Consider the following 288,358-nt stretch of genomic DNA (forward strand, 5'->3'; position numbering starts at 1 on the left):
AATTTAACATAAGAGACTACCCCCACCACCACTGTTGAAACATGTGCTTTCATACTCAGTGTCGGGTCCAAGGTCACTCCTAGAATTTTTGTTTTGGGTAAAGGAGAGATAATGTTGTCTCCAAGTTTGAAGGAGCTATAGGCTTGATTTAAATTATTTAGAGCCTTTGGGCTACCTACAATCAACAGCTCTGTCTTACTTCGATTCAGAGCTAGGCAATTATCCAGCATCCACCTTTCAATCGGTAAGAAGATTCTATTAACCTACAACTCCTCTTTCTCATGATGTCCAGTTAATGAGATGACACATTGGGTGTCATCTGCATTATTTGAAAACACGACCCCCTCCTCCTCTAACATGAAGAAGAAAGGGGCCATGAACAAATTATAAAGACAAGGCGCCATCACTCCTGCGCTAAATATGCTACACTGGATGCCAGTCAAAAAACAAATCCCATTCAAAACAAGTGCATAACACACAGAGCAATCTACGGCCAAGGAGCAGAATTCCTACACATGAAAATCACCATTTACCAGCCGGCGAGAACACTCATATCCAGCAACGACAACCGCCTGGAACCAAAACAATATGCAAGGAAACAATGTGGTGGATCAGCATTCTCTTGCCTCAGCGGCAAAAACTTGGAACTCCCTCCCGAGAGAAATTCGAAACACGAAAGACAATCTAAAATTCAGAAAACTCCTAAAAATCTGGCTGTTCAACTCAGAACCGGACGAAAACAAATGAGCGACACCCACCCCCCTCTCGGGATGAACACACACCTCACAAGACAGAGGATTAAAGTGTACCACGACAAGTGCAGGGAACTGGTGAGACTCTCCAAGTGGGAGGGAGACCCGTGTCCCCATGAAAGGCACAAAGAAAGTCTAAAGAGGGAGATGGGAGCGCCCCAGGTTGAACAACAGCCGGTGGGGATAAGAGTCAAAGAAGAAAGAGTGGCGAGCAAACATAAAAGCACAGGGACCAGGTAGATTGAGAGCACACGGAAAAGGTACCACCGGCTGCACCACCCCGGTGCAGCCTGAAGAGGCCGAGGGAAGAGGTAGCAGGCGTACACCAGTATAGGCCAAAGGGCTAAATGGGTGCAGAAATAAACCCTCCAGGACACTGGGTGGGGGGGGTGTGGAGGCACTGTCTCTAGATAGCCCTGCAGACTACCCCCAACCGTACACAGAATAATGGAGGAAGACCATGTCGCCCCCCCCAGAGCACCACAATACGCGACACTAGCAGATACACGTATCAAAGGCGGCCATAGCGTAGGAGGTACGATGGAGGGCACCACTAACCAAACGCCACTAAAAACCTCATTCCACTGCTCACACCTCTCAAACTCTAAAAACATAGCACAACCATATCTATACTGCGCAACAACGAAACAAACCACACGTAGCCTCGCACAACAGCACACGACATCTGCCAACTGAAAACAAATTCACACACATGCTCAGCGAATGGTGTAAACCGAACTGAAGCTGCCAACAGCACATCACAGCTCTCCTGAGCCTTTTCCCGCTAAGTCCTACTAACTTACTCTACCCTCTTGCTTTTCATATGCGTCACGGGGCCACTCCGGTGGTGATAGTGCATGGTATAAATATCGTTCAAAGTAACGCAACATAAGATTGCATTTAATCACTGTGTCCAAGTCCGGACGATCAAAAATGGCTACTCTTTTTCACTCCCCCATAGCTGCATAATAACGTGAACCTTTGGAGAGAAACTCATACTTTCACAGCAATTCCATGAATGCAGTAAATCATAGGGACCCATATTTTAAACACACTAGAAACTAAACGGTGTCTCCTTGTAGATAACGGCTCTTGCTGCACAACCAGGCAAGGATCAACTGTTAACCCGACCCACTGAGATTCGCGCTTCGGAACTGCAGACAGCAGGTGCATTAACCGACTGAGCCTATAACGAGCAGGTGCATTAACCGACTGGGCCTATAATGTTAAAATAAAACAGACCCACTTTTAGCAGCTGTATGTCATAGACCATACATGATGTTCCGTTTCCTTGCATATTTTATGAAAGAAGGCAGACCGTGGGCCAGAGTAGAACTAGCCATGTTATGGCCAATAAAAATATCATTTTTTTTAAAAAACATGCAGCACTTCATGTTGGCCAGCTAGCGCTTCTAAGCGCTGTGATAAGAAATGTTATTAATTTAGGCTTTGCCACCAGACTGTGGAGCAGCGTGCGACTGACTGCTCTGCCTAAAACTGGAAAATTCCTTCTCTACAAACATGTTATCGACCACGGATTGAAGGGTCGTGAACCCCCTCACCTCTGCCCTACCCTAGACACTGTTAACAGGGGTCAAGTCCTAAAAATGAAAGTGGGGGGACTCATCAACAATCGTAATGGGATGTGACGTCGCCATAAATTAGCATATCAAAGTGAAATATGCACATTACCACGCAAATTGAACAGGGCGAATGGCATTTGCCTTTCATAAAATCAACACACACAAAACCAAGGCAGGTTATTTTCTTCCAATAGTGTTTTGAAAACATTCAGATGCGTTTTAAACTCCAAAAACCAATACAAATGTCTTCCCTAGAACTTGCACTATCGAAATGGGATATGTCACTTTTAGTTGTCTGTTATTTTTCATCAAGTAATATAGTGCAGTGGTGAAGTCCCCGGCCTACAAACCTGACGACTGCGGTTTGATCCTCCAGGTCAGCTTTAAAGGATAGTTCCGGGACTTTTTTTTTATTGTTCCTATGGTTCGGCCATGTGTTTTTAAGCATAAATCGGTAGATCGTAGAAAACTTTCCTATGGACCTTACCCGACTTTTCGTCCATTAACGCACTCGAAAACATCCGCCATTTTATGATAATCCTCTCACTTGCCGCATCGCCCTGGCTCACCTGCTTTTGTGGCACTAAATCAAATCCCCCGCCCCTGAAACAGACTTGATCAAAACATTCATATTCCCCGCCTCTATCCGTGACGTGGCTGAGCTGCGTAGGCAAACGCGCCCAGGCGTCTTCTACGCGACTCCACACAGAACCAGGAAATCAACACAGATGAGCTCAAACAACACAGCGCGCCACAATTGGGAATATGAAACTGTACTTTTAAATTAAACCGCAAGATTGTAAATTTGGTAAAGTACATTTATTTGACATAAAATGTTTTGAGAATATTCAGCGATTTGCATTTTTATTTGCTCACGTTCCGAAAAGTTTGTTTCGAGGCACACGATGTTCCTTTGCTGTACACAGGGTCTTAGATCATCTCACAATACAGCGCCACAATTCAGAATATGAAACAGTGGTTTAAAAGCAAACGGCAAGATTGTACTTTGGCAAAGTACATTTATTTGACATCAAATGTTTTGAGAATATTCAGCGATTTGCATTTTTATTTGCTCACGTTCCGAAAAGTTTGTTTCGAGGCACACGATGTTCCTTTGCTGTACACAGGGTCTTAGATAAATGAATTTTTATTTGCTCTCGATCCAAAATATTTCGTCTTGAGGCAAGCGATGTTCGTGTGCAGTAGACATGGTGTTGGTTTACGATAAAATAAGCTCTTCGGTCGCACTGATAATCGCATGGCTATTCCAACAACGAGGCACTAGGGCACCACAACGGTCTGTATGTTGCATCTAGCCGTTAGTACCGCGTAAGGGCATACTTGTACTTGGCGATCGTCCCACAAAATGGTCAGGGTGCTAACGTTGTTCACGCGGAGAAGCAATTGGCGATTATAGAAGCCATCCGCCGGTGTCTGGTACTCGTGACACAGACAATAATGGACGATATATCTATTTGAAAAACATAAAAAAAGGAAATTAGTCTCACCATCACATCTTTATTAAAATTATTCATTTTATATATTAGGTCTGGAAATTATTTCATAGCTAGGACAGTGCAACTGGGTTTTATACGTCAAGGGGGGCTGTAGGATACTGAGACAGTCCCCCAGTGCAGGGGTTGACAGGGAGTGCAGGTGGAGAGTGGAAGGGCCCAGGACCGAGGTCGCAGACAGTGGACAAGTTGTAGCAGGGGAGAGGGAGAGAGAAAGCAGAAGCAAAGAGGAAGGTTTGGAGGTGCTTCCGTAAAAGGAGACGGTTCTCCCCAAGATAGTGCGCGGTACAAAACAAGTACAACTTAACCCGTCTTTAAAGCTACTGCATAGCAATTAAATTGCGGTATAAACTCATCTAAAGAGTTACTTACATTATATTTGCATTTTCCATTGTGTCTGTGCGTAGGGCAGCCCCGAAATACCACTCCTTCTATGCCGACCTTTTATTTCTTCTAATGAACGAACATGAAATGGCTTTCGTTTCCGAAATTATATTCATTATCGTTTCTTACGTGGTCCCGGCCTGTCAAGGTCAAATAACAATAAAACCTTATACTGAGTCGTGGGCCATTCTGGCACCCGAGAAAAAATGAAAGCAGCTGACCTTCACTTTGAACGAACACACATTCCTAGTTAGCTACATTCAGTGTAAGGCCGTCTTACAGGACTTGAAATTTACACTCCATCTTTGCATTTTGTCTGCGTGCTTTGCTGCCCCACAGAACCATAAATACGGAGACATTCTATATTTTTGGAAAAATCATTTATATTACTGTTTGGTTTAATTTAATGCGCAAATGAACAAGGTTGGATATATAAACATATTCAATGGGCCTGCGACATGAGGAGACTCGAGAGAACAGACAATCAAATTACAATCATTTAAACCGTGATGTGTATTTCTCAATGAGCTCTTCTTTAGGTGGACATGGAACAGAGGCAATGTTGGGTGGCAATGCAGTTGTCACCTGCACAGGTTCGTTCACAACTCCATTTATGTGCCTATCTAGGACGTCAACAATAAGTCTCTCAATAAACTCATATTGCATATCCTCAAACACTGGTTTGATCACCCATTGTTTACTTCTTTTAGTGAAGGCCTTATTGTAGCGAAGCGTCCCTAAAGTTCCGGTCGTCCTACTTTGTTGACGGCCGACATTATGGTTATGTGCCAAGACCGCTAAAAGAGTCCGATTTATCATGCCCTCCATGCCAAAATGCAATCGTTTTGGCCTGTACTTTAGGCACATATTGTGGAACACCTCCAAATCTCCTGTGTGGCAGAATTCCGTGAGTCCCCTCAAATCTCTTGTTATAGTTTTATCAAATACAATCTTTTCAATGGCTTTGTGAGTGGGTGATGAAGGAATCAACCACTTCTTCTTCCGTGCCTCCTCTGTGGACAAATGGCCATGTTCACAATTGTGGAAATGTTGGTTCGTGTTCCAGCTGTGCACGTTTGTACAGTGTAGCAGTACTGACCGCAATTTTTCCAGTAGAATTTCCAACGACCCTCCACATGTTTTTGAGCTCCACCAAAGATGGTTGGTGATTGACTTGGACCACTGTGAAATACCTTGCATATCTTTTTTTTTACCTGCAGCCGACAATTTTTTATTGATTGTTTTTGCAAGATGCCAAACGTCAAATTGGTGATTTATATTTTTGTACTCTTCTCTCATTGTCTTGGCAATTGAAACGTGTCTGTCCGTGGCTATCAGGTCGATCACCATTCCCCGCGATTGTAGTTCTTGCAATGATGCTACAAAGCCAACTTTCTCCATGGCCACTGAGGATGTACTTTGTGACACCTGCACAACCACCGAACTCACAATTTTCTTACTTTCCATGTCCTGAAAGTGGTAGGTGCAGTACTTGGCTGAAAATCCTGGGCTGTCGCACTGTCCATCACTGGCTAGCCTGAACCGTTTGCCCGCGAATGTACTATCAATAGACATTTTTTCCATTCTCCAAGCTTCGCTAATGGCTGGAAATAGATAATCGGTTTGGTATTTGTAGAACTGAGTTTTCGCAATGAAACGGATTCCCACAAACTGAAAGAAAGACTCTAATTTTTTAAAACTTGAACCACTAAAAAGTGCAGCTGCTGCACAAAGTAGATTGCCTGCTGGCAGTTGTCCCAGCATGGGTTGTGCAGACCATGAGAAAGGATGATATTTTGTACAGGTGGCATGTATTTTAAGGTTAGTGCCTCGAATTGCACGAGTCACATTAATCAATGGCTCCCCACATACTTCCCCACCTACCGAATGCCCACATTTCAACCGAATAATAATATCAATCAAACAACTATCGAATACAATGAATTTGGCCTCTTTCCTTATAGTGTCACTCTGCATCCCAGCTGGTTCGGCCTGTAACATTGAGGACATGTCACTCACATGAAAGGTAGAATCTCTGATATCGTCTTCCGCTATGTTCAGTTATATTGATGGTGTTTCATTGTAGTCCACTTCATTCTCTTCCATTGCAACATCTGTTCCTTCTCCGGCAATGGGTGAATAGGACAATTTCTTCAACTTTCTCGCGGTTTTAGTTTTTGCGGGTGTGGATTCTGTGAATTTATCTCCAACTGCATCCGAACTACCAGGAGGACATTCACTATCAATGGTTGGTGGTGGTATAGCTCCGTTGTCAATCACTTCATATTCTTCCCATTGGCACGATGCATCTCCAGTCTCAAGTCCCTGCCAAAAGGTTTGACAAGCAACATCTCTCGTTCGCTTCACTGTCTGTGTAGATCTAGTTCGTACACCCACTCGCAACTAGAGGACAGATTGGAAAAGGGATGTTCAGTTTAAACACAATTTACAGTATTGAACTATTAACAGTGAAAAACAACATAATATAGTGACCAGGACACTAACCTTCTTTTGCTTTCCTTTCTTTGAAACTTTCTTGCCTCGAACTTCAACATCAGGACGCTGTTGCTCCGACTCGTGTGTGCATGTCTCCACTTCCTCTTGCGCTGCAAAGACTACATTTTCATGATAAGCACATCCATCACGCACTGACGCTCCATCGACTCCCTGAAACATAGAACTTTCATTAGTATGTATAATAATATCGAAAACACAAAATGTACTTGGGGACCAATACCCACGTACATCTCAATAGCAAAACACGAATGAACGCTTTGTGTAGAACATTCAAACGACAATTATTCACGCATTGTTGATCTAGTTAGATGGAACTGTCAAGATCCATACCTCGGGCTCCTCATAGACTTCCATTGATGATATTATTGAAGATGATGCTTCAGTGACTCCCTGAAACACAGTAATTGCATTAGTATGGTTTTCTATTTTGATAAAAAGAACAGAAACTTTGTGCAGGCGTGAACGGCTCATCTAAATAGACCTGCACAAATGATCAGTTGTCTAAAATAAATAATGGATATGTAAATATGATTCGATTTGCTTGATCGTTGGAAGTGTCACCACCCAGAGATCTGCATCAACTACTAGGGGTGATGTTCTTGTAGAAGAAGCTCCGTCATCTCCCTGAAACATAGTACTTGCGTTAATAAAGAAGGAAGTATAGCGGATGTAATCACGTCATATGATTTCGCTTGATCGAACTGTCAGTATCCATACCTTGAAATGCATAAGAACATCAAGGGATGATGTAACTGCGGTGCACACTTCTGCAAGCTGTTGCGCCGACCCGTAACTGCATGCTCCCCCTTCTTCTTGGACTAATGCTCCATCGACTCCCTGAAACATAGGACTTTCATTAGTAATGAACACAAAATTGAAAAAAGAAGACACATAGGAGGGCGACGGAACTGTCCTGAAACGTACCTCGAGCATCTGAGTGACATCAACGGTAGTCGTCAATACGTTGGACTCCTCAGCATCTCCCTGAAAGACAGTACTTGCGTTATTTTGGATAACAATAATTATAACTGAAAACAAAGACTAGAGGACGAGTACAAGGGTGTACCATTAGGTAACATAATTACACGATAAATTAAAACTATTGATTTACATGCCTAAAACAAGTCAGTGGCAGAATAGCCAAGTAAGATTACCCGATAGGCGCTTGAAGTGGCTGATGACTGCAATAACGACACGGATGGAGAATCTTCCGCCTTCATATTGAGTGGATACATAAATGGGGAAATTATTGTTAGCTAATGCTACACACTACCGCAAGGCCAAGAGATAAACACGTAAACTTGACTCACCAGTGGAGGGATGTGGACGAATAGAGTGGGAATAGCGGTTGAGAGCAATTTTCGCCTCGCTCGCGGTGTGTTCTTCTTTATTAGCAATGATGTGGAGTACATGTCAGAGGTAAAGTGCCTGCTGCAGATGCGGTATCGACCACCCCTCTTGTCCGCAAAGACCTCTAGGACTCTACTTTCAAGCTCAGACGGTGGATATCCGCAATATCGGACCCATTCTCTTATCTGATCTATTGTCTTAGGGAAAACATGCATTATAGTACCTTCAGATTTATTATGGGTCTTCGAAGGGCAACCGCCAATGGAACAGGCAGGCATTGTGGAAAGTTTTGAAAAGTAAAGATCAACAATTCTCTATGAATACCAATGTAAACTCAGAACATGTGACTAGTTCCTTGCATGTACTGTCTTGAACGAAAAGAAATCGGATGCAAAATGATTATGGTACATGGCCTTACCTTGACGAACAAACAGTTAGATGCAGGGATCAGAGTAGTTTCTTGTCGTAGAACAGGGAGCAGTTCACAGTTTGCAAACTGAAGAGTTTCCTCGAAGTGGTCACGGAAGTTCACAGAGACGAAGAGCAGATAACCAGCACCTTCACGGGTTGACTAGCAAAGCGCAAAGAAGTGCTCATTAGAAATATGAAGTGGGTTATAAAGAATTCGAAACAGGGGTGTGTTTGTGAATGAATGACGTGTATATGTCGTGGCATTATGTGGATTGCAGGGGGCCGTCCAGCGTGAGGGGGGATGCTTGGCAGGAGACACGTGGTCTGGAGGTAGACATGGGAACAACAACCCATGCTCTGTAGACCACTTTGAAGTGTACATGGTCTTTGGCACCTCTTGGCCTTTATCGCTCCCTGACTGCTCCAGTTGCCAGCACAAGTACCCCGGTGCGAACTGCCTTTGATAGGGCGGGGGGTGGATTGGGGCGGTGGTCGTGCAGACAAGACACGGGAAGACTCGTGAATGGAGACACACTTATGTGGATTGCAGGGGGCCGTCCAGCGTGAGGGGGGATGCTTGGCAGGAGACATGGGGTCTGGAGGTAGACATGGGAACAACAACCCATGCTCTGTAGACCACTTTGAAGTGTACATGGTCTTTGGCACCTCTTGGCCTTTATCGCTCCCTGACTGCTCCAGTTGCCAGCACAAGTACCCCGGTGCGAACTGCCTTTGATAGGGCGGGGGGTGGATTGGGGCGGTGGTCGTGCAGACAAGACTCGTTTGCCACAGGGCCTCACCAAGGAGAGGCCATCTAACTGCATGTAAGAGGCTGGCTGCAGGATCTAGTACATGGAAGGCAGGGGGGTGAGTTTATAAATACCTCACCCTCCCAGGAGAATATATGGGTGCAGTTCACCCTGGAGACCCTGGATGCCTAGGCAGTTAGTCAGCAGCAGGCTGGCCTGTGGTGGCAAGGCGGCACGGGCCAGAGGTGGTCATCTCTGTACCCGGTGACCAAAAGGATGATTTATTATGATCAACCATATTTACCTATAACCATGTTTTGTATCAATAAAATACAACGGCCTTCCTTTTATTGCCAACGCTTGAACAAATCAAAACAACCATTGTTAAAATATATATTGGGTTTTATTTTGGATCTTAATTTCAATTGAACATAAATAATAAACATTACATATTGTAAATTTGCGGTTGCAGCACATCCAGGGAAAATCTGCGGTATTGTCCACTGTCGCTGGGGAAATGTTGTCTAATGGCAAGTACCGCACAGGCAGGTATTACTCTCCGAACGCGGTGTCCGAGCCTCCCGTGAAGCCACCAAGTGAAGCAACGATAGGCCACCAGCCTGTACCACCTGTGAAAATGAAAGATGCAAACTGTATTAAAATGACAAAACTTTCTTATCACTGTCGATTCAGGTAAAAAATGTCATTCTGCTTTGAAAAAAATTCTATCTAGAAAATGCACAATATGGAACCAATTTACATGCATTCGAATGATATGTAGATGTAATTTTATATGTGGGAGACGACCATGACATAGTAGTGGCATCACTGACATCACAACCAGAGTATACTTACTCGTTACTCGGATTACGCGGACGAACAGTGCCGCGAAGTTCGTGCATAAGCACCATCATCATCCTCAACACGGTCCGTGAGAGGCAGGCTTCCCTGAACTCTGGCAGCTCGGTGATGCATTGCGGACTTTGCTCGCCTTCCTGCAGACTTTGCTCGCCTTCCGAAATGTAGGCCAGGCATCCCGAGTTTTCTCGGCAGCAGCAGTTCTCCTCCTCAGTTGGCATTAGCTCGCACCGATTGCACGTGCACCAGGTGGAGACGCCGTCCATGTGACATGGTCCAGGCTCTTCATCCGTTGACTGGTCCTCCCAACTGCCGTCCGAATCCCCATCGTTTTTGCGTGCTTGCCTTTCCAGTAGTTCTTCCTCGGTGTACTCGGGCTCGTACATATACGGCATTATTGTAGCCATTATGTGGTAAAGAAAGTAAAATAATTTATAGCGGTGGTACTGGTATCTGTTCACACGGGCTACAATCAACGAAGGTAGTTGACCAGAGCACAGAAACGAGTCACAGAATACTCAAAGTAACACAGAGAGAGGAATGGATTCGAAAATCTGCTGCTGTGTGTTGTGAAACGGTCTGTTTATACTTATTGAGGAAAGAGGCGTCCTGCCATTTCCATGGCGACACTTCATTAGCTGAGGCGCAGCGATTGTTGACACGAAACGGGAAATGGGCGGTACGCGTCTGCTGATGTCAGGCTCAGGGGCGGGGGATTTGATTTAGTGCCGCAAAAGCAGGTGAGCCAGGGCGATGCGGCAAGTGAGAGGATTATCATAAAATGGCGGATGTTTTCGAGTGCGTTAATGGACGAAAAGTCGGGTAAGGTCCATAGGAAAGTTTTCTACGATCTACCGATTTATGCTTAAAAACACATGGCCGAACCATAGGAACAATAAAAAAAAAGTCCCGGAACTATCCTTTAATTCATAAATTCAAAGAGAACATACAATGTTTCTCTTTTAGCTGGGTGTGGGGGGCTGAGTCCACCCTCTAAACAAGGTGGGTGGACTCCATCCCTCTACTTCAGCCTGCAGTGTGGCCCTTTTGGTTCAGCGCATTGTTACTGCCGTGCTCACCAAACGCCACACTAAGCCGCACACTGTACAAACATGGTTATCTTAGCTGCCTAGACGTCTTAGAAATGGTGATTGGTTCTCTGCACGTTGTCCATGCAACTCCGGTAGATTCCCGCATAGGCGGCTGAAATGTTTGACATTATTAAAAGCTTCCCCGTCGAGAAGAGGTTTTGACTTTTGCATCGTCACATCTGCATCTTGACCCACAAAAACACATGTTCGCGCCTCGTGAAATGCGCCCAGGTTTCCACCGGTCAGCCAGACACCCCATAGATGAGAGGATTACATTAATTTAACCAGCTTTACAAAATAAATTAGGAATTAAGGAACCATGGACTATTTTGCGCGGCGTTGGTGTTTGCTGAGCTCTGCTAAATTAAACAAATTCTGGCTTGAACCAGGCCAGCCAACCTGTGATTTATGACACGGGGTTTAACTGGGCGAAAAAGAATTAAGGGGCGTGGCTTGGCATCAGGGCGAGCTGAAATCCTCAGATAAGGAGTCGGAATGCGGGTGGAGCTGGCAGTTGCAGACAGAGGGAACCGGAGGCGGACGTCGTAGGAAAGCAGCGCTGCTGGCCACCACGCTCTTCCACAATGGTAAGCACTGGCGCAAGCACTCACTTCCATGAGCAAAAAATAAATATCAAATGTGATCAATCATAATAAAATAGTCCTTTTTTAGTAATCTGTCAACGTGCAAAATCAGTAAGGTAGGTCGGTGGGTTGACAGGATGCTGCAGCTCAGAAATGTACGTCTGGGCAGGTGCGACTCCACATTTCATCCTTTGACAGAAAGAAAATGAGCAGCATCGAGGTTGGGAAACCCCTTTTTATTTAAAACCCCGGATACAATCATTTTATGCTGCCTGTATATATACACGGTTAATATTTGAATGTACTGACAGCGGTGAATATTCTCCTCTTGAGACTAAATGTGGCTTTTCTACAAATATTTTGAATGTACTGGCTACTAGCGGGACCAACTGGGCTGGTGAAAGAGTCTGCAGCGACTCGAGCAAGGTGCCATTTGGAACCTCCCCCACCTCCATTACAATGAGATTTCATTTGGATGTTTTATGGCGCAAAATGTCCGACTACATGTGCCTTACCCTAACACCTAGCCCAGTTACTAGTGGGTGGTAAAAGGTCACTTCTGCAAAAGAAAATAACCCAAAGGAGTCATTAAGTCATACCTGTAAAATAATTAGGAGAACCGAATGGGTCGTTTTGGCAGAATTTCACTGGACAAATACACATGATGCCAGATTATGAAATGTCTGTTAGGTTGGCCTACACACTATGCACGGGGAGAAAGGTGGGCCCCGGCAAATAAGACCCCGAGGGCCTGATTATCAGACACGTTTTATAAGGGCCCAATCCCATTGGAAAACGTTCTGTTTACCGCGCTGCGAGCATAGAGACCGGAGGACGCGGTCGAGATCTGGGGGACAGATCTACCAGCCCCGAATGCCTCCCCCCTCCCCTCCCTCCGCTCCCTTCCGTCTTCCAGTACAAAAAACCCACTGCCGTTTACCGAGCTAAAACAACGTGGCTGACCAGTCCCAATCGTGCCTGACAGACAGAGGTCTTACTGCGTCCTTCTCTCAGGCAAACCCACTATTCACTCTCTCTCTCTGCTCAGTATCCAGCCAGGAAAAATGCCTACATTGACCAGTACACTAGCTCACGCGCATGCTTCCCTTTCACCTTCAACAGGGCAAACTTGAACACGCAATTGCTTGCAGCAGGGGAAGGCGCGCAATGCCACTGACCTGGCCGGGCTTCAGCAGCGAAAATTGAGCTGAGGGCGGGGTTTTTTGTTACTCAGAGAGTGGAGAGAAGCGTTTCCTAATACCGGCGGCTATAAAGGGTTCTTGTGTTAGTACAGGAACATTTATTTGCACAAATGCAGCAACACTTTAAAGTTGCTAGTTGCAGGAAAGACTTCCCTCACCTCAATGACTAACAAAAATGAAATGCCCACATTAGCCCCCCCCTCCCCATGGATGCAAGGGAACATATAACAACGCTGTGTTCTTTCACACGGGGAGGGGGCTGATGTGCACACTTGCTTTTTGTTGGGCAGAGAGGCGAGGGAAGCCTTTTCTGAAACTAGTAGTCTGAAAGGGTGTTGCATGTTAGCTCATTATGTATGCATGTGTTCAAGGAGTGTGTATGTAATGGATGAGTGTGTGCGAATAAGTATGATATGTGGCGGGCTAGGTGCACATGTAAAGGGAGTGTATGGTCAATGGGATGTTTAAATGAGTGAGTGAATGTGTAATTGTGTTAGGGTGACCAGATTTGCCGGTTTCTGGTACTCTTTCTCCCTTTCTCAAGATTATGTTTCCATTGGAAACTGCAGTGGTCCTGGTTTTTGGTAGTCAGTCTTTATATCTGACGGGCATGAATGCACAATCTGACACAGAAGAAATGCTGCATTTTGCAAAATAAGATAGTGTTAGTTAGTGAAAAATTAATTATAACGTGTTTATTTGACAAGTGACACTTAAACCCCCTTCTCCCCCAAAAGTGTAGTTGCTTGACAGCCACTTTCAAGAGTTAGTCCTGCCTTCATGTTATTTGCCCTGTCACGGTTTTTTACTTTTAAAAAGTGTGTGTGTGTGGGGTGCAGTGGTTGCTAGTAGAGGGAAGGGTGGTGGGGGAGAATGATGGGCTATACGGACTCCCCACCAGACAAACCTTGGGATAGAACAAAGGGGGCGGATCCTCTAAGTTTGCCCTGCCCAGTTTCTAAAGTGCCCCGCCCATAACCAGTTAGCCCCCCACCCCAAATGTAGGTTTTGTTGCACTCCTGAGCAGCGGTCGAAGTGCAAACAAAGTAGTGGAACTAAGTTCCACTGCCCCGCCCCCTTCATGGCTAGTACCTCCCCACCAGCCTCATACCTGGATCCTGTCTTTCTCCGCTACGCCGTGATTGACAACAGTACTATGAAGACAGCATTCGCAGCTCTTAAGGGGCGTGCCCAGGCCAGGACGATTACCCCCCCCCTTCCCATTACCTGTACAGACAGGGCGCTGCTTGTCCTGTAGCAACCCAAACCTAACTGCTGAAGGCAAAGTGTCCAGCTGCTTTGTGGACGCCATTCAATAAAATAAAATACGTTCCACGCTTCTCTCTCCCTGCCTTTCTCTGTGGAAACAACGGCCGCTTTCCTTGTTTACCCTGCTGTATTTCCTTAGCAGAGTAAGGTCTCAACCCCCCTGGAGGGGACACACTACACCAACTTTCAGTCAAACACGGGGGCCGCTGATTTGGCAGAGTTTTAAAACGATAGCATTTTCTTGGTGTGAAAGATACCTTTTTTGTTTCGGCGTGACTGCTCCAAGGTCTGAATGTCTCAAGGCTTCCACTGAGGGACTGCGCAAAACTGTAACAAACGCTATTGTCCTCCCATGCATGCCACATACGACTTATTGAGCCCCCAAATTCAATCAAATAAAGATCAATCTTGTCATACATTTGTCACGTTTCTGGTAGCCTTTATACGTTTCACAGTTAGAAGGACGAGTACGCCCCAACCACCCAGAGTGTTTACATTCATACCCTGGTAAAACAACGGGTTGAACCCAGTGCTTTCAATGGGCGGGGCCGAGCACCGGCAGGCTCTGAAATCTTGTACTGGGGTGGGGTCCTGTCGGGGCTCACTAATCTCTCCTGGCCACTACATGACGAGAATTTTTTTTTTCTAAAGCTTGAAGCTCTCGCTCATGTGAGAGCTTCAGTCTTCAGAGAAAAAATGCTTTTCATCCATAATGGTGGTGCCGCACCTGCGAGGCATCCCTTCAAGCAAGAGATACCCGTGGGCCGGTGCCCCCATTATGGAGAGAAACGCGAGGCCGCTGGAAGCAGAGTGTAGAGATCTCGGCCCCGAAAGCGGAAATGCGGCTCCTGCACTTCCCGCGAGGCAGACGCTGGGAGTGGAGGCACAGAGCAACATCGGCTCCTGTGTGCTCCACCAATGGACTGGCCCTAGTGCCTTAACAGAGACCAAAGACTTATATCAGAAGCTCCACAGTTTAAGTGCCTGTTGCCCTCTTTGTATTGCAGGAGTTAAGGTGCTTATTTAAAGATGATGTTCCGTGTTGAATAAAGAAACATCAACTGCAGCCACACAGCCTCCTGTGCATCATTGCATTATACAACATAATTGGCGACGAGGATCACCACTGAAACCCATGCAGTGCCATGCAATGAGCAACACCACCACTTTTCCTGCAAACTCCAGGTAGGCCTGCCATTCCGTGGCCACAATGGCAACCCTTATTCATCACGTACGTGGAGGCCTTGGGCGGTGCAGGCTACTCAGCAGCAAGATGCAGAGCGATGCTACTAAACACCTGGGCTTTGAAGGACAAAGGGTGTTCTTACCCCGGAGCCAGTAGCCAGCGACAACGATGATGTATTTAAGGAAGCAGTAAGAAGAATCGTCAAAAGGTTCGCCAGCAAGGAGAATACTGTTTTACACAGGATACGGGTTTACAGTCGCAAACAGGAGGCGTCTGAACCAGTGGACGACTATGTTACCAAACTGCATGAATTGCCAGCGCTTTGCAACTTTGGAAATAACGCGGAAAGTCTGATCTGTGACATGTTGGTTGTCCATACCAACAGCAGGAAGGTACAAAAAAAATTCATTCTAGCGAAAGAGCTACAGCTGGAAAAAGTAATTGAAATAGTGAGAGCAGTGGAAGAAACGGCAGGTAGAAGGAAAGAATACACAAGCGGGCACAACCCAGCCGAAGTGCAAGCGGTTGCTTTCTGCCCAAGGAAGGAGAGGCCGGTCCTCGACACAAGAGAAGGGAAATGGGTGAGGAAAGAACCGTTAAAATGCCACAGGTGCAACAGCTCGAAACACTTGGCTTTCGATAAAGAGTGCCCGGCAAGGGACAAGGAATGCTCAGTGTGCAAAAATATTGGACATTTTTCAATTTTGTGCCGATGGCGAAACAAAAGTCACCAGCGTCAATGCTGAACACAATACGGAGAGGGAATCGTCCTCTGAGGATGAAGGGAGACCTACCATCATAATGGTGAACGGCACACGAGCCAGAAGAGGGAAGCCCCATTGCGCCATCAAAATCAATGGATTGGAAACAGTCATGGGCGACTCGGGCTCTGACCTCACCATAGTACCACTGTGCACGTACAAGGAGATGATGGGAACAGAGACAGTCCAAGTGCTCAGCACGCGGCACAGGCCTACAGTTTTCGGTGGTGCGTCAGTAGACCTGCTGGGCTACATCAAAGGTAAAGTGGAGTTCAAAGGAAGAGAGACCACCACAAAAGCCTACTTTAGTCAAGAAGGCCCAGCAGTGCTAGGGTGGGAGGACCAGGCTAAACTGAAAATTAAGCTGGTCCCCAGCACAGAGGACCAGGTACTGTCGGTCAGTTTGAGAGGAGCGCCAGTAGCGAAAAGAGACTTTCCAAAACTATTTTCGGAAGAGCCAGGACACATCAAGGGCTTCGTCCACAAAATACTACTTGAGACCAAATCAGTCCCTTTCAAACACAGGGTAAGACCAGTAACCGCAACCGCAAGAGACACACTTGGAAGCCTATTGGACAGAATGAGGAAAGGTGGCACCATCGAGGAAATTGAAGCATCAGAGTGGCTGAGCCCAGTGGTACTCATAAAAAAAAAACAGAATTCACAAGAACTAAGGGTATGCATCGATCTCCGCAGTCTAAACCTCAAAGTAATTGCGGACAGCTACCCCCTGCCGAGCATCAACGAGTTAATCCTCATGATGAAGGAGGCCAGAGTGTTCTCGAAGTTGGACCCGAGGAGAGGAATGCGTACCATCAAATAAAAGTACACAAGGATTCCAAGCCACTGACTTCTAGATTCACTCCGTTAGGCCAAACAGCGTGAATTGATAAGTGCCAATCATTCGCAGCCTCATCGTTTCAATGCATTATGGACACCTTACTACGGAACGTCAAGAACATGTCCTACTTCCAGGATGACATCCTGGTATGCGCAGTAGACGAGCAGACGCATGATGCCACTTTGAAAACAGTCCTCCGCAAGCTTCAAGAAGCGGGAGTAAGACTAAGGTATGAAAAATGCGTATTCAAGGTGAAAGAAGTTTTGGGATACAAGATGTCAGAGCAAGGCATAAGTCCCAAGCAAAACCTACTACAGGCTATAATTAAAGCTTCCGAACCCACCAACAAAGACTAAGTGAGGTCATTTCTAGGGCTGGCAGAATATTGTGCCAAATTCATCCCCAAATTCTCTGAAACCTCAGCGCCACTCCCCGAGCTTCTCAAAAAAGGGTCAGAGTACATGTGGCAAGAAGCCCAGAAGAAAACGGTGGAAAGCATCAAACGACACATGGTGGAAGCGCCGTGCCTGCAACCATTCAACCCAGACTGGAGTACAGTGTTACAACCCTCAGCCCTGATACCCACTGGCAATCCCATTGGCCAGGTGGAATCAGAGCTCGGATCGCTAATGAGGCCTGGCATCCACTCCTCAGGCCCTCTTGGGGCCAGTCCTGGCGCCTTTGGCACCAGGCTCATAAGTAAGGAAAGACATCTGCTTGAGGAACTACTTTATTTAGGCTTTCAGCCAACATGGAGGCATCCACATAGCTTGATTCCTAGAACCAAGCTATGCGGCCTAGTGTTTTGGGTGTGGTGGCCTAGGGACTACTTTACCTGGACTACTTTACAGTGGCTATTTAAACCACACCCGAACAAGACAACGCGCTTCGCGTTACTTTGCTTCTAGCAACGTGACGCTCACCGTGTCCGGCTTTCTCACGAGCCTGGCGAATTCCGGACCTGCAGAAAAACCAAGAACATCGTTAGCAGCAGAATCTTACCTGCATTCATCATCCTTCACTGCTCGCAGCTCCTGGGCAGCTCTGTTTGAGGAGTTCACCGCCCGGATCGAAGGACCTGAGAAAAGGAGGAAGACATCATTAAACGAGGTAGTGGAGACATTTCAATCACAAAGCGCTTAAAGACTTACCTGGTTGGTTGCTTTTCGGGCGGCATAGCTCCGGAACTCCTTCTGCGCTGGGAACTCACCGCAACCTACGAAAAAGAGAAAAGCACAGGTCAGTGAGGACAAGACATTGCTGCGCTGCGCAAAGCGCCTCCTTACCGCATCATAGTGCTATAGCATGCCATCATCTACCGATGAGAACCAGCCTACCCAGTTCTCCAAGTGGACACCGTACTCCTAGGGAGATAAAAAAAAAAAGACATTTAGAACAGAGAAAAGGCATGCAAGAATAACAACGCCATCAATTGCAATAAGACCTACCTGAAAGACATTACAAGGGCCGCAGTCAGTGAAGTAACTGGACCGCCCGTGCCCACAAAAGATAACACGCCCCTGCCCAGAGAGCAGGACGGAGAGCCCACCGATTCCGACAACCAACTGAGAAGAGAACCTGGAGGGGCTGGAAACACAAGGGAGGTGGGGGGAAAACTTTGGCCGCCCACTCCTAATATAGTTTTCATTTCCAGGCGGAATCCCATCGACACCGAGAACCACACCAGGGAATCATTGAGAAGGGCACCAACGACCAACTGGCTGGGTGGCGTCCCCGTGGATACCAGGTGAGCATAACATACAGTCATCATTACAGACGCCAGCGCATACGGTTTAGGAGCTGTTCTGACCCAGAAAAAGGGCGACACGGAACATGTAGTAGCATTTGCCTCTAAAGCCCTATCAGCTGAACAAAACTACTCCACCATCGAGAAGATGCTGGCATGTGCACGGGCTGTGGAACATTTCAGGACCTATGTGTGGGGCACAAAGTTCAAGTTAGTCACCGACCATAAGCCCCTCATCCATATGCTCAGCCCAGGTGGCATCAAGTTTCAACACACAGATTAGCATGTATAGCAGCCAAACTGCAAGAATACACCTTCGAGATACAACACATCTCGGGGTGGAAGAATTCCCAGGCGGACTGCATGTCAAGATTGCCAGAAGGCAAGGACAATGCCACCACCATCTTGCAAGAATACATTGTAGCATCCATCACAGATCTCAAGGCCCCAGACTACTGAGAGTTAAGTGAGACATTGGATGGAAGAAGATGGAAAAGACCCCACCATGGTGAGAATTAGAGAATGGGTCAAGAACGGATGGCCAGATGAAAGGGCAGTACCAGAAGGAATGAGACCATATTGGAAAGTGGCAGATGAAATCTCAGAGGCTGACAGCATAATTATGAAGCCTGACCAGGTGATCCCGCCCACAGGCATGAGGAAAACCATCCTGTGCAGAGCTCATGCAGGCCATTTGGGGAACACCGGGACACGTCGCAGAGTGAGGGAAGCCTACTGGTGGCCCTCCATGGATCAGGAGATCCACACTATGAGAGATGCCATGAGTGTCTCAACAGTGATGAGCGCCTAAAAATCAAACAAGTGCCCATGATTCCCACGGAAACCCCTGAAGCGGTGTGGTCAAAAGGGGGTCTGGACTTTATAGGACCATTGGAAGCAATGGCTCCCGAACATCGCTATGGCATAGTGCTAGTGGATTACTTATCAAAGTGGGTTGAGGCCGAGTTTGTGCCCAAAATCACGACTGCCACAGTAATGGAAGTCCTCACTGCCATCTTCCAGAGGGAAGGGCTCCCCAATGAGTTAGTGACAGACAATGGGGTACAACTAATATCCAGAGACATGGAACTGTTCCTGAAGAAGCATAACATACACCAGAAGAAAGCAGCGCTGTACCATCTCCAAAGCCAATGGGCTTGTGGAGAGGGCCAACAGGTTTATTAAGGGAGCCATCCAATTAGCGACCGCCTCGGGAATGGATCCTCTCAAAACGACCAAAGAGGCCATCTCGGCTCACAGACTGACTCCCAACGGGATCACCCAAATCTCCCCTTTTCGCATGTTGAGAGGGAGGAGAGCAGTCTCCACACTAGTGCCACCATGTCTGGCCAGAGTAAGAGAAGATGAAGAAGTAGACATGTCGGAAGTGGTGTGGAGAATAGAGAACAGCAAAGCACGCATGAAAAGGTGGAATGACAGAAGGACAAAACAAGGGTCAGACGTAAAAGGACACTGGATCAAAATACCTTTTCCGACCAAGGATCAAATGACGGGCTCAAGATTCAGCAGACCTGTAAAGGTGATTCACAGAGGAACCAACCACATCCACACCAAAGACGGGCGCACATGGAACATGGAGAGAGTAGCCATGTTTGAAAAGAGATAACATAGAGAGAGAGAAAAGACCCATGAAAGACCCGAAACCGAGGAGGTAATGGACAATGGGAGAGAGAACGAGAGCCGGAGACAAACGGAAGAGAAGTCGAAGAAAATTAAATTGAAGCAGATGCACCCATAGTAGAGCAAGAAGACCAAAAACAGGATGCCCATAGCGAGAGAGGTGACCGGCCAAGAAGGGAACACAGAAGACCGGTGAGATACATTGATTATGTCTTGCAATAACCTGTTTTGCATTATCAGGAGGAGGTGTGTAGAGATATCGTGAGACCTCCGACTGCGTGGCAGACACTGGGACTGGAGGCACGGAGCAACATCAGCTCCTGTGTGCTCCTCCAATGGTCTGGCCCTAGTGCCTTAACAGAGAACAAAGACTTGTATCAGAAGCTCCACAGTTTAAGGGCCTGTTGCCCTCTTTGTATTGCATGAGTTAAGATGCTTTTTTAAAGATGATGTTCCATATTGAATAAAGAAACATCAACTGCAGCCACACGGCTTCCTGTGCATCATTGCATTAATTATCCAACACAGAGGCCTTGTTTTCTAAATCTTGAAGCTCCTGCGCATTCGCGGGAGTTTCAGTCTTTAGGAAAAAGGCATCAGCTTCCAGGGGCTTCACCCTTTCAGCCTTAATAGTGACGCTGCCCTTCCCCAGATGGTGGGGGGGTAGCGCCACAATTAAGGCTGAAAAGGCCAGGCGCTGTCTCCTGCCAGGCAAGACTATAGAAAATAAATGCAGATATCAGCACCCTCTCCCCTAGTGGGGAGAGGGTCGGCTGCCTGGCAGGGGTGCCTGTAGTTCAATGAGCCGGGGCTGTACAAGGGCGTGGCCCCACCTCTTAATGAGCCCCAGCTCATTTTGCAGTGCCACTTAAGGCACTGGATGAACCTACAGAGAGGCATTGTGATGTCATCTTGGGGTGAGGAGAATGGGGCCCAGGGCAACATGGTCGTCCTTTCTGTCTCCCAAAGCAATAGACAGCATTTGTGACAAGAAATAAGCGTTAGTGGAATTTCAGAAAGCGTCTTCTCTCTAATACAAACCTCTGACACCATTCTGTTAGTTTATTTTTCTTCGAGAAAAGGTCCTTTTCACGAGCAAGAGTCCTTCAAAATCATTATTTTATGATGTCATTGTTTAAAGCACGGACCTAGCAGCAGTGCAGCGCTGTAAAGAGTGTGGGTAGCCAGCATTTGGACTGGCATCTCCTCACAGTAACGCAGTACTGCGAGGTCTGTGCGTCGTTACGTGCGTCCATTGGACTTGGTCCTCCATCAGGTGTTGTTGAGAGATTTGTGATCATTAACACTGTGTGCCACACAAACCCGTGGAGGGACCTTCCAAGAGGGTTTCAAAAACTGGGGAAAACATCCCTATAACTTTTACTTAGTAAAAATGCAGCTGTTAAATGGTGTTGCAAGGAAATGAAAAAATAACAAAGCCCACGTAGAGGTGGGCGAGTGATATATTGAGACAAGAAATGTGCCATTACATTGGACGGGGCCAACTAGACCGAAAGGGCAGGGAGAGCTGAATCTTACAAATTTGGGGGAGGGGCTACCATCAAACTTTTTGTGTCGGGGCAAATTCCTGGCATGGGGCCCACTTCCTGTGGGGGAACGAATATCAAATTAGCAGCAAATAGTAATTGCATCAGCAAAAACAGGATAGTATTTAAAAACATAATGCACATTTGTATTGGTATTGGCCAGCCTGGTAGCAATGTGTCACGTGGTTGGCTTTGTCAGTTGCTAGTTCATGGTCCAGGTGGAGCTGCACGTCACCAGGATCAGTGATATCCTCATCAGAGAACGTAGAATCCGATTCACCAACCTCCCCTAACTCCTCACCTTCATCTCTTCTTCCTGTACCCTTCTTTCCTTTACTTCTTGGTCGCTCCTTTTTTTTATGTAGGTAAGGGCGCCCACAGAAGGAAGCCACCGTGACACCCAAGAAGGGTACCCGGTGCCTCCTCCCGGGAACGCCGGGAAGGGGAAAAAGCCAAGTGGCACAGAAAACCCCTGAGCGACCTGCGTGACTCTCCTAATGAATGAGCTGGTATGCTGGGAGAATGCAGTCGGCTGAAGCTGAACTCTGCGGTAGATAGGTAGGTGCTCAGGAGGAAGGTAGTCAGTACGTAGTAAGGAATACCACAAGGGGAACCAAGTCCATAGGTGTAGCACAAAGAGATAAGGCAGTCCAAATACAGGCCAGGATCCGGTACACGGGAGGTCACAGGGGAAGTATCCGAACAGTAGAATCAGCAATCCAAGATAAACAGGCTGAGGTCTGGTACACAAGGAGGCAGGCAGAAGGAAAACAGGAAGGGAAAAATAAGGTAAAGAACTGGAAACAGAGAAGGGCCGGGTGAAGAAGGGTAGCGAGAGGGGAGGAAGGAAGTAGCAGAAGGAGGGCAGAAGGCAAACCAGGAGTAAGAGGACCGGGACCCGATAGAGATCGGAGAAACTGCAACAAGGGCGAGCGAGGGAACAGCAGGCAAAGGCAGACAACACTAACGGAGGAAACCGGAAGCGTTGCAACGTGTACGCAACCCAGAAGCTGCTGTATTTAAACTCTGGGCCGCGTCGGCACGCATACGCACGGGCAGTGCCACCAGCGTGTGCGGCGGAATAATGTCCACGCTGCCAGCGGTTCCACAGGCGCCAAGTGCCGCGCGGCATGACACTGCATTCTTCCATAACCCCATGCAAGCCTGACCGGCACTGCGGTTGGAGTGTCTTCCGGGTCCCTGGTGCCCTTGCATAGCATAACCTGGCAGATCATGACTAACACAGGTTGCCAAAGGACGCAACAATAAACTGCTCTAAATCTGCCGCCTCCCACGCTAACCAACTGCACACCTCGACAAACAACTACAACCCAGAAACTGCACATGGTAACATAATGAAATGTGCAACAGTCCAAGGCACGTCGCTTCATTTCCCTAAACATTGCATTAACCAACCACACACCATCACTACTCACCTTAAATGCAACTCTGCCAGACGCCAGACAACCACATAAAACATGTACATTACCAATCCGGAGCACGCATTAACCACTGCACCAGACAGCGTGCAACATATCTAAAACCTATCTAGATCAACACTGGAAAAAGACGAACTTGCCATGCTCCATCTACTCCTGCGTATGTCTCCTGGTGCAGCGCAGGTAAATTGTGAAGCACTAAGTGACTGTGAAAATAGCAGAAGTTGTGCTATACAAGAACAAATACCGTGCATAAGAGCTTGACCCTTTTTTCCTATGGGGTAAAGCTCAGCCTGGCCCAAGTAACAAGTGAAGGGTCGAAACGGGAGGAAATTAATGTTGGTTCAGTCGAAGTCAGTCTGCAGCTTTAGAATCTCTGGTCGCCCGTCTGGACCGTAAGACTATTCATACTCCTGTCAAATTAAGTGCTATGGTACTGAGGCAGAGGAGGGGCCACAATATCACATTTAGAGTCGAGACACTGGGTGGGGGGGGGCCTCGCATGATAGGATTCAAAGTTTTGCTCATAAAATGTTGCATCTACCCAATTGTAAATTAGGCAAATGGCATGAAGAGAACCGCTTCTAAGGGCGCCTCATTTTGGCAGATAAGATTGGTTGATTATGGTTGATTGTTTATTTGTATAACGCCTATACACAATGTGTTTCATGGGGGCAGGGGGTCGGTGGAGCGTAAACCAACACTCGGTGGTGGGTGGGGGGCACACACAGTTATGGGGGCAGGGGGGTGGGTGGGGGTCAAATAAAACAAACACTCATGGGGGGGGTCAAGGGGGCAGCAGTGTGATGTACCGTGGTAGACGGGGTCTTTGTTGTGGGCCGGTGTAGCACTTTTTCCTATCTGTCAGAAAATCCTATCTTGCTGACTGAGCATGCGTGCGCATGCTCAGTCAGTACTTAAGGGATAGGATTTATTGACAGCAGGAATGTGGTGTGCCAGGGGTGCAGTTTCTGTAACTTCATGTGAGCCAGGCTCACTGCAATAACGGAACATGGTGAAGCCGTGTTAAGAGCGACTCATAAAGGGAAGAAAACAGCACGAACCCAACGGACTCGGCAGCGGACACTGTGTTCCATAAACTCCCAGGATTCTAATAAGCACTAAATGTGCAAAACATATGGAAGTATCCATAACAAATATAGATGTACGTGTATGTGAACTAAGTGCATCATTATCACGTTAATAATGCACTTATTTCACATACACGTACCTATTCGTGATAAATCCGGCTGACTGGGCATGCGTGCGCATGCTCAGTCCTGACTTATATTGTATATATAGTTTGTTATATGCAGTTTTTCGCCGTAATGCCTTAACAGCAAAGTATCTCTAAATCTGCTATTCTGGCCACAGCACAAAAAAAATAAATAAATAACGTTGCCTATACGCTAGTAGTACCAATTATGAACGCCTGGTAAATGACTTTTCAAAAGACAGAAACGCTATGCAATGATTTTTGTATTCAAAATAAGCTTTAATACAATCTATTATTTTAAAAAGTCACAGCTCAAGATGTAAAAAAATGTTAATAGCGTTATCGAAATGTAATCGAAGAGTTAGTCTGCAATTCCATCTGCCACTGGTTGTAGTAACAGATCCCCTTGTTTAGGACGACGGATGAATGATTTTGATAACCTCATAAAATCCTCCTTTTTGTACCGCCCATTCCCCCCTCTCCTGCTGTCTCAGTGAGGAGCGCCGTGCCCCTCCCTTCACTTTACAGAAATCCTGTTTAGCATGTGCAAGTAAAAAAAAAAACTGCACGTTTTATAAGCGAAGGAGATGGTGGATGTCTACGTGTATTTTAAATATATCGTTAAATCTTTCTCAAATAGGAAAAACGAACAAGAAAGCCCTATGGAGGCACAACACATGATGTTTATATATTAATGAGGTGTTTTACGGCTCTTTTTGCCCCTTTGTGTGGAAAGCCGAAGCATCTAAATAAAGCACCGGGAGCGTTTCAATAATTAGAACCATTTTACATTGTTTAAGAGGAAGAATATTGCACAAAAAAGAAGCTTCTTCACCCTTTCGCACCACGTCAAAATGGGCTGAGAAAGGAAGGTTTTTACACTACAGGAGAGGAGGGGGTCATGGAAAAATGGGAGGTTTTACTTTCTTGTGGCTTTAATATGCAATGGGATTTAATTAGCATAATTAATATATTTATGAATAAAAGCAGAATATAAGGGAAAGGTGGTAACACCTGAAGGGTAGTTAAGCAGTGGGGGCAGGGCTGCCGAAATAGCAGAGGCATCTTTGTGCAGGGGAGGGGTCGCTCAGCCATCTGTCCACATTGGCCTCTCAGCCCTTGGTGATGTTTCCCCATGCCCCCCTTGGCTCTTTCACACATGCGCGCGTGGTCACATCTGTCCGCTCACCCCTCTCCCCCCCTGCCCATGTTCTGTAACTTTGTGTGTTCCTGGACATACCACGTACATGCCAATTCCTTCTCAGTACGAAAAATGAGATTTCCATATTTTAACGACTTGGCCTACTATGTATTGCCGTTGTGTTTCTGTGCGTCGTACGGACATGCCACATGCAGAAGCCCCGTACCTCACCTCTCTAGTAATATTGGTAGCCAATACGTCCGGTCTTTGTTCTCTACTGAGGGTGTCATTTCGGAAACCTGTGGTCCGCAACAGTAGCACCCCTTTTCGAGAGCCAAGCCTGTAAGGGGACACCCGCCACAGGATTGCTCTTTTTTGTCAGGGGGTCTGTTTATCTGCGTTTGCACTCCTTAAGAGCTTTGAAACACTTGCTTGTGCGTATGCAATAAATACACAATACCATACCAATTCCATGTACAAGGCATTGTCAGAATGAATGGGAGAGGAAGTCTCTTGCCCGGCCCTCCTATGACGCGCCCATTAGTATCGACGGTCGCCATCCAGCTAACAAATGGAGCCTTGTCTCATAGCTGCATTAAGGGTGTTTTTACATGATGCATTCTGGGAGTTGTAGTTGAGGTGCCGTGTACCTTACCAACCTTGTAGCAGCATGATTACCGTTATGCACTTTTATATTCCCTTGAAGTCACCGTAATGCATTGGCACTCCTCCTCTCGGCATACAAAGGCCCGCCTGGTGACTCCCGCTGCGCACCAAGCTGGATGGCCCTAATTCCTTCATTGTTCCGTTCCCCACCTCGGGCCAACACTCCCGCTACCCGGCGCCCCTCCACCTTCAAAGTGGATCTTGGCCCTCCGCTTGCACTCGACATATGCCAATTAACCCCATATTAATGATGATTATGTGTTATTTATATAGCGCCTTAATCCAAAGCACTTTAGAGAGCACATATTTACATACAATATCACCTAACCGAATTTGGTACTCATTTATCGACCTCAGAAGGGTGAAAGGCTGAGTTGGCCTTGCCAGGATTCGAACCTGCGACCTGCAGATCACGCTCAGATCGCAGCAGCGAGCGCTCAACACACTGAGTTATTTTACCAGCTTATTATTAACAATGGAAGGACATAGGCAGGGCCTGGAGAGGGAGGACGAGATTAGGAAGAGGAGGAGGGGGTGGACAACACTGGGACGAGGAGCCTAGGCAGGGCGTGGAGTGGGAAGACCGCAATGGAAGGACATCATGGGCAGGGCGTGGACAATAGAAGCACATGGGCAGGGCGTGGAGAGGGAGGGCAACAATAGAAGCACATGGGCAGGGCGTGGAGAGGGAGGGCAACAATAGAAGCACATGGGCAGGGCGTGGAGAGGGAGGGCAACAATAGAAGCACATGGGCAGGGCGTGGAGAGGGAGGGCAACAATAGAAGCACATGGGCAGGGCGTGGAGAGGGAAGGCAACAATAGAAGCACATGGGCAGGGCGTGGAGAGGGAGGGCAACAATGGGAAGAGGAGCCTAGGCAGGGCGTGGAGTGGGAAGACCGCAATGGAAGGACATAGGCAGGGCGTGGAGAGGGAGGGCAACAATGGGAAGAGGAGCATAGCCAGGACATGGAGAGGGAGACCACCTGATAAGAGGAACATTGGCAGGGCATGGAAAGGGGGAACAACCCGGACGAGAGGGGTAGGGTGTGGAAACGGAGGACAATACTGGCAAGTGGAGTATAAGCTGGGCGTGGAAAGGAAAGACAACACTGGGAAGAGTAGGATGGGCAAGGTGTGGAGAGATGACGTCCACAATCGTAGAAGCATTTCCAGGGCATGAAGAGGGAGGACCACAATGGGAAGCGGGCATATATAGGGCACAGAGAGCAAGGACAGCGCCTCTTGCCCCCCAGGAAGCTCTTTTTATTGTGACCATAAGATGGCCAGAGAGAACGCTGCCATTAGTGGACCTCTCAGCATGTCCACATTGGCCTCTCAGCCCTTGTGGATGTTTCTCCATGCCCCCCTGGGCTCTTTCACACATGCGTGCATGCTCGCATCCATCCGCTCAGCCCCTCCCCGCCCCTACTGCAGTACATGCCCAGGTTTCTTCCCTCATGTTCTGTATTCAGAGAAAGCTTTGATGTTTAACTTGCTGAGGTCGATAAATGAGCACCATACTCTGTTGGTAATGAGCAGCGCTCAGAAGCCTGTAGCGCTATGTAACTGCAAAAAATGAATACTATATAAAGTGTGCAGTGCGTGCGCATGCTCAATCATGACATATAGTTAAATAGTGGGGGCAGGGCTGCCGAAATAGTAGAGGCATCTTTGTACAGAGGAAAGCAGTAGGGGCAGGGGAGGGGGTGCTTAGAGCAGTGTCTACACACCTCAGCCATTTTACACCGGACCAGGGCGTGGGCGAGAGGGGGGGGGGGGTGTCCCCGCCTTAGATCTTGTTTAATGTGGTCAAGGCTCAGTGCTGCCCGGATAAGCCATCTTCCCCAGCAGTAACATGAGGCGGGCAGGGCAAAGCATGCTGATGTCAGGGAGAAGGGAGAGGGCGCCTGGCGTTCCACAAGACCCTCATTCAAGGGTGATCTGGGCTGGGCTGGGGGCCTCATCAGGATCGAAAGTCAGAGAGGTAGGGCCCTTTTGTTGGAGGGGCGATTTTTCTCACACCCCAGTCTATATTTACACAATAATATGCTTTCCTCATTTTGCCATTAACATGCCTGCCCCATTAAGAAATTACCTGCAAATTAAACGTCTCTTTGAAGAAAGCACATCAGTGTTTGAGCTGCCGTAAGAGGGCACTCTGCACCCCACCCACATGTGACAGCATACTGCCGGGAACTCACAGGGTCTCAGTCCCCAACTCTTTAAGCAATGCCCCTATCTCTCTATAGGCTGCTACTTCCTAAAGCGCCTTGAACATTGCCCCCTTGGCACACACGCTGGCTGGGCATTCGGAAACCTCCACCGAGCTCCACGAGGATCTTGCATTAGGAGAGGTTTTAATCCACTTGGGTATGTCATCAAACTGAAAAAAGAGGAATTGTTTCCATAACCTCTTACTCCACTTTCCTGGTACAAGGGCAAATGCCTGCTGTCAGTAGGATTTTCTGACGGGTAGCAAAAAATGACAGGTCAGGCTGTCAGATTTTCCTACCCCTTGGTGGGTTTCCCAATGCCTGCTCTCGGTAGGATTTTCTGACGGGTAGCAAAACATGACATTACAATACCTGTCGGATTTTCTGACAGATAGCAAAAAGTGACGTTACACCGGCTCCCACCTCCCGGTTGCTGTGATTGGCTTAAAGAGCCAAGTGCAACCAAAAGGAAGCGGGGAGCAGGGCCAGGCCACACACAACAGGAACTGTGGGGAAAAGTGAGCCCATTTTGAGACAGTGAGATTACATTATTTGCCCAGGGTCACACATTTTGGTTAAGCAATGAAGCTGCGTTTTTAAACCACTCTTCAATGTAGTCGACCAGCACTCGTCCATAAACTGTCAGGACCCTAGATACAAATATTTTTGTTATGGCTTTCAAGAGCTACAATACTGTCTTTTAGAATGTTCTTACAAAGAAACCAAATCATACAGCAATGTAACCCGTCAATATTTAAATTGATATATCCTTTGCTCAGCCAAAAGAGTATCATTGTAGATTCATGTTCCAGATCCTGAATGGAAGTCTACAAGTCCAAGAATGCAAAGTAATGTGAGCCTCAAAAGTCTGTTTTACACCACTATATTTCCAGCTCTTAAAGGAACACAATACAATAAATTGCGTGATATGGTCACCTCCCTATAGCAATCGTTTGGCACACATCTCCAGCTTGTTGTTAAACACAATGTTAAGAAAATGTGAATATAAAAACAAAACCTTTTTTGTGTGTCAAGGCTAGCAGACACCATATAAGGGAAGCTGTAAAAAGGGAGTTCAATTGTGTGACTCACTTTAATTGTCTTCGTCTTCTTGAATGATGGCACACATTTGGTAGGCCAGAGGAGTTGTGTGAGCTTTCAGTTGCAAATGCCCCATCAGTTACAATCCACTACAGCACGTATAAACAAACATTGGCAATGCTGACAGTGTGGCCTTTTGTGTAGACATGGGGAAAGGCACTTGTCAGACACAGCCGTTGTTTTAACTACCCAATGTCGGTAGCAGGTGCAAAATGCTGGGAGTACCTGGGCATCTAATAGCAGTGCCTAGCAAAAGCTTACAACGTTTTGCCAACGCTAGTTTTAAACAGGACTTCAGTGAAGGACACACATAGTGCTTATAAATGGAGTGGCTGAAGGCAGACCTGGTTATGGCATTTTTATTACACCAGTAGGGAATTGACAGCCCCAATTAAAACTTTCAGAAGACTGCTTTGGAAAAACACTGGTAGGCATTTCAGGTGGAAAGTTTCATGGTAAGGCTTCATTAAAGCAAGCACAAAGAGTACCCATGAGGAGGTGTTTTGGGCAGGGAGGGGAAGAAACTGCGTGGCAATGGCCATAGGGATTAGCATGGCCATGGACAATCAATGGGTGGGCTCGTAACCAAACACCCACGAGCTTTGGTTCTCTCCTGATATGCATTTTTCCCTGTTATCTAAAGCAATAGTTTCAGTTTATAAGTGGTGCAAGTGCCACCTAATACTAAATCTAATTAGATTAGAACATAACTCACGGAAGCAAAGAAAAGCTTGGGATATGATTTTTGTAGGGGCATCTTTGTAGATTAGTAAGAATCACAGCAGTCACACTTAAATCAACACTGATTTAAGAATATGACATCATCCTGAGCCTTTGTATGGCGTTTTGATGCTAACATTTAGACATTTCTCCTTGCATGTGCATGCCCACAATCTTTGGTAGTGCTTTGACTGTGGGGATTATATTTCTTATTAATATAACACCTATTATTCCAATTTGTATTATAGTGCTTAGAAGCAGGACACATATGTCATGCCACACTTATTATAAATGCAATAAAATTAATGTTAGATTTTGTATTGAAAAAGAACTGGAGGAAACGGGGGTCAGCAGACGGCGCGGGCACATATGATAAATGTTTCTTTTTATCTGCACTAAGTATATAGCTCAGTGAGTGAAATGCTCAACTGTGACCTGTGTCTGCCTGCACTTTTCAAGTTCAAATCTTGGCAGTTCCTCATTAGTCCTTCATCCTTCTAAGGGTGATAAAAATGAGTACCACTTCAATTGGTATTCATTCCACTGTTGTTTCAGCACTTAGAAGTGAGAGGGTTCAAGCATGAACTGATATGCATAAACATATGATATAATAACACCTTCTCGCAGCATTAGGGATACTCTAGATCACTGTAGCAACACAATGGAGTATTTCTCCATTCCCAAAATGATAGGCTATAGAAAGATATAAAACAGTCAAACTGATTCTATATAAGATACTCTTGAAGTGGAGCATCCAGTCTGCCTGCCCTAAATGGACAAACCCTACTCTCTACCTGTACCCTTGTGAAAGAAGCACATTATCCACTGAAAGCAAGCCAAAACGCACGTGAAATGAGGAAGGTTCCTGGCAGGGGGAATTATGGTGTAAATGTCAAACTGCAGCCTGCGTAGAATGCAATGTGCACACATAGTAACAAACACAGTTTCTGTTTGCAGCTGTAAGTGATTTCAGTCTGGCACACACCCAAGTCTCGCCCAGCATGTAGTACGCAACTGAAACCCTTATTAACTTTTATAAGTTCAATATTCTGAACGATGACCCACTCATATCACACCCTTCTCCTGAGACCCTCCCCTCGTCCCCCCTGGTCACACTGAACCAGGAATCGGGCTAGTTTGCAAAGGTAAATATTTATTTATGTATTTAAAATGTAATCACAATGTTTTAATAGGTAAACAACAATCACCAATGGGGAGGTTGAACACAGAATAATATCTTTAATACACTATGAATCAAGTAATGAGCACCAAAACATATGCAGCACAGAAAATAATACTTGTGTTGGTTTGGACAGATGGCACTGGTTCCCCCTGCCACACCCCTCACCCCCCCAACATGGCAATTAAATAGATGTGAAGAGAGAGCAGGTATTCAGGAATAGCATAAATCGGACAGAATATCAGTCCCATCTTCCCCCTTCAAACACAAGAGAACAACGGAATTGACTTTTCAGCTGTCGGGACGGCTTTTAAACTGTCTTTACAAATGACTGAGCAAAAACACCAAATGTGGTCAAAAGTGCTCATATATCGTTAAACATTCCTATGGGAGCTGCTATGAACAGTTGCACACAGTCATTGGAAATATCAGTCCAAGTTGAAAGCTAATTCACACGTGTAAAAACCTTTCAAAACTGTAATTCGCAGCAAACTTTTCCTTGCGCGATATTCAAGATAACCTGAGAATCGCACTGTTTTGCAATGCGGTTTTGGGTTCAATTGATAGCTATGGATGTAAGGTACAAGTAGGAGTTGAAATTTTGTTTCTTTCATGTAAAATAGGCGTGAGAATGGAAAACGCACTTTGAAAAGACAGATGGGTTGTTTACAATAGAGTATGACTATGAAAAAGAGAATGCCACAGAAGAATCTTAGTCACGTGATCAGCGTAACCCGCCCGCTGTGGATACTCTACTTCAGATGAGAAAAGAACTCAGCGCAAAAATAGTTCTAGCAAGACGATGGTTCTGAATTAGAGATGGGATAGGTTTAAGATGGGGATCATACAATGCAAATATATTAGGGTCACTTTTCTTAGTGTTAATACTCAGACTAAGTTATTAATTGGACCGTCCGTTCTGGTCAGGGATTGGGCAGGTCCACCGGCAAACAGGCACCTCTGGAGGGATTTGGGTCAGCGGCACGGTTCTGGTCAAGTTGGGACTGCACTGCAGACTGGATTTGGAAAGGCCCCTTCTGGTGACTGGACACGGTAGATAGCCAGATAAAAGTTTTCAGTGGGCAAGCCTAGTGGTAGCAGGCCAAGCTGAATTAAAATTAAGTCCCTTCAGGTTTGGGACCTTTGCAATTGGGTCAGGTTCGCAATAATTTTGCAATGCTAGAGTCTAGATTTGTCATGATGCCTACCCCTGGGAACCCAGACCAAGTCTAGCAACTCAAGAAGCAGGCATCAAGTTATCCCAAGCAACCCCAACAACCCCTGCTAGGGGCTATTTGGGTGCAGTCCTGGCGTCTATGGCGCCAGGCGCATATGGAGAGTCAGTCAAGGCGCCAGTCTCATAGATTAAAACTTACCTGATGCAGACCATGCTGCAAGAGCTCCAAGCCAAAAGAGGCTTGGAAGGGACTACTTTACCTAGGGACTATTATTTATTTATTTTTACTCGGGTGGGGCTGGGGAGGAATACTTACCTGGGACTACTTTGGAGGCTATTTAAACCACGACCGAAGAGCAGCACATGCTTCGTGGTGTTCTGCATCCAGCAGTGTAACGCTCACCGTGCCTGCAAGTCTGCATCCAGTCTTCTGCCACGCCCACCTCGAGTCTGGAGCTCCTAGAAAAAGGAGAAAGAAGGAGAAAAGGTTAGAACTAGAGCAATACCTTTGATCCTTACCTGAATTCCCGATCCATCGCGCCTTCGTGCTGGAAGAAAGAAGTTATTTTATGCGCGTCGCCTCGCTGCGCTGAACTCACCGGCCTTCGCAGCGTCTGCACATTCCCCCGCATCCTCCTGCATTTTCCTGCCGCACTCCGGCACCTAAGTGGAAGACAAGAACAGCAAGGTGAGCCAAGGGAATACACAGAGGCAATATTAGTTACCCTCATAGACTTACCTGATTTTACCTCCGGGGGTACTATTCCTCTTCATGGGTCGGCGCTGCTTCCACTCCATCTTCGCCGAACCCCGGCCCCTAAGGGGAAACAAAAGGACAGCGAGGTGAAACAAACGGACTAACAAGGGGAAACCTCCTCACCACAATAGACTTGCCTGATTTTACCGCAGGAGGCATTATTCCCTGAGACTTCATACTTTCTCTCAGCGCCTGAATAAGGGAGAAAGCAACAGGTTACATATTGACATTATTTTATCGAACTGTGTTGGATAATACAAATCCTTACCTGAATATTACCGGTTGCCACGAGGAACTCTTCGCTAGGATCAAGCTGCAACCTGCAAGGAATCGGACAAGGGAAGTCAGACATTTCAACTCTTACGAACTGCAAACATTACGGCGTCTTGCCGGGAATATGAGTCAATATTGTTCTGGAACTCACCAATTCCTTCAAGCCAGTGAAGCAACTGGTTATCTACGCGCCCCTGCGCTCCATGCAGGATGGAGAGCTCATCTTTCCAAACCATCAGGTGAGACTGTAAGAGGGGACATCAAAGGTGATCAGTGGGGAGAACAGCGGGAGTGGGGGTTGGGGGGGGGGGTTAACGCTCAACTCCACGGGTGGTTAATTCCTTTTCTCCATTTGCAGAAGAATATTCCTACGGGCCAAGCAAACAAAGCTAGGTGGGCCAGTCCAGTCTGTCATCTCGGAACTACGCATCACATTGGTGGAGACCGCAGCTGTCCAGATCAGAGCCCCTGTGGGAGCCAGGTGAGCGTAACAGGATTCTGCAAGGAAATCTGGAACTCTCAAAGAATTCTGGAGCCAGCTACAAAGTGAAAAGTTCTGGAATAGGGTGCTGTATGAGCATCTGGATGGGTTCTGGAAGCAGGGTGTTCTGGAAGCAGAGTGTGTGAGTAGAGTTCAGTAGCGTCCTTCCTATATATTCATTATAAATTTGATGGGATGGGCAGAACTTCAGAACACACCTCCCTATCTGTGAGTGGCTACAGGCGTGTACCTCATTTTGGTTGGCTGCTTAAACAGGGCTGTCCTTTTATGACAGGATTTGGGAACTCCCACCTGGATTTTTACTCAAAACATACTTTTGCACAAATGTACCTTTGTTCCATTATGTACCTTCACAAAATTAGACACATTTTTCACATTTGGTTGTCTACATTTACATCCCATTTCCATCTTTGTGAGAGCTGTATTGGTCCTTTTTATAGATTTTCATCAATTTTACCCAGAACACTTTGGATTCATTATTTCTAATTCGATACACCTCTGGGCGCTGATCAGTGGATTATGTACATACAATATTAAGCTTTCAACATTCATAGTTTTGCTACAATCAGTGTTTTAGTGTATCTTTGGTTCCTGATGTAGTAAACACTCCTACCACCTCTTCAACTGTCTAGCATGAATTCAGACTTATAAGTTTGTACTTTTCACTTGTCTACATATTTTGGCAGTCATGTTAAATGGCATAAAGTTCTCAGGCAAACGTTCAAAATCCAGTCCAGGTTTTTTCTCTTGCTTCCCAAAGTGAGCAGATGGCCGGTCCTTTCCTCCTGTCAGAGGCCAATTCTCAGCATGTCCTTTTGTTCTTTGATTAGTCAGCAGATGAATGTCTAATGCAAATCCTTTGAGTGGCTTGCTGGGATTATGCGTGACCCATTAACAGCCATTACTCTTCCTGTTCTCAAGAGTGTCAACAGGAGATGTCATTTTTCCCAGGGCAGGCCTTGTCTGATCAGAGTTCACATGTGGTTTGGCTTCAGACTGGGCTCTTTGACATTAAACTCTTTTCAATTCACATATAAAATATAAACACACTCTCCCTTCAATGATTCACTGGGAAAAATAACTGAATTTAGCACCAAAACAGCACTTTGAAGGTTGCCCTTGCTTAGGAAACTGTATTTAGGGGCATTTTCGGATTTAGTATTCTGTGGGCTTGTTTTCAGTGACATATGACAGATGCAAATCCTTTGACAGCAGTGATGCCTGCTTTTACCCCACGTTGCTGGTGTATTTGGCAGGGCGTGCAGCCTTATTGATGGGTTATGAACTCTGTGCAATTTTGCAAATGTTGTGCGCACAGGGTTGCCTCCATTCTTGGCATTTCCTTTCCCCATTGGAAAAGGGGCGCAGTGTGGCGCAGTGGCGTGGATAAAAATACTCCACACTGCATGTCCCCAGGCCAGGCCTCCTCCTGTTGCTCAGAGCAGGGAAGGGTAAAGGGGGTGAGGGCAGGTTTTATGGAATGGATCCACCCGGCCCTTACGAGAGACACAACTGCACCAGCAACAGCCACTACTGTACTCCAAAAACTAGAAATACTTCCAGAAAGCAGGTATGATCAGTCCCCACGCAACCAGCCTGGTAAGGTTACTCACATGGTGATAATGGTCCATGGCTCTGACCCAGAGGAAGGCTAGGGGTTCTGGGCATGAGCATCAAGAATTGCCAGTATCTGGAAATCGGCGTCTGGAGATCATAAAATGGGATAATAAGGGGATTCTGAATCCTGCCTCGTGTACAAGCTATTCAGTTAGAATAGGACTCTACTCTTTGTGGAGCCCACCTCCGAATTTGAAAAAAAAAAGCTTAATATCTTTTCTTAAGTGGTCATTGGTGGGTAAAAACCTCCCCTGGTGGCTTTCTTTCTTTGTTTTGCTATGCAGAGGCTAGTAAACCTGTCCAGTGATAATTTGTATTTTTAACATCCTCTCTATTGCTACATCTAGAATTTGCCACAGGATGAGGTCACACAGTGGAGTGGAAGGTATGCGCATAAGCCCTAAAGAAACATTAGTCCTCACAAACTGAAGGCTGACTTTTTTTTTGGAACATCTACAGGCAGGTTTTCACAGCTGTAGGTAAAGGAGCCGCAGCCATCGTTTTCAGATGCCTCACTCTCAGAAGGCTGCTTTGAAAATGCCCTCTGGGTCTGATGGTAAGGTTTGATTAAAGAGAGCTCAAAGAGTTCCCATGAGGCGTGTTGGGCGGGGAGATGCAGGAATGGGTGGGAATGGCCATAGAGATTAGCATGGCCATGGGTAGTTAACAGATGGGATCATAACCAAACACCTATGGACTGTTTGTCGCTACTCGTGTCATTCCTCTGTGTCCCTCCTCACGTGCCATTCTTCCCCATCTGTATTCTATTGCAATACTTTAGGCTTATAGGTGTCGCAAGCGACACCTAATGGCTCAAAATAAACAATGTCCTGTGCATTCAGCACTTTAGGAAGGGCATGGCAATTACTTGTTTAATGCATTTCTTTGTAATCAGCATGATCAGCCCGACTAAAAAGAAATGTCTTAAGTTATGATTTGATTTTGTATATTTATACCGCGCATACCCTTGAGGGGACCAAGCACAAATGCATCTAGGCGCAGGATGTTCTTCAGTGATTTATCTCAGTGTTGCAAGGGGGTGGTGAGCGACTCATAGATTCTGTAGTAACGAATAGGTATGTTTTTAGTTGTCTCCTGAAAATGATTAACAATTCAATGAGTCGAAGGTTCAGTGGAAGAGTATTCCACATTCGAGGGCCGAAGACTGAAAACCGTCGTTCACCTCAAGTAACTGGTCTAACCCTTGGAATCGGCAGGAGTCACTGATCCAGAGAGCCCAGCTGTCTGAGGTTGGTACAGCTGAATCTTAGCCCTCAGATAAACTGTTGCTGTCACATGGATACACCGAAATACCAGACACAGGACCTTAAAGAGAATCCTTTGAGTTACCGGAAGCCAGTGTAACTGTCTTCTAAACTGAGAGGTCGGGGGTTTTTCTGCTCAGTGAGAAAATGAATTTTGAGCTACTGGTAGACTCTTGATCTGAAATGTTTGCACCCCCAAGTAGGGCATTGCAATAATCCAACCTGGTGTTGGTTAGTGTTCCAACCACAGCCGAACCATCCTTTACTGCAATCAGGGGCATCGCTGGTTTTAGCAGCCTTGGTTGGAAATATACAGATTTCACCATCTGATTGACTTGTAGGTTGCAATTCTAACTGGGCTGCCAAATGCAGCCAAGGTTTTTTTTTTACAACCTCTACATACTTGGTGGCAGTGTCAAAAAAGAGATGGACACGGGACGATGTCAATCATGTTCCGTACCTTCCTCCTTTCGCCCAGTACTATGACCTCCTGTTTTCGCTGGATTTAACTGCAATTTATTTTCCAGCATCCATTCCTTGATCCTGGTAGAGCAGGATAAGTGTTTACGGTGTCATCCGCATACGAAGGGGATGACAAACTAAATTTCGATAGAATATTCAGCAAAATGCGAATGTAGATGTTAATGGAGCTGACAGTGAGGACCCTTGGGGTACCCCACACTTGACCAACACAGTTTCAGAGAGGCAGTCGCCCATTTTTACCTTCTGGGTACGATCTAGTAGAAAAGACACAAACCATCTCATGGCCTCCTCCGAGACACGTGCCCCTGATGACAGTCTGGTAATGAGAATGTCAAAGTCCACTGTATCGAAGGCCACCGACAGGTCCAGCATAATTAGCATGCTAACAATACCTGTCTTCGGCCGTCCCCAGCAGATCATCCCAGACCATCACCATGGCAGTCTCGGTTCCATGGGCCGCTCTAAAGCCTGACTGAAAGCAGTCAAGAATTTTATATTTGTCTGGAGTTAATTTGTCACTACCTTTTCTAGAATTTTTGCAGGCCATAACAAGCCGGCTATTGGACGATAGTTGGCCAAAACTTTATGGTCCAATGTTGGCTTTTTTAACAAGGGTGTAAAATGATGATTTTTTTTTTTAGCTGCAGGGGATTGCTGCCTTGCGATAGAGAGGCATTTATGAAGGAAGCCAAAGGTTTACTAAGAGCTGAGGCATGTTGTTTAGCCAAGTACGGCGGAATTGGGTCATAGGCATAGTTTGTAGGTTTTATTTTTTCCAAATAGTGAGAATTTCATCGGACCCAACACTGGAAAAGAAGAAACTAGGACCGAGTATGATATAGGATTGGAAATACTTAGATCAGCCTCCCTAGGTACTGAACATAAAGGCATATCTTTTTCTGATTTTAAATTGACTTTCTCCTGGAAAAAAGATTGAATTTGTTAGTCAAGGCGACCAAGGCTACAGATTGAGGGTTCACATTCTTAGAAATGGAAACATTTCTAATGACCAGAAACAGAGCCTTAGATTGATTCTCTGCTTGTTCAATTTGGCCAACAGTGATTTGGCCAACAACATTTCTTTTTTGTATGTGGCCAAAGCTGTCTTGACTGCTTAATGAGAAATTTCGTCTCTGGCTTGATACCAGATTTTTTTTCCTTGTTCCTATATAATTGTTTGACTTTTGAGATTCTCAGTATACCATTGGTTGTTCTTCCTATTTTCTTTAATAGCTTTTAGCGGGGCAATCAATTACAATTATTTTGCAGTCCCGACATCAAGTTGGAATAATCTGAGCAATCCATAGTGGATGGTATAGGTGGAAGACTCTGAACGAGATCATTGTCAGATATGTGGTCCAGATCCCTTTTCCTACCATGTAGTTGCACATTCAGGACAATATTTTGTAGCTTGGAATGACGGGTGGTTATAAAGAAAATGTTAAACAAGTAATTGCTAAGCCTTTTTGAGATGATGGGCACACATCATGGACATGCTGTTCTCGAAAAGGGCTGAGGTGAGATGGCACACAATTTCCGGGTGTGGGGGGGACTGAAGTCCAAATTGCCGGACCCTTTTGGGTGTATGTTGTTGGGTCTAGGTACATGTAATGTAATTGTCATTTGTATAGTGCCCTTTCCCATTGGTATGGTCTCAAAGCTCTGAGGAACACCCATCGGGGATCCAAGTCCAGATATGGGAAATTCATCAGAGTTTAGAATGCGTGTGTACATTTTAACCAGTCCGAAGGTAGGTAGGAGTGGCCAAGTCCCAGCTAGCTACCCATGTGGAGCTGGCGTGTGGATGGGTGCTGTGAGGTAGTCTGGAGAGGCTCTTTATGTACGCAGCTAGACCAAATTTCTGTCATGAGGGATAGCTGCATTCTTATGGCAGAGGTGTTGTGCGCTGTGTCTTGGAATAATGTATGATAGCAGGTGCGTGAGGGTGGGTGGCCGTGCCTTCGGCTATGTTTCATAAGCATGGAGTGTGATAAATACCAATGTGTCTGGGGTGGGTTCTTGGTTTCGTAGATGCAGCTGAATTTAGAAGGGGGTGAATTCGAAGTGCAGATAAATTCTACACAGTGGCAATAATCAAAAGCAGGTAAACATGACACAGTGGCTATACTAAATATACCATACTCGAAGATGCATCTAATTGTAACAGTGGTTATGCTAATTTTTCAGCTAAATATAACAGTGGCTATACTGCAGCTGCGTATAACACAGTGGCTACACACAAAGGCAGCTAGGTTTAAATGGAGGCAAGTTTTAAACAAGGTTAGGCAAACATCAAGGCACAGTTAAGTTCAACACAGAAGGCTGTACTCAAATTGCAGTTACATTTGATGCAGTGGCTATGCTCCAAAAATTGAACAGTGGCTATCCTCAGAAAGCAGCTGAATTCAACACAATAACTGTACACAAAATGCAGCTAAATGTAGCACAATGGAGAAATCAAGAGTGCAGCAAGAGATAAAACGGTGATAGTTCCGTTATATGCAAGGCAATATCAAGAAATCACAAACACAGCACTGGCTAAGCAAACTAATAAGATTGTCTCTTACCTGGAGGTTCCAGCAGACAGCATTAGAGGCTTGGCTGCGGCGCTGAGGGCAAACGGGCAAATAGACGATGGAGGTCCCCTAGGGAGGTGCCCTTAGCTCTGAGCCCTTTGCCAGCTGCTCGGACAAGACTTTCCCCGGGGCTGTGCTTATAAAATGGAGAGTGGGAGAAGGGGGGGGGAAAGACCGAAACGAAGGACTAGACCACAAAGGCAGTGGCCCCAAGATGCAATCCATCCCAAAACGGATTGGAAATCACACTAAACCACAGGTAAATCCGTCCACAAGGACACCAAACAGACTGTAAACTCCATACCAGGTGCTTGCTGTACAGGATTATTACTTTTATTCGAATTTGTTTAGCGCACAGCAGCCCGGAGGCATCGTGGCGCTGGTTACAGAACATTCTTTTTTTTTTCTTATTTACAGTTCGTTTTTTTTTATTTTTTATTTACAGTTACATTGAACATATGCATTTTTACTATACAGGGCCAGAGATGGGAAGAAGTGAAAGATAGGGATTAGTTGAAGAGGGTGGTTTTGTGTTTTCCGGAAAGCGAGGAGGGATTTTTCAGCTCTGATGTCAGCAGGTAAAGAATTCCATAGCTTGGGTGCTATGTGAGGGAAGCCTAACCCTCCAGCTCTAGCTTTGTTTGTGTAGGCGGTGTGTAGTTTGTTGGCGTAGTGAGCCCTGACGGGTCACGTGGAGGTGGATTTGGTTATAGTCTCGGATAAGTATGAGGGTGCTGTGCAGGAGAGGCATTTGTGAGTGAGGATTTTTAATGTGATGCGTTCTTTAACTGGGAGCCAGTGCGCTTTTTGTCTGGAATGGGTGATGTGGTCTCTTTTTGCGATGATGTGTGCTACTTAGTGGATTGTTCTGTGTGATTTGGAGTCGGTTAACGTTCTTCGCAGATGTACCCGTTAGGAGGGCATTACAGTAGTCCAATTTGGCACCGATGGTTGCTCTACTAGCTATGGATAGACAGTTGGGTTTGGAGAGGTATGGCTTTATTGCATTTATAAGTTTGGTGATATAAGCTGAGGCAGAGGAAATGGCGCTGACCTGTTTTGTCATGGATAGGGTAGAGTCTTTGAACTCCTAGGGTCTTCAGAGGTAGACACGGGGATGATGGTTTTATCAATGATGAAGTTGGAGTATAATTTGTCGATTTGGCTAGAGTTGTTTTTTGACCTACTATGAGGATTTTGGCCTTACCCCATTGAGGCAGATGGCAGCCATCCAATCCTGGATGGTGGAATAGATTGTGTTGAGTGCTTCGGCGTCTTTGTGGTATACTCCAGAGAGTAGTAGGAGTACCTGGGTATCGTCAGCATAGTTGATGTATGCGATGCCCAGGGCGTCAAGTTTGTTGAAGAGGCTTTGTAAACGAGTCGTATAGAGTGGGCGCTGGGCGCTGTGCAAGAGCCCTGTGGGACTCAACAGTGGATGGTGGTGGGGCTCAATGGCAATGTCGGAGAAGACCTTCATGGCCCTACCCTCCAGGAAGGAGGTGAACCAGAGCGCTGCTTCTTTGGAGAAGTTTGCTGATTGGGTGAGGTGTGCGGTGAGAGTTTTGTGGTCCATCAGATCGAACGCAGCCGAGAGGTCTAGGAGTAGCAGGAGGGCTGGTTTTCCTTTATCCATGATTTGTGTGATCTGTTTTATCAACTAGGGCAGTTTCCGTGCCGTGTCCTTTGCGGAAGCCAGATTGTCTAGTTCCGAGGATGGAGTGGGCTTCAAGGAATTGTTGGATTTGGCTTTGGGCAGCTTTGTCCAGGATCTTGAGGAGAAAGGGCACAGTGGTTATTGGGCGGTAGTTGTAGGTTGGGTGGGGTCCAGTGTGGGCTATTTGAGAAGGGGGCGGACCCATGCCTCTTTGAGGCTAGCGGGAATAATGCCAGTTCTGAAAAAGGCATTGATGAAGGCAGTCATTAGGGGAGTAAGGCTGTCAGCGCATTCCTTGATGAGCTTCGGAGGACAAATGTCCCCTTTACATTTTGAGGGTTTTAAGTTTTTAAGGATGTTATTGACTTTTAGTTCCGAGGTGTCTCTAAAGGAGAAGAGAGGCTTTTTGGGAGGAAGAGTGGATTGCGGCTGATTGACCCTTGTATTATAGGGTAATGCATTGTAGTGGTCTGGAGAAGGTTAATTTTATTAAGCATGGCCGCTTGAATACTAGTGCACCAGGCTACCTCTTTGATCTCATCGGGGGAGGTAGTGGGAGAAGTAAGTTCCTTGAATATGGTAAAGATTTCCTTGGATTGTGAGTTTGCATTAGTGATTCGAGTGTTAAAGGCGTTAGCTTTAGCTTTGATGATGGCATCTTTATATTGGTGGGAGCAGTTCTTGGTGATATCGCATGGGTTGGTTTGCCAATTTTTTTAATACCTCGCTCTTTTGCAAGAGCGCATGGATTGTAGTTCTTCTGTGAACCAGGAGTTTGAGTGAAGAGTCTTTTTTTTCTTTTTTGTTTTCTAACGGCACTATGGCATTGATCACATTGGAGTGAGTATCTTTGTATATATCCTCTAGGATGTTGGGGTCATCCGAGAAAGGGTGGGCAAGTGCTGGGATGTTAAGGTACGGCATAGATTGTCTACAATTAGTTTTTTGGAGGTTCTAGCTTGTGAGGGAGGAGCGGGTGAAGGTTTTTTAGAGCTCGATGTGATGGACAAGGTGAATTCAATATAGTTGTGGTCAGTCCATGGTAGTGCTGTCTTGGAAGTGACAGTGGTGAGGCAGTTCTGGTCTGCGACCCAGTCGAGGGTGCAGCCTTTGTTGTGTGTAAGGATGGTGATTCTTTGTGAGAATCCTAGGTCATAATTTCTTTGGCAAGGTTGGCAGCAGCTTTGTCCTTGGGGTCGTTAAGTCCTAGGTTCAGGTCTCCAAGAAGGAGTCTTTGTAGATCCTTTGATGTTGTTGCTAAATAGGTGGGTGAGGTGTCCCTGGAAGTTTGATGGGAGGCCAGGGGGGGGGGGGCAATATAACGTGTGCATATTGATGGTGCTATTTGGGGACAGTGAGCTTTACAGGGAGCATGCCAGAGTTGCTCTGCCATGGTTGGCTAATGGATCTGAGGGAGAGAGTTTCTTTGAATTTGAGGGTGGCTACTCCTCCTATGCAGGTATCTCTGTCTTGTCTGAGAATGGTGTAGCCTTCTGGGAGTACAAGGGCGATGGCAGGGCCGGATGCCTCATGCAGCCATGTTTCAGTGGTGGCTAGTAGGTCAATGTTGTTGGCTAAGAGATAATTTATTTCTAGGGCGTGCGCGGTAAGTGATCTAACGTTCAGGAGGGCACATTTGAGGTGAGGAGGCGTTGTGGTTGTGGTTGTAGTGTGGATGCTAGATGTGTGGGAGGTATTGGGTGTGTTGATGTGGCGGGGTGTTTGGATGGGCCTGGATGTGGGAGTGGGAGTGAGAGGGTGTTTGAGGTGTGGAGTGTATTTGTGTGTGAACCTGGAACCTAGGTGGAGATTTCGAAAGGTGGATCATGGGGGATGGCATTCGGGTTCTGATGTAAGAGTACATGCTCGAAGTCTGGTGCGTCTGCTGGTGGAAGAGGTGGAGTTATGCATAGGAAGTGTGCTGGTTGCGTGTGAGCAACGGTGCTCTTGGGTTGTGGTGTAGGAGGGAGGTGTGGTGGATATAGGGGGGGTGTATGGGCGGTGTAGTGCCGTGGGGCTGTGCAGGTGTGGATGGAGTGGGTTGCAGTAGTATACAGTATATTGTGAGAGAGTGTGAGGGCGTAGACTATGGTGGCAGCAAGAAGCTTGTATAGACGCCTTCTAGTGAGCTGCATGGTGTGTGCATTTATTTTCTTTTATCTGTATCCGCAATAACTGTTCCGTTTCATCTTGAGTCACGCGCTGTTCCTTTATGGTACACAGGGTGTTCATTTTCGTAAAAAGAATCACTTTGGAAGCACGGTGAACCGAAAGGCTGTTCCATCAACTAGGCACTAGTCCAGCCTAAAGGTTGATATGTTGCTTCTAGCCACTAGTACAGCGTAGGGGCATGTGGGCCCTAGGCGATCGTCCTATAATATGGTGATTGTGCTCCAGTTGTTGACACGAAGCTGCAGGTGTCTGCTGAAGAATCCATCCGCCGGTGTCTCAAACAGATGGCAGTGGCAGAATGGGATCAAATGCCTGTTATGAAAACAAAAAAAGTTATAATTAGTCTCGCTAGCCGAACTTAATTAATATTACTCATTTTATTTATTACGGCCGATCAGAAACTATTTGCTTGCAAGGATAATTCAATGGAGTATGTTCGTCTCTAAAATCAATGCCAAAAGTAACGAGATAAATCGAGATAAAATGATAAACGACAGTCTACATGCGTGAGGAATGATATGATATATGATATGGCATTTGTAACGCGCCTATACTCAAGTGTTTCTAGGCGTGACGAGGCAGGTGGGGAACAAGGGCAGACAGACAACGATCCTACTAGGCCAGGTGTCTTTCTGATCGCGCATGGGGAAGGGCTGTACATGGTTAGTTGAATACAAATTAAATAATGGGGCCAGCTGGTGGCAAGTGCAAGGTAAATGCCGGGAGAAGGGGCTGAAGGATACAGAGACAATCCCGTAGTGCAGGTAGGCAGTGCAGGGAAAAGTGGCTTGGCCAAGGACCGCGATCGGTGAGACCAGTGGACCTGCATGGCCATGTGCCCACTACGAACACGTTTTACTTGCTTTTCCTAGCTCTTCATTCATTCATTTATTCATGCATCCATTCAGTAAATCTTCATTCCGGTATAAAAGCGTGTAAAGATTTACTTACATTATATTTGAAATTTCCATTGTGTCTTGACAACGATTGTTCGTATACTAAACTAAAATGAAACTCTGTCTAGTTTCTGAATTTTCTGCCTTATCGTCTCTTACGTTATTGCGCACTCCCTTCAAATGTAGTTCTTTCGGCATGGTCCCTGTCTCACGGTCAAAAAACAATAGACCCTTATACTTCCAGTGCGACTTGTGGGCCTCATCTGGGCGCTGTCCTTCGCATTCTTTATTTGCAACATCACGTAGTATAGGCATCTGTGAGAACTTGAAGTTTAGAATCCGTTTATGTAGTGCGTCTCAATGTGCAAATGCGAACTGGCTTCTCTCCCAAATGCCACGGCCCGCTTGGCTGGCGCGTTCCAAGTGCCCCAATTTTGTCCCCGTTATCTGCGAGCTTTGCAGCCCAAATTGAGACGTTTAATTTTTGGCGGAAGGCCAGGGAAAGTATAAAGTACCACAGGAGTTGAGTTAAAAGTGAGATTTATTGTTTGTTTGTTTTATTATTTGCAATACGCAAGCCTCCCCTCCGTTAACAGTGCGCAGCATTTACATTTACATGAGATGAGACATGAGAAAAATATATACATACACATATGTGAGGTGAAAAGAGAGAATTCAAAGATGACACCCAGCTTGTTCGCCACCCATGATGGTGAAGGTAGGGGTTAGGTTTACAGGTACACTGTACAAAACATTTATTTACAAAAAGACAATCGTATTGCAATTATTTAAACCGGGATTTGTACTTCAATCAGCTGTGCTTCGGGTGGGCATGGCACAGTCGCAATGTTCGGTTGCAATGGATCACTGCTCTGCACAGAAACGTCCAAAATTCCATATCTGTGCTTCTCTAACACAGCAACAATAAGGCCTTTCACAAAGTCGAACTGCATTTCATCATAGACTGGTTTGATCACCCATTGCTTACTTCGTTTTGAAAACACCTTAGTGTAGTGAGGCATCCTTACTTTACCCCTAGTCCTAGATTGTTCACGTCCGACATTGCTGTTCTGGGCCAAGACCGCTAGTAGAGTGCGATGTTTCATGCCCCGAAAGCTAAAATGCAAGCGCTTTGGCCTGTACTTTAGGCACATATTGTGGAACACCTCCAAATCTCCTGTGTGACAGAATTCTGTCAGTCCTCTCAAATCACTTGATTGTTTTCGACAAAACTATCTTCTCAATGGCTTTGTGTGTCGGTGAAGATGGAATCAACCACTTCTTCTTCCGTGCCTCCTCTGGGGACAAAGGGCCATGTTCACATTGGTGGAAATGTTCATTTGCTGTCTAGCGGTGAACGTTGGTACAGTGGTGCATCAGTGACCGCCATTTTTCAAAGTAGTATTTCCACTGACCCCTCACGAGCTCCACCAAAGATGGTTGGTGATAGAATGTGACCACTGCAAAATACTTTCAAAACCTTTTTTTTTTTTTTTTTTTCCCTGCAGCCGAGATTTTCTTATTGATTGATTTAGCAAGATGCCATACGTCAAATTGATGTTTAATATGTGGGAACTGCTCTCTCATTGTCTTGGCAATTGAAACGTGTCTATCCGTGGCTATGAGGTCGATGTGCATTCCCCTTGATTGTAGATATTCCACTGATTTTATAAATGCTAGTTTCTCCATGGCCACTGACGATGTACGTTGTGTTACCTGCACGACCACCGAACTCACAATTTTCTTACTATCCATGCCTGAAAGTGGTAGGTGCAGTACTTGGCAGCAAATCCAGGGCTGTCACACTGTCCATCGCCGGCTAGCCTGAATCGTTTGCCTTAGAATGTACTTGCTAGAGACAATTGTTCAATTTTCCAAGCATCACTAATGGCCGGAAACAGATAATCACGTTGGTATATGTAGTACAGCGCTTTAGAAATGAAATGGAGTCCCACAAACTGAAAGAAAGCCTCTAACTTTCTAAAACTGGAGCCACTAAAAAGTGATGCAGCCGCACACAGTAGATTGCCTGCTGGCAGTTTCCCCATCATCGGTTGTGCAGACCATGAGAACCTATGATTTAATCTACATGCGGCATTTATTTTGACGTTACTGCCTTTTATTTGATGAGTCACATTAATCAATGGCTTCCCACATACTTTCCCTCTAATGGAATGCACACATTTCAGCATACTTATAATTTCCATCAAACAACTGTCGAATACAATGTATTTGCTCTCTTTCATTAGACTGTCATCTTGCGTCAACGTTGTTTCGGCCTGTGACGTTGTGGAGATTTCAACACATTGGAAAGTAAATCGCTGATATCAAGTTCTGATGCGTCTATGGATGCTGCGGATGGTTCATTCTCTGTCATTTCGACATCTATTACTTCAACATTGATGGGAGAACACAACAATGTCGACAGGTTTTTTGGTGGCAAATATTTGGCGGGTGTAGATTGTGTAAATTGATCTGCAACTACTTCAGAGCTATCTTCAATACATTCAATAACATCTTCTTGTGGTGGTGCGGTCGCACTGTAGCTATGGTCCAATGCAACTTTGCTGTAGTCTCCAAACACAGTTAATTCATGTTCTGGCCATTGGACATGAGCATCTCGAGCCTGAACACGCCTCGCCTCAATTAATAGTTCCTCCATAGTGTACACGGTCTGGCAAGCCACATCTCTCATTCACTTCACTGTCTGTGTGTGTATAGTTCTGACACCCACGGGTAACTGGAGGAGAGATTGGAAAAGGGATGTTCAGTTTAAACACAAGATGGAGTGTAGTAGAATTGACTGGAAAAAAACATAAAATAGTCCCCAGCACAAACATTTTTTTTAAAGTTATGAACTGTTTGTAACTTTTTTTTTTGTTTTTTTTTCTTTGCAACTTTTTTGACTCGACCTTCAACATCTGCACGCTGTAGCTCCGATTCGTTTCCGCATGTCCTCCCTTCCTCTTGTGCTGCAACGACTATATTTTCTGTATCCGCATAGACAGACCGGAATGAGGCTCCATCGTCTCCCTGAAACATAGTACTTTCATTACTATGTATCAAAATATTGTTAGCATAAAACACACGTGAGGACGAACACACAGGTACATCTCAATAGCCAAACACGATTTAAACATTGTGTGCAACAATCAAACGACAAGTATTCGACCAGTGATGATCTATTTCGATGGAACTGTCAGTATCCATACCTCTGGCTCTGCATGGACTGCCATGAATGGTTGTATTGGAGAGGAGGCATCCGCATCTCCCTGAAACACAGTACTTGCATTAGTATGCTTTTCAATATTGGAAACACAACACACACTTGGGGTCGACGGCACAGGTACATATAAAGAGATAACCACAAATGATGCATTGTCCAAAAGAATCAAGGAAAATCCAAATATGATCACATTTCATCGACTTATTTCAACGATTCCTTTACATCTGCATCATCTAAATGAGATGTTGTGGTGGAAGCTTCGTCGTCTCCCTGAAACACAGCACTTGCGTTAATAGGGAAGGAAGTATAGCAAATGGAATCACATTATATGATCACGCATGATGGAGCTGTCATTATCCATACCTCGTGCTGCTGAAGAATATCTATGGATGTTGCAAATGTAGTGCGCACTTCCGAAAGCTGTTGCGCCTATTCGTATACGCATGGTCCCGCTTCCACTTCCCCTGGAATTACTTGAATGTCAGGCTCTGCATCTAGTGCAGGGGTTGACGTTCCATCAACTGCCTGAAACATAGTACTTGCATTAGTAAGGATTACAATATTAAAAACATAACACACACTTGGGGTCGACCGCACAGGTACATATCAATGGCTAACCACGAATGAAACATTGTGTAGAACAATCAAACAACAAGAATTCCAGCTATGATGATGACGCTCGATGGAGCTGTCAGTATCCATACCGCCAGCTGTTGAGCATCTAGAAATGTTGTAGATGTGGCAGACGCTTCAGCATCTCCCTGAAAGACAGTACTTGCATTAGTATGGATAACACTAATTATAACTGAAAACAAACACCAGTGGACGATAACTAAGGTGTATATCAATTGGAAAGCACTAACCAAACATTCAGTAAAATGATTACACAATAAAATAAAAATATTACTTGACATGCATAAAACAGGTCTGTAGCGGATTAGCCTAGTAAGATTACCTGATACGCGTTAGAAGTGGTTGATAACTGCGACCACGTCAAGGATGTAGAATGTTCTTGCTTCAGATTCAAGAGATAGTCAAGAAGTTGTGAAGGTAAATTAATGATTGATAATGAAATGCCAATATTAAAAATAGCCATGTAAGGTGACAGAATACTTGTAAAATGCTCAATACAGCACAGTTCCCTGTTCATATATATATATATATATATATATATATATATATATATATATATATATATATATTGCGTTTGTGGGTTATGAAATCGAAAAAGAATATATTGGTAAATGTCATTATTCAAAAAAACTATACACTCATATCAATATCGAATAGAAGACCTACAATATCAATTAATCCGTTCGGATACCTACACACTACCGCAAGGCCTAAAGCTAAATCCGGACACTTGACTCACCGGTGGCGGAATGTGGACGAATAGAGTGGGAATAGCGTTTTCGAGCAATTTCCGTGTCGTTCGCCGTTTATTCTTCTTTGTTACCCAAGATGTTGTGTACATGTCCAAGGAAAAGTGCCGGCTGCAGATGCGGTATCGATCACCCCTCTTGTCCTAAGACTTGTTGGACTCTACTTTCCAGCTCATCCAGTGGATATCCGCAATGTCTGACCCATTCTCTTATTCGATCAACAGTTTTCGGGAATACATGCATTGTAGTGCCTTCAGATTTAGCATGGGTCTTCGAAGGGCAACCGCTAATCGAACAGGCAGGCATTGTTGATCTGAAAAGTAAATATTGACATTATTATACAATCTTCAAGAATAAAGATTTGATACAAAAGTAAATGAATCATACAGTGATCAATGCAAGGTTTGTTTTGGTCGCAGGAACTATACCAGTTCATTATGTGCGGCTTGGTATTTGCATAAGTTGCAGAAATGTATAAATGATGTGACTAAAAACTGAACATGTGACTCATCCCTTGGATGTTCTGTATTGCACGAGAAGGAAACATGCTTACATTATAGACTGGACCCCCGAAGGGTGCAATTCGATGACAACAGACACAGATGAAAATAAATGGATCTATTGATGGCATAGCAATGGAAACTCAAGTCAATGGCAATGAGACCAATGAACCTAGCACTATTGTGTACTCAACTCGCAAATGGATAGAAATTTAAAAATCTGCGAAATATGACTAGGAATCATGGCCTTACCTTGACCAACAAACAGTTGGATTCAACAAGCAGAGCAGTATGTTGCAGGAGAATAGGTGGGTGGCCACAGGTAGCACACTGATGGGTTTGCTCTAAGCGGTCACAGAAGTTCACGGATAGCACGACGACGAGCAGATTAGGGTAGATCTCAGTGGTTGCCAGGTAACACGTTCAGGAGTTGACTTGCAAAGCACAAAGATGTTCTCATGAGACATATCAAGTGGTTTATAAAGTATTAGAAACAGGGGTGTGTTTGTGAAAGAATGACGTATGTATGTCGTGGTTTTAGGGGGGCGGCCTGCTTCAAGGGCAGGCCTGGCTGGAGACACGGGGTCTGAGGAGGCCATGTGACCGGTGGCCCCTTGGCATGGGACACCTTTTGAAGTGTACATGTAGTTTGGCACCTTGGCTTTTCGCGCCCCTGACAGCCCCCCATGCCAGCGTGCATCCAATGGCGCGAACCGCCTTTGATGGAGGGGGGTGGGCTGGATGGGCCTGGGGCGTGCAGATAAGGCACAGGAAGACTGCTGAATGGAGACACACTTATGTGGATTGCAGGGGGGCGGCCTGCTTCAAGGGGAGGCCTGGCTGGAGACACAGGGTCTGAGGAGGCCATGTGACCGATGGCCCCTTGGCGTGGGACACCTTTTGAAGTGTACATGTAGTTTGGCACCTTGGCCTTTTGCGCCCCTGACAGCCCCCCATGCCAGCGCACATCCACTGGCGCGAACCGCCTTTATATCAGTATATCGTTGCTTATCAATAACAAATGCCACCTACCGGAGATTCTTGTGAGCACAGACCCACACTTCAACCGGTGTATTATAGTGGTCAAGACCCTAAGGCCTGTATAATCCAATGGTAATTGTTAGTATAGACATGTGTGACTTTTATAGAGACATAACCCACTGAAAGACTTTGAACAAGTGTTATTTAGTGCATGCATTATCGAGAATATGTTGTTAGCTTAGATAGATAGTGACCACCCTGCTTCACAGCGACCAGACCTTCACCCATTCGGAGCACAGATGTCTGACATCCATCCTTGAATGGAGACACACTTGATTCATTTAAAAAATCGAGACATCCGTTGTTAAAATATATGTGGTGTTTTATTTTGTATCTCATTTTCATGACACAAAAATACAAGACTTTAAAGATTATACAGGTCAGGTTGCAGCACAGCGAGAGAAAATCCCCTGTACTGACCGCTGTCACTCAGGAACGTTTCTCTAATGGCACGAACGGCACAGGCGGGTATCACTCTTCGAACGCGGTGTCCAAGCCTCCCGTGGAGCCACCATGTAAAGGAATGATAGGCCACCAGCCTGTACCACCTGTGAAAAGGAATGAAACAAACTGTTTTTAAATGACCAAGATAAGTTTAATAAACGTTTGTTGTCAATGACAATTCTTGTAACTAATGGCATTCTGCACGGACAAATGCTATCTAGACAATGCACACTATTGAACGACTTACATGCGTTACAATGATATGTAGATGTAATTTTGGATATAGTAGAAGAACATGAAATAGGAGTGGCATGACAAGCGGAGTATACTTACTCGGATTACGAGGACAAACAGTTGCGCACGCGAAGTTCGTGCATGAGCACCATCATTATTCTCAACACGGCCCGTGTGAGGCAGGCTGCCCTGAAGTCTGGCAGCTCGGTGATGCATTGCGGTCATGGCTTGCCTTCCGAAATGTAGGCCAGGCATCCCGAGTTTTCTCAGCAGCAGCAGCAGTTCTCGTCCTCAGTTGGCATTAGCTCGCACCGATTGCATGTGCACCAGGTGGAGACGCCGTCCATTCGACTAGGCCCAGGCTCTTCATCTGTTGATTTGTCCTGCCAACTGCCGTCCGAATCCCCATCGTTTTCGCGTGCTTCCCTTTCCAGTAGTTCCTCCTGGGTATACTCGGGCTCGTACATGTAGGGCATTATTGTAGCCATTGTCTGGTAAACAAACTAAAATAATTTACCGAGATGGTACAGGTGTTCACATGGCTACAAGCGGCGAAGGTAGCTGACCAGAGCGCTGAAACGAGTCACAGAATACTCAAAGTAACACAGAGAGAGGAATGGAATCGAAAATCTGCTGCTGTGTGTTGTGAAACGGTCTGTTTATACTTATTGAGGAAAGAGGCATCCTGCCAATTCCATGGCGACACGTCATTAGCTGAAGCGCAGCGAATGTTGACACAAGACGTGCTTTGGCGTTGGGAAATGGGCGGTACGAGTCTGCTGATGACAGGCTCAGGGGCGGGGGAATTGATTTAGTGCCGCAAAAGCAGGTCAGCCAGGGCGATCGGGGAAAAGATATGATTATCAGAAAATGGCGGCTCCCTGGTGCTTGTTTTCGCGTGCGTTTAATGGACGAAAACTCTGGTAAGGTCCATAGGAAAGTTTTCTAAAATCGAGCCACTTGGGCTTAAAAAAACATGGCCGACCCGCAGGGACAATAATTTTTTTTTACTAGACCATGCCTTTAACTAACATATTTGATAATTTGCTTTAAAAGTGACCGTTCTGTTTGGTGCTTATGATCAAGCATAATAGAAGCAAATATCCTAATGGCAATGGCATACCGAATTCCTAGGCATTTACTCCAGGACACTGATTCACAAAGAAGTCACTCAGAGAAAGTCTGACTTACTCCTGGGTGTAAGTCAACTCATAGTAATTTCTCTCTAAATCAAGAAACCCATTCCAGGTTAAAGCCAGTTGGTAGGACGTTCATTCATCAACAGTGTTTTTTTTCGATGGGTTGTGTGCTGAAATGTATTTTTGCAACAAAAAAAAAACTCCTCGCACAATATAGGGGTTGTGGGTAAGGATAAGGGGTTGGGAATAGTGTACAATTAATAGGAGAGGGAGCGCATGGGGGAGGGAACCCACACAAATAAATTTAAAAAAAATGTTCAATGTGTTTGGAAAAAATAATTTGCCAAAAAAACCCATCGAAAAAAAACACTGTCTTTGAATGAACATAGAACCTGCCAGTTACTTAAAGTAACGTCTTTAGGTACCAATTATCCCTCTCCAGGTTCATGTCAGATTTACTTCTGTGTGAATCAAACAGCCCACTCCAGTTTGAAGTGAGAGCTACTCAGTGACTTTTTTGTGAGTCAGCCGCCATGTGTTTACCTCTGATGCTCTGCTGTAATTAGAGGGGTTTTAATGCCCTGTAAGCAGAACACGCTATTATCGCTGCAGGTAGATCACATGTAAAACACATTAGATGTGGTGTATGAATATTTTATGAAATAATGTGGCGAGAAGATGTGATTCTCCCTCACATAGTCCATGCCTGCTGTTTGTTTTGACATATGTCTGTCAGGCTGCTTTCTGAGCTCCAGAAGCATAAGACTTAAGCTGTGATGTATGCCTCTATGTGCAACTTGCATTGCTGGCTCTCTCTACCGCACCCATTAATACTAGCTCTGAGTTGTTGGTTATCGTTTCGAATTTAAAGATTACTGGTCTCCAACCTTTGCTCTCCAGATGTTTTGGCCTACACTCCCTTCAGCCCTACCCACTATATTCAATGGCGATGGATAATGGGCGTTTTAGTCCTTATCTGTATAGACACAGGTTGCAGACCCATGTCTTAGGTATTACTGACATTTCATGATCCTCCTAGGGAGATGGTCTTGAAACGGTGGGAATGGCTTGCCCCTTTAGTGCCCAGGGGAGGTCCGGAGAGAGGGCACCAGGCTCTTTTGAAAAGGAAGGAAGGGGTTGGAGTACTTTAGTAGAAAATTAAAGCAATTTAGGATTAAAGCAATTTAGGATTAGGCTTCTCCCCACCAACATTATTTCACTCAAAAGTGGGCAGTTTCGTAACCCTAGGTCTGCCTGACCACTAACACATTCTGCACTAAGAAATTGTTGGTTTATAGTGATAAAATCGAAAAATAAAATCTCTAAAAAAAAAAGGGCAAAAAAGAAAAGTCGCATTTTTTTTATGCCTTTTTTTAATTCGAAATGGGGGGGGGTTCCCCCCCACCCCCGTTTTTTTTATTTTTTTAATCCCGGACCCCAAAATAAATATATAATTAAAGAGTAATTCAACTTTTTTTTTTTTTGGAGATTTTATTTTCGACCTTATTGTCATTCGAGATTTTTTTTTCGAGATTTTGACCGACCACCTAAATTGTTATCAGGAAGGAAAGATGCTCTAAATTAAGATGCCCCAGCTAACATGATACAATGAGTTTTGGGGGGAGAGCCTTTCATTGCCACATATATTTCATGCTATGTTATGTTATGTTAATTGATTTTATAAAGCGCACGCACCCTGAAGCATCTTGGCGCTAAAGTAAACCAGGAGGATTTAAGAACTAGCTGACAGCGAAAACAATATTTGAAACAAGTAGGTTTTTAACAGCTGACGAAAAACAAGATATTTTGTGGCCCTTAGTGAGACCAGCAGAGAGTTCCACAATTTAGCGCCCGCCACAGAGAAAGAGTGCCCCACCCCACCCCCTCGAACGGATAGTGAGGAATCGCAAGAAGGCAAGCGCCCTTAGGCCGGAGTTTGCGAGAGGGCACATAGAGACATCATTTTTCATGGAGATATTCTGCACCAGAGCCATAAAAAGCCTGATGCACTATCACCAGCGATTTTACATCGAACCCGCTGGAGAACCGGGAGCCAGTGCAGTGATCGAAGAATGGAGGAGATATGGGCACCACATGGGGTACCAGTACAAATACATGCAGCATAGTTTTGAAGAAGCTCTAAAGATGGAGGATCTACAGAGGTTGGGCCCGAAAAAGGTAGTTGCAGTAATCCAGCTGACTTAGAAGTAAAGAGGTTGTAACCAGAGGCCTCAGTCAGAGAGGAAGAAATGGCCAAAACTTGCGAAGCACTCGAAGTTGGAAAAATCCTGTTTTACAGATGGCCCCAACTTGACCATCCATCGACAAAGAAGCAGAAAAAATTACTCCCACATTTTGTTACCTCCGAAACCGAGGAGGGACATGGACTTACCAACCCACACTTTTGTCAATATTTTTTTAAACCGAACATTCCAGTTCTTTTACTGCAAAATGCAAGGTTGGGTGACCCTCCCTCTCACCCTTAAACCCTGTACCCCCATATATATATAGCTTCTCCTAACTTACCATCAGCATTTTGCCACAAAAAATATGTTGGGGGGGAAAATTAGTAAAAAAAGAATCGTTGAAGTGTAGGTGGGCAGGAGCAGGGTAACCATGTTACTTCAACATTTTCAGATTTTTTTTTTTAACCAACATTCTCACAAATAAAAATAAAAAAATCATTAGATGAACCAAGATCTTCTCTGTTTATTTCGGCAGTCTTTAGCTTCAGGAGATTACATACCTTGACATCCTAAGTAGGAAATAAAATAGGTTACTAAACCACAGTCCCCATGCTAACACTAATATCTTACCAGACCACTGACCTGATTCTTCTAGGCAAATATCGGAGCAATTCTTCCCCCTCATGTCACTGTAATATGCAGGGAAAGAGTTTGGGGCCATGTAAGCCCCGTTTTAAAATCAAAACAAAAGTTGATATTGGACAAACTAACATTATGCTTAGATGGTAGTTTTATTAGGTTTTAAAGTCCCAAGGCTTCCTCACCAGATGACAGTCGCACAATAAATGAGCAACAAAGAGCTGGACATTGCTTTTATTTAGAAAGAGAAAAAAGACTAGGGATTCTCCAGCTTTTACTCCATTGCCTGCAGACAGGAGTTCACACGGCTGCTGTCTGGTGGTAAAAACAATGCACTGAACTAGGGTGACCAGATATTTAAGACAAAAAAAACGGGATGGCCAACAACATAAAAGGATTACACCAATCCCCTCCCTTCTTCATCCGCCCACTTACCACTTCACCCCCATTAAAAAAAAAAAAAAAAAGATCCACCTCCAATCCCTCAAGCCCACAGAATCTGCATATATATCATGTGTGTGGTATTGTTCTATTTCTTTACAATACTGCAAGCTGTAAATACCACTTGCAGCACTATACTCGTGATAAAGGGCCTCATTACAAGTCTGCCGGTCCGGAATTACGGGTGCAGGGTCAACGCACCGGCACCCATTCTGGACTGGCAGACTACAACTGTGCCTGCTGGGGCCTCTGTGCTGGTGCTTCCGAGTGCCCACTCTATTGAACTCCACGGAAATGGGGCCTAACCTTTTCTGTCACCTGACTTCCCGGGGCCACCGGGACTTGTAATGTCTCAGTGACACTGGGAAGTCGGGCAGTGGAAACAGTGTTACAGGGTTTGGCGGTGTTACCGCCAACCTCGTAATGTGGCCCAAAGTGCATGGTAAAAAACTTGTGGCACAGTCATAATTAGACCTATAGTGACTAGGCATGAGTGCCTCTTTTACACGCAATAGTAAAACACCTTCTGAACCATGCAAGATGCAAACCTCTGGGCGGAAATGCCACTGGTCCAGTTATAAGTTCTTTCATCTGGACTCTGTTGCAGAGTATGCTTTTTTTGTAAAGTCATGTGTCTACATTAGGCTAGCTGAAAACTCAAGGCGCCTGCTAGTGGTTCAACAAACATCCCATATGATCCGAATAGCATATATTTTGCATACCCCATATGCAGCCACTGTATCCAGTAGAAACAATCTCTACTGTGGGATCTGGGTTTTCTATCAGTGCTTGCCAAGAACACGGTATGTATTTTCTTTACCCGATGGCCAGGTTGGCAAAGGAACTTGCAATTATTCTTACCGGCAAGCCTGGTTGGACTGTTGACTGATGGACCAAACCATAGTATTTGAGGATGACCATTTCTCATGGATTTTGCTTGTGTTTTACAGATGCCAGCAATACTCTGCCTGTCGTTGTTAATGCTCCTGGCAGAGGCATTGCCTGTCCCTCAAGAAGAACTGTTTCGGTACATTGATGCCCACCAAGACGAATATATACAGGTGAGGATTCTGTAGATGTCGGCACTGCAGGAGGCAAAAGTGGAAGCGTTACCCAAACTGTCCTTCAACCATAAGTAACTTAAAGGTGTTACATTGTCCAAAGACTTATCAATCCAGCACAGTAGGCAATGAGAACTGAGTTTGAAAAAAAAAATGGGCACAAATGTGAATTAGGTTTTACACTGGTTAACTGTGAGTCCATGTTTTTGCCCTATGCAGCATTTTGTTTGCAGAATGTCGCTCTGGAGGAGCCCTAAAGCTATTCCTTGACACATGCATTGGTTGCCTCCATGACCATCGGAGTTCAGAGCGGGCAGAAGCATGGAAACGGCTCTCCTGAACATCCACGAAGACTTGCTCTCAAACCTTGACTCTAACCTTCCTTCTGTTATTATCCTCCTCAATCTCTCTTCTACTTTTGATACTGTCAAACATGCATCCTTCAACCAGCTCCGTGATAACTTAGGTATCACTGACCTCACCAGGCCCTGGCCTGGCTGACATCCTTTCTCTCTGATTGAACCTTCAGGTCCAACTTGGGTCCTTCCTCTCGTCTTTCTCCCCGGCTGTTCAACCAATACCTGGTGCCTCTCACCAGCTGTATAGCTGCTCTCTGCTCCAACTTTAAGTGCTATGCGGATGATACTCAGCTCTTTCAGGCTCCCCTCAGCCGCCTCTTCTCTCTCCCTAATTCTGGATTGTCTGTCTGCAATTCAGGAGTATTGTTCCACCAATGATCTCTGCCTTAATGCCAGTAAAACAGAGATCCTCCTCACTGGATCACCAGCTCCTTCCTTTCCTCTCACTCTTTGGCCGCCCACCCTGGGCCCTCTTCCGGCTCTTACCTGTGAGGCTAAGAACCTTGGGGGTCCTCTTACACTCCACACACTTTCTCTCCTGACATCTCTGACAGCTCTAAGAAGTCAAACTATCAGCTGCACCTCCTCAGAGGTACTCTTCCTTTCCTCATTTTGCCCCAGAAGCTCACTGTCTCCAAAACTCTGGTCATCTCTAGACTGGACTGCCGCAACAGCTTATTTCTAAATCTACCTGCCTCTACTCTGTCCTTTACAACTCATCCAGTACAGGACAGCAAGACTTGTTCTTGGCCTCAAGCCCAGGGATCGTATCCCTCCAGTGCTGAAATCTCATCATTGGCTGCCAGAGATCCTCTGCATTGTCCACAAGGCTTTCTGGGGCCTGGGACCGCAATACCTACAACTCTCTGCTCCATGCATTGGTCACCTGGCCACCCTCTGAATTTGGGTCCAGGGCCTTGCCTGTCAAGTTGCTCCACTCACTGCCTCTTGGCTCCCCCAGCACTTGTGGTTTGTATCTGTAACCCTACAGTCCCCTCACTCTGCACTTATGAGCCACGCGTTGGCTGCACTTTCTGATTTTGAAGAGTTTGGCTGAGTTGTTAAATGCCGCAGAGAAACGGGCTTTGATGTGAGCTCTTCTTGGCGAGGGCAGAGAGTCTGTGCTGCCTTTGGCGCAGGCGGTAGGCCAGTTTGTCAGAGGGGGGCACCTGTTGCCCTCCACTTCCTCTCCGCCTCCCTGCACTTGCGTTTAAGGATGACGAGGTCGGGTCATACCAAGAGTTGCACTTGGATCTGGGCTTCAAGTGGAACCTCATGGCTGGGGCAAGTACATCTGGAGTGTCAGAGATAGAAAGTTGAAGGTTGGAAAGGGCTGTGTCATGGTGTGAGTCAGCCAAAGGTGCAGAAGCAAGAGAGAAAGTAGCAGTGAAAGCCTCCACTGACCCACGCTTCATGGGTCGGATGACCGAGAAGGTAGGTGGTAGTGCTGGAGTCGGCTTGGACTGGGCGGTAGAGGGAGGGAGGGAGGGAGGGAGGGAAGGAGGGAGGGAGCGAGAAATGGGAGCAAAGGAGAAAGTGATCACTCCAGGAGAGAGGAGAGGAGTGGTGTGAGGGTTGGAGAGTGGGAGGTTTCAGGAGATCAGAACATCCAGGGTGTGCCTGCAGAGTGAGTCAGGCCAGAGGGAGGAATAAAGGGAAAGTCGCAGAGATTGTGAAAGAGTCCTGCTTGGAGCATAAGCCTAAGTAATTCCACACAGCTTGGAGACCAAAATCTTCACACCAAATAATAGTAAATATTGTAAGCTACCATATATTGCAAGCTACCATGGTCGTGCGTGGAAAGTAATTTCTAACTACAGACTAGGTTCAAAGTGTGACAAATTCTAAACTACGTTTAAGAGAAGAAAAAGAGGAAGAGGAAAAAGTTAAAAAGGAAAAAATTAAGTTAATAAAAGTTCACAGAGCTAATTATTATAGATATCCTAATAAATATGTCAGCATTTTAATTCATAAAGAAAGGTACACCTTATTAAAAATCAATATAATACATCTGCAGAAGGATTTTTTTTTTTTACATCAAATAAGGAAAAAGTCAAAAGCAAACGACACAATATATTTCCCAAAAGATATATGGAGCTTGTGGTGGATGTTCAGGGCAGTGTGCAATTTTCTTATCAGCTGCCCAGTAAAGTGTGTCCCTCTATCAGTGTTTATGCTGACTGGCACTCCAAATCATGTTCTAAAATCCCTTATGAATGTTTTTTCAACAGTTAACTATATCATTCCTCCTACATGCAAAGGCTTCAACCCAACCTGAATCTACTAATACAAGAATGTACTGGAAATTGTTGCACTTCCGCAGCTGTACATCAACAACTTGGAGATTCACATAGCGCTGTGGGTGTGCTCCTGGCATTGACTGAACAGTTTTCCCCACATTATTTTGCTGACAGATGATCTACTGTCATGAGTAAGTCCATGATAAATACAAGCCAGGCAGGACCAAAATACTTCTCGACGACTAGTAGACAATGTTCCTCCCACCAAGTGTACCTTCTTGAAAACAACAACCCCTCCTTTATATGAGTTATTCACATTTTTAGGGCAGTGTTTTGTATGTATGGTAATTGCTCTAAGGTGGTAAATGGGGGACTTGTGTCACACCCTTTATTGTTAAAACGTGTTCATCTTGGGAGTCAGAAATGCCTGCTTAGCAGCTGTTTGCTACCTCATTTCCACCCGAGACTTCGTCATTCAGGGCCTGTTGTGCTGCACACTTAATATTGGCTATCCGTTTGGGCATAATCAGGGCTTCTAAAAAGGTTTGCTACATATTCATACATTTGTATCTGAAAACTAGTTGATGTCAAGAACCCTCTCTGCTGCCACAGCCAGCCAAAATTGTGTGCCACACCAAAGGCACAGTGGGAATGTGTGAATATGTTGCCCTCTTTTGCCCCGCTAGTTTACATGCTTGTGTCAGTGCTACTAATTCAGCTACTTGGACAGAAGTGACAGTGGGCAATGTATTACTTTCTATTATATCTGCTAGGCAACAAACCACATACCAAATTACCAATCAGACAGTTTTGTCTCTGTTATAAGATCCGTCCATGAAATACAACATTTCTGCATTTTGAATCAGTATGTCAAATAGGTTCTGTCTTGGCCGCAAGAGTTATTCATTAATGACTACTGTGAGAAACCGAAGGGTATCATCTGGGCCCAAGAAGAAATTAAGCTGAAAGCAGCTAGGCCTTTATTTAACATTATTTTGGTGAAGGGAAATCCCACACTTTGTCTATTTATAGATGTGAGGGCAAGCATAGGTTTGGGGACACAGATAGAACTTTGATTTTGACTTACAGACTCAGACTTTCCTTAGTTTTCTTTAGGATATAGAACTCCACATTACATAAAAAAAAATCAGAAAATCCCACACATTCACAAGACTTGGTGTCTTGGGAACCTTTCTTGCAGGAAAAGGATTCTCATCCATTGACCAGCCATCTTATTCAGTTAAACCATCACAAACTATCGTTAAACCCATCTAGCCTAAATAAAGATAAAACGGAACAGGATATCAAAGGAGACTTGGACATTTTTTCTGAATCCGGATTTGAAGGAGGATCAGATAAGACAATAGCCAATAATCGGTTCCATGTAATGATGTCGCCGCAAAAATATTGCTGAAAAATTGCCGTTTTTTGTCACAGCATTATTGCATGGAACATGTGGGGGACACCCCCGCAACCCCATTTTTTTTTTTTAAATTTAGATTTTTTTTTGCCCCTGTCCCCATATATATGGTCACCTAAATGATATCGCCACGACATTTTCCCGCAATTATTTACGGCGACCATATATATGGCGATATTATTACCTGATACCAATTGGGTATCAATTGAAGGGGCCTTAGCCCGATTAGAAGATCATCAAATAAAAGCCGAAAATCATTTGCAAGAGGGTTTGGAGAGATTGATAACTGTTCAGGAGAGACCCAACATCCCACAGGGAGTTCTACAACCATAAAAGGAAGGGGAGGATTTAGGAATTTTATTTCTAAATTGTGAGAGGTTGGCCACCCAATGCCAATGGGGAGACGAATTAAAATGTGTTATGTGGGACCTTTAATAAAAGGAGAACATCAAACTTCATATCAGTTGTTAAATCTTCTTGGAACAGTTTCTTTCACTGAAGAAGCTCTATTACAAAGAGTAGGACACACCTGTAATTTGTACAGACAAAAACTCAGAAGCATCAAATGAACCTGGGAGAAACTCTTGTAGAACTAAGAGAACGAATAAAGAATACTATATCTTTATGGATAGCTAAGAAAACCTTACCCGAGGTAATTGAAATGTTAACCACCGAACAATTCGTTCATTCCTTCCCTCCATTTTTAGAAAGGACCGTGTTGCAACTAAATAAACCTACACTACCTTTGGCCATTGAGACTGCCCAAAATATTTAGGCGCTAATCGTCATTTCCATTCCCTGCATTAGAATGAAGAAAAGGAAGAGAATCGGGGTCACCCTCGACTTTCCCAGTCCCAACAGGAACGAACTGGGGTTCTTATTAAACCCAGGGAACCAATAAATGGAGAAAGAGAAAGAATAGACAGAAGACCTGAATTCAAGGGTAGAGAAGATAAGAAGAGAGAAGAGATTAAACCCATACCCCCTATGTTTTTCCTTTAAAGAGCCAGGACACTTGGCAAGAAATTGCCCAAAAAATAAAAAGGAAAACCAATGGAGGTTGGATGTTTACTAGAAGTCGAATTGGGGGAACAATATGAAGAAATTAAGACCCGAAGCACTGTTTTTGTGGCAAACCATCTAAATCCACTCGATAATCAGCTATAGTGAATGGGGAAACCTGTACAAGCTTTGGTAGACTCTGGGAGTTGACAGGTGGCTATACGAGCGGATCTCGTTCTTTCAAAAATCTTAACGCCACCTTGGTAAGGATAGTCTGTGTCCATGGAGACCAAGAGATTTATCCAACAAATATCCATCCCTATTAAAATAAAAGGCACCCATAATACTGTTCCAGCAGCAAATATACCAGGTCTCCCCGAAGAAGTAATTATCGGTAGTGACTTCACTGGGTTTTCCTCTCTAATACAAATATTTTCCTTGTTTTCCAACTGGCAAGAGGACATCTTTTCTCCTAAACCAACCCTCTGAAATTGATCAGCATCTTTAGGGGGTTCTGACCAAGTGCCAAATTTAACCTCCTCACCACTCAACCCTTGGGCGGGAAGCCCCATATTTTAGGGGAAGCGAAGTGAGAAACCTGAGGGTAGTCTCACGTCTACTCCCCAGTGATATTCTGTTCAGATCACCAGGGAAGGAAGGGCCATAGCTTTTGCATCGCGACCCTGGGGGTGGACAAGCAAGGGAGGATCACCTAGGTGAAGGATCCTTGGGGATTGGGGAGAGAGTACCTGAGGACAAGACTTGGTATTCCCCCCCCTTTTCCTAACACTGTCATAGCAGACCCCTCCTCAGCCTTTATGGGTTATATGCAATCCCAACCCATAACTCCCCTTTCACCCCTATCTGGCACTAAGACAAAGAAGAGGAGACTAGGAACACCGCTATAGTACTGGGACGAAGAAGAGGAGTATGCAGACCTCTACCACTGAAGGTGAGGCATGTTCCAATAATTATTTTTATTATGGTCGGCCAATACCAATTGAAAACACACACCTGAGACCTATTAACAAGGATCAGGTTTATAAAAGATGGAGCACAAACAGTACAAAGGGAGAGAGCTGCCATGGTGCAGGAAGAGTGAACTGCCTGGGGGCAGGAGGAGGGAGCTTTCGTGGTGCAGGAAGAGAGCTGCCTGAGAGCAGACCTTGGTGGCAGGAGATCCAGAGGTCGAGAGACTTGCCACTATCCTGGAGGACCCACAAGACCAGAAGCGATCCAGTCACATGGTGTGTGCGGGACCGGGAACCCATTGCAGTTCATGAGGACAGCAGGAGCTGTCAAACTAACGAAAAGCAGAACAGCTGCAAACCGCAGATGCTCTGGTTGCCGTTGTATGCTGAGAAGAGCCCGGCGAGGAGTAGTGAGAGCAGCCTGCCTCCCGGCTGCCCAGGAGGTAAGGGGGAGCAACAGGGACCGTCGCAGTGGAGCTGGAAGAGCCGGTGAGGGTCAGAGAATTCAGTAGTGCCGGAGCGCTCCCAGGAAACCACAGGCAATTCGCGGTTCACAGAAATGCATGCAATTACTCGATCTTAAATACCGAACTGAAAACAAGGCACTACTTGAAGGTAATTACTACATTTTTGATTATTGGACTGAACAAAAAGATCGAATTTAAGGAAAGGCACTGTTTTAATGCAGTTGATTTAGCTTGAATACCGAATTGAACGAATGGCACTATTTGAATGCAATTGCTTGACCTCGAACACCGACCAGAATGAGAAGTGCTACTTGAATGCAATTGCATTATCTTGAATACCGAACTGAATTAACAATACTGTTTGACTGCAATTACACAGACTTAAATACAGAACTGAATGAGAAGCACAGTGTGAATGAAAATATGCAATATTAAATACACAGCAGGAGAGAAAGTATTGTTTGATGTAAAACTAAGGATTACTATTCACTGGCATATTAAAACGGATTGAACATTGGCAAATAAACGACAAGGAGTGTCAGATTGAGCAAAAGCAGTATTGCATACAGAACTAAAGCCGAGCGTTTAACAAATCATTGTGGAGGAGACTTGCAAAAGACTGATGTACAAGAGTGTAACGAAAGAGGCCAAAGGGGAGGAACTACTGGTTGCGTAACCTGCGATGGGTGAACAGTGTTGTCCAACAACTGCTCCAAGACCGGCGGGCCATAGACGGTGAGAAACCTGACACGCAAGTCAAGTGAGTAACACTGCAATCTTGGGGAAGGGATTCCTGAGAAATTAAAGAACTGAGAAACACTGTCTTGGCGAAGGGAACCTCAAGACCGCCTTTTTGTGAACTGTGCTAAATTGAACTTGGGGAAGGAAACCTTAAGATTTGGCAGAACATTGGTTAGACAAACAGCTATTGGAACAATATTAAGCCTGAAAAATAAGGCCCAAGAAGAACTTAATCTGAAAGCAGCTCTTTATTTTTTAACAGTATTTTGGTTAAGAAAAATCCCACACTTTGTTTATTTATAGATGTGAGGGCAAGCATAGATTTTGACTTGCAGACTCCGACTTTCCTTAGTTTTCTTTAAGATTTAGAAATCCACACATTAGTTATACGGCAAGTTGGGCCTTGCACATCATGACATTTTAATAAAGCTAGTTGAAACTTGAGTTCTGTTGTCTGTCGTCTCTCTTGATAACCTGCCTGCCTCACACTACAGTCATGAGGCTCACACTGCTGGGGATATTCGTCTGTCAGATTAGTAGAGAAGCCAGATTACTGGGCGCGAGGCAGCGTAATGTTTGAGTTTAATAATATCATTTTCGTTTCCTCTACTGTGGGCGGACCCACTTTAAAAACTGTATGCTATCCGCAGAGCGGACAGCATCAGCAGAGTCGAGCAGTCTGCAGTCGGTGCAGAGGGGCAGTGGCACGGACCCAGAGGAGCCTGAGGACCCAGAAAAAAGTAACAACACAACGGCAGAAGCTGAACCCACAGGGTTGCGGTTGAGCTGGAGCCGAGATGCCTCCGAAGCATCTGCCGGAGAAAGTCACCTCTAGTAAAACGAGGTAAGAACGCCTCCGCTACACTCATGCCCCCACAAGCCACAAACCCCCTTTTTGACAATACAGATAACAGCGCAAATTCACTGCCAGAAGCAACTAAGGACGCGAAATCCAGATGATCTAATAATTGACATAACGGAGGATAAAGACTTGTCAGCAAACGCTGACCCAATAAAACGACCAGCGGTTAGAGAAGAATTGGCAGAACTTGATCCAGCAAGTATGGAAGAAAGGCAAGTGAAGGAGCTTGAGGGAAACCGATCGACAGTTTCCCCAAAAACGTCCCAGGCAAAACCAACAAAAATAACTACCACCAGAAGACAAAAGGAAAAGGTGCCGAAAAGAAAAGGAAAACCTATTCGAAATATGTTGACCAGTAGTAGAGGCACGGATAAAACTAGTGAAGATGAAGATATAAAAAAAACTAGACAAAAAAAAGGGGGACAAAAGAGAGGTGAAAACCAAACAGACACTCTACCAAACCCACTAATTTCAAATGCTCTGTTGAATTTCTTTAAGAAACAAACAATTCAAACGAAAACTGGACTCAGTAATAGAATTGACAGACGCAGAAATGCTAGAAGTGGTAGACTGGAAAAACTGAGGACTCGAAAGGCATCAGAAGTCCTGAAACTGAAACGGGACCGGACAGGCCTCTAAAGCTACCTCAGGAATCGGATACCACAATTCAATTAGAAGAAAAAAATTCAACGGTTCCATCAAGGAAAGAAAAGGAGAGTCAGCATTCTAGCAAGATGACGAAAGAACCGACACCTCAAATTTTAAATGAGGAGATCCGGCCACGGGGAAATGCCTCTCCCGTCGCCGAGGTGAATCCGCAGCTAGAGGGGAGTCCACTACAACAGGAACTACTAGACCCCACAGATAAAGTCAGTTCAAGATCCCCAGAGGCATAAAAAGTTGCAGGAAGAGGGGGGGAAGGGCGCTGCCCCCAAATACAAGGGGGACGGGGGAAAATGAGTGAGCAGCCTTGGACAAAAATTCATCTGCACAACTTAAATAGAAGTGAAACTCGACCATTCCAAACTGCAGAAAAAACATTGCTATTAATGGATACCACCGGGGAGCACGGAATGTATCAACCAACCCCATCTCCACTCCGGACTCCCGGTGGGCCGGAAAACATGTCACAGGCCTACCTCCATTCTCACACCCAAGAACCAACACCAAGGAAGAACTGACACAGTGAAATTTTGATGGATACACAAAAAAACTCACCAAATGGAAAACAAGATCTGACAACAATTATGGCAGCAATAACGATCGCTCTTGCCCCTTTTGGCAAATTGTACGAAACAATGAACGAAGCAACAAAAGACAACACAAAAATCCTAGGGAAATTACTATCCAAATTTGAATTTTTGGAAGGCTACATAACGGTGGTAGAAGCCAAAAATGAAAAAACAAATATCAATGCTGGAGGCGAAATGGGCACAAATGGACTCCAGGGAAGGGACACAAAAAACTAAGGCACTAAACAAGACCGTGGAAAGTTGAACCCAAACATATCCAACAAAGGAGAAAGATGATATGGAACAGACGCGCAGCAATCAGACAATCTATACAGCCAGAAGAGACCCTAAATCCTAAAAGCAATCAAAAAAAAGATAGCCCTACAGTTGGCAAAGCAAATAGACACACAGAAGGAGACAACCCCACGACCAGTACACAATAAAGAGAGAATCAATGTGGATTTAACTAAAAGTCCTAGCCGAGATACCGAAAAGATGACCAAGAAGCAAAAAGAGGTTATCCACTTAGAAAACTCGCCAAAAACGACGGAGGAGTTCCTAATGACAAGCTCATTAATGGATATGTCAGTCTACTCAGTGGAGACAGATAAAGAAACCGTCCACGAAAAAGATCATGAACAGATACCACAAGAGCATTTTAAACGAGAAAAATTGAGACAGTGATGTGTATGGAGCACAAGACGTACACAAAGAAGGGGCAAATATCTGGCGAAAAACAAGGTGAAAACCAAATGGAGCAGAGTCGTCTGAAACACACAAAAGAAAAACGAGAATGGAATCGAAGAAATGAGAACAGACGGTCGCCAACACCGAAAAAACAAAAATTACAACGAACCTGGGAGGAAAGGACAAGGAGGACGCCAAGGAGAGAGGGACTAACTAGACGAGAAAAAGAACCGGAAGAAGTCGGTGTTCAAACTGGAACAATCGTCGTGTAAAAGTGAGTAGATCATCCTTAACAGGAAAACCGTGCTAAAAACACTGAATAAAATCAACTCCCTAAAACACCTGAACACAGACGACTTCCTATTGATAGAACCATACCACTGTGACCAGAAAGCAAAAACATATCTCCACATTAAAAGCTAGGCCTTAAAGAGTTTCACACATTAACCTCAAAAAGAATTAAAAAAGATAGGCTTCACATTGACCGAAATTGTGCAACAAGAAAAACAATTGAGTATAAGGGGAAGAAACGAGGAGAAAGAAGAGGGTATATTTCAACAGATGACAAACCCTCAATCTCCGGGAAAGCCGAAAAGATACGAAGGAAGATTGGAAAAGAAACAGGGGAAACTTTAGAAACAGGAACTACAGCAATCAAGGAGGCAGACGGGAGCTAAGCGGCAAAAGGGAGCTCTACCCTGAGGGGCAAAGGCAGAAAGCACCGCCATGGAAGAATGAGAGACTCTATAATGACAGTCATGTTTCAGAAAGAAAGGAACAATATCAAAGACCAGCAAAAGAGGGCAGGAAAGAAAATGGAAGGTATGAAGAGACCAAAGAAAGAGGAGAGGATGAGCAGAATGGGAAGACCTAAGAAAACCAAAAGGCCTGTGGAAATGGTTGAAAGCGGCATTAAACTCTAAATTGGATAAATAGCAACCACTAGGAGGTGAGTCGGGGAAACGACCTCCTCCAGTCGAACTTCAGCAAAAGAAGATAAAGAACACCGTGACAATGGCTTCATGGAATACGAGAGGTCACCATCACCTAACGAACCCATATAACGAAGCTCTCGGGGCTTTTGATATACTATGTCTTCAGGAAACATGGTTAATGGAGAAACCGGCACTGGACGGTTTCGAAATGGCATTCTCGGCGACAACTAAAGGAATCTTTGTCCACCCGTCAGCAGGGCTACTTGTAGCAGTCCGAATGGGTTCAGGAATTGAAAATACCAAAATAATAGCAGAATCGTATGGTATTCTGGCAGTTTTGACCACCTGGACAAAAAGGAACTAGCCGCCTAGAAACAGAAGATAGCAATTGTGACAATATACTGGAACCCGCAGAGAATATCAAGCCCGGAGTTCTGCAAAAAAAATAGAAGACATGCTGGATATCATCTCAGTGGAAGATCCACAAACACACATAATCATATGTGGAGATTTGAATTCCAATTGCAACCAAAATACGTTAAAATAGTGAGGAGGAACGTCCAGACGCAAGTAGAAGAAAGAGGAGCCAGATGGAATGCCTTAATGAAATCAAGGAACCTACATAATGTCGAAACATCGAACATGGGGGGGGGGAGAGGATACCAACCTGGGAGAGAGGTGAATCAAAAGCTACCCTGGACTACGTTTTTACGTCAGAAAGTATGCTACACTACATAGAAAACTACGCAGTAGTTAGAACCACAGAGAGTGACCACAATTTGGTAACCATCGCATGGTCATCAACAAGCCATCTCACCCAAACGTATCAACACTCGAGAGTCGAACAGCCAGCTAACTCGCCTGCGCCTAACAGCTTCAGACATCACAAACATTACGGAGAAATATCAGAGAGGTCCTTACCACGGACCAGAAAACAGCACGACCAGACTATCTACCCTTCCTCTTGCAGCACAGACAGAAAAGGAAAGGGGGAAACCCCGCTTAAAGGAACAACACACACGATAAAGAGCTAGTTGAAAGAAGAAGAGAATTAAGGAAAACAAAAAAACAAGCTAAGAGGCTTAACACCACGACAGGGTGGAGAAACTTGCAATTCGCAACAAGGGCATACAAAACCAGGATTTTTTGGACACCGTCACGTGCAGTATCAAAAGCATGCAGAGGCGATGCTTAGGGCCCTAAGCTCCAAGAAATGTAGTGATATTTGGACACTCGTCAAAAAGCCCAATAAAGAAGCAGTCAACCGACTGACCAATGCGGTGAGTGAAGAAAAATGGGCCACTTTTTTTGAAGATCTGTTCAAAGTTCCGTCATCTACGACGCGAATACAAAGAACAAAAGGTCCACGTTGGCTTGATGTGTCTGATAAACAAAAGATGTTCAGCAATACTCAAGAAATCAAGGGCACCAGGCCCGGATGTCCTGAGTAATATAGATATCAAGCAAAATGCTGACACGTGGACAGATTTCATCATTACGCTCTTTGAGCACTGCAGAGATGCACAAGCGTTCCCGACATCATGGGCAGAAGCGGTAATTGTACCGATTTTCAAGCAAGGCGACAGAAGAACCAGGCAATTATTGCCCAATAGCACTCTTGGACATAATTGGGGAAAATCTTCGCTACTATACTGTTGAGGCATTTTCAAACTTGGGCCAAGACCTCACCGGCAAACGACCCCTTTCAAATGGGTTTCCTCAAGAACTGAAGCACCATAGTAAACATTTTTATGCTGAACATTATAAAAGCAAAGGTAAAGCAAGGAGCGGCACCAGTACATATGGCTTTCATAGACCTGTCACAGGCATTCGACAGAGTGGACAGGGAAAGACTATGGAGCAAACTGGAAAGTTGGAAATGCCCAGGAGAGCTACTGGACCCAGTGAGGGCCCTTCACGAGAACACCAGAATAAGAGTTCGCCTCAACACCCAAGGTACGCTGACGCGTGAAATTACAACCAACCACGGAGTAAAGCAAGGCTGCCCATTGGCCCAGGCACTTTTTATCGCATACCTGGGTGACTTTAAAGAAACAACTCTCAGTAAGGTCCTTCCCGCCTAAACTAGGAAACACAACTATTTCACGGCTACTGTATGCAGACAACCTTATTCTACTGGACCAGACGGAGATAGGCCTACAGCGCCAATTAAACAACTTGGCGACATACATGGAACAAAACAACCTACAAATAAATAAGAAAAAATCAAAAATTCTGACATTTAGAAGGAGAGATGCAAAAAAAAACAGAAGTCACAAATGGTATCTGGATAAGGAAACAATCGAGGTGGTTACTGACTACAAGTACTTAGGAGTCCTGATGGATGCCTCAAACCAAGAGGACTCCATGCAAACAACTCTTTGGAAAAAAGCAAAAAACCTGGCAGCACAGATGAGAACCCTGGATAGAAAATACGGGAAATTTTCTATCACTCCAGTCCTCCATTTCTACAAAGGGAAAATAGTCCCGACCATCACCTATGGGATGGGTGCCATGTTGAATATACCAAACACCATATGGCAGAAATTGGAAGGGTACCTTTGGAAAACTCTGCTAGGTCTACCTAATTCAGTTTCAATGGACCTTATTAGACGAGAGTTGGGCCTGCTCTCTCTAGAACCATCAGTAACATTGAGTGTCATGCAAATCCTAAGAAATATTTTACTACCAGAGGCCCCACCAACATATGATTATCAGAACTGAAATATCAAGTCGTAAACTGACCGCCTTAAACACCTGGATGGACAAGCTAAAAGAGAAACTGGAGGAGGTGGCATGCACAGAAGCAGACTTGCAAGCAAACCCAGAAAGAGTAAAAGACAAATTGAAGGCCCAAAACTGGATAAACACCCTGGAAAAAGCACATGGAAATAAATTGGCAAAACATCTCCCACCGACCTTCAATAGCCTGAATAAACCGCTACCATACTGTACAAAGTTTCCGGATAAAAGATTAAGAGCATTCTACATGAGAGCACGTTTAAATCTCCTCCCGACACGAGAAATTCAGGCAATCCGACTAAAAACTGCACCTAAAGATTGCAGACTATGTGGAGAAACCGACAATCCGGAAACAATAAGACATCTGTTAATGGAGTGCCTGGAGCTAAGAAAAATACGGACGGACTTCCTCAACAGCCTGTGTACCAGCTGGGTAGGCGTACATGGAGAGGAACAAGCCACCTGGTGGAATAGACTGTCAGGCGAAAAGACTCCCTGGACCTTGACCGCAGCAAAAATTCTGGAAGCAGCCTTCCAAAAAGTAAATGAACGAACTGAACAGAGACCCACCGGTGCAGCCAAATACCCTGATGGAGGCAATTAACTTAATCTAGTAACATTTTGTCTTCTTCTTCCTCTTCTCTCCTGACTTCTGGGCGCGACCTTGCCACCAGGGCTTCACTCTGCTCGACTTTTGGACTTATCTTCGTTCGTTCTTCCTTCTTCTTTTATGTCTCTCATTTTTTAGCTCCTAAGGAATACTGCACGATTCTTGTAAAAATTGCTAAAGCAATTCTATACGAGTAAATAAAAAATAAAATAGAAAAATAGCATTTTATCCTTTGTAGATCATGACGGGTACATGTGCTGTGTTTTTGAGCTCAATAACAGTGAAACTATAAAGGACTGCTACTTCTGAGTTCGCACCTATTGCATTGCTTTCACACTGCTGGAAAGATGGTACTTTAAACTCTTTAGTCTTCACTGCTTTTTGTCACCACCGCTAATTGCGAACTGTTCTCATGTACACAGGTTTGTTTATAGGTCATAACATGTAACTGTTTTTAAATGATGAAGGGATATATATATATATATATATATATATATATATATATATATATATATATAGCCTTCATTTCGTTTTTCATTTTTGAGAATTCATTTGACCTCTTTTTAAAAAGGTGGGATTAACCCCTGTATCCCTCACTGCACCTCTAATCTCCTCCAATGTATCTAGGGCACATGGCAGTCCTTCGGCTAAGGCTTTACTTTAATAGCAATTGCTTGCATTGTATGTTTGTTTGTATGAGGACGGCTAATGCAAAGCCATTCCTTTTTATAAGAATGCAGTGAATTTATTTTTCTACTCTGGGAAATCTAATGCTGGTGCATGTGATAGGGTTCTTTTGACTTTGTGAAATGCCTCTTCTGTCTCTTGTGTCCACTGCAAGGGCTCTAGTGTATTGATACTAGTACACTGCTCTAAGGGTTCTTTTTTTACTATTACTGCATAACCTAAGATCCAATTCATACAGTACCCCATCATCCATAAAAATGCTCCCATCTGTAATATTGTCTGGGTACCTTCAGAATAGCTTTTGTACAGGAACCGGCTATAAAACTGTGTCCTAACGTGACGTAATTTCCTCAATGATCTCTTTCCATACATAACTGTAATTTGCATGCAGATGCTTTGCATGTTTTTTTTTAACTGGTGCAGTTAAATGTATCGGGTGTCCTGCTTGCAGGCTTCATATGAGTGTGAGGCAAGTAAGAGGTAGGCTACATACTAAACCAGAACTGACTGTCTAGGGAATTTAACATCATCTAAGTCCTTCTTAAGCTGCTGTGAGAAAAACGTTGATGACTCTTTTTACCTGTGTGGGAGCCTGGTCCTTCATAACTGAATTCTACTTTAGGAAAATGGAAAGGGATACTGGCTGTATGGAAACTGAGAAAGCGCAGAGCATGAATGTAGTACTGCAAAAGGTGAAGCTGTCTGGGTATTTATTTGCATTTGTATAGCGCACTTGTAGCCCCAGCGCATTGAGGCGCTGTTACAAGAATTTGTAGGAATTTTTTATTCATATGGTAGCAGGTGACCAGAGGTCACTTGGTTAAAGCAAAATATGCACAGAGTCAGGTTACATAACGATGCAAGGTAGGAAACTTCCTTTTACAGATTGTTGGAATTTTTTACATTTCCGTCAAAAAGATTGGTTTTGATAGCTTTGCGGAATGCTTGCTGGGACTCGGATCCTTCTTAGGTGCGTAGGTAGTGCGTTCCAATGGGAGGCAGCCAGAGTGGGGAAGCTGGAACCCCCAGCGGTGACTTTTCTCGTTTTAGGCTTGACAATCATGTTGGAGTAGCACTTCCTTAGGGGTCTTGTGGCGGTGTGCTTGGTGATTCTTTGGATCAGGTAGGGGGGAGCAAGTTCATGGAGGCATTTGTGAGCGAGGGCAAGGGTTTTGAATACAATTCTCTCTTTGACCGGGAGCCAATGTATCGGTCTTCTCACTTCTGAAATGTGGTCTTTTCTTGAGGTTCCTGTTGCTGCTCTAAGTGCATTATTTTGGACTTGCTGGAGTATGGCCAAATTTTTGTTGGAAGTCCCAGCAAGTAGGGCATTGCAATAGCCCAGCCTCGATCCAATTATTGCCCTTGCGATGGTGAGGCAATTCTGGGGTGATGGGGTCTGGCAGTGTTGAGAACTTTAAAGTAGTAGGCTGATGAGGAGGCGATGGTGTTAACCTGTCTATCCATGGTCAAATCGGAGTCCAGGTAGACTCCTAGTGTCTTAACATTGTTGGAGACCTTGATGGGAATATTATCAATGGTGAAAGATAAGTACTGTTCACCGAGGTTACCCAGGGTGGTGGGTGATCCTATGAGCAGAAGTTCAGTTTTATCATTGTTGAGGCAGAGCCAGTTATCTGCCATCCAGGATTGGACGCTGGAGTAAATGGTGGTGAGTGTATTTGTATCCTCTTAATTGGTCCCCTGTGAGAGGGATGAGCACCTGTGTGTCATCCGCATAATTCGTATATGTTATGCACAGTGAGTCAAGGATGCTGAACAGAGGCCTCGTGAAGAGATTGTAGAGCGTGGGCGCGATACATGACCCCTGTGGGACAGCGCATTTCATGTGGTTAGGGGTGGCATAGGCTGAGTCGGAGAAGACTTTCATGGCCCTCTCTTGGAGAAAGGAGGTCATCCAGTCACATGCTTTAGGGGAGAGTTGCTAGATGGTAGCATAGTGTTGTGATCCACCAAATCAAAAGCTGCAGATAGGTCCAGTAGCAGGAGGAGAGCAGGTTTGCCTGTGTCTGAGATCGTCCATTTGATTCTTTAAATCTAGGAGGGTCGTTTCGGTGCCATGTCGTGGGCGGAAGCCAGATTGCTGCAGGCCGAGGAGATGGTTGTCTTCCAAAAAATGTTGGACCTGTAGGTAAGCTGGTTTGTCCAGAATTGAGTAAGAATGGTACAGTGGTAATGGGCCTATAGTTAACAGGGACCGTTGGGTCCATGGATGGTTTTTTGAGGAGTGGGTATACCCACGCCTCCTTAAGTCCAGTTGGAACATGGCCAGCCTGGAAGGAGGAGTTGATGAATGCGGTTAGGAAGGGAGCTACGATATGTGCCGAGTCTTTGAGTTTGGCTGGACAGGGATCTCCCTTACAGTTAGACGGTTTGATGGATTTGAGCAGGGCGGTGACTTCCAACTCGGTCATATCTTTGAAGTCAAAAACAGTGGGGAGGACTTGGTCTCAGTGGGCATGGTGGATTTGCTGTGCAAGTTGGCTATGAGGCGGTTAAGGGCTTTTTGATGGCCGCAAATTTTGGTTTGAAGGGAGTGGAGCTTGTCTAGCATGGCAGATTGAATACTGTTACACCAGTTTTCGTCTTTGGTGAGGGAGGGGAGGGAGGGAGGGAGGGACGGACGGAAGGAGGGAGGAGGGAGGAGGGGAGATGGTTTTCCAACTCCCTAAAGATGGTGAAGATTTCTTTGGAGCCAGATCTGGCGTCCTTGAATTGAAGGATGGCTTTGTAGGATATGGATATGGCTTTGAAGACATTTCTGGTGGCTTCCGAAGGGTTGGCTTTCCATACGGAAAGGGCAATCCTTATCTGGGAACGTTGGTCGAGGTGTTCTTTTGAGAACCATGCATTAGAGGGTTTGGCTTTTTTGCCTTTTTTAAGGGTGAGTGACGCAATGACGTTGATTGCTTGGGTAACAATCTCTTTAAAGGTGTTATCTGGGGTTTCTGGGTTCTTGGAGAAAGGTACCTGCAGGGCAGGGATGAGAAGATAAGGTGCTATATTTTCAGCTGTCAGTTGGCGCAAGCTCTTCGCGAGGGCTGCTGGGCAGGGGGTGATGGGCCTATGGGGCCCTTTTTTTAGTATTGAGGTTGAATTGAATGTAGTGATGGTCGGAACAATGGGATGGGGGTGTTGGCAGTGATTTGGATGGAGAAATTATGGTGGCTGATCCAGTCGAGTGTGCGCACTTTGAGGTGGGTAGGGTCAGAGATTGCAAGAAGCCCAGGGTGGATGGGGCTTTCTTGAGGTATTTGGCCTGGGAGTCCTTAGGGTCATCGAGCCCTAGGTTTAGATCGCCCAAGAGTATGACTTGGGATGACCTTTTGATGATGTCAGACAATGAGCGGATGAGGGTGTCCTGGAAGTCTGTGATGGGGCCGGGAGGTCTGTAAACAATATGCATAGCAATAGTGCAGTTATGGGAGACATTGATTTTTAATGGGAGATGGTCACTGTTGTGTTCAAGTTGCCCAACCGCTTCTCTGATGGCAAGGGTTTCCTTGGCAATGAGCGCCACTCCCCCAACCCCCGCCCTCTGGGATGTACGGTCTATCCTGAAAATAGAGTACCCTGAAAGGATGTCAAGGGATAGTGCCGGGCCTGAGCTTTCATTAAGCCATGTTTCTGTAAGAATTAGGAGGTCAAGGTTGTCTTTAATGATAAGGTCGTTAATGTCAAGGGCGTGGGCAGGTACATAACAGGCGTTGACCAGGGCACAGCTGAGTGTGTGGACCCTAAGAGGGGTTTAGGCAGGTAGCGAGGTGGGCGTAGTAGGTGGCCCCTGCATGGCGGTATCACTACAATTGGCCAGTGCAGTTGAGGGCGCCTCAGGGGGCATTAGGCATGGAATGCAATATCAAATCAACATTAGTCATGGGGGCCTCGGTGCCCCAGGGCGTAGGCACAGGGTCGATGGTAGTGATAATGTCAGAGTGAATAGGATTGTCAATATTGGGCATCAGTGCCTTAGGGGAAGCATGCATGGGGAACACAGTAATGGCACCGGGGATGGCCAATGATTGCATGGGTGTGATTGGTTGCACAGATGATATGGACAGCAAGGGGCAAACAGTAAATCGTTTTGCACACAGGGGCCCTGCCTCAGCCGCATGGGTGGACGTGCCTGCCGCAGAGGGGCATGCGTGGGTGCCCATGAGCAGGTTATGTTAAGGGAGTCTTGAAACTGTGACTGAATGTTGGAGTTCCCAGGTTTCACGGCCAGCGTCACGGATCGATGGTGATTAGTAGGGTGGCGGCAGACTGAAAAGGGTGGACATCTGAGACCGACCCGGGCGTTGCGGTCTGCCAGGCTTGGAGAATGGGTGAAAAACAGAGGGGGGAACGGGTGCACGATAGAGTCGTGCATTCCTAAGGCAGCATGGAGGCGGGCGGTGGGCATGGACATGACCCTTCCTCAGATGAGGAAATGGATTGCAAGATGTGACGCTCTTGAGGCAGCTTACCATTATGGCCGCTGAGATAGGAACTACTTGGGAAGCAGGTATCAATACTGTTGTTTTTAACGGCGCTTTGGTCCTGGACAAATCTGTAGGGATCTTTTCTTACTTTCAAAACCAGCATTACCTAGAACCAACAATTAGTCAATTTTGAAGTGCATTCGAAAATGAGTCCTCTGAATAGAGCAACGGTTAGTTCCGAGAGAGAAAACTGTTCACAGATATTGAATGAATGAAACTATAAGCTTTACCTATTGGAGATAAGGAAATAATCTGCACTGACGGCTGTGACTAGGTGTGGTTATGCTGACTAACTGGCAAAAGGTCCAGGCCTGACACATGTCTACACAATGCTTTTACTAAAGCCACAAATGCTATCTTTGTAAATGCGTGTTTTTTAATGATATATACTGATTATCATTGTTCAACTTCATTACGTTAGTCCCAAAAGAAGGAATAATTGGACAACTGGTTTAGTAGGACAGCACCTGGAACGGTAGACTTTCATGTGTCTTCCCCACTGCCTTTTGTCTTCCACAGAGACTGAAAGAATGGGTGGCCATTGAAAGTGACTCCAGTAATCCAGAGAAGAGGCATCTTGTCACAGATATGATGAACGTGGCCAAAGAAATGATCAAGAAAATGGGTGGCAGTGTTCAGATGGCAGAGCTTGGTGATCAAGAGGTAAGGTTGCACTCTGATTTGAGAAAGGACATATGCTTGTTTTTTTTCCCCAATTTTTTTTTTTTTTTTTTTTTTTTTTTATTTGACAGGAACATGTGAACAAATTCAATTGCATTGACAGTTATAAAGGAATCATAAAATGTGAAAAAAGGCTACAATGTAAAGATGAAATGCTACATACAGTCTACATAAATATGACCTAAAATGAAGATGGAGTAGTGCAGTTCATTAAAACAACCAATGATACCATATACTAAAGTATAAGCCACTCCCGAAACAAAAACCTTTAAAGAAAATCATTTTTATATAATAAATGGAGGGAAAAGCAAGGCGAAAAAGGACAGGGATACATAATAGGAAAGAAGGATGAGGAATAAACTCGGAGAAAAACGGGTTTATTGCAGGAGGGGAGATTTACAGCTTGCCTGTTTGTGATGTGTTGTCATTTAAGCCTTAGTGCTCATGGGTAGGGGGAATTCTTGGGCCTCATGTGCCTGGCAACAGAACCTAACATCTAGATCACATCGGGTAAGACTATTAACACCTGGGGGAGGCATTTCCACTTCCATATGCCCCCGCCCCCGAAAAGGATGCATGCAGACTGCGGCATTCCTGCTGATCTGTGCAGCAAGAGAAACATGGCTGAGCTGGGGCACCACGGTCCATGAAGGGGCGCCTTGCTTCAGTTCTGTGTTGCTAAGGGGGAGATGAAGCTGAGGGAAGGCAGAGCGAGAGGGTGCAACACTGCGTTGCAGCTGATGCAGCATTGCAGAGAGATGCAAGCGGGTGGGGGGATGCAACGGGGCTGAGCTGCCCACACCCTGCTAAAATGGACGGAGCTGGGGCCATAAGCAGGCAGTGTTCTGGTTGGCGTGGGATGCAGGAAGGAGAATTCTGAGCAATTACAGGCAAATAGTATCCAGAATTGCCCTGCAATTCTCCTTCCAGATTGGCTGAACCAATTAGAAAGTTGGCATAACAGTGTTAATTCACGTTAAGTTACCGGAATGTATGCGGTTTCTGCTGCCATTTACATTACCTGCAGGTGCTCTGGTGGATCTGAATCAGTGTGGATTGCCTTAGGTTAGAGGTGAGAGAGAGCGAAAACCCAAGATAGCTTTGCTGTTGTGTTGAAGGATGCAAACCAGAAATTGGTAACATGACCCCTGCCTGGGGTCCATGTTGAGGCTTTCTCTGGTGAGAGTTCATTTGTATCAGAAGAGGAGTCTTCTGTGCCCCTTGTGCTAAGAAAGGGCACCATCCTAACTGTCCCTTTATTTTCTTAATTTGTCCCTATGTCTACAGCCGGCTAAGATGCTTTATTCATTTAACTAAAGCATTCTTCCACAGTATATACTGTAATCCCTTTATGATTCACTAAGTGCCCATAGAAGCCACAGGACAATATCTCTAGGAGAGCCAATCGGGGGGTGGGGGGGTGGCGGGATGCCGATGCCGGTGGCGGGTGGGAGGTGGGAGCAGAGCTTGGTATAAAACCACACCGCCCCAGTTGCTAACCGTGGGATGCATTAGCAGGCGGCTCACATTTGGAGAAGAATGGAGAGCGCTGCAATAGGAAGAGGCTGGAATAGAGTGGAGAGGTGGCAGCAGTGAAGAGCGGGAGGAGGTGGTGAGAGCAAAGAGGGTCAACGAGGAGGTGGGAGCATCCGAGGGTGAGTGAATATGACAGGGAGAGGAGGTGAGGGAGTTAAGGGAGTGACAAAGGTGGTGTTAACATCAGAAGGGGGAAGTGGCATGAGGAGGTAAAACCCAGAGACGGGAATGGAAGTCATGAGGAGACCAAAGGACTCCGGGTGCAGGAGGAGGCGGTAAAACCCAAGGAGGAGATGATTACATCAAAGGCTAGAAGTGACACAGGGGAGGTAACATAAGGGGGTGATGCGGAGGAAGGAAACCCCACGAGTTCGAGGTAATGGCGAACATGGTATACAGAAGGTTGGCATTATAACTAGTATCACTTGTTCAACAAGAAGTAACCCACCAAGGAGGACAGGGTCCATTTACATTTGCTCGTTAAGTGAAACACCAGGGGAGAATATCCATTTCCTCATGCCTGATCAAAATATGTGATTTTGTGATGAATACTTGCGCCTGCAAGTCTTTGCCCGCCTACTGACTTCCATTTATATTTATTCAAGCTCCCAAATGGACAGAAATTACCTTTACCACCAGTGATTCTCGCAGAAATTGGAAGTGACCCAAAAAAGCCAACCGTCTGTTTTTATGGTCATTTAGATGTACAACCTGCCAAAAAGGAAGATGGCTGGGCTACAGAGCCATATAAACTAGAGGAAAAAAATGGTAAGATTTTGCACCTTGCTTTCTGTGTCCTTTGCTGAGGAAGAAACTACTGATCAGTGACCTTTTTGTCCTTGTTATATGAATTGATTGTAAAGTAAGCGGATTTATGAAGCACCCCTGTTCCAATAATGATGACCTCGTTGGACATGGCTTTTCAGAAAAACAGGTGGGTGGGGGGTTAGGCAGACGGTGAAGCCTATGTTGTTGTTTGCAGGTCGGAAGGACCTGCTACCTGTTGCCAAAATGAAACCTCTGTGTTCTTGGGAGAGGGGTATGCACTGGGGCAGGCTAGCCAAAGGGGCAGTCCCCTGGTTGTGAACCAGAGACTGTGTATGCAAGGAAAGGGCAGCTTCTGTCCTTCCTGGTTGGAATGAGCACTAACATTGCAATAAGTGATTTGTGAGGCAAGAGGGGTTATGTTTCCGGATGGGTGTGTTCGACAGGGTTGACCTAGTGGGTAATATTGCTATTCCAAGGCATCCTGGATGTTCCATAGTAACCTTAGGGGGACATGAGTTGGTGGGGGGGGGGATACTTTTGGTACTAAACTTTGGATTTTAAGAGTGCTTGTTTTAGCGCGCGAGCAAATCTTACGACTTGAAAACCTAAAACATCCTCAGACGCTTGGCTGAATGATTTGCTTAGGCTTTCTAATTATCAGAAATTGATACAGTTAGAGGGAGAACTCTCACTCATGTGGTCAGAGTTCAATGGACTGTATGGTTAACCTCGGTTTCTCCTGTGATGTTTTGCTTTTGAGTATGATGTGGCACATTTCTTCTTTATTTTTTTGTTGTTTGTGTTCAGTGTTTGCTTGTCTTGTACATGTTTTATTCTCTGGAGTGTACTCGACTGTAACTTGGGAACGTTAAAGCTTCATTTTATTACGTTTTAGATAGAGATGAAGGTTGGCATAATTTTTGTTTTTCCCTCTAAGCCACAGCTGGGTTAGCTATGTTGCTGTATGTTATACTATTAAACTGGATTATGGTACTGACTATGGGCCTCATTACAAGTTTGGGGATTCCAGCACCCCACCACCAAAAAATGCTGGTATTACCGGCACCGGGATTACCAGTGCTCGTAATATCAGCAATCTCCCCCCCCCCCCCGAACCCCACCATGGCGTCCTATGGGACTCCATGGAATGGGGAATTACCACCCTTGCCGGCACGTGGAATATGCCTGTATTTGTATTTTGTTTATTTGTAAAGCGCACCAAGCCCTGGGGTATCTGGGCGCATCTCTTAAAGTTACACAGTTGCATATATACATTACAGGCTTACATAGGCATTATTTACAAATCACAGTGATTGTCATAGGGTAAAGAAGATGCCAGGTAGACAGGAGGAAAAATGAACAAGCGATTACTGTAGAACAACCGTCTAGATCTGCCTGAAGCGATGCCAGGTCTTCATGGCAAGGGGGTGCTAACGACCTTGCGCTAGAAGCCAGTTTTTACTTTGCTTCTGAAGGAGTGGTAAGATGGTTCAGATCGGAGTGCAGTGGTTAGTGTATTCCACAATCTAGTGGCGATGACAGCATAGCTCTCAACTCACACGCTTTTGGCGGGTGTCACCCGCCTTGTAAAGGGCTGACTCACCCGCCAAGCCTCCTGCACGCCCATGTATTCCAATGGGCGTCTCACCCGCCAAAAACAAAATCTGGTGGTTTTACCGGCCTTTGCAACACAAATGGTTGAGAGCTATGCGACAGGGAAGCTGCTGCCTCCTGATTTTGCCATGTACTTGTGCTGTTCTAAGAGGTTGGTTGGCTGAGTTGAGAGTGAATAGATTGGACAACTAGCTTGGAGCAAGGTTCGCGAGGCACTTGCGCGTGAGTGATAATGTAATTTTGGCATTCCAAGTGCCGGTAACAGTATTGCTGTTTTGGTTGTATCCCGCTGAATTTACCAACAGGATACCACTGACATTGTAATGAGGCCCTATAAGTTGTGTACACTGTTAGTGTACTGGCTATAGCACTTTCTGTACACAAAGGTTATCAAAAAAATAAAAATAAAAAGGGGACTAACCCTGCCAATTGGTTTGATAGATAGAAACCATATCTGTCGGAGTAGGATGGCCAAATGTTTAATTACACTTTTACAGTCCAGTGCTTCCATTTTGCAAATAAGTGTGATAAGGCCCCTCAATCAAACTGCTTCCCTCAAAACAAATTTCAAGACTGAAACTCGCGGAATGCAGTGGTTTTTAAAATGAAAGCTCAGCAAATAAAAGCAATGTCCTGGTGACCTGGGCCTTCAATATGAGTTTGGATGTGTGATGAGGGAAAACAAAAACTTCCCTTAAGCAAAGTCAATTTCATTCGCCCGACTGGGTGTTTTGATACTGCTACAATTTGGCCAACTTTAGAGAAATCGTTTGCAAGCTCCAGGGACACACTCCCTGAGCTCTGGAGGCCCATGCCTGATAGTCTTGTATGCTTGCAGGTTTTACGACTGTGCATGCAATGCAATGAAATGACAAATCACTGTCTCCTGGCCGAGTATTCCAATGGTTAATATTTAATATTACACATTCACTGGGAATCGACACTTTTTTTATTATCCAGAGAGTTTAAACACTTTACCAAGGGTTTTCTCATTCCATAACTCGCACACTGAGGAGACAGGAAATCTGGGTCCTGCCTAGGGAGCCCTAAATAGTCCAATCCAAGATGGTGGAGAGTCAGATGAAGGCTTTGTCTGAGCCTCTAAACCAAATGTGAAGAGAGATGAGCCCAGGAGTAATGGAAAGTGCAAATTCTCCTCTAATTACAAGACACGGGTAAGGACCCTCACCAGAAGGACAAGGGAGAGGAGAAGTGTAAGTCAGTCAGCCAGTGTGGGTTACCGGAAGAGTTTGTGGCAAATGGTTGGAGAATGTTTGAGAGTTATACCAGGTGCATTAAAACGGTATTTCAGGTAAGAGGGAGTGACAGGCGGTAATAACACCAGATGGGAAAGGTGGTACAGCAGAGGTGGCAGTCGTAACCTCTGAAGAGGTTGTGAAAGGAGGTGTGAAGGAACCATGGTAGAGAGTAAGATCTTAATTGGGGGGGGGAAATGTGAAAGGAGCAGAGGAGTAGGAGGAGGAAACATATCTAATGAGAAGGTGGTAAATGGGGGGGGTGGGCAAAAAGTGCCAAATCCGTTACGCGAGATAATTGGCAGATTCCTTGAGAATTTCCCTCAATCTGCCAATTGCACCCTCAGAGCAGAATTGGCCGTTTGGGGCTCTTTCCCAAATGCGAAATTATTTATTTTGCAAAATTTCATTTTTTTTTTTAAATAAAAATTTGGGCTGTTAAGGGGTGTTGCTCCCCTTATTTTTCAACAGAATTTCGGTTTTGTGTGTGTTTCAGGCACACCAAAACGAAAGTTAGTTGAAAAACAAGATTTCTGCCGGAAAGAAAACACAAGTGTGGAAAAAATTTGGAAATTCGCCCCACCGGTGGCATGGAATTGTTGGTGAATTTCAACAAAATGAGCAGGAGGAGGAGAGCAGGATGAGGGAATAATATTGGAGGAGAGCGGAATGAAACGAGGAGCACAGAAGCAGGAGGAGCAAGATTGGAGAACAATGTAAAAGGAGTAGAGGAGCTGGAGGAAGGAATACAATCTGAGAAGGTGATTGGGGGAGAGAGAAGCTAAGACGACCAGGTGGAGAGTGATCCTGTATTCAGACTGAGTAGGAAGGTTCTGGCAGGTCAGGAAGGCCCTGGCCAGGATCGGGAGGAGGGAGAAGGAAAGCCTAAATTAAAAAGGCCAGTGGCAGGACACTCTGGGAGACTAAGGGGGTTGGGGGGAGGCTAGGCCATGCAGTTTGCAGGAGGGGGAGAATCGGTCCTGGTGTTGTACGTGAGGCAAGAAAAACAGTGGCCACTGTTCCAGGCTGCATTTCACCCTAGCAGAGAAGTTGCAGCTGGACCACCAGTGCATTAACCTAACGGACTCGGGTAGAAACGAGATTAACAACTGGGTTCAGGAACACCTGAGAAACCTGTAACGGCCTGAGAAGACTTTTGGGGGTTTGTGAATCCCTGGGAAACCCACAATGCCATTGGGTCTCTCACACCTTCAGTGGTTTCATCCTTTTTTGTATAATTTCTGTATCAATCGAAGCCTGTAAAATATCCTTTATAAGCTAGTCAGTTGTGCGTCCCATGTGGACCTCCTGACAGCAGTAACAAGAGAAGGTATCTGCAAATATTGTCTGTTTTTATGTTTTTGCTGCCTACCAAATTAGGGGTTTAGGGCTATTGAGTGCGTGCAGTATTTGCATATTTGTCAGAATACTGTCTGCTGCAAATACCACCTGATATGATCTCAAATGCCTCATAAAAACTCTGCCAATTTTTTTACTTCACCAGAGAGAGCAAAGGTAAACATTGTAAAAGCTGCCTGATGTTTTGTAAACATTTTAATGCCTTATGTAAACATTTAAGACCTTATCCGAAAGAGAGCAAGCTATTCCTTGCACACAGTGGAAATCAAAATTCTCTGAGGACCTCATGTGTGAAAAGGTGGACATCTCTAACTCACTTCACACCCGGTTTCTAATGGAATGAGAAGGGAGTGAAGGGTGAAAAATTACCCTTTTCTGCATTTTAAAGAGTTGTACATGTTCTAAATAGTTTCAGTAACACACCGGCTCCCAGAGATGGTTCAAGGGATTTTTATTTTCAGTCCTGCAATGACCCTAATGGCCATCCTTCCATCTCTAACCTGGGAAGGGGTGGTCCTACCCTAACCCAGGTGTCCCTCAATCCCAGATGGGTACTAAAGATCAGTAACCCCTTTCATCAAAAACATATCTGTCTTCTGGTGATGGCCTAAAAGCTAACGCCTTCTCTCTCTAAACTTCCTCAGGGAGCAATCTAGGTGTCCTTCTCCATGATTTCACCGCAGGAATGACTTAATGTATGTGCATTTCGGACAGTCAGGGTTTCACATTCTCTGGTCCTTCCGCACCATTGTATTCCTTTCGCTAGCTCGCTCTATCACTCACACTCTTCTCTTTCTACTCTCCTATGTCCTACTCCACCTGTTGTCTCACCTCTCTCGCTCATTCTCCCTATACTGTCCTGCTCCCTCCTTACAGCTGCCTTCCACCCCTTAATCCTATTCCCTATCACTACTCTCCCCTCTGCACACTATCACTACTCTCCACACTACCACTACTCTATCACTTCAGCACGCCCACTGCTCTCTCCTCTCCACACTACTACTTGTGACAAAGCCAATATCCTGCCTTGTCAGGAGAGGGTGGGGACCCCTCTCAGCAATGGGTGGGATACCTACCAAGGAGGTAGAAAACAAATGGGGCAATTAAGCTTGAACCAGCTGCGTTCGTCAATTAAATTGAAGAAAATATTTGCAAGAAGAAATTAAGATGCACTGTTGTGGGCGCTCATGCAAAGAATGACCCTATGACCCAGGTGTCCTACAAAACAAATAATTCAACAAGAACACAACTACATTGCGCTGAACCAAAACAATTTGTGAAGAGAACTGTACTTTGATCAAAAAAGAACACCGACATGTGTTTCAACCTCCTAGTCTTCTTCCAGGCTGAAGGAGATTATCGTAGTCCCACCCGCACGGTGGGTGATTATTGTGAAGCTGCAGCGTTCTCAAAATAAACCAGACAGTATGGTACAATTGGTATTATCAGCTCTATAATCTGCCCATTGGTGTTTCAGTACATCCCCCCCCCCCCCCGAGGGATGGGGCTATAATAATCCGCTTTACGTACCAAGGAGCAATCCAGAGCCAGTCCTACATCAGAGTTAATGGTGAACGTTGAAAGGGTTCCAGTTCCTGTTCTCCCTGCCCCCCACCCCATTGTGCCAGCATTTGTCTTTGCAGTACAAACTTGTCTCACATCATGCCTCGAAGACAAAATGCTTGCTAGCATATTTCTGTTTCTTCTACAGTCAACCTGCAGACAGAGTGCAGATCTCGAGACCTCGAGCACCACCAGATGGCCTCATTGAGAAACCAGACCTGCATCAGCCCAAAAGAGAACAATTGTCCAGTGTCCCATGTTGACAGCTGTCGAACGCTTAACGGGAAGAGCTGACACAGTGAGAGCAAGAAGCCGAGAAGTTACACAAGGTCTTCATGGTTGCAAAGCAGAAGACACACCCTTGCAGCGACCCCACCAGAACTGAACATACTTTGACAAGGTCAAAGATGCCCAGTAGGATTTGAGACAATCTTCTTCCTGGGACAACAACACTATGCTGCGGGGGGCCGCATGGAGAAAGTGGGTGGTACTTAAATCCACGGTTTGTCAACTTTGCTGATCATAACACATCCAGGGAGGGGAAGGAAGGGCAGGATTGGCCATGGTAAGAGAACCAATGGTAGGAGGATGAGGAGAACACAGCTAACCGAAAACAGGACGTTATGGGTTGTTTGGGTGAGGTCAGAGGAGACTGGGCAGTGGACCAGGAGATCAGCAGAAGGAAGTTGGGAGCAGTGGTTTCTGAATAGTGATGTATTGGTTAGTAAGTGCAAATGGTACTGCAGTGAGTGTGTGTGATAGTGTAGCGAGTACGTTTAGGATGGTTAGTGTAAGGAGTGTTTATGAAGCAGGTGGTACTGAGTGAAAGGTGAGTGTAGTGATTTACAAGGAGGAGTACTAACATGTAGCGAGGAGTAGTAGCATGGAGTGAGGCGTAGAGAAGCATTGTCGGAGTGTCGGGTGGAAGTAAGTAGGAGGGAGGAGTAATACCTAAGGAAGGTAGTATGTTTTAGAAGCAGTGAGTGACATTGGAGGGATAGTAACAAAGAAGGGAGAGAGCAAAGGTGGATGGAGATTGATGAGAACTGTAGCAAGAGCTAAAAAACTAGTTGGCCTAGAGCACACCTTATTTAACTTTTGTTAAATGATTTAGGATGATTAGTGGGGTTGGGGGGTGAGAACATCAACCCTGACACTGGGTTGTATCAAACTATGGAGAAACGATGGGTGACCACAAATTTGTGGAACACTCCCGTCCCCTGCACACCCTAATGTTGTAATCACAACCAAATACTCATATTGATTCTTAAAATAGAACTTTATAAACTGATGATCTCATCATCAATAAATATTTTAGTACCAGGAAAGAAAATAGAAAAAATATATCATTCAACATGACAGTTGTATTCATTTGAAACAAACTCATTCAATATTATACAATGTTTCCTTTGTAGTTGATGGTTCATTATTACTTCATAGTATCAACCAATCCGTTGAAAATTCATAAACATTCAAGTAGTATATATAGCAGGTAGACATTCGTACAGTGCATATTCTCGTGGATCAACTTTCTCGATAGTGCATGATGTTACCAATAGTGCAAAGTACAAAACTCTTTACACGTTTCGGGGAATGTAATCCCCTTTATCGGAAGATATCTACCCAAATTTTGCTTTCAGTATAGCTGCACTAAGTAAACAATATCATTATTATAATGATTCAAATATGGATTTTTATCCATCTGTCATAACTGGTTCTTTGATCATCAGTGATCTCCTGATTCTGTTTTTTTGCTGATCCTTGTTAAGTAATTCTAATGCCAACTTGTTGTGTACTGTAGTGCCAATCCTAAAAAAAAAATAAGAGACAAAGTATAAGTCCCAATGGTAGAATAGTATGCTTTCATTCAAGGACAATATATTTTAATCTACCTTGTCAAATATATTGACAAGGAAAATGTCAATAGTTACCTGATGACTAGGTTAGATGTAGCCAAATGAATTGTAAGGTCTAATCTTCCATGATGGCGAGGGTTTAGACAGCCTTCCAGGTACATTCATAAGTATACAGTCACCTATAAATTAGAAACGGGTTCTCAGTGGCTGGCGTTGTATGATCGAAATACAATGGATCACCATTGTATCATATTAGTGTGGAACCACATATTATCAAAAATTCTTACCAATTTGCCATGCTGTCGCATAATCAGCTAGGGCTTGAAACAATCCAGATTCGATCTGTTTAATCTACAGATTATCAAAAATCTGTAATAAATATGTAAGTGTAAGGAAGCATTTATTTGGAATAAGGGGAATAGCCAAAGTCATGTATTCGTATAAAAAATTATTATTGCATCCATAGTTGTTTCCCTGTAGGGGTCAAGGTAGCCAAAAGCTTACCTGTGTTAGGGGACTCTTGATCAAATAAGTTCAGAAGTATATATTATCAAGGTAAGGTCCTAGATTCCAGTTCATGCCTTCTATTTCAAGATCATATACGGCATAGCAGAAAGCCTACAATTCTATTAAGAATATTAGGCAATCATCTGGCATTCAACAAAAGTGTTCTAATTAGGTTGGCTCCCATATGGGTATAGGAATCCAGCCTGGCTACAATTAGCAGGGTTTACCTTGAGGCGGACTCTTTGGAACGAGTTCCAACCGCGAGTGCTCGATAAAACGGCAATGCCAAAATGGCTGCCGTTATAATCCTGTTCCTTGATGACGTCATCGCGTAACAACGCAATGACGTTATTCTGTTTACTTTTATGCCGGTTGTTCTCAAGGATGGGCAATGGACATAAAGGCTTACAAAAGCAGCATATGTACTTACTCTAAACTAACAGAGTATGTGCAGCTCGAAGTGTGGTCTTTTTAACAGTGGTGTCAAATTACTAAACCTGATTATCCCTGATGATAGAAGGAAGATCCAGTTACGCTCACAATCTTGTATATATGTGCAAGACTTTCATTTAATCAGGACACAATTATTTGCATTCATGGCAAGCATGTCTTTCATTCATTGTATATTCAATAGGTCTCAGTATATTTATGGACAATGAATAGCCAATAGGTTAACTGTTTCTTATCTTCAAGAATGTAAACAAGGAGTATTCCTCTGGCACTACATAAATTGTGTACGTCTGTCATCCCACTTACATATGCGTTAAATCAGTTATGCTGATTTAAACTAGCAGCATAGTATTACTGTATAGGATGTTCAATAATTATTACAGATGGGATCAGTAATTATTTGAATAGCAGTTTAGAACCCTATAGGAAAGACCCCAAATTGTATTCTTCATTCATTCCCTTAGGACACAGGCTGTTCAATTTCTCAATCCAATATAATTCCCTCTGATTCATGTGCCTACCATGGTCTCCTCCTCTTGGTCATTTCTTGACCTCTTACAAAATAATAATAAGTTGTGCTACAGTGTGTTTATTTTGGGCAAAGTGTCTGGCAACTGGGGACGTAGTATTGTTGGTACATATATTGCTTTTGTGTTCATTCCATCTTTCCTTAGCTTTTCTGATGGTTTGTCCCACATAGAAGACTCCACAGGGGCAACTAAGGCCATATATTACTGATTTTGTGTCACATGTAGTATAGTCTTTTAATCGGATTTTGTGCCCACTGTGTGGGTGTCTCACATAGCTTCCTTTCATAACATTGTTACAGTTACTACAATTAAGGCACGGATATGTGCCAGTTTTTTTCTTTTTCAAAGTCTGTAGCAAGAACACAGAACTGTAGCAAGAACACAGGAAAGGAAAAGGAGAGAGTAAGTTTGGCCCCTTACAACTATGTGTCTGAAAGGCACATTCCATATCCCTTTAGAACACCAACAACTGGATAGCACAGGGACAGTTGGGAGGTCCTAACGGAGCCTCGGCAGATGGCCTTTAGGGTACCATTGTGAGTAAAAGTCATCCTTTAGAAGACAGTCTGCGTCAATATTCGATTGCACTAACCTTCGTTTAGGGACGTGTGGGTTTGGGAGGAGGGTCCTAACAAGATGTGAGAGAGAGCACATGACGGCCCTACAGCCTGCTAATGATTCAATAAAAACCCTTGAGCCATCTCAGAAAGTTGGAGTTATTTGTGTGCCATCTGTGATGTACTCCTCCTGCTCATTCTTCCATACTCACTCTCCTTTCACTACACCAATCACCTTCAAATCACTCCATACTCTCTCCTACCACTCCATTCATGCACACACGCTCCTTCACATCCAGTAGAAATTTCCCTCACCAACTAATAACTCATCTTGTACTTTGCCTGTATAATTCTCCTCCATGCTCCTCTGCACCTCCTGCCCTATTCTGCCACTTTCTGCTCCTCTGAACTCACCCGAACAACCCACAACTTCCTGTCTCCCAAGTCTCCCTTTATCCTGCCGTTCTCCTGCCATTGACTGTGCTTCCTCACTTGTTCCCCAGGCCAACCCCTCCCTGTTCTCCCCCCCCGGGAGGTGGTACAAACATCAAAAGCCATAAAAGGAGGTCTCACCCCACCCCTTTTCTGTGTGCGGGTCCACCGGGGTGCAATGGCGGCATGTGTGGGGAGTCCTATCCTGTATGTCCCACTTGGTGTGAGGGTATCGTAGACTTGTCAGTCCGCTTGGTTGACTGAGGAGCTGTTGTGCAGTTCTCCCCTAGGTAACGTAATGTCTTTGGAGCGTTTCACGTATATGCGGTCTCCAGTGTTACTTGTGGCTCTGGTTCGCTCAGCAACTTCTCCTCTTCCATACGTTGCTGGTTGAGGTTCAAAGAGGATTCCTGGTCACTAGATGTATCTTTGATGTGGTTGGTGGTCTTTCTCTTTCTCTTTCCCCCTATGGGGGCTGGAATGGGAAAGGACCGGGTCCTTGGAGGGAGGAATTACCGGGCCTTCCGAACTCGGCATGGCCCGGTAAGTCCTCATTCCGAGGACCCGGACCCCGACACGATTTTGGCGCCAATAGTGGCATGGTTACCGCCGAACTCGTAATGAGGGCCATAGTCTTCCAGAAGAAATAAAGAATCCTTGGTCAGCATAATGTGAGATAGGTATGGGGGATTGACAGTGGCACTGTATGCACACAAACTGGCACTAAAGGGACGGGTGTTGCCACCTTCCACCTGGGAGGTCCCCCACAGCGGGCTGTGAAGTGTCCCCATCCCCACTTGACAAGGTCAGCAGACACTGACACATGCAGTAGCTGAATGATCCACTACCATACACAATTCACATAAAATGGGTGTGATGACAGACAAAAAATATATTGCATGGCAAGTTTCAAAAATACTGGATTTATGCATCCATTAGGCCAACCCGGCAGAATTCCTACAATAAGGTGAATGCCAAAATTACAACATGTGGTGATACTAAACAGCACATGCAGAAAATCGGCACCTTTCATATGAAGGGACAACTGAGCACCCTGTGACATTGCAACTTCCTTTCATCGCAGGAACACTGGTGCTACCCCAATGGAAAAATCAAAATGTCATGCTAGATTAAGGTGAGTTCCATAACCCACCAAAACATCGGGCCTCATGACGAGTCTGGTGGTATCTTGGTGGTAAATCCCCTGAGATACCACCAACTGTATTACTGTTACCACCACCTTATCTGACGGTTTTGCAGTGGTGGTGGTGTTAGTCCCCATTTAATTGTAGTCCATAAGACTCCATGGGGGATTTGGCAGAATTACTGTGGCTGTAATTCCGCTGAAATTTGGCAGAAAGGTGGCACTCCTAGCTAGAGGTGAATCCTCCAACTCATAGCTGCGCGGTGTGGTAATGCAGCTGTAACGGTATTACCCCTGCATGTTTCCCACAACGCCCAACTCCTAATGAAACCATTTATATTTTATTGTTTTGCATAGTGACAAATTAAAAAAGAGCTCTTTCAAGGTACAGGGGGAATGGGATGGGAGGATACACATAAAACAGAGGATGAAAACAAGGGAAGGGTGGTGGTAGCGCAGTTAAAAAAAAAAGGCTGTAAAGTATATAGTGCAAAACATTCCTGTCTAATTATATACAAAGAATTACAAGAACAGTGCAGTAAAGGTAGTCTTTGATCCTCATCACAAGTATGGTGGTGTGGTAAAAAACAGTGGTAACGTGGCAGTAATTAGTTTACTGCTGCATTACCGCAACACTGTTCTGCAGTTTTGGTGGGGAGATGGAGGATTTTCCTCCAGCAAAACCTGCCACCTTCGCACCAAAATATTGGCATAATTACTGCATGCAGAATTGCCGCCGGTAGTAATTCCACCAAAACCCCCTTGAGTCCTATGGACTCTAAATAATTGGGATTTAGATTGCCTGCCACCACTTGTAATCTAATGGTAAATCCGCCGGACCAGGTGGCAGTAACGGCAATTCTGTTTGGGGATATTCTGGCAAATCTACCACCTCAATCCTTCAAAACCTGTAAGAGCCTTTGAGTAAACCGATGGAGGGCCCTTCCCGGTATTTGCTCCACTGTATGATCATGTGTACAGAAGTGTGTAAAGGTCAAAGATTGAAGAAATTGAGGTAGGGTTTTAGGACCGAGGGAAGGCTCTCATGCATGCTCAGGAAAAGCTTTTTTAAACAATTTATTTCACGGAACGTTTGCATCTGAAGTAGTTGACTAAAATTCATGGGGCAGTTCATTCGCACTTCTAGAGGTTTTCACTGCAAACAGTCTTTCCTCTTGCAGTTGTTTTTGTCTTGAAGCATGAGCCGCGACTATAAGGGAGCGATGATCAAAAGATCATCCAGGTTGAACTGTAGAAGATCAATGGAGGTAGCGTGTGCAGGACTTGCCTGTGGTCAGCAGTATCTGCGGGTTAAGGAAGCTTTCGGCTGTGAGCGTTATTTGGATGTCATCACTCCTGGTTATGCATGGTCACCATTTTATGATATATTTTATTTATATAGCGCCTATACACAATGTGTTTCAAAGAGCTTCAAGGCAAGGGAAAATACAATGACATTCTTGCAGGCCATGAACAGTAAGGATGTAAAATTAACTATTGTACACGGCCTGACGCCATTTCAGATAGTGCAAGAGCTAAGACATAGATGAGGAAGGGAGGGGGAAAGTGGGAAGGAAATGGAAACAGACAGGGGACTACCGTACTAGGCCTGACGACATTTCTGGTAGAGCTGGAGAAAAACAAAGGTGAGGGAGAGGGGTGCAGAAAGGGAGGGAAGGAACAAAACAAGCGACTATCATACTAGGCCTGACGACATTTCGGAGGGGCGGAGGGGCGGTGGGGAGGAAAAAAACAGTAATGGGAGGGTGGAGGAAACAGACGAGGTTGCTATCATATTGGGTCCAGGGGCAATTCTGATAGTTAAGTGCATAGAAGAAAGTAAGGGGAGGAGATGGGAAAAGGGAAAGGAGTAGAGGCCAGAGTAAGCAGTCAAAAAGAGTGGAGAAGCAAGAGTGGAGAGCAAATACAATTGCAGAAGTCAGTAGTAACACATAATGTTGCAAGCCAGGATGCAAGATGAAGATGGGAACGGCATGATTCAGGGCCACCATGAGTACAAGATGCAAAGGAAGTCCAGCATGAGAGTTGAAAGAGTGACACACCGTGAATGAATGAAGTCCATAAAAGTCAAATCCAGCATTGGCCACAAGACAAAACTAGAATGTATCAGGACTGACTCCTGCAGAAGTAGGCTGGAGGAGGCTGAGGGGAGCAGGGTAGAAGAATCAAGCAAAACAGGCAACATCTGTGTGCGAGAAGGGAGGCACAAGGGAACATCACAGGGGGAGCAGAGGGGGTGGGGATGGCCTGTGGGGACAGAGGGGGTAACACATGTTGGTGCATGCTTACCTGCTGTCTGAGCAGGGGTTTGGGCCCTGGGTCCTCCTGGTCTGAACAGGTCCAAACAGGAATTGCCCTTTTCTTCGTCTGCCCTTCACTGCAGGCGCCCGGGCGAGAGACACCCTTGATCTAAGGGTTAAGAGCAGGAAGGAAGAGGCAGGGCTAAGAAGGTGGGTGGTGCTTAGACCAGGTGACCCAGATCCACTTGCACCTGCTCCACATCTGCAAAGGAAAAGAGGCTGGAGGGTTCCTTAAGTAGGGAAACAGAGCGGCAAGCAGGAAGGCACCAGGTGGGTGGGGATGTCTTGAGAGCAGGGATTTTAACACAAAAATAGGGCAAAACACATCTGTAATGGGTTTTTATGCCTACAGCACAGATACCAACTCAGTCTCATAAGTGCTCAAAGGTGGCAAGGCTGTGAAGGAAGATGGAAGGATGGAGCGATTTTCTTTCCATCCCTGCCTAACCTATATATAAACCTAGGTAGCGCTGATGTACCGCTTATCTAAAAGAGATGGTATAAGGAAAACACATTACTATCAATACTACAATACGCAAAACATTCAGCCTTGTCCTTTCTTGACCACACTCTCCCATCTAAATGGATCTTAAGGGAAGAGAAAAAATGTGTTAAACACCTGAGGCAAATTGTTCAGAACTCTATTGTGGGTATCTAGTGATTTAATGACCCATAGAGTATCTGATTAACCCTGGTGTACTTGGGTTAAAATACAAGAAAACACAACTGATGACACTCTGTTTTGTAATGGATTGACTTGGCAGTGATCAAAAACCAAAGGTAGGACGAATTGCGCCTTGTATGTAGCAACCACCGTCTACCGGTTTCAGTGGAACGAATGTAGATAAAGCCACTTTCTTCAGGACAGTCTTTGTTTAAAAACGGGTACATTAAAATCTGTAATGACCAGGGAGAAGAAGGGTGGCTTATACTTTACCACTCTTCAAAGTGCCAATGGACGGGAAAAGCTCATGAGGGAACCTGGAATACAAAAGATAATATAGACCAGGGTCACCTCTCTGCTGTGGCTCCAAGCTAATTGGCTAAGAATATGCAAATCATTCCATGCTACTCTTATCACTACTTTATTCTTGGTACAAAAACACATCATGCTGGAGAGAACCTGAATCTATTCAAACAGTTGAGAGGTTATATGGACAATACCTCTTTAGTATAGGGTTTGGTAGCAGTTAATAATTAAGTGGAACAAAAGAGCTAAACTGGCCTGGCATTGGCTCCAACACGGTCAATATTCTATAGACTACATTTATGTTTCCTTGTCCAGTCTGAGGGAAGCGCAGTCATCCGCTGATGGCACTCCATATGTTGGAGCAACGAGGAAACAAATGCATTTGTTCCCCGTATCCATTGTGGCCAATTTTAAGAGATATTGAGCCGACCAAAACTGTACTGAATGCTTGGCCTGTGAGGCCACATGTAAGACGGTTCTTCATTTTGTATTGTTCTGCCCCAGATAAAATGACCTTAAAGCTAAGTATTTAAAGCCAATTTTCAGACTGATTTATATCTTTTATATTTTGTAGACAAATACTCACACTGGGCATGGCTGAAAAGGGCGAGTGCGATTCATAGCGGAGGGGGAATTTTGTATACATTTTTTTTTTTATCAATCTTTTTTATTGAAACATTAAAACATTGAATTCATCAATAAACAAGTCAGTGGCAAAATTGATTGATTAAAACAATACATCGATCAGCCGCCCCCTTGGCGCCTGTCCCTTGAATCCCTTCCAGCCACTCTTAAGGTTTCATAAAGTTCGGCATTTGTCACTGTTCATTCAACTTCAATTAATTTGTCACAATGCATTAAGATTTCATTTTAACATCTTTACAATTTTTGGTATTAAAACTGATTCGTGAATATCCTTTTGGGGTATAATATAGCCGCTTGCATTCCATAGTGCACTTAATTGGAAGGGAGAGAAGAAGAAAAGAAGAATAAGAGAAAAAAGAAATATATATTTTTTTACAGTACCACTTTTCTCATAGTCACCGTTAAATTCATTTAGATTCAGTTCAGATCAACCCCTACTTCATTTTTCCCTGGTTTCAAGTATTGCCTTCAATGTCCCTCGGGATTTTTGTCCTTGCTCTCCAATCAATGGATCCTCCCTTTATTCCCAAGGTGTTCAGGGTTGAAGAAGGAATTTAATCCGTCTCGGTTGGAAGAATATATGTTCTTTTTCTTCAACGTATTCTAGAAATGGACCCCAGATATTCTGAAATTTGTTCAGTCGGTTTTCCATAGTAGCTGTTAATTTCTCTACTCCCAAAATGTCCCAGACTTTAACCCACCAGTGCGCAATGTGGGGTCCTTCCCGCTCTTTCCAGAATCGGGCGCGCATGAGACGTGCCGCCATGAACAGTTGAGTCATTAGCTGCGCTCTGGGACCAGATTGAGGGTATGATCCATCCTCTGGGGGTGTCGCCCAGTACCATTATTAGTGGATCCAAGGGGAGAAGAATGTCGCAGATATCCTTAATTTTGGACCGGATCTCTAGCCAGAAGGATTGGATGATCGGGCAATGCCACCACATGTGGCCCAAATCCCCCTTAGCAGCACATCCATGCCAACAATCATCTGGGTAATCTACGTTTATTGCATGCAGCCTCTGTGGCGTAAAGTACCATCTATAAAAAATCTTAAGTGCACACTCTCTGGTAGTTGTGCATCTAGAGGACCTGTGTGCCCTGTCCCATATTCTCCGCCATGATTCTGGGGCTATCTCTCCCTATATCCCTTTCCCATGCAGTCACATAAGACAATTTTTCTTCTTCTGGGACATGTTCTAGGAGGCAGTAGCAGGTTGCCACCTTGTGTGTTCGCTGCCCTTCCGCGGCCGTCAGTTCTAGACCCATGGGCTGCCTAGAAGCCGCTTTCTTCACATTTGGGTTGGTGACCCAGTGTTTAAGTTGTATGTATCTAAATCTCTCCATCTCCGGGAGGCTAAATTGTATACATTTGTTAAAAAAATCTTATTTGAAATAACAAATGTTACTTATAGCTCATGATCAGGGTATTACGTTGTTGGCTTTTACTTTTTTACATTTGGTTTAACTGCAATTTTATATGTAACACGCTTTGATGGCAACAAAGCCGAAAATAAAGCATATATATATATAATTTCTGATGCTTGTGTAATCTGCTTAGATCACATGCTATGCATAGGCCGACATCTAGTGGAAGCTGTGGAGTATTAGTTGTTTTTTTGAAACTCAAAAATGGGCATCGAAATGGGGCGTGCTAGTAATACTATCTGTTGTGAGTGGAAAAGGACCAAGCCCCTTTAAGCGGCAAGCTCAAGACTATGAGAGGGAGCGGGAAGCGGGAGGAAAGGGGGGGGGCAAGGGAAGAGGGAAGTCAGTCACTGGAAGGAGGAATAAAGTGAAGGTCATGGATAACCCTGGCTCCGGTGTGATGTCCTCGGGTGTGTACGAGGCCCAGTTAAAGGGGATACAACAACGGGCGACGAGGCGATACGAACGCGAGCAGTGCCTCGATGGCAGTACCCTGGAAAGAGGAGCACAACAACCGCAGCGTGGTGAGAACGCAGCAAAGAAGGGAAATTCCAGAGGAGGAACGCTGCGTCTGAGGTGAGACGAAGGATGGAGCCGAGGAAGAGGACGGCCCAGCAGTTTAGACCAGGCGGGCTGAGTACACCCAGCAGCAGAGAGTAAAGGAGCCCCCAGGAAGAAGCAGCCTGACGGTGCAGCGACAGGAACGACGCCGTGGGAGAGGAGCCCCGTGCTACCAGAAGGTCTGAGGAGAGACTTGGCGAGCCCCGCAGGACCAGCTGAGTAGAGGGCGCACTGTGCCCAGCAGAAAGGAGGGTGCGGTGGACCCGACCCAGCAGGAAGGCGGGGATGAGCCCAGCAGTGCCGCCTACAGGGGGACAGGGGAGGTGCCCCAGCAGCGCGATAGACGCCACAGGGCTGTTCCCCGTGTAGAAAGGATGTACGGCAGCCCACGCCCGGCGGAGAAGAGGAGAGCAGCCACCCGACTGCATTCGGCAGCCCACACTGCAACAAAGAAAGAAGAGATGTAAGGAGCCCGCGTCGTCATACGCGAGCATCCCAGCAGTCAGGAGCAGGAAAGGAAGAAGCAGCGGTGAGTTCAGCAGCACCTTGCCAAAACACGAGTCGCCACACCAAGCAGAAGAGGCCGAGGGCGAGCCCAGCTGTCTGGGTGTGCGCAGCAGCCCATGGAAAGAAGGAGCTGGCAAGACCGCCGGCAGCAGAGAAGGGCGGTGAACCCTGCGATAGAGAGGAGGCCCGTGACAACCGCACGCCAGCAATAGAGGACCGGCGTGAGAATAGCCCATCAGGGGAGGAAAGGCACACCGCAGCGACACAGGAGGGGACACGCCGGGCCCCGGTAAGAAGACCACACCCCTCCACCCCCACCGCTGTGCACCGGAAAATCATGAAAGGACAACAACGGAAATGCGACCATTAGCATGTGAAGAGGAATAGCAAGAGGCGCAACGTAACACAGGTAAAGAGACCTGCCAACGCCAAGCAAGATGCCCAGCCAGGCCCACGACACACACCGCAAGATCTGGAGGACACGTGGCAAGGCCACAGCACGCAGGGAGGCCACAAAAGACAACCATGGACCAAGAGTAAAGGGCACCCCAGCAGCCCCCACGACCCGGAAGGACACGTGGCCCCTACAAGGCATGGACGCTTTCACCCCACAAGTGAACATGCCCAACAGCCCCAACAAGGGTTTGCAACACCGCAAGCAACCTGGAAGGCCACACCAGTCCTTCCACAAGAAACAAGCCTCGTAAACGAACACTGCCAACAGTAAAGTCACAAGACAAATGAGAGAGGAACGGAGCCCACCTCAAACGACGCACACCACAAAGTCATCAAGGTAACCAAGAAGATTACCCACCCACCAAGTGCCAACACGAAGACCCCTCCACCACGGACACTGAGTGGTGCAGCACCACCCACACAAACCAAGGGACTGAAAGACAGCAGTCGGCTGCCAAGGAATGCACACAAGCGCCCAGTGACTCCATACCCATAACTGAACACCGGCCACCATGTTTGACCAAGCACAAGCAGATGCCGATGCAGGTGCACAAGCCCTAGCAAACCTGGCCCCCACATCACATGCCGCCGTCGTGAGAAGGCCCAACCCATTCGCCTTGGACCCGCGCCACGACCAAGGAACTAGATGGGAAGAATGGGTCAAAGAGTTTGAAGACTTTCTAGGTGCAATCGGGAACCAAGACCCGCCAAACAAACTCTGCATATTCAAGAACATGGTAGGAAGAGAGGTAAAGGACATCATCAACACAATTCCAGCAATAGACAAAACCACGTACCAACGCTTCGTCGATGCAATCAACGACAAGTTAATAGGCTTCAACAAAGACTACCAACGCCTTACATTCAATCAACACAGGCAGCGTCCGCACGAGTCCATTGGAGAGTTCGTCATACATCTCCAGCAGAAGATAGTGGACTGCGACTTTGCCAACTTCAATGATGAAGAAGCTATAAGACTGAGGATCATAGAAGGGTGCACCTCGTCAATGCTCTTCTCAAAAAAAACCTACCCCTAGCTAAAATACTCAATCTGGCAAAAACATACGAGAGAGTCGACGCACAGGCAGCCGCCATTGAAAGAAAAAATAAACGCGACGCCATCGCGGCCCTTACGGACGGATGACCGCAACACTCTGAGCCCACTTGACCCTGGAGAAGGCGGAAACTTAGACACCAGCAACAAAGCCCGAGCAAAGAGCAGTGCCACGGGCGATGGTGGAAAAACACACACACGCACGCTCACGCACACGCGCACACACACACACACACACACACACACACACACACACACACACACACACACACACACACACACACACACCCCCCCCCCCCCCCCCCCCCCCCCCGAGTCAACCACCCAAAAGGGGACGGACCGGCACTTGGCTCACAAACCTCACACTTTCTGTGCGAGGACTGAGCCTCGCAACCAACCAATACCCTTCGAGACCTCGTACGGGGGGGGAAAATGTGGAAACCACAGGAAACGTTGGCACAAGGCAACTGCACTAGACAAGGGCAGAAGAACAACCCCTTGACAAACCCCAAAACCATGCCGTCCAATGGAGGTCAGTACAGCAAAAGGGACAGTCACGACGCTACCCAACCCAAGGAGACCGCAGAGTGCCTGACACCATCCGCATGATACAGAGTCCCACCATAGGGCACCTAGGGAAGTGCCTTGCAAGTGCTGTTGGGCAGACTTACTGGCTATTCCCTGCCCGCCTTGTGTGCTGTGTTGCTTTTCCCTGCATTTCCCGACGAGGAACGCTGGTCGTTGTTGTCTGCTTTGCTGCGAGGTCTGCAGTCGGCAAGAGGAAGCCGCTTTCACTCGCCCAGGGGAAACAACTACAGATCTAAGTAATTTTTTATTTATTTATTTATATTTATATAGCGCGCAAGTAACCCACGGGCATTGAGGCGCTGTTACTTGCAAAAATCTTAGTTACAGGCATATAGTCATTCATAGGTACAGTATGAGTTCGACAAAGCATAGAGCTGACATTTTGGTTGGTACAGTATGTCATTACAGTACAGTTTATGCATTAGGAATATATGAGATGTATTCGACTACTGCAACGCATCTTGTTTTCAAGTTTTTGCGGAAGGTGCTGAAGGAGGATTCGCCTCTGATTGTGGGAGGTAGGGCGTTCCAGTGCGTGGGTGCGAGATATGGGAAGCTGGATCCGCCCGCTCTGACTTTTTTTACTAATGGCACAGAGAGCATGTTAGTATATGGTGATCTACGAGGCCAACCAGAAGAGACGGGGTGGATCCTCTGGGAGAGGTAGTCAGGGGCAGTGAGGTGAATGCACTTGTGGGTCAGTGTCAGTGTCTTGAAGATGATTCGTTCTTTTATTGGGAGCCAGTGTGCTAGCTTTCTGGCCTCCGAGATGTGTTCCCTTTTGGCAATGCCTTGGGCTGCCCGGAGAGCACTATTCTGAATGATTTGCAACCTCTCTAGGTTTCTGTTGGAGGTGCCTAGAAAGAGTACATTGCAATAGTCAACCCTGGATCCAGTGATGGCTCTGGCTATGTTAGTGCAGTTCTCTTTGGAGAGAAAGGGCCTGACTGCGTTGATAAGTTTGGCATGGTATGCAGCTGCAGAGGCTATAGCGTTGACTTGTTTATCCATGGATAGGTTGGAGTCCAAGTAGACTCCAAGGGTTTTGACTGATTCTGAGACAGGTATTTTGATAGAGTCTATGGTGAAGTGGCTGAATTGGGAGTCTAGATTTTTCAGTGTGTCAGGTGAGCCTACCAAAAGGAGTTCAGTCTTGTCAGAGTTGAGGCATAGTCCATTGTCTGCCATCCAGGCTTGGATGGTGTTGTAGAGGTTGTTGAGGGTCATGGAGTCAGTGTCATAGTTACCAGTGAGGGTTAGGAGGATCTGTGTGTCGTCGGCGTAGTTAGTGTATGAAATGCCAATGGCGTCGAGGATGAGAAAGAGTGGTCGTGTGAAGATGTTGTAGAGGGTGGGTGAGAGGCAGGAGCCTTGGGGCACACCGCAGAGAATGGTAGTTGGAGATGCGGATGCTGAGTCCGAGAATACTTGCATGGTTCTGCCTTGTAGGAAGGAAGTGATCCATGCTGTGGCTTCAGGGGAGAATTTGGCAGTAGAGGAGAGGTGGTGGCATAGGACGTCATGATCCACGAGGTCGAAAGCCGCGGATAGGTCAAGAAGTAAGAGACGTGCTGGTTTGGCCATGTCTCTGGCATCGTCCATTTGGTTTTTCAGGTCAAGTAGGGCGGTTTCAGTCCCGTGTCTGGGGCGGAAGCCTGATTGGCGGAGTCCTAGGAGTTTGTTCTCCTCAATGAAGTGTTGAACCTGCAGGTAGGCTGCTTTGTCCAGTATTTTGAGGAGGAAAGGGACAGTGGTGATAGGTCTATAGTTGTTGGGGGATGTGGGGTCGAGAGTTGGCTTTTTTAAGAGAGGGCGGACCCAGGCTTCCTTGAGGGAGGCAGGGACTTTCCCAGTAGCAAAGGAGGCGTTTACAAAGGCTGTAAGGAAGGGAGCTAGCGCTTCAGAGCAGTCTTTGATAATGGTGGCTGGGCATGCATCACCTTTGCAGTTGGAGGGTTTGATGTTCCTCATTATGTTGATGTCTTTTTCTAGAATGGGTTTGAATGAGAAGGGTTGGGGGGGGTCCGGGGCTGGTGGTGGAGCAGTGGTGTGTGTGTTGGGTAGGGCTTGCTTAGTGGCTAGTATTTTGTTTTGGAGCAGGTTCAATTTATTTTTCATGGCTGTTTGTATAGCATCACACCAGGCCTTGTCTTTGGTGAAGTTCTGGGGGGCGGGCGTGGGTGTTTCAAGCTCCCTGAAAATGGCAAAGATTTCTTTAGTGCTGGATTGTGCTTCAGAGATTCTGGATTCAAAGGATTTGGCCTTAGCTAGGGTGATTGCTTTTTTATATCTAGTGGAGCAAGATTTAAAAGTCGTCTTGTCTTTGTCGGAGTGAGACAATTGCCACTGAGTGAGAGCGGCCTTTTTTTCAATGCGGAGTGCGAGGAGGTCCGGGGTGAACCAGGAGTTGGAGTGGCTGGTGGGTTTGGGCTTACGGGGTTTAAGGGGGGCAATGGAATTAATGGCTGCTTTGATGGCAACTTCGTAGGCTGTTGCGAGTGTTTCTGGGTCTGTGGAGAAAGGGGGTCTGAAGGCTGGGCCTTGGAGGAAAGGCAGTAGCTTTTCCTTAGTGAGTTGGCGGGAGCTTCTGGCAAGACAGGGTGGCAGTGGTTGGGGTGGGGGGGTGGTGGAGCGGGTAGTGAGGATGTTGAAGGTGATGATGTGGTGGTCTGACCATGGGGTGGGAGAGTTGCCAGTGATAATGAGAGGGCAGTTGTGTTGCGCAATCCAGTCGAGAGTTCTGCCCTGGGTGTGGGTTGGGCTAAAGATGGTGTTATTGTACCCCAGAGCCTTGAGGGCTGAGTCCAGGGATTTGGCTGCTGGGGCCTTCCTGTCCAGGAGACCTAGGTTAACATCCCCAAGGAGGATGGCTTTTGATTGTTTTTTGAGGTTGTCAGAGAGGAGGTGGATGAGGGAGGCTTGGAAGTCACCTGTTGAGCCTGGGGGGCGGTAGACAATGTGGACAGTAATGGTACATTGGGGGGATAGGTTGATTTTGACTTGGAGGTAGTCACTGTTGAGTAAGGATTTCTCTACCTTCCTGATAGAGAGGCAGTCTTTGGCAATAATTGCTACACCTCCACCTTTGGAGAGGCGATCTTGTCTAGTGATGGAGTATCCAGGTGGTAGTGCGAGGGCGAGTGCTGGGCCAGAGGCATCGTGTAGCCATGTTTCAGAGATCATGAGTAGATCGAGGTCATGGGTGGTTAGGAGGTCATGGATGTCTAAAGCGTGGGCGTTGATGGACCTAGCGTTAATCAAGGCGCATTTAAGATGTGGTCCGGTAGTGGATGGGGGGGTGGGCACAGGTGGTAATACATTTGGCACAGTAGCATTCAAAATGGTGGTAGATGAATTGCAAACCACAGGTTTTACACTGGGGGGCTCATTTTCAGTGGTGGTGGGCATAGGTGGTAATACACTTGGCACAGTAGCATTCAAAATGGTGGTAGATGAATTGCAAACCACAGGTTTTACACTGGGGGGCTCATTTTCAGTGGTGGTGGGCACAGGTGGTAATACATTTGGCACAGTAGCATTCAAAATGGTGGTAGAAGAATTGCAAACCACAGGTTTTACACTGGGGGGCTCGTTTTCAGTGGTGGTGGGCACAGGTGGTAATACATTTGGCACAGTAGCATTCAAAATGGTGGTAGAAGAATTGCAAACCACAGGTTTTACACTGGGGGGCTCGTTTTCAGTGGTGGTGGGCACAGGTGGTAATACATTTGGCACAGTAGCATTCAAAATGGTGGTAGAAGAATTGCAAACCACAGGTTTTACACTGGGGGGCTCATTTTCAGTGGTGGTGGGCACAGGTGGTAATACATTTGGCACAGTAGCATTCAAAATGGTGGTAGAAGAATTGCAAACCACAGGTTTTACCCTGGGGGGCTCATTTTCAGTGGTGGTGGGCACAGGTGGTAACACATTTTGTATGGGGGTGGCACCCATGTGGGTGTGGTTACGTACGTCATCATCTGCTATGTTGTCAATATCCATAGAAGCAGTAGGCTTTTTGCGGAAGAGTCTATTCGAGGTCACATGTTGTGGGGGCGGCAAGATGCGTGAACATAGCCGTGCATTGCGGGTGTTCGTGGGGAGGGGGATGTACTTGAAGGTGGCTTGCAGCGTGCGGGTGCGCAATCTGAGGCATCTGGTATGAGGGCATGGGTATGAGCTAGTTGACTCGTAGCTCTGATTCTTACCTCCGAGATGCCGCTTGGATTCCGGGCAGTCAGCAGACGAGCAGCAAAGAGCTGATAAGAGCGTGGGAGGCCTTTCCTTCCGGCCTTCCCTGGCATTCTTTTTGCCAGTAGCATTTACATAGTTTTGGACATTGCTATCTCCATGAACTTTGCTCGAGCCCTATAGGCTTCAGTGTGCACCTTGTGAGTGTGCTTGTTCTCATTCTTGTGCTGGCGCGTAATTATACGCTCTCTTACGTTTTTTTTTCTTTTCCTTTTTTCAGTTTTGCGCCCGCCTCTGTGACCACGCCTCCCACTTCCCGGCAGCCTTCAAGAGCACTGCACGCGCACCTGCGCGCGCACCTGGAAGTGCCTTGCAAGTGCTGTTGAGCTGTTAGGATGAGAGGGTGAGGAGGTGGGTCATGCTTACTTAAAGATTGTGATTTTGCACTAACATTGTGTTCCAAAATTTGTTGCATTTCCTGTGGCTCAAAGGCTGTTTTTGGCTGATTCCAGCGTACTGATGACAAATGGTATCTAGTCTTCGCAGTGGGTGTGCTCTTACCTCACCGACTCTTTTTAAAAAAAAAAAAAAAAAAAAAAAAAAAAAAAACCAAAGCACAATTAAGGAAACGAATGGCGCTGTCTAAGCGTGTTGGTAATGACACTGTCCCTATTCCCAGTAAGGTATCTTGTTTGCCAGCAATGTGGAGCACCATTACTGATCAGGATTTGGTACGCCATGAGGTAGCATTTTCCTATGCACGTGCGCAAGCCGCCGGAGAGGACGGTAATGCCTCTCCGCCTACCACTTCCACTTCAAGCAATGCTAACATTGTCTTAAAACCCGCGCGCAAGAGCTTCCTTAGCATGCGTATGGATGATCCACTTGCTGCAGATAACCGCCCAAATGAGGAATTACCCTCCTCTCCTTCTGACAATTCTACTCGCTCCAGTTGTGCTTGCTGCACTTGAAAAACGGGTACGGCTCTCGGTTGGTCCCTCTACTCCTGTCACACTTCCAATTTTTTAGAGAGCTGACGTGCAGATTAATTGCAAGAAAGCCGCTGACTCTGATGATTTCAATATTCCCTCTGAAATAGAGGTCCGCAAAATGAACCCGAATAATCTTCCCGACTCTAGGTCTTGCCCCTCTTCTCCAACTGCGGCTTTGGATCCTGCATTAGGTCTTGTTTTTTCACCCACTAAAAAACATCTGAATCATGTATTGGGTTTTGATTTGTTGGAGCCATCTGAGGACATGCAATCCCTGGAAGCCTCTTATCCTGTACTAACAAGGATATTGAACTTGTTAGATAGAGGACATGAATACACGCATTACGAGATCTGAGATTGCAAGTCCTTCTTGACTCAGATTTTTCTAAAAATCAATAAATTGGAGGGTTTTATATTTGCAGACAGTCTCAGACGTGAACCCGGTGTTCAGCCGCCTCTGAAAGCAACTGCGCCTTGTTATGCTTCTGTAACTACGCAAACGGATGTTATATCACCTGATGTATATGAAATATCGAATCAAGAGGCACCTCGTCTCACCTACACATTTCCTCAATCATTTGCCCAGACAGTAAGTGCTCCACTGGCTGAAACATCTTGTCATATTCTCACTCGCCCAACTATGCCAAGATGTTTCTTTACATGCTGAGAAACTAGAACAGGTCTTATTTATTTTACAATCTGGACCTGACGAACCGAAGGTGGGACCCTTCTCGGGTAATAGCGAAGATTGCCAAAGTTTCCACCCTGATAGTCCTTTAGCCATAACAAAACTGTTGGATGCTAATGTTCAAATCGATTCTACTACTGCCAGCACTATCATCGCACCCCCTGAAGTTCCCTTGATAGGTACAGAGCGCAATTTTATCTCAAGGAAAAAAGACTTTTCTTTCGAGCCCTGAAAAGAAAAGCTGACCGGAAGACTGCAGCCCAAGTGCCTTGCCCAGACACTGCTGTTCAAAATAAATCAATAACATTTTTTTTAAAAACTCAAAGCTCAATGAGCACAATATCTCTATGAACATGGATGGTCAGTTAGACACCAATGAACAAAAAGGTATTCATTTGGAGGAACTGTCCATTGAATCCAAAAATGCCCTGCAACACCTTAGCACAGATGAACAGATCGCTCTTAGAGGTGGCACTGGCATTGGTATAACCATTTCCAAAAAGAACCTCTAGGGCGGTCGAAAACTCGAATGGCTGTGGCTATGTTCCTTCCCCCTCAATTCACCTAAATACAGAAGGTAAATCACAGCCCTCCTCTCAAACGCATTTATCCATTTTTTTAAACCCATCGAGAATAAAATTGTCCAAACAGAGAAGGTGGTGGTTATGACATCCACCTCCAGGAATTTAAATGTTGTCAACGATGCACCCCAATTGGCATTGGTACCTACTGATGTGCCCTCTCAGTTGCAAAATATCGAAAATGGCCCTGAGTCTGCTATCAACTTTCCCAATTCGCAAGGTCCCTCACTGGGGAACTCCAAGAAAGGTCAACGGTCCCAATCTCCAAAGGGGAGAGGACGATGGGATGGGTGAAACGAATAAGTATTCTATGACTATCATAGGTTGGGAAATTATTTCGGATAAAAAACGCCTTAATCGTTCTGCTTTGTTGCAAGCATTTAGCAGAATTCCAGCATTGTGCACATTGAATACGGCTGATATTGAGTGGGTTACTTTGCCGCCAATTCAGAATCATCGTATGGTGTGCAAAGTGCAATCAGCCATTATTACTAACTTGCTGATGCAATACATGGAAGAATTACGATTTATTGGCCTGATGCCGCATCTTTTTGATTCTAGTGACGATGCGATTTGTTTTAATGAAACTCCAATTACGGTCATCACTCCAAATTCTCTTAGGACAAATTTAGGCGACTCACAGGGTGGCATTAATGCGGTTGTAATTGCTCAGCTTGTAGGTCTATCAAATATTAGCAAGGACTGGTCTTGGTTATCTGCTTTAGCCATTACCTTAAATCCAGCGATGGACAGCATTCCCCAGTAACCACTCTTTGGCATTATCCATTCTGTCATGGAACTCATGTGGTTTTAGAAACTTGTTTACATGGATTAATAATGTGCACTCCAGCATTAAATGTGATATTATGTTATGCCAAGAAACTATGTGTGAGCAAGAACTTTTGTTGCCTGGACATGCTGTTTACCAAATTAAAGCTAAACGAGGCCTTACTGGAAGGCCATATGGCGGTATAGCCATTTGTGTAAATACCAATTTAAAAATACACATTATAGCGAAATATAAATCTATGGCAACACTGGCCTTGTTGGTTACATTAAATGACAAAAGGTATGATCCCTTGCTCATTGTCTCTCTATCACAACCCGGCACTACTAAAAATAACAACTGTCTTCCAAGAGCTTGATAAACTTTTTGATGAAGCTATAGCATTATATCCAAATTGCGGGATACTGTTGGGAGGAGATTTTAATGCCTATTGCTTAAAATTGAATATGCATAACGGTACTACTGATGCTCAATATCAAGCAAGTTATAGAGGTGAATTATGGCAAGACTTTAGCACCTTGGGAACTTGATTTTCTTCCTTTTGATGCTAAGGATGGTTACTACACGTGGAGGAGGTGTGTGGCCGCTTCCTGTATTGACTATTTTGCTATATCAGTGAACTTATAGCAAATATCTAGTAAAATTGCTATTTACGATCCTGGCTGTAATGACCACTTCATAATCCAGTTGTCTCTAGAGGTATATGGGGCTATGCTTAGCAATGACCAGCAACAATCTTTTCTTGAAGGGGATCGTCCTGGTTTATCAATTCGCTGGTCCTCCCTCCCCCTTTACAATCTTGGGTTCGATTTATGTCAGGGACATCGATCCACCTTGGTCACCCTCTAGCCTGGCTTTTGTCAGACCTATTTAAGGTCTTGTGTTTAGAGCAATAATTGTTTGTTATTCCTATCTGTTTGAGGTAAAAATGTAACTTACCTGGTGTTGACATTAGGTGAATTATGAGAAGAACAAGTAATGTACTAAATACAAGAAAAATCTGCCTGTACATGGGTCCTTCTCAAAGTATGTCAACATACGGCATATTCATGTATCCATTCATTCAGGTTCTGTTTTATGCATGCCGAAAAAGCCTCCATGCTTCATGTTTTTGAATATGCGGAACAATTGTATCAAGTATGAATGCAATTTTTGTCTTTCGTTTTGGAATTGACAATCCAATTTTTCTGCTTCCTTTTATATAAAAAAAAGTGATTTAATGACTGAGGAGAGAAAATAAAAACCACTCTCAGGTTTAATTTAATTTACACGAGTGCATGTGTATTATTACTCCTTTGTTTGTACACCTATCCATAGGATATGCATAAATAAGGCTACAATTGAGGATCAGATACACCTCAAATTACTTGTCAAAAAATTAGGCAACACGTAAACATTGTCGACACACGAATCAGGTGTTTCTAGTCTGGTGAGTGGGTTGAACTGCCAGCGATTGAAGAAATGGAAGACTGCTGGGACTTGCACCGGACTGTCTTCAGGACTGGGAAAACTTAGAGCGCGATGGTGCTAAAAGAGTGCCAGGCACCTACAGGTAGCAAAAAGAGGGGGGGAGGAGTGTTAGTAGATAAAAGATGCGAAGTGTGTTCACAATGAGACACTGCAAAAGGAAGACATACCTAGGGTAGTTGGAGTATCATGGCCGAGCGTTGGGAGGCCAGTTGTAGATTATATCTCTGGCGGATGGTTGTAGTCCTTAGGATGGACTGGTGGTCTCTGTAACAATTTAGAGGAGCCCAATGTAATTTGTGTTTGCCGGAAAGGGCTAACAAAACGTGAAGAAGTCTATTGTTTTACCTGGTATGGCTGGAACCGGATCCAGGTAAGGTTGGAAGGGAGAGGAGTTCTCTATCTGGAGTACAGAATACAGCCGTAAATGAGCTGTGGAAGTAAAATGTGGATTTAATCCAAGAGAAAACTGGGCTGCAGAGGTAAGAAGATGTGGTAACTGGAGACTGGTGTGGGTGCGCTCGCGACCTGGTGTATTTGAAAGTGCTATTTGGGTTGCTGAGTGTAGGTGGAGTGTGAGCTAGGTCTGTATGGTTGAGACCAGAGTGATTTAAAGACGGTTTGGATATAGAGGCATCTTGTGCTTGACTTGGATGGTTCTAAGCGGTGGCAGAAATCCTGCAGGATTTATCAATTGTGCCATTTTTTTATCATTTAAAAGAAATGTGAGAGAGGTGTTTATAATAAGCGACTGCCGTCATATGGAGTGGAGGACAAAGACAAATTATGGGTGTAGGTGCCTCATTCGATAATGAGCAGTAAATGAACAGTGATTGCCAAAAGAACAAAGGTAGTTGTTACGAGTGGAGGGGAGCTTACCTCTGCAGGAGAGCTGTGTAGTAGACTCCAAGTGTTGTCTGCTACTGACGCATGCGCATGGAGCAGCAACGCCCATAGATATCTAGAGTCGGCGAGGCTTGCTCGAGGTGCATGCGTTGGGAGAGTAGTGTCAGTAAAACAACGCAGGCGCGTTAATGAGTGTTGGATTGCCGTGGGTAAAAACCACACACAGGAGACCTGCAGTGGATGTCAATGGATCAAAGGGGAGTAAAGTGCTGGCAACATGTGGCATAAATACATTTTACTTTCACTCTGAATTTTATGTGAATAAATTGTATCCCATATTTACACGTTTCCTCGTTGAAAGAACAAATGATGAGTCGTGATCACATGTAACTTATAACATGTAGTTTAAATGGCGTGCAGGAACAAGCACGTGCGTTCATAGAACTTAATAGTTGGAGCCGAACATGACGGGCACAGCATTAAGACACAATTAGGTACAGCAATTTCTGTACATATTAAAACCTTGTGACATACATTTTGTTTGTTAATGGCAGTATGAGCAGTATTCTAGACAAGGTGTGCATATATGGTTCATAATGATATGAGCCGAAACATGGAAAAAACCGCACTTTGCTGTAAAATGTTGTGAGTCATGGTCATATGTGACTTAACAGGTAGTTTCAGAGGCGTGCAGAAACATGCACATGCATTTATGGGACTAAATGATTAAAGCCGAACAAGAAAAGCACAACATTTGGATGCAATTGGGGACAGTAATTTCTGCACATATTAGAAACCTTGTAACATACATATTGTTAGTGGCAGTATGAAATGTATTCTAAACAAGGTGCATATGTATGGTTCATAGTGAAATGAGCCCAAACATGGAGAAGCTGTGCTGGGCTTGTAAAAGGGTAAAATAAAACACGGACATGTAATTGGAGTGATATAACAAAGTGAAAGGCTTAAACCTAAGACTTGGTTCTATAGGCATATTGGGGTTGTATTTTAGGTCCAGAAGTATGGGGATAGACCACAGGTGTGCAACACAGTACAAGTTCACAAGGAAGTGTATTAGTGTGGCACAGATTTTAGGAGTCATAATATATGGCCCTAGATATTAGAAGGCCGGTCACTTGTTGAAGAGATTCCACTCAATCGATATATTGAGGCCGTCTTTGACCGAGTCAAGGCGATATATCCACTTCTGTTCGAGTTCACGGAGTGCCAGATCTCGGTTACCTCCACGAAAGGGATTGTTGACAGTTTGTAGGACAACCCAGAAGATGTCGGTATGGCTGTGTTGCTTTTGCTTAAAGTGTGCTACTAGAGGTTTATCATCGACCAGATTTTTGACACAGGAGCGGTGTTCGCAGATTCGTTGTTTGATCTCTCTTTTGCATTTGCCAATGTAGATCAAGTCACAAGGACATTTTATGGCATAGACCGACCATTTCGTCTTGCAATTGCTGAAGTTAGGAAAGGTCCATCTGGTGTCTTTTAGGTCCATATATTTGATCTTGTCGGTTAGGCAACATACTGAGCAGTTCCCGCATCTGAAATTGCCTTTAACAGGGGGGAGGTTCCACAGTGTGGTCTGGCTTGTCTTTTCTTTAGTTTTGTCTTCATATGTGTGTACTAGGCGATCTTTTAGATTTCTGTTACGCTTGAATGCAAATCTAGGTTTCTCGGGTTTGAAGACCTCTGTGTGGAGTTTGTCCCAGTGTTTGAGAATGGTCTTTTTGATGGGGTTGCTGAGGGAAGTAAAGGTAGTCACACAGGTCTTCCTTGTTGTGTGTTCCCTTAGCTATTGGTGTCGGATACTGTTCTCTATCTGTGTGTTTGGCTCTTCTGCGAGCTTGGTGTATGACGTGGCTGGGGTAACCTTTATTTTAGTCGCAGACTCAGATCTTTGCTTGTGGTCTCGTATTCAGCATTTGTGCTGAAGTTTCTTCTCAATCTGAGGAACTGTCCATATGGCAGATTCATCTTCAGACCTGTTGGATGGAAGCTACTGTAATCCAGAAGGGTGTTTTTGGATGTAGGTTTTCTGTAAAGGGTGGCAGCTAGGCAGTGGTTGGAGTCTTTGCAGATGTAGAGATCTAGAAAAGGTATCTTGTTGAGATTGTGATCAACCGTGAATTTAATGCACGGATTCTGATTGTTTAGCCAGTCTTTGAAAATGAGGAGTTGTTCAATGGTACTCTTCCAGGTCATAAAAACGTCATCGATGTATCTACACCAACATCTGATGGAGTCTTTAAATGGGTTGGAGGTGTGGTAGATGGATTGCTGTTTGAAGGAGTCCATGAAGAGGTTCGCGATGTCGGGGGCGAATGTTGCCCCCATACTAGTGCCATGACACCGCTGGTAAAAGGTCTCTTCATAAATGAAGTAGTTTTCTGTCAATGCTATCCTTATGCATTCTAGAAGGAACGAGGTCGGTGGTTCGAGGCGAGGTCTTTTATCTAGGTAAGTGGATAGAACCTGTATTGAATTTAAAGACTCCATCAGATGTTGGTGTAGATACATCAATGACGTTTTTATGACCTGGAAGGGTACCATTGAACAACCCCTCGTTTTCAAAGACTGGCTAAACAATCAGAATCCGTGCATTCAATTCACGGTTGATCACAATCTCAACAAGATACCTTTTCTAGATCTCTACACCTACAAAGACTCCAACCACTGCCTAGCTACATCACAATGACATCACAAATGTCATTGATGACATCACTGATGACATCACATGTCTGGCTCCCCCTTTTTTCCTTTACTGACATATCTAGGCCAAATGGTTCTGTTCAGTAACAGTCGAGAACTAAAAATGGAAAAGGTACTATATTTGTAGACTTATCCTTCATTTAAGTTCTTAAAATAATCCCCTTAGGGTTAAGTCGCATCATATGAAACACATATATATATATAGCGGAAGACACAGGCTTGAAAGAGAGTAATCCTTTCTATGCATGAAGATAATCATTAGGATTATCAGCACTTTATCATAGTTTCTTTTTTTACTGTACTTTCCTGTATATAACCATATTTGCATACATTGTACTTGCATTGCTTTCCTTAGAATCCAGTCACATCATGTGATACACATACATACGGTAAGTAGTAGCTTTCAAACGGAGCAATCATTTCTCTGCATATACTCATATTTGTATGTGTTGTTGTCTTTGTGTTTTGTCTGTAATATTGCAATATGTATTAAGTGGGTTTTATTAGATACTTATTACATGTTTCACAGTACACAAAACTAATAAAAAAATAGGGATTCATATCACTAATCAACATGGCAAGATTATGAATATTGCACCTTCATCGTGTATGCTGCACGCCCTGCTTATGTTTCTACATGAGTAGCTTAGTATACTGGATAGAACTTCAGAATAGAATGCTATTTGTATCAATGCATTGATTAGTGCACTAATTAGCTCATGATATTTATTCCAATGATCCATGACACTTTTTGGGCAACATTATAAGAATCCCTTGTACAGAGTTTTCATGAAAAGTAAATGCACATATGATGTCATCAATGACATTTGTGATGTCATCTTTGATGTCCTGGGTGTTAGTGTTAGCAGTGCACAGTGGCGCGAGTTATGGTTGCTTAGCTTACCATAACTGGTGAATTTCAGGGGTTGAACCATAACATCCCTTTGCAAAGTTTTTTTTTACTGAATTTGATAGGTTTTTAGTAGTGCAACTTAACCAGAACATCCCTGACTTTATATACATCTAACATAGAACATACTGTACCCCCAGCTAGTGATTTTGAAGTCCGCGGACTGTGCGAATGTCCGCGGACAACAGCAACATTGCCCAAAAACTCAACGGTGTCTTAAATTGTTGTTTCATGCCTTATGAACACTGCACAAGTTGAAAAACCAACACACAAACACATTATATGTAGTAATAGATAAGAAGTAGAACCTATATATCTAACACATCAACCATCCATTTAAATACCATATATACTAAAATGGAATATACCAAAACAAGAAAGATATGCTTCTAACATAATTACCTCACAGAAACTGCACAACTAGGAGACATAGCAGATCTACAGAACAGTGAGAAGACAATTTACCACAATCTAGTAAGTAAACTTCTTTTTTCTTATATATTTCTAAAATGTCTATATTAGATACAATAAAAGTAATATATATTTTTTTTCCTCACAGAAATGTCAAATACTTTGGAATAGCGTGAGGAGAATTTCCCACATGGTGAAATGTCTGAAGATAGTGAAACTAATGGTAGACACTTCTCTATATAATCAAATTAATAAGCATTACTTTATGTGCACTTATATATATATTTTTTTTTTTTTTAAGACCATACAAACATTGAAAACCATACACAACAAGATACTTTAGAACAAACTCTCCAGCGCATGGAAGAAAAAATGAACAAGCTCATGACAGATTTCCACCTTTTGAAAGATTTTGTGGAGGACCATATGAAAGAAAAAAATAGATAACATTGTGCAACATGTACTTGTCCCCGCCTCTCCATATTCCAGTCAATTATCCCCAAATCCTCCCCACATACAAAAACGTTTTGATGAGACTTCCATCCCTTAATCTTATCCTGTCTATCCTCTTGAAAACCCCAATTTCCCTGTGTTTGTGTCAGTTTCTGCTTCCCATTCTCTATCATAAATTGTACATACATATAATATAATGACAAATGTTCTGTGTGTGTTAATTTAGTCCTTTGTGTTATTTTTTTTTTTAAAAAGTCAGTTTTGGTGTCCACGGACAACATGGGTGTCCGGAATGTTCGTAAATAGACAAAATCGGGGTGTCCTGAGGACACAATGCCTGTCCGTAGGCAAGTTGAAACTGTTCTAAGAACTCACGTGGTGTCCTTAAATGTTAATAAGTAAACAAAATGGGGGTGTCCTGAGGACACTATACCTGTTCGTAGGCAGGTTAAAACTGTTCTAAGAACTCACGCGGTGTTCTGGGATGTTCGCAAATAACCAAATGGGGGGTGTCCTGAGGACGTTTTGCCTCTCCGTATTGTTTGTAGGCAAGTTGAAACTGTTCTAAGAACAACCGCCTGTCCGTAACTGTTCGTTTCACTTCTGTCGCACTTTCACTTAGAGGACCCGAACACTGTCCGTGGAAAACCAATGCGCATGCGCAAAACGGTTCCCGTGATTTGGTGTCCTGCGGACACCTGTTCCCTTCGCAGACATGTTCAAGGCACCATCATATCACCGCGCCCACGGTGAGCATGTGTTCTGATTTCGGACACTGTTTGTGTCCCCGAACAATTTAAAAGTACCTTTTCAGGCAATTCACAGTATTTTATAATAAATCACCATAGCACATGTCGCAGACAATGACCCTGTCCTTCTACATACTTTTTGGGACTTTCTGAGCCTTTTTGGGGTGTTCGATCTGTCCGCGGACAGCGCTGCTGTCCGCAAACTGCGCACCAGCACCCCTATAAAAGGCCACACCCCAGAGCTGATCCTCATTGTGTTTCTGGCTATCTTACAGAACACAGTGCATTTTTTGCTGCCAATTTTCCAGATTTATTTCTGAAACCTGATGGCATCCATGGCTCCACTACTGCCACCTGGTGCTACATCTGCTTCAGCACCACCTCCACCCCCTCCTCCTCCAACACCACCTCCCCAAGGGCCTAAAGAGGGGAACAGGAGTGAGGATGATGAGGATGAGGTAGTGGGAGTCCCTACTACCAGCACTCACCGTGAGTCTTGGGTGTGGTGGTTATTTACCATTCATGGTAACGTACACAAGGCGCGTGCACACAAGGTCACCTGCAACCAGTGCCAAATGGTACGGAGTCGCAGGAAGCCTGGTTCGTACAGCTTTGGTATGACTACTATGAAGTGACACCTAAGGTCGTTCCACGGTGGGGCCATTCGCAAGGTTGTACCTTGCAAGGAGCGTAGTAGGTTGAGTTCCTCTACTACACCCTCAGTTTCCGCTCCTCTCACCAGAGCCCATCCCTCCAGCTGCCTCACTGGCCATTCATAATGCTGATGACCCTTACCTTTTGAGGGTCACAGTTTTGTGTATGTACTGCGACGCAGTACTCTGCAGGGGGGAGAGACTTCGTAGTGCTTTCGAGACTGTGGTCTCAGAGCACGAGAAGACCTGCCCACTACCTGAGTAAGGCCCACCCTACATCTTCCTCTCTCCACCCGCCCTTTCTTATCCCCGTGGTTGGTGTCACTCCCCTTACCCTCCTTTCCCCCTCCTCTCCTAGTGTGTTGTGTGTAAAAAAAAAAAAAAAAAACATTTTTAAACAAAGGCTTTCAGAGCCGCCTTTCACAGTTTAAAAAAGAAATGGCAAATAAATGGAGCGGGCCCTGTGCATTTATTAAGTCTGTGATATCTAAAATGTAAGGGTGCTGCCCTATCGAAACCATTGCCCTTTTCTCTGGGAGGAAGTGGTGGCTCTGAAAAGAGCCTTTTGGTGTTTTTTTTTTTAGTAGGTTTGAAAAACTTGAAATAGTCAACACCTACTGCAAAATGGATGGCTGTAATTCCAAAAAAGGTTGCAATGCATTTTGCACATTTCTCAGAAAAATCTGATTGCCAGCATAAGTAAGAAGGACTCCATCTCTGCGAAAAATGTATGTGCTACGAAACATAATATTTTCATTGTGAAAAGAGGACATCCCAACATCTCTTAGAAAGGCACAAACAGCCTTATTGACATTGCGCCTCGCTTTCTCCATTTGTGGACCAAATGAAGAACAACACAGCCACATTTGTCTGCGCAATCCGAGGAAAAAATTACTTGAGAATTTGGAAACATGTCCATGACCTTCCCAAGTCATTCTTTCATTGCAAATTGCAAAGAAATTCTAGACCCATGTCCTAAACTGTTCCTTCCGCAATGAATTATCATGTCTGGATGATGCTCTGTCTCCAAAGTAGCACAGAGAGGTACCAAGTCCAGCCACTTCATTCCACGCACTCCATGCCAATGTACTTCCATATGTGGGAATCCAAGATCTACAGCTACTCCACAGCGTTCTGCATGCACCTTCAACCAATGTATCCACGAGTCTCCCAAAATCCAGACAATCTGTTTTCTGAAACACACAGCCATAGCTATCTGTTCTTCTCTCAGGAAAAAGACTTTCTGACACACTCTCCTGACACAACACACCCACTAAACTTTACTGAACAATCCCTTTCTCTGCTCATTCTCATTTGCATGCCTCCCCACCCCAAAATTCCTGTATGTAATATGCGATGCCTGCGGACTACCACCATATCCGCGGACATATTGTAACATGGGCAGCCCTTCTACCATTTCCACTTCACTCTCTGTGCCATTCTCTGATTGAATACAGCTAAGCAGTCACACAACCATCCACCAATCACATCCAAGACCTCTACATCTAACTCCGTCATCATAGATCAGCACTTCAAATGTACTCTTAATCACTCTGAGTACAAGTGTCCTATCATTGGAAAGCACCTACTACAAGAACTACTGTACAAGTCTCCGATTTCTACTTGCAGCTGCATGCATATCCACATGCATGAACACAAACTACAGGTATGCATACTTTCTGTACAGTACATGTACAATTCTTATAAATGCATATAAACAGATTAACTGCCTTTTAACCTGTCTCACCTATAAAATGAACTTACTGTCATTTTCCCATCTGCTATAATCCACTGTCACTTCCAAAACTATCTGCTATTTGTTTTTTTACACACACATTTGCAAAGCATGTTTAACTAACATAGTTAAAGTAAAATATAAAGACTGCACATAGTGTGTGCATGCAATTTTGTTTGACTATGTTCAGATATCAAACAAGAATACTTCTACAAAAACATAAAAATCAATGTCTAAATTAACATTGGTGCTATAAACACACAAAATTACTAACTTCTTTCCTTTACAATTGCAGTGAAGACCACTCTCCTGAAAAGTAGCAGCAGAATCTGAAGTACAAACAACAACTCAGAAGAAACCTGCTCATTCCACACAAAAAAGTAAGTTAAATACCACCTTAATATTTTTACTGTTACTCAAACACACTGTGGGGTTCATGGTATTTCTGCGCCAAAAAACAGATTGTGCGCCATTCTGCCCACAAATCCCCATTTGTTAAAAAGGGATTTGCAGGCAAAATGGCGCTCAAATCCCCGTTTTTCGGTGCACAAATGACATAATTCAGCCCCTAGAATTTTAGTATTTTAGAACAAATAACCGTTTTAATTCTATACCATTAGAGATTTACTATTTGTGCTTCTCCCCACCACCAGCTTACTTTCTACTGTCATCTGAACCCCAGTATAGTAACACATAAATACAAGAATAGCATCCCAACTAGTTGTAGTTACCCAATGCACAATCGCACACCATCACATACAACTTTACCATCATACTCAGACACTCATGCACACAGCACACATACATTGCAGAACAGCCCAACCCATACCTTCTTTATTTTTTTTTCAATCGACCCCAAAGAATGCCTACCAAAAGGCAAGTCCGTAGAAAGCAACGCAGAAGTAGAGCAAATGAAAATAGAAGTGTCCAAAATAAGCATCCATCTCTAGCAGAATTTGTACAGAAAGTTCAAACAAAACAGCTTAATAGTCATTTAGCAAAACAAAACAAGCTTCAAGTACAGAAACTTTGGCTCCACTATTAAAATGTAAAACGAAACAGAAAACAATTAACAAGAATTCAGCTACCACTACTGCTAAAACGGCTCCTATAAATCTTGATATAGTGCCAAGTAAGCATACCAAAAAAGTATTTTAGCAAAAATGTTCCACCAGACTCCTTCAAAATCTTATAAAAACCGGAGAGAAATCAGGCACAACCCTTAAAACCTACCGTAGAAAATTAATCTTAGAAGCTTTGATAGACAGTGCAATCCTTCTCAAAAGAAAGTTATTTATTTTAGTGTTAAACAAAATGAAACCACTAACAAAACTAATCATTAAATTACAAAAAAGACTTCTCAAACGAAATGTCAACAAAAATAACTTAAATATCTGGGTGGAGTCACACCACAAGCACATAACCATATTTTAATGAAGAAGCCTGCAAACCAATACAATTGCCATACATAGCAGTGGACGAGGTTATGAAAAAGTTAATATCATAATGGAACAAGAAATGCTGCTTACAAAAATATCCCCAGAAAACTCAGAATTACCTCTCCATTCGACTGAACTAGAACGTCCAGTATACAAATGGCCATGCACGTCAATGTGTAACATTTCCAAAAAATCTTTCAAGTCTTTACGCCAATTCCTCAATCAGTATGTGAAAGGCAAAGAAAAAAAACAAAATGAAACTGCTGCAAGATATGGATACCTGTCCAGTGCGCAAATACACAGGACTACAAGGACCTTCATTAGCCTGCATTTCAGGACCTATTTGCAAAACCACCTTCCATCATATCAAAATGATATCAACACCTCATTCAACTACAAGAAATCTAGTCTATAAACTGTACTATGCTCCTGCTTTAGCACTAGCCAATTTAAATAACATTCTTCTACATGGTACAGGCAAAGACCTTCTCGAAGAAATTGACTATATACATCGAAAATATTTTGGAAGTGAAAGCCACTTACAAAATGCAATAGCTTTACAACAGACTAGCAACAATTCTACACATGGCAACCTTCTACTACACACATACAAAAAAGAATACTGAAATTTAAAAGCACATCTGCTGAAGTACCAAACCATGTGTGTCTGTTGCCGCAGAACTTTTTATAAAAGTAACACAAAAACTGTAGACCTAGCATACAAAATAGAAGACAATGAAGATTCTAAATGGTTTGAATTAGCTCTCTATCTTACAGCAGAAAACGAATACGAAATAACTGACCCCTTAATACTTTGCAGTTACTGCACTACAAAACACAACAACCAAACTCCTTCACGTGCTATCACAAATAATTATTCCCACTACCAAAAGCCCTACAACAACTCAATTTATATGAGAGCATCATAATTCAAACCGTGCACCCATTTCAAGCAATAATACGCCTGCAACCAAAAACAGCAAAATTACCTCCCTCTGAATTGGTGAAAGGCATTCGTGGCAAAGTAGTGTATTTACCATTAGATCTAAAACAAAATGTGCACACTCTGGGAGTGCAACGTCCAATACAGCAATCTTTAATTATCTTAGTAAATGGTGTACCTACAAAAGACAAAATAAATTGGCAACAACTGGTAGACTTACATAAAGTTAGACAAGCCTTGCAATATCTAAAAGTCAATAATGAATACTACAAAGAAATGAATATCGAAGAAAACTTGAAGGAAACCACTGAAATAATTCAAGAGTCGCCAGAAACTGGTTAATTTGAGCTTCTAGATCCTGCTAGAGTATCCAATATTTTAGACCATTTAAAAAGGATGAGGCAGACAGCTGATGACTTAAAGGAACGCAAAACGGCCTTTATTCAGGTTCAACAAAATAAAATTATGGCTCCAAGTTCTCAAATAGCCTTCTTCCTTTTTTCTGTGATACGGATGAACAGTGAAAAAATGACGCCTAGTCCTCGTATGCCCAGAGCGTCTCAGGTGCAGTTCTTTCTCTCCTCCGGTGATCTGCAAGAGATTCGGAAAGACACACACAGTCCGTCATTAGTTTCACCCTTATATAGGGGTTGGGGTTGGTTGGACCATCTTTGTGCTGGTTTTCTATAAATACACCCTGAAGCCCCGCCCCCTTTCTCTTTGCACGAAGTTCGCCATCCAGCCTCTCCCGTCAAAGCCGGTAATCCGGATACCTCTGCCTCCATGCAAGCTGATACAACTAATCCTTCCGGAGTGTTGTCTTCCAACAAGGAAGGTAAGTAACCCGTGTGAAATTGGGGCTGTGAAATGTTCATTACCCTGGCAGCGTCTGTTGTTCTATTCTGTTTGTTTGCAAGGGAAGCCGCGTGGATCACAGCCGAACAGGACACGGGAGCGTGTAGGGAATGGTAACGCTTTGCCGTGTATTCATGCTGGTTGAAAAAAGGACTCACGGTTTCATGTGACAGTTCCCTGTCACTCGTTTTTGTTTGTGGGTCGGGAAAGGAACAATTGTGAACCAGGGGAGTGGGAACTGGAGTGGGAACTGCCAGGTCATTACTGTTTGTCTCTTCCAACAATTCGGCTCCACACGACTCGGCTCCATGTGACGCTGTGTTCAGCCCGGGAAGGCAGCGTTGTTTTTACCCCTCTCGCTGGCTCCCAGGCTGTCTCCCTTCATTACTGTGGTGCTCCCACAGCATTCATACCCCCTTCCTTTTTCCCATTTCTCCCCATTCACAACCATTCTACAATTCATCCATTGCACTCTAATGACACCATAGAAGATGCACTAGAAACGTACCAAATGCGACAAACGAAAGGATCACTAATCAGCATATGGGGAAAAAAGTATAGAAGCACGTGCTTTTCCTCTACTCTTTCCTACTGGCAAAGGAGGAAGGTACGATGATAGACCTATTCAAATAACCGCATCAGACTACTGCTGTCGCGACCCTCGCCCAAAACCCCCTCTGGCAAGAGTCAGGACTCAGGCCTCGAGAGCCTGGCATCCTCTTCAAAAGCCCTCATGGGGCCAGTCCTGGCGCCTATGGCGCCAGGCTCAAACACCATGAAAAACAATGTGCTTGGGAACTACTTTATTGTATTGTCAGCCAACATGGAGGCATCCACATAGCTTGGTTCCTAAGAACCAAGCTATGCGGTCTAGTGTTTTGGGTGTGGTAGCCTAGGAACTACTTTACCTGGACTATTTTGTTGGAGCTATTTAAACCACACCCGAGCAAGACAACACGCTTCGCGTTACTTTGCAGCTTGCAACGTGACGCTCACTGTGTCCAGCTATTCCCTCGAAGCTTGGAGAAGCAGAACCTGCAAGGAGACAAAAGGAACATCATTAGCAGAAGCATGTTACCTGCAGTCTCCAACTTTAAACACTCGCAGCTACTGAGAACAGCTTCCTAGAATCTGCACGCCTCCCGGACAGAACGACCTGAAAGAGGAAGATATAGGCAACATTAAAGAAAGCAGTAGAGACATTTACAAATTACGAACTGCTCAAAAGGCTTACCTGGCTGGTCGCCTCTCGGCTGGTACCACTCTGGACATTCCACTCGCGCTGAAGAACACTGCGACCTACAAGGAAGGAAAACGCACGTTAGCAAAGGCAAGACTTTGCACATAGCGCTTACTTACCGCATCATAACGCTCTTAATGTGCCATCATTTACCAGCGGGGCTCAACCAACCCAGTTCGCCGCGCTGAAGCTCTGCATACCTAAGGGAGAAAAGACATTTTAAACAAAAAGGCATGCAGGATAGCAACAAAACTAAAGAACAGCAATAAGACCTACCTGAACAAAATCAAACAGGCCAGCGTCAGTGAAGTAACTGGACCGCACTCGCCCATGAAAGACAACACGCCCCTGCAAAGAAGGCAGGACAGAGAGCACGCCTAATTCTACCACAAGGTGAGGAGAGGGCGCCAGAGGGACTGAAATCATACGGGGGTGGAGGGAGGATACTTACCCCAGTCGGTCAGTCTTGAACACAGTCCTCCTGTATTTTCAGGCAGAACCTTCCCCGCAGACCACATCAGTGCAATGCTGAGAAGCATACCAGCGAGTAACCCGGCTGGGTGGCATCCCTGTGGATACCAGGTGAGCGTAACAACCGCTTGTTACGGATGTATTCTGAAGATCCCAGATTTAGACAAAATGTGGAATACATATTCCACCTACTCTTTGAAAGTGAACTAGCAGCTCTGTTATGGAGTTGCACACACATTAAAATCAGGAACCCACTTTCAAAATATGTCAGCTAGGCAATTATTACAAAAAGTGCAAGAAAAAGATGAGGTTTTACAATCAAGTATTGCAAATCTATTAGCAAACATGCGTGGTACTAAAGAGTACTGGTTCCGACGTCATGGAGATGTACGTTGTATGATAAGAAACCTTGGCCCACCCAATTGGTTTGTTACTTTAAGTTGTGCAGAATATGCATGGGAAGATTTTCATGATTTCCTACGCATATCAAACAAAAACAAAACAAACATAGATATACTAACACCTGGAGAACTTTGTTCTCTAGATCCTGTTAATGTTTCAAGATATTTTCATCATCGCTTCATTGCCATGCTACACTTTATTTGTAATAAAACTGTTCCTCCCCTCGGAGAAGTGCACCACTTCTTTTGGAGAAAAGAATACCAAGCCAGAGGAGCACCACATATCCACATGCTTTTATGGATTAAAGATTCTCCTAAATTTGGTCGAGACAATGCCACTGTTAGTTTATCAAAAAATATGTCACTTCTGAAATTCCACCGGAAGCATCAAATGGTGATCTTCATGCACAAATTTTACAATTTCAAAGACACAAATGTGGCAAATATTGTTGTCGCAAATACAAAAACAAAGGAAAATACTACACCAAATGCTGCTTTAGTTTCCCTAGACCAGTTACAAAAACGGGTCAAGTGAACAACTTCATGTCTTCAGTTAGACATAGTGTTAAAGGTAAATCACCTAAAAATACATATTACATAAAAGGAACAGAAGAAGAAAAATATATCAATGATTACAATGCAATCATTGCCCTCTTATGGAATGCAAACATAGATGTGCAGTACATTGCAGACAATTCCACTGCGGTTGCACAATATGTTACAGCATACTTAACTAAAGCAGAAAAACAGAGCTTCAAGACGTCTGGAATGACCTGTCATCAGACAAAACACTGTCTCAGAAATTGTACAGCTTGGCCATAAAAATGCTCTCCCATAGAGAATGTGGCTCCTATGAAGCAGGAGATCGTTTAACTGGGACTGCTTTCTATGGAAAATCTGAAAATATAGTATGGCTAAGTCTTGGCCCTGCTAAATCTAGAAAGAGTTCTCAAATCATACGACGACATAGAAACGATAGCCAAAAATGATCCCAACAGCCAAGGCATTTTAAAATAAAATTTGCTGGACACATACTACCCAAACCGGAGTACCACTTTGGAAACCATGTGTCTAAACCACATGGCCCAAAACTTCACATACAAAAATAATATAAAACCCGATGGAAAAAAAGGTAGATACAGAGTGACAAATTGTGAAGGCAGCTTAGTAAAACTCACCAAACCAAGTTTAATTATATCAAATTGTCATTAAAGACTCCTCAACATAAAGAACTATATTACATGTCCCTGCTACAACTCTTTAAACCATGGAGAAAAGAAGAAGAAATACTAGATAACTATGACTCCTACGAAGATGCTTTCAAAGCAAATGAAAGCACTATAACCGAAGTAAACTTTACACACTACAAAACAATGTTGCACAATGAACAGCAACCCGAAGAAGAACTCCAGGCCCGACAGTCCTGACAGTAGTCAACCTTCTGTAACAGGAAGCCAAGAACCACTGGGACAGCTACTACTAGCAAATGAAGCAGAATTAGCTATGACAGTAGTAGAAAACACCATGGGGGTAATTCATAGAAATGGGCGCACAAGTGGCGCACGCGGCTGGCGCACAGTGTGCGGCAGTCTGCGCCAGCCGTGTACGCCAAAATCCATTTCCGTGCACAGCGTATTCATGGATTCTAACATCCATAATGAGCCGTGGCGCAGAGTGCCGCAGCGAACCTGCAGCAGTGCCAGTTACGCCCCCAAGACCGCCCCGTGCGCCATGAACTGCACACAAATCCCGTACATGGCGCACAGGCCAGCATACAGCCCCCCAACCACGAAAACATCTGTAAACCTCCCGTGCACTCCTCCGAATACACGAACCCCGCTCGATGGGCCTCGTGCGAGTGGGGTACGTGTATTTCGGGGGGTGTGCGTGGAGAATGGCACGCGATTGGCATTGTGCGAGCGGGGTCGGTGTATTTCGGGGGTGTGCGTGGAGAATCACACGCGCTAGGCCTTGTGCGAGTGGGGAACGTGTATTTCGGGGATGTGCGTGGAGAATCACACGCGATAGGCCCTGTGCGAGCGGGGTACGTGTATTTCGGGGGTGCGCGTGGAGAATCGCACGCGATGGGCCCTGTGCGAGCAGGGTATGTGTATTCTGAGGGGTGCGCGGGGCGCTTCAAATGTGATTTTGCAGTGTGTCCTCCCAGGTGTGCCCTGTACCCCCTCCCCAGCCCCTGCAGCTAGCCCACACCACAGGGGACTACCCTGCACCCCTGGTCATGTCCCGTAGGCAGCCCATCCACCCTGGCCATGCCCCCCAGCCAGCCTACATGTCACCATGCACCAGTGAGCACCGAGTCATGTCCCCCTGCATCCCCACCCCCCCAGCATTGATGGGCACCTGCCAGCAGGCCCCGACACATGTCCCCCTGCACCCCCAGCCACCCAGCATTGACTGGCACCTGCCAGCAGGCCCCGACACATGTCCCCCTGCATCCCCACCCCCCCAGCATTGATGGGCACCTGCCAGCAGGCCCAGACACATGTCCCCCTGCACCCCCAGCCACCCAGCATTGACAGGCACCTGCCAGCAGGCCCCGACTCATGTACCCCCACCCAGCATTGACGGGCACCTGCCAGCAGGCCCCAACACATGTCCCCCTGCACCCCCACCCCACCAGCATTGACGGGCACCTGCCAGCAGGCCCCGACTCGTGTCCCCCTGCACCCCCACCCCCCCAGCATTGACGGGCCCCTGCCAGCAGGCCCCGACACATGTCCCCCTGCGCCTCCACCCACCCAGCATTGACGGGCACCTGCCAGCAGGCCCTGACACATGTCCCCCCCCCACACCCCCAGCATTGATGGGCACCTGCCAGCAGGCCCTGACACATGTCCCTCTGCACCTCCACCCACCCATCATTGACGGGCACCTGCCAGCAGGCCCTGACATTCCCCTGCACCCCCACCCAGCATTGATGGGCACCTGCCAGCAGGCCCCGACTCATGTCCCCACCCAACATGTCATAAAGATGCACATTCATGGGCCTCATGTCCACCAAAATCCCACTGCACGCCACCCCAGTCTTGAGACACAATCAAGTTTCCCATCCACCCCACACTGAAAGGCCTATTTCTTGTCACAAACCAAAAGTCAACTATGCACATCAACACATGTCCGTCTCTCTCACACACACACACACACACACACACACACACACACACACACACACACTGGGTGCCAGTGATTGTGTAAGCCCACATTGTGACATGCAGTAAACCAATGAGCGAATATCACACATGGAAGTAACAAATCAAAATGTATTGTGCACAAAATGAAGCAAATGGAATCAAAGCATGAAAAATAATTTTAAACAAGAAAAATGCATGTCCAAAAAAGAAAAAAAAATTATTACACTTCCCCAGCACAAATGTTCATTTTTTATTGGTCTGTAACAGGTGGCAAATGGTGGTTACACACAAAAAAAATGTTTTTACTGTTGGGTTCGGTTTATGAGATGGGGCACTGCTGCATATTTATGCAGTAACGCTCTTCTCTTGCAGCCTTTCGCCTTGTATCTCCTGATGAAGACGTTGTCCAATATACACTCCACGTTGAAACCGGTTGAACTTACTCTTTAGGGACGTGATCTACACAACATTCTTCTTCTTAGATCCACTCTTGCGATAGATTGTTTTTAATGGGCTCTATTGTTGTATGTTAATCAGATTTTAAATATTAAAATAATCAGATGGGTTGTGATAAATGTTTATCCCACTCCTGATTGTTAATCAATGTTAATCAATTTTGTCATGTTTAGCTATTTTTAGTTGGTTGAATGTCACCATGTGTGATGTATGGTCTGAATGCTGCACTGTGAATGGTTGTTGAGATGGACTAATTTTAGCCATGTGTTATGTTTACCTAAGCTGTCGTCTTATGTGATATAATGATGTTCTTTAAAGTAATATGTCATTAATTGACTTTTTTTTTAATATGCTCTGTATCATGGCAAATAAAATTTGATACAGCAACCCAGTTTTGCTCTCTGGACAATTCTTCAGATTTTTTCTTTATAATAATACTCTGGTCCAGGGTATAGAGTTTTCCTGCTCCTTTCCGTTTTTGAACCTATTTTTAAAGCCTTAGGACACAAACTCTGCCATAAAACTGTTGGCAGCATAGGAAATGTCAACCTTTGGCAACACTTCCAATACGGAGAATTAACAGAAAACATGCAGCAATTGGCAGATCTCTCTTATGCCAGCATTTTAAAAAGTATTAGAGTTGGTATACTATCTCAAGAAGCACAAGCAATATTGAAAACCCGGCACATTCATGCACTTTATGGCGATAATGCATGTGCTACTGATGTTATGGAACAATTAGCGCACAAAAATGTCAATTGTATGGCCTTGATGCCAACTCTTGCAAGCTGTTTCAAATTCAATGAAACAATGTTAAAGAAATGCAACCAATAATGGAAATTAGCGCCACAGACAAACTAGACGTACATGGTATGACACTACTCATGTGTGAGCAAGCCACAACAAGACTAAATAGTTTAGAAAATTCAATCTCCAACACATCTGGGTTGGAAAAAATATTAAAATTATCCTTAAATTGTAGAGTAATGCTTAAACGTAAACTTGACGTGGATCAAGGACTAGTAAATGGAGCACTGGGTACAGTTGTTGGCTTTCAAACATACCCACGTGACAACAACATTCTGGTTGTCTATATTTTCTTTGACAAACTTTCAGAAGTGAAATGGATAGGACGCTCAACAGCTCGATTCCTTCTCTTCAAAGACATGTATGTACGCAGAGAACAATTTTCTATAACTCTTGCATACGCAGTTACCATTCATAAATCACAAGGTCTTACCCTAGACAAAGGATTGATAGGTATTGGAAACAGTCTTTAAAGAAGGCATGAGCTACGTAGCACTATCACGCTTACGTACACTTGACGGTCTATTTCTAATCAACTTTGATGCAAGTAAAGTAAACACTGATATTCCTTGAATTTTAGAAAACCGACTACATTCACTATACACCCCCCATCTAAAAAGATATCCTGTTCCACAAAAAGTAAAATGTTGTAAAAGAAAACTAATTCAAACAGAAATGCAACAGGATGTCACTGCAAATCCTCCAAAGAGTAAAAGAAGCTAATACTTCATCAATTACCACAGCCAAAGAAGAACCTATTACTCAAAGTAACTCGGATACTTCTTCAAAGAAACACACATTCCGAAAAAATGACTTGGACACAGACCTATCTGGTCCATTCAAATTTTGAAATGAAATTGGTGTAAGTTGCTGCGCAAATGTAGCAATGAATATTCTATTTTAATTGCCACCAACTGTTAACAACATTTACTTACAAAGTACAGGCCAATTGTGTTTGCAAATGTTAGTACTTCATAGAAACACAACAAACAATCCTGACAACACGTATAGTGTTCATGGAATAAGACAAGAATTGGACTACTGTGCTGGAATGGTGAAATTCACTATAAACTCACAGGAAGATCCACAAGAATTTCTAATGTACTTACTACAAGTACTGGAAAACAAAAACATACCTATAAATGAAATCTTCCAGATTTCATACATGTGGAAACATACATGCACTCTCTGCAACAATGTGACACAGGAACAAATCCCCAATGAGCGCTTCGTGTATTTATCCATACCTAATTGTGAATCCGTTCCATTTCAGCAACCTGTACAAAATGCAAACCATGGTAGATTATGTACTACCTGCAATTCGGATAATCGCTCCACCTTACTAATACAAACACATAGTAAATACGTAATACTAATGTTTCTACTTTACAATGCAGATGGTACCAAAAACAACTGCAAGCTGACTGGATTCACACATGGTCAAGGATTACTTGGTAAGAAAACCTTCACAACAATAGGTATAATCTACCACACAGGAGTCACAACCAATGCAGGTCACTACACTGCATGTATAAAAAAAAAAAAAATGTGGATGGTTCGAATGTAATGATGGTACCATTACTCTAAAGAAGAGATTACCAGCAAATCTTACAAACGCTTATTTAATCTTCTTAAAACCAAAATGTATTAACTAATCTGTACTTAAACATTAACAAAACTTTAATTAAAAAACTATAAACTGTTAGAATATGCCAACAAGTATCTAACTGCCCCAAGATTTTGCAATAACCAAACAGATAAATTAATACCACTACATTATAACACAAAATAGACAGAATATGCCAACAGGTATCTAACTCCTCCCAAAATCTGCAGCAAGCCAACAGATGGAACATTAGCCAGAAACAACAAGTGAACACTGAAAACAAACCGACTGAAGAATAACAAAAAAAGGTTTTTTTTTTTAATCCGACATGGATTTTTGTTTTCCCACCGACCCAATGATTTTAGCAACAAACACAAACTGAGCAAATTGCACAGTACACTGGTTTGTAATCAACTAAATATGAGGGTCAAATTAAATAAAAAATGTCTATTATTCAATGTTATAAGTCATTACAAACTACCAATACTAACTTGATCTTTTCTTTTATCACAGAAATTGACAAGGAATATATGTACTCGAGTTACCAAACCAAACAGTAAGTATATTATATTAAGTACAACCACCGCAGCATATCACACCCATAGTGGCTTATAACTTCAGTGCTTATAAATTTGGTCTTGGCCATGCACCCAAGACCCTAGGCCCTGGCCACAACCACCGCAGCATATCACACCCATAAATCACACCCATTTTAACTATGCCATATGGGCCCTTTTTATGTCCGCGAACAATGAGTGTTCTTAGAACAGTTTCAACCTGCCTACGAACAATACAGACAGGCATAGCGTCCTTGGGCCACCCCCATTTTGTTTATTTACGAACATCCTAGGACACTTGATGTATTCTTAGAACAGTTTCGACTTGCATGCGAACTATACGGACAGGTACCGTGTCCTTAGGACACCCCATTTTCATTAACTACGGACATTAAGGACAGCGCGGCTGTCCGCGGACACATCGAACACAACAGGGGTGCCTGCCACCTAAATAAATACATTTGACCCACCTCTTACTCCCCCATTCTCCCCAAACAGTCTTACATGCCAACACACTTGACTAAATAGTATTCTTCCACCAAGTTTCACCACGCTGTCCGCGGATGTCCGCGTATACAAGATGGCGGACGGGCCTGGAAAATCTGACGCACCACACGTTCTCAACCACCCAATCAGTGAGCAAGTCGAATGTCTGCGGACATGACGTGGTTTGCTCAGCCAATCAGGACCCTGTCCGCGTATCACGCATTTTTCTGCCTTACGTTTTGGTCATTTTTAAAAAAAAAAGCTACTGGATGGATTTACACCAAATTAACAAAGGCATGCTTTCGGGACCAAGCCGCACCAGTGTTTCGGCCTTTTGGGGGCTGGAATGTATCCATTGAATCGGATCAAGTGGGATCCATCCCACTGCAACAGAGCAACCTCAAATGAGGTGCGGCACATTTTTTCACATGAAATATGCAGGTCGCACCACACGAAAGTTGAGCATAATACATGCCCTGTACGAAGTCACGCAAACCTCAGCCCGACTCCTTTTTCTGCAATCTCCTGCTCATTGACACTGCCTAGATACAGGCGCCCAATGATAAGAGCCTTATATCAAGTGACATTTGACCCATCCATATTGACACTCGGCTTCCTGTGGCCCAGTTATTTCCCCACACGCATCCTTTGAACACCCAGATGTCAGTCTCTTCTGTCCTGACGAAGGCCCCTACAAGAACAGGGCTACATTCCAGCCCCCAAAAGGCCGAAACACTGTGGTGTAGACATTGACTCTTTAGTCAGTGTTACAAAAAGTTTCACTGCCTGTATACTCTTGTTCATTATATGTATCCATTGTATTTGTTTATGTAACATGACCCCTGTCGTGCTTTACCTCAACAGTAGGACCTGTATTGTGTTGACTGTATGTACTTAAATGCAAGGAATGCAACTTGCAGATGTATGTGTTGCAATCTATATTGCTCCATGTGTTTAAAATTGGTGTTCTGTGTTGTACCACCCAGTAAATATGTACGTATGCTTTAAATCAAAATGAAAATCATTGTAACAACCAAGGTGTGAGACCAGATGTTATTTATATGATCTGTGTTTTTCAGATGTGCTATAAGGGGTTGTGCATGTTCTACTGACCCTTTCAATTGCATCTGAGGATAATAGAGCCATCCTGGGCAGGATGGGGTCATTACCAGGAACCTCTACTGTAATCATCTTGCATATGACTTGCTCTTGCAGCACAACAGGTGCTATTATCAGCAATATACCTGCACCAGATAGGGGTTGCTATAAAAATGACATGTCTTCCTTATGGTGAAGGTCTAGAAATTGGTTTGTTCAGATGGGGTGTTGTAAAACCTAGGCAATCGCCTCCCAACGATGAGCATAAACTGCTAGTCCAAGAGATGAAGAAGTATCAGAATTGAGAACCAAAACATTCATCAAAACATCAAAAGAATCAAAACATCCTGGCTTTGCCAGCAGACAATACAGTGATACTGATCAATCATCTTATATCTCGTGCATTATTGTACTGTCTTCTGTGCAGTTTGTCTCCTTGCATGCTGTGTCATTGTTTAGCCCATTAGCCCATTACTACTTCTTCTTATGTAGGCCATTTGAGTGAAAGGGGTGGTAGACAGAAGGGAGCGGACCAGATGGTGAAGGACGCGGGCAAGCATATTTTAAAGTCAGCTCGTTCGACCGAAAAAAACGCTTTTCTGCACGTTTATAAATGACGATTTTGAAAAGCCAGTGTTTTGGAAGTATGTAAAGCTTTAAAATACAAAAGACCAACCCAGATTAAATCTGTTAAATCACACTGATTGGTATGCTGGTACTTATATACGTCTCTTGAGGATGGAGAGAATGAAGCTAAAATCATTCTGTGTTACACCCTTCTATAATATTTTGGTTTTTAAAATGGGCACATTTGGTAATGTGATTGGTGTACTTTCCAAGTTAGTTTTATAAAATTAGATTATTATAGTTCATGGTAAGAACTGGTAATGAAAGTGTTCAAATGCAGAAATTGCAGAGCTGGCACAAACCCCAGATTCACCCCTTAAACCGTTTGTGTAATACTGGGCATGCAATTTAATCTCGTATTGCCTAGCCTCCCGAAATTGCCAATCCCTATACCTTTCAAAAGTGTCAGCCCTTCAGAGAGATTTCATTCTCATGGTATGATCTTCAAAACAGCCTCAATCATGATTGCACTGGCTATAGTGTTGCTTCCACTATAATAGTGAGCATTGATATATTGCACACCACAGACACTTTATTCTTTTGATCTCTAATGGCAACACTATTTGAAAACCATGTGCCACTTATAACCTCAATCTGTCTGCATACTGGCACCTTCCTGGTAGCTTGTAATCTGCATCCACTATCCATGCTATGGTATGTGTAGCTTTCTCCTTCCTACTAATTGGTCTGCTCCATCCCTGCTTGAGCACGTTTGCATTCTGTGAGGCAGCAAATGTGAGCTCTATGCCTATTCTGGGTTACATGTACCTTTTACATACAGTCCTGCATTAATACTACAGGTTGCATACCTGGATTCTATTGATAAAGTCTCCTGTATCTATGCTAGAACAGAAGTAACCTCTTCGTATACTGATAATGTTGGCCTTCAAATGGTATTTGTTTATCAGTCTGATTAGAGCAAGAATGAAGAGGGTAAGGGGACTTAAAGGGAGTGAACATCCTTCTTTTTAATGCTGTGAGGCAGCATATAAACCTATGGGTTGTGATTGCGGCAGGGGGGCGCGGGACAGATATTCTCGATCACTCAATTTGGTTTGGTGGAGGGGGGCCCCAAAGATGTCGGGCCCAGGGCCCCAAAAGTGCTTAAAATGGCACTGCATGTGACATGTTTGCTGATTGCATGGTGAAGTGCGTCAGATTCTTCCGATGTAGCCGCCATCTTGGATCTGCCGACAGCGTGGCGGCGAAAAGAGGCAAAATGCAGTTTTGGGGAGTGTTTTGGTGTGCAAGAGTGCTTGGGGAGGTTTGGGGAGTAAGAGATGGGTCAAATTCTATATTTATTTAGGTGGCAGGTGCCCCTGATGTATTCGCCATGCCTGCGCTGTCCGGGATGTACGTAATTAGTCAAAATGAGGGGTGTCCTAAGGACACTATTCCCGTCCGTGCTGTCCACAGGCAAGTTGAAACTGTTTTAAGGACATGCACGGTGTACGCGGACATAAAAAATGCCCATATGGCACAGTTAAAATGCTCGATTGTATGGGTGTGATATGCTGCGGTGGCTGTGGCCAGGGCCTAGAGTCTTGGGTGCATGGCCTACGGCCTATGGCCTTCGGCCATACACCCAAGACTCTAGGCCCTGGCCACAACCCCCGCAGCATATCGCACCCATAGAATCGAATATCTATCAAATATTTGCAAATCTACAGTTTGTGTACGGTTTGATTTGTATAGTTTGTATGTGAAGTTTTGGCTACGTCATGTCATTAAGATTGTAGAGTTTGGTAACAAGCACTGCAGTATAACATATCCATGGAAGTAAACATTTTGTATTGTGGTGTATGGTTAGATGTTTTCTTCAATGGTTCTGTTATGCAGCAGTATTTATGCGTTCTATTAGAATATATTTACTGTTTTTTGTTTTTTTTTTATATATTTTTTTTCATGAGTTGGGTAAATGGAGCAGATTTCTTTTTCAATTTCTGTGATAAAAGAAAAGATCATGTTAGTGTAGGTCTTTTATAAAGACTTATTACATTGCAAAATAGACATTTCAGCTTTTTTTCGACCCTCATATTAGTAGTTTACAAACCAGTGTACTGTGCAATTTGCTCAGTTTCTGTGTTTGTTTTTTAAATCATTGGGTCCGTGGGAAAAAAATCCATGTTGGATTTAAAAAAAAAAACTTTTTTTGTTATGCTACAGTCTATTTGTTTGTTTTCAGTGTTCACTTGTTGTTTCTGGCTAATGTTCTATCTGTTGGCTTGTTGCAGATTGTTACATACCTGTTGAATTTTAACGGTTTATAGTTTATTTATATTCTCAAGTTGCTGATCTATCTGTTGGCTTGTTGCAGATTTTTGGAGCAGTTAGATACCTGTTGGCGTATTCTAACTGTTTATAGTTTTCTAATTGAAGTTTTGTTAATGTTTAAGTACAGATTAGTTATATAATTTTGGTTTTAAGAAGATGAAATAAGCGTTTAAGATTTGCTGGTAATCTCTGCTTTAGAGTAATGGTACTATCGTTACATTCGAACCATCCAAATTTCTTTTTTATACATGCAGTGTAGTGACCTGCATTGATTGTGGCTACTGCGTGTTGATTATACCTATTGTTGTGAAGGTTTTCTTACCAAGTGATATTTGACCATGTGTGAATCCAGTCAGCTTGCAGTTTTGGTACCATCTGCATTGTATCGTAGAAGCATTAGTATTACATATTTACTATGTGTTTGTAATAGTAAGGTGGAGTGATTATATGAATTGGCAGGTAGTACATAATCTACCATGGTTTGCATTTTGTACAAGTTGCTGAAATGGAACGGATTCACAATTAGGTATGGATACATACACTAAACACTCATTAGGGATTTGTTCCTGTGCCACATTGTTGCAGAGAGTGCATGTATGTTTCCACATGTATGAAATCTGAAAGATTTCATTAATAGGTTTTTGTTTTCCAGTACTTGTAAGTAAGTACATTAGACATTCTTGTGGATCTTCTTGTGAGTTTATAGTGAATTTCACCATTCCAGCACAGTAGTCCAATTGTCTTATTCCATGAACACTGTGTTGTCAGGATTGTTTTTTGCGCTTCTATGAAGGACTAACATTTGCAAACACAATTGGTCTGTACTGTGTAAGTAAATGTTGTCAACAATTGGTGGCAATTGAAATATAATATTGATTGCTACATTTGCATAGCAATTTACACCAGTTATATTTGAGAATTTGAATGGACCAGATAGTTCTGTGTTGAAGTCACTTTTTCGGAGTGTGTGTTGCTTCTTTGAAGGAGTACCTGAGTTACTTTGAGTAATAGATTCTTCTTTGGTTGTGGTAATTGATGAAGTATTAGCTTCTTCTCTTTAGAGGATTTGCAGTGACATCCTGTTGCATTTCTGTTTGAATTAGTTTTCTTTTACAACGTTTTCGTTTTTGTGGAACAGGATATGTTTTTAGATGGGGGGGGGGTGTATCGTGAACGTAGTCTATTGTATTCTACAATACAAGGAATATCAGCGTTTACTTTACTTGCATCAAAGTTGAGTAGAAATAGACCGTCAAGTGTACGTAAGCGTGATAGTGCTACGTAGCTCATGCCTTCTTTAAAGACTGTTCCCAATATCTATCAATGCTTTATCTAGGGTAAGACCTTGTGATTTGTGAATGGTGACTGCGTATGCTAGAGTTAGAAAAAATTGTTCTCTGCATACATACATGCATTTGAAAAGAAGGAATCGAGATGTTGAGCGCCCTATCCTTTTTACTTCTGAAAGTTTGTCAAAGAGAATAATGACCAACTGAATGTTGTTGTCACGTGGGTATGTTTGAAAGCCAACAACTGTACCCAGTGCTCCATTAACTAGTCCTGGCTCCACCTCAAGGTTACGTTTAAGCATTGCTCTACAGTTTAAGGATAATTTTAATATTTTCTCAAAACCAGCTGTGTTGGAGATAGTTTTCTAAGGTATTAAGTCTTGTTGTGGCTTGTTGACACATGGGTAGTGTCGTACCATGTACGTCCAGTTTGTGGAGCAAATTTCAGTTATTGGTTGCATTTTTTTTTCAACATTGTTTCATTGAATTTGGAACAGCTTGCAAGAGTTGGCATTAAGGACATACGATTGACATTTTGTGTGCTAATTGTTTCATGACATCAGTAGCACATGAGTTATGGCCATAAAGTGCATGGATGTGCCGGGTTTTTAATATTGCTTGTGCTTCTTGAGATAGTACACCAACTGTAATACTTTTTAAAATGTTGGTGTAAGTGAGGTCTGCAGATTGGCGCATGTTTTCTGTTAATTCTCTGTATTGGAAATGTTGCCAAAGGTTGACATTTCTTATGCTGCCAACAGTTGTACGCCAGAGTTTGTGTCCTAAGGTTTTAAAAATAGGTTCACCTTTCACTGGTGTCAATTGAAGATCTCCAAAAACAATAATGTGTTTCCTCCAAAGAGCTCTTTGTAGTTTAAGTACTTCTTGCAATCTGAGGTGAATCAAAGCCAACATTAGGTTGGAGACCTTGCTCACTTCATCTATTAGTAGCATTTTCATTTGTTTTAACACTCTGCGTAGTTCCATTGCAGCTCCTGTAGAAAGTTTGTAATATTCTAATTTGTTTTGGTGTTCTACTGGAAGGAGTAGTCGGTGTAAAGTGACACCGCCTATGTTGTAGGCAGCTAAACCTGTGGGGGCAGTTACAACAGCTGACAGTTTGTTGTTTGTCAATTGTTGAAGGAACTTGATGATGATTTTGATAAAGAATGTTTTGCCTGAACCAGCTTCACCACTGATTTTTGGCAGGTAGATTCTTTATTTTCATGTTGTACACCATGTGCAATTTCTTTTGTCACTTCTTGAAAAACGGTACGCTGCTCTTTGTTCAGTTTTGATTGTAGTACAGTTAAGTCTTCTGTATCTTCTTCATAGTGACACATGGTGTTCTCTACTTCTGTCATAGCTAATTCTGCCTCAGTTGCTATTAGTGGCTGTCCCATTGGTTCTTGTCTTCCTGTTACAGAAGGTTGACTGTCGGAAGCATCCTTATCTAGTTGGGCCTGGAGTTCTTCTTCGTGTTGCTGTTCATTGTGTAACATTGTTTCGTACTTTTCAAAGTTTACATCGGTGATAGTGCTTTCATTTGCTTTGAAAGCGTCTTCATAGGAGTCATAGGGCCTCATTACACGGATGGCAGTAAGGGTTTACTGCTACCGGTATTTTACCGGTAAATCCTTACCGCCTTACTACAAGGTCCCTTTGCGGGTTGGGGAATTTAATGCCTGCTTTTTGCAGGCATTAAAAACCAACCCGCAAAGGGACCAGGGAGCTAATTACGGTACCGCAATTTGCGGTACCGTAATTAGCGCCTTCCCCATTCCCATAGAGCCCTATGGGGCAAAAATGGGAATGGGGAAGGGCAATGGTGGAGGGGGAATTACCGCCCCGCCAACCTTGGAATAGGGCGATAATTCCCCTTTCCATCAAGGCGGTGCCGGTATTTTACCGGCATGAACCATGGCGCTAATAGCACCATGGTTCACCGCCATCCATGTAATGAGGCCCATAGTTTTCTAGTATCTCTTCTTTTCTCCATGGTTCAAAAGTTGTAGCAGGGACATGTAATATAATTCTTTATGTTGAGGAGTTTTTAATGACAATTTGATATGATGAATTAAGCTTCGTTTGGTAAGTTTCACTAAGCTGCCTTCACAATTTGTCACTCTATCTACCTTTTTTTCCATCAGGTTTTATATTATTTTTGTATGTGAAGTTTGTGGCTATGTGGTATAGACACATGTTTTCCAGTGGTACTCCTGTTTGGGTAGTATGTGTCTAGTAAATTGTTTTTCAAAATGTCTTGGCTGTTGGGATCATTTTTGGCTATTGTTTCTATGTCGGATGATTTGAGAACTCATTTTCTATATTTAGCAGGACCAAGACTTAGTCATACTATATTTTCAGATTTTCCATACAAAGCAGTACCGGTTCAACGATCTACAGCTTCATAGGAGCCACATTCTCTGAGAGAGCATTTTTATGCCCAAGATGTACAATTTCTGAGATAGTGTTTTGTCCGATGATGGGTCATTCCAGAGGTCTTGAAGCGCTGTTTTTTCTGCTTTTAAGTAGGCTCTAACATATCGTGCAACTGCAGTGGAATTGTCTGCAACGTGCTGCACATCTATGTTTGCATTCCATGTAATCATTGATATATTTGGCTTCTTCTGTTCTTTTTATGTAATACGTGTTCTTATGTGATTTACCTTTAACACTATGTCTAACTGAAGACCTAAAGTTGTTCACTTCACCTGTTTCTGTAACTGTTCTAGAGAAACCAAAGCAGCATTTGGTGTAGTACTTCCCTTTGTTTTTGTATTTGCGACGACAATATTTGCCACATTTGTGTCTTTGAAATTGTAGAAGTTGTGCATGAAGATCACTATTTGTTGCTTCCGATGGAATTTCACAAGTGACATATTTTTTGATTAAATTGTAAAACAGTGGCATCACTGTCTTTACCAAATTTAGGAGCATCTTTAATCCATAAAAGCATGTGGATATGTGGTGCTCCTCTGGCTTGGTATTCTTTTTTCCAAAAGAAGTGTTGCGCTTCTCCGAGTGGAGGAACAGATATATTACAAATAAAGTGTAGCATAGCAATGAAACGATGATGGAAATATTTTGAAACATTAACAGGATCTAGAGAGCAAAGTTCTCCAGGTGTTAGTATATCCGTTTGTTTTGCTTTTGTTTGATATGCGTAGTAAATCATGTAAATCTTCCCATGCATATTCTGCACAACTTAATGTAACAAACCAAGTGGGTGGGCCAAGGTTTCTTATCATACAATGTAAATCTCTGTGACGTCGGAACCAGTACTCTTTCGTACCACGCATGTTTGCTAACAGATTTGTAATGCTTGATTGTAAAACCTCATCTTTTTCTTGCACTTTTGAATTAATTGCCTAGATGACATATTTTGAAAGTGGGTTCCTGATTTCAATGTGTGTGCAGCTCCGTAACATAGTTGCTAGTTCACTTTCAAAGAGTAGATGGAATATGTATTCCCAGATTTAGACAAAATGTGGATCTTCAGAATACATTTGTAACGAGCGGTATTCTGATGCTGTTATCTGAATAGGTCTTTCATCATACCTTCCTCCTTTGCCAGTAGGAATGAGTAGAGGAAAATCATGTGCTGATATACTTTTTTCCCATATGCTGATTGGTGATCCTTTGGTTTGTCGCATTTGGTACGTTTCTAGTGCATCATCTATGGTGTCATTATAGAGTAATGGATGAATTGTATAATGGTCTAAAATATTGGATACTGTAGCAGGATCTAGAAGTTCAAATTGACCAGTTTCTGGTGACTCTTGAATTATTTCAGTTTGCCTTAAGTTTTCTTCAATATTTATTTCTTTGTAGTATTCATTGTCTTTTGGATATTGCAAGGCTTATTGCAAGGCTTGTCTAACTTTGTGTAAGTCTACGAGTTGTTGCCAAATGTTTGTCTTTTGTAGGTACACCATTTACTAAGACAATTAAAGATTGCTCTATTGGACGTTGCACTCCCGAGTGTGCACATTTTCTTTCAGGTCTAATGGTAAATAAAATACTTTGCCACGAATGCCTTTCACCAATTCAGAGGGAGATAATTTTGCTGTTTTTGATTGAAGGCATATTATTGCTTGAAATGGGTGCACTGTTTGAATTATGATGCTCTCATATAAATTGAGTTGTTGCAGGGGTTTTGGTAGTGAGAATAATTCAGTTATTTGTGATAGCACGTGAAGGAGTTTGGTTGTTGTGTTTTGTAGTGCAGTAACTGCAAAGTATTAAGGAGTCAGTTATTTCATATTTGTTTTCTGCTATAAGGTAGAGAGCTAATTCAAACCATTTGGACTCTTCATTGTCTTTTTTGTATGTTACGTCTACAGTTTTTGTGTTACTTTTATAAAAAGTTCTGCAGCAACACACACACATGGTTTGGTATTTCAGCGGATGTACTTTTAAATTTTAGTATTTCTTTTTTGTATGTGTGTACTAGAAGGTTGCCAGGTGTAGAATTGTTGATAGTCTGTTGTAAAGCTATTGCATTTTGTAAGTGGCTTTCACTTCCAAAATATTTTTTCTGGATATGCTCGATTCTTCGAGTAGGTCTTTGGCTGTACCATGTAGAGCATTGTTATTGGAATTGGCTAGTGCTTAAGCAGGACTTTTAGCATAGTACAGTTTATAGACTAGTTTTCTTACAGTTGAATGAGGTGTTGATATCATTTTGATATAATGGAAGGTTCTTTTGCAAATAGGTCCTGAAATGCAGGCTAATGAATGTCCTTGTAGTCCTGTGTATTTGCGCACTGGACAGGTATCCATATTTTGCAGCAGTTTCATTTTGATTTTGTCTTTTTTTTTTTTTTTGGTGCGCAAATTACATGATTGAACTACAGTGTGTTTGAGTAACAGTAAGAATATTAAGATAGTATTTTACTTTTTTTTGTAGAATGAGCAGGTTTCTTCAGATATGTTTGTAGTTCAGATGCTGCTGATTTTTCAGGAGCGTGGTCTTCACTGCAATTGTAAAAGAAAGAAGTTAGTAATTTTGTGTGTAGTTTAGACGTTGATGTTTTTGTAGTAGTATTCTTGTTTGATATCTGAACATAGTGTATGCATGCATTTCATTTGACTATGTGCAGCCTTTATATTTTATTTATAATATGTTCAACGTTTGCAAATGAGTAGAATTTTAAGTGTATGAAATTCACTTGGTTTTTTAAAGGTGTGTTGTAGATAGCAGATTGGTCTCGAAGTGACAGTTGATTATAGTAGATGGGAAAAATTGCAAGAAGTTCATTTTATAGGTCATGCATGTTCAGTGACATTACTCTGTTTATATGCATTCATAAGAGTTGTACATTTACTGTGAATTAAATATGCATACCTGTAGTTTGTATTCAGCCATGTGGATATGTATGCAGCTGTAAGTAGAACTTGGAGACTTGTAGAGTAGTTTTTGTAGTAGGTGCTTTCCAATGATATGAGACTTGTACTCCGAGTGATCAACAGTACATTTGAAGTGCAGAACTATGATGATGGAGTTAGATGTAGATGTAGATGTAGAGGTCTTGGATGGGATTGGTGGATGGTTGTGTGACTGCTTAGCTGTATCCAATGAGGGAATGGCACAGAGAGTGATGTGGAAAGGGTACAAGGGCTAGCTAAGAGTTGCGCGCTTCAGACACTGCGGCTGTCCGGGGGTTAGGGCGTGCCACATCTGGGGTTTTCCAGCAAATCCAGCATGGAAAGGGGACTGTAGGGATGAGCCAATTAGATGTTGAGGTTGTGGATTTGTGTTGAGACTGTGTGTAGTAAAGATGGCAGAGGTGGAGAAAGTCAGGGTGTTGGTGCTTGGAGATATGTTTGTGTATGGTGTACAGCAGTATGCTCAATGCAGGCATGTGGCAAACCATTTTGATGTTACAGGAGTGGAGGTGCTGTGGAGCACTGTGCCTGATTGCAATGTACAGAGAATTGTACACGTTTGTGAAGATATGGGCAGGATGAACAGTCCACATCTGGTAGTTTTGCACTATGGTGCTTTCCATTAGGGCTACGTCAGTGCCGCTACTTTGTTGGCAGATTTGGAACACTTGGTTCAAGCAGTAATGAACATCCTTCCAATTGCCAAAGTATTTTTTTCTGGATTACTACCTAGAGCAATATGGGAACATAGTTCTGTTTTTTGTCCTCAGCAAAACATTGGTAGGTGTGCAATCAACCGAGGCATGTGTGCTTTCATGCTTAGAGCTGGTATGTTTTTCTGTAATAATGAGAATATTGATTCCAGTAATGCTGTTCATTTTAAAGAAGATGACATTTCCTTATCTTTTTTTGGGAAATGCTTTGCTGTTTTGGAATATAAGGGTTGCTTTGGAGAAGGTTATGTGAAGATTTTAGTAGTAAAAAAAAACAATAAAATAGCAGGTGTCTGTCAAGCATCTGCAAAAAACACTGCTCTTATCAGAGCCAACCTCAAAGGGGAAATGGGGCACACTATTTAATTTTACATTCACCACGCTCAGATTTTCCATATGTCCGTGGACATGGCGGTAGTCCGCGGACAGTGTATTACATACAGGGGTTTTGGGGTGGAGAGGCATGCAAATGAGAATGACCAGAGCTAGGGATTGGTCAGTAAAGTTTACTGGGTGTGTTGTGTAAGGAGAGAGTTTGTCAGAATGTCTTTTTCCTGAGAGAAGAACAGATAGCTATGGCTGTGTGTTTCCGAAAATAGATTATCTGGATTTTGGGAGACTCATGGATACATTGGTTGGAGGTGCATGCAGAACGCTGTGGAGTAGCTGCAGATCTTGGATTTCCTCATGTGGAAGAGCACTGGCATTGAGTGCGTGGAATGAAGTGGCTGGACCTGGTACTTCTCTGTGCTACTTTAGAGACAGAGCATCATCCAGACATAATTATAATTCATTGTGGAGGGAACAGTTTAGGACATGTGTCTGGAATTTCTTTGCAATTTGCAATGAAAGAAGGACTTGGGAAGGTCATGGACATGTTTCCAAATTCCCAAGTAATTTTTTCTCGTATTGCGCAAAGACAAATGTGGCTGCATTCTTCTTAATTTGGTCCACAAATGGAGAAAGCGAGGCGCAATGTCAATAAGGCTGCTTGTGCCTTTCTAAGAGATGTTGGCATGTCCTCTTTTCACAATGAAAATATTATGTTTCGTAGCACATACATTTTTCCCAAAGATGGAGTACATCTTACTTATGCTGGCAATGAGATTTTTCTGAGAAATGTACAAAATGCAGTGCAAACTTTTTTGGAATTAGTCCTCTATTTTGCAGTAGATGTTGACGATTTCAAGTTTTTCAAACACACAAAAACACCACCAAAAGGCTCTTTTCAGAGCCACCACTTACTCCCAGAGAAAAGTGGATTGGTTTTGCTAGGACAGCACCCTAAACTTTATATGTCCTAGGACTTCCAAAAAATGTACAGGGCCCTGCACTGTTTATTTGCCACTACCATTTTTAAACTGTGAAAGGCGTCTCTGAAAACGGCCTTTTTAATTTTTTTTTATTTTTGTTCTTTTATATATTTTTTTTGTTTTTTACACACAACACACTAGGATAGGAGGGGAAAGCAGGGTAATGAAGGAAAACCAACCACGGATAAGAAAGGGCAGGTGGAGAGAGGAAGATGGTAGGGTGGGCCTTACTTAGGTAGGTAGCAGGTCTTCTGGTGCTCAGTGACCGTAGTCTCGAAAGCACTTCCTCGACTATTCCCCCCTGCAGAGTACTGCATTTCAGTACATACACATTATTGTGACCCTCGAAAGGTAAGGGTCAACACCATCGTGAATGGCTTGTGAGGCAGCTGGAGGGATGTGCTGTCCCACAGGAGTGTCTATTGTGGTGAGAGGATGTGGTAGAGGAACTCAACCTACTACGTTGATCACCAGGTACAACCTTGCGAATGGCCCCACTGTGGAACGATGTTAGGTGTCGCTTCATGGATGCCGTACCAAAGCTGTACGAACCACGTCTCCCACGACTCAGCACCATTTTGCACTGTTTGCAGGTGACCTTGTTAGCACATGCTTTTGGTACGTTACCATGAATGTAAACAACCGCCACACCCAAGACTCCCGGCGAGTGCTGGTAGTAGGGATTTCCTCTACGTCATCCTCTTCATCCTCGTTCTCTACATCCTCACACCTGTTCCCCTCTGCAGGCCCTTGGGCAGGTGGCGGTGGTGGAGGGTTTGGGGGTGGTGCTGAGGCAGATGTAGCAACAGCAGCCATGGATGCCATCAGGGTTGATGAGATGATCTCGGCAAGAGCAGCAAAGACAGCAAAAGTAAATCTGCAATAGCCAGAAGAACAATGAAGATCAGCTCTGGGGTGTGGCCTTTTATAGGGATGGAGGGGTGCGCTTCGCGGACAGATCGAACACCCCAAAAAGGTTCAAAAAGGTCCATAAAGTATGACACTTTTTCTGTGAACATTATAATAAGAATCCCTTGTACAGAGTTTTCATGAGAAATAAATGCACATGTGATGGTATCAGTGATGTCATCAATGACATTTGTGATATCATCTTTGATGTCCTGTTAGTCTTAGCAATGCACGGTGGTGGTGCGAGTTATGGTTGCTTAGCTTACCATAACTGGCGAATTTCAGGGGGTTTTCGGTTCTACTTGGAACCATAATGTCCCTCCCTTTAACAAAGTTTTTTTTAATTTTTATTTTTTTTTTAACTGAAAGAAAATATATATATATATATATATATATATATATATATATATATATATATATCTATATATATATATCATGTGTCACTGCTTGAGGAGATTATGGTTTCAGCTCCCTGTTCAATTATGGCGCACTGTAGCATGCTCCATGCAGCACACAACTCCTTCCAGGGGCAAAGCAAGTTCAGAGGGCTTACAGGTGGGCCACGCGACTCCTGACCAAATCCTTGATCTAGAGTCCTGCTTCTACCTGTCGCTTAACCGCTCTCACTCCCCCGCTGCCCCCCCACCCCTTATAGCCATGGGCCTTCTTGCTACTTCTTCAGGAACCTGACTGCTCTGGATCCTCACGCACCTCCCTAATCACTTCACTTCATGCTCACACTTCCTCCCAACAAAATGTCATACTCCTTTTCTGTAGGGTGTCTCGCCCACTGTACCACTTTATGGTGCACTTTTTACCACCACCACCACCGCCTCCTATTCTGCCCCTTTTTGCACTAGCCACCTCTCATCCGTCTCAACCATCAACCTCCTCGGCTCCCCCAGACTCTCTTCTTCCCATAATTCTCCAAACTCATGATCTCTAAAGATGTGTGTGACTTTCACTCTCTAAACACATTTGGCTACTTTTCAATATGCATATCAGGTCAGGTCTTGGTAACCGAGTAAGTGGATCCCTGCACCCTCTGGAGCAATGCTATTTTATGCCAGTCCACCATCTTAGATTAAGTCAGAATTATGTAAGTCACAAAAGCTCCACAACAGTTGGACAAAAGTGCTCTGGCAGTCACCGAATGTGAACGGTTTCACCATTATGGTGCGGATAAGCTTGGTTAGCAAGGTTGGGCTAGTACAGTTTCCCGGCACTGCTCTTCCACTGCACAGCTTACCTTAAAGGGACTGCTGTATTGATGTTGGCTACACTGGGTTTTATAGCCCTTAATAAAGGGGTAGATGTAATGCCAGCGCTCATTTGTTAGGTGTGTCAACAACCAACTTAATGGCCAAGAATTCAAGAATAAGTGATGCATTGTTAGTTTCTTGAGATGCAAAGTGTGGTTGAAAAATACCTTCTACCCAAGATCTAGATTGCAAAACTATAATCCAGGGCCTACTCAGGAGATGTCTGTTAGTAGGACCTGGGGCTCCTTGAAATTGAGGTTGATGGCAAAGCCTCCTCTGTTTTGGCAGTCAAGACTAGCCAACTCATGTTTATTCGACAGGGGTCCAGCAAACACTGAAAAGTTAGGTATAAACCTCCATTAATGGCCAACTAATGCCGGCAATGCCCAGGGGTCCCTTTTGGTTTGCAGCGTTGAACAGTACTGCTTCCATCATTGCTTCCTGTGGTTGTACACTGCCTGTTTCGACAGTAAAGCCAAGGTATTTATGGTGGACGGGGCCAGATGGCCATTTTGTTGGTTGGAGGAGGGAAGTCCAACCTTCCTTAGACTCTGTGTAGTAACCTGGTCTAGGCCTTTTATATGTTCTGGCTAAATCTGACTATAGCTGATTATTATTTATGTGGTCCAGGTCAAAAGACCTTTTCACATACATTCCAGTAGTCCCATCAGAATTAATTATGCCATTTATAACAATCAATCATTAAAAGCATAGCAATAAATAATTGTAAAACCCCAAAACATTTCATAAAAACAAGTCCAAATGCCAACAATGATAATGTCCTCTGAAGTATTATCTGCCTTGTCTCATAAAGTATGATTACCAAAAAACAGTAATGGCAGATATCAAATGTAAGCATCCAGTAATGTTGCCATATCCTTTCTAGTGCAATATGCAAGCCCCATTCACCAGCATTTAAACAATAGCATGAATGATAATATCATCTAGGTCTACCCTAGTATAGTGCTGGTGCAGTTTGAGGCTGCTGAAGTCGCAGGGGCTCTGTGAAGGCCAAATGGTGAACACAATAGCAGTTGCAATGCCACCAGTTTTTTCCTACTCGCCCGATTATGGGTCAAAGGGTATTTACATCATGCAGTATTCTTCCAGTTAATAAATGTGTGTTTGGATTTGGCCCATTTTAACATCGACCCACATGGTGGAGGTAAAAACTGTAGAAACCCCCTAGGATCCAACTATCTTTTCATGTGGTGTGCTAGTGCATTCCCCTACACGCGTGAGAACAACGATGCAATGGGAGGGTCTTGAGGCTGTGACAAAGTGGACATCTCAAATGTCCACCTTCTCAATCTCTTTGCAACATAACGCACACAAGGGTCAAAACTGACCCTTCTCTGGATTACTGTACTTGGAAGAGTAGCAGTGCGATCAACGACTGCATGGTATCCATTTCCAGCCCACAAACTGGGATTGAAATTCATTTTTTCTGGGCATAAAAAGTGAACATCCACATTTTCAGAAATGCTGTATGCAATGTTAATGAGTATCCACGTGGTTTGCTGCTGCGAGGGCAGTAGCGTTGTAGGGATTCAGATTCCCTAGATTTCCGAATTGAAGAGGAAGTGCCAAGTGTCATCCACACTCCAGCCACCCCCTTTGAAGTGCCAGGTACATTCATGCTGAAATATGACGTATGATGAACAGATAAACCAGCAGAGAGCCGCAGCTGGGCTCTGCCCAGTGCCTATCGAAGTAACAAAACCTATTGAAGTACCGACACCTAAAAAAACCTGGACAGTAAGGTACCCATTGAGAACTATAGCTATAGGCAAGACAAAATTACGTTTGGCAGAATTGAATACCCGAAGAAGTCAAGAAGATATTAAAGGAAGATGAATGGTGATGTCTTAAGAAATCGGACGGACGCACATCTAGAAGCTATAATGACCTGAGAATACTGACCGAGACGAAATACCATGGATAAGTGACATCTTGAGCCAAAGGTGAAGCAGTTGATGTCAAGAAGCAGAAACGTTTGCCATATGCACAATGAAGATATTCAGTTAGTTTTAAATGTGTACAAAGGCAAGAAGCAAATACATTTTTAAGCTTGCTTATGCTTAGTAGCAAATAGATTGCGGCAAGCACCAAATATATGTAAATATAAATATCTCTCTATATATATTATTCTCAAAAAGCACTGCACATAGGCAGAATTGAACAAAGGTTACTAAAGGTCTCTCTGCTGCCGTTCACCCTGGTGAGTAGTCCATCATTTGCTGGCCATTTTTTTTAAATCTGTCCGGTGCCCCTAGCCCAAACCCCCAACTCGTTGCTTCCCCCAGCCCCTGATCTCCCTCACGCAGCCCTCGCTCCCCGCTTCCTGGTTTCACTGCCTCCCGACCCACCCACTGTGCCCTGAATGGCCCTTTGGCCATGTTATCCAGGCCATTACTGACCTTCCCAGGGCAGCCCTCTGCCCGTGCAGCCCTGTGACGAAGGGCCCAAGACAAAGGGCGGCTCCAACAAGGCGGCTCCAGATCGAATTTGCAGGTATCCGCACGAGAAGCAAGGAAGCTAGTAGCCTGCCATCAACCGGCGCCAACCAATAAGTAAGTGTGGCAAGGGTGGGGACTGAAGCAATTACTTCACACCAGAAAGCCCTACCACCTTCTCTTAATAAACCTTAAATGTTTGTACTGTCACATATTAGGTTTAAATGATTATTCGTACCCTAACAGCATCACTATACTGAACCTTGCATGTAGACTGTGCTCCCAACATCATAGAAAGTGCTTAATAGCGTCACCTCTAGTGGATGGAAAGGATGAATCGGATGGAATGGACCGGACGGAGCGGAGTGAATAGAGTGGATGGAAAGGACAGAGTGGACATAGTGGATGGAATGGATAGATCTCTATCTCCGATTTATGTTATGTACCTGTATCCCCATTTTTATCTGTATCACATGTTTACCCTATCCATTCTGTTGCTTTATATACGTATGCCGCTATGTACGCCCCCCTGTCCTGCTCTCGTGCTTGGTCGCAGGCGCTTTACTGATAACCACTATCTCACACTACTACGCTTACTCTCTCCTATACTCCATCATGCAAATAGAATACAGCTATACTATGACACATTGTCAGATTCCGTTTTACTCCTCCTGCGCGGAAGCAGCATGAACACCTGCCTCCCCTCGGCGGTCTTGGCGCCTGGCTTAGGGCAAAATGCAGGCCGCCATGACCCCCTTGGGGAAAGAGGGTTAGGGTCCTTGGATTGGATGGGTTTCGGGGAGTTAGGTAAACCGGATTGAGGGTTGGGAATCTGGTGGTGGGTAGGTAAGGGGAATTATAGGGAAAACATGCTCCTGAGCTCCCGTCCTGTGAGCTTCTCCACGAACATTCAGTTTTGGTTCACACACACTCACACTCTCGCATTTGCCTTGGCACTAAATCACTCTGAAGCATTGTTTGTGCGTGCCCCTTGCCACTTCAGGGTTAACCCGAGGCGCAGCACTCAGTTATGGTTCAGCACTGAGTTTGCCCCTTGTTACCAAAATAATCCCCCACACCAATCTGCTTTAACATAGAAGATTCACAACATATAAGCAAATACGTTTCTCCCCCGAAATGAGCTACTGCTCTGCCTTTTCAATATTACCCAAACATTAATAAAAATCAGCACTTAGCTCTGGCTGTTCGTGTCCATTCACGAAGAGGAAGTTCGCACCGTAGTCGGTTGTTTCCGCCACAAGAAGCAGCGCCGGTGCCTGCCGAAAAGGAAACAATTAGTATGCTTTTTTCTAGACTGCGCCCGTTGCTTGTTAGTAAAAGCGCATGCTAGTTTGGTGATGCCACATGCTGTTAGGTTCTGCTCTGGGAACCAATGGATTCCCCCCAGGGTGCGGGTCTCCCTTTGATCTCCCTCCCTGGATTGCCTTTGCAGGGTTACCAGGATCCCTCCCTCCCTCCCTCCCTCTCGCGGGCGGCTGTTCCGATTGCCGAGGAGGTTAGGGATAACAAGAATAACTTGGCTTTTATCTCGTGGGGCCGCAGGAGCTTTCTGCAGGCGAGGTCTGGCCCTGCGTCTAGTGTTCTGCCCGGAGATCCTCAGGGATGCGTCCGTTCCGGCGAAAACCTGAGCGCGAACGAATTCACGTTGTTCGCGCATGCGCACACGCTCGGGCATTGGTTTGGGCGTCGGCCCGCACTTTTGCAGGCTCCGTGTGCCTGAATGTAGGTCCTGGACAGTAGTTTTCGTGGCCAGGCATGCTGGGAAGTGTAGTTTCTTCCTGGTTCTGTCTTTCCCTGGCTTTAGCACGGTGCTGCACCTAGTACATCTGCAAAGAGGGCAAAGGTGACATCTACTTAAGGTGGCTCCTACAACCTTAGTACCCCCCTTGACCCCACGCTTCCCGACACACATTTGGCCTAGCTGTTCTCATACTAACATGAACCCACGAACACCTCATTATCCTAACAAAACACAGCTAGCTAAGCACATACCGGCTAGCTTAGGTGTCTCCTCAGGCCTAATGCAGCTAGAACTCTGTCTGGGTGTCCACCCTCCAGACTGAACACATCCAACTGATTTCCTCAGCACCACACCTACCGCTAAGAAGCAGCTATTGTGCGCCTACGCACCATACGACACACACTCTATGACTTAAACTGCGGTTCCCAAGGGTGTTCAACCTACCAACGCTTTGAGGTCATACAAATGATACATAAGGCGCTGTATAAATGCCAAGTAACCTAACATAACACACGTGCCTTTCCCTCAGTTGTCCCCTCCCCTTGGTCCGCCCCTTCCTCCTCACTCTTCCTGCTGCAGTCTTTGTCCTCTTAAAGGAGTTGTGTTCCGTTTCCTCCCCCCCGCTGCTTATCGGGGAGGTTTGCGGTCTATATTTGCTCGATGAGACGTGGGGCCTCTGTATGATACATTGTGAGCAGCCGGGTGACGCACGAGTCTCTCCGTCCGGGGCACTGACCGACTGATCGTTGATCTCTCCTGAACTAGGCTTCTCATCTTCTCCCATTGTCACGGGGCCCGTATCGGCCTCTTCTTGGTGTAGCTTGCGGAAGAATGACGCATTGCGGGTTATTTCTCCTTCCTCTCGCATCGCAGTGACCATTGGCCCTTTGACTTCAGTGACCAGAAGTGGCTCTGGCGCATTCCTCGCGTCGGTTTTCCTTTGTTGTCTTTGTCTGACGATTATAACTTCGCAGATCAGCAGCGGATGTTCTTCCGCCCCGATCCATCCACTCCTTTGCTTTCCTCTTCTTCTCAGCCTCTTTCTCTGATCTCTGCATCTTCCTCTGGGGTGTAATCTTCCAGCTGTGGTAGCCGGGTCTGTGGCTTGTACTTTATCATCAGCTCTGTGGGTGTCCGTCCAGTTGTCTCGTGGGGGCTATTCCGATAACTTCTTAACATCTGGGAGATAGCTTGTGGCATTGCCATCTGGTACACGGCTGCTTTCTGGCAAGTCCTTTTGATGGTGACCATAAAGCATTCTACCATGCCGTTGGGCTTGTGGCCATAGTAGCGTGGTTTTTTTTTTGGGTGGCGAAAGCCTGGGTGTGTCGCAAACTTCAAGCCTTGGCCTTGGAACAGCGGCCTGTATTTTTCATGGTGTTGGCACTCCCCATTCACTAAATAGTTCATCTATCACCCCCATCACATGGTGGAATGCTGTGGACTGTACATGCTTCACCAGAGGAAAGGGTATTTGTCAATTGTCACTATGTAAAGGATTCCAATGGGGTGATAGTTACAATGTAATCTAATGAAATACACTTGGTTGACCTTGTACAAGAACATATCCACAGCACAAATGAATAGGAGCACTTTTTCTATTAGGGTAGATGGCACCTGGGTTAATATTTCCCCCTGCAACGCTCGCTCAAACCCCAATTAATCAAATTTTGAGTGGATCGAAAGGAGCAGCAAGGGGTCAGGGATATTACGCAGCAAACAGAATCAAATCCAACCTTCCCTCACAAAATAAACCATTTGCAATTGCATAAAATGACACTCTGAATTGGTAAATAATTAATTTTAATGAGGTAAGTATGATTTATCACAGTATCAGGGATTTAATATCACTAGCAACTATGACTATTTGAAGGATTGGATGAGATTTTCAAAATGGAAGGAGATTCGGTTTTGGGAAAATAACAGTTAAAAGAGAAAATCGGTTGGGAAAGGACAAGTTTTACTTACACTAGATTATCAAGACTAGATTGTTAAAGAAAGACGCGGTATGCTCCAAGGTTAATTTGCAACTTAACCTTTTCACCCTGCATTCAGCTCTATGTGGTAATTACTTAAATTAGTAAAAATATGACTAAGGATCCATGCAAGACAAAAATGAATGGAAGAATTGCGCTAACACTATAAAATCAAGGACAGGATGCACAGAGAATTCAGACTTATCTTAACCAAGTTATCAGGGAATGGATGGGATTACTTGGAGAGTAGGACAAAGACAAGGGGCCTAATTACGACCCAGGCGGAAAACTATGGTGCTAATAGCACCATGGTCCATGCCGGTAACTTACCGACTCCGCCATGGAGAAAGGGGGGAATTACCACCCCATTACAAGGTTGGCAGGGCGGTAATTACCCCTTCCTCCATGGCCCTTCCCCATTTTTGCCCCATAGGGCTCAATGGGAATGGGGAAGGCGCGAAGTACGGTACCGCAAATTGCGGTACCGTACTTAGGCACCAAGGTCCCTTTGCGGGTCCCTACTTTAACGGCTGGTGTAGACCAGCCGTTAATGTCGGGGTCCCGCAAAGAGACCTCGTAATCAGGCGCTAATGGGTTAACGGCGCCACAGCCTTTTACGGCGCCGTTAACCCATTAGAGCCAGGGTCGTAATGAGGCCCAAGGTATCAAGATAAGCTAGGTTATGTGTTATGGGATGGGGAAATACTCACAATCAGCACTTGGGGATTTGGGTCAGCCAACTGGGTTCTGGTCTCAAAGGCTCTGGTCACCGCACAGCGGACTCTCCTGGCAAAAGACAGATGGGCAAAGGTCTGGTCATGGCACAGCAACGCCTCAGCTGGATGGAGCGGGTAAGCAGGGCAAGCAGGCGGCACTGGAGAATCCCAAAGCAGGCTCAGCCACCTTTCCCCCTCTCTCCCTGAAGTTAGTGGGATTTTGTTATGGGGTTTAGTCCTGAAGGGTGGTTCTGCCTGGATAGGAAAGCCTGGATCAACTATCCCTTTTGTGGCAGTGGGGTCTGGAATCTTGCAGAGTGAAAGTGGAATATCTGGATACGCAGGTGCTGGAAAATTCAGAAGAGTGTGTCCCCTCCTGTGATTTTATATGATGGTTGTGTTGAGCTATCCCTTGCTAGTGCGCCGAAAAATAATGGAATGGCAAGTAGTGATGATTAATCAATTCCTGTTTATTTTTGTGATGTTAGAGCCTTTGTGGATGACACGTGTTTCGGCAGAGCTGCCTTTATCGAATCCAGGCTATATAGATAGCTCATAAGTCACTGCATAATGCATAAAGGTGCTGAAGTTCACAGGGATGAATCCCACCTGATACAAAGAAGTCCTCCGTATGTACATACGCATAATGCATAAAGGTGCTGTGAACTTCAGCACCTTTATGCATTATGCAGTGACTTATGAGCTGTGATTAATCATCACTACTTGCCATTCCATTATTTTTCGGCGCACTATCAAGGGATAGCTCAACACAACCATTATATATTGTCACAAACGGAGTGGAGGGACTCTAAGTCTCCGTAGTAGCTAAACCTGGTGCGACGCAAGATCTTTAACATCACCTCAACTCTCATGGACAAACCCTTTTAATTTAACGGGGCGCGTAGGTACTGCAGCAGGTGTCATCACAAACCGTCCCTCACCAAGAATGCAATACCCCTCCTGTGATTTCCCTCCCCCCCCTTATTTATAAGAAGGTGACATCACAGGGTTTATTGTTGGGCAGAACTAAGCTAGACATGCCCCTCAGAACCGGATAGGTCAGCCCATGTTGGTCGCCTCCTCAAGGCGAGCGTGTGAGATGCATCCTCTTGGCCATTCAAAGTTTCCAAGGGCAGAAAGTAACATGTAGGTGTCCCAGAAATGTATTGTGTGTCATGGCCATTGGACCAGGGTCCAGGCCTTCCTCACCCCCAAGGTCCAAATGGACCCAGTCCTGGCGCCTCTGGCACCAGGCTCATGGAGAAATGTGTTTTGCACACTCTGTGCCTAGGGTGCGTGCATCAGGGGCAGGCATGGCCATATAACATCATTGGAAGGCATGTGCAAGAGTCCCTTGGAGGGGCATGGTGGTGCCACAAGGCAGGGCGAAAGGGAGGGGCCAACCCACCCACATGCATCCGCTTCGCGTTATTCTGCTTTCAGAAGCGTAACGCTTACCGCTGTCCTTACCTGTTCTTCATCTCATCGTGCATCCATTTGATTCCAGCTACTCAATCGCTGAAGGTGCCCCTTACCTGATTCCAGCCGATCCATCGCTGTGCGCGCATCTTACCTGCATCCCATTGCTACCGGAGTCGGAGCCTTTCCTCACCTGATCCAGGCGTCCAGCGACGCGGGAGCTCCACTCCTTTTCTTAATCTTCTCGGTACCTTCATCCTGCAACCGTGGAGCTGCTCCCGAGCATCCAGACCCTGCTCTACGCCGCCAGTCTTCTCCTGCAAGGGAAAAAGAACACAACAGGTTAGAAGCCATATAAATAACGAACGCTTGGCCACGCCATACCTGAGTCGAGTTCCATTATAAAGGCCAACTTACCAGCTATTTCGGGAGCTCCATCCTCAGGGAATCCCCGGACTCGCTCCCTGACTCCGATCAACCATCTTCACACCTATTGGGAAGAGATAAGACATTGCAAGAATTACTATTAAGGCAAAAGACATTATAATATAATGAACATTAATCTGGATCACCACTCCCACGGACTAGTGAAGCAACTAGATCCACTCTACGCGCCCCTTCTACAAGAAGCAGGACGGAGAGCTCAACGTTACAAAACCGCAGGTGAGCTTGCATGGGAAAAAACTTGTGCACTTCATTTTGGCACGAGAGGGTCGAGGGAATTCACAACACCACCACTTCATTCTCATTGCCTCTCATCTTCTCTCGGGGGCAATACCAACATCCAGAACAGCAGGCACAGCAGCAGCTGGGGGAGAGAGGCTATCCAGGGGTGCCAAGTCGAGGGAGGGCTCCAACCGTGCCCCAACGCCCCCGTGGAGACCAGGTGAGCATAAGAGTGGCTCCTTTTAGGGGGAGATTTAGTTTTCCTGAGCCCAAAAAGCAAGGCTGTTGAAATAAAACATCCTATTATATTTTAACCAAACCCCCCTTACATTTCTAGGCAAGGACAGGGCCTTCTTCAACATGACACTTTTAAAACAGATCTTTCTTGTTTGCAAAGCCCATTTTGACACATGGTGAATTCTGCTGGGATGTCCCTTTCAAATTTGGTTTTCTCTTCCATCTGGATTTCAAACATTGTTTGCAGCCCTAGTCCGTTTCTCTTACAAAGCAATCTGTTCAAAACACAGTTCCACTGAAATTGACATATGCACAGAGAGCTAGGGTTTCTTTTGAAGCATTTATTTTTGACACTTTGTAGCAAAAGTCAAGCATTTTCCCGTACGGCTGAGAATAAAGTTTCTGGTCTCATTCAGTGAGAGCTGTTTTCTTTTGCTAAAGCACAACTGGAATATGGCTGGGTATAGTTGGCCTTACTGGATCAGAACTGTATATTGTTTAACAGAAGAAAAGAGCATCAGGGTGCCATCATTTTTAAATGTAAAATATTTCCTTTTTATAAGGGAAATTTTGAGCTAGCAGCAAAGCAGTGCTGCTTTTCGATTCTCTTCTTTGGTGCACATAAGGAAACGCACTGGCAGCCTTTCTCGGTGTGCTCCCTGTTCCATTTTGCCCAATAGGTGCTTGGCAAGACAGTGCAGAAATTATTTTGTAGCTGCAAAACAATTTTGATGCGAGGCAATGGTGCTAAAAGGAGCCAGCACAGCCATTTTGATGGTAACTGCTGAAGTGCAGCTTTGAGATGGAGGGGAATTCTGCTAAGTGGGTAAATGTATCCCACAACCAGGAGATGGCCCCCTTCTTCGAGAAGGCATTAGAAGTCCATTGCTACTCTTTGCCATGGTCCCTCTGGTAAGGGTATTGTTTGGAGCAGGCATGGGCAGCTATTCACTGCTGTCTTTTGGCAAGGCGTGCAGTGCATTAGCGTGTCCTCTACAATGGTGTCCATGTACGGGAGCCACACTTATTCTGGAATATCTTCTTCGTGTTAGAGACCCCCCCCCGTGGCCCTCCTGTGTGATAGTCATTAGTGCTTTCCTCAGACTCTTGGGGGGCCACTAGGCGATTGCCTCGCAGCAGTGTTCCTTGGTCCATTGTGGCGCGCTCGTTATGGATTTTCGCCATCCTCTGTAGTTCCCTTTTCACCACCTCCCCATTCACAAAGTGTTCCGTGTTCAGGTGTCTCCACCTGTTGTTGTTAGTCAAGTGTATTTCAGCCTGGATGGTGGGGTCTGCTCTGCTTTTGTCTGCAAAGAGAGCACTTGTAGTGGCGGCAGGTAGACAGTTGAGCGATAGGTATGCTATGTAGGCTTCCGCCTCTTTTCGCATGGCCTCCTCTACAGTTCCTCCTGGGTGGCAGGATAGTCAGCTGGGTTGGCTTCTCCCCCTAGTTTGTGGACAATGGTATAATCATACTGCTGTAGTCTAATACCCCACCGTCTATGCGTGGGGGCATTTTAGTTTCGGGTTTGCCAAAGAGGGAGAGCAACGCCTGATGGTCTGTGATGAAGACGAATGTCCAGCCGATAATGAAGTGATGGAACTTCTTACACACCCAGACTGCTGCTAGGCTCTCCCGTTCGGCCTGGGAATATGCCTGTTCGATGGTAGACAGTGCTCAGCTGGTGTAGGCTACTACCTCTGTACTGCCCATGTTGTTTGGGTCTATTTGGGCAAGTATGCCCCCCCCCCCCAGGCCCACCGGGCTGGCATCCACAGTGATCTCGGTATCCCATTCTGGGTTGAAGTACGCCAGCCGCCGGTTGTTGGTTGGTTCATCCTTGATGGTACAGAATGCTCTCTGGCAGTGCTCATCCCACTCAAAGGGGAAGTCCAGTTTGAGAAGTTTCCAGACGGGGTTTGTGAGAGTGGAATAATGGGGAGATAGCGGGCACAGTATTCCGCCATTCCTACGAAGGAGCGCAACTCTGCAACGTTGTTTGGCAGTTCCAGGTTGCCGATGGCGCTTATCTTGTCAGGGTCGGCCATGATCAGTGAAGATGTGGCCAAAAAAAAACATAGACTTTGCTTGTTAATGGTTCACTTCGGTCCATTGAGGGTAAGGCCAACCTTGTGGAGGATGACGCACACTGATCTTACGATGCATCATGCTGTTCTTGTGTGAACCCGAACACAAGGATATCATCACTATAGTTTAATGCATTTGTGACGGGTGCGATCAGCCGTCGGATTGTTTCTTGAAACATTTCTGCTGCAGACAATATTCCAAAGTTGAGCCGCTGGTAGCGAAACAGTACCTTGTGCATCGTGAATGTGGTTATTGGTCTTGAGGCAGGGTCAATGACCAGCTGGCGATAACCCTGTTCGAGATCTAATTTGGAGAACCGGGTGGCTTGGTTAAGTCTCACCAGCATATCTTCAATCTTGGATCCCAAGTGTCTCTCCCTCTGAATTGCGGTGTTGGGGATCTGCATGTCCACACAAAGGCGTAGGCGTCCGGTTTTTGGCACAACCACCAGGGGTGACACCCATGGGGTGGGACCGTCTACTCTCTTTATAATGTCATTATCGAGGAGTAGTTGCAGTTTGAGCATTACTTGAGCTTGTAGATGGAATCCTATTCTGCGGGAGTGCTCTTACTGAGGGGGTCAGTGTGGAGTTTTATGACCGTGTCTTTCAGTTCCCTACTCCTTTGAATAACTCTGAGAATGCTCCTTTGTGATCGTCTATGTCCAATTCACATTGGGACAGCACTCTGAGACTTTGGGTGTTTGGAGGAAAGCCACGTATGGTTTCTGACGGGTCGTATTGTATGTCAATCAGTGCTAGGGACTTGGTTGTCCGGTAGCTGAGGAGACAGCTTGCGGTTGTCGGGCTGTGTATGACGTGAATGGTGGTGGATATCCATTGCCCTCTGTATCAGGTCAAAGCTGAACTGGCCGACAGATTGAAGAGGGACAGTCGCTCCCCACTGGAAAATGCGAGCTTGCGAAGGTTGTAGGGGGGTACATGCTCACAATGGCCTTGTAGGCACTTTCAATCGTCACGTTAACAGTGGCTCCTGTGTCTATAGTGAATTGGTTTTGCTGTCCCGCCATTTGAACTGCCAATTTCGACGCTGTACTGTCATCCGAGGTGTCGTCTGACACACTCCTTGCTGTCTTATTCGTAGTACGATTCTCCTGCTGAAACTTCTCCTTCAATCTGGGGATTTTCATACAGGTCATGTATGGTATAGTCTTGCCTATGCCTTTGTTCCTCTTCCTGGTTTGGTAGCAAAGTGGGGAAGTATTCCGGCATGTCGAACTGCCTTCCTGGCGAGGGGACGTTTAGGTTGTCCACTGCTCTTATGAACCCTTGCTGAGTGGGGTATGTTGCTGCGTTTCTTTTTTGGGTAATTCTCCCGCATCTCTTACATGGTATGGTCGAGGACTAGGTGCTTTCGGTTGGTCGTATCTCTTGATTTAATGCTGGCAATGGTGGTGGCCTACAAGTGGGTAGCATCGGTACTTTTTTTCAGCACATCGCTTGGAAGTGATTTTCTTGCCCACATCTCATGCACATATGCCCGATGACTGGACATTGGCCTTTGTGGGGAAACTCAAAGCTGCACCTGTAGCACTGTCTCTCTGCTGGGGACCGTCGGTTTGTGTTCCACGTTTCTTGGCGATTCGGTGGGCAGGGGTATCTGGTCTGTCCTTGTGGGTTGGTGGCTAGGGCAGCGACCGTGTCTACCTTCTTTGGGTTTTCTATGGCAGCTGCTTGAATATCCACGCTCTCGTACAACCTTACGAGGTCTGATATTTCTTGTAATGGGAGGGGCTTCTTCAAAAGGTGTTTGCGGAACTGTGAGGATATGCATCCTTCAATTACCCTCAGCCTAATGGCTTAATCGTCTTTGAAGTTGGCGAAATGGCAGTATGTTATTTTCCTTTGAAGTCGGAGGATGAATTTGCCAATTGTCTCGTGTGGTAGTTGTGTACACTGGTTGAAAGTGTATCTTTCATAGTCCCCGTTAGGGAGGATGACTAACTTTCTGTTGATTGCGGCTGTGAGGCGTTGGTATGCCGTTTTTCTCTTGGGGCGGGATAGTTTTTATGACCCCCCCCTTATCTCCTTTTCCACAAGGTTTGTGAAAATATTGGGTGCTTCCTGGTTCCCTATGGCTCTCATAGTCCTCAAATTCCTCCATCCACTCCTCTCATCTCTGGCCTTGATCTTGCTGTGGCTGTAGTGTGAATGGGTTAGGGCGCCATAGAAAAGTGGCTTGGGGTGTGAGGATTGCCCGTGCGGCGGCTTGTGTGCCTGCATCTATCACTGGTGGTGCTCCCACTGACATGGTGCTGGGGTGGTATGTCTTCCTTGTGCATGGGGGGGTGTAGCTGGGAGTGTTACCTTCTCCCGCGTGTATTCCTGTGTTCCTCTGGCCCGTCTGATTCCTTCCTATATACTTCTTTCTTGGTATGACTTGTGGCTATGGTGGGCCACGTGGCACAAAGCCTTGTTGGTGCAGTGTCTTTCTTTCTGCTCCACTCCCCTCTTTTGTTTCTTTCTTATTTTTGAGGGGACAGCCACTCGTATTCACTGTTTTGCGGCCTCCCTGATGCAGTGTGATGGTGGGCGTGTGCTGGTGCCTTCGCGCCATTGTATGCTTTTTCGCCAAGTGCACTTAGGAAGGAGTGAGGCCACGTGATATTACTATTAGGTGGCCCTGTTTCTGAAAGGGAATCGTGCGGTTGTTGAAGCGTATACGCTCTTTTTCCTTCTGGCCACTCCCAGGCCGTCCTCCTTACCGCAGTGATATAACGTGTTACTGTCCTGTCCCTTTCCTCCTCCGGCATGGTCCTCTTCCCGCCCAGCAGTACTGTGGTCTTCTGCGCATCGTCCTCTCTGGCCGGCCTCTGTCCAGAAAGCTCGATCTCCTCGTGGGGGTCGCGCGTCTCCTTTCCACGCCGGCTGGTGCGATGTCTCTCGCCTCCATCCCCACCTGGTGCAATTTCTTTCTCCTTCGTGGCCTGGCCTCCACCTTCAGCCACCGCCCTCCTGGAGGCTGGCAGTCACCTCCTCGATGGGCCACGTTTCTCTCCTTGTCGCCAGTTGTTGCACCTAAACACACAAATGACACAGGACACTGTTGGCTCACGTTTTATCTCTTTATCCTCCATAACACATGTGCCTTTCCCCTCAGTTGTCCATCCCCTTTCTCCACCCCCTCTGTCTCCCCCTCCCTCTTCCCACTTCCTGCTGCAGTCTGTGTTCTTAAGGGGCTGCGTTCCTTTTCCTCCGCAACACTAGGCTATTTAATTGGCTTCATATTTTGAGAAAGGGTGAAGGAGTAAGGGAGGTCTGATAAACAAAAGCAGATTTCAGCAATGCTCGGCCATTGGATCATGGAACTACGTTAGCAGGATTGAAGATGCACTTGTTTGTAACTGAATGAGTGCACAGCTGTGGTAAATTATTCAATAAAATGTCATTTTTAAAAGGAGAATTGGTAGACAAAATCATAGCAACAGCATTATTTAGATATCTAGTCCTCGCCACCAGTCCTACTTGGATTTATAGAAATGAATCCATTTTGCAACTCCTGTTGTGCTGGAACTCTTGTGGGTTGGGTGTTGCAAAATGAATCCTTCTCTCTGGTGGCCCCTCACCCACCACCAAGTCTCTTCTTTATTATCTGGGGTACACCGCTGCACTGTGTCCTCCCGACACACCATAAACCCTGCCCTGCAACTTTCACTGTCTTCATCCGCACCCACTTCCCATCTCTTCCCCAGTCTGCTTGCACCCCCTGCCCCCCATGGGCGGCACCAGGCTTGTGCTTTGAGGCAGCAGGCAACACTCTGCTGTGACCCCCACGCTCAAACGGCAAGAAGCTGTCACATTTACTCACCTCAGAGTGTGGTGTATTTACTTACATTTAAACATACTTTTAAACTTTAAAAGTAGGTAAATGCACCACTTTCAGAGGTGAGAAAGCAGTCGTTAATGTAACTGCAGCCTCAGCAAACGTGCATAAGACAAAAGCCTGCCCAGAGATTGTATCAATATACCCCCCTCTATGTGTATCTAAAGGTTTAACTGCTAGGCTCAACTTTTAGTAGGACCATGCCTCCAATGATAGCTTAACTAAATAGGGTGCAAGAGGCACAGACAGGTTAAGGCCTGAGCGGGTCCAGAGGTAAACGGGTAAGAAAAAAATACGTTTTGTTTGTGTGTGTATGCGAGTATTGTTTGCATGTATGAATGTGAGCATGCGGGGAGTGTGTAAGGGCGTGTATGTTTGTATGCGAGGTGGTGTCTAAGTACATGAATATGAATGAATGCAGTGTGAATGGTATATGGATGCGAGTGCGCGTGTGAATGAGAAAGCAGTGTGCATGTTGTTGGTGCTCATGTGAATGACAGAAGCTGCATGGGAACCTGTGTAAATATGCTGTATTACTGCGTGGGTCTATCTGGGTGTATCTGTGAGGCTGGGGCCAGGGAGGGCATTGGAGCATGAACATTTTTTGCGAGGAGAATGTCATGTTTTGCTGGCTTTTTTGAGCAAAGCCAATTTGAGTTATGCAGGGGAGAGGTTGGAGTGGGTGATTGAGGGGTGGGGGGGTGGCGGGGTACTGCAATGGGGCTGGCTGGGTCCTACTGTGGCACTGTATTCTGTACTTAGATTAAGGGCAAAGCCGACATGATGAGTGTTCTGATATGGGGCAGGGCGTGTTTCCTTAATATGGCATGGCATTGTTTTACTGGTGTTTAAGGTCAAAGGCAACATACGTATTCTTACATAGGCAGGGGTGGGGTAAGGGTGGGCATTTGTGCAGCCTGCAAGGAAAATGCAACATGAGTGTTACATGGGGGGATTTGTGTAATGATAATGATTTGTTATTGCTTTCAACAAAGCACTGTACAGTCAACATATTTATATACAATTATCACCCAACCAAAGTTGGTACTCATTTATCGAACTCAGAAGGATGAAAGGCTGAGTTGGACTTGCCAGGATGGATTTAAACCTGTGAACTGCAGATCACAGCAGTGAGCTCTCAACCTGCTGAGCTTTTGTACCAGCAAGCCAGCAAGGACATCTTTTCTTACTGTGGCATGGCTTTTTTTTAACTGCCATTAAGGCAAAGACAACGGGAACATGTTACATGGGGGATATGCCATATATTAGCCGAGCCAGCATGAACATGTTTTGTTACATATCATTACTGACATCATGGGAATGGACATGTTTGGGCACAATGAGTGTTTTTTATTTTTTTTATTTTTTTATTTTACACCTGCAGATTACTGACATACAGTGGGTAGGTGTGGGCAAATGTGTTTCAAAATGCTCCTGTGCATTGTTGATGACTTGGCATCTAATGGAATTGTTCAAGTCTTACCCTACAAAACCGATTGTAAACTGTGTGGCTTTTTACCTAATGTATCACAAAGTGTACTGTAAAATGCACCATTTTAACCCCTTATTTACACATTTTTCTCTGGACAACCCCTCTGAACCCACCTTGGTTGATTTTGCTCTCTCTCGCTAGTCTCGGTAGCTCCTACAGAATCGGCTGGGGGCAGAACAAGCCCAATTCCCTCTTCGAGCTCCCCTTAAAGTAAGCCTTACCACATTAGCTCCAGGCCCCACTTGTTACACAATCCTGGCTATGCCCCTGGTGAGTTGGGATGAAAGATGCATCTAGTGGGCCAAAGGAACGGGTAATATCTACTCAGCCTCCTGGGCTCGGGATCAACCGCGCAATAGGTTTAATAGCCCCACTCACTACCAGCTTTGAAAACTGCCATCCGGAGCTCCCGGAATTTTGTGGCTGGCTCCGCCGCTGCCCCTATTCCCTCTGTCCAATTTCCCCTCACACTCGCATCGCCACTGCTCACAAGCCTGCTCCCCATCTCCCCATTTCTGCCTCTGGACATTCCTTGTCCATTCCTGTTTGGGGGATGTTTTGTGCATAACCGTTTTCACAATGAACACTGGGGGCCCCTGCGCCAGATTCTCCTCATTATACACATGGAGCAGTAATAACCACAAGAGTCCGAGCGCACCCAGGTTTTCACGCCTTTTTATACCACGTGCAGATAATGTAAATTAATCACTGCCTTACGTGCGTGCACTCATTACAATCCATACTAATGGCAGCAGCTGTTCTGATGTCGCTACCATTACAATGGATTACGACAAGCAGTGCATGCCTTTTCTAGGCATGAAAAACATCTACAATTTGTCGGAATTCTGCCCCTCTGCCCGTATCAGGATACTGATACCCCAAAGACGCATGCAGACTACCGGCATATAGTGGGAAAATCTATGATGGGGATTTCCCGCCAGATGTCGTGAACCCTGGCTGCGAGAACATGATGTCCTCTGGTTTTTAAGCATTTGCACCATGTTACAGCACAATCAGAAAGGGCATGGAAGTATGATGGAATTATAATGCAATTTTTTGCTATATGACCTGCTTTAAAAGGGAAATCTATATGCTTAGCATATACATTTAGCTTTCTGTTTGGATGGCTGATTACAGAAAGTATCATTACTATAAAAAAAATGAATCTCACCCTTTCTGTTTTTTTAAGGTAACTTATATGGACGGGGTACCTCTGATGACAAAGGACAGGTTCTGGCTTTATTGCATGCAATCGAAGCAGCTCAGGTCAATGTATGTGACTATCTTTTCAGTAATATTATTGCCATCGTTGTGCCATCCATGGGACTCTAAATCCTTAACCAGGATATGTACCATTTTTGAATAGGGGCTTCCAGTGAACGTCAAACTCATCTTTGAAGGCATGGAAGAAGTTGGCTCTAACGGTCTTGATAAACTTGCGGAAGAACGGAAAACCACATTTTTAGATAATGTCGATTACTTTGCGGTGACCGACACTGCATGGATCAGCAACACACCAGGCATTACATACGGGGCACGAGGAAATTGTTATTTCTTTCTGGAGGTATGGAATAAAACAAGTTTCGAACATGCAGTTTTCTTTTGTACAAGTTTTCAGTGAAAATGATATAGCGTAATTCTCTGTATAGTTGCGTTTTTCAACTGCAATATTCCCTGTCACCCAATCCACTAGTGTTGCTATCAATATGTAAATAAACAGTACTATGAGGGTGCATAAATCGCAGAGGTGCGATACATAAATCCTGCTGAACTCTTTTCTTGAAACTTAAGGTTAGCCAGGAGGCTAAAGGACTTGTAAAGAATAGAGTTGAACTTTCTGTTGGCCACAACCTTTAAGCTTTGGTTTTTAACATGGGCCATCCCTCAAAGAGTAGATCTAATGCTTTTATGTTAAAGTCTGTAACAATGTGGACTCGTCATCAACACACCTGAGCCAGCAGCTAAGTTATATGGGTTTATTAGCTCAATAGTACAGCAGGAAAGCACCGACACATCCTAGCCAACCAGCTCTCTATTTCCAACTGTCCCCATGGAACACTATTCAGATGACAACACCCTGAACACTCTGAGCACAGTGACCTCGCCACATTCCACTGACATCACCACTGCAGGGAAGACACAGGAGGGGAGACACTCATTACAACACTTCTCCCTCCCTTAATTTAATACAAAGGTGATCCCTATACGCAAGTACCCTTCTACACAACACAAATACGCGTTGCCACCACGTATCTGCTATCAACACCCAAACTCATATAAACACGCTAACCAAACCCCAGGAACAGTCCACATGAGCTCATTTACACTCCAAGGACAACACTCCACTCTCCATAAAGGTAAAAGTACACTGACACAACCGGAACTAGCTCCCCACTAATAAAACCCTAAGCAGAAAAACGGGTGGAAATATAATCCTGCACACTACTCCTACCAAAAGGAACACAGATCCAACCTACAACAGCCTAACTCCCCACTGTCCACCAAAAACTCACAAAAGAGGAACCCACCGACATGGATAAAGGGCTGCACCTCCCCTCAACTGAACTGGAATACATATCGAGGAACAAAACAAAAACAAGAACTCCACCTGCCTCAAGCTGCCCCTTGAAGCCTAGGGCCTACCACACCCCAGCGTCCCTTAAAACGGATATACCACTGACATCCGAAACCCCTCAGTGCACCTACAACCTTCCACCCTGGTCCGCCACCCCAGGGTACCAGGGCTGCCACCCCCGGGCACTAACCCAACTCTAATGAGCAACAACAAGCACAACTAACAACATCAGCTCCAACACTCTAAAATATAGAGAACAGCTTTACCTCCACACACACAATCCAACCTCAAGATAATATGCACATCAAGTCCCTGTGAGCACACACCTAGCAAACAGGGAGCCTAGTTCCTACCAAAACACAGCTACACCCATGGGACCCCTAGTCCCTGCAACAAACACCTCTACACCCTGGGACCCCTAGTCCCTGCCACAACACCGCTACACCTACGGGATCCCTAGTCCCTGCCAAATACAACACCACTGTATACCCTGGGACCCCTGTTCCCTGCCAAAGACAAATGTAGTACACCACCGCCTAACGTGGGACCCCCAGAATTGACCAGGCTACCACAGTGTCACACTCACCAAAAACGTCCAAAACGGCACACTAAAGTGGCACACACAACCTTAAAATGGGACCCCTAGAACCCACTATGCTACCACCAAGCTACGCCACACACACACACCATAAACATGCGCACAAACAACATGCGCACTAACCCCACACCCACACACGGTTAACAAAGACGCACACAACACATGGAAATCACTGATGTTCTGAAACATGGGAAAATGTTCAACAAAAAAAAAAATCATTTTGGCTGGAAACTCTGCACACTGGCGTGCGCTCTATTGCAAAACATTTTTCTTGAAAACTAATTGTCATTGAAATCACCCTCTTAGTTACTGGCAAACATTGCCAGGCAAGTTCAAACGGAAAACAGGATCCCATGTCTTTAGTCCGGAACGAAAACGGCCCATTCAATAGAGATACAAAAATAAATGTCTACGTCACTTCACAAGTCAGGTTCTCCTGCAAGTCCCGGAGCAGAAACTGCCCCCCCCCCCCCCCCACCGCCCCTACCCACTGGATGAAGGTGTCCAGGTGGGAAACTACAATCCAATGCCCACTCACAGATGGATAGTGACATGGAGGGGAGCACCAGTACCAAGCCCCAGTCCAAACACTTGCTAGGGAAAAAATAAACAATAACACAATGCATCGCTAAATCACGGCACATAACTATGCCAACACCATTACAATGCATTTCATGAAGAGTGAACACGGGCCACAACATGAACATACACACACTTGCCCAACACTAAAACGGCTTAACTACTAAAGGCCACAAGACCTCCACAAGACATCGCTCACACTGGCCTTACTGCTGGTTGAAAGTTCAAACACCAATAACATGACCTGCTCCCGTCGGAAACACTTGGAGGGCGTCCGTTCCACACTGGCGAAAGATTTCCTCTCCTCCGCCCGGGGAACACAACTCCTGTAGCTCGCCGCACTCGTGAAAGACCTCCTCCCCTTGGCTCGGGGAACTTGACCCCTGCATCTCGCTACACATGTGGAACCAAACCATGTTGCAAAAATATAAACCGAAACACTCCGCAACGCCAAACCTTCTTTCACAGTTCGGCTTCCGTCAGCCGTAATGCAACTCCTGATTGTCATGGAAACCGGACGTCTTGACGTAATTCCGGAAACAGGAACAGCACCGACGGTGTATTCCATGCACACTTCACACGCAGAGCACTCCAGATAACTGTAGAGATCCCGAAGCTTACACCTGAGAGTTCCGTGATGGCGCGCCCACGTCATCATTTCAACATTGGCACCGCGGCGTCCACATCTCCCGCAGACACCACGCCGTCCATCGGATCGCAGTCCACAGCGACAACACCGAACAATCCGGCACCAGGCAGGCAGCAAGGCATGGCTCCTCTGGATGGAGACAACTGTCGCCGCGCTCAACCCACACCCCCCCTACAGCACTGGGGAGTGCGGGCGGCCCGCTCAGCTCCCTCCTGCACAGGGAACTCTCTGGACATCTTCCGTGACAAACACTCTGGCCCTGGACCCAGAGGTCGCACCCCCGCTGCAGACACCAGAGATCTCAGGTCAGCTTTGCTGAAACTCGACGCTCCGGACCCAGGGGCACAATCCTCTGCTGCAGAACACCAGAGTGTCTCCGGACCCTGCTCCACCAGGGCCCCAGCTCCTACTGAATGGGAGCCTACTTCCTCCAGCACCACCCGGCATGCTGGGCTACAGCCTCTGTTTGGACTCCAAAGGCTGCATAGCTGGCTGCTACCAAGATGTGGACACTTGGAGGGTGGTGTCCTGAACAGCTGCTGTCCCCTCCTCGACAGGATCCCATCCTCGTCACCAGTGTAACAATGTGGACTCGTCATCAACATACCTGAGCCAGCAGCTAAATTATATGGGTTTATTAGCTCAATAATACAGCAGGAAAGCACCGGCACATCCTAGCCAGCCAGCTCTCTATCTCCAACTGTCCCCCATGGAACACTATTCAGATGACAACACCCTGAACACTCTGAGCACAGCGACCTCACCACATTCCACTGACATCACCACTGCAGGGAAGACACAGGAGGGCAGACACTCATTACAACAAAGTCCATCACATGTAATGCAGGGAGCATTCGGAGTGTCACTTTTGAGTTATCTTATCCTTCACAAGTGTAAATATTTTGTTAGGTGGCTACAATACTTTCCTAGTACTGATAGACATTTATCCAACCTAAGATATTATAAAGTGACAATTAAACCTTGCTAAACTCCAATAGTGTTATAAATTGTCATGGCTTGACATCCCCACAAGTGGTGTCCGAAATGGAATTTAAGAGCTCTGATACACTGGCACTTGCATGTTGCCAAAATCCAGATCAGGATGTTCAAGTCCATTGATGTACCCCACAAGATAAATTACCTGTTAAACCCACTCTAGGGTTTGCTAGGCTTGACCTCTTTGGCATACGAGTGGTAACTATTCCAACCATTGATGGGAGGAAAATTGGAACCGAACTTAAGGTCCAATTACCAACAGGCACTTATGCAAGGATTGCCTCAAAATCTGAGTTATGGACCGGGATGATCGAAGAGAGATCAAGTATTTTAGTGAATGATGGGTATGACAGTTATAACATCAGTGTCAGAGACCCGATAGCTCATTGAATTTGTGAAGTAATTACTAGACCCAAAATAAGAGAGCATACCACTCTGGCATCTCATTCGAGAGGCGGGGCAGGGTCTGGATCTACCACATCTCAAGATCATGGAACCATTTCTTCGGACCCTCTCAAAGGCAGAATCTGATGCAAATAACTTCACAACTCCCCTTTGTTTTGCAAGTTCCCAAAGGAATGACCCTGAGCTGAGTAATGCCTTACTTGTGGTTTCAGGAGCCAAAGAGACAGACAAACAAGGTCCCTATTTTGTAGAAAGGAATGGATTACTGTTTTGGGTGGAGATTAATGTTAAAACATACGGGAAAACCTAGGTTCCAACTGTTTGCCCCAACCCCATTTCAGAAAAAAGTAATGTAGATGGCCCACTCACCGGTCATCAAGGAGTTACTTAGATTCAAAACCATAAATCAAAGCAAATCAATCACGCCTACTTTCCATGATTCACACCTGGGCAGTGAGCAAAGCAACTGATATAGTTTCCTAATAGAAAAGTGTGCCTGAGCACATTGCATTGGCAAAACCCAAAAGCACAGACCCGGTCATTCCGATCTGGGAACTAGCAGGACGGCAAGCAACCCTAGATCATGTATTTCTTTCTAGAGAACTTTTGATACATGTTATCGGTGTTGAGATTATTCGTACCCTCCACAGTGACCAGTCTCCTGAAAACCACCTGGGCGATCCCCTCCCATACCAGCAATCTCTCACGTCCATCCATGTCCACCAACATCGAGGCTAACGCTAAAGGCACACACCTGCGACTGAAGGACACAGCGGTCAACGACATAACAGCTATTGCCAAGCCAAGAAGCTGAACAAGCAAAATGACTTTCTAACCCTCAGACTACTGCCCGCTGCTGCTACCGTACCAGGTCCAAAAAAAAGAGGGAAAATGCCGCCTAAAGCTCATCACAACAACAATCTGGTCCTCGGAGAAAGGAGACTCCTCATGAGACGAGCAAAAAGAAGGGCCCTTCGATTCCCTTCTACTATGAATTGTGCGGAAGCTCGGACGGCCACCAACCGATATAAAAATTGGCTAAAAGGCTATAAAATCCAACTTTACCAAGAAGACTCCGAATTAATGCTGAGAACACTCGGTGGCAAGCAAACAAAGGCATTTTGGTCACTCATATCAACCAAAGGCTTCACAACACAAGATAACCTAACAACCAGTGTCCCAGAAGCGTCCTGGATTACTCACTTTTCAGCCCTCTTTGATTCATCACTGCACTCAACTGCAACACCTTGTGGAGCTGCTAATATATGGGACATCAAACTCAATACCCTAACATCGCAAGTAAAATCAAAAAGCTTAAACCATCTCGTGCCCAGCTAAATTCAGATTCCAGATGGGCTCTCAAATATGGACCTAAAGTCTAACACTGGCCCTTGGTCTACCTTAGTGACCGATATCTTCAAATCATGTTCATCAATAAAATCAATTCCCTCGTTTTGGAAGACAGCCAACGTGGTGCCGATATATAAATCAGGTGAAAGAAGCGACCCTAACAACTATCGCCCTATCGCATTGCTCGATGGCATCGGGAAGCTCTTTGGATCGTTTCTTCTGGACAGCTTCAAGGCCTGGATTTCCTCATCTGAAGGCTGGGAACCATTCCAGACAGGTTTTACAAAAAACTTGGGCACAATGGCCAACATATTCACGCTCACCATTTTCAAGGCCAGAGTATTGGCAGGTGCCCCTCCTCTGTTCCTGGCCTTCGTTGACCTGTCTAAAGCTTTCGACAAAGTCAACAGAGACAAACTGTGGAAAAAACTTCTTAACTGGAACTGCCCTCACTCTGTTGGAACCGATAAAAGAACTGTATTCGCAGACCTCTGAGAGTTCGACTCAACGGCACAGGTCTACTTTCTACAATCATTCTAACGAGCGGCGGAGTGAAGCAAGGATGCCCATTGGCTCTGGCACTGTATAATGCTTATACAGGAGATTACCAACACTCTGAAAAAGATGTAAAAGCTTTTCCACCAACTCTGGGCACAGAAAAGTTCAGCAGGCTGCTTCAAACGGATGACATTATTTTAATCGATCAAACTAAGATCGGGCTACAGAGAAAACTGGACAGCCTCCACGAATATCTGAAAACCAACGACCTAGAAATCAACACGGTGAAGAGTGATTCGATTGGACAAATCATCTAAATGGAAAGTCTGCGGTGCATGGTTTCTTGCTGGAGAACGGCTGGAAGAAGTTGAAACTTTTAGATATCGCAATAAAAACAGAGAATTGCCGATGCAAGAAACCCTGGTCCTTAAAAACAAAATCTTGACCAACCAAATGATTCTGATGGACAAAAAATGTGGCCGTTTCTCGCTCAAAGCGGCTATCACCTTCTACAAGGCGAAGGTGGTTCCAGCCCTCACCTATGGAGTGGAAGCCATGCCAATGGTCCCTGAACCATCTGGCTAAAACTCGAAGGTTTTCTCCGGAGGAAATTGCTCCGCCTTCCAGCCTCCACTCCGATGGCTTTGATAAGAAGAGAGCTCAGCCTAATTTTGCTCAAAGAAATAGTGTCTCAACAGTCTGATGCTGTACAGGAAAACAAGATCATCCAAAGAAAAAATCTACATACTCATTCATGAGGAAATGAAGAAAGGTACCAACAAAATGCTTCAAGTGTGGATCAGTAAAAACCAGACGATCTTAGAAGAGATGGGAAGCTCCGAAGACGAACTTTTGACTAACCCAACCAAAAAGTGCAAACCAATTCAAACAAATTCAAAAAAAGGCTGGTGTGATACCCAGACAAAAGCGTTGAGCTGTAAGTCCACTATAAGTCCACAGCTCACCTGCCTCTTTTTGCACAAAAAATAAATGGGCCAATCAACTACCTACTGAAATTTCCAAACAAGAAAACCCGCTCAACTTTCTTGAAAGCAAGATTAAACATCTTGAAAACAAAGGAGATACTGGGAATTCGAAGGAAAACGGTTATAAACTCTTGTCGCTTTTGCTCAGAGCCTAACACGATCGAAAGCCTGAAGCACCTTATTCTCAATTGCCCAGCACTTGTCTCTAACAGAGAAATCCATTTTAGCCACCTACACTCACAATTTTCTAGGTTGGATGAAGATTATAGGTGGGGGTTTCTGATGAATGGGTTAGATCGAAAACAGGTCATTGCAATGGGAAACTTTTTGCAAAGCCTTGACTTGGACTCTCTCCCTTAGAAAGGTCCATACCAAAGGATCTAACCCTCGCAAGTCAACTTAAAGGAATCAAAACGCTGCTCATGAGGAAAGGTCTCCTTTTGTAAAAACTGTTGAATAGTTATACAAAATAAAAAAAAAAAGATTGGCAAAACACATTGCTATGAAAGGTTACTCCCATGATTTTCATAAGTGGCCTTAATTCCTTCTAACTTCTATTATTTCTGTGAATAGAAAGGAGGTTCGGGTTGCCCAGGCTCCCATAAAGACACGGGTAACCAGTAAAAGTCAGAAGGTAAAGTAGTACATTTTATTTTGCTTGGAAAGCATGGCTGTAGGTACAGCTGAAGACAAATGGCAGCAGCAGAGGAAGCTAGGAAACATGTGCAGGAGCCCTCGGGTTATCACTGAGAAGCTTTTTAAGGCGCCTCTGTGTACGGGCACCTACTTATTACCAGGAATGAAGTAGTAGTACGTTTCCACTTTTTCCAAGCATTTGTGCATTGATTCGTAGATTGTACATTGTTCAACCTATGCTTTACCATTTTCTTTGAGTAACTCCTTAACTTGGAACAGAAATTCTTTAACCTTTCTGCTGTGCAGTGCAACCTTTGCATATTCTTTGTTAGGACTGTGATGAGTTGTGACTCCATTGAACTTAAGAAGGAAGAAAAATTTGATATTCACACGATACAGTACATTCTCAATGTAATGCTTTGCTTTCCATTTATATTGATGAAATTGATAATAAACAAGACGGACCTCCGACAAAAAACTTGGCAACAAAGACACGTCCCCAACTCGTGACTCAACACGCACCCAAAAGGCCAATGGGAATGGCTAAAGTCTGCAGTAAACAGGAAGACAAGTAAGTAGCAACCAATCGGGGCAAATACCATGCTAGCCCAAGATACATCGGAGTCCCGATCAATTTTCATGGCCTCGTGGAACACCAGAGGCCATGCCCATTTCACAAGTAGCAACAACCAGATACTAGTGGGCTTCGACATTATATGCCTCCAGGAAACCTGGTTGACGGAGAAACCTCTTTTGGATGGCTACGAGATTGAACTTTCACCCACAAAACGTGGTCTATTTGGGCGCCCATCTTCCGGCCTTCTGCTTGCAGTGAAAATAGGATCTGGCATTAAGATCCGGGAAAAGCTATCAGAGAGCTATGGGACATTAGTAGTCCTGAAGTCATGGACGTTTGAAGATCCGAAATCCAAAGAAATAGTCACCACTGAGTTGGCGATTTTAAACTTGTACTGGAATCCGCAGCAAGCCTCAATCACACACTTTTGCAATGAAGTAACAGAAGCGATAGATAACATCAAAATCGACTCTAACACAGACTATGTAATCATCTGCGGAGATTTAAATGCAACTGGTGTACAAGACAACGCCATTGGTCCCAAAAACAGGCCCAAACTGTCGTCGGAAGAGAGAGGAAAAGCCTGGATCGCCATGAACTCTAGAAACATCCACAACCTGGCCTGGTTAAAATCTTTGGATAACATCTTACCTACATGGGAACGGGACAACTCTAGGCCACGCTTGACTATATTTTTGCGTCTGAAAATGTATTGCCTCTGATCAACTCATTCAAAGTTATACGGACCAAAGAAAGTGATCATAACTTACTTGCAATAACCTGGGCTTCTCTACATCTCAAAAATGAGCTTTCTCTTCCCGCAAGATCCTTAGCACGAAGAAATCTAGTGACTTTAGGGCCCTGATTAAATCAACATCGTCCAGACAAGAAAGTGAATTGGCAAATGCTGTTACGGAGGAAAAATGGACAAACTTCTTTAAGACCATGTTTGCCCCCCCGAAGGACCAGTTGGAAAGTAAATCAAATGTCCAGTGTCGGATGGACCACCCTCTCAGACGAAGAAGACCTCATCAATGTCATCAAATATCTGAAATCCTCGAGAGCACCGGGTCCTGATGGCCTGAGCAACATCGATCTGAAGCAGAACCCGGAAGCCTGGACCGAATTTATAAGTACAATATTTCGGCACTGTGAAGCAGTCGGAGCCATTCCTGCATCCTGGACCCATTCAATAATTGTTCCGATATTCAAACGGGGCAATAAGGAAGAACCACAGAATTACAGGCCAATAGCCCTGCTAGACATAATCGGCAAAATATTCAACGCTTCTGCTAAAAAAGTTCCAAACCTGGGTGAAGACATCTGCAACATATGACCCTTTTCAGATGGGTTTTCTCAAAAACGGCGGAACTTCAGCAAACATCCTGCTGCTAAATCTAATTCAAGCCAAGGTGAAGCCGGGCTCTCCATCGGTGTTTCTGGCCTTCATAGACCTCTCGCACGCATTTGACAGAGTGGACCGGAGTCGTCTTTGGACCAAATTGCACAAATGAAAATGCCCGACTGAAATACTACATCCAATAAAAGCATTACACACAGCCATCAAACTTTGTGTCAGACTTGACAAACAAGGAACGCTACCAGAAGAGATTCCAGCAGAGAGGGGGGGCAAACAAGGGTGTCCCTTAGCCCCGGCCCTCTTCATAAGCTTCCTTGGCGACTTCAAGGACTCTGAAATTTCTGTGCAAGCTTTTCCACCAAAAATAGGTAATACCAATATATCTCGCCTTCTTTATGCAGACGACCTAATCTTATTAGATCAAACTGAAATCGGACTACAGCGCCAACTGACCAACTTGGCAGATTACATTAAAGCAAACAATCTCGATCAACAAATCCAAAACAAAAATCCTGATTCTGACGAAGAACGACTCCATTAAGAACCGTAACAAAGGATGGGTCCTGGAAATTACTAAGATCGAAACTGTTGACTGCTACAAATACCTGGGCATAATGATAGATGGCTCACCTCGGGGAAACTTGTATGCAAGCTACTCTTTGGGTCAAGGCTAGGAACTTAGCAGCCCAGATGAGATCCATTGACAAAAAGTATGGTAAATTCTCACTAGAGCCTGTAATCCAATTCTACAGAGGTAAAGTTGTCCCTGTGCTAGCCTACGGAATGGGAGCGAACCTGTCTATGCCAACCTCAATCTGGCCGAAAATTCAAGGCTTGCTATGGCGCTCAATACTGGGCCTTCCAAACTCGGCAGCTATTGCAAACATCAGGCGCGATCTGGGCCTTCAGTCCTTACAAGCATCGGTGGAACAAAATGCTATGCAAATCTATAGAAAAATCATCCTTCCTGAAACGCTCCCAATATTCAAACTGATAGCCGCAGAAATCTCCACCGGCCGTCTAAACAGTCTAACAAAATGGTCGCAAACACAGACAACAAAACTGAAGGAAATAGCCTGCACTGAAGCTGAACTGGTTGGAAACCCCCAAAAAAGAAAAAGAAGAATGGAGCTCATGGACTGGATTAGCACAGTTGACAAGGCGCAATCAAATAAACTGACCACTCACTTGCCGCCAACCTTCAACCGGCTAAAGATTCCTTTGCCATACTGCCATAAATTTCCAGACAAAAAACTAATGAGGACCTTTCTAAGAGCCCGTCTAAATCTCTTGCCCACACGTGAAATCTGCATTAGACTCCAGTCGGTCTACAACAAATGTAGATTATGTCAATCAGCACAGGAACCCGAAAATCTAAAACACATGTTGCTGCACTGCAAGGCGCTTAGTCAAGAAAGAAGCGCCTACCTCTCATACCTTGGGATGACAGTCTCCGTCCTAGATGAAGATGTGTGGTGGAAGAGATTGATGTCAGGGGAAAAGTCAAAATGGATTATTGCAACAACAAAACTTTTGACAATCTTCTTTGACAAAACGTAAGTAAATGAACTATAGAGATGTGAGAGCAGTAAACAGCAGCAAACGCCAGAAACAGTAACTACTTTCATCAAGTCGTCTAGACGAAGATCGCCTCTAAGGAATTTTAAGAACTACTCTGAATGCACAGAAATAAAACTGTCTTTGTAAAAATCACAAGTTGATTATATACAATATAAAAAATCTTTAATGAATCTTACAAACCTACAAGAACATGTTACATATGGAACTAAAAAAAGGGTAATGTTCTCTTTGTGTAAATTGAACATAATTTGTAAACTCTCTTCTAAAAGGCTTTTTGTTTGACTTTCTTTCCGCTGCTGTATAAGTGTGCAGTAAAAAGGTCATATACAATAAATCAATCATTTTAAAGTTTATTCTTTAAAAACATATTGTACAACAATGTTTGTTAACACCAATATATTGATCATTCCTATTGGAATCTTTCATAAAGGACTGTACATTTGTACATTCTGGAAAAAAGAATTCTTTACTGAAGTAGTACAACTAAGAATATTATCGTTTCATTTTGATGTGCATGTATGTATGTATGTATGTATGTATGTGTGTGTGTGTATATATATATATATATCAGTGAAAAAACTTTAAGGGGACGTTATGGTTAAGTTGCGCTACTAAAAACCTATGCAATTCAGTGAAAAAATGTTGTTAAAGGGACGTTATGGTTCGAAGTAAAACCGAAAAACCCCTGAAATTCACCAGTTATGGGAAGCTAAGCAACCATAACTCGCGCCACCACCGTGCACTGTTAAGCCTAACACCCAGGACATCAAAGATGACATCACAAATGTCATTGATGGCATCACTGATGACATCACATGTGCATTTACTTTTCATGAAAACTCTGTACAAGGGATTCTTGTTGTAATGTTAATAAAGTGTCAAGGATTATTGGAATAAATATCATGAGGTACGTAATGCATTAATCCAAATAGCATTATATTAGGAAGTTTTTTTCCAATATACTAAGGTACACATATAGTAACATAGGCACAGTGTGCAGCAGACATGATGAAGATGCAATATTAATAATCTTGCCATGTTAAATACTAACATTATAAATGCTTTCTTATTAGAGTTTTGCATACTGTGAAATATTTAATGAGTACCTAATGAAATCCACTTACTACATTATTGCATTACTGCACACAAATGCACAACAACGCATACAAATAGAGCTTATACACGGAAAGTGAAGTAACCAAAAAAACAGCAGTGTTACCTGACAATCTTCATAACCTAACTGATTATCTTCATGCACAGAAATGATTGCTCTGCTTCCAAGCTACTACTTCCCTATGTATAACTATCACATATTGTGACAAGACCCTAAAGAAAGTAGTGTTAGTGCAATGTGTACAAATATGAGCATATCCAGGAAAAGTACAGCAATAAAAAAACAGAACTATAAGACAGTGTTGATAACCTTACTAATCATCGTCCTACACAGAAAGCATTGCTGTCTTCCAAGTCTATGTTCCCCGTTGTATATCTTTCATATGCTTTGAGTGGACCCTAAGTGAATTACTGTAAGAACATATTTGAAGTATGAGTCTACATATACAGTACTTTTTACTGTAGTATAGTGAATTTTTAGTTCCTGACTGTTACTGGACTAGATATATCATTAAAGGAAAAAAAAGAGTGAGCCAGACATGTTGACATTTGTGATTTCGTCTGTGATGTCCTGGGTGTTAGTCTTAGCAGTGCACGGTGGTGGCGCGAGTTATGGTTGCTTAGTTTACCATAACTGGTGAATTTCTGAGGTTTTTCGGTTTTACTTGGAACCATAACTCCCCCTTACCAATGTTTTTTCACTGAATTTCATAGGTTTTTAGTAGCGCCACATGACCATATGCTGGCGCGCGGCATGATGACGTGTCCGAGAACCCGTACGCACTTCACGGTAAGATCTGTGCTTCGCGGACAGTTCGGAACTGCATTTTCTACTGATCGAGGAACTTTCAACTTCAAAATTTCCCTTGCACAGCTCCAACACGTATTCCTACTCATCCATTAATAATCTAGTACACAGTACATACTTTTAGCAAAACTGCTATTTATCTTAAAATAGAATCCGCTAATGCCATCCCTCCTCCCCAAGAGACACCACCACTGCTGTAATCCAGGAGCATGAGAAACACTGCCCCCTAACTTAGAAATAACACACGCGTAACATTTTCCCCTGTCCACCTGCCCCTTCATATTAGTGTTTGGTGCCTCTTCCCTCATTTCCCTCCCCACCTTTTGTTCGAAGCTCTCCTGCCCATAAAATGCATCCAAAAACAGAATAAATGTTACTTTAGGAACCAGCTTTCACAGTTAAAAAATAGAACTAAAAAAAAACGTATAGACTCCATCTACTTTATATTTCTCAGTAAAGTACATAGACGCAATAAGATTTTCCAACACTTCCATTTGCATTTTGTGTAATGGTAATGGGAATATTGTGGCGTTCATCCTCCGTTCCAGGGACTGGAACGGTGGATACCGGCCCAGCAGCACAAGTTATCAGCCCAAGCAAAGCGAGGGTGGATAACGAGGTCTCTGGACCATTATCCCCCACCCATTCCAGCCCCTGATATGGGGGATGAAGGCCATTAGCAACCTAGATTCCCAAAACAGGAACCCGAGGTGCTAAAGAGGATTTTGCTTCCTATGGCGATTTTTGCTTCCTATGACGTCCCGGTGTAAGAAGGAAAATCCTTTTCCGACATGGGCACCATGGAAACAGAAGGCGAGGGTTCCATACAGGGCTCTCTTCGCTTTCCATGGCAGCCCTCAGAAGGCAAAAAGAGAACCCTATGAACATATTACCATGAACACATTTTTCTTCCCTTTCAGATCTATCCTAATTTCAAATAACTTCACCACAAATCCAGTCCCAAGTGGACATGGCCACTTTAATCCTATGTTTTGTCCCTTGTGGTCATGGCCAGTAGCCAGATTGTCCAGATCATGACCTTATTCCATGAACCGGACAATCTGGCCACTGGCCATGGCCACAGGCTACCCCTCAGTCACTAAAGGTATACCGCTATTTTTTGTAACTACATTATGACACTTGTCAAATAATAAAACACTGGCACATTCGCAAAACCATGCTTGTAGATCCTTGCCAATGCGTCTAACGCAAGTTTGCTGCGAAACCACCCATGTTTTTTTTCAAAAGTGTCAAATGAATGCACATACAATCGTTGTATAACCTAGCCCCCACTTCACAAAATCCATTCAGACTTTACGAAAATATTTACATCTAGATATATAATCTTTTTACAAACCTTTGTGTAGATTTGTCAAATGGCACCACATTTATAAGTCATTACATTATTTTGGGACCCCCACTCTAATTTCCCCCCCTCATGACACAATCCCACCAAACTTTGTAAACTCATTCGAAATAAGGTCAGAAATATCCCATCCCATCCTCATCACCCCTCACCTCCCCAGAGATTATTTGATAAGTTTTGCAAGTGCAATGCTCAGAAAATATTATTGTCCCGAGGGTTCGGGCATGCATTTTTATTCATACGTTGATCCATCGCATAAACATTTCCAATTCACCTTACCTTAGTTTTCCTCTTTTTGTAAACATGCAAAATCTGGCAGCAGGGCGCAGCCATCTTGTGCTAATCTTATCCATTGCTGCATCGGCCTAAGGTAAACTGCCCTGACGTCACTAAATCGTAAGCCCCGCCCCTGAGCCTCACATCACCAAACCTAGTGATATTCTCCACCTTTCTCTGTGACATTCCTCGTCAGCGTAGCCAAACGCGCCCATAATCACCTACGTAACGTGACTCAGAACCCGAAAACCAACACACATCGACTCACAACACAGCACGTCACAATTCGGAATATTAAACCGTACTTTACAAGAAAACAACAAGACTGTACAATTTGTAAAGTACTTTTATTTCACAATAAACGCTCTGAGAACATCCGACTATTGCCATATTCAATCAAATTGCAAATTTGTTTCTTCTCTTCGCTCGCGATCCAAAATGTTTGTGATTCATGTGTTCTTTTTGCGTACCCAAGGTGTTCGTTTTCGGTAAAAGAAGCGCTTGGGTTGCACAGTGAATTCCAGGGCTTGTGCATGAACTTGGGGCTAGACCACCATAAAGGATGTTATGTTGCTCCTAATCGCTAGTACAGCGTAAGGGCATATTGGCGATCGTCCCAAAAAAGAGTCACTGTGATCCAGTTGTTCACAACTATCTGCAGCTGCCGGTTAAAAAACATGTCAGTTGGCATCTGGACTCTATGACCATCGTAGGATGTACCCGTTTCGAAAACATAACAGAAATGTCTCACTAGCTGATCTTTATTACAATGTATGTATTGACTTATTATTTCAGCATAGAGCGATTAGCACAGACATGAAACCATCTCAACAGAGAAAACAACGTGGAAAGTGGTACACAATTCGAGATGCTCATATGTGACATTTTAATGAAATATTAGCGTTGAACCTGGGGGAACCAAGTGGTGGTCTACATGCACCTCAATGCTGGACTCCCCATGTGCACGTTAGAAAGACCACTACACACAAAGGTTGTACTTGCGTTTCATTGCAATATGCCACACAGAACAAAAAAGTAGAATGTAACCCAGAAATAATGGTCAGATAATAAGTTGATGCTCGTTCGGGTATAAAATCGTTGAAAATCAAACTTACATTATATTCACCATTTCCATTATCTTGGCGTAACTCAGACCGTAACGCACTCTGTTCAAACCAACGATTTTTCATAAACTGAATTTACATGTTCCGTAGTCCACTTTTGGAATGTATAACCATATCATATCTTGCATTATTACAAACTTCCTTTCGGAATGGTCCCTTTCTCTCAAGGTCAAAAAACAATTGAACCTTATACTGTGTGTCCGATGTGTGGGCTTCCTTAGCTCCTAAGCAAACATTCAAAGCTGGTGAACTTCACTCAGAATCAACATACATTCTTAGTTTGCAACAACTTGCCTCACCGCATCCCTGAGAACTGTAATTCTGATGCACGTGCAGGGCCGGTCTTTGTATCGGGCAATGCAGGTGGCTGCCTGAGGTGCCAGGCTCCAGGGGGTGCCAGTCTGACTCATTATTATTTTAATTACATTTTAACACAGACAATATTAGCCCTTTTATTTGCCGCGCTCTGGATGTAGCACCAGCACATCAATTTATAAACATCAAGCATTTTAATTAAAGAGTGTAAAATAACCTGAAATTGCTTCTATTTAATATTCGTAAATATTGGGCAAACAATATAGAGGAACGTGCATTAGGAATGTAGTATTACTCTGTAATACCACAAGGTAAGGTTGGGGTTGCAGACTGCAGAAGCAACAATCTGTTTACAAATCCACAATTCCATGATTATACATCTCCATCCCTTGAATGCCAAAATGCAATCTCTTTGGCCTGTACTTTAGGCACATATTGCAGAACACCTCCAAATCTACCATGTGACTTTCATGGTAAAAAAACACCAGTTTTTTGCTTCTTGCAGCCATATCCCATCCCATCCTCCTCACCCCTCACCTCCCCAGAGATTATTTAATAAGTTTTACAAGTGCAATGTTGTGTTTTTTTTTGTTTTTACCGTGATGTCCGCGGACACCAAACATGGATCCAAGATGTGGGGCGCATCGAAACAATCCGACGCATCTCACGCTTCATCCCAGCCAATCTGCGGACACGTCGCAAGCGATTAGCCAATCTGTGTCCTGTCCACGGAGCGAACAGGGAAGTGTGTCTGCGGAGCGGACATAGATGTCACTAATTCTTTGTCACCTACTTTTTAGTCTTTTTTTAAAAAAAAAAAATACTGGATAGATTTTCACCAAATTTACAAAGGCGCGCTTTCGGGACCAAGCCGCTGCTCCTGCCGCAAATTTGGTGAAAATCCGTCCAGTGGTTTGGACTCGAGGCGTGCGCAAAGTTTTTTTTTTTCCCCTTTCAGTCTATGGGGAAAAAGAAATATTTGGACCCCCCCCTATAACTTTCCCCCCCTGGAACAAACCTCACCAAACTTTGCAAAGAAATTCTGAGTGGGCCATATACTTTTCTTGCAAATTTTGGGGAGGATTCGTTCAGGGAGAGCGAAGTTATAAGCCGCCCAAAAAGTGCTCTTCCTATGGGATTAGCAACTTAACCATAACTACACAGCCACTGCTGTGGCTGTGTTATATATATATTGTTCTCGTGGGGACCCTGATTATGGATCTACCTAATCCAACCTGTTTCTGTCCCTGAACGCTCATGTGCTGGTTTTATTTCACGGGTTGAGCTTGTTTATTATTCCAACTGCTGTAACATGACCATTGTAACATCTCTGGTATAATCTCTTGTGTTTCTTTGATTTCTTTCCTTGACTTTTCCCTTTATCTGTGATAAATATATTATTTAAATGGGATTTGTTCCTACTAATTAATTTTAAGGGGATATTTGCAGGTATGTATGACTCCAAGAGGAAAATAAAAAAATTACCTTGTCCTCATTGGCAAGGGGCCCTAAAACGATGAATGTTTGCTAGTTAGTTGTCCTCTTCTCATGGTTGAGTCTTGCGTAGACCAAACGGTCTATGGGTGATGCAGTGTAAAGAAGTAGAAGTCTAACTCTACTACCAATGTTGCAAGTACTCCCATATGTTTTTGTTGAAGGGGCAAAGTGCTAAAAACCCGGTTGGTCTAGTCCTTGCTCGTTGTGCCTCCTTGAGGTAGAAAGGAGAGGCATCCCAGAGTCTCACAACCCCCAACAAGGAGCAGTGTTGTACCTACAAATGTGCCACAGATCCCTACTTCCGAAGACCGCATGGGGAATATTGTCAATAGTTACTGGACAAGAGGTACACTCAAAGTCTCAACCAGCTTCATCCTTTGATGCCTTATACTCTGAAGTGCCACTAGAATGTAATATTTCCACCAATCACCCCCCCTCTTCAACCCAACCAACTTCCCATCAGCAGATGCAAGCACAAAACCTGTGTGAAAACCCCAAAGATGTTCCCAAACTTACAAACAGCCTAATTTGGATGACCATGACCCTATCGGTCAAGCAGATCAGCACTCAGCTGTGGCTAGCCATCCTGAGTGCAGGGTACACTGCATTTGCCCATGTCGAGTCAGAAGAACTTCCAAGATGGCGGGGATGCTCTGTAACACGTTATTTGTGGCGGCACAGTTAAAGGAACATTTCACAATTAGTTAAACCAAAACGGACCCATTAAGGGAATTCAAATATATGCTTGGGTAAGTTCAGCTCCAAAACTAATGTAAGACCCTGAGACAAAACTATGATGTCCCCAACCAATAAGATGGGCCTAAATAAGTGCAAAACCTCCAAAAACACTAAAAAAGCAGGGAATGAAAAGAAGAAAGAGGAGTAATCCAGAGAGAAGCATACGCTCTCTCATCCCATACCTGGATACAGAGGGACGATGCTACCTGGGGGAAGATCGTGTTTGGCTTGGTGAACCTTCAGCAGCTACTCTATAGCTAGCTAACACAAAGCCCTACTTACCAGAGGACCAGTTGCTTGGAGAGAGATGGATCTAGTGGATAGTCCATGGCAAGAAGAAGGAATCCTGAAAGAAGATGGTTCCTGATCGACCAATGGCAGGAGGGTAACATAATATGGTCTGTCTGAAAATGACCGTTCATGAGGGGGGTGGCTACCCGCTGATGTCGAGAAACCCAAGGTCTCGGAGAGAATTATCTTGAATGCTGTGAAATCCAAGGTCCAGAAGAAACCAATCACGAAATCTGTGAAACTAAAGGTCTGAGAACGACCTCAAGTGCATGTGAAGAGTTCTGGGGTACCCTGTTTACACTGAAGAAACTGTGAAAGCGCCTATTCTAAAGAACCTGATACAAGGAACCCCAGAACCTGGGGGAAAACGGGAAGGCTCATAAGAGTCCAGTCTGTTAGTAAATCCTAGAAGAGCATTCCTAGAAGAAAATGTTTGCTTTGCTTTAATGGCCTAGGGCTGGATATTTTGAGACAGGGATTGATGAACTCTTTTGTTGGGCGGTCCTAGAAACATTTTGTATTTGAAACTTAGTGTAGCCAGAGGGCCAAAGGACTTGCTAAGCTTTGGTTCTGAAGGAGACAAGATGGCCACCGGCAGGGACTAGACGTGGCAGCAGCAGCTCTGCACATCCGAGAGCCGTAGAAGGGTTCCCACCACCCAAGGGCCGCAGAATAGACCCCCATTTGGAGGAAGAGCAGTGCTCGCGCTGGGGGTGGCAGTAAAATGAAACAGCGAGCACTGTGCTCTTGAGCTGGGTGGACCATGAGGCAGCCTTCAACTGCCTGCTGCAGAGTGCCCTGTGGCTGAGCTGACAATGCCTGTCGTGCGGGGGTCACCATGGGGACCTTGCATTGGACGGGCTTGGAGCGGCCACCGTCCATCACCTTGGATTTGCCCCGTGCAGACTGGAACAGCAGCGGTCACCCACAGCATCACTCTCTTTGGTGCTGATGGAGGGAAGCCATTTGCCGCGTAGGAGCTACCATGAGTGCCCTGAGGATAACGGGCCTGACAGAGTTGGTCTGCCGCCGGCGTCTGTGATTCAAGCTCACCCCCATTGCAGGCACAGCGGGAACATAAGGAGAAGAGTGCCGGTCCCCCAGGACAGACTAGAGAATAAAGGACACTCAAGAAATGAGACCTGCAGCAAAGATACGTGCTGAGGCCCACATCAGGTATTTTGTGATGGCCGTGAGACACTGCACATAATGAACAGCGACTGCAGGAGGGAGATGCGAGGTTAAGCACCTCCATTGAGATGTGATGGGCCCAGACCCTGGGAGCTGAGGGGGGGACACAGTGGTAGTGTGCTTCTCACCCCACCAATCTGAACAAAGGAGATCCTTACTGTGTGACGCCAGACCAACGAAGTGCCATCCCTGTGGAGCCCAGACTGGACGTTTGGGTGTGGGAGCTGCCCTGCTGAGTACTGAGGGCCTGGGGCATGGCAGGGGCAGGGACATGGACCCTGTAGCAGTGGCAGGGGGGCCCAGGAGCAAACAAAGGGGCCTGATTAGAAGTTGCCACACTACCTATAAAGGAACTGCATAGCCCCCCACCACAAGCGCAGTTTAGCTCAGGAAAGAGGGGTACAGGCTATACACCTTGCCCCGTGAAAGGAACAGCCAGGAGATCCTCACCAATGAAAGGCAACGGGGGAGGTTGTGTCCAGTGAGCCGTAGGATGGGGCCCCCGACAGGATAGTAGTTGTTGCTGCCCAATCCCCTGTCCCCAGCATTCTGCTGAGTGGGTTTTACGAGAGGTGCCCAGGGATCCAGATGGGAGCTGGGAGGGCATAGGGGGAGGGGCTTCTGTGGCCACGGGCTTGCATAGATCGAGAGTCTGGGACAGTTGGACGTATGTCGAAGGCATAATGGAAGTCACAGAAGCAGGCAGCGGACCAGCTGAGCACCCTATGTGGCCCCCAAATGGGGCAAGGGGATTGGACAAAGTGGCTAGGGACAAGCTGGACTGTGAGGAGTAAGAGTCAGTGGGGTCCGGGCGGGAGCCCGTCTCAGGAAGACCTGCATAGCGAAATGACGCCTCTTCAGTCAACGTTGGCCAAAACCTTCCACAAACCATGCTAGCTGAGGAGAGTGGATCTTAACTTGGGTTTGGCAGAAATACGCCAGGAACTGGGCCAGCTCGGGGAAAGGACTGACCTCCTGGAAAGGGGCCCCCAAGAAGTAGCGAAAGACATGATAAAGCATGGGGAGGCAATAGAATGTCTGAATCTGGCCACCCAAAATCTGGAGCGCCAGACGGAGGATATGGAAAACCGCTCGGGGAGAATTAATATAGGGGTTAAAAATCTGCCAGCATCAGTGACTGGCAGAGACCTGAATGCACAAGTCCAGCCAATATTTGCTGGGCTTTTGGAAAAAGTGGCCTCAGATGAAATCGGCTTTAGACCATATTCACAGAACTGGGAGGCGGTCGGGGAGTCCCAACTCAAAACCACGGGTCGTCCTGGTGGCCTACACACTCTACACGCAAAAATCAGTCCTCACTCAGAGCAGCAAGAGCAAAAGAACCAGTGCTCTATCAGGAATCCCCAATTCATCTATTTCAGGACCTGGCCAGCAGCACACTGCTCAAGAGGAGACTAATGGGGCCGGTGGTCAAGTAATTAACTCGAAGAGGATATGCTACAGATGGACTCTTCAATTTGGTTTGGCCTTTCAATGGGAGGGCAGACGGAAGCATGTAACTTCCCTCCAAGAAGGGGGCCGACCTGCTATAACTGAACTTGGGGGAGGAAGCTCAAGAGGACCACCGGTCCGAGAACCTACTGAGGCCGCGACCTTGAGTGGTCAACAGCAGGGGAGAGGTGCAGATGGAGGGCTCAGTTGCAGGGCCCCCGGGTGGGGATAGGGGTCAGGGGAAGGAAAATCGAGCTGGATGTGACCAAGGCCATGGTAAGTACAGCATTGCTGGGGTGGTGGGACTTAATGGGATGAAGGAGGATCTCGGGTGCGCAAGAGGATGTCACTTCTTGTGTACTGTGAGGGCGGCTTCACCCGTAGAGTGGGGGGTGTGGGGGTAAGGGGATGGGGGGGTCGGACATCCTGGATTTGGGAGTCGGGATGGGGAAAGAAATGTGAGTGGGGGAACAATGCCAGAGGTTGGGGACCAGCACCGGATTAGGGGGGAGTGGGGTTAGTAGTAACAGGAACAGGAACAGGCGCAGGGTACCAGACACAATGCAAAGTAGTTGGGGAGGGGACTGACATACTGGGTGAGGACAGGAGGGAAAGAGTACTGAGATGCATTTTAACACAGAGGCCTAGGTAGAGCTCACATTCAAGTGGGTGACGCATACTGTGAGGGGCCTCAACTCACCCCTCAAAAGGAAGAAACTCGAGCTGTTTACAAGGAAACTAAACCCCGATATTCTGGCATTACAGGATACCCATCTGCAGAGGTCTGACCAGGCGAGACTAAGGCTGAGGGGGTTCTCACAGATTATCCACGTCTCGGGCCCAAGTAAGACCTGTGGGGTGGCTCTGGCTCTTCGAGACGCAGTGGATTTTAGGATAGGATCTAACTTGGGGGATAAAAGGGAGGGTTTTACTCATAGAGGGGGTCCTATGCACAATAGCGTCAATATATGCCCCCAACACATGGCAAGAAGGGTTCCTGAGGGAAATGCTGAGCAATTTGGAGGGCTTCGAGGCCATGTGATAATGATGGGGGGGTGGGGGCATCCAATAAAAGAGGAATAATGACCAGGTCACTGAGGGACAGGTTTGATGACATGGGTCCCACGGATGTCTGGAGAGGGCTGCAGGGAGGACTTCATGGTACATGGGTCACAATTGCGCATTGCTGGGACGGGTACAGGATGTGGGCCCTCTTGGCATAGCGCAAGGTGGCGGTGTGGCACTGGCCAGTGCCAGGGGAACTGCTGAGGGACCCAGTCATAAGCGACCCTAGAGACCAATATCAGGTATTTTTTTTTATCTTAATGTGGCCACGGACACCAGGGCGAGCACCCGACGGGAAGTATTTAAAGCGACGCTCAGCGGTGCGCTCATTGCAGCAAAGGTTGCAAGGGATAAACCGCTCAAGGCCCTAGCGGCACAGTTGGAATCTGAGGTAGAGGGAATGAAGAAATGTCTGATGAGCACACCATCTAGACGCGGTATGAGGTAATCCAGCCAGGCAGTGAGCCAGCTCCACGCCTTGAGAACTAAGAAGGCAGAGAGGTCCCTTTTTGTTCATCCACCAGGGGTACTACGCTATGGTCAACAAGGTGGACAGACTGCTAGCGCGGCTGCTGAGGGGGGCGTCAGCCAGCAAAACTATAACAACTATAACCGACTATCAAGATCTTCGTCACTCCTTTATGGAGGAGATTCAGGACATCTTCGCCCGATTCTATGAGGACCTATACCAGACCCAGAGTCTGGTGGGTTGCTCCAGGGGACCTTCTTAAACATGGTCCAACTGCCTACCCTGGGAGGGGAGGCCAGGAAACTCTTGGGATGGGAAATAATGGAAGAAGGGGTGCGGGTGGTCATTGCGGTGCTTCCTCCCCCCCCCCCCCCAATAATCAATGCAGAAGGACGGTTATAGCACAGCCTTTTACAAAACCTTAAGGAGGAACCTTCTTCCCATCTAACAAGTCTCTACAACCACTTTCAGGTACAGGGTCATATCTCGGCATTGATGGAGGAGGCAAAATTATCTTAGCTGCCAAACCGCACAAAGAACCCACCAGGTGTAGCTTGTATAGGCCAATAACACTGATGAATTTGGATGCCAAAATGTATACAAAACTATTAGCTAACAGACTGTGGAGACACCTCCCACATTTGATCCACCAATCACATTTGATCCACCCGGACCAGTCTGGGTTCATGAAGGGGCGCCAAACTTTTCATAATATTAGGCGTATATTACACCTAGTGGAAAAATCTCATAAAACAGAGCTTCCAGCAGTCCTTTCCCTCGGCCCAAGAAGGTCTTCAACCATGTGAAATAGTCGTTCTTGTTTAGTGTAATGCAAGAGATTGGCCTGGGAGGGACTTCATCCGAAGGGTCCGGGCAAATTATAACACCCCATCAGCGCGGCTCTCTATCAATGGGTCCCTATCTGGACCAAGCAGGGCTGCCCCTTGTCCCTGCTGCTCTACACTATATATTTAGAGCCCCTGATGCAGCTTCATGGGAGACAAACGGATTACACAGGGTTCCCTTTGGGGGAGCCCAACCTAAAGCATCAGCCTTTTCTGATGACATATTATTGTCCCTTACGAAGCCTGGGGAGTCTGTGTGGGCTTGCACAGAATTTCTATCAGAGTTCGGGGAGGTCTCGGGCCTGAGGATTAACATAGCTAAATTGGAGTTGCTCAACGGAAGAGAGCTGGAGTAGTTGAAGGCCTCCTCGCCATTCAACTGGAGCCTGGGGGGGAGGGAATCAGTAACTTGGGGGTCAATATTACAGCTCAGCTCCCAGGGTGGTTTCAGGCAAATTACCCACCAATGCCATCCTCCATTAAACGACTCCATAAATGTAAATCTCCTAGAATCACGACAGTCAAGATGGTTATGTTCCCCCGATTGCTTCTTTCAGGCCCTACGCTTGGCAGTGCCTAACAGCGTTTTTCGGGACCTGGGGAAAATTACTGGTAATTTAATCTTGGAGGAGGAGCGACCGAGACTCAACCACGGCCTACTGATGTCCCCTAGGCATGAGGGAGGGCTGGCGCTCCTCAGCTTTCAGCTATATTATGAGGTGTCACAAATCCGCATCACTAGGGAGTGGTTCTTGGGTAATGAGGAGAAGCTATGAGTTGCAGTGGACAGAACGGTGGCAGGAAGGTATCTGAAAGAAGTTCTGTGGCTCCCACACCCTCACAGGCCATTGGATCTATATCTAAGCACTATAATGAAGCTTGTTGTTGATACATGGGGCTCCCTATTGAAGTATGAGATTACAACGTTTCTGTCACTGTTTACCCCGCTGTATAATAAAATTCAGACTTCTCGCCGGGAATGGAACCAGAGGCTTTCGCACATTGGCAGCCGGGGGGATGCCACATCCTTCAGGACATGTCCCAGGGCCTTACAGTGCGTCCCTTTCCAGAGTGCAAACAATCGTTTGGGGGAAACCAAAAGGAGATACTATTTCCTGGTGAGGCATTGGCTGCTAGATCCAGCCGTCAAGAAGGCCGCAACGCGTCTGTTCATTCACCTCGAGAAATATCTTGTGACACATGATGGCGAAAGGGGCCTAATATCGGGCCTGTATAAGGTCTTATCTGCTGCCACTCCCCGGGCAACGTGGTCATACATGGGGCACTGGCAGAGGACGGTTGGGAAGGAGCTGGACAGGAGCGACTGGGAAAGGCTATGGCTGATAGCCCTGAGGGTGGTTAAGTCTACCCAATTACAGGAATGTTGGTATAAACTGATCTTCAGAGGCACTACATGCTGGACCACCTTCATAGGATATACCCTTAGTTGTCAAAGTTGTGTTGGAGGGGTTGCAGGGTTCAGGGGTCCTGGGCCCACATTGTGGCGATTCCCTAAAGTTGGATCATATTAGAGAGCAGTGCAGAAGGCCCAGGTGTCAATTTTAGGGGATGCTGCACGGGTGCACCCAGAGGCGGTGATACTAGGGGTGGATGACAGAGTTAAGGGGAAGGAACCCAGGGGACAGGAAGTCTAGAACAGTGCTAATATTGGCTGCTATGCTTCTCATAGCGCAGCTTTGGAAGGGGGCAGACATTCCCACTTTGCAAGACTGGCTATGTAAGATCTGTGAATTTGGGGTGTTTGAGTGGGCAACGTATGCAATGAACAATAAAGTGCCTTGTTTTGCTACGGACTGGGTCCAAGTCTGCAAATTCCTTAAAGACTTAGAACCCAATGGTGCCCCCAACGCCTGAAGCTGCTGGATTTATGTTAAGCGTGTGGTTGTATCTCTTTATTTTGTGTCTCTGTGGTTGTGTATCTATGCTGGCCTGTGGGTGAACAGAGGGAGAGGGGGGGAGGAAGGGATGGGGGAAAAAAAAGTTGTGCACGTTTGAGAAAGGGTTAACTCGACTTGTTCCTTCCTGTTTAAAACGAATAAACATATTTAAAAAAATAAAACCTTTGGTTCTAAGACTTCCTATTGGCCACCTCAATGAATGTTACTTTTTTAGCATACTGTGTCCAAAGGAGGGGCAAGGATTGATAAGAGGTTTGGGAACCTTTTACTTTTAATTCCTGCTCTCCAAAGATGTTGGATATTTAAACCAAGCCCCACGTCTCACACTTTTTACCACACATACTTATAATTTGTAGTTTATTTCCTTAGATCCTCTAGGCATTTTCTCCAACCTCTTCCCTTAAAACCATTATAAAACTGGTTGTTGAAACCATACCTATAAAGTGTCACGTGTCATTGCTCGCCCTTGCCACAGGTACTATTGTGCATTGCAAATGCTGTTGCACATTTGCTGTAGGCTTTGAACCAGATTGCAAATACACAGCCAGTATGCAAATACACAGCCAGTATGCATATTTTGTCTAATAATAATATGCAATTTTTGCATATCACTGCATGCCAAATTCCTCCCGCATCTAAGTGACATAATAGTATGTGCTGCCATATCTGTATAGAAGGCTGTAAATAATAGTCTGATTACAGTACATCAGTGATATCCCTACTCGGTCAACATTTTATTTCACAATAAAATTCCATGAAAACCATGAAGCATTAGTATTAACAATATATAGTTGTGCACAGTACATTTGTCTATATTCAACGAACAATGATGGAACCAACCATTTCAAATTTGCATAGTACGCCTGAGGTAGCATAACTGTGTGCGGGCAATTACAGGAGAGTCAGCTAGCACAAGAAATACAATTTATACCTACACTGATTAAATTCCAGCAGTCTAAGTAAAGAAATTATAATTGATAAATGATTTCCTTTAAATGGTATAATGTGATTTAGAAATAATTGGGTACGGATGGCTTTCTTATTAGACCAGACTCTCAAGCAAAGTAGAATAGGTTCGAACTTTCAATCATCTGCTAAAAAAGTTTTATTAATTTAAAAGACAGGATGAAAAAGGCCCAACTTGCCCTATGCTATGGTGGGATTTCCCCAACTAAAGAAAACTATGGATGGTCTGTTTCAAGAAGTCCAAATCAAATGTCCGTTTGTGTCCAAAACCCTTGCCCTCACAACTAACTGTATACAATGTGTAGGGATGTCGGCATCAAAATGAACAGTGTTCAAAAGAAAGTTCAGGGCTTCTTCCAGCTCTTGGATTTTGATCAGCTTCTCCTTCCCCCAAGTCAACGCAGTTCCCTGGGACACTTCCCAGCTCCTTATGTTATCCGTACTTTTCACCAACTCACATAGGCAGTTCTGTTTTGTGACTTTAAAATCACACAAGGTTGTTGTAAAACACAATCTTTGTTTAGGTAGATTTTCACCGGCTTTTCCACATAGGGACCACTCGGTCTAGGTGTAGTTGCCGGACCACACGGTCCACCCATTACAGTTCACGCAACTGATACCCCTTCTTGCCTGCCACTGCTTCCTTTTGACAGTGATGTGCAGTTGATTCCCCGGTGCCATACACGTATGACACGGTGCCGTGGCTTGATTGGCCACTATGCAATTTGTTACACTTTTCTGTATTCCTGTTATTATGCTTTTGTGTGCCTTTCTTATGTAACACTGTCACCGGAGTACTGGCCTCTACCCGGGAAACTAATACTGGTGAGCCTTCATTCACCACGTGTGGAAACTGATGGGCCAAAATAGACATTTCCGGTTCTTCTCACTGCGAAACCTCAGCATTTTGTAAAATTGTTATAGCTTAAGGTTGGTCTGACAACCCTTCCTGTTAAGACAGGCTTTTAGGCATGAAGTAGGCTTTAAAATTGTCCTCATACGGTGGCAGTATCCAGTCTTTTTTGTATTGATCCTAAACCAATTGTATGCGATTGCACTTCTTGTTTGTTGCTTTCATACAATGTAACAAAGAACGAAAGAACAAAGTTGAGGGGCGAATAATGCTGTCGCTGCACTCAGAGCAGATTCGTCTAAGGGATCAATCCTATTGATTGCAGGACAGTCTTGTGTATTACGCCGGGGTGTGAGCACATAAGATGTAGCTGTGGCATCTGTCACTTAGTCATTCTCTTCATGATCAGAGTAAATGGGAGAGTTCAAAATCGGGGTGTTAGGCACATTAAGAGGCAAATCTAAACTGGTCTGCCCATCAATGATATTTACCAGTTCCTCTGTTAATTCCTGACTATTTGGAACCTCCATGTATACATTTTGAATCCCTACATTTGGCTAGTTCGTTTGTCTGGATGTTTCCCCCATCTTGTTCTGATTCATAGCATTTAGGGGTCCCTGAGCCTTTACGGGGCGAGATGGACAATGGAAGATTCCTTGCCATCTCGAACATTTGTTCAGCAATGGTGGCATCAGAATGTTTTGCCAAACTTCATAGAGAGTACATGCGTTATTTTATTTATTTTTTTTAAAACTCTTTTTATTGATTTTTACCAGATAACAAATAAGCATGCCCCACCTTTCCCCGCCCCCCCGCGACAAGCATGATCCCTTTATCCACCTTCAAAACGGGCTAAGAGTCTACAGTCAATGCACATCCAGCAGTCTCAATCGCTGTGGGCACCACATCACCTTAAAATCATCTCTGAGAGCATGCAATAACTCACCCCAATCCGCAGCAAAGCGCTGGATCTCATCATCCATGGCGTATGTCGCCCATTGCAAGGCCACTATTTCCCACATTTTTCGGGACCAGTATTGAATCGCAGGGACCTCCGGGCCCTTCCACCTTCGGGCTATTAACAACATTGCGGCAAGAGTCATCATAATTTTGGCCTTTTCCCTTCCTCTAGGTCCCCCTGCTTCCAGACCACCCCGGACGCCCAAGAGGATTTGCGCTGGTGTCCTTTTGTCTTCCAACCCGAAGGCCTGCTCCTGAGTCTCCCGTATCGATGCAATTCATGGGCAACTCCACCAAATATGCTCCGTGGAGCCTACCATCCCACAGCCCCTCCAGCAGAGCCCAGACAGTGTAGGATAGAACCTATGAAGTCGGGCAGGGGTATAGTGCCACCCAAACAGAATCTTATACCATGCCTCTTATAGCTGGGGGGCCTTGACCAATTTAGGGATCCTTCTCCACAGCCTCTCCCAGTCCTTCCTGCTGATTTCATACCCCAAGATCCGCTCCCACTACCGCATGTAGGCCCATTGTGCCCCCGCACTCGAGCCGATCAAGATCTTATAAATGTTGGAGATGAGGCACCGCGCCCAATCGTTGGTGAGCAGGAACTTTTCAAAGGATGTCAGATCCCATGTGGCCGCCATCTTGACCCTTGGTTGTAGTACCCAATGGCGTATCTGCGCATACCTTAGCCTCTCCCCTTCCTGGACAGCAAAGTGCCTCTTACAATCATAAAAGGATAACAATCCCCCCCCCCCCAGCAAACATATCTGATATTGTCCGACATCCGCCCTCCTTCCACTTCATGAAAGCTCCCCTCTCCATACCTGGTGAGAAGTCTCCATTGCCAAATATGGGGGTGAAGGGAGATGGGAAAGTGGTAGTCCCCTCGGAGCTCGCCAACCTGTCCCAGATATCAGCCATTAATTTAGTTATGGAGCTTTCGTATAGGTGCCGAGGCCTAGAAGTTTTCGGGAGCCACAGAACTTCTGCTATGTTACGATGCGCTACGGCCCTATCCATCCGCACCCACAATTTGTCCCACGACCCTTCCTCCCCTTCAGCCATTCCCTGATGAGTCAAAGCTGTGCTGTCTCGTAATACCGCATAAAATCTGGCAAAGCAAGACCACCCTTGCTCTTATGATCCATCAAAAGTTTAGCACTCACCCTAGGTCTTTTCCCTTCCCAAACGAAACCCTTAGTCATTGCTCCCAACTCCCTAAAGTAATTCGCCGGTACTGCCTGAAAAACTGCCTGAAAAAGAAACAAAAGCCGCGGGAGTGTGACCATTTTGACCGCTGCTATCCGCCCTATCCAGGACACCCTTAAATCTCTCAACTGCTGGAAATCCCTCTTGATTGCTTTGAGGAGTGGAGGAAAAGTTGCCGAGAACCAACCCGCGAACGTCGCCGTAATCCTAACACCCAAGTACCGAATCCCACTCGAGCTCCACAGGAAGCTATTAAGAGAGTACTTGCTTGACATGATTACTGTGGAATAGCTCGTACCCCTCACCCGGGTACATATCTGGATTACTTGCTCCAAAAGAAAGCCGAGTCACGGTATTCCACTCCGTTCCAGACTCCAGTGAAAGCAGCTGAAAGCACCAAACGCACTAAACACACAGCTCACAAACCACGTGCGCTCCACTTTCAACAATAGAAAGTGGCAAGACTTCTCCTGGATTGCGCTGCACAGAGTCTGCTGCAGGTTCTGCCACACTAAACGGACAGCTCACATCGCGATCACTCTGCGCCAGGGCTCGGTGTTAGTAAACGCTGCTCCTCCTCCAACAATAGAAATGGTGGCAAGACTTCTCCTGGATTGCGCTGCACAGAGTCTGCTGCCAGTTCTGCCACACTAAACACGCAGCTCACACAATGAACTATCTAACTGATCTGATTGATTTTTTTTTTTGGCCTGATGGAGAATGGTGAACATGCTGTAATCAGACTATCTTATTTACACAACCCGCAGAACCAGACCAGGCAATTAGGAGTACTTCAAATCAGTAAAGGGGAAGGTGACCATGCACTGTAGAGAATGACATCAATGAGAAACTACGACAGTAAAATGCAAGGTGTCACAATATTTTGTGTAAAAGAGCAGGTTTTTGTAAGTGCCTCCATGAAAATCTGAGAGAGTCTTGAAGCACTATAGGTGGGGAGAAAAGTAGTAAGTATTTATAAAAGCTTGCAGTCTGGAAAGAAGCAGGTAATCTTCAATAGAACATAAGTTACAGCTTTGAATTTGTCTTGCAGAAAGTATAGAGCTATAATACCCTTTCATTACGCCTTTGGTGCCTTCCATAGCTGGTATCACGCAGTAGGTGTTCTAGAAGGCTACAGCACTCGGTGCCTGTTTTCAGAATACATAAAAGTTGCGCTTTAAATGCAACACAAACGTTTTTTGTGCACTAAGAAAAAAAGAGAAAGATGGCCTACATGTAAACAGAAAAGGGGCGTTTTCTCAAAAGATTGATCCCCCCTTTCTATTTCCATGTTGGCCATAAAAGGAGGAGATAAAATGAGAAGTGTGCAGAACCCCTCAAATGGGCTGGAATGCGTCACACTACTGGCTGTTATTGCCCTCCTTTCAAACCAGCGGATTACCTCAGGCACCGGGAACAGGAGAGGAGTATGACCATCCCTGTAGGGAAATGCACGACGGTCTTAAATTAACCAGACTGTTGTCTCTTCTTAAGAAGAATAAACCTTTTTACTTTTCACCAATTTTCATAGTGCCCTAGGGTCTTGTCCTGTCACGCCTGGACAGTGACAACGTAATTTCTGCAGATCTGTCGGCAACCCCTTTGGCTCTTTTGAAGTCTGTTACATTCTGTCACCTAAATTCTGGCACTCGAACATTGCGAGCACATCACACTAATTCTGTTTTCTCTTCGTTGACTGCCCGTTCACGTTTGTGCGCTTTTCAAGATTTGTTGCATAACTTTTGTGGAAGGGGTTTAGGCCAGCCTGCATCATATCTGGCTGCCAAGCTCTTTATTTTCGATTGGGCCATGGGCGACACACAGGACACTTCAAGAATTATCCAACACCCTTTTTAAAAATGCCTGTTATTCTGCACTACCTTTCTGGGCAGCTGCTCCTCATGCCTGGTGCACTATTCCTCCACTTATCCGTCTGCAAAGATCTTCTAAGGCTCTTAAGAACCATCTATTTTCTGTGGCTTAGCCACAATTAATTGTTTTCCCTTTTGTGTCATTTCTGCAAGTGTATGGCTTTCTTATTGTATGTGTGACATTTGAACAGGGCACCGTTACCTTCAAGTTAGGCAGGGCTTCGAAAATGTTATAAATACATTTTAAAAAATGTAAACTTTATATAACATAAACTCTTCAGAGCGATGAAATAACGGATGCCAATTATTACCCTCAGAAAGTGGTACTCAATTTGTCGACCTCGAAAGGATGAGTGACCCTGCCAGGATTTGAACCTGCCACAGCAGGCTCCACTCATATCAGGGGCGAGCATTTAACTTGCTGGACTATCTGACCAACTATAAATAAATATAGGAATGAGATGCAAAACATCATTGTGTGATTTTGGAAGGGGCTGCCCAGCAGTCAATGGCTGTTCCACGGAATCTGCATTGCCTCTCAAATGATCCTCATGTGGAAGGTTTATCCTAATTTGAACCATTTTCCAAGCCTGATATTTGCAATTTCCTACTATAATTCTTATTTCTTTTCTCATTTGTAATATGATTCATGCCACAAGTGGAGGCAGGAAATTGACCAAGCCAGAGTTCTCCAACACGCTACAAACCAAGCTGCAAAGCATTCCTTTGGTTGAATGAAATTCAATAAAAGGTCGGGCTAGACAAGCAGTTCTTTAACAAAAGATTCCCATCCCAATTTGCAAACTTAGAGCTATGTTTGCATGTACCACCCATTGCACAATGTTTGTTTGGGTGCAACTGGTGGTAGCCATGTGGTGACCATTTGTACAACTCTACTACCTTTCTTTGTTGAGGACAAGAAGTACATCCTTTGGTACATATCCTAACTATATCCAATATTGATGAGAAGGGGCTTACAGCAACACTCAATTAACAAAAGAGGAAAATCGTGCACAAGACACACACTTTCTAATTGGTCTAGAAGATATGACAATCGTGCATCTTTTTCAAGGTATGGATCGCAATGCAGGTGCACGGAGGAGAAATGTGAGGAAGTGGTTCTTCACAAAAAGGATCATTCATTTAAGGAAATGCTGTAGAGCAGTGGTGATATAAAGGGAAATAAATGTGTTCAAAAAGAGCCGGGATGATATGTTATGGAGTTTGTATAGCTCCTTATGTACCACTGTTATGATCTGAAAGCGCTGTGGGTTTAACGCCCTCGGGGACCGCGGTCCGTATCAGTTAAGAGAGCACATAGTGCCTGGGTACTCTTGGCATGTAAGCAGCACGAGTGGTTTGCGCAGGTTGGCTGCATTCTAATGCTAAGTGTGGTGCAGTGGATGTGAGGGATCAGTATAATGTGTGCAGCAAGCAGGGTGGTCTCAGTCTGCATACTGGCTGCCGTGGGCATGTGTAGGAGATTAGGTGTGCCACTAGGCCAATTATTTTCATGGGGTATAGCTGGGTTCTACCAGGCTGTTGAGGTGTTCTATGAGCGAAGTAAATATGTGTGAAATTCCAGTGTTTAGGCTTCACCTTAAATTGTTTACTGTTCTGCAATCCTCTCACGTGTGCTACCGAATACAATGTAGCCGTCCTGACACATTGGAACTGTGACAATCCTTCATCTACACGTCTTACACATTGCACTGTCGTGGGATTAGTGAGAATCAAGGGGATTGGTTTCTACCTATATCTCTGAGCAATTTTACTCCCTGGTGGGCAGAGTATTAAGAGTGATATCACACATGGCACTTGAAACCATTGCCAATTAACATCTGTTTCTTCCAGAATTTCTTCAAGTATGTGTGGTGAATAAAAGATATAGGCTCTAAATGTTGCCTTTTTCCCCCGCAGGTGCAAGGCGCTACAAAAGATCTGCACTCAGGAACATTTGGTGGATCAGTTCATGAGGCAATGAGTGACTTGATCTACCTTTTAGGTAAATATTTCATAATTTGTCTTGAATTATAGTTTCACAGAACCTAGACGAAGGGTGCTCGGGCTTTGGGGTGCTGTGCACATTTGTGGCATTAGAGCCACACACCTTATACAGTGAGACAGTTTGATCTATATCAAGCAGCACTCTTTGTACATTTGAGCATCCGGTTTACTTGGGGGCAAGCCTAAAATGAGGATGGGGAGGGTGTTTGCAGCAGCCTGAGCAATCACAGTAGAAAATAATGGTATATGTGAATATCCACTCACTGTTGTGGCTTGTACAAAGCGGAAAACCAGAAGATACACAGAAGTATGCTCATTGCTTTCAATGAACTATCACCTGTATCTTGTCTGTTCATTGAAAGTGTGCCATTAATTCCAAAATCGTGTGTTGTCACTTGCTTTTTTCATTATGAAACTATGAGCCGACATATGTTTCGAGCAGGGAGCCTTCATCAGGGTTTTAAAGGTTAAAGAAGTTGGCTTAATATTTTGGAATAAGTAGCTCATTTGTAATTGACACCATAATTTGACCTTACATGTCCAAGTCATCTCATTGAGGAAAAAAAACTCATAATCGGCTGTACAGTTGGTCAAGGCCTTGTCCAAGACATTGTGGGTTTCTAAACTTTAGCCATATCGCTCATTCGCTATGCAAGCATTTAGCAGGGATCACATCTCTGCACTTAGAAGACAGGTCCACTGGCTACCAGTCAAAGAAAGAATCGTATTTAAAACCCTTGCCCTTACACTCAAGTGTCTTCGTGGCCAGGCACCCCCTACCTGTTCCAAAGGATCTGAAAACCCCCCACCTCCAGGCCTAACAGAACACCCTACACCAACATGATTACTGTTCCAAGAACACACAAGCCTGTGCTGGCGGCACCAGTTTCCCAACTCTGGCAGCCACCCACTGGAACAAACTCCCTGATCATATTAGGACTATTGATTCCCATGCGGCCTTCCGCAAGGCCATCAAAACTAGTCTCTTTGTATGAACTAGCAGTCTTAAATTCCTCTACTGTACCCGTTATCTAACAATGGGCTGTTCCTCCCGCCCCTTTCTCTTTATTCTGCAACCACGTTCCATGCAATGTACCATGCTCTGTCTGTATGTAACCCTGTACTATGCATTGTACTTTATTAAGTCTATCTACCTGGGTGGCTTCACTGTAACCCTTAATCAAGCCTTTTTAAGCACTGCTATAGCGCCTTGATGCCTGTGGGCTGTAGTGCGCTCTACAAATAAATTAGGATTTTCATATTGTGACTTACTCGTTGGTTCCTGAGAGACACATTTCATTTTCTTTGCAGGCACGCTTGCAGATTCCTCCGGCCGAATACTGATCCCTGGAATTTATGATGCTGTTGCTCCTCTTAAAGAAGAAGAAAAGAAACTGTACACTAACCTTACCTTCAACCTGGATCAATACAAGGTCGATGCCGGAGCAACCAAATTGCTTTACGACACCAAGGTATACATCAGACAAGCCGTACATTGCTTCACAGTGAATGGCGTAGAACCTGCCAAAACCTCCAAGGAAAATTCAATGCAAAAGTGTATTTCAATACTAAGTATTGAAAATAGAAAAGTGCTGTGCAGGGAAACATGTGGTGTGTCCTGTTACTTGCTGCATGGGTCTTGTGTGAGACTTGTACCCCAGTCCCAAAGACAACTGCTCTTCAAGCCTGGTCTTTAGTCCCACCAAACCTAGTGGTAGTGCAGCTTGTGAAAGGTCAGTGTGCCAATGTCCAGGAAAGCCTGCCTTAGTAGGATCATGCTTCTTCTGACGAGTGGTGAGTGGGAAGGGATGGGGAGTTTTTGCAGCAGGAGATTTCTTTGAAGTAGAATTCATCTACGTTTTTTAACAGATTTTGCCGGAAATGTATGTGGAGAATGGGTTTAGGCAAATAACTAATGTAAGGTGGTTGGGGGGGGGGGGTTAGTGGAGCGGTCTCCCCTACATATATTTGCAGCTAAATATACCAGTAAAAAAATGCGATTACATTTTTTCGAACAGATTACCTAGAACCTTTTGGAATGCATGCTATGACTATTGGCGGAGTACGATATCATTTGATTTGCTGCAGGAAGCCTGGGTTATTACCATGCAGAACTTAAAGTACCGGCATCAGAGTGTTAAAGGTGATCCAAGCAAGTGCAACTCTAGGGTTTTCTCCTTTTGGCTCTCGACCAGCTGGGATTGAACAGTGCTGCAACTGCTGGATAAAAAAGGATGAGACTATTTGGATTTGTGGCTGAGGTGAAAAAGAACCCCATGTATATATCATGATATGTACCTCCAAAGGAAGAAGGCTTTGGTGCGGTTCAAGAGGCCTTTTAAAATATTAAGCTCTATTCCCTCTTTGCTGTTGGGTGTGTTGCAGCACTGCCCTTGTATGGGGGCTGGAGCTTACTACCTATGGTACCCATGCAGCAGAGCCTGAACAGGCACTGAAGGGGATACTGCTGACTGATGGTCCACGCAAGTGTGCAACACGTGACCTTCATACCTTGCAGAATGAGACCACCCATTCAGCAGTGGGTACCCAGTGGAAAAGTTCTCAGGGGTGAGGATACCGGTCTCTGGCCATTTACAGGCCTTATAAATCCTCCATAGCAGATACTTCCAAGTCTTCCGTGTTCGCCATTACTCTGAACCTTATTCACAATCTAACACTTGGTAAATCTCACTGGCCCAATTTGCTGTCGGGCAGCATCTTTCCGGAGAAAAATAATTAACTTTGTTAAAATACTTTCGATTTTTAGTCCTCAAATATCACTGTTCTGGGAACCTGGGCCTTGTAATCTTTGTCACAGGTCCCTGCTTACTCCAGAGCCAACATCCTCCCAGCAGGCCTTTGATGTTTTCTTCTCACTGAGGTCAGTTACTGCAACATTCAATCATTACATGTTTATATATGTTCAATTTTTTTGTTCCACCCACGCACGGTGCATCAAAATGAAACTTAGTAATGAAAGAACCAGAAAGAATATCTGGGTAAATTTGGAAAAAGGTCAGGGACTCTGGCTAACTCCTACCAGGAACTTACCCAGGGTTCCTTTCCTTACTTTTAACCATTGAGAATATATTTTTTTTATATATTTACATTTAAATCCTAAAAGTAGCAAACAAGTACTATGTGGCTGTAAGGTGGGTGTTGGAAACATAACAATTGCACCAGGCCCAGAAAGTGAGAGCAACAATTGTTACAGTTTCCATCATATCTAACTTTGGATCGCTCCACAGTGACCTGCTATTTTGATTTTGTTGCTTAAGTGTTCAACCAATACTGGGTTTTTCTTTTTCATAAAAAAAAAATAGTTAGGCAGCACCACATAGTTATGTTGGATGTTTCTCGTCACAAAGAGTCCATGCAGTATAGCTGGACAATATTTGTCTGCCATGTCTTTACCCGTGAGTGCCCTTCATTGCCGCCTGTCCTTGCACACACTCTAAAATCTCCACCCTACTTTATCTAGGAAGACGTGTTGATGCGCAGATGGCGATATCCGTCGCTGAGCATTCATGGAATTGAAGGTGCTTTCTCCGGTTCCGGAACCAAGACCGTTATCCCGGCAAAAGTAATTGGAAAATTTTCAATGCGCCAGGTCCCCAACATGGAACCTTCTGTTGTTGAGAAACAGGTAATGTGGATGTTGGATTTCTTTCTTAAATCATGATTTCTTTGTGCACATTTCCCATTACATGTGTGCCAAATGGAAGCAATAACATAAACGCATACTACCATTGAAGTACTAAAATCAGACTGAACACATGTGCCCTACACTACTTCCACTGTCGATGCTATTGTCACAAGTCGTAATGACTCGATAAGTTGCACCAGTTAATATGTCAACTATATTCGCTTTACTAAACAGCCAGCACGTGTTTTCACCTAGTACTAAAGGTCTTCTTCAGGGCTGTGAAGAGTCTATATATCCAAAGTCTGTAATATCTGCAAGGACCATATCATCCCGTGGTACCTGATCCAATGTACCTGATCCAATGTACCTGATCCTGCACTTGCGCGATCTGAATGACACCTGGCCTAGTAGGATCGTTGTCTGTCTCCCCTTGTTTCCTCCCCTCCCTGCCTCGTCGCGCCTTGAAACACCTGTGTATAGGCGCGTTACAAATGCCATATCATATCATATCAATGTTCAATGAATCTCTAAAAATAGAAAGCACGTGACTTCACATCAGTGAAACCTTAATCATTTTAAATGAAATTCGTCGTTTTCCTCCCTAGAGTTAAGAATTGTGTTCAATCACCATACCTAAATAAAGGTACAACCATGTGCACTTGCTGAAAGCACTTGCTCGCCCTGAACGATTTCTCCACAATATTGGTAAAAGGGTTGTGTCCCAACTCAAAGATGACCCTAGAAAGAATATTTGCACCCGTGAAATACAGTTAAAAATCACGTGTGTCAAATTCAAAATAAATGGGCAATTTACTGAAAGCGCATACTAGCATTTAACCTAATTGAGTCACAAGTGGGGTGAAAGCAGCAATGGGCGGCTAAGATGGAAGCATACGTGGATAAATCATCTTAAAGCGGAGAGCAATATCTATTTATGAGAAGTAGCCTTGATTGCCCCAAAACCAGGCCCAACAGTGTTTCGATCAATTCTTTTTGGCGTGTAATTAATACAGGGCATGCAATAATAACTCTGTATTCTAGCGGGACTCCAAAACCAATACACTTTTCTAAAAACAGCACCCACAGTGTTTTTCCCCAGACAACCGGGGCTCTTCACATGGAGCTCTTATTCACTAATACCGCACACCTTGTTCTGAGCTAGGACAACCGCCAGCTTACCTCCCAGTATCCTCAAGGTCACCTTCCTGCTACCACCCTTCTCCTTCACTTCCTAAAAATCCCTTTTACTTATACTCAATGCCATTGTAATTGGTTATTTATAACGCGCTTATTAGCCAGAGGTTTCTAAGCGCAGACCCGCGGATCGAACATGGGTTGCTCTGTGTCGTCTTGCCTCCAACCGGGGATTGAACCTGGGTTGCTCTGTGTCGTCTTGCCTCCAACCGGGGATTGAACCTGGGTTGCTCTGTGTCGTCTTGCCTCCAACCGGGGATTGAACCTGGGTTGCTCTGTGTCGTCTTGCCTCCAACCGGGGATCGAACCTGGGTTGCTCTGTGTCGTCTTGCTTCCAACCGGGGATTGAACCTGGGTTGCTCTGTGTCGTCTTGCCTCCAACCGGGGATTGAACCTGGGTTGCTCTGTGTCGTCTTGCCTCCAACCGGGGATCGAACCTGGGTTGCTCTGTGTCGTCTTGCCTCCAACCGGGGATCGAACCTGGGTTGCTCTGTGTCGTCTTGCTTCCAACCGGGGATCGAACCTGGGTTGCTCTGGGTCGTCTTGCTTCCAACCCAACGCAAGCGTTTTGTCCCTGAGCTATCTGCTCGATACAGCTCCGACAGGACTCCCTGCCATGGAAAACGGAAACATGCTTGTTTCATACACCCTTTTCCCATTTCCATGTTTCCTTGGGTTCGTTTTTGTGCCATGAAAGGGAACTTCTTCTCAAGGAAGGAAGCCCTTTTTTAAAATTATTATTTTTTTTTTTTTACATTCGTTCGTTATTGTGCCAGGGTGCTTATGGCGATAATCACCTAGCAGGCGGGCCCCACTGGCTGGTACGACCCACCACCAAGGTGATTGATGCCTAATTATGAGTGAGACACGCTCATGTAATAGCCGTAACTTGGAACTGGTGACTCTCCAACCATTCCTAAACTCTGCGTTTATGTGTTACCATTCACGGACACCATCACGCATAGATTATTTTACTGTCTGCTCTACTTCTCAGCACTATCCTGTGAAGAGTCTTCACATGCGTGTGCACTCAGAGTGACCAGGCGTAGGCTTGGCTTATATTTGGTAACCAATGGTAGAAGTGTACCAAAAAAAGTAGTGATATGATAGGTTATTTATAACGCGCTTAATACCCAGAGGTTTCTAAGCGCGGTGGAACTGTGACCCGGGCGGGGAGCAACATGCAATACATTTTTCTAGGGGTGCAGCCAGGATGCTTGACAGCCAATTGAGTTGAAACAGATTTCAGTTTAGATGTAACAGCTATTGGATGGTAAAGTGGATAAATGTGCTTTAACTACAAAAAGAACAGTTCCGGAATTGAGAAAATGGTCGAAAAAAGTAGTGGAACTGTTAACAGTAATAAATAAAAGTAGTGTAACTCTGCTGCCAACAGTTCCCACTCACTTCGACCACTGTTGGTAACTGTAAAGATGGATGTGGAGCCTACACCCTGTAAATAGCATCTGATTTCTGTTAATATCTTTTCTGGTAACTAACCAGCTCTATTGGTACTTGTTTTTGTAGAGCGCACGTATACCACAAGCGGCTTCTCGATGCGGCCCCAGGTAACCTTCTCGTATACCACGAGCAGCTTCTTCATGCAGGCCCAGGTTACCTTCTCATATACCACGAGCAGCTTCTTCATGCTGGCCAAGGTTACCTTCTCATACCACAAGCGGCTTCTTGAAGCTGCCCCAGGTTACCTTCTCATATACCACGAGCAGCTTCTTCATGCTGGCCCAGGTTACCTTCTCGTATACCACGAGCAGCTTCTTCATGCAGGCCCAGGTTACCTTCTCATATACCACGAGCAGCTTCTTCATGCTGGCCAAGGTTACCTTCTCATACCACAAGCGGCTTCTTGAAGCTGCCCCAGGTTACCTTCTCATATACCACGAGCAGCTTCTTCATGCTGGCCCAGGTTACCTTCTCGTATACCACGAGCAGCTTCTTCATGCAGGCCCAGGTTACCTTCTCATATACCACGAGCAGCTTCTTCATGCTGGCCAAGGTTACCTTCTCATACCACAAGCGGCTTCTTGAAGCTGCCCCAGGTTACCTTCTCATATACCACGAGCAGCTTCTTCATGCTGGCCCAGGTTACCTTCTCATATACCACGAGCGGCTTCTTGATGCTGCCCCAGGTTACCTTCTCATATACCACGAGCAGCTTCTTCATGCTGGCCCAGGTGACCTCATCATACCACGAGCGGCTTCTTGATGCTGGCCCCAGGTTACCGTCTACAAATTTCTGCCATGAACAGCAAATACCCACTAAGCTCTTTGCTTTAAATTTGCCATAGTAGTACAACACCGCCGTGAAAATCCATGACACTTCTAATTAAGTTGTTTCCAATGAACAGTCTACATGGCCATTGCTTCTTTCAAGAAGCTTAACATGCTGCAGAGGTAACGTTGAGGAAACCGTATAGAGAGGAAAATGAACACACGTATTGCAAACATAGCATAGTCTACTAGCGCAAATATGGCAGCTACTCGGGGCAGAAATCACAATCCGGCTCAAACTATTGCCATAGGACATTAGGCTGATGCAGGACGTGCCAGTCCGACAGGTTAGTGTGGACTATTTTTATGGGCCAGTTTGATCACTTAGTGCACTATGACACTGGTAGGGATGGTCAGTGTAGCCAATGCCACGTAAAATGCACCATTTGCTGCAAATGTTTCCTGCATTGGAATTCATGTAAACGTTTTGATGCGATAAGTCGCACATTTATTAAGGGACATTATTTGTTTTTGGTGCCTGGGCGTTCTGTTTCATTGTATTGTACTCATTTATATCGGCCAGAAGTCCAGGTATGGGAAAGTTCTCAGAAGAGGCTTAAGATGCGTGTGTGAATTTTGCCAAGGTTAGGAATTCGGGTGGGGGGAAGGAGGGCCGACTGGCTAGGCTGAAGTAAACCACCCAATACGTCAGGCATGGGGATGGATGCTGAGGGAGGTCACAACAGAGTGCTAGTGCAGGAGACTCATTTACCCAGCTAGACCGAAATTTGTCATAGGTTGTCGCTGTATTCTAATGGCAGAGGTGTTGAGGCAAGTCTGGTATTTCATTGCAAAGCAGTAACGTGACCCGCTGGACTGAATTTGTCGTAGCTGCATTCTAAAGTGAATGGATGGATAGCCGTACCTTTGCAAGATGTCCACCGAAGTGGTGCATTTATATATACCTCAAGCTCAGATAGAGTTTATCTTTGATGTCGCTGTGTCAGCCGATCTTCTGTGGGGAAGAAAAAGCCAGCCACCTTTTTGTAGACTTTTTAGGCGCTATGGACAGGATACCCTCAAGTATACCAAGTACAATAGACTGGCTGTCCTAGAACATCTTCTATGGGGGATAGACAGGCTACCATAGAAACTAGGATAATGGGATTCTCTAAGCGCAATAGACAGGTTACTTTTATAGTCTTACTTCATATCTTCCAAGTTCTACAAACGCTAACCAGAGGAGTGTACTAAGTGTGATATCAAGGAACCTGCATGTAACCTCTGTGTGTTACAATGGTTAACTTAAGCAGATATAAGTACAATAGAGGGTTACCAACATATATCTTCGAACGCCAAGGGCGGGCTAATCATGAACAGGCATACATTCTCTAAGTGTAACACATGTGTAAACCTGCATGTGCTTCTATGTCTGTGTGTATAAGCAGGCTAATATCAAGAAACTGTAAGGTACAAAGGCCCCGGAGCAGTGACAAGTTATCCTGACAGATCTTTCAGCACAGAAGGGACAGTTCTAATACATCTTCTTAGTGCAATTATCGGTTTGTTCTCAAAGGAATTCAGGTGCATTGGGCCGGTTCTCCCTATGATCTTCAGAGTGCTGGGGATAGCCTAAAACATCTGCATAAATGGACAGGCTAGGGAGAGAGTGCTACACCATTCGTACCCGACCTAAAATTCGAGTGTCACATTTCCTACCCACAACTATCCATCTAAGTGTGTCTAATTTCCTACTCCCCAAATCCATCTGTGTGTCACATTTCCTACCCCCAAAAATCCAACTAAGTGCACCAAATTTCCTGGCCTCAAAAATCAATCTAGGTGCATCTCATTTCCTACCCCCAAAGTCCATCTTGGTGTGTCACATTTCCTACCCCCAAAAATCCAACTAGGTGCACCACATTTCCTAACCCCTATTCCATCTAATTGAACATTCTGAGTGCTTTTTTGGCTATCCCATTAGATATTTGACATGAGAAGGGCTACCAGTATGGGTCCTGTAGGTATGCAAGCAAGGCGGGTGTAAGGATGGGACCCAGTGCATATTTCATGTGCATGTTCAATGCAAGGTCAATAGATACTTATTTACAGAATCTACAACCAGCGCTGGCAGCAGTATGGTTGCTATGCTCAGAGCCAATCATTTACTTGGGGAATTCTTTCTGTGCGTGTATGGACTGGAACAGTGATTCCTCTTAGATGGGTATCGTTCGCAGCCATGGGAAGGGGCAAGCGATATAGGTTCTCCAAACTGAGCATGGGTATTGCACAGCTCCCGGGGATAATCCAGCCACCTTTAATTCATCCCAGTGGACCCTGCTCTCCATCTTTAGTCAGAGTAATAGCCGTATAGTAATACTATGTACATGAGAAAGGCAGTCAGTGAAATGTTGTGAAGCCTTATGGAGGAATTAGTTTGGCACTTTTAGAAATTTTTCTTGGCAAATGTTTCGGTTTTTCATGGTTTTCTTTGTTCATATCAATCCAAGGACAGCATGTTGGAAGTCTGTTCTCCTTCTGCCGCTGCTCCTCTCTTCAGTGCTTTACACTATGCATCACTATTTTGCTAGACACCTTTGCAAGTGTGAAAATCCTTGTGTAGCCCTAAAGTTTGAAGATTATAAAGGTTATTTTTGATGGGTGTAATGTTATTACCCCAGGGCTTAATTCCTGTACAGTGTTATTTGATAGTAGCAATGCAGATAGTTGCATGTTGCCACCCACACTTCCTCAATAGTTTCTAGCTGCCATCATCAATGTGTTTAACTTGCCCAGCTGTTCACTTTGACCAATGAGCAGGTTTATTTTAACCCTACGTTTCCTGGTATTTCTTTTGTCTAGGTGACTGATTACCTGAATATGAAATTTGCAGAGCGCAATAGTCCTAACAAGGTGAAGGTGACCATGGTGATTGGCGCAAAACCCTGGCTCTCGGACATGAATGAACCACAGTATTTGGCCGCCCAGAGAGCTGTTACCAAAGGTCTGTTGTGGGTGGGAGGTGGTGGAGGATGCGTCCTTTGCATGTCGCATGTGAGTGATGTCATTACCAACACACCTTTCTTCCACGTCCCAGTCCCTAATTCTGAGCTGATGTCACAGGAGCCCTTTTCTTCCTTCCTTTTTTCCTTCCTTCCTTTTTTGGTCACCCCTCTCCCAGCGAGTGGTATAACCCTCGAGTTCCTCCATCCCTCTTCCTTGCCTCTTTCTGCATAATGTGGGCTGAAGTCCAAGAGAGGGGTGAGGGAGCAGGGAGGCGAGGGGTGGGCATTAGGACTGTGATGAGGAAGATTAGCAATAGAAATAATGATCACCAGTAAATAACCCAGGTATTGGCACCTCGGGTGCAACGTGTGGCTGCAAGAGTGCATATTTAATTGTGACTCTCGCTTTATAACATATGATCAAGATATAAACAGTCTGAAATCATAAAACAATCAAAAGTAGATGTGCACTGATGTAAAGATGTCTGATTACAACAAAACAGACGCTTGGAACGATTGGAGACTACAAAAAGTTGATAGACTTCACAACTGATAAGCAGACTTTTCTGTCTCCCAATAAATGTGTGTACAATCTTGTCAAAGATAGGTTTTCTAACCCCTGTTAAACTAAAACATTCTCAGTAGAATTTAATATCAAAAAGAAGTTGCCCACACATCACAAACAACTAAAGTGTGGCATGCATGCAGTATTTAGAGTTGCCAACTCACCCAAGTCATTAGGTTTACCTTATCCAGTGTTGACCTTTTAGCCAAAAGCACTGTGCACTCTGTGTAGTCATTATTGTCAGGACTGCATAAAAGTAAGTCTGGGGATAGTTGGCAAGTATGAATGTTAGAGCATTGATTAGCGCACAGTGAGTGTTACTAGTTCCATGTTCATTAAATTAACATTGCACGTTTCTCATGACTGCAAATTATTTTCCGCCATCATAAAGACACTTCACTTTTAGCTGCAAAGCTCCAGTAGACCTCAGGAGGAGTTATCGCTTGTGATAATGACCATTCCCCAAATTATAGGCACTGGCTTTGCCTCCGGCAATATTTTGGGAGTGGGCCATTATCCCATGATAATGACCCCCATCTCTGTCTACAAGGGTTATTTACAGACCACAATCTAAGCACTGTGAGCCCACCAGCAACAGGTGCCAGACCACGATTACCCTTGCTGATCCCTCGTCCCCACAGTTACTTATTCTGCCAAGACCCTCTATAACCTCTATCCTTTGTTCTCCACTAATGCCATCAGCCACTTCACTGCCATTATTCTATCACCTGAAAAAAGATAAACTGACTTTGCATCCACAGCGGCCAAGCAACATTTGTTCGGCAGCCATCTTGTAATGGGAATTTAGTTTCCTTGAACATCTTTTCGCTGCTTCCCAAGAATTGCATGAAGTAGAAAAAAGAGGGTCAAATGTAGACAGGTGCGTTGCTAATAGCAATATTCCCTCGGGAGTTGTAATATCGCTCAGCTTCTCCTTGGGCATTACCTTGAGGGCGAGGTTATTCCTGATCATTATCCCTCTTTCTAGAATGCATCATTATTTCTTTAATACTGGTCTGTAGACACCCACAAAGTAAACGTGCCACATTTTGCAATTTGCCCCTTTTTCAGTCCGCTGAGCGCCGCTCCACCCAAGTGTAACTTCTAGAACTACAGTTCATTATAATGATAGCCTCCCTCCCGCTAACCACAGTCCTTCTCTGATGTGAGTGTGATGTTTTCCACTTCTACGGCATAGCATTATCACAGAAAGGGAAGGTGAACGCAATAAAGAATGTACAACTTTAGGAAGTTAGGATACACTAATGACCAAAACGGCCGCCCCACCTGGGGGAATAAGCCTTCCTACCTTATGGGGTACACAATATACTATTAAAGAAAAGCTATACATATACATCACATTAAGGGAACTGAATAGTATTACTCCATCTCTAAATTTCTAAACCACACATTTAATATTGATTTTATTAAACATGTATGCACATACAAAGACGCAATATAATAAATAGAAAGATAAAATCCATATAGTAGAAAAATAATGAATCTCTTGAAACATAGCACACGTATTAAAACCGAAAGTGCCATTCTGCACTACTTTGTTGCCAAATATTGGGAGCAATGGGCTAGGGCTAGTGGAGGAGCATAGACTTGCATATTGTTTGTACATTGCCCCCAATATTTGACAACAAAGTAGTGCATAATGGCACTTTTGGTTTTAATACGTGTGCTATGTTTCAAGAGATGCAAGTGGGATTTACCAGGTGATGGGCGCTATGGAATAGATAGATATGGATAACGTTACATAGAGAATGTGTGACTACCGCACCTCCTTAGTTGCAGGATAGTCCCGACCTGCACAAGCAATATGAACAGAAAGTTGAGTAGGGAGTGTGCGCTGTCACTAATTCCGAAATGTAAATGGATCAGTCAACAATCAAAATTTAGATGCCCTTGTCGGGTAATATGTTAAATTGTAAACATGTGGGTCTTATTAGTTGCCCCATGCCAAAGCAACCATTAACACAAATGGTCTTATTTTTTGCCCAAAGAACAGCAGCCCATTCAGATGCTATTAACAGCCCATTCAAAAGCCAACACGTGTTTCGACCCTCTTGGGTCCTTTTCAAGGCTGGGCCTATTTAACACAAACAATACATTCAGTTCACTTGAATGCTTTTCAAGGCTGGGCCTATTGAACACAGACTCAAATTATTTCAGTTTCAAAATCACAGGTCTTACAATGTCCCTGATTGTTCAAGAAATAAAAATACCCATTGGTCTTAGTTCATAAAGAACATTCTGTGGAGGGGAGGGAAGGGGAAGGAAAATGACGGAAGGAACAGATATAAAGAAGTCACATGTTGAAAAAGGCGCGTGATGGAAATTTTTCAAAGAGGTTGCACACATTAACCAGCATTGATTGGTTACCAAAGGATTGATCAACATCAAATATGTAGGCATTCCCAATGTCAACGTCCAATAGACAGCGATTCACAAAGTGTTGTCCCCCATGACATGTTTCAATTTTAGATTCAGTGCATATTTCAGAAAGTGTCATAAAACAAATCAGAAGGGGGGGAAAAAGAATAAAGAAAACCAAAACAAAGAAAACAACGTCAGTCCATTGTATTGTTATTTTGACTTTTTTAGAATTGGGGTGAACCCTGTGATACAATGCAATATCACCCAAGTGTGCTTAGTACACTACAGGTACCTATCTCCAAAAACCAGTGGTTATCATCCCCAAAGTAGTATCCTAGAAGTGCATGCTACATGATCCTTCCACCTCTAGACTTAGTGTACAATCTGTCTAATGGGGAACTCTCTCAAAACCTTCTCTCTTTAATAAAGGTCTTTCGTTTGCACCAAGTGTCAAGTCTAATCTTATTGAATTTCAAATAGACCTTTATAAATTTGTGAGAAAACTGAAGCTTCAATTCTTTCACAACCAAACCAGGACTTTCCGTCCAGTAGACAGACAGGCAGCTGTAAGTCGATTTACCATAGCAGATATTGAAAACACGCAATTAGCATTGTCTTTAGCTACCGAACCGGTACCTTCAATTGAATCCATTCAGCAGGAATTGGGCATCCACCAACGTAATATGGAACTGGATGAGCTTAAGAACAGATCAAAATTTGTACCATTAACACACAATGAAAATGTTATTGACACCTTCTATCAGGCAATTACTAAAGATATTCATGGATATATGGATCACACCAACAGGGGTTTTTCTAGCCTCAAACTAAGCAAGTCTGAACAATTGGCACTTACACAATTGGCTAGCGATAGGAGCATTGTGATAAAAGAAGCAGATAAAGGGGGGCAATATAGTTATATTAAATACCTCTGACTACGTACATATGGGTAACTTACACCTCAGTACCCCTGGATGTTGACGTTATCAGAAACGTCAATGTAACCCCACCATGCACACAGTCCTTGAATTGAACACCCTAATATCCTACTGGTTTTCTCGGGGCTTACTATCTGAAGAAGAAAAGAGCTTTTTAGCTAGACCTCATCCCACGATTCCAACAATTTACTTCTTGCCTAAAATACACAAGGTCTTTTGGAAACTACCTCAGGTTCGGCCCATCATGAGTGGGATTGGTTGGGCGACAGAGGGTCTGGCACAATATATTGACGTGGAGGCAGAGGCACTCTTGTAGCCCGCTTTCTCCACTGAAAAGCAACCTTCAAATCCTTGCACAATATATTGACGTGGCGTGGCGCCACAAAGCAAAGTAATTTTCTTTTTAATTAAAGACAATTAGCACCGGCGTAGGAAACGACACAGGTGCTTATGACCATATTGAAAAGGAACCTGGGCTGTATTTGGTAGTATCATCAAGGGGCCCTCATTAAAGGACCTCGTAGCATAAGCCCCAGGCGGTTACAACCCAAAACGGCCCGGTGCAACAATCAGCTGCAGTTCAATGCAGCGAAACTGAGCTCCTTTTGTTTGGACCTAGGAAGTGGGGCCTGACTGCTAAGAAATCACTCAGCCCATGTATCCTCGGCGAGGAGTCACAATATGCCACAAAAATTAAGAACTTGGGCTGTGTGTGGCAGGAGAATTTGAGGAGTGAAGCACAGCTGGGGGCTAAGGTCCAGGCAGTTTATAATTCCTTGCGGATGCTCTGGAGTGTATTGCCATTCATACCTGTGGAGGATCATGCGGCTCTAGTGGGGGCTATCACAAACACTCATTTGGATTACTGCAATAGTCTGATGGGCATCCCGGCCAAACAACTGTGCAGGCTGCAGAAGGCCCAAAATGCTGCGGTCAGACTGGTAGGCCGGCTTCGGAGAAGGAATCATGTCTCCCCATTGCGCAGAACTTTGCATTGGTTGGCAGTGGAAGACCTGATCAAATTTTAAAGTGGCGTGCCTGATCTTCAAGTGTCTAAACTGGTTGGCCCCGGAGTACCTCAGCTCTAATATAACCCGTCAAAGTTGCTGCGTTCAGAGGAGCAGCTATTGCAAAGTGTTCCTCGCACATTGTGTGTTTCCAGAGGTGAGAGGAGATTTGGGGTTTTTGGGCATAGACTCTGGAATGAGCTTCCCTTGGAGATTAGGGGCTGCCATATACCACTTCAGTTCCGTAAGGCACTTAAAACCTTCCTGTTTAAATAGGACTAGGTTGGCTCATTGGGGGGTTCATTTACATCGGTCGGCCACTCCTATGTTATAGTAGTCTGTTATCATGTGCGCCTTTATACAGTTAAGGCTGTCTGGAGCGCAATATAAATCTTCAAATTCACAATCAAATTATGGCCATATTACATGCCAAAAGAATTCTTAGGAGGTACTCTCCAAAGCTCTACTGAAGTGATCTGTAAAGCCTACCATGCAATGACCTGGATTACTCAATCAATATTTAATCACATTTCTCCATTATGTTAGCAACATTTAAAAACATGTACCATATCTCATAAAATTCACAAAGTACAAGCCCAAAATAATAAAGCAGCTTTAACAAATTCATACAAGCTCTAAAGAAAAAATGGGATAATTACAATTAATTATATACAATTTAGCTTCCATGCTTACGTAAACAATGATACATCTTCAAGGACTCCCATTTTGCAGGCACACTTTGTGCTTCCTTCTTCACACCTTCGTTTGAGGGGTGGGTACATTTAAACATAGCATCAGCCTCCTGCATTCTGGGGTCTTGTTTTTGGTCATCTGCATCCCTCCCCATCAGACAAGCTCTTGTTTTAAGAGCTATTTTGAGTGGACTTAGTGTGCCAAAGGTAGTTATCCCAGCCCCTATCCCAATGGACAGTGCCGTACAACCCCCCCACCCATACCACAAGTATTTTTCTTTTCCAGGGGAGGCTGCAATTGTGCTTACATTGAAATTCATTTTAAATTAGCTGAAAATCCCAGATATGCTTTTTAAAAATACGTTAACAATCTTAACTGGGCCAACACCTTCGAACTAAACATCCCAAATTCAACTCATAAAGTGCTACCATGGGCACCTGACAGGAGACCTGCTATTTGACACAGGAATTTATTTGGCAACCCCTCCAGGACATGACAGTTCAAACAGCCCCAGATTTTGCTGCCATAAAAAATCATGGATCAGACCTTTGTCTTAGATACCTCCAGGCAATTGTCCAATCTGAATGCCCAAGACTTGAAATAACATTTTAACTAGCACTTTATTGTATTTGCTATATGCCCAAACCCGGAGGTATCATGGCGTAGGTTACAGAAAGCTTGAAATCTCTGGTTACAGTGAAAGAATAGTTACACACCAATAGAAGGCAAAGAAACAATATATACAGGGTTAAAGATTGACACAGTAGTTTTAGAGCGCAGTCCGGAGCCTGTTTGTAGATACGTTTCCGGCGCACTAGTCTAAACTGCAGGGGGAGAGGGACAGGAAAAACAATGCTGGTCTGGATAGTGTAATTCTGATCCTAGTATTTATTAAAGAGCCATGTTTTTAGGATTTTCTTGAATCTTGGGTGTGATTGCTCGCTTCTCAAAGTCTCTTTGAGGGAGTTCCAAGTTTTAGGGGCTAAGACCTGAAAACTACACCGCCCCTGCCCTCGTACATTGGAAATGTGGGACGTGGAGTTGGGAGCTGTTATTAGATCTCAGGGTTCTTGTTGAGTTATTCAGCATCACTGTATTGGTGAGCTATATGGGAGATGTTTTAGCAAAGCATTTTTGTGATACAGAGTTTTGAAGAGTATTCTCGCCTTTGTCATGCCACTCACCTGGGGTATGGGGCGCGGTGCTGGACGCATCTGCAGGTCCCGGCGCTTCCCATCCTGGCGCATCTACCCCCGATATAGGTTGGGGGGCCCTCGGTCATTTGCGGCTCATGCCGCTTCTGGGTTTTCCCGTTTGCATGGTTCGCGCAGGCGCGGAGGGCCGTCTTTCGCCCTCTGCGCATGCGCAGTCCACAGAGCGCTTGGGAAGTTGCAGGCTTGCTTCCCAAGCCTCGTTCTGGGCGCGTCAGCACCCGGGGACGGCGCAGATTGCGTTCCAAGCCTCCCGGGTGCTGCCTGCCCTATATTAAGGGCCAGTTTGTTGGAACAAACCGCGTCTCAACGCGGTTTGTTTTCGGATCGCGTCCTCGCCCGTGTTACTCTTTAGTAACACCTTGTCCAGCCTTCTAGTCCTTGCTCCTCGTCCTTCCCTGTTAGTTCCTTCCTGTTCCTGTTGGTCCCCCGGTTCCTTGTCCTGCCCCAGGGGTCCTTCTCCTTCCAGCCCCCTTTTGCCTGTCTGCTCCTCTCCTTGTTCAGCTTCTGGAGCCTGATCCTTCCTTTTCCCTTGCTTATTAGTTCGGTTTCTTGCCTCCTGCCTTCCTGTGTTCTCCGCCTCTTCCACCTGCTTCCTCCCCTGCCATTTTTCATCCATCGGACTACTGCTACTACTGGAGCATTGCTTTTGCTACTATCCGTGGATCCATCCAGTCAAGACCCGCCTTCCCTGTCAGTGCTTGCACTGTCCCGACGCCATGCAAATCAGGGAAGTGCGCATCCATGGCGTTGGGAGCCGGCACACCGCTAACCTTGTTTGATTTCAGGGTTGGTGTTGCGCTGGTTCCTCGCGTCACACATTCAGCAACCATCAGTCGGACAGCCTGGCTACTTCACCACGACCATCAACTGGAAGTTCAGGTACTCAGCGCCCACGAGACGCTTTCCTTAACAGATTGAGACGCCTGCCTTCTGATTTTGAGATGGATGAATCCCAGGAACTCAGGGAAGAGATGCGGGCCCTTCGAGCCGAGATGACTGCACTCCATCAAGAGAACATTGGTCTGAGACAGTTGGTGGCACAAGGTACCGGGACTACACCTCAGGGTGAAGGTGCAATGGCTCATACTGCACCAATCAAATTCGATGGTGATTCAAGACGTGTGGTCGAGTTTTGTAATCATTGTAGGATACACTTCCTCTTCAGGTCCACTTACTTCAACTCTGACAAGGCCAAGATCGGGTATATTCTGGGTAATTTGACTGGGAACGCACTTGCTTGGGCAACGCCTTTGGTGGCTGCCAATAGTCCCATTCTCAACGATTTTGCAGCGTTTGAAAAAGCATTTCTAGAGGTTTTTCAATCACCCAATCTGGCCTCCGCGGCACAGAATCAATTGATGGACCTCAAGCAGGGAGCCATGGACATAATAGCTTATATTGGCCGCTTTCGGCAATTGGCCACCGATTCCCAGTGGCCTGAAGTAACCCAAAAGACTCTGTTTCGTCGGGGATTGAGAGAAGAATATAAAGACGAATTATTACACATTCCTGAGCCCGACACCCTTCAACAACTTGTGGAACAAGTTTTGCGGATCGATCACAGACTAGCAGAATGAAGAGGAGAGAGACGTCGAACCGAGAGGTTGTTTTCCAGACCCACAAACACGTCTACTGGGATTCCTGGGTCTTCGGAATCCGGTCCAGAACCCATGCAGTTGGGGGCTGTTAGGGGTCCGTTATCCGAAGCAGAACGGAAACGCCGAAGGTCTCTAAGACTATGTTTGTACTGTGGAGCCGCTGGGCATTACTTGGGTACCTGCCCTTCACGCCCTCAAAGGAAGTCGGAAAACTAAAAGACCTGTCGTCTATTGGAAAGGCAACGACAGGTCTCTCTTCGCCTCTAGTCCTTTCCGGCCTCTGCTCCTTGCTTCAGCCCATGCAACCTGCTGTTTTATTAGTTCTGGAGATCAAATTGACATGGTTAAGCAAAGAGGTGAAAGTTCTCGGCTTATTGGACTGTGGAGCTTCTGGTAATTACATCGATGAAGACTTCGCAGCAAGGCATGGTATACCTTTGTTTTCCCGGAAGAATGTTCTGCCAGTGGAGGTGATTGATGGGACTCCTTTATCTTCGGGGCCTATACGTCAACATACCATGGGTCTATTTGTCCAGATTAAGGAACATGGTGAGAGAATCGCCCTGGACGTCATCAAATCACCATCATATTCAGTGGTTTTGGGTTTACCGTGGCTGCTATGCCACAATCCCACCATCGATTGGGGAACACGCACTTTGGTTTTTGCTTCCGCTCATTGCCTTCAGAATTGTTGTTTGCCTGACAGGTCTCAGAACATCGTCATCTCCACACCTCTTGCTAGAAGCAATAGTCCACCTGGTCTTTGCTCATTGCTGCCCATTCCTCAAGTGTACGATGACTTTAGGATGGTCTTTTCCGAGCCTGGGGATATACCTCTACCTCCTCACAGAACATTCGATTGTTCTATTGATTTGATACCAGGTTCGGTAATACCTCATGGGAAGATTTACGCCTTGTCCTTAAACGAGAAACAAGTCTTACAGGAATATCTGGATGACTGCATCAAAAAAGGATACATAGCACCTTCGAAATCTCCTGCTGGTTTTCCTTTATTCTTTGTGAAGAAGAAAGAAGGTACTTTACGTCCTTGTATTGACTACCGCCAATTGAATGATATTACGCGAAAAGACAGATACCCACTGCCATTGATCCGGAATATCATGGAATCGCTTCGAACAGCTAAAGTCTTCACCAAGTTAGATCTCCGTGGAGCTTATCTGATCCGGATAAAGGAAGGCGATGAATGGAAGACGGCCTTTAAAACACCATCCGGGCATTACGAATACCGGGTAATGCCATTCGGTTTATGTAATGCCCCGGCGGTCTTCCAGCGCTTTATGGACCACGTATTTAGTGACCTGATTGGCATCTCAGTTTGGGTATACCTGGATGATATCCTCGTTTTCTCTGTTTCCCAAGAACAACACGTGGAACACGTACGAGAGGTCCTTCGACGGTTGTCCCAGAATCAACTGTACGCAAAAGCAGAGAAGTGCTCTTTTCACAAGGGAAGCATGGAGTTCTTGGGCTATGTAATCAGTGGATCAGGCGTCTTCATGGATCCCGCTAAGATACGATCCATTCAGGAATGGAACCAACCTCTCGATCTGAAATCTCTGCAACGATTTTTAGGGTTCGCCAACTTTTATCGACAGTTCATACCCCATTTCTCACAGCTTACGACTCCCTTAACTCGATTAACCAGCAGCAAAGTACCTTTTCTTTGGGATTTGCAGGCTACCATGGCCTTTGACACCTTGAAAAAATCCTTCAGCACAGCACCCATTCTGTGTCATCCCAATGACGAGACACCATACATCGTAGAAGCAGACGCTTCCGATTTCGCTATTGGTGCTGTTCTCCTGCAGAAGCAATCCGAATCTGGCATGGAACATCCTGTGGCATATTTCTCCCGTAAACTCACTCCCAGTGAACGGAACTATGCCGTGATAGAGAAGGAGCTGTTAGCCATAAAAGCAGCATTTGAAGAATGGAGGCATCATCTCCTCGGAGGACGACATACGGTGGAAGTTCGTACCGACCATCGCAATTTACAGTATTTACGTTCTCTTCATTGCCGTACCTCTCGCCAAGCCCGATGGGCCTTCTTTTTCTCTCACTATGACTTCCACATAACCTACATTCCTTGTGCTCAGAACTTGAAGGCAGATGCCTTATCCCGTTCCATGGAAGGAGACGTTAAGAGCGACTGTAATAACAAGCCATTGATCTCTCCGAAGCATTTTCTACTTACGCTCACCCCTCATCTCCAGACAATAGTACAAGACACCCGAATAGATCCAGCTCGGTCGAGTCTCTTGAAACGACCACAGATCACCGAACGCAATGGGTTGCTTTTTTATCGGAACAGATTATACATACCCACTGTCTCTCTTCGGACTCTTGTACTTCACGGGTTCCATGGTTCCCGAGTGGGTGGACATCGTGGCATAAAAGCCACTCAAGAACTAATATCCAGGCAATTCTGGTGGCCAGGCTGGACTGAAGAAATCGAGCGGTATGTCAAGAGTTGTCCTATGTGTGCCCAAACCAAGGTTCCAAGAAAAAAGCCATTGGGGTTACTTCATCCCACAGAGATACCTCCATACCCATGGCATACCATTGCCGCAGATTTCATCGTGGACCTTCCTCCGTCTGATGGATATACCTGCATTATGGTGGTAGTAGACTGCTTTACCAAGACTGCCCATTTTATCCCATTCCCCAGGATACCCACAGCGTCCCAGATGGCTTTAGCGTTCTTCCAAGAAATTTATAGGTTACATGGACTACCAGAGAAAATCATATCCGACCGTGGATCCCAGTTTCTGTCCTCTTTCTGGAGTCAGTTGTGCAATCATCTAGGCATTCACAGAGCCTTGAGTTCGGGTTATCATCCACACACCAACGGCCAGACTGAGAGAACTAATCAAACATTGGAACACTACCTTCGGTGCTTTGCTAATGCCACTCAGACCAATTGGAAAACACATCTGGTTCTTGCCGAAGCCTCTTATAACAATACAAAACATTCCGCTACCGGATTTAGTCCGTTTTTCTGTTCTTTTGGTCAGCATCCTAAATTGGTGCCTTTTCATCCTGTACCACCCAGTGCAGTTCCATCTGCTGATCATCTGGTTGTTACTCTCCAGAAGCAACATTCGTTGGCACGCAGAACTCTTGCAGAGGCACAGGAACGCATGAAACAACAAGCTGATAGGCGGCGCACTCCTGAACCCATACTCCATGTGGGTGATTTAGTATGGTTGTCCTCCAAAAATCTACCAGTGCGTAATCTTCCTACCAAATTGGCTCCCCGTTATTTTGGCCCATTCAAGGTTACCAAGCGTTTGTCCTCTGTAGCATATCGTCTACAATTGCCCCAGGCCTGGCGGGTTCATCCTGTCTTTCATGTCTCCCTTTTGAAGCCTTACGTGGTTGACACTTTCCAGCGATCCTTTTCCCGTCCCGCCTCTGTTGATGTCAGCGGAGTGCCTGAATTTGAAGTACAAGAGATCTGTGATTCGCGCATACGACGGGGTGTACTTCAGTACTTGGTAGACTGGAAGGGTTACCCTGCCTGTGATCGCACCTGGGAACCTTTCAGTCATGTGCATGCACCCCGTCTGGTGCGCGAGTTCCACCTCCGATTCCCTTGGAAACCTGGGTCCCCTGGCCTTTCTGGGAGGGTACATAGTGTCATGCCACTCACCTGGGGTATGGGGCGCGGTGCTGGACGCATCTGCAGGTCCCGGTGCTTCCCATCCTGGCGCATCTACCCCCGATATAGGTTGGGGGGCCCTCGGTCATTTGCGGCTCATGCCGCTTCTGGGTTTTCCCGTTTGCATGGTTCGCGCAGGCGCGGAGGGCCGTCTTTCGCCCTCCGCGCATGCGCAGTCCACAGAGCGCTTGGGAAGTTGCAGGCTTGCTTCCCAAGCCTCGTTCTGGGCGCGTCAGCACCCGTGGACGGCGCAGATTGCGTTCCAAGCCTCCCGGGTGCTGCCTGCCCTATATTAAGGGCCAGTTTGTTGGAACAAACCGCGTCTCAACGCGGTTTGTTTTCGGATCGCGTCCTCGCCCGTGTTACTCTTTAGTAACACCTTGTCCAGCCTTCTAGTCCTTGCTCCTCGTCCTTCCCTGTTAGTTCCTTCCTGTTCCTGTTGGTCCCCCGGTTCCTTGTCCTGCCCCAGGGGTCCTTCTCCTTCCAGCCCCCTTTTGCCTGTCTGCTCCTCTCCTTGTTCAGCTTCTGGAGCCTGATCCTTCCTTTTCCCTTGCTTATTAGTTCGGTTTCTTGCCTCCTGCCTTCCTGTGTTCTCCGCCTCTTCCACCGGCTTCCTCCCCTGCCATTTTTCATCCATCGGACTACTGCTACTACTGGAGCATTGCTTTTGCTACTATCCGTGGATCCATCCAGTCAAGACCCGCCTTCCCTGTCAGTGCTTGCACTGTCCCGACGCCACGCAAATCAGGGAAGTGCGCATCTGTGTCGTTGGGAGCCGGCACACCGCTAACCTTGTTTGATTTCAGGGTTGGTGTTGCGCTGGTTCCTCGCGTCACACATTCAGCAACCATCAGTCGGACAGCCTGGCTACTTCACCACGACCATCAACTGGAAGTTCAGGTACTCAGCGCCCACGAGACGCTTTCCTTAACAGCCTTAATAGGTAGCCAGTGAGCTTCTCTCCTCGTCTTAGAAATATGGTCAGATTTTCTGATGCCAAGTGCTGCTCTCAGTGCTTTATTTTGTGGGAGTTGAAGTTTCACGAGATTTGTGTTGGAGTCTAGTAATAGCACATAGCAATAGTCTAGTTTTGACAAAATTAGTGCACGGGTTTTGTGGGGTCACAAATTGGTGACTTAGTGCTGTTTGGCCATGTAAAATGTGGCTGATGAGAGAGTATTGATTGATTTTAAAATGTTTTTATTGGCATTTATAGTGCACATCAACCATTTGCTACTCATTTTACCATCACTGTCATATGTATATACCAACAAATTTAACAACAAATAACTTTGTGACAATAACAAACTCTCTTCATTTCCAATTCTGCTCGTAAGAGCACTCATTCTTGTTCCCAGGTAAATCCTGGTGTCTAGGGCATCTCTGGGGGTCAGAGGGTGCTATTCCAGATTATCTCATTGTAATGGCCTAGCACAAGCTAGTTCTAGCCATCTTAGAAATGGAGTTCATTCATTCACGGGGGTTTGTCATCAGATGGGTGAAACATGTCCCAGATTAGCGTTTTCCAGTCCTCATATGCAGGGCTTGCCTCACCTCCCGCCTTGAATACTCCATCGCCCAATACCCGAGTTTCCGCCCCCGTCCAGTGGTCCAGCTCTTTGTGCCGTCTGGCATATTGTGGGCCCCGCATCGTTTTCCACGCCATTGCAATGGCACTTTTGGCCAGCACACATACCATGTCCATGAATTTAATTATATGTCTTATTTTACTTATTCTTGGGTAGGCCCCCAGGAGGCATTCTTTCGGTGGCCATTCATACCTCACCACCCCAGCCTTTCTGCATGCTCGTTCTATCTTGGCCCATAAGGACTGTGTTTTTGGGCACCCCCAGAACATATGCAACATTGCCGCTCCCCCTAGTCTGCACCAGGGGCACAATGGGTCTGCCTTGCGGTTGAATTTAGCTATTCTACTTGGTGTAATATAGGTCCTATAAAGGACATTTAGCTGAATCCACCTGAATCAGGCATTTCTTGACCATTCCCAGGGGTACGCCATGATCCTGTCCCATTCCTTTTCAGTTATACTAGTTACCAGATCTGTCTCCCACCACTGCTTTAACGTGTCAAGCTGACCATAAAGTCTGGACACTGGTTTCCACCCATCTCCCAGGTTGTGAAGCAGCGTTAGTACTGGTCCTGCCTCTGGTTCCCCTGGCCATTCCTTCCATTTGCCCTTCGCCCACTGTCTAATTTTCTGTTGCCATAGAAATTGCCCGTTATGTAGCCACCTCTTTCTCCACCATAGATTCAAACTCCCTGAAGACACCCTCCTCATATGCATCCCCCTAGGTGTAAATGCTGTATCTTTCCCATTGCCTCACTCTTGCCAGATCCGCTTTAACTGTACAGACATCAGCTGCAATTGGGGTCTCAGGCGAATAAGGATGTTCACATCCCACCAGTTTCAGGGCCCTGCTCCAAACCCTCCTGCACAGCTTTACAATCATTGGCGCCTCACTCAAGCACGCCAGTGGGACCCACAGTATTTCTTTCAGGCGTTAAAAGCCGTTTCATCAGCCTTGTTTCCGAGCTGGTCTCGTCTGCAAGCCACTTGGCCACGAAGCTGAGTTGCGCTGCCAAAAAATATTTCTCGAAGTCTGGTAATTGGACCCCACCCGCTTTGGATGGTAGCATAAATGTGTTTAAAGATAGCCTATGTCTGGCCACACCCCACAATAGCTCCCTCAATAACCTTTCCATTAGACGAAAGAAGGAGGGCGGTATATATTAGTGAACATTGTGAAAGAAGTATAGAAACCTCGGCATGACAATCATTTTGATGATGGCGACCCTGCCCATTACTGATAGCGGTAACATGGACCAGAACTTCATGGACTTCCTGAGCCCCCTTTATCGCCAATTCAGTATTGCCCCCGTGCATCTGTTCAGGTGTGTGCCAGATATTCACCCCTAAGTACCTGAATGAGTGCAGCTTCCATCTGAGTCCAACCTCTGGCAGATCCACCTCCTTTTAGCCTACCAGTCCCGCTAGTGGAAATACGCATGATTTCTCAGCATTGAAGCAGATCCCGGATACTCGCACAAAGTTCTGCAACACCTCTAAGATCGCTGGTACATTAAGGTGCGGGTCCCTTAAATACAGCATTACATCGTCTGTGTATAAGGACACTACATGGTATACTCCCCCCACTCTTATGCCCGCATCAAAGAATTGTTGCTTGATGTGTATATAGCTATCGGCTCTAAACCCAAAACATAGAGCATTGGCGACAGTGGGCAGCCTTGTCTGGTGCCCTGTTGGATGTCCCACAATGCCGACACCACCCTTCCAGTTTTCCCTCTGGCCACTGGTGCCCCATATATCACTTTAATCCACCCAGTATATAGAGTTGAACGCTTTAATGGCATCCAAGGAGATTACTGCTTATTGCTTTTGCAAGTCTTTTGTTTGTTTGCGCAATGATATGTTGCAGCCTTCGAAAGTCTATCCGCGTGTCTCGGCCTGGTATGAACCCGTTTTGGTCCCCATGTACTATGGTCCCTATGACCCTCGACAATCGTTTGGCCAGTATGGTTGTCAATATTTTTATATCATAGTTCAGCATTGCCAACAGCCTATATGATCCACACTCGTCCACGGGTTTCCCCGGCTTTGGTATTGGGAAACACTAACTTCTCCCTCGTGCTCCCCGGTAATGGCTTTGCTTTATATGCCTCCTTGAATACTTCATGCAGGACCGGGGCTAACTCCGAGCTGTATGCCTTGCAGAACTCAGGGGGCAACCCATCACTCCCAGGTGTCTTGCTAGTGGCTAGTGATTGAATCGCATCGCTTATGTCCTCGAACGTTAATTCCCCATCTCATATTTCCCGTTGGCCCCCATCTAGTGAGGACAAGCCTGTCTCTTCCAACGTGTCTAGTATATCACCCTGGGGAACCAACTTGTCATGGCGATACAGTTGGGAATAGAAATCCCTGAACACGCCATTAGTCGCCGTCTGCGACGTTTGCACCAGCCCTGCTGTGTCCTTAATTTCAGTGATCAAGTATTTCGGGTTTTCCCTCTTGCACAGCCACGCTAGTAACCCTCTGAGTGTGCCCTGGTAATCGAACTTTGCTAGTCTAGCCCAGGCATTCTGACAGTTATCCTTGGCTGCAGATAGTTTCAATTCCGCCTCTCTGGTTTTCTGGGCGCAAGCATCCATCTGTTTGATCTTCCCCTCGCCTGCCTCTAGTTCATTTCTCAGCAACTTTCTAATGCCCCCAGCGCTGGCAATGACTTCCCCTCTAACCACAACTTTCAGTGCCTCCCAGACAATATCCCAGCCCTTTACACTCCCCACATTATTATCCTTGTACTCCGCTTTTCTACTCCGGAGCCCTTCCCTGAAGACGCAATCCATCAGGGCATCTGTTGGCATACGCCACAGTTGTATGGGTGGACTAGGTCCCCACATCTTCCATTCCATAAGTAAAGGTGAGTGATCTGATATTGATCTGCCCAAATATGACACTGATTCAACTTCCCCTATTTTATTGCTACTATCAACAGTGAGGTGGGTCTCCAGCAATAGTGCTATGGAGACCATTTTTCTTTTCAGAAAGGATTTGATTCGGTTCCTGCGCATGTAGGTGCCCATCCCTCTGACATTCCATGTTAGCCCTTATCCCCGTCCCACCCTCAGATCGCTGCCAGCGGGTTTTAGTCCCCCATTCGTAGCTGTCTTTGCCCCCCCACCCTCTTCCCTGTCTAGCACCCATTTCCACTATGTCTCTTACCGTGAAGACTTCAGAACATTTCAAACAAGAACAAACCAAACTTAACCAACTGCACCCAGCAGCTGCTCCGTGAAAGCAATGCTCAGGTGCCCCCGCACCATCTTGGCCCATCTGGGACATCCTGTGTGGGTCATGGTGCTTCAGCAATAGGCCGACAGCAGTCCTTTCGCGGGGAAGCGCCAGCTGGCACAGGCCAGGTGGTCCAACAGTTCCCCCGTCCTTAAGATCCGTGTCCAGGTTACGATGGTTTCAAGTGTTCATAAATGCGTGATGCCGCAGGCATTTCTTCAAGATCTAAGGTCGCCAGCTTCTTCCACCCTATTTCAGCAGCTCTGGCTATGTTACAGTTTCTTCTCCTGCTGCCATGTTATGTTCTAGCCACATGGTGGCCGCCGCTAGAGTCCCCAGGAAAACAGCTCTCCCTTTGTACAGCACTTTGAGCCTCGACGGGTATATCAGCATGTACTTGAGGTTTAGCTGCCGCAGCCTGGCCTTAACCGGGAGAAAAGAGTTCCACGCTCTCTGTACCGCCAGGATGTAATCCGGGTAAATACCAATTTTGGCATTTGTCTCTCTTTATTTTGCCCCCTTCCCTTGAATAGCGCAGGATGATTTCTCTGTCTTCAAAGTTCAGGATCCTAGCTATCATAGGGCGGGGACGTGATCCGAGTGGTGGCCTTTTTTGTAAGGCTCTGTGGGCCCTTTCCACCGCAAACCCCTGCGAGAGTCGACCAGCACCTATCTCCTGCTGTAGTAGTGTTTCCACAAAGTTCATAGGGTTAGGGCCCTCCATCCCTCCAGGAATTCCCAGCAGGTGCACACTGTTGTGTCTGGAACACCCTTCCTTCAGCGTCTTCCGCCCTTTCTTCTAGCACTTTGTTTCTCCTCTCCAATTCCTGCACTCTACTTTGAAAGTCTTTCAGTGCTTCTGTCGTTTCCCTTAGCGCCGCCTCTGTGGTTGTTACACGCTCTGTAGGAATGCGCATATCTTGGCACATCAGCTGCATGTCCGACTTCTATTTTGATGTCTAGGAGCATAGTCCTGCAATAGCCTCTAGCACCTGTTTGTCTTTGTTTTCTTCTGGAGCCGTTTGTTCAGAGCAGGCCACAGCAGCATTCTGCCTCTGATCTTTTGGTTTGACTGCGGCAAAGGATTCCATGATTGTGGTTTTGTTCTTCCTGTTGGGTGTGGACGTAGCCTCCCAAAGTGATGACAGTCTGCGAAATGATGTACTGTTGGGCCTACTCCGGGCACGTGGTTGTCGACCAATTCTGTGGCCAATCTTCAGCGTTTGTACGTGGCTCACATACGAGATCCTGCTGTTTTATGTTAATCTGTGCAGGCAGGGAGGAGTATAAATTCGGGGGCCTCTATCCAGCCTTGCCATCCAATGCTCACCTCGCTTTTGTTTTTTTCCTTTGTTTTGGGGTGTTTTAAGGGCAAGACAGCATGCTCAATAGGTCAATGAATCTCTTAAATGGGTCAAAGGCCCTTCTTTTTGTTTTAAGGCTTTATTGCGCATTGTCACGCGTGCAGTGGCACCGTCCCGCCAGAGGGGTGTGTGTATCCCTTCAGGGCGATCCACTGAATGCCCCCAGATCTGCAAAAGGGCTCCAAGTGACACTCTGTCACTACACCCCAGGTACTGTTATGACCTCCTATTCGCGGATTGGCCTTATCATGTGAAGGGCTGCACCAACGTTCAATGCTGTTGCCTCTCTGAGTAAGCCCCGGGAGTACTAGGTTCCTAATTCTTCAACCTCCCAGGTTCCCAGTTATCCGTCACACTGGTGCCTCAGCCACTTGTCCTGGACCCATAACACCTCAGACAGTGTGCTCATGCCTCCCAGTTACTGCAGTCCAAAAACGTGTACTTACAGTGTGCCTCACGCTGTGTTGGGAATTACTGCGTATGATGGTCAAGGGATACAATTATGTATGCTGGAGCTCCGGAGGGCACTTACTCTTATCACGGCTCTCACTGCTGCAGGGTCCTGATCTGTTCCTATCTTTTCCCATCAATAGCGCAGGCCCGATCCCGTGCCCCAGTCCCTGCAGGGTCCTCGTGTCCGGTGAGCTCAGCTTGGTCGTCGCTCGGGGGTAGGGTCCGTGGAGTTCTCCCCCCACCTTTCCACTGCCGTTAATTTGTCTAACTTCTGCTCCTCTTCCGGAGCATTTTGTATTGGGCATCCCTCGTGTCCCACCCTGCTATGTCATTAGCACAGGTCTGGTTGCAGGGTAGGTGGGCAGCAATCCTAGGATCCCGTTGATGCGGTCCTCCGTATTATGCTCACTGCTTTTCCCAAATAACCAGCATTCTATTAAGTTTCTGTCTGGCCCTTCCCACTGAATGATGCACACAACGGACCGGGTTCACCTTCTCACCACCTCATGTTCGGTCCGGGTGTGTGCATCCAAAGTGGTTCCGCTTCTCACCAACGATGCCCTTTACCACCACTCCTGTTCGTTGCTCAGGTCTGATGGGGAGTTTGCATGCCAGGTGTCCCCGTTAGGCAGTCGGCCAGCTGCTCTCGGTCGAGGCGTCAATGCTGCGCCCGCTCCCCGCCCGGTGCGCACGCTATGTACTTCCTCGAGGCTCCACTACCACAGTTGGGCACCCTGCACCGAGGGATTCGCCGGGCCAAGGTGTCTGTGGAAACCTCCAATGTTGGGCGGATTGCAGAGCGAGGCTGGTGCCTCCCCACCTTCTGCTTGGATCTGGGCACAGTGCAGTGTGCCGCCCCTCCCCCTCCACTACTGCTGCATCGTGGCTGCGTCCGCCATCTTGGTGACCAAGGGGTGCTTGCCAAACAGCCTCGTAGTTCGGGTTGCAGGCTCCGATTTTCTTCATTTTGCTGCCGATCGACGGCACAAATGCTTCCTTAATGCGTAGGTGTAATTTCACTCGCTCATTGCTCTCAACACCTGGAGATAAAGGATCATTTAGAGGATCAGGATGGGAGCTTTACTCTGGAACCGCCTCACTCCATGAGCTAAGCCACGCCCCGGAGAGAGTATTGATATGCTTGGTCAAAGTTAGGTTTGAATCTAGGTAAACGCCTTGCGTTTTAGCTTGGTTGAGGATTGGAATGGGTGTGTCATCAATGGTGATGGAGTAATAGTCGGGGTGGAGCGATTTGATTGTTTATGGTGCGCCACAATAAGGATCTGTTTTTTTCATCGTTGAGGCAGAGGCTATTTACGGCAATCAGTTCTGGATTATGGTGTCAATTTTATTTACTAGAATAGTGTCTTGCTCATGGTTTCCTGCAATGGGGATCAGAATCTGGGTGATCTGTGAAGTTCATGTAGATGACACCCATGGCGTCAAGGGCAGCAAAGAGGAGCTTAGGGTAGGCATTGTAAAGGGTGGGCGAAGGGCATGACCCTTGCAGAACCTCTATGGGTGCTGGAATGGGATCAGCTGCTTCCTTCCCTATTGCGACTCTAGATGTTCGATTAGCTAAGAAGGATTTAACCCAGAGGGTGGCTTCGGGTGAGAAGTGGAAGTTCTCTGCCAGGGTGGTATATAGCTTGTCGTGGTCCAATAAATCAAATGCAGCCGACAAGTCTAAGAAGAGTAGTATGCAGAGGTTGCTTGCATCTCTGATGGAATCCATTTGGATTTTTAGTTCCAATAGGGCTGTTTCCATGCTATGGCTGTGCTGAAAGCTGGATTATCTTGTACCTAGTAGATTATTCGACTCCAAATGGGTTTGAATTTGCGAATAGGCAATTTTGTCTATTATTTTCAGGAGGAAGGGGACTGTGGTAATGGGGCGGTACTGTGGGGTCCAGTGAGGGTTTTTTCAGAAGTGGTGTGACCCAAGCTTCTTTAATGCTAGTGGGGGGACTATGTTGGTGCTGAAGGAGGCATTGACAAAATTGGTGATAATTGGAGAGGGTGGGTGCACACAATTTGATTAGTTGGGCAGGGAAGCAGTCTCCTTTGCAGTTTGATGGTTTAAGCCCAGCTATAATCTCCTGGGCATGATTTTGGTTGACCTGAGAGAAGTTAAACTGCAGTCCTGATTTGTCGAGATTTATGACCTGCGGGGATGGGCTTTTACTGGCTAATAGTAAAGCTCCAAGACAAAACCATTGCCAAACAAAAACTATTTTAGCGACGAGCGCGTTCTGGATAGTCGTGCACCATTCTTTGCTTGCGGTCATGATGTTGGTCAGGGGGGTAGGGTTTTTCAGCTCTCGTAGAATGGTGAATTGTTCTTTCGAGTTAGAGGCTGCATTATTGATACGGGTATTTAACCCTTAATGATGGCCTTTCAGCTGTCTTCTTTAAATTATTAACCCAAGCACCACTCTTTGAGAAGGCTAGGCTAAAAAAAAAATGAGACTACATCCTCATCTCTACATTCATTTAGAAACCAGCTAGAAGGTTTCACCATTTTCCCCCAAACATAATGTTTGTTTTTATCATATTTAATTTCAAACTATAGTTGCCAAAATAGTCATTTATGTATAGCATGCCCTGTTCGAGACCTGCCAGGGTTAAGTCTAAAATAGCTGTATCATTGGCATAAAGAAGCATGTTATAAAATATTGTTACCGTAGATGTCTTCGAATACCATTTCACCTAATGAGATTTCACCAAATTTGTTTCACCGAAAATGGTAGGGAAATGGTATATGTCTAAAGCATAATGGGTGGGGTGTGGGGTAAGGGAATAGGTTAGGGTAGGGAGGGGCGACTGGGGCGCAGAGGGTTTGCATTAAAAAAAAGTTGAAAAACTAGATTTCATTTTTCAGTGAAATGGATTTGGTGAAATCTCCATTGGGTGAAATATTTTCGAAGAAATCACATACATCCAAAAAATATATGCTTTACAGACAATTTATTAACGTTTCTAAGAGAAGTACTAGAGTCAAAGACTGAAAGGAATACATTGGGGCCAACTGACATCTTTATTTGTCGGGAAAAACAATGTACCATGTGGAATTCCCCGATCTTGTTTATTGGACAGACCCTGGGATGTGTGGTTATCACAGTTTATATTATTTGAACAATAACATTCAACAAAACAAGTCCAACAGTGCGTGTCATGGTTATCAAGCATCAAACATATTTCCATAAGAGGGTCACTGTATCCCTTTTACCCTCCCCCTTAACATGAGCTTACTTTCCGTGACTGCCCGCTTCTGTTCATTCTAGAGGTTCATTCTCATCTCGCCTTCCAGCCCATTGCAATTCTACGCTTTGCCAGTATGAAGGCAAGGTCCTTCAATTTGCTCACATCTCAGGTTGCGAGGTCTTGCAAAGTCCCCCACCATACATGCCCATACGGATTCCACATCCAGCCGTATCCCTTTATCAGTTAAATGGTAGGAGACTTTGCCCCAAAATGTTCCAATCTCTAGGCATGCCCAGAACATTTGTACCATCCCAGTGTTCACCTCCCCACATTTAGGACATGCTTGTGTTTCTGTGCTCTTAATAAATCTGGCAACCTTCTGAGGGGTCATGTACGCCCTATGAGTTATATATAGTTGAATCTGCTGCAACCTCGCATTTCTGGACACCTGTTTGTGGTATCTCTGGGCCCCTTCCCATAGCCCATTGTGCATTGGCGCCCCCACTTCCTCCTCCCAATCCCGTCTCAACTGGGTTACCTCCTTTCCCACCCTAGACATCAAGAGTTCATAGATTCGGGAGACTTCATGTCCTCCCTCCGAAATGTCATAGAATGTTTCTACGGTTTCATCAGGTTGATCTGTGAGCACCGATTCAGGCCATGACTCCCTCACCCTCTGCACCATTCTGGTATAGGCAATATATTGTCCCGGGTGAAGTCCTCTACCAGCTCCTCAAATTCCATTACTTTCCCTTCTTTCCATAGGTCTCCCAATGTTGCTATACCCACTGGTTCCCAGTGCCTACGAATCATTTTCCTTAGCTGCTCATCCACCCCCTCCCCCCCCCCCCCCCAATGCCATGTGTAGTTATCACAGTTGGTTAAGATTTAATAACCATTAGGGACTCTAATACAATGTAAATTACACCACAAATGTTTCTATCAATCAAATTAAATGCTGTCTCAAAATCTGAAACAAGCCACAAGTAATCTTCCTCCCTTAACCTTACCATGATGGTGCTCAGAGTGAAGCAGTGGCCCTATGTACTAACCCCTCCCTGTAAAGCTGCTTGGGAGGGCATCAAGATATTGTTAGTTTGAGCTCACTCCTCGAGTCTGAGTCACAAACATTTGGAAAATATCTAATTGCAATTTCCAGTAAGGCAATTGGCCTATAACCCTGGGGGGTGGTGGTCCAAGGAATACTTGTCCAAGGAGATGGCATAATGCCTTTCTCGACAATTGCATTTCGTCTTTTTAGCAATTTTTATATGCCCTTTTGAAACTATAAATCTGGCTGCCGTGTACACCACTCAATTATGGTTCAATTTTCTTTTTGAGATTCTGCATCAAATCATGGGGTATCCCTTTCCATAACCTGGACCTACTGAACTGGGGAATGCCATTTGCCAATAACTCTGTCCCGGATAGTTTTAACCAGAGATTCAAACATTTTGACATTTCCCTTTGTGGCCTCTGAACGGTTTAACAGTTCTTAGAGAATATCTTAACAGACATTTTCTGTGTGGTGCCTACCACTGCCCATTGGTAACAATATTTTGCTCAAGATCCTGGAGACTCCTGAAGCCTCTGGTAATGTTTATTTAGTCCTACTATATTTTTGAACAACTTGGCTGGCTCTGTCTGTCCAAAAATGTCCTACTGACCACTCAATTTCCTCAACATTTCCTATAAACAACCACTTAACGTCAAATGAAGTTAAAAGCATTACAAATGTTCTTTAATAGAATTGCACATTGTCTGGCTAACTTAAGTACTGCAAATTAAAATGCTCTATTAGCAGTCTTAAAGTTTATTTCATTTCCAATTTGTGTTGCAATCATTTTTCTGCCAACTGAGCGCCAATATGTTTCACCGAAGAATGGATGTTACTCACCATTTCATTTGATATGCACATTTTGCTCATTGCACACAAAAGGTGGGGGGGGGGAACCCCTGCCTTAATGTGATTTATATGTATAGCTTTCCTTTTCTGAATAGTAAGTTGGAATACTACATCTTAAAATGGCACTGTCTGGAGATGGAGCTTTTTTGTTTCCGTGCCTCATCTGGAAAACTCTAGAATGAATACACACTGCATACATCGTAGGTTTGTCATCCCTAGAGCAAAAATGCCATTTCATGATCCTGCTTACTGCTCCATAATTCCCCTAAATGCAAAATGGTACCCACATAAAATTGCAAATTCGGGCAAATTGTTTCAGATTATTTTGTATTTTCTTGCCGAAACAACTAAGCAAGTACATATTCTATTTTTTTTATTTCGCATATTACAGTCAACAGACCAAGCCTAAATAATCCTGAAATTGCTTCTCCTTCATTTTTTTTTCTAAACCCGCTTACCCTTCCCTTGTATATCCCGCTAACACCAGGTTAAAAAATCCTTAACGCTCGAGCATGATATTACGGTACTGGACTTTTGACATTTCTTATAGAATTAATTCCACTCTGAATCTGTCGTCTACCCACAGTCTTCCAAGTGGATGCAGACATGATCCGTGCCGGAGGAACGATTCCCATTGCCAAATCCTTTCATGATCTAACTGGGAAGAGTGTAATGTTACTGGGCATAGGGGGGCCCGATGATGCAAGCCATGGCCAAAACGAGAAAATCAGCAGGTATGTACCCAATATTTTGCTGCATAAGAGGGACCAGAAATCGTATAATTGCTGCACTTTGTTGTTTTTGTTGGTGAACAATATTATTTAGGGTTTTGAAGTTGGTTACACAGTTCTGTTGGTCTGTTGCACGACATGATATGTTTTATAGAACAGATTCACTTTACCTGTGATGGTCACCATAGCTCTAAAATATGTTTAGTTTATCTTAAACCTGACGAAGGGCTGTTTCCTCAAATGTTTACCTACTCACACATGTCTGCGAAATCTAAAACAGTTTTTTGAATTCACAACAAATAGTTTGAACATTCTGTCAAATATATCACTTAGTATTCGTATCCAGTAGATGGCTTTCAGAGTTCTTCAAGTTTGGAATCTGTGATTTTTTTTTTTTTTTTTTTTTTTTTTTTTTTTTGTACAATCCGAATTGCATTTTCCATCCTTTGTTTAATAAATACACATTCAATGTTTTAAAACATTGTTTTATGGATTTTACATGAAATAATCATTTCATCAATTGATATACTGGATGATGTACTTAGGAAACAAGCCTTACAAATGATCTACAGAACTGGAGGACAAAAACAATATGATGGTTTTATTTCCTAGACTCTAAGTTGTCCTTTTAAGAGTCTTTTCGTCCTGTCCTATATAACATGGCCAACAAAAACGGGTCATCCCCTATTTGTTGTTATCGGGAGGGGACTGGAGGAGGGGTTGAGGGGGGGGGGGTTGACTCTGACTATGTGAAACCATAACAATTGTCAATAAAGCAGGACGAGTCTCAAGCTACCCCCTCGCTCTTATGTGAAGATCTTTAGCCACCTGTGGACATAATGCAGGTATATTCAAGTTGCTGCAATGGACATCCCCTCCTGTTTATGGTAAAACGTATGTTCCCTTATTTCTAATCTATAAACTTAATTCTAACACATAATGTACTTAGAATTCTCAAATCACAATCTCACAAACATTAGACATTTACAATACAATGTTCTACAAAAGAGATGTCAACTAATGTGCAAAAACTGCTCATAAAAGTGTGCAGGTGCAATATGGGGGTTAGTAACCAAAGTGCCTTTTTTGCAATCAACATGTTTCTCTTACCAAGAAGTGTTGTTCTTGTGAATTGTGTGTACATTATGTGTTTAAATTAAGTTCATAGATTAGAAATAAAGGAAAACATTGTGTACCATAAACGGGTGTTGAGGTCCATTGCAGTAATTTGAATATACCAGTATTATGCCCACAGATGTCTATAGAAAATGACGACAATCTCGAGGATATGAACAATTTGCAGTTAAAAGCAAACGGGAATGTGTGTTCGAGAAAGCAATGGTGTCTTTAGCTTGCAAGTGATATAGACTGGTCCACTTTTGATTCCTCGAATGCTGCATACCCCAACGAATTCCAAGGAGGCACCCAAGGGAAACACACTGGTTCTGTAGTAGATTTTTGGAAAGAAGTGCATTCCCATTTGTTTAACCCCTTAACTGCGAGGCTATTATGCAAGTCTATCCAAAAAGGACGACCTTACTCGTCCTTGGCACTTAGGTTGGTGAGAGATGTACTAATAATCTCTGTTGGATCATAAGTACCTGATTTCCACGCGGGTCAGTGGGATGTGTCCTACTAGTTACTACATAATGTATTCACCAACACTCTCAGCTGTGTGTCCCAATTTGACGGCCAGGCATAGACTCACCATTCGATGCATGAAGCACCTACCACCTTTTCATAGATTCTGGAGCAGGTATTGGGTACTTTAACGATAAGTGAGAGGCATTCAAGGAGGTAGGACACAGGAGGCCCAAACGAAATGCAAGCATGCTTCATGAATTAATTAGCCACACACTCTCCCAATCGGACCAGTAGGTCCTGTAAGAAACCAGCAGGAACTGGTGCAGAAAATGACAGAGACAACAAGTCCTATTGGTCACTCAGGGGTACCTGTGTTAACTTGGCATGTTAATGAAATGGGATGGATGTGTTATGTTATATCTATGGTATATATGTATTATTGGTAGACCAATATATGAATGACTCTTCAGAGAAAATGAGTAAAAAATAAATCACCTGAAAAGTAAATGCTGACAATATTTGTCACTTCTTTTGCAGGAACAATTACTTGAAAGGCACAAAACTATATGCAGTTTTCCTTCACGAACTTGCTGCTGCCTAAAGGGGAATCTGCACTTCCATGCTTGCGGAAATCAAAACTGAATGAACACTTGGTTACGCGAACTAAAAACAATAATATCTGAAAATATCTACCCGTTGAACATTTAAGTTCTATCTATTCTTGACAGTGTACATGTGAACAGTAACATACAACACCATTTCTCTTTCCCAGTTCTGCAACGTTGGGCCTGTTCATAGAAAAGTCAAAGCAATGCCAACAAATGATGACATTCGGAAAAAGTGCCTTTTTCTTGACCTCAAATAGACATATCAACTTGTTCAATTGCATTTAATAAAGCATATTTCAACATAATTGCTCTGGGCCTCACAATAGAATCCCAGTGTTTGGATTTATCTGTTGGGGATGTGCAGCTGTCCCTGGTTCCACGAGTAACATTCTGATGTATTTAACAGCTGAGTGTGTGGAATACCCATACCTTCACTCCATCTTCGTTGTTCCCGCTCTTTCCTTCCCTGGCTCCTTTACTCTGCTCCCTCTTCCCTACTTCCCCATCCATAATACACCCATTGCAAACAGCCTATATTAACCAGCTGCATACCGCTTGCAAAACCTATGAGATGAACTGTGTTTCAAGAACAGTCAGCCCATTGCATAAGATGCAAGCATTACCTACTTAATGTAAATATTCATTGACAGTCTAGGCAGGGGAGTTGCTAGGTCTGGAAAAGACCCGGGGCTAAGCTGTTGTGGGAACTGTTGGGACTGGGGGCTAGCTAGTCTTTTGGATGTAGATCCTGAGATTCTATCCGGGGCTACAACCAAAAGATAGCCCCCTTAGCCCCCCCCCCCAGCAACGCCCCTGAGTCTAGGTGACTCCCAATGGGCGTTATCCTGCTTGGAGGAAAAGAAAAGGTTGGTCTTACGTTTAGGTAAACGTGCATCAGAACCAGGGGTTACCCTGATTAGCAATTACCATCTGTCAGGACAAATGACTCCTGATCACACTCAGAAAAACAGATTTATTGAACAAAACATTTTCTTTTGTTTCCTTTCAAATGAGTTCTCAGTATCAATTAATGTGTTACTCTCACAATGTTCTCCATTAAGTGCCATAGACTTTGCAAGAATGAACATTAACACTCATTTTATTTATAACAAATGTGTCTTGTCAGGAATAGAAAAAAGAAAAGACGCAGAGTCGATGCAGTACTCTAGAAGAAAAGGAACATGAAATGCAAAATGATTACAGTACAATTGCTAAATGAACAACCAAGTTTGAATTCACTGCCAACATTACTTGAAAACAAAAAAAAATGGCTCAGCACACTTTTTATGTTATAAATAAGTGGTTGGAGGCAGAAATGGATTTCTGGTGCAAAGTTCTCACTTTGTTTGCTGTCTAACTCTATGCATCGTGATTGGTCTTGCAGGGTGATTTCTACATGACTCTGCTTGAGCAAAATCTGGTCTTCAAAAGCAACTCCTGCCACTTCCACAACAGATAAAAAATATGCTCTAATTTCACATACACTTAGGCTTAAAAAGAAAAGAAAAATGTTTTGTTGAATGAACACTACATTCTAGTTCTGCCATCATAAAACAGAACTTCTGGGAATTCGATTCATAAACTGTACTGGTAGCAACTCTAACTTACTGCTGATGAACTCATTTCTTTACAGTGTCACTACCCTGCGAAGCAGAAAATCTTCAGATTTTTATATAGTGGAATCTATCATTTTTCCCTGGGGTTATCGGCCACCTAGCATGCTTAAAAATCTGATGCAGTGTAATTGTCATATAGGTGTATACTTTTATTTTCTGCAGACCTCTTTCTCTCCATTCAGTGAAGCAGGTTGACACCAAACTTCTGGGTTCAAACGGTTCCATGTAATAATGTCGCCACAGAAATCTCGCCATGCAAAAATATCGCCGAAAAATGGCCATTTTTAGTGGCGACATTATTGCATGGAACATGCGGGGGACACCCCCGCAACCCCCAAACTTTTTTTTTCTTTTCGCCCCTGTCCCCATATATATATATGGTCACCCAAATAATATCGCCACATTTTCCCGGCTATATTATTTACGGCGACCATATATATGGTGATATTATTACCTGATACCGTTCAAACATCCTGAAATTAGTTGTGACGGACATGAGAGACGGTGGTGTGCCCACCAAATGGTAGCCATAGTTGAAGTGTTTTAGCACTACCTCACTATATCAAATTGTATACATTTGGGCTCTTGGGGATAGCCACAATACAAGATGAAGAGGTAAAATATTTTTTGATTATGACCAACAACTTGTTTACCCTATCTGAATAACACCATTCATTAAGATCACACATTTGTGTTGCTTGCGTATCTCTCTTAATGTCTGGAAGAGCTATCCATCCCAGAGAAATAGGCATCACCATGACCCTCTCAGTGACCTTAAGGTGTTTTTTACCTCGGATTTAGTAGAATATTGTATTTAGTAATTTTGTCGCAAAGCAGGTTGGCAGTGCTTCTAGGACATATAACAGGTTCATGTTTGGTTTTGGCAGCGCAAAGTGCCACCATATGACCAAACTTAATGCTAAAGAGAAATGAGAGAGAAAGGGTGTTTGAATCAGAATATCTGGTTGTCATGAAGGCTTGAAGCATGAATTTGCTGGCTCACTGATTGTTATTTATTGTATCTTTCCACCGTATCCATTAATCAGACAATTTTTAATCTTTGATCCAATCAGATGTTCTGTTGCATGAAAGACTACCTTGGCTTCCATGTCCCAGTTGGCACTGTGATTGTTGCTTCCTCACCCATCAGGAACTTCTGTGCCTGAGGCAACCCAATGTGAGAGGGCGAGGCATACTCTTGGCAATGTGGACCTACGCACATCACAATTTGGGCAACATGGTGGTCCGCCATTAACCCTTAGGAAATTTGAATTTGCTCACATGTGGGAGACCGGGAGCAGGGCCTGGTGACAATCCGTGCTGGGCTGTGCTGTCATGAGCATGAACGGAAGTAAGACATTAAAACTAGGAGGGGACTAAATGATAGAGCAAGCTCTGTAAAGCATTCAGAGAAATCAGACATCGCCCTGTGTTGAAATAGAAACCCAAGCCTCACATCCAACAGCCCCAAGCTGTCCAAATTAGTAAATAAACACATCATGGTGTTAGGGTGAGTGTTGGACAGAGTACATAAGCAGAGAGCCCAGTGCGCATTACATGCTCTGAAAGATTTCTTGTTTGCACTACCATTGCAGATATATTTCAAATATAACATTCTGTGGTCATTCCTATCTACTCAAACTGTTCTTTGATTGTATGCAGATAGCTACTAAAACACATTGTGATATTAGTCCCCTTCCTCATAGATGATTGCTTTACAGAAGAGTGATTTATTATGTATATGCTGTGCATTGAACCTATGGCTTGGATGTATATTGCTCTCACCTCTACTACACAAACTGCAGAAAGCCTCTTTCTCTACAGATTACTGTACATTTTCATGTTGAAATAGGCAGCTGTAAAACCACACTGCCATTGGAGCTTCATGTAACACAGTTTAATCACGGATATATTATTAACCTGGTGTGAGTTCATATGATGTCTTAAGAAGAAATCTGTTGCCCATCAATAGAACTGCAGACTTTCTGCCATTACAAGCAATTAATAATACAGAGAAGAACGCGTACAGTACCACTGTACACAGAGATGTCCTCACAATAATAAATAACGTGCAAATCAACACTCCATTCTAAAACAGGAAAACAACGACCGATTTGCTCATATAGGATAGCCATCAGATGAATAGAGATCCTCCCAAAGTGGCAGCCTGCTCCTTCATCATCTTAGATTAGCCATATGGGCCTGCATTGTGGTCACCTGAATGGTCTGTGTACTTTTTATGAGCATTTGTGTGCTGTAAAAATAGCAGTGTGTGCATTTTCTTTAAATAAATTATGCCTATATCATATTTATTTAGGTTGGCTAATAACCAGTTTCCGCCATTGTGTGGCATGTTTTTGGGTATTTTGCATCGGAAGCAGATTATTTTGAACTTCTTTCAGACGTTCTTTGAGATTTTTGCAACTCCACACCACCACCACTCCATTACATCACTCCACCCCAATACCCCACACAACCACTGCTCCACTGACCACACTATCACATTGCTTCCCCACTCCACCCACCGCTCCACACCCCCAATTCACACTACCATACCCCCTCCACCAAACCTCATCACAACCACACCCCCAATCTAGACCGTTCCACACTTTCACAGCACTTCACACCAACACTTCTGCCCACACAACCACATTACAACTACACATCTACTCTCCCACTCCATACCACAGACCACCACAATTCTCCACACATCCACCACCCTACACATCACTCCACACTACCACACACCCACCACAGCACACCCCTCCTCTACACCACCACATCCCTCCACCAGACTACCTGACTCAACACCACCATCACTCTGACACCACTTCACACACCAGACTATGCCATCATGCCTCACCTCCACATTATTCACAACAGCACACCCCCACTCCACACCATCCATCTAGAAAGTCACTCTAACCTGCTCTACTCTCGCATCATGTCCCACACTGCCCCATCCCTCACTCTACTCCTGCACATGCCCACCCCTGTTTCAAGTCTCTTCTCAACTACCTTTCCTCAACCCTCCCTACCCAGACCATACCTCACTCCTCTATGCCATACCCCTCTCTATCCCCACACTCCCACCTCACCCAACTACCCACACCTTCCCTCCTTTATCCCTGCCCACCCACTCTTACCATTGCCACCCTATTCATTAATGCCTAATGCTAACATCCATGCCACCCTCACTCAACTTGGTTTACACCCACTCATCCTAGGTAATGCCCATAGAACCCAACCCCTGCTACCACCACCTTCCCTTCTTCATCAGTGTCAAACCCACCCTTCCATGCCCACATTTCACCCACCCATCCTCCTACCTCACCCTTGATTATTTCCACCAACCCACCCTCTTTCCCACCTCTGCCTGCCCCCACTAATCCTAACTCATCCATGCCTATCGTGCTCCTTATTGCATAGTACCTCCCACATTAGCTCACCCTTTCTCCCTTCCACCTTACCACACCCGTACCCCTGCCACTCTAGCTCTCCTGTAAAGTCACCATGCGTGCCTTAACATTTCAAAACAATGTTTTTGCTGACAAGAATATTCCAAAGAGTAAAAATACTTATTTACCATGCCGTGAAGAGTGGTCTTTCTACTATGTCTATCAATAATGTTATTTTTCTTCAAGCACTCATGCTTGGATTTAATGGCTAAGTAGAGCTCATGTATTTTCTGCATTCTTACCTATAACTGTACAATACAATGAATAACGACAAACCCCTAAAGGATTGCCTTTTTTCAATACTTGCTATACTAATGATCCTCTGGAACCATGAAATAGTCAACTTCTGTCATCTCTCTAGATCTTGAAGAAGCTCTTGTAGTAATGAAGGTAAATTGCCTATATATAAGGCTCCGGAAGAAGAAGAAAGGGATGATTATAAGCTAGTGATACAATTACTTCATGTGATTCTGAATATTTGGAGCACTTGACTTTCGAAGATGTATTTTAAATACGAAGACACAGCCCAATGCATCAAGCACCTGTACTATCACTGAAAACAAATTGATTGGTTTTCTTATACCATGTGAACGATGTTGTCTGCAAACGATATTTTATGAGACACCTGCCCAGTGAGTGGAACTTTGATATTAGCATTACCTCTAATTTTCCGAGCCAATTGTTCAAGTGTCAAATTAAAGAGAAGCAGTGATGGTGGCAACTTTGCATCATTTCTTTTATCCCAGATTCTTATAATTTACTGCTCAATCTAATTCTCATTGAGGGTGCCTCGAAGTTACCTCGGATTAATTTAGAAATGTTGGGTCAAAACCTTTAGGTAATATTAATTGTAAAAAGAAAAACGTCCTTAATTGAATGATTTTTCAGCAACAAGGGATAAAAGCCGGTATATGTAGATGAAAACATATCTGAAAATATTGAGGAAGAAATGACCACACTTGTTTGGCCAATTTGTTTTGAATATTTTGTACAGTTTTATAAAAATATAGGTGTGGGGTAAGGGTGTTAGTTAAGGTAGAAGGTGAGAGGGGAGTGCATAGGGTCTCCCCCCGCATTATTAAAAAAATAAATGTGAAATTTGTTTTTTCAACCAAAACAATTTGGTAATTTCTCCATTTGTTTTTAAATTCGTTTTTTCCATGGACAACCATAAAAACCATAGAGGCAGTATGGAATATTTGAAATAATTAACCATTCCAACCACCAATTTTCAAAGACTTGCTGTCCCGCTATATCTCTTAATGAATACTTTTCATCATTATTAATTCAAGGTGATTTGCTGTTATTTTTTAATACATTTTGGTGTCAGTATTTATTAAAGCTATGAGTCTATAGGATGAGCGTAGTGATGTATTTTAACTGGCTAGGACACAAAAGTAATTGCAGACTACATCATGGTTGGGTCTAACGGTCTCTTAGTGAGTGAAACTTGAATTACTGTTGCTAAAAGGTGAGCAACATGTGTTTCAAATGTATTATAGAATGTATTAACAAAACCATTGTGACCTTCAGCTTTATTATCTGAATGTATTTCCTCTTCTATTCTGCTGTAAATATGGGAAGTGAGGTATGAGTGTGAAATCCATTTGGGCTTGGTAGGCCCACATGATCAGCAGAACAGAGATTGGAAAATAATGTGTAAACAAATTAAGCTTTTGTTTATAGTCGTAGATAGGGCAAAGCTCTAAACCTCCCGTGGTTCTGTGGTTGAAATGTCTTTAATTTATATTCTAAAATTCTTTAGGGCTTTATGACAAATTTGTAATATAATGGTTTCACTTGTAACAAGGCTAATGCTTGCTGTTTTATCAGATACTAAAGTTGCAAATTTGCCCCGTTAGACACCATTTGTTCGATGGTTTAAGCAGATCCTGTAATTTGATGGTGTGACTCGATAACCCATAATTGTCCTGCAATGACATGAATCTATTCTATGTTGGCCTTATGAAGAGATGCCCCAAAACAATACATTCCCCTATTGAACACTGATTTGGCAGCATCCCACATAGTTGCCAAAAAAAGGTGTCACTTATCTTGGTGCATAGGTCTGGCTCCCTCAACAATTAGTCTTGTAGAGGCCTTTGGAAGTGTGGTTTCTGATAGCCCAGGACATTCAATGAGAACTCAATAGCAGAATGGTCTGGAAAAGGTCATACGCCAATAGATGCGTCCTGTAGTTCTGGGATGCCACTAGAGGAAATGAGATAATAATCAATCATTCAATACATTTAGGGCCAGATTACGAGTTTGGGGGTAATGGTAAAAAAAATGCATCATTTAGAAATGCTGCATGTTTTACCACTCCTCCAAATTAGGTTTTGTCACTGAAACTTTACAATTCTGTGTGCTTTTTTGTGGAGGTAATTAGTACCACATAAACACATTGCCTCATGCAATATTACCATGTGTGTTAATCCTGGATGTGGCAATGTAGCAATTCCCTGTAGAGCTCTGTGACTGCAAAATGGGAAATAGCTGAAGAGTGCTCATGCATCTTGCTCACCATGTTGCTGGAGGCCTCCGCTACTGCGCTTCTCATCATTGATTGACGTACACAATCCTGCAAGTGATGCAATTGACAAACCACTTCTGCAGGTTCACTCAGATGCCAGGACTGTCATTAGGGCAAGAAGATTCAGAGGTATGTAGAGAGATTGGGGTAACAGGTTAGGTGGAGAGTGCTTACAGCAAGTGTGACTGGCCTGCGGGAAAGGTGGCCTATGTGTCTGCTGCATTATAGGTATTTTTCCTCTTATAAGCTTGGTCACAAACCAGTTACCAGTAATATCTGAATTGCTACTGAAGAAAAACTATTTGTATCACAAGAAAATAATCATCGGTAATTCCTACCTTTCATCCTTGGCACCCCCAAATTAGCAGAGTAGATGTGATAATTATGTTGACATTTGACTTCTCAAAACCATGAGAATCGGTGATGAGGTACCTACTCCTTTTACGCTGACAGTAAAGCCAGAATGATACTATCCGGGCATATCGTCAGTTAAACGGGCATTATGTAATGACGTCAGCACGTCGTTTGGCATGCTTTGTTTATATTAGCAGCCATTTTGAAAGGTAACATTACCAGTGTGATTGACATACAGCAGGACACTGCGAGGTAAGCTGTTGTGCGATACAATGAATTGCTGTTAATTTATTCTGTTTATTTATGCTATATGTGAGAGGATGAGGCACATTCATATTACCACTGCTTAACATTTAGATTAGCAGTTAGAGCATGGAGGGTACCCTGTCTTTCGCAATCAGGAGAGGACAACTTGAGACTTACAGCCTGATAAGGAGTTTGATGGGCATTGTACTGCTCACAATATTTTAATGTGCCTTATTATTGACACTAGACCAATCTGAATGTTTTCCTAGATATACACGAATCTCTTTGGAGACGAATTGGGGAATTTGGGAATCAGCCACAAATTGATGTATTTGGGTGAAAACAGCACTACAAAGGATCAAAGAAAGACTTAGAGTGTGCTGACTTCACATTACTAGGAAGAATGAACTCTTTAATAACATGACTCTCATTAGACCGAGCACTGGATCCCGATGGTGGGTCTTAACTTATTATTTCTGGTTACTCTAGGTTCTATTGGGACCACAGTCGCATACTAGGAAGAAAGACTGAGGATATTGCCCCATCATCAACATTATGATCGATTTAACTACATAAAAGGTGAATTACCAAGCCTATCTCCAGATATTTTGTTGTTAAAACACACTGATGATCACTTTATTGATAATTATCTTCATGATTACTTTCAGACCCTCTAAAGCAATATATCCCTGATGAAGAGAATCACTTCTCGAAACGCGTTGGGTTTAGCTCTATTATGTTGGTTGAAAATTAAAAATATAAAGATGGATCAAATATTTATTTCTGTATTGAATAATGAAAACGTGTTATTTTGGAATTGCTTTGTCTTAGAGACTGACCAAAATATAGATTACACGATTGAATCAACCTAGAGATCTAAATGAAAATATATGGCTCAGCCAAGCCACAGATGGAGTGCAGGGGGTGCAAGTTCCCATATGGGAACATTTGTCTCTCTTGGTTTTACAGTACAGTCCATGTGCCAGGACAGTTTTTTTCTCCCCTGCACCTGGACATACTCTATAACCTTATAATATGAATCTTGCATAAATCTGACATGCAGAGGGGGGGTGGTTTGGCGGCCATGCGTTGAGGAGCCGAATCCCAAGGCTCCTACATGATCCGACAAGAGATCCGAGGATGCTGAGACAATGAAGCTGATACGCCCTATAAAAACTGCAGGAGAGGTGTTGGAAGGTGAAGGGAACAACTGGTCGAAGTTCCGAAGGAAATCGAACTGAGATGGGCCCAGAGCAACGGCCGAATCAACTACGAGGCTGGCACACAAGATGGCGGGCGCGGCAGCCCGGGCCAGAGGAGGGGCACTGCCAGAGAGATAAGATTGTCTCCAAGGACGGCGTGGGGAACATGGAAGAGGCGAACCAGCTGCCAGGCCATCTGTCAACCATGTGCAGCATCCAACGGCAGCCTGGAGGCAGTGAAGGGGAGCTGGCCAACAGTGGAAGGTTAGTGAAGATCCCCGTAGGCACTGAGCATGCATGGTGGACGCCACCAGTGAGGAAGGAGATTGGCGGCGGGGACACCACAAGATCCTTGCTGCAACAGCCAGAGGACCCTGTGAGACACCCAGGGCACAGAGGATGTATGCCGAGAGACCGCATTCTCTACGCCTCAGGATTGCCAACCTCCAGGTGGACATCAGAGGATGGAGACACGCAGGCCCTGAGCGGTTCACCTTTGGACGCCCCGGAGCCAGGGCGGTCCAAGCGGCGGGGCGATAACACCGGAGGATGACCCGGGACGCGGGGTGGCGCCGCCACGAGGACCAGCGGAGGCCCCCTGGAACAATCACGGTAAGCACACAGCAGGTGCGCTGCTGGTGGCGAGCCTCCTGGGGAACATTAGCACTTCCAAGCCCCCTGGGGGAAGAAGGCCTCGAGGACACGGGATGCTCTAGGAATAAACGTTTTGGACAAACAGTTTATATTATCACCTAGCGGACCACTGGCAACGAGTGCGCCGGCAGGAACCGCTGGGCAGGGGATGCACCCCCTAACAATAGAGCAACCAAACATGTCGGACACGTGTGTCGCTCCTTGAAGACTTCGGGTGGGGAGGCAACACATATTACGTGGGAGGCCACAGTCCACAGGCCTGAACCACGCAGTGCACTGACAGGCAAATTCATAAGGAGGCCATAAGAGAGAGACCAGATAGCCGGACAGTGCTGGTGCGGCTCACAGATGCAAAGGAACACGGAGACTGGGCCGGCTGACATTTGGGGCAACGCTGAGGGACCACACCAGGAAGGAGACCCAAAGGGTGCGGTCACACAGAATCTGATGCACGTTCCAGGGTTGGACAACAGGTTTAAGTGAGAGGCCACCGTTCCTGTATACCAGAGGCACAGCAGAACACATACCCTTGCTGGGCATACCCTTGCTGGGGCACAGCACAGCAGCCCCCAACACACAGTGCCAGCTGAGGCAGACAAGGGGAGGTCGAGCCAGAGACGTGCTAGAGTAAGGGGACGCACCTTGCAATGCTAGAGGTGCCGACACTGCACAGCTACCGTAACATAGCAAGAGGCAGCAGTGCACAGCAACAAACGAACACCATGTGGATGGTCACGGTCCCCGTGCTCATGGTCAAAAACCCATAATGGGGAAAGAGAAACCCCTGCATTAAAGACACAGATACACCGGAACGGGGAGCCCAGTGGTGGCGGGAAAGAGGCAAGACTGGGGCCACGACGCAAGAGGCGGGATAACCCCAACACAAACATGTCAGAAAAGCAGAAAGGAGGGAAGGGGAAGCAAACGAGCATGGAGGCGTTTGCCCAGAAAGCAGAAGCGCCCTAGGGGCAGGCCCCGGAAGCTGGCTCCAGCACAGTGGAAAATGCACAGACTGAGAAGGGGAAAGAAGAGGGACGCATGCTGGAAGCAATAGCGGTGCTGAAAACTCTGCTTGAATTTAAAATGGACGCAGTGATAGTGGATGTAGGTCTTCTACGGCAAGATGTGAAAGACCTAGACCAGGAGCACCCCCAAGGCCCATGATAGTTAAGATATTGAACTTTAAGGACAGAGAAAAGATTCTGACATTTTCCAGGGAGGAGGGGGGGTCATAACAAGAAATGCTGCCAGAATAACTATGAATCCAGACTATACAGCGCAAGTGCAAAAACGGAGAGCCTAGTTTTGGTCAACGAAGGAACGCCTTAGGGCCGCCAAGGTGCGATTCATGTTGCCTTACCCAGCCAAATTGAAAGTGCTACGTAATGGCAGAACTTACTTTTTTGAGACTACAGCAGAGGCTCAGGATTGGATGGACCAGCAAGGGATCCCACAATTGAGAGATAGGGACGAGTGGGACAACAGGAACACCCCCTCCCTGATTGCCCGAGAAGAGGCGTACCGAATGGAAGAATTAACAGTTCAAAGACCTAGATCAGCAGTCAGTTAGATGCAGGGGCCCACAGCTCCTGGAGCAGGCTGCCCAGACCCACAGAAGTGACCCCGCGGGAGAACAGAATTTATGATGCCAGTTTTAAGGCACCACGCTGCAACGGGTGCACCCGCGGGAGGGAGGGGGGCACTTCGAAAGCAGTGGAGCCCAAGCAGGGGGATTCGGGGGGGCTTTGGGCGTTTGTTTATAGTTATAGTAGTTGCATGGTTAGTTAGATTAGGTGAAGGCACTGGAGGAGGAAGAAGCATGGAACGACCAGAACACAGCAGAAGAGTAGAGAGAGAGAGCGAACAAAGCTGCGCCCGAAAGCAGAACCTCTGAGAGGTACACTGAGGATGAGAGCCCGTATACAACAGATATGGGAGGAAGGCACTGGAGAGGGGGAGGATCACTACCATCCCAACAGACCGGGGCAAATAGAGATAGGCCCGGAAGCACCGGACATTAGGCGAATAACAACTCACGAGCCCATGGGAATTTACTGGCCGTTGGACACAGCAAATATATGGGCCAGGAGGTAGTGAATGTAGTCACATGGAACGTTGGAGGATTAAATGCATACGTCAAGAGTCTGAGGTATATGCCTGGCTAAATAGGGGAAAAGTCCACATAGCAATGCTTGAGGAGACACCCGTGATGGCAGAAAAACAAGCCAAGGTAGCCAAGAAGTGGGGAGGCCAAGTATATAGTTCAAAGTACTGGAACTATGCAAAGGGAGTGCTCACATGGATTGCCCCGGGGATCCCCTTCCAGCTCGTAAAACAAGAAAGAGATCGTAGGGCAGAGTCCTGATCATAATGGGAATGCTGGAGAACCGGGAAGTGTGCCTGGTGAACACGTATGCTCCTAACCATGATGCAACAGAGTTCTTTAGGACACTTGCGCCCCGAATAGCCCCATACAGAGACACGTCGATCATCTGGGCTGGTGACTTCAACTGCACACTCGACCCTCGGCTGGACAGGTCAGACACCAAGCATAAGAAACCGGCGCCGCCAGCCAGAGCACTACGGAAGGTACTGGGGCAGCTTGAGCTGGAGGAGGTCTGGAGGAAGGTGCATGAGGATAGCAGGGCATACACTCATTATAGCGCCCCGAATGGGACATTCACCCGAATAGATTCTGTTCACGGGCAAGGAGACACTGGGAGAATTCACTGGGGCACACATACACGCACAGACATTATTGGACCATGCACCCCTAAGGATGACATGGGCACACACATACAGGCGAGCCCCCATACCCACATGGAAATTGAGGGTGTAAGCATTGTTGGACGGGGAGATCCAGGAACATATCCAGAGCACAATAAGACGATTATTTTGTGCATAATGTGGCAAGCGTGGATAGCACCGGGACAATCTGGGAGGCATTCAAGGTGGTGATAAGGGGAGTGGCAATGGGGAAGGCAAGGGGCCTCAGGGGAGAGATTTTGTCTGAATTAGAAGAGATAGAAAAAGAGATGGGAAGAGCGGAAGCATGAGTAGGGGAGAAGGGGATAGAACTGGGAGATCTCATTACCAAGCGGCAGAAGTGTCTGGCGATCTGGGAAAGGCTGGGGAAGCTGGATTATGGGAAATACATCCAGAGGCTACATGCAAAGGGGGACCAGCCGAGCAGGCTCCTGGCATGGCTAACCAAGCAGGAGAGTAAGCGAGAGCTGATAAACGCAGTTAAAGATGAACAGGGAGTGGTGATCAGGACCCAGGAAGGCATTAACGCGGTCTTCTCAAGATTCTAAGAGAAACTATATTCCCAGGTCCAGGAGGCAGAAGAGGGAGACAGCGGAAATTGTACTCCCCCGATTTATGGAGGAACAGGCACAGATGTTGGATATGCCCCTTACGGTAGAAGAGCTGTCGGCAGTCCTAGCCCAGCTTCCAACTGTTAAATCTCTGGGGCCCGACGGGTTAACAGGTGAATTCTATAAGAAATATAAGGATACCCAGGCCCCGAGACTGCTAGAGACACTGGAGGAGGCATTCGAGAGAAGGAGGCTCCTGAGTAGCATGTTGGAATCAGTAATAGTACCAATATTAAAACCAGGGAAGTCACCGCTGGAGTATAGGTCCTATAGACCAATCTCCTTGATGAACCAGGACTCCAAGATACTTACAGTGGCCCTGGCAAACCGGCTTAAAAGGGTTATACCCACTCTGGTGCACCCAGATTAAAACGGGTATGTACCGGCAAGGAATACAATGTGGAATCTCCGCCGACTCACCACGTTATAGAGAAACCGAATCCGGAAGTAGGGAAAAGCGCAGTGGCATCGTTGGATGCCGTGAAGGCATTTGACTCAGTGAACTGGGACTGGCTCATGGGTGTGCTCGCTCACTTCGGGATAGGTGAAGGGTACCTACGTTGGATTAAACTTTTATACAAGGACCCAAAGGCGAGGGTGAAGATGGATAGGCATGTCTCGGAGGAATGGAGCATAGCGTGGGGTACGAAGCAAGGGTGCCTGCTGTCCCTGATGTTATATATTTTGGCACTGGAACCATTTGCGGCCTTCCTAGGGGTGGAGTACAGGGACATGGGAATAGTCATAGATGGGGAGGTACACCAAATATCAATCTACGCAGATGATATAATGCTTGATGTTCGGAACCCGCGGACACACTTGCCGGACCTGCTCGAAAACCCTGGGAGCATACGGAAGCCTGTCGGGAATCACTATCAACAAAGGAAAGTCCTCGTTGTTCCCCTTGGTGGGCCTGAGAGACGAGGTGCGAGACCGGTTACCGAATTGGGCCTTACATGGACCCCACGTACTTTTAGATATCTAGGGGTGGACATATACCACGACACTAAAGATTCACATAAAGGTAATACGCAGGTGGCCTTGGACAAAATAGGAAAGGCCATGCAGTTTTGGAGGACACTACCTCTGGGGATGATAGGGAGGGCGGCCTTGCTAAAGATGACAGTCCTACCCCGCCTCTATTATTTTACAAACTTTCCCTATAACATCCCTGGGTCTTTTTTTAAACAGCTACATGCCATGGCAGGAGAGTTTTTGTGGGATGGAGGGAGAAACATAGTAGCACTGACCACACCACAAAAGGACTGCGAATGGGGTGGGATCAGGCTCCCGGACTTCGAGCGATATTACCTGGCAGCTCAACTTCAATTCGTAGTGCAATGGCTGGGCAAGGAAATATCCATTGACTCAATACTATTCAGATTGTTGCTGTGGCGATATTACCTGAGAGAGCTGCTGTGGGTCAACACGGCCTCGGCCAGAACTCTCCCCAACATAATCAAGCTGGGCCGTGCCCTGTGGAAAAGAGCATGGAAAATGCAACATATAGGAGACCCCTGCTCTAGGCAAATTCCTCTTGCTGGACTGGTCGATGACCGCATTGCCAACTTGGTGACGTTCAGGACATAGTGGGAGGATATGGGGGTAGCCCAAATAGGAGATCTGTGGCAAAATGGGCATTGGGTAGACTTCCAGAACCTGGTAGAGGAGCAGGGCATACACAAAGGCCAATTCATACTGCATAACAACATAGTCCAGACGATCAAGAAAAGGTGGGTGACCCCACCGGAGGAAGAAGATACAGGGGAGGCTCTGGGCTCCCGGTACGACATCTCTGAGGGGGGGATACACAGTGTCCAGTCTCTACGAACAACTACTAGGATCCAACAACAGGAGAGAATTGCGAGCACGAGTGAAATGGGAAGAGGAACTTCAGAAACCCTTTACAGATGAGGAATGGTGGAGGGCCCTCCGGTACCCCAAGAGAGTGTCCAGGAATGCAAGATTTAGACAGATGCAGCTGTACCTCCATAAATAGGGCATATCTGATGCCGAAAAGGATGTCGGGTATGGGAAGCAAACAGACCTGGAGCTGCCCGCACTGTGCGGAGGAGCTGGTAGACATGGTGCATATGTTTGGTCATGCCTGAGGATAACAAACTTTTGGGACCCGATCAAAGAAAGAGCGCTGAAGGGAGGTATCCAGATGCACACATGGTCGCCTGCTTCCTATCTGCTGGATCTGTTCCTGAGGGGAGACAAGCAGAGAACACACTTGGCAAGAATGAAAGACCTGATAACAATACTGGCAAAACGCCACATAGCAATGGTGTGGAATACAAGCACGGGACCCACGATAGAGGGGCAGTGGGCGGATCTAAACAAATGGGTTATGGCCGAAACAACAGTGTGGACAAGGGCGAAGCAGAGAGGCGAAGGCAATAGCGGAGCCAAGGTATTGCCATGGAATGCACTCTTGTAGGAACTGTTCGAAAGTAATGAAAGGGACAGTGGGGGCGAGACCAGCAGTGAGCCGAGATCTAACGGATATGGAGGGAGCCCCGACACAGCGAACCAAACTGAGCCGAGAGGGAGGAGGTTGGCTGCTTATACCTGGAGTGGAACGTGTAAGGTGGCACAGGAAACATGGACAATGAGAAGAGGCTATGCCGTGAACCAATCAGATAAGGACAAGAAGGACTCAAAAATGAAAGTGCCAGTAGAAGTGTTGTGTGTGTTGTGGTCTAAACGGTTATTTGTAATGTTTTGTGTTGAAATGCAAAGAAAAAGGTTTAAAAAGAAAATCTGACATGCAAAGTGTTCTATAAATACATCTAAGGTTGGAGTGCACTGTGTTTATCTACTATAGACCCTCAAATTATGATAGCAGGAATGTTCTCAAAGAGGAACTCTGATACATATCTGGTAGGAGTGCCAGCAAATCCAACCATTCTGTGAACACCTTATGTCCATAGTTAAAGCTATCACTGCAATTGATCCTGACTTGGTACATTTAGGCGGCTGCGGATTGAACCACAAACACCCACTTATTCTTAAATGGGCAAAAAGGAACTCGTTATTGCTGTTCGATCATTCGGAATTACAATTCTATGTCTGGCAATACCTCAAACTTGGAAATCTGCAGAGACACCTAACATGAGCATGTGGTGGAGTAGGGTTTGGGCATTGGTTGCGATGGCACAGATCTCTGTCACAGTACACAATAGATTTGGGTTCTATGTCACCCTGTACTGCCTCAACCAGTAGACCATAAGGGGGCTGCTTACCACAAAACAGGACGACATAGGGAGCAGGATCAACATCCAGACAGCTGTGCTCCCACTGCTGATACTAGTGTCCATCCTACAATTCCATGGCACTAGCACCTTCCAGCACTCTGTGGCCATGTTGGATGGCATGGCACTGCCCACATTCTGTGCAGTGCTGGCCCAGGTGCTTGAAGCCCTCCAGCGGCAAGTGCAACACCACATCTCACTGCCTACCACCCCAGCACAGGTCAATGCCATGAGGGCACAGTTCTATGCTGTTTCCCAAATGCCAAATATGATTGCTGGCCTGGACTGTACCCATGTTGCGCGGGTGGCCCTCAGGCCCACGAAGCAGTGTACCGAAACGGCAAGCACTACCACTGCCTGAATGTGCAGGTGACCTGCGACCCCAACCTCATCATCACCCACTGCTGTGCCCACTACCCTGGTTCCACCCACATTGCCATGGTCCTACGGAACAGCACACTGCCAGGATACATGGAGATGCACAACGGGCCGGGATAGTGAATGAGTAGAAAAACAAGCACATGTGTGCTGCGTGTCACATACCCAAAGGGTAGGGGTGTGAATGACCACACAAAGGATGCCATGACAAGCAAATGTGAAATCTGCACTTTACCACCTCCTGCACCAACGTCACAGTACAGACCAAGGAGCATGCACATGTCAGACTTACCTGCACAGAGAAGCAGTAATACACATGCAGCATCAATCAAATACACCAACATGACTACAGGTACTACAATGCAACGTGCACCCACCAAAGCAATGCAGACAAATTGCCAAGTTGTCACACACAACAACATCCCTGCCAGTGCCAGGGCCATGCACCCACGTGCGACCAGCCCACAATGCCCACCCATTGCCACCAGATGCCCAGGGAGTGTCCATGGGGACCTCAGCATGGCACATTCACAGCGTAAATATACAGCCACATGACAGCCACCATGTCCGCTGCATATGTCACCTTACGTAACATATGCTGCAAGGGAACAGGGTGCATGCAAAGCACAAACAATGCATGGCCCAAGATACACTGCATGTACAGACATAGAATAGACACATGCTGTGAAATAAAGGTCCACCTGCGTGCACAAGTAGTCCATTGACATGATCTTGTGTAAGTCACCCGCCACACCTTACACCGTGACTAATGACTTTGCCTCCACCCAAGCAGTTGACTCCGGATACCCACAGCTTTCCTGGCCATTGAATCCTGTGCATGATCTACAAACACTGCAAGAGAAGGCCTACAACCACACTCGCAGCAGGAACCGTGTGTTCGAGCGTTCTATTAGGGAGAATTCTCAGAAATGTACAAATTACCTTATACCTTAGAGACCCCCAGCTCTTTTTGCTGGACTTTAGGATGTTTAATTTCTAACCTGGAGAGAGTGAGCCCTATTTCCCCACTCTCTCATGGATTTTTCTGTGATTTGGACTCTGTGTTTCTTTTGAGTTTGGAGTCTGACAAACTCCATAGGCATCATCTTTACATTGTGACACATAGCACCTTCAGTGCAGTGACACAGGGAAGTCTCTTAGATTTCCCAAAGGTTTAAATACCTTCTCTTAGTAAAACTACTGTTTCCAAGAGCATTGAAGTGAAACTGACTTTCTAGACCCAGCACACACTATCTTACCATAGGGTGCTGGAGGGGTTACTTATAATCCCCTTTGTCTAGTTTCTCATGTAACATTTCTATGTTACCCTTTCTACAATTAATGGTTGGGGGGGGGGAGTGGTTTATTTTTTACTACCATTGTGTGTTTTAACCACGGGCTGCAGTAAGACACCAAAGGGTGCCCATTTTGTCAAAATGGCCACGGTCTTCTTTTTTCACAATTTTTTGTTGGAAAGGTCCTTCTTGAGATTTACTCTGTGCGCCAAACCAGGTTTGGTCCCTTTGTTCATTTTGTCTTTGATGGGATTCACGAGTGAAGCCCATCTCTGGCTCCAGCATGTCTGGCAGGGGCAGGAAGTGAGGGAGGTGCCCGAAACTCCCTGTGCTTAATCCCCTTGGTTACAGGAATGCACCCAAAGGTGATTGGTTGGCTGGCTGTCCTTGGAGGACAGCCACCCTGCTGTGTGATTGACAGCTAGGCTGGAATGAATGGGAGAAACCAGCATAAAAGGCAAGGCTCTTGGCTTGGAAGGCAGAGTCGACCACTGGACGAAGGAATCTGAAGAAGAACTTGGAAGAGACGCCTGCTGCAACTCCTGGACCGTTGGTTTGCCCAGTGAAGCCCTGCTGCTGTGATGAAGCTCCAAATTCGCCTCGACTAGAGAAGACCTGCAATGGATGACTTCTCCCCTTGGGTTGGTGGGGCCAATCGACCCCAAGCCGAGCTCATCTGGAAATCCTCCCTGAGCTGGCTATACTTCCTGCTGCAGGAACCAAAGTGCCAGGGAGAGGAACACCAGAATGGAGTGAGTGTCTTTAAGGTCGTACCCGAGCCTCAGGAAGATCCTCCAGACTCCCTTGAAGCAGGACTGACTAAGTCTGAGCCACCTCAACAGAGTGCTGAACCCCAGATGCGAGGAAAGTCTGAAGTGGTATCCGAGAACCGCTGTGTTGCTATTTGCTCTAGACGCGAGGAGCTGAAACCGCGAAGTGCCGCTGAATTGAAGTATGCCTATTGCTGCCGCTGACCTTCCCATTGCAGTGAAGGTGTCCCCAGACGTCCTCCCTCTTGTCCCCAAGACTGAGGACCAGGAACAACAGGACCTGCAGAGCTGTACAGGAACAGAACCTAGCTGGAACAATTTTTTCTAACCAAAGGTACTGTAACACTAGGGGGATTTACCTCTTGTTGTGTAGCCTTGCTTGTTATCAGTTGAGACTTGTCTTGGTTGCTTTTGCAGAGTTGCTTGCAGTTTTGCCTTTCACAAGCCTCCCAGCTTAGCTTGTGGCCCTTCTGTGATTCTTTATTTCTACAAAGACTTCTAAAATATTGTGCAAGAGTTTTACTTGCCTACAAGAAGTGCTTTGGTTCACCTAGGCTTTTGCTCCATTGACATTGGCTTTCCTGGCTCCCTGAAAGACTCTTCTTGCCTCTGACTTTGTGTTTTACCTTTCCTCCAGGAAAGGGTTAATTTACTTTGTATTGGGGGTTTGCATTGCATTGGGGGTTTAAAAGTTCTTACCTGCTTCAGAATATTTGTGTAACTTATGTTTTTATTCCCAAACCTAGGACACCAACTCAGTATTGCTCTAAATGTACCAGTGATATATTAATGTCCACAGTGTCCTAGTTATTTAAGTCACCTCAGGGTGTACGAACCATCTGTGTGCCATCCCAAATGGATACTTGCTGATTTAGAGAAACTAAGAGTATGTATTTTGAAGAGCATTTGTGGGTTGCTTATATATTGCTCCCTTCTGAAGGAGGCTTATTGAACTGACTGTTAAATAAATGTATAATTGTTTAATCAAGAGACGTTGGGCCTCAGTATGAGCATGGAAGTAATGAAAAAAGGAAGGCGGAATGGTAATACCGGGTTCGAGTACCGGTCTGGGCCCTTATGAGCCTTCAAACCCGGCATTATTGCCACTGCCTGTACTGTGCCCCTACTTATCGGCATGCGCGCGTCCACGTGCCCTTGACGGCGTCAATACTGGGATGCCGCTAACAGGAGGACATCACAAGTAAGGCGGGCATGCACCTACCGGCATCCCGAAGGCGGTAAATAGGGTCTGGACGATGGCGAGACTACAAGCATTGCAGGTCACCCGTAAATAGCAACCTGCTGTGTACCCAAATGCCACAGGTGCACACAATCTCCACAGGTGGAGGCAATGGAGCCTGTCCCAGCACAAAAGGAGCACACCCACACATCACACCCCTTCCTACACCAAAATGATGCCACTTGCTGTTGCAATTCTGGGGCTGGAGGACATATCTGTACTGCTACACCAGCAACAACAACTACAACTACAACAACAGGCAGCACAGAGGAGACGCAGGAGGAGGAGGAGGAGGGTGAGACAGGCCCAACAAGTCCAACCAGTGCAGCCAGTGGTACCAGGTAGGCAGCCACCAATCCCTCGCATCAGCGCCAGTCCAATTAACCTAACCCCTATGCAGATCCACACCCTGTCCCGGTTGGACTGGGACACCATCACCACCATAGTGGACATGATACACAATGACATTGTCAGCCCGATAGAAATCCGCACTGCCAACCCCCCCTCTACTGAAGGCAGTGTCTGTGCTCCACTTCCTGGCCACAGGCACCTACCATCACACAGTGGGTCAGCTGCATGGAATATCACAACCTCTCCTTTCATGCATGCTGACCCAAGTGTCGGATGCCCTCCTGAAGCATGCAAGCATCCAGATATCCCTACCACGGCTGGCCAGGAGCATGCTGACACTAAAGTAGGCTTCCACGCACTGGCAGGCATGCCCAATTGCGTCGGTGCCTTCGACTGCACCCATGGTGGTCCCTCATGCCATAGAGGTGGTGCACCGCAATCGTAAGCAATACCACTCCATCAATGTGCAGATGGTATGTGACTCCAGCAAGATCTTCACACATTGCTGTGCCCGATATCCCAGATCCACACATAATGCCATGCTGCTGCGTAACTCCACGCTACCCCGCTACATGGAGCAACATACTGGACGACATGCCTGGCTGCTCGGTAAGTCACCTGACGGGGGCATGGCAGTGCAGTGGGGGGGTTACATTGGGGGGGATGCATACTCCACCTGGGTTGGATTGGGCGGTGAGTGGACAATGCACATACAGCTAAACACTGTTACCCTGAACATCCCAACCTGACCATGACACATCAATGCCATACATAAGACCAATGCTGCACAGCAATGACAATATGCCAGACGTACAAGCAGGCCACCATGGGAATGTCAAGCGATGGATGACAAAAGATGTTTACACCTGTGGCAATGGCGCTAGAGGGAATACATACAGAGTACTATACATCACCAATATGGGTGGGAAACATTGTTCCACAGTACATGTGCATCAGCATGCAAGTGAACACCCTGCATCATCTGGACAACGCAATCCACACCAGCAGACCATAGTACATCACACATAGCATCAAATGAACCTGTGTGCATACATCCAGGGACATGTGCATGCAAACACCAAATAGCTGCACCCATGGCAGTGATTTCTAAAGGTGTCAGGTCAAATATTGACTCACACATACCTCATTGTGCTCCCATGCAGTTGTTGGTGACTATCCCTAGAAGCCGTGGCTACTTACCCCTGTATGGAACCCGCAGAACAGGCATGAAGAGGAGTACAATCGGGTTCATACCCGTACCCGTGTTGTGATTGAGCAGACCTTTGGCCTGTTGAAGGCACGGTTCCTCTGCCTCAGCAGGTCTGGTGGAGCACTCCTTGATGGGCCTGAGAAGGTGGGAAAGATCACCATGGTCTGTGCCATACTGCACAACACGTGCATCCAGTGGAACTTACCCTTGCCACCTGACATTGACCAGCAACCACCGGGTGAAGATGGGGATGATGAAGGATAAGAGTAGTACATCAGCCATGTGCCAATGCACATGACGGACGTGCTGTGCGCCAATATGTGATGGACATTTATGTTTGATGCACTGTGATGAAGAGGGTGCATCAATTCCCACTCACTGTGCACTGGGATAGGGGGACTCTGTGCACTGTTTGGCATTAAACTGTGACACACTCAATAAGCAATGTCCGGTCATGTTATTTGTTACCAAATGAGATGTAATTGTCAATGAAACTATTTACATAGATGAACAGCCGAACCATGATGCAACTGAGTCTACCCACCCACCCCCATCCCCTCCCACCACCCTCTATCACTCATCACTCTATCCCCCCCACACACGCCCCCCAAACACCACCCATCCCTCAACTTCCCCACAGACCCACGTCCCGGCACACAATATGAGTTCTAACAGACTCCATCCTGTATGTTTGTCCGGCTAAAGTCGGCCCCTTTTGTATGGAGGCTGTGGCTCCTCTGGTGGCACATGGGGCATAGCGACCTACTCACTGGGCTCGTCTGAGCTGAGTTTACAGGGGTACTGTTCGTTCATGGGGGGGGTTGTGACTCGGAAGGTGCTGCAGGACATTGTGCCATGGTGGCAGCCAAATGTGTGAATGCCTGGGTCACTGATTCCATGCCCTGGCGCACCCGCCTGGCAACGCAGTTCACTGCACGGGTGAGTGCCTGTGTGCTGTCACAGTGGGCCTGGCGTGTGGCTTCCCCTACTGTGATGAATTGTTGCAACATCCTGTTTATGGACTGCTGTTTCTCCTCCATGCGGGTGATGCGGCCCTCTATGTCACAAATGTCATTGACTACTGGTGATAGCATGGGAGGTGGAGTTGGACTGCTTTGAGGGCTAAATACGGGTCCAGCCGTCCCCTCCCCGGAGCTACCACCACAAGACCCATGTCCCAGGGTGTCCTGTGGTGTGTGCCCCATGGATGGTGTTCCCTCGGTGTCCACCAACATGCATTGGCCTGCCGTGTCAGACTTGTCCTGTTGGACATCATTCTCTGCACTATTTATTGCGGATTGGGCCACCTCCCCTAGGTCACTAGTGGCCGGTGAATGAGGCACCTCACCATTGCTGGCCGTTGGTGTACCCTCCTCGTCCACATGAGCTGGCTGCAGTGGGCAGGGGTCGTTTTGTCTGTGGGCTTGGGGGCCGGTGTGCCTTGTGGCAGGTGTGCAGTGATGGCACCCAATTTCCCAGGCCGGTGCACATTCCCATGTGTCGGGGGGTGGCTGCTCCTCAGGTGCCACGGCCTGTGGCCCCTGTTTACCAGACCGCTGTGGAATGGGTGTGCTGGTTTTCATCCACCCGGCCCTTAACGTGGACGGCCTGGTGCCATCATCTTCCCCTCTGCTTCTGCGTGCTGCTGTTGGCTTTGTTTCTGCGGTGGGCCTGTCATCGCTGTCTGATACTGTGCCTGTGTGGGATGGAGAGGCAGGTCATGAGTCATGGGTGTAGGGATATCCAACATATATTGATGTCAGTACATTTTGGGTCCTGTGCATTGCTGCCTGCATGTTGAAGGGGCAGACATGGTGCTTACAGTTGTTGGGTGTGTGGTGCAGTGTCTGTGCATCCTTCTAGTGCATCCATGTTGTGCATGCAGTTTGCTTGGTGGATTACGGGTGTTTCGTGGATTGCTTGCAGTGTACATGCCTCAGGGTCTGCGTGCCATGTGATGTGTCTCTAGGGCTCTGGTGTACACTTTTTGGTGGAGATGTCTGCACCGTGCAGTGGGATGTGACAGTGGTGGGGCCTGCTTTTCTGCAGTGCTGCATGTGTGTGTCTGCATGCTGATGGTACTTGGGTTTGGAATTGGGGACTCTGGTGGATTGTGTCAGTGGGGTTAGTTGCGTGTGTCCGTGACAGGGGTGTGGCATTTCTGTTATGGCAGACATTAGGTGGGTGGTGATGGCCAATGCACTTGCTGTCATCAACTCGCCATTTGGACTCAGCCATTGGATTTGGGTTGGGGTGTGTGTGTTCTCTTTTGTGTAGTGCCAACGCTCACTCACTTTCATCAGCCGATGATGATTCTCCTGTCTCAGCATGCCTGACCCCTTCAATGGGCTCTATGTGTATCAGGGAGCAGCACGTTTCCTCCCACTGTGCTAGCTTGATGGGTGAGGATGGTTTGCTTCCTGTTGCCTGGGCCTGCTGACGGTTGATAGTCAGTATGTTGCAGACACGCAGCCGCAGATCGTCCCACATTTTCCGGCAGTCCTTTGTATTGTGTGTAGTTGTCCCCACTGCGGACACCTTCTGGGCCACCTCCTCCCACATCTGTTTCTTCTTGATTTGTGTCACACGGCGCAGGTCTGTGCAGAACACCACATCTGCATGCTGGGCCAGGGTGTCTGCCAGCACTTTTAGCTCCTCGGAGAAACGTTGTTTGCACAGATGAGGTGTGCCTTTGCGAGTGGACTGTGTCATTTTCTGGCAGGCTGGGATCTCGGTTTTGAATTTTCAGTGCCTGTAGCCATGGGATTGCAATGGATTGTGATTCTCAAGATGGCCGCCGGAGCATTTCCCGTTCTGGCGCGATGATGTTATTTCCGGGTCCGGTATTACGAACCCGGTATTTGCATAATGGTATTTCCGGGTCCATACTTTAGGGATTGCTCCTGGGCGGAGGAGGTATCAGCGGGTTCCGTTATGCCGCTATCGGGGGTTGGAGGGCCTTTAGCGGCATGGTGGTGCAGCCATTACTGGCATGGGGGTTTGCGCGTGCTCGCACTCTCGTAATCAGCCGCTATTAGCGGCGTTGAGGGTGCACAGACGCGCTAATACCACCATGCCAGTAATGACTGTGTTTTTAACGCAATTCTCGTAATGAGGCCCCTTGAGTGTAAGAGTTGGTTTGAACACTTGTCACTGTGAATCTCTGTGTAAAAGCGCTACTGCTCACATTGACCCCTCTTGAGATTGGCCTGCCTGCCCAGCCACACTACCACCCTATGTAGTACAGACTTATACCAAAGGTTGGGTTCCTATTGCCAGGAGGTCAACGTTGCTATAGTCTTCAAAAGGGTACTGCACACAATCTTGCCTAACACATACCTCCGGCCTCCTGAAGGCACGTTTCTGCTGCCTCAACCGTACTGGTGGAGCCCTGATGTAGGCTCCAGAGAAAGTTGGCTAAATTGTGCTTGTGTGTGCTATGTTGCACAATATCTGCCTGAGGAGAAATGTTCCACTACCCCCTGACATGGGCATGCCACCCCCAGAGGATGAGGAAGCAGTGCCTGTGGCAGAGGCAAACGCATGCATTGCCAGAAATGACGTGAGCGATGGGAGAATGGCACGCCAGGGACTGATAGACAATTTCTTTTTACACCTTCACATGGCTCAAGCCATGCACCACTGTGTGACACCATCCCAATCAATAAACATGACAAGGACACAATCAGGAAGGTCCTTGCATTGATGAATTTGTATGTTTTTTATGGAAGGAATTGCACCAACTATCCCCCTTCCAACTCCCCAGCACACTATCCCCCTTGCCCCTCCCACCAACTCCTCAGCACACTATCCCCCTCTCCCACTACCGATTCCCCAGCACACTATCCCCTCTTCCCCTCCAACCACCAACTCCCCAGCACACTATCCCCCTCCGCCTCCCACCACCAGCTCCCTAGCACACTATCCCTCTTCCCCCTCCCACCACCAACTCCCCAGTACACTATCCCCCTCCCACCACAATCTCCCCAGCACACTATCCCCTCTCCCCTCCCACTCCCCAGCACATTATCCCCCCTCGCCCTCCCACTACCAACTCCCCAGCACACTAACCCCCCCCACAACCACTCCCAGCAAACTATCCCCCTCCCACCACCAACTCCCCAGCACAAGCACTCAGGGCAAAACATGTCACAATGTTATTTCCATGGTCTCTTTCACCCCATGCCAGACACTGGTGATCTGGGACCCAATTGGCGATGGGGCTGTCGCCTGGGTGTGCTTTGCTGCGACCCCTCAGGGGGTCTTGTGGACCTGGAGGGTATCGAACCTGTTCCCCGGATGTGCTGCAGTGTGTCCTCTGCGCTCTGATGGATAGCCTCTGCAAGGGCCGAGACCCCTTCAGTCATCTTCCTGACTCTCTGCCCATAGACAGTCAGGGCGACAGTACAGGTGTCATGCATAGACCGCTGCGAGATGGGTCCCGTGTTCTTAGTTCAGTGCAAACGACAAGGAGACACAACCAACTAAACCTTGGACTACAGGGTTTATTAACACGGAGCGCGGCTCGCCGCAGTGAATGGAGGTTGCCATGGAAGCTACGTGACTCGTTGCTAAGGGGAAGCTACGTGCGTGTGGGATCACGGCGTTAGTCATGTGATCTTGGCTATTTAGCCACGCCTCCACCTGGGTTTAGTGCTTCTGATGGAGCTTTTTTGGCGTTGGGTCTTTGGCCTTTTTTTCTTGTTCTGCCTACGTTACCTCTTGATCCGGTTTTGGACTTGACTTGCTTTTGGATTTCCCTTGTCTGCTTAGTTGCCTTCTGTCTTCCTGGTTACAAACTCTTGCTCTTGTTCCTCGGTTACGTCTGGTATCTTCTCCTATTGTTCCGTACTGTATGCTTGCTTTTCGTCCCTGATTGAACTTGGATACTCTTTCGGTTTACGATTCTATCTGTTTAATAACTCGTTTGAGACAGTGTTCACATCTCCGTGTGACAACCTCTGCACCATGGGACAGCCTCTGCTGCTCCGTGGGACAGCCTCCGCTGCACAGTGGGTCAGCGGCCACTGCTCCGTGGGACAGCCTCCGCTGCACTGAGGGAGATCTTCCAATATAACACCAGAATCAGCACCAATCCGCATTATCACAGCCCACCAAGAACAGCACTTGTCTCTAAACAGTAGAACAGTTTTGAAACCAATCCTCCAGCTGAATAAGGGCGTTCCGCATTTTCGTGTCTAACCTAAGTAATATTTTGGGTAAGCAAGATTTTTATTTCTCTTGTTATATTTAGTCTTTCTCTATCTGATTCAGGGAAATAGGATTATAGTGTTCAACTTTCTTTCAGAACATCCTTTGGATATCGCCCTAGAACCAGTTTGGTTAGTCATTCCAAGTCTGTTGTTATTATTCAGGTTAGTGTGATTAACGTTTGGGAACTGTTTTCTGAAATCTTAATCAGAGCTGTTCTAATCACATATCTCTGTTGTTTATTTTCTACAGACACGAGGTCTCGGTGGGAATCCAATCTTTCAATTAATAGATTGCTTTGTATGTTTAATTTTACATTCAAAGTGTTACATTAGTGGGAAGAATTATTCTTCTACACTACGAGTTCAAGTCCAAGAAGAGGAATTATGACAACAGGCAGCTTCCACTTCCCGGTTTCTTCCCATGGCTCTCACAGTCCTGCTGGTGGCCCCTTGTAGGCATTTATGGATTGCCTGGAGGTTTCCCGAATGGGTGTGCCCAATGGCCTCCATCTCCCTTTGTCGCGTCTTCATCTCATCCATCCTATGAAGAATGGTGTTCTGGGTGGTGTGTGCTGAATGGGAGTGGGGCTGTGCAGTGGCTCTCGGCTGTAGGCCGGTGAGGCATTGGATGGCATGTCCACATCCAGCTCAGGTGTCTGGGCACGCTGTCAGCGGTGAGGGCTCTCGGGAGTTTGCACCCCTTCTTTGTGCTGTGACACTGGGCTGATGTCCCTCTGACTTAACAGTGCGCTTGCCAGGAGGTGTGGCCTCTGTGTGGGATACTGCAGCTGCAGGAGCGGGTCCAGTGGGCCTGGAGGTGCTTCTGGTGGACTGTGGTGTTGCTGGGGTGCCTGCAGTGCTACCTGTAGACTTGGTCTTGCTGGGCCGAGGTGTTTTGCGTCAGTCCATGCACCTAGGCCTAGCCTGTGTGTGCCTTTGTGGGATAGTGGTTGCCCTTGAGAGCCTGGAGACGCCACTTCCAGATGGGCCTGCCCCTCGTCCTCCTCCAATAGCCTCCGGTGATGCGTGAGTGCCTGTAGGGGACATACGAAATTCTGGCAGGTATAATTCTACCACGTGTGTTGGCATGCAAGACAAATTTGCTATGGTACAGAGTAGGAACCCGCACATTTGGGCTGATGGTCATGGTTGGCCAGGGGACATTGCATGTGTGCACAGCATTGTGGGAATGATTGCAGCAATGTGTGTGTGACACATTGTCAGGTGGCCTTTTGCATGTGTGTGGGGAGGGCAGGGTGTCCATGCTGGGGCAGCTGCTGTATAACATGCATGCCTGTGGTCCTTCATGCCCCTCATCCCCTGCCCGGGTGGCACACACCTTGTGCTTGTGGGTGTGTTGGCATTGTCTATGGCACTGATATGGCTCTATGGAGCGCTGCTGTGCAGCCAGCTGTGTTGTGCTGTGGTTTACAGTGATTGACTAGCTGCGTCCATGTTGATGTAGGGGGACATGTACTTCCATGTGGCTCATCTGCCATACCAACATGGCGCAGGCCAACTGGGCCTGCAACATGTTGGTGTGACTGCTGAACGGTGTCGTGTTTACTCATGTACCACATTCCCACTTCACACTGCTGTGCCACACAGGGGTGCCCTTGGTGCCCTACCCAATTACAGCTGTGGAGGGTGGCTGATGTGGCATCCCATCACTTCACCCTGATTGGCCTGCCCAGCTGCTGAGTCTGCTGACATGTGTCCCTGTCCACTAGGGCGTCTTGTGCTAGGCTGACATATGTGCATGGACTTGTGCTGCGGGTGGGGGGCTTGACTCACCTCCTCCCTCCTGGCTGCTGGCACACGCCTCCGCACCCCGACTCCCTCAATGTCTTCCATGTCAAGGACCGTGCTGCACTTCTCCACCAGGGCAGTCAGGACCAGTGGTTTGACAGTAGCAGCTCCAGTTGCCAGGAACTCCTGGCGGTGTTAGGACAGGAGTCCTTGTGCCCTGACCTTGAGATCGGACCAGCAATTCATGCAGTCCTCGCCATCACGGGAAATACTGGACACCGCAGTCACATTCTGGCTGATGGTATGCCAGATGGTTGTTGTGCGCTTGGCCGGTGTCTTCCTCTGCCTGCTGCCGTTCAGTTCATCGCATTGTGTGCCACAACCTCATCAGTGAGGGCCACCAATTCTCCCTCACTGAACTTGGTTTTACTGAGTCGATTTTCTGCCACCTTGCCTCGGGTCCTCTCCTGTGACATTTTTGATGACTTACTGTTAAGATGGATTTCTAAACTCTGACCTGGTGGGCAGAGGTTCAGAAGGCCAGCCTAGTTTCTTGGACCAGGGTAACCTTCTAGACACGCCAGACCAATCAAGGTAGCATTGGCGCAGTCAAGGCTAGGTCTCAGGAGGGGTGAGAATGATCAACAGCCCACAATGAGCACACACAGTAAACAACACTACAAATTACTCTGTCAGGTTTATATATCAAAAATACATTTACATTCATTAAAGGCCTTTTAAATCAAACACAAAGCAATTGTCAGCAGTAATCACTAAACCAACACAACACTACCATGAAACATACATGTATAGTTACCAATGGCCTAAAGGAATAGTGCACAGTAAGAGTCCACAACCTGTGAAGAAAGGGAGTATACAGTGCAAATAACGTTTAGGCAGTCCTTCACTTAACAAACCCTAACTAAGACGCAGTCCAGTCACTATGATGAGTGGAGCCTTGTGCTCAAAAGTACTTTCGGTGCTGATGCAAGCGATCGTGCAGTTGGGCCAAAATGGGGTCTCTTGCAGGGGCTGTAGCAGCTCAGGAAAACGGGTGAGGCCATGAAGAATAAGTTCCCACTATTTGAGGAGGGTCTCCCCAAGAGGGCAGAACAGGGTCCAAGAGTTGGGAATAGCTCGGTGGCACAGGCTACCTTGATAAAGAAGAGTGGCCCTCAGAGGACACTCATGCGTAAACATTGATGGATGCGCCAGTGGCCACCAGTAACAGTTGCAAGTACTCAGTGACCCTCGGCGCACTCCGGACCAAACTTCGGAAGTCGAATCCACTTCCGTTGCAGGTTCGAATCCTGCAGTTGTGCGGTTCTGCGGCTTTCAGGGGCTGCGTTCCAGGGATGATTCTGCGGCAGGACAGTGGTGATTTCTCCACTCCTGATGAAGGGATCAGGCCAATTCCACTGCAGCAGGTCTGGGGGCACAGGCGGGCACAGCAGCAAGGCACCCACAAAGTTCGTCACCACAACAGGGTGACACAGTGACCGTGTATGCTCGGGTTCAGGTGTACTCTCCTAATTCCAGACCTATGATTGCTCGGTGAACAAAACTTGGCAGGAGAGTGCTTTATACCCAGAGTCTCCAAATTCTCAAGTGTCAAATCGAGGTGGCGGCGGTTCCAGGGCAAAGGTCCCGTGCAAGCTGGTCAGTTCAATGGGCGGTCCAGGAACACTTCTAAAAAGGCTCGCTCACATTTTAAGTTGGAGGTGCCGAGAATAATTATTCCCACTATTCCAATGGGTCAAAGCGCCTTTGCAGACCTTGTAAGTTTGATCAGAAACAGGGGGTCCAATGGGACGACAGCGGGCTCCGGGTGCCAAACCTTCCAGCGGGTCACCAGTGGTTCCTCAGCTCTGCTTCTTGGTTTCAGGATACTTGGGTCATATACTAAGTTTGGTGGGAACTCAAGAGATCAACCTGGTATGGGTGTAAGGGGCCTTCTCTTCTGCAGAATCTCCTTCGCGCCAAAATGAAGAGGACTCAATGAGAGATCTGCTCTCAGACTTGGACCAATCACGGACCACAGCAGTCCCAGTCATTCTCAGCAAACCAGACCTCCTGGCACACAGGATGTGTATTGGAACTAGACAGTCCAGCCCACATCCTGGAGGCGCACACACAAGGCATGTAGAAGCCCACAAAAGCTTCGGTTTGCGCAGGGATCTGCATGACCAAATAAGGGTTTTCCCAGGTCTGCTCGACCCAGGGAAGGCAAAGGGACAAAATGGGCAAATGACAGGACAAAGGTCCTTGTGGAAGGGCCATTTTGGGGCCAAGCCGCTGTCCTGGGCCAAACACGGTAAACACGATATGAACCACACAAAAGGGTTAAAAATATATGAAAAATAACAGCTGCCAGCAGCTCCGTCCAAGGCACATTTGTAGATCTACCGAAAAATCCATTGAAGGTGTCTAGGGCCTCAAATACGAAAGGAAGACCTCAGCGTGCACTGTAAGGTGCATTGTGCACTGATAAAATGTTGCTAAGAACTAGCAACAAAGTGAAAGACTAAGGGAAACAAAGTCTCCCAGTAGTGACTGTCTTTAAGGGCATGTCTGTTTCCCCATAACAAAGTGAGCTAAAACCCAGCGGAAGACAGCAGAAGGCTGGGCCCCTCTGGCAAAAGTCAGGCTAGGATGGTCAGACAACAGCAAAAAGTTGGGGGGTTCACAACTGGAGGGAAAATGACATCTAAATGGAAATCTTTCCTAACACTCGCCCCTCCCAGACCAAGGATAGGGGGAACTAATCCACCGCTGGATGAGCTTCTTGTTCAGGTCTGTCAAACATTCTGGACAACCCATCAGCATTGCTATGTTGAACACCTGGCCTATGCTCAATGGTGAAGTCAAACCCTTGCAGGCTTATGGACCATGTGAGCAACTTATGATTCTCTCCCTTCATGTTCATGAGCCACTTTAAGGGCTTATGGTCAGTTTGCACAGTAAAGTGGGTCCCATAGAGGTAGGGCCTCAGCTTCCTTAGGGCCCACCCAACAGAGAAACATTATTTCTCTGCTGTGGACCACCTGAGCTCTCTTGTCCTTAAACTGGTGACTTATGAATCCAATAGAGTGTTCCTTACCTTTCTCATCTACTTGTGATAGTATAGCTACTATCCCAGTGTCAGTGGCATCTGTCTGCACAATAAAAGGTATTTGGTAATCAGGCACAAGGAGTCATTGAAGGCCTTCCCACAATCCTCAGACCAAGATACCTTCTTGGGTTTCTTTGGAGTTGCGAGAGCAGTCAGAAAGGCAGCTATGGTGCCATAATCTGCCATAAAGTTTCTATAGTACCCTGTGAGACCTAAAACGGCTCTCACCTGGGTTTGTGTAGTGGGGGTAGGCCAGTCTTGTACTGCTTGTACTTTACTGGGTAGAGGCTGTATCCTCCCTCCACCTACTTCATGCCCAAAGTAGACTACTGAACCTTGACCAAACTGGCGCTTACTGGCCTTTATGGTCAGGTGGGCCTTCTGAAGAGCCTGCAACACAATTCTGAGGTGTTTCACATGATCCTCTCAGGTGGCACTGAAAACTGCTATGTGCAGCAGATATGTAAGACAGAATTCATCCAACCCATTAGGGACATGATTCACACGCCACTGAAAAGTGGCAGGTGCATTCTCCACCCCAAAAGGCATTACCCTGAACTGGTAAACACCCTCTGGAGTTGGAATGCTGTCTTCTCCTTGGCATGTTCTGCTAGGGCTATTTGCCAATACCCTGCAGTGAGGTCAAATGTGTTGAGGTACTTGGTGGCACCCAAGGTATCCACCAGCTCATCAGTTCTAGGTAAGGGGTGTGCATCTGTCTTGGTGACAGCATTCAGCGCCCTGTAATCTACACAGAACCTCAACTCAAAGGAACCTGCTTTTGGTACCAAAACCATAGGGCTGGACCAAGGACTACTGGAGGGTTCAATCACCCCAAGATCTAACATCTTGTTGACCTCTGTCTTGATGTGAGATCTCACCTTATCCGACATTCTGTATCACCTACTTTTTGTAGGTACACTATCTCCTGTGTCAATGTCATGTTTGCACCAATGTGTCAAACCAGGAGCTAGGGAAAACAAGGGGGAGAAACTTCTCACCTCATCTTGTTGAACAGAAGTCAGGCGAGGGGCCACTTTGACACCTTCAATGGAGCTGCCCCGGAACAGATCAGGAAGAGGTTCTGACTCTTCCTCCTCTACATCTGAAGCCAACAGCAGTGCAGCTACTTCAACTCTTGGGATGAAAGCCTTCAGCCTATTTACATGGAACACTTTTGGAGCCTGGCCAGCCCTTCCAAGGTCCAGTAAATAGTTAACTCGTAATAGTAATAGTGACTCGACCACTGTGTATGGGCCTGACCATTTATCCTGTAAAGCTCTAGGCCTTATAGGGTTCATGATCAGGACTTGCTGGCCCGGTGTGAAGTTGATCAGGGAAGCCTTCTGGTCATACCAGTGTTTCACCAGAGCTTGCCCAGCCTTCAACTTCTCACTAGCCTGACCCATCAGGCAGACCATTCTTTTTCTTAGCCCTAGAACATAGTCCACCACATTCGTAGTGATAGAGGGAGTAGGCATCTCCCACCTTGACTATAGCTAAGGGTCCCCTTGTAGGGTAACCAAAAAGAAGTTCAAAGGGGCTGAAGTCAACCCCCTCTTGAGGTGCCTGTGCGTAGGCAAACAACAAGCATGGTAAAAGGAGATCCAATTTTCATGCTTTTCAGAGTTCTATTAAACCTCTCAACTAAGCCATTGGTTAGGGGGGTGATATGCTGAGGAAAACTTGTAAGGAACTCCACACTCCTTCCACATGGCTTGCATATACTTGGACATAAAGTTGCTTCCCCTATCAGACACACTTTCCTTAGGGAAGCCAAGCAAAGCCTTAGGGCTAGCGAAGCAAAGCCTTTGCAACTGACTTGGCAGTCGCCGTTTTCAATGGGATGGCCTCAGGATACCTGCTGGCATGGTCGACCAGCACCAGGATAAACCTATTGCCTGAGGATGTTTGTGGGTCGAGGGCACCAACAATGTCAATCAAATGGTACACCCACAACTGGGAGTGGTACCAAAGGAGCTTGGATTGTTGTGCCACATTTCCCAGATCACTGGCATGTTGCACAACTCCTCCAATTAATTTCTACTTGCACCCACATCTTGGGCTAGTAGAAGTGCTTGGCTAAACTTTGTTTGGTTCTCTTGATGCCAAGGTGACCAGAGAGGGGGACTTCATGCGCCAGCTACAAGAGGAAGGGTCTTACATGAAGGGGAACCACCAACCTCCTATGGCCTCCTTCTGTAGAGTCTGTGAGCTCACTGTAGAGGAGCCCACCGTCCCAATAAATCCTGTGCTTCCCAGGAGGTTCATCCTCAAGATGGGAGCAGGCCTGTCTCCTTAGGCCTTCAAAAGATGGGCACTCACGTCAGCCCTTACTAAACTCAGCCCTATCAGGACCAGCTTCAACCAATAAACCTTGGAGTTCACGAGGGTCATGTGGATTAAGCAAATCAGGCAACACCTCTTCCTTGTTAGGTTCAGATGTCTGGCCAACTACCTCCACCTCAGTGGTTGGTGAGTTAGGGGGAATGTTTTCTTTCCCTCTCTTGTCTTTCATGACTCCTTTAGCCTTGGGTTTCCCCTTTGGCTTGGGCTTGGCTTTGGTATTGGCCAATGCAGCCCTTGTTTGTGACCTTGTGCATGGTCTCTCTGCTGTGTCACCCACAAGACCTAAGTCTCTGAGATCATTCCCCAGCAGCGCCTTACCTGGGACTTGCCTCTTTATGTTCACTGGAATCTTGACCATTATACCATTTATATAAAGACGTACAGGCATTACTGGGAACTGGAGACGGGGGACATCAACTAACTTGGTGGGCATCAAAGGAGCTTTGGCAAGTTCCTCTGGATCTACCAAGGTAGAATCCACCACAGTTCTGTTGGCCCAACTATCCCTTCGGGCAGGAGTATCTACTCCATTGATTAGCACACTGTCCTTAAAGTAGTGCTTGGTGTTATCTGGAATGCTAGCATAAGCCTCTGCTACTTTAGGCTCCCAGGAAACCAGGGAAACTAGGACTACCTCAGATTCTATCCCACTGGGGAAGGATTCTGAGGAGAAGGATGCCCCTGTGATCTCTTCCTCCTCATAAGCGGGGAAGGCCAGACTCGCAGAGTGGACCCCCCAAGATTTTGACCTTACATTTGGGGCCCCCCTTCACATGGTGATTTGCTCCACAAGCCACACATAGGGAGGCTTACTATACCAGGGTTCTGCTGGGGAGGGTGACTCCCACTACCCTGAACATTCACTTGGGACTTACCCTTGAATTTCATTTTGTGACTCCTTTGGGAGGAGGTTTTATCAGATCCCCCACCCTCTTTATCTTTGTGCTTTTTCCCCCTCTTCCTGCTTACCAGAAGTAGTCTTGTCCGTATGGGACACTCTGTGTGACACCCATAAATCTGCTGGCATGACCAGCATTTTAGGATCTAACTCCTTTGAATCAGCTAAGTGCTGCTTAAGCTCAGGGGAACAAGATGCACACATGTTCAAGCATGACTAAACATATCATACCCTCAAAGGTGGAGACCTTTTAGCCTTCAACACAACCAGTCGAGTTCTTCAAGGAATCAGTGACATAGGACACCCAAGTGTTACCTTCTTTCTTTTTGTACTCTCTAAACCTCTTCAAGTATTGTGCAGGAGTCTTCACAAACTTTAAGATGAGAGTGCTTTAATTTTGCAAAGTCTACTCGTTTAGCCTTTTATATTTCCATAATAACACTGCAGCCAGAATGGGGTAGTCGACTGAGCAGCCATGCAATCTTGTCAGCATCCACAACTTCTTGAACTTCACATGCAGACTCAAATGCAGTCAACCAGTCCATAATGTCATTCTTCTCATCATATACACTGAGAAGATCTTTAGGAAACCGTGGATGAGAGCAGGACCCAGACCCATGCCCAGATCCCTTGGAGGAGCCATTTGAAAACTGAAGCTTGGCCAGTTCTAACTGGTGATCCCTGTCCTTCTGTATTTCTGCCTGCTCAACTTTCAGCTTTTTAACAATCATGAAATAGAGACCAATCTGACAGCTGCTAGGATTGGGCAGATAGAACTTTTAGTTTAATTAAAAATAATTTTAATCATGAACATAATAATTCATACAAAAATTAAACACAAGAGTCTCTAAAACATAAACACTAGGTATTGATCACTGGTCCTGTCATGTACAATTTCCACAGGAGTGGCGTGGGTAACAAAACATACAATACATGTAAGTCTGTATTTTAACATAGTTTTTCTTATGGTTCGTACTAGAGAAGAACCAAAAGGCATATCAGAGCTTGTTTGCTCGGATTATTCTCTTGACACTGTGTGTTAATTCACAGATTATATTCTCAACATGTTTCAGTTCTTAAGTACATGAATGTAGAACATTCTTCAGGAGTAGATCACCCAGCAAATTATTTTAAAATAGTCCAATACGCTATGGTGTTTGCAAGTGTTCATACGTGGTTTCTTTAACACATATTCTTCACCTGTCAGATGAAACACAAACATAGATAAGGTAAGCTGCTAATGCCAATGTCTATTTGTGCTCCTTACATGAGCTGGAAATCTTGGTGGGTTAATGATTACCTGCATAGGTTTCTTAGAGGGGCTGAGATTAGTGGTTTTCAGGACTCACTGGTGTTTCCTTTGCGGTGTCTGAATCGGAAAAAAGAACATGAATCTGCTTTTAGAGTCGATAAAAAGTAAGCTTCCTAGGGTTAAAAACCATTACTAATACAGAAACCTGTTGTATGAGTAATTCTTAGAATGCCAGTGTACCCACCTCACGTGTAACACGTAGATTGTTCTTCGTGGGTGGGTCACACAATGTGGCGTCAGTGAGACTTGTTTGTACGGTGTGTGAGGTTACGTTCCCCTCGTGTCATTTATTATTCTCCCTTCCGGATCAAAATACGGTATTCCACACTCCTCCTACACAGGAGGTAAAACGATATATATATATATATATATATATATATATATATATATATATATAAAATCGTTCTCTGTCTTAGCCTTTAGAGTTCAATAGTGCAGCTTGTATTTGCAAAAACTGGACTGACACCTACCTTGCGGTTTTTATTATCCATGCATGGTGGTGGTTCAGTGAAGTGCAGTTTTCTCATCCCTCTTCGTACCCATTCTGCATTAGCGCGTTGGCCAGGGCACTGTAAAAATAGAGGGCTGTAGTGAGCGTGCGTGGTACAATCGGCTCTGATAGTCGATCGGAGAAATGCTTTTTGCATTTAGCTTAAATGGTCTGTTGGTCATTATGAAAGGTTCTCTGACCTTCAAGAGGACTTGCAGTCTGCGTGATTGCGATTCTTCGAGGTACCCAAGTTTCTCAGTACTCGAAGCATCCTAGTAACAGGTCTGGCACGGCTGCTCAGGCGTTTTTGCTTCTGGAGCTCTCCAGCGGTTAGCATCGGTTGCTAAGTAACTACTTGTTGCTCGGGACTCGATGTGTCCTTCGTCGCTGTTAATGAACCGGCTTCCATGTTGGGCTCCATTTTAGAGTGGTTGTCTGACTGTAGTAATTGCATTGCACGCCCCATTATTTGTATCTCGTCTGTTACTTTTGGTGTAGTATTATACATCCGATTCTTTAAGTGTTGGGTTCCTTTAATGTAAGTTCTCTGTGTTGATGTGTCCATTGTCCAATGGAACGGGCGGCGGACCTTGTTCCATGTGTTGTCAAAATGGCCATTGTCACAATAGGGGGTATCAATCTGTATGTCAGTCTTAAGTATCTGGCTTGTAGATGTTCAGTAGCTCTAAATGTAAGTTCCACATGTGTTAGTGGAGACATCTTGCGTGACCCCATGGGTTCAACCCGTAGTCTCTACAGAGTACAGTCCCATATGTAGGTACTCCCCCCCCCCCTCTAAATAGAGTACGGGTTCTGAATTTATAGACGTGGGGCAGGCCCTGGTGGGTGGTAGGTAGGAATGTAATCAATTCTGGAGGGTGCATCCCCATTTATAAGTCCTTTATTTTGTGCCATTCAATGGCCTCGTTAAGTCCTCGTCTGTCACTGCCTAGGATATAGATCATTTCTTGTTCTTTTTTGAGCAATACGTTTTCCATCTGTACTGTGTTTTCGCCCTTCAGGACTTGGAGGATCGTCCATGAGAAATCTTCGTGCCCATGGTTCTTCTCCATGAAGTGCTTGAACATGGGTTCCTTCTGTGTTTTGTTCTTCAGGCAGCACCTATGTTCCATTATTCTGTTTTTTATTTTTCAGTTGGTTTTACCCACATAGGGCAGTCCATAGGGGCATTTGATCAGGTAGATCACATGGTTTTTGTTGCAGTTGGACAAGGTATTTTGTGCCCATTTTTTGTTTGTACCAATGTCCACCTCCTTGCTTCTTTTGGTCAATTTTCATACCCCGCACATTCCGTACGGGTAATGTCCTTTCGGTTTTTTCATCCCCCACAGTGAGGCGGAGTCTGAGCCAGAGTTCCTGTTGGGTCTGAGTTTGCTACAACTAACTTTGTTGCCAATCGAGATTCTTTTTTTGTATTCAAACACTAGGCTTTCCAGGGGATTTTTGGTTGTACTAAAGACCCTCCAATGTTTCTGTATGATGTTTCTAATTTTCAGATTCAAATCTGTAAAGGTGCTGACACATACTGGTGGTTTCGCTTCTTTTCTTTCGAGGAGGGCTTCCCTGTTCTTATTACTCGCCCTTTTGGATGTGTTCCTGATCATTTTCTTGGGGTAGCCTCTTTTGCGTAGTTTGGTCGCCAATATTCGTGATTCTTCATCAAAGGTGTCATTGTGAGAGCTGTTCTGCTTAAGCCTGAGGAACTGGCCGAACGGCAGCTTTGCCATGTTGAACTCAAGCTCCTTCTGCTTAAACAGCAGTTCTTGCTTCTTGAATTCAAGCATGGCATCAGCATCAGAGCTGGCAGAGGAAACTTTGGACAACACATCATCCCTGTCATCATGGGCACCATGGACAAGGGCAGCAACAGATCTGTCAGATCTGTCAGTGAGAGCAGCCACACCACCTTCTGCACTTTCATCTGTGGTTATGCCATCGAGTTGCATCTATTGCCAATCCATGATCCTTTGGATCATTTCACTCTTTGTACCTCTCTCAGTACACATCATTCTCAATGTTTCTGACTTGGAAGCATTCAAGTTTATGTTGGTTATTGTTTCCATGTTTTAAGATAGGTTGTTAGCCTTTACTGTTACTTTACTACTAAGGTCAGTACGTGTCCTGGGTAAGTGTAATCTGAGTACCTTTACCAGTGCACAGCACTGGGCTCCTTCGATCCTATCCCAACGCTGGACACCAATTTGTGAAGATGGATTTCTGAACTCTGACATGGTAGGCAGAGGCTAAGAAGGCCAGTCTAGTTTCTTCGAACAGGGTAACCTTCTGGACAAGCCAGGCCAATCAAGGTAGCATTGGCAGTAGTCAAGACTAGGTCTCAGGAGGGGTGAGCTTGACCGAAAGCCCACAATGAGCACACAGAGTAAACAAGACTACAAATTACTCTGTCAGGTGTATAATTAAAAAATACATATACATTTATCAAAGGCCTTTTAAATCAAACACAAAGCAAATATCAGTAGTAATCACTAAACCAACACAACAATACTATGAAACAATTATACAGTTACCAATGGCCTAAAGGAATAGTGCACAGTAAGGGTCCACAACATGTGAAGAAAGGGAGCATACAGAGCAAATAACGTTTAGGCAGTCCTTCACTTATCAAACCCTAACTAAGAGGCAGTCCAGTCCCTACGATGAGTGGAGCCTTGGGCTCAAAAGTACTTTCAGTGCTGATGCACGCAATCATACGGTTGGGCCAAAACGGGGTCTCTTGCAGGTGCTGTAGCAGCTCAGGAAGGCGGGTGAGGCAGTGAAGAATAAGTTCACACTATTTGAGGAGTGTCTCCCCAAGAGGGCAGGACAGGATCCAAGAATTGGGAATAGCTCGGTAGCACAGTCTACCTCGATAAAGAAGAGTGGCCCTCAGGGGACACTCATGCGTAAAAATGGATGGATGCTTGAGGGGCCACCGGTAAGGGTTGCAAGTACTCACCGCCGACCCTCTGTGCACTCTGGACCAAACTTCGGCAGTCGAGTCCATTTTGGTTGCGGGTTCGAATCCTGCAGTTGTGCGGTTTTGCGGCTTTCACGGGCTGCGTTCCAGGGATGATTCTGTGGCGGGACAGTGGCGATTTCTCAGCTCCTGATGAAGGGATCAGGCCAATTCCACTGCAGCAGGTCTGAGGGCACAGGGGGCACAGCAGCAAGGCACCCACAAAGTTCGTCACCACAGCAGGGCGACACAGTGACTGTGTATGCTAGGGTTCAGGCGTACTCACCTAATTCCATACCTAGGAATTCTAGGTGTACGAAACTTGGCGGGAGAGTGCCTTATACCCAGACCGACAGTCTCCAAATGCTCAAGTGTCAACTCGAGACGGCGGCAGTTCCAGTGTAAAGGTCCCGTACAATCTGGTCAGTTCAATGGGCGGTCCAGGAACACTTCCGAAAAGGCTCGCTTACAGGTTAAGTTGAAGGAGTTAAGTTGGAGGAGCCAGGAATAGTTAGTCCCACTATTCCAATGGGTCGAAGCGCCTTTGCAGATATTCTAACGGGACGACATCGGGCTCAGGCTGCCAAACCTTCCAGCGGTCACCAGCGGTTCCTCGGCTCTGCTTCCTGGTTCCAGGATACTTGGCTCCTATCCTAAGTTCGGTGAGAACTCAAGAGATCAACCTAATATAGGTGTAAGGGGCCTTCTCTTATCCAGAATCTCCTTCATGCCAAAAATGAAGAGGACCCAATGAGAGATCTGCTCACATACAGTCATCCCAGACGTGGACCAATAATGGACCACAGGGTCCCAGTCATTCCCAGCATACTAGTCATCCTGCCACCCAGGATGTGTATTGGAACTAGACAGTCCAGCCCACATCCTTGAGGCACACACACAGGGCATGCAGAAGCCTGCGAAAGCTTCGGTTTGCGTGGGGATCTGCATGACCAAATAAGGGATTTCCCGGGTCTGATCAACCCGGGGAAGGCAAAGGGACAAGATGGCCAAAGGACAGAACAAAGAACCTTGTGGAATGGCCATTTTGGGGCTAAGCCACTGTCCTTGGCCAAACGCGGTAAACGCGAAATGGAACACAAGAAAGGGTTACAAATATATGAAAAATAACAGCTGCCACCAGCTCTGTCCAAGGCACATTTGTACATCTACCGAAAAATCCTTTGAAGGCATATAGGGCCTTAAAAAACGAAAGGAAGACCCAGCGGACTGTACTGTAAGGTACAACGTGCACTGATAAAATGTAGCTATGAACTAGCAACAAAGTGAAAGACTAAGGGAAACAAAGTCTCCCAGTACTGACTGTCTTTAAGGGCATGTCAGTTTCCTCATAACAAAATGAGCGAAAACCCAGCGGAGTACAGCAGAAGGCTGGCGAAAGACAGGCTAGGATGGTCAGACAACAGCAACACGTTGGGGGGTTCACAACTGGAGGGAAAATTACATATAAATGGAAATCTTTCCTACACTTACAGGTCCAGATGGCTGCAGGAAGTGGAGATATTTAATGCATTGTGTTTTTCAAAATGGCCGCTGCAATGCGTCCCGTTCCGGCGATGATGCAATTTCCGCCGGCGCTAATAGCACCAGGTCGCCGACGGTAGCGCTATTAGCACCAGTTTTCCAGCAGTAGCCCTTATTTTGGTGCTATTTCCGCTGGGCACCAATAGCGTTACCGCCGAAGTCAGGGGTGTGTTCATGCCAGGTTGTGATGCAGCATTAATTACCACTGCACAATCCGGCGATAATGCTATTTCCGCTCGGCAGACATTGCACCGGATTACCGCCCAATTTGTGATGACGCCCATAGAGGGCCTCCTTCTGCGTCAAGGTTCCAAGTGACATCACGACATTCCATTGGTGAGGTAATGACGTGATGCAGCGAGGTGCACTTGGTAAACAGTGTAAAGTGACAATAACAAAGAAATACATTAGCAACCATATGATGAACAACATTGATCTGAATGATAATAGTGGGCAATGATTCCACATGCATCCCTTCTTGTCAGCAACATTGGCAACGACTGAGAGATCTGTACACATTGAAATGCCACATTCTTCCCAGAACCGTAAGCAGCTCATGAGGGGATTGCCCAGGAAAGAATATGGTTGGAACCTGAGGATACCCATAGAGATGTAAAAGTCCTGGAGAGAAATGAAAGAACTCTGATAGGAATCTGAAAGCAGGGTGGTACTTATGAAAAATCCTAAGAGAACTCAAGGTCAGAAAAAGGCCCAGAGGACTTTGAAGTACATAAAAAGACGTAAGGGACTGCTGTTGAGAAAGAGAAACAGTTGCGAAGACTTGCAAATCGAGTTAAGTTCCAACCTCAAAGCTGGGAACTTGGTGTCGTGGAGGTAGACACCTATCTGGGTCCATGAGAGGAGAGTTCCAACCAGAGTTTTTGAAAGAAAAGCATATACAATGATCAGAGACCAGAAGAAAACATGTGGCACCCGAAGCCTGGGAGAAGCCTATACGAAGGATAAAAAGAACCTGATATGCTACAAAGAAGACAACCAGTTGTGAAGAGAACTCAAATGTGAGTAAAAAAAGAGAGATTGATACTTAAAAAGCACTGAATGTATGTTTCTTCATATAATAGGGAAGGACTTTGAAAGGGTAGGTTTATGCTATTTTTTTTTACCAAGTTTGGAGACTTCCTTTGTTGAAACTTAGGGTTAGCTTGGTGGCTAAAAGACTTATAAAGGATAGGTTTTAACTCTCTTTTGGCTATCACAGATGGGCTTTGGTTGTTAGAATAGGGCGACCCTTGATGAACAGAGATTTATAATAGTGGGTTCAAGATTTCTATGTTGAAGAAGTTCCTCACCCTGAGATGCTGGGAGCATTTGGTAAATCACATTTTGAATTATTCCCATTGTAGATACTAGTTTATGAAGTATTTAATTATTGTACTTAGAAGATGTACTTGTAGTGATAGGCTTTTATCCAACTTCAAACTTTGTGTTATGCATTCTATTAAAGACCCAAACATCAATTCAGCCAATTCTAGATTGATGTGTATCTCTTGGCATCGCCACAGATGGCTGGATTGCTGCACCTTGATTTTCCAATCCTTGTTCAGGTTCTGCATTTCCTCTATGAAGATTTATATGCTCCAAATTCCTTTCTGAACTCATCCTGTTGGATCTCTTTGCAGCCTTTGATACTGTGGACCATTCTATTCTTCTTTCTTCACTCGCCTCTCTTGGCTTCTCTGACTTGGTTCTTAAATGTTACCACTCTTATCCTTCTATCTTTTCTAACCATTTGTACTCCATTTCTTAGTCTGGACATATCTCTTCCCTATGCCCTCTTTTCTATTCTGTCTCACAAGGCTCTGTACTTGCCTCTTTTATTCCCTCTCTATACCATTCCTCATTCTAATATAATAATTTCCTATAATATATAATGTCATTTATATGCTGCTGATACACCCATTTTCTTTTCCTTTTCCTCATTCATTGATTCACTCCCTTCTATTGTTTCCAACTGCCTCCCTGTTGTACAACACTGGACGTTCACACACTTCCCCAACTCAACCCCTCTAAAACGGAAATCCTCTTTTTCCCAGCTAATACTCTCCAAACTCCTCTCTAAGACGGAAATGTGAAAAGCCTCGGCCTCTCATGCATTAAAGGTGAGGAGTATCCATGTGATCCTCCCATGTATTTATTTATTTATTTGAATTTATAAAGCGCACTAGCAGCCCAGAGGCATTGAGGCACTGGTCCAGAAGAGAAAAGTAGTTACAGGGTGTGGCTACTGGTTACAGGAGGGCGTAGCACAGGGTGAATACTGAGAAAAGCAATGTTAACAGTAAATACAGGTGTTTGGTAGTAGGAGAAAGAGAGAAAGAATAATAATTATGACATGGAGAAGCTACTAGTTACAAGAGAGCATAGCTTGTGGGTGTGTACAGCAAAGACTGTGTTAACAGTAGGTACCGGAATTATGTGCTAGGGTGTCAGTAGACAGAAGGGGCGGGTGGATCGTCAGTTCATGTGAAGAGAAGGGTCTCGATTGCTTTTCGGAAGGCCAGGTGTGAGGTTATCCCTCTAAGGTGAGGTGATAGAGCATTCCAATGGGCAGCCACGATAAATGGAAAGCTGGATCCTCCTGCGCGTGACCTAAGATCCTTAGGGACGGTGATTCTGTTGGTGTAAGGGATTCTGGTTGGTTTTGTCGAGAGTGGTCTGGAAATTCTTTCGAATAGTAGAGAGGGGCAGTGTTATGCAGGAATTTGTGAGTGATGCTGAGGGTTTTGAAGATTACTCTTTCTTTGATGGGGAGCCAGTGGGCTTGTTGTCTGGCGGATGTTATTTGATCACATTTGGGGATGCCAATGGCAGCTCTGAGGGTGTTGTTCTGGACAACCTTGAATTTTTCAATGTTATTTGTGGAGGTGCCGGCTAGGAGGGCCTTACAGTAGTGCAGGCGGGAACCAGTTATGGCTCTCGCTATAGTTAAGCCGTTTTCTTTGGAGAGGAAAGGTCTATCCGCTGTGAGAAGTTTGGCATGGTAGGCTGCTGCGGACAAGCTTGCGTTGACCTGTTTTGACATGGAGAGGTTGGAGTCCAGATATACTGAGAGTGTTTTGATGGTGTGGGAGATGGGAATTTGAACATTGTCAATGGTGAATGGCTTGTAATTCCCGTCAAGTTTCTTTATGGTTTCTGGGGAACCGATTAGGAGCAGTTCTGTTAAGTCCCCATTAAGATTGAGCTAGTTTTCTCCCATCCAAGCTTTGATGGTGGCGTAGATTAAGTTAATGGTTCTGGTGACAGCTTCGTAGTTAACTGAGAGTGGGATGAGTACCTGCGTGTCGTCCGCATAGTTTGTGTATGTGATGCCTAGGGCATCGAGGATGAGGAAGAGATGCCTTGTGAATATATTGTATAGGGTAGGGGATAGGCAAGAGCCCTGCTGGACACCACAGTTTAAGATGTTGGGGAGTGCACATGCTAAGTCAGAGAAGAACTTCATTGCTCTGTCTTTGAGGAAAGAGGTGATCCAGGCTATGGCATTTGGGGAGAAGTTGGCGGCAGAGGATAGGTGGTGGCAGAGAGTGTCGTGTTCAACGAGGTCGAAGGCAGCCGACAGGTCTAAGAGGAGGAGGAGAGCTGGTTTGCCTTAATCTCTGATGTCATCCATTTGGTTCTTCAGGTCTAGTAGAGCTGTTTCGGTCCTGTGACCTAGGCGGAAGCCAGACTGACGTAGACCAAGAAGTTTGTTGTCTTCAAGGAATTTTTGTACTTTCAGATATGCAGCTTTGTCCAAGATCTTTAGTGGCGTAGTGGTGAGAACGGGAGTGATTTGGGTAGGAAGTGAGTAGGTGGGATGTTGAAGGGGTTAGGGAGTATAGCAGTCATTATGGGATTGGCGGTGCTGAGGAGAGTGCAAGCCTGAGACAGACCAATGTTGTAGGGTAAGGTCTATGGGTTTGGGGCTATGTTCAAGGGAGCGCTGACGTGCAGCTGTGGTGAGATGCTAGTGGCACACAGGCAGAATCTAGATGATGGCTGTAATGTGAGTTTCACTTCCAAAGCAATTAGGGTATGCAGGTCAAATTGCGAGCGTTAACTAGATGCACGTTTCACTTGCAGAGCAGTTGGGGCACACAACTGAGCCCTAATTTTGTCCAAATTGGACTATTGCAATGCCCTCTATTTTGGCGTTAGTAAGCATACTATTAATAGGATCCAAACAACGCTCTGAGAAAGGCAAAGGGCATTACCAGAAAAGAGCATATCTCAAAGGCTAGAAGACAGAACAAGTGGCTGTCCACCAGCGACAAAATCTTGCTCAAAACTACCTCCCACATGGAGGAATACAAACTGGGATAAGAGGTCGGAATGGATGGCCCCACCTAATCTGATGGACAACGCGATTGATAATACGCAGCAAAGTCACAGGTCCTGAAGAAGATGATTACAAAAATGAGGTCATCGAAACCGGTCAACCACCTTACTGTATGATATCCCTTAAGGGAGTTGGGATACAATATATGTTCACCAAAATCCTTTTACTGTTAAAAGACTGATATACAACTTGTGATCTTCTTTCCAGCTGTATCGGTTTAGAACAAAGTGAACGCTTCTATACAGTACCGGCACACAAAAAGTAACCGGTCCCAGCATACACATTTGCCTGTATACTAATTTTAGAAAATAATTTCTCTTTTCTAAACCGCTGAACCAAAGCTTAACAATCAATCTATAGTGTATGCACACACTTCTCTGGGAGTGAATAAAGGGATACGGCATTAAGCCGGCAGGAAATGCTTCCTCGTTGATATGTTCACACAAAATAAGATCTGGTTCAACCTTTTTCTTCTCTCTTTTTTCCTTTCTTTGCTTTTAACTCTGTTTGCAATACGGTACATTATAGAAGCAGGGATAGATCCTCTCTGCTCTTTCCTATTAGATAGGTGGCGCACCAGCTGTGCCCTAGGGACAGCACTACCTTACAGGGATAGGGTGTGCTTCTACCTAGGTTTAGTGCTAGCATACACATTGAGTATCTATCGATTAATGACTCACAATATAAATAAGTATGATGTCCTATGGTTGTTCTTTTGTGATCAAAAGTAACTGAGACTTAACAGTAGGACCAACACCCCCAAAGGTATTCTTTTGCCTTTAACAAGTTCCCTGATGGTTGTTGTATTTGATCCTCCCATGCCACCCCTGCGGGTAATGCATCATGTGGCTTGTGACAGCACCAGGCCTTCTTTGCTACCCCAGCATCCACCAACAAAGTCAGTCAAAGGACTTAGTCATAGCACAACCTTTTAGACATCCATACTTTGTGAAAAAACAGATGGAAATCTGCTCGAGATTGCCACTCTAGTTAGAGTTACCTGTGTCCACAGGGATGAAAAAAATATACCGCAAGGTACCTTGTATATTAACATCAGGGATGAGTCATATCTGATATCGTCAGCCATCCTTCCTGGGCTTTCCGAAGAAGTCAATGTGGGTCAGACCTTCACTACATTTTCCACGCTTTTGCAGGAACTCCCACCTTACTATAGAGAGTTTTCATCCCAAGACTGCTGGCACTCTAATTACTATTCCCGAAACTCTACAATATGGGACTGGGAGGAGACAGAACTCCAGGAACCTTCCTTAAGACAGAAAGAACCCATAAAATCGGAGTCAACCCCATAAGACCAGTTTGTTGGGTATTTTCGAGAGACCAAGCGGGTGAAACACCTTCAGGTTTCTCACATACCTCTGCCTGCACAGATGAAGAGAAACATGTGGAATATGCGAGAGTCTTTGGATATGTCTCATCCCTGTTCTTTCCCAGGTCTTGAAAGTGAAAAACCTGGACAAAGACCAGCCATAGCCACCTTGCATAGCGGCAGGGTATGTGAGAAACCTGAAGGTGTTTCACCCGCTCATCCCTGGGGATCTGTCATCCAGGTAGCCAGGGCACGGTCATCGCTTTTAGATCCAGTTCCTGCAGATGGACCATTGCGGGAGGATCACCTGGATGAGGGGTCTTCGGGGAGTGGAAGTGGGACACCAGGAGGGCGAATTGTGGTATCCCTTTCCCTGTAACACCTTTACCCCATCCTGCCAGGTAGGATACTTAGGAATTCAACCCCCCCTTTTTCAACACAAACACTTTCTCACGGACAGCTCACTATGAGACAAAACAGACTAACGCCCCAGGCCGTATAGCTGAAGTGTCTCAATACAATGGTCAGGCAGGATCAGGCAATTACTGACCATTACACACATCTGACTTCCACCACACTTTCCCACACAGATAAAAGGCAGAGCATGAAAGCACACTCTGTGAGCAAGGCAAAGCATGTGAGAAAGCAGCAGTTCCGAGATGGCAATTTAATACAATGCGAAAGACAGCAAGACCGAACAGGACTGCAAGGAGGGAAGTGCCCTTGAACTTTTCACAGAAAGACCGCAATGAACCTACGAGAAATGGAAATGTAAGACCTGGAACCAAAGCTGAAGAATCCTGCATTGTGTGTCGGAGGTACCCGGGGCTCTCGTGTGTGTATAGTCAAGACGGGGAGAATCGTTTGCTGCTGTGGTACCTTCCTTGGCTCCTACAACAAAGCAGCACCAGTGAAGTCAGCACACCCGGTGAGTTGGGGAGACTGATACCAGACTGGTCTGTGTGGAAACAAAGGTTGCAAGAGGCAACATTGTATAAAGAAGATTGAAGAGAACGGTGTATGAAGCATATGTGGAAAGCGACGTGAATATAATTAAAATAGCAGATGAGTGAATGAACTTTGAAGCTAAGATACAATACTGTAGACAGAGTAGTCCGGCACCACGTGGGTGCTCATTCGAAAGTCTCTGTTAGGTATCCAACTGAAATGTGATGAATGTTAAAAGAAAAGGAATTGTGAAATCAAAGTGGTCCTGCAACGGGTCACGCTAAGCCTGTGCACATTCGTAGGTCTTCGATACTTGATGTAAATTTGACATTGGTCCGAGCCCGGCTGAGGGAGACTAATTGTGTTAAAGGGATCTGAGCCTGGCTGAGGGGGATCTGGGATGAACCGTGAGTCACCCGAAAAAGGAATAACCTACAAAAATTGTATTAAAGGGATCTGAGCGTGGAAGAGGAGGATCCCAAGTGACGAATATTGTGCTTAAGGGAATCTGAGCCACGATGAGGGGGATCCAAAGTGACTAACATTGTGCTAAAGAGATCTGAGCCTGGCTGAGGGGGATCCGGGGTGAATAGTGAATCACCTTAAGTGAATACTTGTGAAAATCTAAAGAGGAAAGGAACTTGATGTTTGTTTGGTCGCATCAGGCCCACTGAATGAAGAGACTTTAAGAAGCAGAGAGACTTGAGCCCAGTCGGTCCTGGTGCTAATGATTGAACTGTATCCTAGTGCTAAAGAAGCCAGAGACTGTGCTACGCTCGAGTGAACCGCTTTGTCCCGTGCTGAAAACGTGGGGAGGGGAGGCCAATGGCCTGAACGTCCTGACATATCATTTTGTGAACACTTCTTTCTTTTTCGTAACACTATTTCCCACACTATTTGTATTTAGAGGTAAGGATTGGCAACAGGTTTATTAGTATAGGCCGTTTTATTTTGCCAAGACACCACTAGGACTGCCTTATTATTATCTGATGGCCATAGCTTGCTCCCATCTATATATTAAGGATTAGATAGGTGTTTTTCAAACCCTTTTTGAAGTTCAGTAAACACCCTTATACTGTGGTCACTTGTGTCTGTTTTACTGTTGATACCATGCCTTCCTTACAGGACCCCTATATATCAATGATGCAGGCTGGGATTGTCTCTGTAAATTCCAAGCTCGACAACATGTTGGCCTATATTAACTCACTCCGCAAAAAACTTGACAAAGAAAGTGGTTGAATCACGGATGTGGAGACGCGGGTGAGTGACATTGAATACACTGTGGGAGTGTATGGGCAAGATCTAAACGCCTTTAAAAAGGAGCTCCTTGCGGTCAGGGTCGAACTGGGACAAGAAATAGGCCCGGACACCCAAAAAAGTGGCCCACCCCTCGCCTCAAAAAAGTGGCCCACCCCACGCCTCCAAAAAAGTGGCCCTCAAACCATCATCCGTGATTCGTGAATCGTGTCAATTCACGAATTTCCAGAAAATGCTACTTATGGAGGGTTCATGAGTCTCTTACATTACAACACAACTCATAAAATAACATAACTTTGCATACAGTTCTGTAACAGGGTCCACAGCTCTGAGGCGCAGGGGTGGCATGAACACGACCTTTCACCCCTTGACAAAACAGGAAGTGGCATCAAATAGCATTGTTCCTAGGTACACTACAAAAAATATGGTTATGATTTCACTAATGTGATATACATTTCATACAAGAATGGATCACCATATGTATCATTAATATCTGTGTGTATAGATCCATATTGTCAAATTACTCTGAATGCAAGCAGACTTCAAGGCCAAATGATAATATGTTATTATATAGCACTTACCCTTAAGCTCTTTTTTATAGAACAAATATGCATACAATTTACGCTTAAGATTTTTTTTTTATAGAACACATATGCATACAATATCACCCAACATGTGTTGGTACTCATTTATCAACCTCAGAAGGATGAAATGCTGAGATGGTTCGAACCTGCAACCTCCAGATCACACACTCATTGCACCAGCGAGTGCTCAACCCAGTGAGCTATCATATCGGCTATAGTAAAATGAGCAATTATTCTATAATGTGGTGTGGATACCATTAAACTGGTAACTGAGATTTGACAGCAGATCAGTAAAGTTAATCTGCACGTCTGGTGCAAATTTGGCTGCATGTCAAGCCTGCGTGCATCTACTTTTCAGGCTTCAGGGTGCATGCAACAGAGCGTTAGTGAAACCCACGTCTCCAGAGGGACAGTATGTCTCGCCTGCACGTACCACACTATGCCCCCCCTCCCCTACCTTGTGTGTGTGACTTGACATCGACAGCAGAGGCACCCTCGCCTATTGGACTGTACAGACGAGCATGTGCCACCCATAACGTGTGTGCAATGCGCCTCAGTCCAGCCACCCTCCCCACTCTTCAGGAGAAGGCTGTGACTCCGGCAGAACACTCCCAAACCAAGACAGCTCATAGAAGGAGCTTCGCGTCCATGTAAAATAATTCATGGTGTTAAAGTACCAATGCGAAGTGAGAGGCTTGTTCCCTTCATTTTAGAATCTCCCACCCCAGTAGGCGAGTTTAAGGGGTTAATGTGCTCTCTGCAATGATGTATGTGCTGAACCCCTGCCCACATTTCCGCTGTAGAGGCAACGTGTACTGCCAACACCCCGAGCATCTCCTCACCCAACAAAAGAGAACAGGCTGTCAGAAAGTAAGGACGTGACTTCGCCTCGCAAAGTTCCAGTACATTCCGGAAAAGGAGTAAACAGTATGCATGTTTCTACCTTGGCATAAACAGACAGTGGAAGGCTGGGCATCCATTTCAGGGGCAGCATGGCAGAGAAAGGTGACAGTTAAGGGCAGGAAACCCATAGCTGGTCATTAGAATATGAATGCAGAGCTTGCGGATCAGAAAGCCAAGATCTTTTGGAAGGGAAAATGCCTGTGCCCAGTTCCCCATTGTCATGTTTTTTTACTGAATTGTTGTGCACATCATCAGTTCGTCAAATCTACACCTCAAAATGCGGACTCTACAGAGAGGAAGCTTCAAGACCCGCGTGAAATCATTTCAAGCAGGCAAGAAATAGTGGCGCATTTTCTATCATATTTTGTGGTAATGATCACCACTTCACTGATATTTTGGGGTCCCAATTTGGGGGAATTACTTCTTTTTTTTTATTAATCCACCAGTCGAGGTCAGGAATGCATGGGCTATTTCCCAAACACATATACTATCACCTAAATAAAACATGCACGAGAAACAAATAGGCATAACAAATACATCAATTCTCTGCTACTCGGCAGTTCCGGGGGCCTGGGACTGAGAACGCATATGCAACAATGCAAGAGAGGGATTCGTGAAATACGGGCATCCGTGCAAATCACCTTGAAATCTATACACCTACCAAAACAGGAGGAACCAAACTAGAAGGTGTTGATGTATGCACTGTTGAATCCACTGAGTAATGCAAGACCCCGAAAGCCAAGGTTAGTTCAATAGTTCTGTGGACCAAGGCTTCATCAAGGAGTTTAACAAGCCTGAAAGAGCCATGCGTCGTAAGGTTACCTGAAATCTTGCAGCAGGGAATGGGGGGTGGTGCTTGCTTACTGTATAGCTGCTGCAGCAACAGCTGCTGGAGCTAGGTTTGGTTCTTCCATGGCCAGTGTGCGCACCCCTGTGAGGTTGTGCCTCCTCATTCCCCTTTCAGTTCGGGTCCTGACTCTTCCTGTTATACTTGTGTCTGCTCTGTTTACATTTCTGTTAAATGAAGGGCAGGAAGTGCCATATGGTGGCTTATCCGCACGAGATTTCCAGAAGCTCTTTCGTCAGAGCCTGCGAGGGAGGAGGCACGAAGAAAGTTAATGCTGTGGTGTAGCTGCATTGCCAGCCCTTAGGTAAACAAAGGCTGCCTGTTCTCTCCCATGGCTGTGTGCACGCCTTCCACACAGCCTCTGCAGAGAGCACTTTGCTCCTCTCAGCAGGTAGTCAGCACTCAGAGTCTCGCTTCCTTTTGAATGCAAAATTGAAAAGAAAGCGGAACGAAACCGATTGCATGGGTGCGCACCGCCGGAGGTAACCTGTTGTTACTTTTAGGAAATGAAACAAAATAACACCACGTGCGCCCAGGCAGCGCTGCGGCTGCCAGCGCCATCAGGCAGGCTGAGAGGCAGGCAGGCTGAGAGGCAGGCAGCTGAGACTGGAAATGGTCAAATGGACATGATTTATTTACATATATATGTGTGTGTGTGTGAATAAATCGGCCCCTAAGTGCTAAATAAAAACCAGCCCACAGTCCAGTCAGCTCTAATTCTGTTTGGCCGCGGGCCGATTGGCCAACTGCTCATTACTACGCTGCTTGCGGTGCACTTGAAATGTGAAGATCTTGAATCTCGTTCCCTCCGTAATAACATACGTATAGTGGGCCTTTGTGAAAGGGCAGCTAACGGCCCAATGGAGACATTTGTGGAGGAGGTCCTGCGGTCCATTTTCAATGAGACACAGTTTTCAGCGCAGTTCCTGGTCGAGAGAGCGCACCGCTCGTAAGCCACGCTCCTGAAGCCTGGGGCATGTCCTGGTACAATCATATCCCGCCTCTTGAATTACTGTCACCATGATTTGGTGATTCGACTGGCTCATGGAAAAGGTTCACTTCAATATGACTTTGTGAAAGTTCACATTTATCCAGATTTCTCCTCTGCTGTTCAAGCAGCAAGGAGATCTTTCGACTATGTGAAGCGCCTTCTACAAGATAGACGGATTCAATATGCTATTATGTTTCTCACCAAGCTGCGCATTCAACATGATGGAAGGGCACACTTCTTCGAATTCCCGGAGGAGGCTACCTCGTACATTGACACCGGTCCATTCCTGTTCCAGTTAATCCTGGTGGTGCTGATGCTGGGCATAATAATGGGTCAACTTGATAGGTGGAGCCGTCACCTGGTGTTAAAAGTGGGTCCTATTGCGATTGAAAGGTCTGAATGTTTTGCTGTGTTTGAAAACGTAATACCCTGTTGGTCGCCATGAGTTTTGATGCCCAGCATGTAGTTCGTGTTGTTCGCATTGCGCCTCCTGCTGGTTTGGACTAATGTCCCGGGGGTAACACTGTCAAGTTGGGGTGGATGGTGCGAGTAGGGGAGAGTTTGGGGTGATTGTGGGTTTTAAAATCTAATAATTTTGATTGCCATGTTGAGAGCAACTATATGTAGTCAGACACGACAGTACTCCATATATCAATAGATTGTGCCAAGTATAGTAGCTAATTGACCTGCTGGGGGTTGCCTGCAGATCAAGCTATTGACGTGGAATGTCTGTTGGCTCAATAACCCAGTTAAAGCAAGGAAGGTCAGTTAATATGTCGCAAGACTTGGGCACAGGATCCTGATACAGCAGGAAACACATGCTCTGGGGAGGGTGAATGAATCCTTTGTTCGGAACTGGGGCCCCCAAAGATTTTACAGAGACTATTCCTCGCAATCGCGGGGGGGTTCTTACCCTTATACATCCAGCATTGGGATTCTGGGTTTGCGAAAAGTACGATAGACCGTCCGGGGCACTACGTAATAGTGTGCAGTGAAATGGATGGAAACTCCACCATATTGGTTAATACACACAGGCCTAATGTGAATGACCAAGTTTTATCATATGATTTTGGATATGCTAAACCCTATGGACGAGACTTGGTTGATCTGGGGGGGGAGACTTTAACACGATCCTTGACACAGATCTAGATAGGTCATCCTCCGCTCCCTGTGCTCTCACCAAGGCACTGCACCAATTAATGCTGTACCTCCTTCTTACAAATATTTGGTGGGAACTTCATCCACAAGTGAAGGAATGTACCTATTACTCCTCTGGTCATGACTCTGGGTCCTGGATCGATTTTTGGTTGCTGGCTCCTCAGATGGCCCCAATTGTGTGGGACTGTACAATTTTCCCTCACACTCTGTCTGACCATTCCCCTGTATCTTTGTCCCTTGGGTTTGATGAACATCCTAAGCAAAATCCTCGCTGGAGAATGGCTTCTTGTTTTCTGAGAGACTCCAATGTAGCTAAATCCTTACGTATTGAAATTGCTGAATTGTTTAGTATTGATGAAAACTCTTTCAGTTCGCCCTCAACACTATGAGAGACATTCAAAGTATGGTTATGAGGTATTATTATGTCCAAATCCTCTGGGTCCCTCAGGAGTATTAGGCGGGAGCTATGTCAGGTGGAGTGCCGACTCAGGGAGCTTGAGAACGACTATAGTGGGACTTGGGGGGATGTGGGGGGTTATCTCTGGGACAGATCCAGGAGATGTTAGGTAGGTTTCACACGTTAGCAGACCAGGAGGTCTCACACATGGCTATTCCTACTAGAACAAGGAGATACAGCAAGGGGGATAAGGCGGGCAGATTGTTAGCTAGACTTGTTAAGGCTGATGACCACCGGCATCCTATTACCAGTATTCGTGGCCCTGACAACACTGTGATGGTTAATGAGAAATATATTTATGAAATGTTTTCAAGTTTTTACTCTAATTGCGATGAGGTCACACAAGATGACATTTACCGTAGTCTGTCTCGACTTGAGTTGCCCTCACTGTCACCCGAGGCTACCCTCACCCTGGAGCAGCCCCTCACACTAGAGGAGATTGAAGATGCAGTGATGGCGCTGACTGCTGGGAAGGCTCTGGGTCAGATAGGTTGGGGATAGAACTATATAAGGAGTTCCGGCAGGAACTGGCACCCAGATATTTGACGTTACAGGAGGAATCCCTGGATGGGGGTGCGTTCCCCCAGTCCATGAGGGAAGCCATCATCACAGTTCTGCTCAAGCCCCATAGGCCTCCTCAAGATGTGGCTTTGTATAGACTGTTATCCCTAATTAACACAGACGCCAAGTTATTTGTTAACATTCTTGCTATGAGGTTGCTCTCCCCACTTTTTTGCCCCAACTGGTACTGTAGAGGAGGAGCCAAGTACCTCTACCGGAAGTCCCGCCCCTATTCTGCCTATATGTTAGCAGCCGGAAATTGCGACATGTGCGAAGCCAATAATGGTGCCTATACCGCGAAAAGTCCTTGAAACAAGGTACCCATTGAGAAAACCCTACATAATGTATTTGCTGAGAAATGACAGTCTCCTGAAGGAAGGTTCCGGAAGAAGTGTGAAGATGAGTGAAAGAAAAGACTGGTGACGTCACATGAAGCAGAAATGACACAACCAGAAGAGAGGTCAATGAAGAAAGTATGTAGCCATTATAGAATCTGATGGCGAAGTAGAGAATCAAGCAACATATTGGGAGCAAAATGAAGATTGCACATGCAGAGAAGCACTGAAGAAAATGCAGTTATTTTACAAATGTACAGATGCAGTAACGCAAGTAGATGAAGTAATCATAAGGCTGGCTATAAGTAGTGAATAGACTGCAGGCGGTGCCGCCAATATATATAGGTGTGTATAGAATCTGGATGTTCCACGACGCATTTTAGCAAACTTGGACC

At 45.4% G+C, this 288,358-nt stretch overlaps 1 protein-coding gene across 1 annotated transcript; it reads left to right on the plus strand.

Annotated features, from left to right (window-relative positions):
- Nucleotides 1-11,694: 11,694 nt before the first annotated feature.
- LOC138497339 (cytosolic non-specific dipeptidase-like) lies at nucleotides 11,695-232,975 on the plus strand. Its single transcript, XM_069620735.1, has 12 exons — nucleotides 11,695-11,796; nucleotides 57,223-57,333; nucleotides 77,310-77,453; nucleotides 79,613-79,775; nucleotides 161,892-161,974; nucleotides 162,069-162,266; nucleotides 195,747-195,831; nucleotides 197,145-197,305; nucleotides 199,315-199,479; nucleotides 205,765-205,906; nucleotides 230,334-230,481; nucleotides 232,600-232,975. The coding sequence occupies exons 1-12, from the start codon at nucleotides 11,794-11,796 to the stop codon at nucleotides 232,661-232,663; spliced, it is 1,467 nt and encodes a 488-aa protein (XP_069476836.1). The 5' UTR covers nucleotides 11,695-11,793; the 3' UTR covers nucleotides 232,664-232,975.
- The last annotated feature ends 55,383 nt before the right edge of the window (nucleotides 232,976-288,358 follow it).

Source organism: Ambystoma mexicanum, chromosome 5q (genome assembly GCF_040938575.1).
Source record: "Ambystoma mexicanum isolate Mex_15411 chromosome 5q, UKY_AmexF1_1, whole genome shotgun sequence".
NCBI lineage: Eukaryota > Metazoa > Chordata > Amphibia > Caudata > Ambystomatidae > Ambystoma > Ambystoma mexicanum.

Bases quoted from the DNA above. Each gene is read 5' to 3' on its own strand.
- LOC138497339 (XM_069620735.1), top strand. The intron at 161,975-162,068 runs GTATGTGACTAT...ATTTTTGAATAG, and splicing joins TCGAAGCAGCTCAGGTCAAT to GGGCTTCCAGTGAACGTCAA. The intron at 162,267-195,746 runs GTATGGAATAAA...TTTCCCCCGCAG, and splicing joins ATTGTTATTTCTTTCTGGAG to GTGCAAGGCGCTACAAAAGA.